We start from the raw sequence: 288,358 nt of genomic DNA, 5'->3' as shown, positions 1-288,358 counted from the left end.
CTCTCATATTGCCTTTGCCCCAGTCTGCTACTCCACTGTGTCCTTCTCCTGCACTGCTAGAATAACATCAGAAGTCTTGAACCAAGTGAGAGGTGTCCATGCTATGAATCTTTACCCCATATCTGGAAACTGGAGCAATTATGGTGTTTGTTTATTGTTGAATTTATATGCTGCTTTTCATTAAAATAATTCCAAAGCAGTTCACAATAATTAAAAATACACAAATGAATGAATGAATGGTGTTGGGAGATGCTGCAGTGGAGATTCTTCCCATGTAAGCCAAATCTTCCAATATTAAACAAATTATACAGGAAGGAGCTGCTCTGTCTGCAGTAGCTCCTGTGCCACAAGAGAAACTTGAGAAGGGCCCCTAACTTTACTACAATCTACCAAGGATTGTAACATACATTTGTATCTATGGTATACATAATATAGTTGTTAATCATAGCATTGAACTTGCCCTCATTGGTCAAACCTTCCACCAAAGGCTGGATTCTTTTGACTTAGATTATCCCCAACGGCTTATGCTTACCCAATGTGATCTTGAAAAGATCAGAGGCATTTAGGTTAGGCTTGTGCTTTTCAGGTTCCAATGGCCTACAAGACCCTTTCCAGCCCTATGAGTCTCTTATGATCACTCTGAAAGGGGAAAGGGGCAAATAATAATTAAGTAATGTACTGTATCCCATCATTAAATAATGTGTCCCATAATGTGTCCCATATTTCATGTGTCCCATAGCTATCAGCATTTTCTTTGATGGCTAAATCTATATTATGCAAATTATGATGTGCTATGAGCTCAATAGTTTATCTCCAACACCACCCCCACCACCCCCACACACACCACACACACCACACATATCAATTAAAGATGTTTTCCTATTAAGAAATTAGACAGAGTGGGCATATATTCATAAAGATTACAAATTAGCAAACGGTTTAATAAAAACCACAGACATTTTCACAAAGACCATTATTACTGATATTTCATAAATTCAACTGGAAAATACCTTTGTATTGGCAGTTTTTTCTCTGGTTTACCAGGGAGGTAATATGTAACACATTAAGTTAAACATTTTAATCATGAGTTAACCCTGGTCTGGCCTGTGCAAGAGGTTACTGGTAAAGTGTGCAATGAATTCACAGTAAGTGTGAACCTTTAAGACTGATTTTCCACATGTGATGAATAGAACCTTTGAGCTTCATAGTGTGGATGTCTAAAAGACAAAATTTGAAGTTTTATTACACTTGTCTCCACCTTTTGAATCAGACAGTGGTGGTGCAAGAGGGTGGATCTACAATGACATTTCAACTTCCCTACATAGTATTTGTCACCTGTGGACACGTGTGTTATTCTACTCAAAGTGTATTTTGAGTCTTCTACTCACAAAAGTGGTCTACACTTCTGGAAACTGTTTTATTGGGGGGCGGGATTGTGTATTAAACTCTCTTTCCTTTATGGATGTCTGGAAAGTCAAGAGAAGAGAAGATGCAGAAGAGGGAAGAAGCCCAGATTTTGAAGCACAACCTAACTCTTTTCTGTCTTATATGAGAAGGGGTGAAGGATTGAGGAACAGGGCACTGCCATTTCTGTCAAAGGAAAGAGAGCATCAGAAGCAGCAGCAACTGAGGGTGTCATATTCCCCTGGGAAAACGGGTATCGTTTATCAGCTTGAAGTCATGCTTAATTATTTTACATGTGCAATTAAACATGATATCATTTAACATTATTTAAATATCTGGCAATATATCACACAACCTTTGATGCTCCCTTTGCACATCTGTCCAAACTGTGCCTGGGGAAGATGCCGCCCTCTCCGTCCCATTTCTCAGTGAGTCTTATGTGTTTCTCCCCCAAGATCGCCTCCACATATTAGACAAAAAGATGAGTCAACCTGACAAAAAGACAATTAGAAAAAATAACAGTCAACTCCTAAGGAACATTGGGACACATACTGGATATTTTTCTTCTTAAAATCCTTTAAAAGGGCACTGCTTTCAAACAAGCATGTTCCTATTGAAGCAAATGTACTATTTACTGTCATTGTACACAGCATTTGCAAATTTTTCATAGCATCTAATAACAAAGGGGTTTGCTCGCCTCACAGTCCCATAAAGATAGGTAGGATACTTTCAGTATCCTTTTATGAGCATACAAATACTTGATTTACCAGCCATAGGTGGTGCTCATGAAAAGAACTTTATTCAGTTGACCTTTCCATTACGGCACATGAAAGGTACAATTCCTGCAACCTCTACATTCACCTAATTAGCCCAGAGGTAGGTTTTGGATGATTAAACAACCCTAATAAAGCAGTGTGATCTATTATCAAATTAAATACTCTTTCTTCCAAATAGACTCTTCATGACCTTGTCAGCACTAGGTCTTTTTCCTCTTCACATTTCTACTCTTCTGAATGGCTGTTTTCTTTCATTTGTGGGTTTGGAAGGGAAAAATGGATCAGAACATGATCACATTTCTCAGGAAAGAATAAGGCTAATGAGACAGTTTCTTGCAGCCTCTAGCACAACATGACTCTTCTGCAAGATGGGGAATAACTCTTCTATATTGGTAATGTGTGGAACTCGAGTTATTGCTTACAGGTACTTGCTACTCTGAGTACACCTTCCCATGGGTAAGAAAAGTGTTATCTGGTCCTTCTGAATTTATCAGTAGAACAATATGGATGACATGGATCATTATCAATTCACTGATCTTATGGGCCCAATTGGCAAACATCCGGTAAACTAGCTGTGTGAAGCTGCAGTTCTGTCACCCCAATGCAGCTCTGTTTTTGCCTCCAAATCTGAATTTGAACCCTCAGTTTGTAGTGAGTTTCACTGCTGAAACCAGAGATCCCAAGGCACCACTGTGTCATCCGAATTCTGCAGCCACTGTAACTTGCATTTTGTGAAGAAGCTCCTCCCACTACCATAGAGAGGTCAGCTCAGAAATACATCCATTCTGGGGCAGCCGCGTCTCTCCTGGCTGTCTCTCAGAACAAATTCACCGCTTCATCCATCACCTCACTCCTGCCGCTGCTTGGCAACAGGGACGCTGCATCCCTAGAGTTCCTGCACTTAAAGTCACAGAGCCAGATCGGAATAAGCCTGCTTTTCCCTACGTGCTTTGGACCTGACATGTTCCTGAGCAAGAAAAGGTTGGGAGAAAAAGATGGAGACTGCAGGAGAGAGTTCTCAAACGTTTCAGTGTTTACATTCAGGAGACAGTAAACTCTACATACAAACATACATAAAAAGATTTCCGTACACAAACAGCAGCTGCCTCTGTGCAAGCACAGAGGACTCAGAAAAACAGAGGAAAAGTGCAGGCAATAAGATGAGTTTTCTGCAGATATACCTAGGGGCATTACCGCCACCCCAACAGCAGGAAAGACAGTTGCAGGGTGATGAAAAAGTGTTCCACTTTTAAACTGCAAAGTACTCAGACGCTGCATGGGGTCACAGTGTGAGTTCAATTGATGCTAATGCAGGAACACTACCACATTAACACCACCTGTGGTCCACTTGTTCTTCAATTAATTAAAGAAAGGCAATCTTCCTTTATGTGCCTTATACGTGTTTCTGTTAATGGCAATGATAAATTCACAGTGGGGCTGACATGTGGGGGAAGGCTAGATTCTCAGGGGTTCTGTGGTTGTGCTCCTGGGAATTCCAGGAGGTGGGACTGGGTGGCACTGTTTTACGGTGGTTCCGTTCCTACCTCTATGGTAGATTTCCGATGGTGTCTCTTGGAGACTGCTGCATTGCAAAGTGAGAACAAAAATATGGAGTTCCTTGAAGCTGCATACTGTCTCCAATGCTCTTTAACATCTATATGAAACTACTAGGAGAGATCAGCAGCAGGTTTGGTGCAGAGTGTTATCAATATGATAACATGATGCCCAAGTCTATTTCTCCATATCGAACACATCAGGAAATGGCATAAGTTCCCTAAATGCCTGCTTGGAGGAAGTAATAGAGGTGTTTCACACAATCGCTGTGAAGCGTCGAAGGGGGTTCTGCGGGGAGAGTGGGCTTAGGCCACTCTCCCCACAGACAAGCAGCCGCTCATAGTTGGGTGGCTGGATTGACCGCCCACATGACTGCTGGCTCTGTCATGGACAGGGGTGGCAGGGATCGGGGGGCCGTGTGGCCCCCAGAAGTTCTAGGATGCCCCCCACGAGCACGCAGGGCATCCTGGAAAGACCCCTAAGCCTGGGAGGCTGCTTGCAGCCTCCAGGCGGGGATCTCCTCATGTGTCACCATGGCGTGGAGCCGCACCATGGGAGCATATGATCTGAAAACCCGGGTTAATGGAGCACTCGCTCTGCTAACCTGGGCTAAGGGGAGGGCTACTTTGGCAGGCTAGCCTCCAGAGAACCACCGGGCTTGCCCGCGAGCCCTCTAGTTCTCACGATGGGCAAAAACCGGGCTGGGCTTCTTTAGCCCGGGTTTTCCCCATTGTGAGAATAGCCTCACCATCTGGATGAGGGATAACACACTGAAATTTATTTGTTTTGTTTTGTTTTGTTTTGTTTGTTTGTTTTAAATATTTCTATAACACCCAAAACTTGCATTTCTGGGCAGTTTACAATTAAAATCATTTAAAACATCAAATCAATTAATAATTAAAATCATTTAAAACATTAAAAACATTTAAAACCCAGTATTAAAAAACAAACAAACTATAAATTTAATTAAAAGCCTGGGTGAATAAATGTGTAATGCACTCTATGTGGGGCTGCCTTTCTACATAGTCCGGAAACTACAATTGGTACAGAATGCAGCCGCCAGATTGCTCTCTGGGACAACTAAAAGGGACCATATAATACTGATCCTGAAAGAACTGCACTGGCTGTTCCAGTGCATTTCGATATGTTTCTGAGAGAAATACAAAGTGCTGGTTAAGCACTCAACGGCTTGGGTCCAGAGTACTTAAGAGAGCACCTTCTTTGTCATGAAGTGAGCCACCTATTAAGATCATCTGGGGAGGTGCAGTTATGGTTGCCACCAGCTCATGTGGTGATGACTCAGGACTGGGCCTTCTCTGTGGCTGCCCTGGGGCTTTGGAATATGCTCCCTGTCAGAATAAGAGCATCTCCATCTCTGATTGCTTTTAGAAAGACCCTGTTGAAATATATTTTAAACTGTTAAATTGTTTTTATCCTATGAATTTGTTTTAACTTTTTATTCAGTGAAATTGTTTTAATTGTTTTTACTCTGTTTTATATTTGTTGTTTAAAATTGTGTACACCACCTAGAGATACACATATCAGGCAGTATATAAATATAATAAATGAATGAATAAATGAGGAGTGGCAGGACAGAGTTAATATGTCTTTTCCCTTCCAAGGGTAGGCGATCAAGATACGACCACACAGAACATGCCCCCTCTCACATTGTAGCCAATCGTTACTGGGTGACTGGCATGCTGATTCAATGCCCACAGTCTGGCAACATGAGTGGAATGAAGATTGCTGAGAAATTGAGATTGCTGGGATGATGGAGGCTTGGTGGATAGAAAGAGGGAGGCATTATTCTGGCCAGCAGCTGAGGTAACAAAACTGGAGTTGCTCAATTGTCTGAGACATGACTCCTGTTTAACTGAGCTTTGGTGCTGTGTCTGAATGGGCCCCTAGTCAAGATTATTTATGTATCTGTTTGTTTGCTTACTGGATGTGTACTGTGCTTCTTGCCATACAGACTCAAAGTAGCTGATGATCTCCATTAAAACAGCTCAATAGAAATCACAAATTTTAAAGTACCATCAAAAATGAGCAAAAACAGGTAGTATAAAAGTCATCATCAAAGAGAACCCCACCTCCCTGCACTCTAATTTAACCCAGAGCAGCTCAGTGGAACAAATATGATTGCAGTAGTCATCTGAAGACCAGGAAGGAAGAGGCAGCACAAATTCCCTGAGGAAAGGTGTTTCCTCTGCCACAGAGAAAGGCCCGCCCTATGTGCTCACCAGCCAAGTTTTGCCTGGTGTCGGCATGTGGAGCCGAAGCTTCCTGGAAGATCGTGATGGGTAGGCATAATCATGTGGGTGCCGGCAATCCTTAAGAAAACTAGGGTCCAAGCCATTTAGGGCTTCAGAGGTAACTACCAGCACCTTGAATTACACCTGAAAACAGTTGGTCAACAAACGAAAATCATCCCGCAGAGGAGCGGCACGCTGTACTTGAGAGGCACCAGAAAGAGCATTTTGCACCAGTTTCCATTTCCAGATACTTTCCAAGGACAAGCCCTCATAGGGTACATTGTAATGATCTACAGTCTGTAATTAAGGGATGTGACCAGGGCACAGGCGATAGTGGCATGGTCTGCTTTCTCTAGGAAGGGCCAGACCTGGCATATAAGCTGGAAGTGCACAAAGGCACTCTTGGCCACAGCCACTACCTGGCCCTTCAGAAGGCATGTTACCCCATTCAGCAACACCACCTCCCAGATCACTGATCCTACTAACCACAAGCATCTCTGCCCTACCTAATCTCAGCTTGTTCGCTCACATCTAGCCCACAGTGGCCCCAGAAACCGATTTAGAATGTTCCCCCCACCTCCCTGTGATCAGAAAACCACATTGCAACAAGATACTTGCAAAATATCCACTGCAACCTTGAGGATGAGCCCTCAGCAGCTGAATCAATAGCCCATGCTGTTCTCTTCATTGAGCACATCTCTACTTGACACAGATGGGCCAAACTGAAGACCAAATAGTGAAGCTTTAATTAGACATATGTGGCCTGAGGCTGGATCAAGGTTTGTGAACTAACTAGGACTCTCTGTGCTCAGGCTTCAAAGTCCCCCTCCAGGCAAGCAAGGGAACAGGAGTGTACAGTACTGAGCCCTACAATTCTTATACTGTATACTCTGGGTTGGGCAGCTCTTATATAAATATGAGGAACCTTAGTTTCTGCCTTTTCATGGTCAACAGAGCAGTATCTTCTGCTTGCTTTTCTTCATTCCTTGGTACTGGCCCACACCCCAAGGGCTAGCAACTGATGTGAGGGATCCAAGACCGGAAAGCACAGACATCATTTGGAGTCAGATATGTTATGAGAAAAGAAACTGACCCTGTTTGACGACCAGTTCATACATGATTGTGCAACACTTAGTTGCTATATCTTGTCTATAGCATACATCACTAGGGATGTGTACGAACTGTTTCGGAGGCCCTTTTACGGACCTCCAAACAGGTTCGAACTTCCGGTGGTTGGGCTGGTTCGAAGGTGTGAGGGGTTGCTTTAAGGACCAGGGAGAGTGCTCTTACTCCCCCCCACACACACACGTTTCCCCGCTGATGCTGTGGTTTAAAATGGTTCTGCTGGGCAGCAGCATACCTCCTTGCCACCGTGGTGTGTGTGGGACCAGAAGAACCCATAAGTGTCCGGTGCACATTCCTGAACGGCTTAGGTCTGGGTTACCTTATAGAGTGCCTTCTTCTACATGATCCCCACTGCACGTTAGGATAATCTGAGGAGGTCCATCTCCAGTTATCACAGGTACATCTGGTAGCGACTCAAAGGCGGGCCTTTTCTGTAGCTGCTCCTGGGCTGTGGAATGCACTCCCTGCAGAAATCCATAAACTGAAGCTATTATTGGCCTTCAGGAGAGCCCTTATCTGTTTGGCCTGGCCTTCGAGGGTTTTTAAACTGTTTTTAAACTGCAAATGCTTGACCTGGTTTTCCAGAGTTTTAAAACTGTTTTAGATGTTTTAATTGTTAATTGATTTCATATTGTTTTTTAATAGTTTTTGATTTTAACTGTTCATTAATTTTAATTGTTTGTATTTAATGTAAACCACCCTGAGCCATTTTTGGAAGGGCGGCATAGAAATCAAATCAAAACAAACTCCCCTCCCGCCCCAACACTGTTTAGCTAGCTAAGTCCCCTAGTCCCCTCTTCCCCTTTACCAGTATGGCTTTGAAACCCGCCCCCCCATCACACCCAAACCAGGTTTGGTTTGAACTGAACCAGGCCTGGTTTGAGTGTGCACAAAACTAGACTCAACCCATTTCTGCTCAAGTCCAGTTCTTTTCAAGCTGAACTGAATTTTCTGGTTTGTGCACACCCCTACAGTCATGTTACAGCAAAAGCAGTTCAGATAGAAAAACTGGAGCTTTAGAGCACAGTCCATTATAAAAGACCACTTTTACACATCTACCATCACTTGTAGGCTTGCATGAATTGGCACTAAATCTGTTCAAAATGAGATGTGACTTCTTCTGAAACAGCACACTCCAGAAATATGATTCCTTTCCAGTAGAACCTCCTGGTTGTAAGATCTAAATCTGTGAAACAGTCATAGACTATGACAGGCAACAATTTGAAATACCTTGTATATTATCTGGCAAAGGAAAAGAAGTCACACATTTTACTGTTACTGTGGTAGCTGCCACCTGATTGACATGCTGGAGAGAGAACAGAGACATCTGTATCTAGCAGCATCAGTGTACCCATTCTGAGCTAAGAAGCCAGCCAGGCTCCCCCAGCTTGCTGTAACCAGCTAATTTGTATGCTACAGACAAGATACAAAAGGAAAACACTTAACATCCCAGCCTCATATGGATTACATTTCATCTGACATTGCACTAAAAGCAATGTGTAATTTTCAGGCCAGATAACTTTTTTCACTTCACTAAAAGAAATAAAGCTTAATTTTCTTTTTCCAAACGAAAAACACAATGGTTTCCTCAGTCTGATCCCAAATGGCTTTCAATCAGGGGCTATTATGGCAGAGCAGTTGGAAGCCATTTTAGAAATGTAAAATTAAACTACACAGCCTTAACAGTTCCAGAATTGCATTGAAATAGCTCTGCCACCCATAGGGCTACTCCAGGGGGAATGGTCTGAGGACTATAGCCTGAGAAAAAGGAAGTCAACAGAGCAAAAATGGTTGCCCCCAGGAGATTCTCAAGCTGGAACATGACATGTGCCACAGAGATGCCTCCCCACAAAAAAAGACATCTCCTTGTTTTTCTCCTCTTTGCCATGTAGAAACATTCACCCATTCGGTGACATCATCATATTGCAAGTTTCCTTTTCCCTTGTTCCACATGACTGGTAGTCAGGGGCGGAAAAACTCACATTATGACATTGCTTCACATTATCAGTGGTATTTTCATGTCACAAATAATATTTATTTATTTAAAATATTGATACCCCGCCCCTCCAGTACAGTACTACTCGGGGTGGCTCACAACATTAATAAAATAGGTACAATGTAAAATAAGAATAACAAAGTGAAACAAGTTAAAAGACCAGACTTTTACGATGTGTGAACAATTGTAGCTGCATACAGATCTGTACATGATTAGAATGTAGACAGATTGTACATGTGTCACACATAAGGTACAACTTGCTGACCGTACATAATGAAGAAGCAAAAGCAAAAACAGAGCTTGCCTACAACAGGAAATGCAACACCCACTGTAGGAAGGAGAACACATTTGCACACAGCCTGCATTCTGTAGCAATTGTCTGGCCTTGGGCTGAAATAAACCAATACATACATACACCAATAGTTTATTGAGGCTTTATCATACAATCACTGCCTGCGGTCCGGTTTGCATCTCACTGGTAATTGCTGAACACAAAGTTAGCTTTGCAAGACTCAGCAGCTGTTGCAAAGAACAGCATGGATTGCTCTGAGGCCCTACCTGTGTCTCTGGGGCCAAAGCAGCTGAGTAGATTGAGGCACCCTCTGCCATACTCTCCTTTTCTGCCATGCCAACAGCTCGCCTGCTCCGCCTTCCCGAAATCCAGTGTGGGGTGACCAACTCTCCCTGTGGCGACAGTCCTCACCCTCTAGAGGTGTTGCCATGGTTGGAGAGGAGCAGGAGGAGGAGGGAAAGGAATCAGAGGGATCCCCTCAGAAGCCCCTAGAAGTCTCCACAAGCACAGCCCAAACGCCAGGCTCCCCTCTCCATGCCAGTCTGATACTGAATGCATCTCGCCTCCAAGGCCAAAAATATGTACTTTTGGCCTTAGGGAAGAAGACACTCAAGTTCCATCAGATCAAATGTTTAGTTTTACAATGTAATTTAATTACAGTTTCAGTAATTTAGTTTACTTCAAAGAAAAACCCAAATCAAATTGTCTTTTGACTCCTCCAAGATACATGCTCAAGGATGTCCAAGATCACTACAATCATTCTCTAAGGCAGTGGATTACAGATGTCTTTAATCAAATGGGGGAAAGGCTTAGCTTTCCTATGACACTTATTATATTACACTAAGGCTATTCTCTACAGTGTCCATATCTTACTTGAGCATAACAGAATCCCTTATCATGTCTACTGAAATCTCTTATCATGTCCACCAAAGAACAGTGATAGGCTGTTTGATTGAAACTGGGATGTAGTTATAATTGTGCTTCGACTCATTCTTCCAGGGTCATCAAAGGGATGGTTGAGGTGATAAAACGGGTTCTCGGTTAATACTGTAAGGCATAATTAATGCCCCTATCATGCCACCAAGTTTTACCGCATAAGATTTTTCAATAACAAACTTGGAACAAGTCCAGCTTCTAACCTTTCCCTATCTGTCCTTTAGTTCCTAGTGTTTCTGAATAATCTTGAAGAGTTTTATTTTAGCTAAATGTAGGAACTGACAGTTTTTCAGTGTTTAACTTTGGTAGCTTTCCATTTAGAAATTAAGCACACCCAGGAGTTTGATAAGTAGTACCCAATGCAGCTCAACCCTCGGAATGTTTCCTCAGAAGTGAATCCCACTGATTCCAGTAGGACTCACTCCTAAGTAAGTCTGCATAGATTTATACCTGGAGCTTTCCCAAATAGTAGGCTTTACCACGGGTTTACTAAGAGAGTTTGCTATGAGTTCGAAGTTGCCCAAAAAAACTGACGTATAAAGTGGATTTTTTTAACCCCGAATAGAAATCAGGCTACAGTCTAACACAAAATTAAAAAACCTCAAATTGTGTGTGAAGTACCTGATAGCTCGCAAGGACTTCAGGGTAAATTTGGCTGATCTGTGAATGCACCCCCTCCTTTCCAGAGGAGAAGCAAACTAAAAGCTGGGTATGAAAAACTTCCTGGTAGAATTTCTTTCTTTCTTTTTTTTAAAAAGTAAAATAATTAAACTAATTGTTAATACAAAAAATAATAATCCAGCACCTGCAGCATAAAAAAAACCCCAAAAACACCTTTCCACCATGTCATTCCTTTCTGATAATTGTGGGGGGTTAGTTCTGGTTATCATGTGAGGGGCAGTTCCTGGAATGCCATTCCCCTTCTTCTACCAGCATCGTGGCAATTCATGTGACCCTTCCATACAATCAAGAGAAGGGGAACAGCGTGTTGGAAAAGGGAGCAGAATAGGCACATTCACATCCCTAATGATATATAAGTGGGGTTGGCTAGGACATATCATCCAAACCAGGCCATAGATGTTTATTGTGAAGGATAAAGTAATGGCAACATATCTCATTGGGTTGGTGGTGGTGGGGACACCCCTTAACATTTTAGTCAAATCCCAGTCAAATATAGCCAAATAATGGTGAAACGTACATGTATTAGAACAGAGCAATAATTATTTTAATTACAAAAACTATCTTCTAGAAGAAGATCTAGACCAGTCCCCCCCATGCTGGATCACAATAAGACACCTCCTCTCCACAACAAATATAATGGACTCAGAGATGACTTCCGGGCATTAATGGCTGCTAACTGTAGATTAGGGTAGGCAATCTTGACTCCTCAGCTGTTGCTGAACTACAACTTCCATCATCCCCAACCATTAAATATCCCTGCTGTAGATCAAACTAGGAGAACTACCAAGAGGCATGTGATAGTAGTCTCCCAATTGCATTTTTTCTTTTAACAGAAATGCAGTGGCAGAGGACTATGAATCTGATCAAAACAGCTGTGTGTGAGGAGTGGACACTAAGATTTCCCCAGGGCATTTTTTTGGCCAAAACTACCCTCAGATTTTTTTTCCCCTTAGGAGAAAAGATACAGAAGTAGCTTGCTATTGCCACTGACTTAACCCACATGGTTGTGTTATCCACATACACTCCCTAGCAGCATGGGTTCTCACTCTGGGGAAGCAGCTGTCACATCTCTGAGTATGTGTTTGTGTGAAAGGAGCTTCATTCATTCATTTAGATGGTGAGTTCCATGGGTCAAAGACACATCCTTCTCATTCTGCATAAAGTGCAATGTGGAGAGATGTTGCTTTTTAGTTTTTTCATTAATTAGTTAATTAAGAAGCTTCGAACTATCCATTTGCAATCTATCTGATGAGGGACACTGAAAGGTGGTATTGCTTTGAGGACATATTATGTAGAGAGAAACGCTCACACTTCATAAACCTGACCCGAATTCCTTAAAAGCTTTTTTAAAAGCTTTTAAAAAGTGTTACTAATTATTGTTTATTGAATTTTCAAAAAGGAATATCACAAAACAAAGTTCTAAAGGAAAATGTCTACAACTAAAAGCCTCCCCCACCACCATCTTAGGTGACAAAGAGAACCGGTTCACTTAAAGCAGTTCATGCCAAAAAATGGTTTTTACACTTATTCGGCTTGTCCCTGTTCAGAGGTTAGGGTTCCCAATAGGTAAGTACTGACCACTAACTAGTCAAACAAACAGAACAGACCACATTTAAGGAATGATACCCTGATTTATGGATGGCTGCCAGAAAATTCATCAGCACTGAATATACACACCAGACATCCTCAGAACTTGGCTTACTTATCTTAAGCTTGCATAGATCTTCTACATGATTAAAATCATTCCTTGAAGTCATTAATTACAAACTCTGGGGATTCCATGGCATCTGTCACAACTGTCTCAACCCTGCAGTGCAATTTAAAGATAACCAATCTGAGAGTTTATACCAGCAGAGACTAGCACAGTCAGCTTGGACAAAGGTTGGTTTGGTTTTTTCATTCTATTCCTTGATGTGATTTACATCAAAACCTACCCCAAGGACCTAGAGTGAACAATAGTATTATAGCTATCCATAAAAGACATATTATTGTCCCAAAAATATTACATACATAATGGGAATGAACCAATGTATGCCTGCAATGAATGTACCACTGAGAGACCTTGAAGGCCAAGTTGAAGACAGATCATCCTGGAGAGAATCTATCTATGTGGTCACTAAGAGTCAACACCGACTTGACGGCACTTAATCAATCAATCAATGCCTGAATACCACCTCAACTATTCTTGTGTGTATCAAAACTTCAATGAATGTTGGATCAGGGCTTCTATTTGATATTTTCCATTGTTACAGATCTTTTTTTCCCATACAGTGAACACATGGGTGAGAATTGGCTTTCTTCAGTAAAAGGGATGTATACTATCAACATAACTGAGCAACAGTCAGCACATGAAGTAGTGCTTGGATTTCAACCGGTTCATTCTTACTGAAATAAATAGGAACAAACTGATTTAATACAAGTACTTTGCCTTCACTGGATTGTGTTTCAGAGCCATGCTGTCACTGCCAAAAAATGCACAGTAAATAAGCGGATTCTTGCCATTAGAAAAACCTATAAATGAAGTTCACTACTTTATTTTTATCCAAGGTGAGCAAGAGTGTTCAGTGTTTGCAAACATTTCAACTCATGTGTGTTACAGGACAGTGTACTAAGCCATGGCATTGAGGCAATAGTTCATAGGATCTTCTTATGCATCAGCCCTTTCACCATAGCAGATTATCACTTCCATTGCTGCAGTGTAACCCAGTACAGCTGCCACAGGCATATCCATGGAGAACAGATCTACTATTGACTATTTTTTTAAATTAGCCACCATAGCTATGTTGAATGTCCCTGTTCAGAGCCAGAATAGCTGAGGATACTAGGGATGTGCGAAACGATTCAGGTACAAAATAATTTGTACCCCAATCTGGCCAATTTGGGTGGTTTGTAGACAAAACAAATCACCCCTGACGTCAATTGCCCAGATTTGGGTACAAAACAAATCACCCCGATTCGGATCCAAAAAATTTGGAGATTCGGACCTCCATTTTGTGGCCAAAGTGGGTTGGGTGGTAGTGCCCGATGGGTGGAAGCTACCACCCAAATTTCAAAAAAATTGGAAATCCCCATTATTCCCTGTGGGGGAAAGCTTAAAGACACATAAACTTCAAAAAATTTTTAAAAATCACCCCTTTGCCCAATTTCTTTGAAATCTGGGTAGTAACTTCCTTGCACCCATTGGGAACTACCAACCACCACAACCTGCTCTGGGCCACCCTGGTTTCCCCCACATGGAGGTTGCTGAAATCCCCATTATTCCCTATGGGGGAAAGCTTAAAGATGCATAAATTTCAAAAATTCTTTAAAAATCACCCCTTTGCCTAAATTCTTTGAAATTTGGGTGGTATCTTCCACCCATTGGGCACTATTACCCACCCCAGTCTTTTGGCCCTGGGACCCTTTTTATTTATCTGAATCAATTCAGATTCAGATTCAGAAAATTTGGGAACAAATTGAATCTGGGGTGATGGGGGGCCAGATTTGGGCCCAAAACAAATTGGGGGTATTTCAATTTGGGTACAAATCAAAATGAAAAAATCAATTCATGCACACCCCTAGAGGATACTAGTTGCCAGTGGGAGTGGGGAGGTAGGGAGGGGATGGGCAGGAGACAGCCTGGTTTTAATGTTCTGATATTTCTTTTCTGAGGCTAGATTGGCAGAAAAAACAGAGCACTCATTCTTTGAAACTCCCTCCCCAAGGAGATTCTTCAGGATAGCACCCTTTTCATTTTTTTTAAAGAAGAGCAATGAAATATCCTTTTATCTCTCAGGATATCTAGAAGCAGTTCTTTTACTTGACTCATAGGAAGTTAATTTATATTTTATCTCCCCTTCCTCCAAGGAGCTTGAGGCAGTATGCATGATCCCCCCATGTTTATTCTCACAACAACCCTGTAAGGTAGGCTAGGAGACTGAGCTTCATAGCTAAATGGAGATTTGAATCCAGGTCTCCCTAGTCCAAGTCCAATACTACAGGACACTGGCTCTATCACTGGAAGACTCTAGCCCTCTACAGACTGTGCCAACTGGCAGGGGTGTCATTGTGGGGGGCAGAGACAATTTTGAAAAACAGATCACACTCAAGCCTTTTATTATATAGGATTATTTTTATTGTCATGTATTTTAATCTCTGACTTTTAAATATTTTAAATTTTGTTCACCACAGGGGCGTAACTACTATTAGGCAAGGGGAGGTGGCTGCCTGGGGGGCCCCCACGCCTCGAGGGGCCCCCCAGAGGCAAGTCACATGACTATATATTGTGAAGAGTGTGTGTGTATATCAGCGAGGGGCCCATTTTAAAATTGTGTCTCTGGGCCCACTCCAGCCTTGTTACGCCCCTGGTTCACCACCTAGAAATGTACATATCAGGCAGTATAGAAATATGATAAAATAAATAAATAATAAATATTGTTTTAAATGTTTTGTAAACCACCTTGAGATTGTTTTAATGAAAGGCAGTATAAAAATGTAACGATAGATTTAAAATGTATGTAACGATAGATATTTATATCAATACTTGAATAAAATATGTGAGGAAAGTTTTTTCCTCCCTGAAGGTAACATAAATAGCATTATCAGAATAATGAAGCAACTGAATTAAAAAGGAGCTAATGTGCTGGATTAACAAGGTTCTGGAAGATTGACATGGTTACCTGGCAATTGATCAAAGAGTCTTTTCTTGTAAAACAATGGTAGCATAAAAATAGCTAATAAATGTGAGAGGTTGATTATTATAGAGTAGCTCTGCTGTGGGAGCTTTCTTTTCTAAAAGAGCACTGAATATATGAGAACCCAGGAGGCAGGGCAGAGGTGTTCACTGCTTCTGAGATAGAATGTTTTTCAATCCACCTTTTTGTGACAGATACAATCAGAGTGATGGGATGACTATGTCCCCTTGGTTCAGCCTCCCAATCGAGCTAGCTACTCCAAGGCAGGACGCACTGTTTTCATATATATTTCCAATGGTCACAATCCAGGCAAAGTTAGAGCTCAGCTGCTTGATCAGTAGACCATGTGATGTGTCTGCTGTCAAGTTGCACCAGTTCAGGGTGCAGCTTGAAGATTGCTTTCCCAGAAGAAAAAACACACATACAAAACTAATGATTCTCTGATTTTACATCACTTCCCCTTAGATTTGCTGATATTGCATCACTTCCTCTGCAATTATCTGTTATTAGGTTCCTGAGTATCCAGGTTACTATTAAAAATTGATTTAAAGGTTGGTCAGGAAAATATCCCACCCTGACCCCAGCATCCTGAAGGTCCAAAGGATTCTGAACCAACATTTGCGTTTGTGCACAGCCTTAGCATGTAAGACGTAAATGCCCAGGGAGCTTTTTACATGAAGAAGCTTTCAAACAGCTGAGTTCCCCACCTGCAATCTGAAATGGTGAAGTTTAGCAACAGATGCTTCATTTGCGGCTGCTGATTCTCTGTTTTGTTTCTTAATTATGGCTGAGGGTGAGCTCTCACACAGATGGCTAATGTTGGATTGCCAACATTCCACTGCCTGAATAAGGGACACAAAGCAAGGAGTATACAGGAATAATTGGCAGCCTGAGTGCTGTATGCGTTTTTACCACTTTCAATGTAAACTTAGATTATTTCTCCTCTACTTATTGATATAACCATGGTTAGACAAACTGGGTGTGATGGAATTTTGTTTTCTAGAAAGAGGAGCATTGTTAGCCAGTAAAAATAGGTTTCACACATGAGCACTATCTAGCAGTCACCACTTGCATGATTTTCATGATCCTGATATCTGGATAATGCTACGTTAGCCAATCGTTGATGGCTGTTAATGTTAACTAACAGGCAAGAGAAAACTCTTGCCTGTGGGCTTCCCAGAGGCATCTGGTGGGCTATTGTCTGAAGCAGGATGCTGGACAAGATGGGCTTGGGCCTGATTCAGCAGGGCTTTTCTTATGTTTTTAACGTTTTCATGTCCCCAGTATGGGACTGTTGGCAACCCTAAGCCTGTAGCCCACCACAACCACAGAATACTCTGTTAGGGAGGGAAACGTTGGAGAGTTGAGAATTGGAGCTCATTATTATTTCATTATTTGTTAAAATAACTGGTTTGATCTGAGTCATAGGTTCTTCCCATTATCTGAAAATAAAGGACAAATGGCATCCTGTGAGGGACAGACAGTTTGGGGCTGAAATAAAGGACGTCCCTGCTAATAAGGGACTGTTGACCCTTAATAACCCTAATTTGCTATGTCTGGGCTGTGCTATTTCACATTCCAGGAAGGGGTGTCCATGACTGAATGCTCCTCCAGACAAAAGTTTTATCAGCAAAAAGAAAGCTAGTGACTCCTTCAGACAAACAATGGGCTAACAGTGAGTGCCCAGCAGGAGTGAGTGAGTGACATCATTGGAGCAGGACTCCCTCCCTGCTTTCTGAGCTGTAAATGTGAGTGGGGCTTTGCTTAATAAGGTCTTTACAGGGCTTATCTCCCATGCAAATTGGTCTTAAATTCCATTCTATTGCTTTCAGTGGGATATCCATTCCAATCCTATACAGGTTTACTCAGAAGTAAGCCACACTTACCTAATGGGAATTACACCTAGATACATGTGCAATAAGTTGCAGCCTAGTCATGACTAGCAATTGTGACCACTGAGTTTAAGAACACAGCTTATATAATTGTCCAGATTATATTGTGTCACAGTCAGAAGGCAAGAAAATCTAAGATTTACATGCCTGTAAAGGAATAATTAAGATGAACCTGATTTCTACAGTCAAGAAAGCTGTGCCCCAAACTACAAAATGAAGGGAGACAAACCTGATATGGAAGGAAACTCCCTATCTAACCCTAATGTAAGAGTCTGTGAGGCTTCCAGTGACCTTACAAGGAGGAACTATCCATTAAACTCCTCCACTGCGATAAAAAAAATAATTAGCAGTATTATGAGACAGCAGAAATGTAAGTCTTTACCAAGAAGCCACCACTGAAGTGCTGGGTCAAAAACCTCCCTAACAACCCTCATAAATATCTACGACTCACCATCAAAGCTACATTTTAATTTTCCCTAGGAACTATTTACATAGGGTCTCTCACAGCAGCTGCTGCCAAATCACCTGAACTAGAAAGATGGCAGCCAGGGGATGCTTTTGCTTCTGCAGTTCAGCAGAGGAGAGCCCCACCCTGTACAATCTGTAATGTGCTTCCAGCTTCTTCTTAGCGGCAATTTTCTTGAGGATTATTTGCATCAGGCTTGCTGCAACTGTAAAAACCATTACCACCACCAACGAGAAACTTGATTTTTTAATTGTTCTCAATGGAAGGAAGGAAGGAAGGAAGGACTGATAGGATGAGGGAAAAGACTCAAAGTCATCCCATAGAAATTAAAAGTTGCCTGACTTGTCCTTTTAATTTCAATGGCTCTACTTTGAGTCATTTTACTCATGTCAGCCACTGTTTTTAATAGCTTTATTACCACAGTGTGTGTGTGTGTGTGCTTGGGCCTCACTGACTGACTGACATGAAACTCCCAGATCAAACCACAAAAGATAGAAACATGCTGTTTTCAAAGTGAGGATTCAGATCATACCTAAACTACCAGGGGGAAAATAAAAGAAAACTCCAGAAAAAGTTCTTAATTTCCTGGAAAATGCAGGAACTCTCCCATTTGAAAAGCACAGGGAATGTCTCGGGTACTTTTAGGGCCAGAAAGTTTGGACTTTCACAGAATTATGAAGAAACAAATAAACAAACAAGTTGTATCCCCCACCCTCATTCTCTGTGTTTCAATCCATGTTGGATTTCCAGGAAAATTGCTTAAGAAAATGAAAAACACGAGAAATATTGCAACATATCCTCAAAAGAAAGCACCTCTTCTACTCATCAACTAGCAAGGAGTAAAGGGAGAGTGCATAGTCGTGTTATGGTGCAGGAGGAATGCTTGAAAGATGCAAGTCTTCTACTTGTATTACTTTTACTAGTAATACAATAATACAATGGCAGCATTTGCACATAACAGGAAACCAGAGGTGAAGGAACCTGAGGTTGAATTTCTTGTACATCCATATGCATACAACTGTGGTTCTGTCAGAAAAGTGACCCAAGGTTTCCCTTCCCAAACCCATATTTGAACTCTCAGCTTGTAGTGAGTTTCTCTGCTCCCACCTGAGGTTTGCATTCGCTAGCATTGCATCTGAAGGTAGAATTTGAGTTACAGCAAGCTGTAAAGAGAGTTGAGGTTGGACGTTCCTCACTCACTCTGGCTGTGATTGGCTGCCAGGGCTGTCCTTCATGCCAGAAGGAAGCCCATGAAGTCAGTTCCCCCACCCACACAGCAAGCTCCCACTTCTCTCTGCAGTCTCCAAGATCTCCAAGACTGCAATTTTGAACATATGTGAAGCACAGGGAAGTGTGAGATTGGGGAGGGAAACTGCGGGTCATTTGGACCCGCAGTTTCCCTCCCCCACCATGTGCTTCGCAGATGTTCAAAACTGCGGGTCCACATACGACCCGCAGTATCCTGTTATGTGCGAATAGGGCCAATAACTAGACCAAGAAAACAACAACAAATATTTATACACCGCTTTTCAACAAAAGTTTCCAAAGCTGTTTACATAGGGAATTAATTAATTAATTAAATGGATCCCTGTCCCTGAAGGGCTCACAATCTAAAAAGATAGACACCAGCAAGAGTCGCTGGAGGTACTGTGCTAAGGCTGGAAAGGAAAAGGAGAGAAACTCAATGTTTAATAAAGTATTCTAAAAATGTGCCTAAAAAGCAGAAATGGGCAGTATTCTAAAATACAAGTATATAAAATACATATTTTCAATACTTTTGCATTTTGTATCTAAAATACTTTTCAGAAAAGTATTTTGTATCTAAAATACGTTTGCTCAGGTATTTTGTATTTTTAAAATACATTGCTGAAACCAAAATACATATCAGCCAATCTTTGCTTTGCTTTCTTGTTTCAGGATCTGCCATTTTATTGCAAGCAGGCAGCTCATTGGCTTCCAATCATCCTTGTGTGTGAGTTCTGTTCCTCCCCCCCCCCAAGTTTAAATAGTTTTACTCTGCTATTGACATGTCAGCCAGCCAAGTTTGAAAATCAAAGGGGGTGGGATGAGATTAAAATCTCTGTGATTAAAATGGGAAATGAGGGGTGAGGGTGGCATGGGAGTCCATGGTGGGAGACAAAAGGGAACTGCTACCCCCCCACACACGCACACACCCTGATTTTGGATGCAAGAGAACTCTCTACCTCACAGCTTGCTTACTTTAAAGTTTTTATGTCCCTCTAGCTGCAATGCTGCAACTAGAAACCTGACCTGACCTGAAGAGGCTGAAGTTCCTCTGGTCAAGTCTCTGGGTAAATTTGAAACTTGCCTAAGGCTTGGGCAGGTTGTTTTGCAGAGTAGTTTACAAATATCTCCTTGTCTGTGTCCCCTATTGTTTACTATGGCTGACTAATGGTAGCAAATTTCCATCTCTTTCCTCTCTGTGAAGCACAGCATCAGCATACTCTCTGTCTGAAGTTTACCTTTAGAGAGCTTTGTGTTCAGATTGCTGGAGGGCATGCAGAGTGCTTAGCTGGCTTTCCAAATTACCTGGCTATGGTGGGAGTGGGACACATTGAGACGATTCTCACAATCAGCAAATGTGGGTGAGGAGGATGTGTGTGTTTGGGGGAAGGCTTTTAACTCAACTCTCCCCCCCCCCGAGGACCAGACCCCAGGTCTTTGGCACACCTACTAACCACACACCCAGACAAGCAGCTCTCCACATCGGAGCACAGATTAAAATGTGGCCAGAACTCATTGTTCCGGCTGCCACATATCCTACAATGCACTGTGCATGGTGCATTGTGGAATTCTCTCATCTCTGTGTCTCTTTGGGCTGCATGCAGCAGCCTGGTTAAGGGTGTGCTTGCACAACTAACCTTGGCTAACAGCCTTGTTTAGTAAGGTGGTCAGGCTGCTTAGGAGCACCAGGATCTGTGAGGATCTCAACACTTCACATGACCAGCCTAACCCAGGATGAGTTGCTCTAGCCTGGGTTAGGCTGGTCATGAAAACAGCCTCAGTATCACTGTGGAACACACAGAACATGACAGGAAGTCAAGCAGCCATGACTGCTTAGACTAGATTATAAGCTTCTACAGTTTTGAAAGCCATTTCCCCTTCACAACAGCCTGTAAAGTTGGCCAGAGAGAGAGAGAGAGAGAGAGCTTACACGAGCAGATGACTCCATGTACAGTATCACAACTTTGTTTTCCCCCATTTTATCCTCACAACATTCCTTTGAGATAGCCTAGGCTGAGAAATAGTGAGGCTGTTCACACACACAGCAAAAATTGGTCTTGGCTGCCTTAGCCCAATCTTTGCCGTCCATGTGAACCATCAGGAGCCATGTGACTCCCAGTGGCAGTGCGGCAGCAAACCCACCTCTGGAGCCTGCCTCCAAAATGAGGTTAAGGCAACACGCTCTCTCTTAGACTCATATTGTTGATTTCCAGCCCTGTCTGCTTGGGGAGGTGCCCCAACCTCTTTCTCATGGATTGTAAGAAATGGCTCAGAGATTGGCCAAGATCACCCAGTGACTAAGTGAGGGCTTCATCTGAGTGAAGGCTTCAACCTAGATCTCCCAGTCCTCATTCAACAACCTAATCACTACACCACATTGGCTTATGGAGCAGTTAGAATCTTCTTAATTTTCTGATGTGTAGGAGGATATACAAATAAATCCTTTTTATTTGTATATAAACTATTTGCTTTCTTTAGCTTTCTTACTAACAGCTTGAGGGAATACTTCTGATTTACTCCTGTAAATTGATTGATTGATTAAGTGTCATCAAGTTGGTGTTGACTCTTAGCGACCACATAGCCACATCAAATAGATAAATTCTCTCCAGGATTATCTGTCTTCAGCTTGGCCTTTAAGGACTCTCAGTGGTGCATTCATCGCTGTTGTAACTCTGTAAAACACACACACGCATTGCTCTCATTGCTTTGAGAACAGCAGAGAGAGAGATGGAAGGGGGCACAGAATTGTTCTCCTCCACATATGATTTGTTCTCCTCCACATATGATTTGTTCTCCCGTCCTCCCCACATGATTTGGTCATATGATTGCTTCACCATAAATAGAAATTGCTGCTCATTTGACTATACTACAGCTATAGGATTGCAGCCTTTGTCATGACTTACTTTCAATTATTTCAATGGGTCTACTCCTCTAAGCAGGATTAACATTAGAGACATCCTGTTATGTTTTGATTTCTATTGACATACTTTGTGTATGATTTGCCCCCACCCCTGCCACCAGAAAAATGCCTGCAGTCACCCATAGAAGATGGTGAAAATGGAGAAACATAGCAAAAAGAAACTAAAAGAAATGTTCTTTTGGAATTATTGATCTGACTGAGTGTTTTAAAAGCTGGAAATACTCCCATCTGTGCAGGACAAATCCAAGCACATTAGTATGTTGGATGGGTATTCCATTGTCCCATGGCTGTTTTTAAAATATATATAATACAAGTCTAACATCAAGTGGCCCCGTAGATCAGTTATTTTCCTTTGCTGGGATGATTCACAGCCCCAGAAAGCACAGCTTGAGTGATTTAATCTTTGAAAAACTTGTATTGCTTAAAGGAAATGGAAACAAGTTTGGATAAGTAACGAACATCTCATAATTGTTCCATTTTTCAGAAATTGTATTTTGTATTTTAAGATATATTTTAAAATACTAATTTGTATTTTGTATTTTTATTGGTTGTTTAACAAGTATTTTGTCTCTTGTATCTAAAATACATTTGCTCAGATATTGTGTATTTTTTTCATATAAAATACTTTTTAGAAGTATTTTTATTTAATTTTTATTTTATTTTATTTTACATATTTTTATACCGCCCAAAACCTACCTCTCTGGGTGGTTTGCAACAAGATAAAAACAACATTAAAACGTTAGTTAAAAACAAAAAAACAAGAAATTTAAAACACAGCAATTTAAAAATGTAAAAACAATATTCTAAAACATTAAAAACAAAACCCTATCAGTTAAAAGCCTGGGTGAACAGATGCATCTTTAAAGACTTTTTAAAAATTGACAGAGATGGGGAGGCTCTTATTTCACTAGGGAGTGCATTCCAAAGCCTTGGGGCAGCAATGGAGAAGGCCTGTCCCCGAGTAGCCACCAGACAAGCCGGTGGCAAATGCAGACAGACCTCTCCTGATGATCTCAATGGGTGGTGGGGTTCATAATGAAGAAGATGTTCTCTTAAATACCCAGGGCCCAAGCTGTTTAGGGCTTTATAGGTTATAACTAACACCTTGTATTTTGCCCGGAAACATATCGGCAGCCAGTGTAACTCCTTCAATACAGGAGTAATATGGTCTCTCTGAGATGACCCAGAGACCAGCCTGGCTGCCGCATTCTGGACCAACTGTAGTTTCCAGACTACATACAAGGGCAGCCCCACATAGAGAGCATTGCAGTAATCCAGTCTGGAGGTTACCAGCAGATGTACCATTGTTTTGAGGTCATCTGTCTCAAGAAACGGACGCAGCTGGCGTATCAGCCAAAGCTAATAGAATGCACCTCTGGCCACTGCCTCAACCTGGAACACCAGGGAGAGACTTGAATCCAGAAGCACCCCCAGACTGCGTACCTGTTCCTTCTGGGGAAGTGTGACCCCCCTCCAGAACAGGAAGATCAAAATCATCTCCTGAGTTTCGACCCCGCACAATGAGTACCTCCGCTTATCTAGATTCAGTCTCAGTTTGTTATCCCTCATCTGACTCCAGGATGAGAATGTTATCACCAACTCCAGGCAGGCATTGAGGGAGGTTATGCCCTCTCCCAATGATGCTGACATGGAGAAATAGATTTGGGTGTCATCAGCATACTGAACACCCTGCACCAAATCTTCTGACGATCTCTCCAAGCGGTTTCATGTAGATGTTAAACAACATCGGAGACAGGACAAAGCCCTGAGGGACACCATCCAGAAGTTGAGATTTTGAAGGACAACAGTCTCCAAGGCACACCATCTGGAACCTGCCCGAGAGTTAGAAGCAGAACCACTGCAAAGCAGTGCCTCCAACTCCTAACCCCCTCAGATGCTCCAGAAGGATACTATGGTCAATAGTATCGAAAGCCGCTGAGAGGTCCAAAAGGGTCAGAAAAGTCACACTTCCTCTGTCCATTCCCAATTGGAGATCATCCATCAGGCTGACCAAGGCAGTCTTCACCCCATAGCCAGCTTGGAAGCCAGTTTGAAATGAGTCTAGATAATCAGTTTCCTCCAAGACTATCTGGAGCTGGGAGGCCACCATCCTCTCAATTACCTTGCCCAGCCATGGAAGGTTGGCGACCAGCCTGTAGTTACTCAGCTCTTAGGGATCCAAGGTAGGCTTCTTCAGAAGCGGTCTAATAATCAGGGGTGTATCTAGGGAAAATAGTGCCTAGGGCAAGCACTGAAATTGCACCCCCCCAGTCCAAACATCTGACACCCATCTTTCAATGGAAGGTGAAATGCTTGTATTGTGTTAAAGATTTATCAGGCATGAGTACAGAGTAAATATTTATCAGGCATGAGAACATCCATTCCAAAAGAAATATTGATTTCTGTTCACTTTTATATGGCTTCTCTTTCATGAAGGTGAAGTTGAATATTTATTTTGCAAATGAACAGTCGGTATCCACATCCATGTTGTAGCAGATCAATGGATACAGTTGAAAAAAACTTATATTTTGATTTACCCAGGAGCGGGGGGTGGGGGGAGGAGGGTGGTTGAGGAAAACGGTTGCATGTAGTGGTTAGAGGGTTGGACTAGGGCTGGGGAGACCTAAGTTCAGATCCCCATTCAATCCATGAAACTTACAGGTAACCTCTCTCAAAGGGTTGTGGCAAGGATAAACATAACCATGCAATCCTCTGAGTGTCTTGGAGTAAGAGCAGGTTATAAATGGGAAAAACAAACACATTAGGTGCTTGCACCAGCACCTGACTGCCTAATCCACACCTGATTGCCCAATCCACATCTGCCCCCCTCCCCCCTCCAGCGAGCAATTGCCGATTATTTCAGGCAGTGTTTGCTGCCTGAAAGCATCTATTCCCCTATTCTCCAGAGAGGGAGAGAAAGGAAGAATAGATGCTTTCAGGCAGCAAGCACTGCCTGAAATGATGCTGAAGAGCTTGCTCAGGCTCTCTGGAGGGAGAGAAAGGGGAATAGATGCTTTCAGGCAGCAAATGCTGCCTGAAATAAACGGTAAGTGCTTGCTGGGGGAGGGTGGGGCGCCTCTCCGGACCGCAGTTGGGGTGGGAGGTGGGGCATGACAGGCACTTTGCGCCCCCCTTCAGTGGCACCCAGGGCATGTGCTCTGCCTGCCCCACCCTTGTTATGCCCCTGCTAATAATTGCCTGCTTAAGACTAGGAGGTATCCTACCTTCCCTCAGAGATGCATTTATAATCTCTACCAGGCCTTCTACAACAACCGCCCTGCCAGATAATATAAGCCATGTCGGGCAAAGGTCAAGAGGATAGGTGGTGGGCCACACTTTTCCAATCAGCTTGTCCACATCCTCAAGAGTCACAAACCGGAACTGATCCAACCTAGCCGCACAAGAGAAGTCACTGGACTCCTCCACATCAGACACTGAAGTAATTGTGGAGACGGAATCTAAGTCGGCCCAAATACAAAAGATTTTTTCCACAAATAATTCATTAAACACATTACAGCGGGTAATCGATGGTTCCAGATTCCGATTCAAGGGAGGAGGGGCACATACTAGCCCTCTCACAACCCTGAACAACTCTGCCGGACGTAAACTTGCGGATGCAATATGGGCAGAAAAGAATCGCTTCTTTGCCGCATGTATCACCTGAGCATAGATCTTCAAATGAGCTCTATGTTGCAATCTGTCACATTCAAACCAAGTCTTTCTCCACCTGCGCTCCAGTCGTCTACCTTGCCACTTCAGCCCGCTTAGTTCTTCTGTATACCAAGGGGCCAATTTTGAAGCAGGTCAGAGAGGACGCTTAGGAGCGATCATGTCTACCACCCCGGTGTGTTTGCTGTCCCAATTCTCCACCAGGGCATCAACAGGATCACCAGCAGAGCCAACACTAAATCTCTACAAGGCTTCTTGAAATCCTATTGGATCCAATAACCTTCTCAGGCGGACCATCCTAATAAGTCCCTCACCCCTGCGGAGGTGGAGTGTGACTGTGAGTCCCAGCCCCATGTTGCCCATCTCTGCTAAACAGAAACTAAGAACATCATCCATTCCTGACCCCAATGTGGTTGGAAGAGTGGCACAGGACTAAGGAGCCCTTGCCCTCCCCTAGCTGGCCCTTGAGTGCACTCATGGGTTTACACAGATTACTGTCCACGAGTGTGCAGTGCATTACTGGGATCCTCCCTCTCCCCCTCCCCCAAGTCTGCCAGCACAGATGAGTTTGCCGCTGTGTTGCCACCAGGATTGGGCCCAATTCCAGAAGTTCACGTGTGTGTACAAAACTGGGCTGGGCTTCCTCAGCCCGGTTTTGCACACGCCTGTGAATCGCCTCACTTTCTATCCTAAAATAATATGTGGACATTTGTTTTTTAAAGAAAAGACAAGGAAAAAGAAAGAAAGAAAGAAAACAGAACATTATTGTTTTCCTTGGGAAAAGGTATAGCTGCACTGAAGCCACAAGCTTAGTACCAAACATGATCCTATCCATAAAACTGACAGAACGTGTAGTTCCAGTTTCCAAGCTGGATTACAGTTTTTACAGAACTTAATATATATGGACCCTAAGAGCCACCATTAAAACTACCAAGCTGCTTTATAACACAATGCTGTCCAGAAGTTTAAGCCAGAATTTTCCTCCTCTCAGAGCTAGAAAACATCTGATTTACAACCTAAATTTGTGATTGGACAGTTCAGATCCATCTTGTCTTGAGCCTGTGTTCTCCTTTATTCTTCTCTAACACACGCAAATGAAATTTGCTTGTCTCAAGCCTTCTTGCATAGTTTATAGAGAACATTTACTTCCCCCATTTACCTTTCGCAAAGAATATTTGTGGCCCAATGTAATGCATGTTTGTCAGAAGCAAGACCTACTCAGATCAACCGGACTTACTTCCAAGTGACTGGGCATAGGATCAGAACTTTAATCTCATAGCATAGGATGGCTTTCCATTGAAAGGTTACTCTTTTAGGTCTTGGTCTTTGACCCAATAAATCTGTCATTCCTACTATTTCTGCACAAAAATAACAAGAATCCAATCTGCTGCTGCTGCTACAGCTATCCGGCTGAGGCTTGACAGAGGATCAAGCTCTGCAACTCCTACCTTTTAAAAATCTAACACATGATTGCAAAACAGGAGTGCATGCAGCTCCCAAAACTGGGTAGGACTCGCCGCCTACCCAGTTTACAGTCATGTAAACTGCCCTATTATGCACTAGTAGTAGCCACTGACACACATACCCCGCCCATTTAGTGGAAAGTCTGTACATGCATAGGCTTTGTCTGTGCAATCACAGACTCTGCATGTTAAAAGGTTCTTAATCACATAGACAAAGCCTATCCAGGTGCAGTTTTTGACTGGAGATTCTCTCTTATGCTCCCATCCCTCCCCACACCCTCTTGCTAAAGAATCTGAGTATGCAACAAGCATCTGGTGACTCAGCTGATACACTCCTATTGTTATTCCATCTCCTTCATCTCTTCAAACTCATTTTCCTCATTTTGCTTCATGAGCTAAAAACTCAATAATCATGTCTTATTGAAAGAAACGATAGCGCTCTTCATGCATGATGCTCAACATGTGCACCATCTGGATACAGTGTACACATGCAGGATAGCTAACCTGTATGAGTGTACAGCTACTCATACAACATGCTTCAGCAATCTATGCACCTGTCTATAGTTTCAAGGGTTCCAGTCATCAAGTTTGTTTTTAAAATGAATGCTTGTATAGTCATCCACACAAAAATATGTATGGTGTGCAGACACCTGTACATGTGTGCAATGCGACATGTTCAGCTTTGCACCTTGCTATTATTGTTTCCTAAAAGACAAATCAGCAACACAGCTGCAGCTTTTATAAGGCTCACCCCAGAACATGTTTTGAATGTCAGGCCTCAGCTCTGGAACCTGTGAAGTGACAAAGCAAACATCACTCTGACGCCATGTATTTCCCCCCACTGTCACATCGCCACCGCCTGCCATCACACACAAGGCATTAGATGAAAGAACCAATACATCAAGGAATGTGACTTCCTGGGGGCACAAGTCTTTTGTTCTTCTCCTTCAGAAAATGAATCCCCTGGATATATATTCCCTTTCTTTTTTTGCCACAAAGCTTAAGATGCCCTACAAATATTGCAGTTTACCTATCAGCAGGAGAAGGCATAAACACTTCCTATATTAAGCTGTATGCTTTAGCTGTATATAGAAATTGGGGTCACCTAATCAACCCTGATCTGTATTTCCCATGTTAGTCAGTCCCTGATTAGATTTAGGGTTGACACCTTTATGAATTATAACCTTTGGATTCTTAATATAGGCAAATATTACCAAAATTTAATCTCTCCTCAGCAATGAGATGTATATATTTGGCAATATATAACTTGGCAAACTGCTAACTTGGCAAAGAGGCACTTTTTAATGTGGTGGTTCTCATTATTTAGCAGGGGGAGAGTAACTGGCCCTATCCACCCCTAGCACAGCATCCCTCCAGTGACTGTTGCTGGTGTCTATCTTATGTTTCTTTTTAGATTGAGAGCCCTTTGGGGACAGGCATCCATCTTATTTATTTATCATTTCTCTGTGTAAACCGCCCTGAGCCATTTTTGGAAGGGCGGTATAGAAATCAATCTATCAATCAATCAATCAAATAAATAAATAAGTAAGATTTTCAAACCAATTTTCCTGTGATCTAAGCTCATTCTTGTGGCTTTTCACAACTGAAAACAAATATATTTGACAGAGAATACTTTCCCTTTAACAATATGTGTACAACTTATACATATTTAAATGTTCAAAGCCACTAAAATGTTTTGCACAATTATATTTAAAAAAACAATGGTATTGCCAACTGAATTAATTTTGCTATTCCTTTGGAAAAGAACATCTTACAGCTCGATCCTATGCATATTGATTTAGAAGAAAATTTTGTTGTGTTTAGTGAGGTTTCTTCCAGGTAAGTTGATAGGATTGTATTCTCACTTTGGGCCAAATCAGACAATAACTCTGACTACCCTGCAAAGTACACATGTGCACATCTCCTCCCCATCTAGTAGACTGTCTGCCACCTCATAATCATTTGGCGTGGGGAGGTGTCTGAACTGTCCCTCACCACTCAATTTAAACACTACATAGCACTTGCAGTGAGGGGTGGTTTGGATGCTCCACTCCCATGCAACTATGTGGTGGTACAATGGTGCACCTGAGAGGTGACATGCATGCGCATACACTTCTTCACACAATAGAGAGAACTGTCAGATGTATCATCCAAACTGATCTCTTGTTACCAGCTTTGATTGAAATAAATACATAAGCTGATATGTGCTCAGACTTCCTAAACACGAACACATAAAAACCAGCGTTCCTTCTAACAGGGATTTCCAGCTGTTGTTGACTACAACTCCCAGAATCCCCAGCTGCAATGGCTTTTGTTTGGGGATTATGGGAGTTGTAGTCAACAACATCTGGGAACACTGATTATAACCTATTTGCAGCAGAAAGGAAATATCTTCCTTCTGAAAATAATTGAATGTGCTGTTTGCATTGAACAGTGAGCATGAACATTTTTTAATTTCTAAGAAATGAACAGATTGGTCACCTGACATTATTAAGATCATCCTTGGGACTTTGTGTGCTTTAGTCAACCTTTATAACACTTCACACTTTAGCCTTAGTCACACATTATGTTCAACACTATGAGTGTATAGTGTACATAAGTACAGATCTATACCCATAGGTGAAGGCTATGGCCAGGAGTGCCTTCCATAGGCTTCCACTGATCTGACAGCTGCATCAATTTCTTGAAGAGAGTGATCTCAAAACAGTGGTGCATCGGCTGGTAACCTCCAGGCTTGACTATTGCAACGCACTCTGCATGGGACTGCCTTTGTACATAGTTTGGAAACTTCAGTTAGTCCAAAATGCAGTATCCAGATTGGTCTCTGAAGTATCCCAGAGATACTACATTATGCCGGTACTTAAACAGTTGCACTGGCTGACAATATGTTTCCAGGCAAAATATAAAGTGCTGGTTATCACCTTTAAAGCCCTGAACAGCTTAGGTCCAGGTTACCTTAGAGAGTGCCTTCTTCTGTATGATCACCACTGCACGTTAAGGTCATCTGATGATGTTCGTCTCCAGTTACCACTGGTACGTCTGGTTGCAACTCTGAACCAGGCTTTCTCTGTAGATGTAGCTGCTCCTGGGCTGCGTAATGCACCTCCTGTAGAAATTCCTGTTTTGGAATCATTGTTGGCCTTCAAGATAACTCTTAAAACCTATATATTTGGTCTGGTATTCCAGGGTTAAAAAACTGCTTTTAAATGTTTTAAATTGTTTTAATGGTTTTAAACTGCTTTTAGCTTCTTCTTCTTCTTTTTTGTATTGATTGTTTTAAATGATCGTTCGTGGAGTTTTTGTTTTGTGGTGCAGAGCCTTGGATGGCTCTTGTATTGAAATGTAATCAATTAATAAATACAGGTACAGTTAATCACATGTTATGTTGAACACAGCTACAGCAATACACTTCCTATCTATAACATGCATTTGAGGGACCTGCGCCCAGGTTCACTTTTTAAATGAATGGAGGCACAGTCATTCACACAAAAACATGTGCAAGTGTACAGACATCTGATATATGTACAATTGTGCAACATATTGTGCGCAACAAAAACAGGACTTTTGTTATTGTGGTAGGTAGGTAATAGTTTGTTATCCAGTATTTTATTGCATTTATTCCCATATTCGTAACATGCCCTTCCTGTATAGAGTTAGGACTGGTATACATGGTTTCCCCCAATTTTATCCTCAAAACAACCCTATGAGATAGTTTGGGGCAATAACCAGAATTAAACTATGATTCTGCATGTTATCTGAACCGAGTGAGAGTGAATGGCCCATGGTCATCCAGTGAGCTTCACAGCCAAACTTCAACCCAGGTCTCTCAGGTCAAACACTCTGATCACTGAAACACACTGGTTCTCCTTTTAGCATGAGAGTATCACTCCATTTTGTAGATTTCTTACCTCCATCTCATCCTGTGTTATTTTTTAGTAGAATGTTAAAAATAAAGAAATGAATGAATCAATCAATCAGTAATGGGTGACCAGATACTGAATTGCCAATTAAGAAACATCAGGTCTTGCCAACTTCAAGAGAGGTTATTGTTCTTTCAGGACAGATGAGAAATCTGTACTGAATCTGGCAACTTAAAATAGGACCATATTATACAAATTGAAATTTGCTTCAGATATTGGAGTATTTGTCTGTCTATAGTATTTTTTTTCTGCTTTAGAAAAGACACAGAGAAAGAATATAGTGTATTCATGAGGACGAGAGCAGCACAGTGGTTTATTCATGGTTTGATCCAAAACACAATATGACTACTCCATCTCATTAGCTTCTAAAACAGGCAGAAATATTTAGTACAAAATATATTGGCCACCATCCATTGCACAAAAGGTGGCCCGGTTGCTTCTTTCATAAGAGCATAAATAAACAACTAGAGCATTCACGTCATGCAGCTGTTGCTGGACTGGACTGTTTCAGACTGCAGGATGGAAACTGAATGAATGAATGTTCATGCATTTAAAAAAAACACCAACCTCTCCATATACGTACAAAACCTGTAAATGGTGTGGAAAGATTGTGGCCTAGCCTTCTCTCTGACATATTAGTGTTATCTATACCAAAAGGATTTGGAGCAGGAGGCATGGAACGATCAGGAGCTTGCAAACATTCCGTTCCTCCTCTGCTGTCTGAAATACTGATGGGGTGAATTTGGAATGGGGGGAGTTTGGAATATTAACTTCCCCAGTTCAGAAAGCCTCACCCATTAGAAACTCACCCATTAGAAACATTAGACCCTCCAAATGTGGATTCGGGTTCTCAAGGGATCTGCCCCTACTGCTAGCCAGCTCTCCCTACCAGTCCTCACTCATCCACAAACAAAAAGTGTATTCTTCTGAGCAGGAGCGTGATAATCAATCAGTGGCAGACAGTACTTGCTGTAGACGGCATGGGCCTGTCTATTTGGAAGGCAGAAGACAGTCATTTCAATTTGGAAGAGGAAATGCAATTCAACTCACTTCAGTTTGGCAGAGGAATCTACAAATCCCATTCATGTTGCCACTGAATGCTCAGAAGTGTCATTTCCAAAAGCAGTTTCTCTCTCTCAGAAACATTTCCCATTGGCAGTTACCCCTTTCCCTCTCGCCTCAAAAGCAGGGGCTGTTGTTTTGGTTGCAAAGGAGGTGCTAGCAGGGAAGGAGAGTGTGGGTCACTCATTTAGGTATCCCCCCACCCTATGTTTTCCTAACAACTTGAAAAAACCCAATGAGTTTTTCAAGCAGTCATTAGGAAAGCTAAAACAATTGGAATCGATCCCAAGATAAAGCAGGGGAGCTCCCCCAGAAAAAAACTGCACCACACGAGGGCTCCGATCCGTTTCCATATGATGGCTCTAAGTATATAGAGAGCCTGCTATTTTGAGATTCTAGCCTGTCAGGTACCGTGTATCATCATGCTTCCTTAGATTCACAGTGATTGCAAAAGCATGGTAAAGGTAAAGTGTGCCGTCATCAAGTCGATGTCGACTCCTGGTGCCCACACAGCCCTGTGGTTTTCTTTGGTAGAATACAGGAAGGGTTTACCATTGCCATCTCCCGTGCAGTATGAGATGATGCCTTTCAGCATCTTCCTATATCTCTGCTGCCTGATATAGCGCGGATTCAAACCGGCAACCTCATGCTTGCTAATCAAGTCATTTCCTCGCTGCACCATTAGGTGGCTAAAAGCCTGGTAACCATCACCATACTGCAAGGTCAGTGTGTCTGCACATAGTGCTCAAGCATCATTTATCTGAGCCTAGTTCAAACTTGTAGCACAGGGCCCTTTCTCCTAGGGAAGGTGTTGGAGAGGGGGCACCAGCCCCTTTTGACTTCTTCTAGTCCCCTTTCTTTAATCTCCTTATGTTTATGGCCACCTGATTTGCATTTATAGCCAGACATGGCACTATATAAAGTATTTATGGATGAACAATGAAGACCAGAGGTCTTGTTCATTTACTCATATAGGTTCCAGGGCCTGTTAATCCTACCAGCAGCAGTTCTCACTATATAAACATCCCTGATTACTATAATGCTTGTTCCTCTCTCTTACCACTACACCCTGTTGGCTTATCCTGCCTGTATATGGAAAATACCAGTAGGAACTGCAGAAGTCTGGAACTTATAGTTCCTGAGAGAGCATGTCCGATAGGGCACATTACCTCTCAAACTCTAAGTTCTACAGTTTCCTTTACAAGCAGTCTCTCCCTACCCCTGCTAACTGGGCAAAGAGGCACCTTTTACCATGGTGATTCTCTTTATTTAGCAGGGGGAGAGTAACTGGCCCTATCCACCCCCAGCACAGTACTTCCAGTGACTGTTGCTGGTGTGTGTCTTATGTTTCTTTTTAGAATGTGAGCCCTTTGGGGACAGGGAGCCATCTTATTTGTTATTTCTCTTTGTAAACTGCCCTGAGCCATTTTTGGAAGGGCGGTATAGAAATTGAATAATAATAATAATAATAATAATAATAATAATAATAATAATAATAATAATAATTATTATTATTATTATTATTACCACCACCACCACCCCAGAGGAGGGCCTGGGGTTGGGCCTACAGGCCTACGTTAAGTGACCTCCCCGCTCCCCACAGTTTACAGACAACCAAGCCTACAGATTACGAGATTGTTATCGCCACCAGCTTAGAATTTTCTAATTGGATTTTTCAAAAGGCTATCCTGAGATAATTCATTTTCTCTGTCAGCCCTGAGTCTCACATATACAAGAGTTTCCCATTATCTTTACTGAGAAAGGGCACGTTCACATATTTTTTGACTACAAATTTGTGGGAAAGAGGGATATAATATATATTTTCCTCTTAAAGAGGAGAAAGTAAAACTCTGGTGTGTACAGTTAGTTCTGGATTATGCCAATTAAGCCCAGACCAGTGGTTTCATGCATACACAGAAGCATGTGTGAGTACATGGAAGTCTCTACATGCAAGAGCTTTCTTATGCACTTCAGTGGCAAAGGCAACTGTTGCACACAGGCCATTACATGTACAGAGCTTCCTGTGACACCCAAGTCAATGGGGAATGCTGGGTATATGGGAGTCCTGTATGAATGAGAACTCCCACAGTTCTCTGGAATGGTGCCACCAGATTAAAAACCAGCATAAAATGACACAATATGTTCCATTTTGTCAGTCTGCGGAGTTTTGCCACTATTGCTGCTATTTTTGTATTACTAAAGTAGAGCACAGGCAGTTTGAAAAAGTACCTACTGCTTCTGTCTGATTTTATATTTATTTCAGTTGCTTTGATACTACTTTGATCTGGCTTATTTTAGACCTGATTAGAATATTAGACTTCAGGCACATTCAGAACCTGGACAGCTTCTTAAAAGATAATGTAATAGTTTGGATTTTTAAAAGAAAGAGAGAGAAAAGGCAATTGTAGAGTGTTCCCCCCTCTTTCCTCTTTGGTGTGTATTTTGTGGAGATTTCATAAAATAGGATAAAACGGCATTGTCAGCTTTTTCAGCAGCCTCCACTCCTATGCCTTTAACAGTTGCTTGATCTGAAGACATTGACAGATGATATTGCTTAACTCTGTGCCTGTGCAGAGCCTCACAGGAAGGGGCCAGAGCTCAATGCACATGTGTTACATACAGAATGCCTCCGCTTCCATTCCTGGCATCTCTCACAGCAAGGCTGTGAAAGATGCCACACAGCAAGACTGGCTGGGGAAGACCCTTGCCTGGAAAGCACGACCAGTCAGAGTGAACCATACTGAAAAATGGACGAATGGGCTAACTCTATCTAAGGCAGTTTCATGTGCTCACCTACTGGCTTCTGCAAATCAAACTGCTTTGAAAGCAATACAGAAGGAAGCCAGGCCAATATTTTGCTTTCTGGCCACAAAGCCAAAACCCTAGGATAACCCTATATATTACCATACCATCTTGGTCTCTGAATCCAATTAGACTGGTATAATGCACACGACACTGAGAAATCCACTTTCTATGTCAATATTTTATAAGCAATCCTGCTCGATAATGTATTGGAAATCCAAGCAATATATGTTGTCTTAGATTATAATGATGGTGGTGTTTATGGTATTTTCATTTTTAAAATACAGTTTTTGAAGAACTTCATGTTGTGCAAAGCAGTTTTCATGAAGCAGCAGCACTAGTGCTGATTTGTGACACTGCCCTTGAAGCAGTATTCTACATCTGAAAACTGGAGAAGAGCTGGTTGGTTCTTCTCTACTTCTCAAATACCCTTATTTCTTCCTTTACTACCAACAATGGTTAGCACAAGTTTGTGCAAGCTCCAGATCCCATAGAATGTTGGATGGTATGGAAACCTTACCCTCTCCCACCCCACCTCCTCCAGAATAGTGCAATGGCCTTTGTGTGACTCACACAACCTAAACACAGTCCCAGTGCTTCCTCCAAAGCCCTGTAGCCTGATCTTATGTGTTTCTGTGTTGAAATAGCTGTTTATAAAATCCAACATACAGCTGTTCACAGACTACATACTGCTTACAGCTATATAGTATACTGTTTATAGTGTGCAGTGCATGGGATTACATACCCAGTCAATAGACATAGCTCTTTGAAAGTTGGTCTCCTTTCCTTACCACTTCCTCCACAATTCTGCTGTCTGCCCCAGTCCCTCACCTGAAGACCCAGTTGCTACAGCTAATAAGCGGGGGATGTGGAGAGAGGAGACTAAATGATTGCAAAGAACTCAGTGGGAGGAGTCACACTGGACATAAAGACCTATGTCTAAGATATGGGTTGCAAGGTGGCACTCCAACCATACATCTCTTGAGCAGGCCTGTGCAACCTGTAACCCTCCAAACTGAATGCAACCCACCAGCTACATACTGTGACCTGTCAGGTTCTGGGCAATCATTCTGGCAGGCAGCAAAATGTCCATCAAGCCCCTGGTAGCCACTCTTAACATATTAGTGGGCTGTGTTTAGCTTAATGCATCACAAATTGTACAGGGCTGACCCATCTCCCTTAAATAAACTGAGATAAACTGGTTAGAATAAACCAAGATAGGTTCGTTTGGACATCACAACCCATCTAAGTTTGTTTGTTCTACTGGAAGTAGAATTCCTTGGAAGGTCACACAGGCAGGGGTGAAACGGAGTATACACTCCCAAGTTTTGGGGATATCATGCAGAACCAAGCTTTAACCATCTGGCCCAGTATAGTTGTGTATCACAAATCTGTAGCTACCTGGAATTCCAGCTGGTCTGCCTTGTCTCTGAACCTACAATTCAAATTGCATACATTTGCTGTCTTTAACTAGAATATTTATATTAATCTGGAATTTCCATGTTGAAATGGTTTAGCTTGAAATGCTTTTAAGTGTATAAAAGGTTTGCATTAGCTTGTGCCCCTGTGTCAATTTTAAAATTCAGTGTTTTGTGAACATTTATCAGGAGATCCACACACCACTCATCTTCCAGCACTGAAGAATTCTGAGTACCAATGAATAAATAATGTGAGGTTTCATCTGTTTATGCAAGTGTAAATATATCTTTGCCTTGATATTCTGTTTCTCTAAGTTTTACACATTTTGGCATGATGATTCAATTTGCTCTATTTTCTTCATTCATTCCCATTTTATGGGAAAGAGCTGGTCCTATGGCTCAGGGGTTCTCAAATGTAGGTCCCCCAGATGTTGTTAGAGACCCAATGCCATTGTGTCTGGGCTGGGGATGATGGGAGTTGTAGTCCAAACATAGGGACCCAAGTTTAAGAACCCCTGCTATAGAGAATGCCACTTACAGCAGGCCTTTGCCACCACTTTTGTGTACCTTTCAAGCACTTCTTTCTGTTTGGGGCTTTTGTTAGCACTAGAGCTTGCTTTGCTCTGAGGCCGCCTCTTTTGTAGCTTTTTAGATGTGTTTTTTAATAATACAGGACATCAACTGGTTTTCTGCTCCACAGCCCTCTCAATTGCTTTATAGCTACTTCCTCTGCTTTGTATGTATCTACTGCACGCTCCAGGGCAAAACCAGTAGCTCTGTCTAGGCATTCAGCTTGCATCCAGGGTGAATGGCAACACACACACTGACACTGACGCATGCTGACATGCTTCGTGGCCATGTTCCCTGATCAACCCACATTCACCTCTTGTCTGCCGAGAAAAGCAAGGCACCCTGGGTAAGTTCTCTCCATGTTCTACAACCCAGGATTCTAGAATGTGGGGAGAGTACAGGGCATGGCAATGGGGAGGGGCATCACAGTCCAGCATGCTCCTGTTTCCCCTCTATCCAGGTTCAGGCTGAAAGTCAGGGCTAGTTTGTCTCAGTAATCTTTCTCTTGGCCTGAATTTGGATTGGCACACTGATGAACTGGCCTTTCAAATATTGACAGTGGTCTGGTGTTTGACGATGTTTAATATTGCAAATTATTTTATTAGGCCAAGATGCCACTGTGGGGATGGCATTTTACCTTTTCTTTAATTCATTATGGTGTCATTTGTTAACAAGGGCAGGAGTGAGTGGCCGCTTGCCTACTAGCACTGCAGAAATCAGGGGCAAACCTAGCAATGTAGCAATTAGCTTCTTTTGCTGGCCACCTGCTACAAGTGCAGGGCAGGCATCTCCAGACAGGAGCACAAGCAGTCATCAGTGGCAAAGGCCACTGACTAGGATCACCCACCTTGTGTGCTGTGGGGACCAGGGAATACCCTTGCCATGTGATGTTGCTGTGTGCTCTATAAAGCTTCTGTAAGGGCCTGGAGTTATATCATGAACTTAAAAAAAAATTAGTTTCATTGTTTTGCAATAACAGCTAGCTAATTCATTTTTGTAATTAGCAGAAACATTAAAACAGTTAATGGTAAAATAGATTTTAATTGTTGTAATAAAGTTAATCCTTTGCATAAACTTGATCATTGTTCGACAATATTGGACCAGTCAAATCCCCAAATCTAGTCCCTCTCTCTGACTTTAGGCCACACATTTTGTGAACTTTAATAAGTGTTTCACATTGCTCTCAAATTCATAATTTTGTATTAACAGCTTTAAATCAGCCATTCACATATGAGCCTGTGTTTTCACTCCTAGTGAAGAATATGTGCCTTTCATATATGTAACATTTTTCTGGGTGTACAGAATCTTCACATTTATTAATCAAACCCTGATTTTCTTCCTTATCAGTACTGTCATTGAACTAAAAAATACTAAATTTCTATCTTGCTTCTTCACCTGCCATATGAAAAAATAGTGCTGATTGAAGTCTTTCACATTTCTGATCTTTTCTACTTTAAATGACATATACCTCAAATCCATGTTTCTACTTTTTTGTGTTCTTGGCAGTATATCATTCTAACACAACTTTCCTAAAAGCTAGGTAGGTTTCCTTGGTCTATTTTTCAGTTTCACATTTTTACTTTCCATTTCTCTTCTGGCACCATGTAATATTTGCTGCTGCAAATTTTATAAAATGATTCCAAAGGAACCTGAATTCGGGAGAGAAAACACTTTACTTAACATTGTGTAACTCTTACTACAACTGACCTTAAAATAACTGCTGCCCTAGGTTTCAATTCTTTGCTGGTGTTCCCCAGAACTGCTTCCCTCTCTGTACCCATGCATGGCACAGTTTAGTTGCTATTATCATTACATGCCTCCTTGCTTAAATTGATTTTAGAGAGCATACTTGGATATAACCATTGACAGCCGTAATCTCACATCAACATTCAAAATTCCACACAATATATTTATCAAAGGGCAGAGCACTAAGCATCTGCTAAGCTATCTTTATTTTTCAGATTAGCTATTTACCAAACAGCTAAATGCAGATAAAATCTCAAATGCAACCACATCATCATAATAATAGTTTTGTTTATCTCTATGAGGATATGCTCTGTCCTCATAGATATCAAACATTATGGTTTAAACAGCATGTTTTACAGTATGCTAACATATTTGGGGATCAAAAGAATTAATTTATGTGCCATTTCAAAGGAACATATTCCTACCTATTAGTGATGCCATCTCCTGGCCTGAAGGGGAGGTGTCACACATCCTGCCATTCTGCCACCACATGTCACAGCCCAGTCTCAATCAGACCTGCGATCCGAAGTTTCACTGCTGCCATCAAGTAGACATTTGTATTTTTTCTGACTGTGAAGCTCTTCTGACAATCAGTGAGAAGAGCTTTGGAGCTAACTGCAGGGAGAGCAGACTTAGCCCGCTCTCCCTGCACACGAGCAACTGCTCGCAGCTGGGCAGACAAATCGGCTGTGGCGGGAATCAGGGGCCGCACGACCCCCGGAAGTTCCAGGATGCCCACACAAGTGTGCAGGGCATTCTGGAGAGACCCCCAATCCCGGGAGTTGGGGATCTACTCGTGTGTTGCCACATGCTGCGGCAACACACGAGCAAAAAGATGAGGTTAACGGAGCTCTTGCTCCATTAACCTCGTAATTAGGGGAGGGTGTTTTAGGCGGGCTAGCCACCTTGGGAGCACCAGGCTTGCCTGTGAGCCCAGTGGTTCTCACAATCCCTGGAAAGCGGGCTAAGTTCCCTTGGCCCGCTTTCCAGTGATCGTGAGAATAGCTTCCGTATCTACTAAAACAGCCTTCCAAACCTCTCTTTCATTCAAAGTTAGATAGGGTGGAAACGCTTCTAACATGGGGTGGGGAAACAGATATCAGCTACAATTTTTTATTTTGAACCAGTTGCTGAGGGGTAAACAGACACCTATCAAGTGAGGTTTTTCTCATCATAGTGCTGCATTAGTGTGAAAAGGCACACCTATATAACAAGATGAAAGTTGCTCTGTGGGGTTAGACCAGGGCCACTTTAATTCAGCATTCTATTTCCTGCAATGGCCAGTCAGATATTTATTTGTGCTCACAAGCAAGGCATGAAGGATCGTCTTCCCCCTTGGTTGTCCACAGCAACTTATATTCAGAGGTATATTGCCTCCCTGGAGGCTGGGTTCACAGAACATGGGTTCACAGAACATGGAGAACATGGGTAATAGCTGTTAACAGACCTCTCCCTGAAGCTGTCTAATCCTTTTTTTAAAAAGTAGCCATCGTTACTGTTTGTGGTAATGAATTCTATAGGTTAATTGTGCAATTTGTGAAGAAGTCCTTTCTTTTGCCAGGCTGAACTCTGCAAAATAGGTCTGTGGAAATATGAGTATTATACAGACACTGCACACTCATCAGAGAATAGGGACTGGCTGTTCCTCCCTGGATTTGAGTGCCAAACTTAGTGGCAAACCTAGGGTTCTTGCTGTGTAGGGGCATAGCTATAATTGAATGGGAGCTGGGCGGGGGGAAATGTCCCTGGGCACCAGATGGAGAAGAGGGCCCACCATCTGAGACTGGGCATCTGAAATGGGGCCCACCATCTGAGTGACAGCTTGAACTTTGCTCTCCCCTTCCTGCCTCTTCAAAGAAGAAGGTGAGGAGAAGGGAGGAGACCTGGTCTTGTGAGAGGAAGTATGAATTTCCCCCTTTGCTAAGCAGGGTATGCCTTGGTTGCATTTGAATGGAGGACTACATGTGTGAGCACTGTAAGATATTCCCCTTAGGGGATGGGGCTGCTCTGGGGAGAGCACCTGTATGCTTGCATGTAGGAGGTTCCAAGTTCCTTCCTTGGCATCTCCAAGATAAGGCTGAGAGAGAGAGACTCCTTCCTGCAAACTTGGAGAAGCCACTGCCAGTCTGTGTAGACAATACTGAGCTAGATGGACCAGTGGCCTGACTCAGCACATGACACCTTCCTATGTTCCCAAGGTGGGGAAATTGTGGGGGAGGTAGGGGTCATTCTTCACTGTTTGCCCCGGGGCTCACTCCAACATTGCTATGCCCGCTTTCCTGTGTAATGAATGAAGCAGCCCATGGGAAATGAGAAGCCAACCCTGGACAGAGCTACAAGGTCAGGAGCATATGAGAAGTATGACCAATGTCAGATGCATAACCTATGTTTGCAATTAGCTTTGCACAGCACTGGGAGGCTCCTTTAAAGGAAATGGAGCCCTTTTGAGCCCCTGCACTATCTTGGAAGGTGTGCACAGAGTACTGGGAAGTGTAGCCCTTACTAGCACTTTCCCCATATAGCTCTTAAGAGAGGGTTCCATCATTCTTAAAGGGCCCTCTCAGAAAAGCATGGTATTGTACAGAGGTCAACACAGTGGGAAATGGCTCCCACAATGAAGGTGTTTTGCCAAAGTGGCCCCGCTTGAAAAATAGTGGACCCCTGGGGTATACCATAAGAGTACAGACATTGCTGCAGTTGAAGGTACAGACTATGATTCATTCAAATAAGGGCATGACCTTTACCAGCAAGCACTAGACAGAGCAAAGCTTTACACCTACAGCATCTTAATGAAAAATTCATTCACAAGAAAAGAATGAAAGTCATATATACTGTACTTCCTTGGTCTCAAGCATAGGCCATTCTTTTCTTCTTCCCACAAAAGAACATCTTTGCTCACATCTGGTCCCCTTGGAAGTAATTACTGTCCACTTTAATTTTCCAGGCAAGAAAATCCCTCTATCAATGTATTATTTTTCCTGGGGTTGGCCATAATTTCCCTACTTGGCCAGTCAGACTCACACCTGTAATCATTTAACCATTTGCAACTGTTTGTCATCTCAAATCTCATTGACTGATGTGAAGGGCAGTCAGACATCAATGTTAAGGACTCACTGGGGCTGCTGCGCATCTTGAAAGCCCACTGCACATCATGCACAGTAGCATGATGGGGCCACAGTGGAATGACTTACTACCCTTTCTGGGTAATCATGCAATGCTGCTTCACCCTGCGATTGCTTGGAAGCAGCTGTAAATCATTCTGCCTCATTGTGCTACACTGTGTTCAAGAGCCTAATGTCAGATAGTTCCCTATTGTAACATCAACACAGAGCTGGCCATCAAGTCAGCCATTTTAAATATAATATATTTTCTTCAGCTCACTGCCCTTCTTTTGTCACCTTAAGTGGCGCAGTGGGGAAATGCTTGACTAACAAGCAGAAGGTTGCTGGTTCGAATCCCCGCTGGTACTATATCGGACAGCAGTGATATAGGAAGATGCTGAAAGGCATCATCTCATACTGCACAGGAGGAGGCAATGGTAAACCCCTCCTGTATTCTACCAAAGAAAACCACAGGGCTCCGTGGGCGCCAGGAGTTGAAATTGACTTGACGGCACACTTTACTTACCCTTCCTTTATCTAGTGTACCTATGCAGTTTTGATTTCTCATGTAATAGAAATGTGGCCATGAACTTGCTACATATCAAAAATGCTGGCACTGTTTTGAAGGTTTAAAATTAAATATTAAGAACATGTCATGAGTTTATAATTTGTTATATGTTTTGAGTCTGGTGTCAAGGGCTGAAATGTGATTTTAAAAGAAATAAGGGAGAGGTGTGCTCCCAAACGACAGCTCCAGGTTTTTAAGTCCACAATTCTGGACTGCCTCTTAAAGGAACTCTATTCTCAATCCCAGTGAATACTGGTTGTTCAAACAGGAGATGCAGTCCTAAATCCAAGGACTTGTTTTATGCTATTGTTAACCGCCCAAAGCTGAAAGTTTGGGGTGGTGTACAAATCTGATAAAATAAATAAATAAATAAATAAATTCCCATATGGATGAAAGGCAAATTCAGAACATCTTCTCTAGCACTCAGAAGTCTCCCTTCAAAATGCATGCTCTTTCCAAAGTTTCTGTCATAATTGCTCATGTTGACTACAATGAGTTAGCAAAATCAAAATCAAAGGAAACATGTTTTAGGGATATGAAAATATCCATATATAACATCTAGGAAAGCCAGCCATCTGTATTACCCTGCCAAAATGTGAGGAATTTTTTTTATAAGCACCGCTGCTTTTCTAGATTTTCTTTTTTAAAAAGGTTTTAAAATAATTTTGTTGAATTATATATTACAAATTATAATAAAACATACAAAGCATCTTATGATATAACATAAAAATCCCCAAATACCCCCTCATAGGACACCTATGCCCAATTATATCAATGATTCACCTAAAGTAAATGCTTTAGCAAAAATGGAGACTTGGCAACAAAGCCCCTCATTGCCCAGATTACACATAAAACATACCATACCTAGTAAAGATAAGATGGAACTACCACCACTGCTTTTCTAGATTTCTGATGAGGGGCAGAATGATACGATTCTCACCAGATGGCAGGATATGAATGACCAGCTTACCTAGTGATTACATGCAAATTGTGATAAATTACCTTGACATGTTGTCTCAGATTATCTCTCCTGAAGCTAGATCTTGTGTTCTAAGGAGGCATAAATAATTTTTGTGTTTCCTCTTTTCACTAATAACATAGTTTTGAATTGGTTCTTAGTCCCACCCATTTCTCTTTACTGTCTTGCTTGGTCCAGTATGTGCAAGGGTTTTGTCTCACTGAAGTGGTAAAACTGTTTCTGGACTATACCATTTCATGCTGTGAGTGGAAGATCACATGATTAAATGCTCCCCCATACAAAACTTCTACTACTACACACACCCCTGTGTGGCAGGAAGAAGGCACGCTAGGTCTCTTTTCACATTGACTCTAGTTAGGGGGAGGGATTTTTTTTTTTTTTTTTTTGGTATGGTGGAACATTCATTCATTTAAAGCCGCCCCCCACCAAGTCTGAAATGGTGCAATACAGAAACAGGTTTACCAAATCAGTGAGAACTAGGCAAGAATTATGGATGATATCTTCTTTGAAGTACCTGGAAGCCACAGTAAAACCAATTGGTATATACTTAAAAACAAAACAAAATAGGTATTTCCTCTAAAACGTGTGGATCAGTTTTATTCAGGACATGATGATGAAGTTCTGGAGTCATCTAACCAAATGTCAGAACACAATTGTTCTGCCAAATGGTCCAGGAGCACTTGATGCTGTGATGCTGGCAAAACTAAGAGGGTGTGGACCTCATCAATGCCTTGATGGGAGACCAGTACTCATAAGAACAGCCCTGCTGGATTAGGCCCAAGGCCCATCTAGTCCAGCATCCTGTTTCACACAGTGGCCCACCAGATGCCACTGGAAGCCTACAGGCAGGAGTTGAGGGCATGCCTTCTCTCCTGCTGTTACTCCCCTGCAACTCGATGTTAAGTCACTGTGAGTATTCCAAGGAAGAGTGGAATAAAAGTACAAATAGATCAACAAATAAAATCAGAATAATTGGCAAATAGCCCACTATTGTAAAATCCTTTTCATTCTTCTCCCACACCCACCTTAGCTCAGTGAATAGAGATTGCAACCCCTCTGGGGCAGGGACCACTCTTACATGTTTTTCTAAACCATAATAAGTGAGAGCAGAAGTGCACCTAGGTAGTTTTGGAGCCTGGACCTAAAGGCCTTTGGAGCTGCCCACCCCCTTGTTAAGCATCATCTGGTCTTGTGGTAGCAGGCATGACTTGTCCAACACCCTAGCTAAGCGGGGTCTGCCCTGGTTGCATATGAATGGGAGACTTGATGGGTGAGGACTGTAAGATATTCCCCTCAGGGGATGGAGCCGTTCTGGGAAGAGCAGAAGGTTCCAAGTTACCTTCCTGGCTTCTCCAAGATAGGACAAGATTTTTATTTTTTTTAATAGGACAAGATTTTTTTATTGAACCAACAAACTACCAAAGCATACAGTACGTTGCCAAAGCACAATTATATACAAAGTAGTTGTTTGTACATGATATATCTACAAATATTTACACACAAGGATTTGGAAACCCACAAGGTTATGAAGTATATGCAGGTAGTACTGTAACTTGGGGGTGGGGGATTTCAAGGCACATCAGGTAATCGGGGGGGGGGGTTTACGTCCGACGTCCATTTCCACAATTTGTCCCATTGCTGTTTAGAAGAGATACTCTTGTCTTTTTGCACATAACCATACAAACTTTTCCAGAAGAGATTTACTGTCTCATCGCGTGAACCTCTTGGTCACGTCTTCCCTCCCTATTCCTATGCAGGAGCATTGCATAAATGACATACAGGTTTACTAACCTGATTACGAGAAGGGGAACGTTCCAATTCCCTAGTATGAGGGCACCCGTTCTGTCCTGTTTCCTTGAAGGTTTCTTTCTGGGACCTCAAAAGGAGGTTCTATCGCTCAAACCCGAGATTAGTTCTTCCCAAGTCTGTTTTTCCAAATCAGGCCACTCTAACAGCTTGCTTACTCCCTGCCACACTCTTTTGGCTACCACACACCCTTTTAAGAAATGTGAGTGGGTTTCCCTGAATGCTTTGCCTAGCTCACTAGCTTTCTGTTTGCAGGTGATTTTAGGGCACTCTTGCTGGCCCTCTGGGAGCCATGACTTAGCCGCATTAAGTGGTAGTACTTGATGGTATAAGCGCCACCTTGTTTCCCATAAATGGAAAGGGACTTTTTTCTCTATAAAGAGGGCGATAGGGTGATCGGGTTGCAACAAGTACTGTGAAGTGTGGTGTTTGTAGCTTTTACGTTCTAAATCAGGTTTTAAGAAACCCACTTCTAGAATCTCTCCATAAATTGTTTTCCTTAGCTGCTTAACTGAGGAGGATCCTTTAAATAGATCCAGTTCAACCTTCCATTTTTTAATCTCTCAAGTAGTCTGGGTGTTCTCTTTTTAATACTTGTGTGATATTACCATTGAAAGATCCTGAGAGAGATTCTTGCCTGCAACCTTGGAGAAGCCACTGCTAGTCTGTGAAGACAATACTGAGCTAGATAGACCAATGGTCTGACTCAGTATATAGCAGCTTCCTATGTTCCTACCTCCCTACACACACTGTGACACATGCAGTATTTTTAACACATGGGTTATTGAGGGCACAAACAGCAACCGAACTCACAAGAATGTAAGAATATAAAACAGGTATATTTATTATTATTATTATTATTATTATTAACATTTATATCCCGCTCTTCCTCCAAGGATCCCAGAGCGTACTACACACTTAGGTTTCTCCTCACAACAACCCTGTGAAGTAGGTTAGGCTGAGAGAGAAGTGACTGGCCCAGAATCACCCAGCAAATATTATGGCTGAATGGGGATTTGAACTCGGGTCTCCCCGGTCCTAGTCCAGCACTCTAACCACTATACCACTCTGGCTCTCATAAATATTTGCAAATAACATAAATATTTGCATATTTATATTTATGCAAATAGGCATTAGCAGAAACATTTCAACACCCAGCTTAACATATTCCTGTCCCACATATTTCTTTCCCCACTCCTCTCTAAAGCAGAGGTCACACTTGGCCACCTGGTGCAAGTGACAGTCACACTTGTCCACCTGGTACAGCACAGCACACAGCGAGCTGGAGCAGACTAAAAAGGTTTAGGGGTGCCCCCAGGACTTTGGCCCAGAAGTCCAGGGGTAAAAGCGCCTCTGTTAACTGTAGAGTGTGAGGGGTGGGGAAGCAAATCTGTTAGTTTCCCCTTAGCCTATTATTACTGTGCAACTGGAGAAGTGGCACAGCCCCTGCCTAAAGGCCTTGTGGTCAATATGCTGACAGAGGAGAGGTTGGCCTAAGAGGTCGGGCTTGCCTAGCCCTGCCACTGCCTGCTCTCTCTCTCTCTGCCACGGTCTCCTCCTGCCTTCCACCCTCAGTTTCTGCAGCCAGCTCTCCCCTCGCTAGGCAATCAGGGACATCCCTGACCCTGGCATCCCCCTCCCTCCCAGGGCGACGGTGATGTCACATCCGTTGTTGGTCCGATCTCAGCAGCGCAGGCTTGCCTCCCCTCCTCTTGGGTCCCTGTGCAAACTTTTCTTCGGGGTGGGCTGGCTGGTGGCGGAGGGAGCTGGCGGCGCGCGCCACGGCCAGCCCGCCTCTCCCTGCCCTCCTCTGCCTGCCTGGGCTTGTCGCCCCCTCCCTCGCTCGCTCGCTCTCCCTCTCCGCTCTAAGAAGGATGCCTGCGGAATGAATGAGCGTCCCCCGGGCTGCCGCTGCTATTGCTGCTGCTCCCAGCATTCTGGCTGTGGCAGGCGGGCGTGCAAAAAGTCTAACTGACTAGAGTGGTCCCTGCAGTGACTGAATGAAGGAGAGTCTGAGGGAGGAGGAGGTGGCGAGTAGCAGCCCAGCAGCCCCGGGATCAGCATGCAGCCTTCCGCCAGCATTCTCAACCTCTTGCTGTTGGCTCTCCTGGCTGGGCTGGATTCTTCCAAGGTAGGAGACGGAGGAGATTTTTTTTTTTTTTTTTTTGGAAACGTATCTTCGTCCTAAGCTCAAGTGTCTTTCGGTCTCTTTCCCCTCCATCCTTTGCCTGGCCATCTCTCTAACTAGTTCCCTTATCCTAGTCATACCTCGGCAAGTTGTTGTTTAAAACATCCCCACCGCTTCGATAGAGTAGGCAATGCGGATCTCTCGGGGATTTTAGCTTTTTGGGGTGGGGAGGGCGGGGGAAAGATTTTTCTGTGCATCCTTTTGCCATCCGATCTACAACGTTCTGTATGTAGTTTTGCCAGAAGGGGAGAAAATGTTGTAGTGCTTCTGCAAACACGCATTGAGCCTGGCTGCTTTATTTGTGTGTTCGTGTGTGTCTATTCACCTTGTAATGCTGGAAAGTGGTAAATAATGGTAAGACAGGCTGACTGCAGCTTGTCTTTTCAAGCAGTTGGAATGATGATGCTCATTAAGTTAAAAAGAAAAAAAAGATCCTAGCTGCCTGATAACAAAACGGACACTGTTTCTGAATTACTTGTTATGCTTTGGTAATATTGCTGGGATTCCCTCCTTCTCCCTTACTCTCCCTCCTCCCCCCCCATCTTACTATACAAGTTTTTTTTGGGATCAGCTACACAGGAATGATGGATAGGGTTAGAACAGCAGGATGCTATTGGTTCTCCCATGGACAAATGCAATATCTATTGCAATATCTGTTGAACTCTGGAAGATCTCCCAATCCTCGCTGGAATTGACATTAGAATATCAGGGTACTGGACAAGAAATGGTTTATTTATAGCAATCAGAGAGTGCATCAAATACTTAGCTCTGCAGAAGCATGGGTAACAGCAGCCTACCAGAGGAACATAAGGGCATGTGCTATGTACAACAAGGGAGAAAAAGGCTGGCTGGGCTTCCCTCTTCCTCTGATCATGTGCAATTGCTGTTGCCCCCAGGTTGAAGAAGTACATCATTATTTTTTTCAGTTGCATTTGTAAGATCAAATAAGATTTGCTCCAGAGTTGAATGACAGCCACTTAAAAAAATAAATGGTTCTTCATACGATGCTGCCGATATGAGGCTGGGAATTTGGAAACCATTCTATCAGCTCCTGAAAATGAGACTTGTCTAATGCCATTAGTATCAGGAATGACTGAAGTCAGATAGGCCTTGTGACATGCATGTGTTGTTTGGCATAAGCTTAAAACCTCTTAGTGAAAGATTTACATGGTGTGCAGACTGTGGGTGGCTTGAGATGTATAGGTGGCGATAGAAAATACCTTTTTAAAATAGCCATTACAGGTCCTCCACATTGTGTGTGGTCTCGGCACTATATGCTGGCAAACGTCACTTTACGAGTGCACTTGAAGTGCCAACAATGAGTGCCAACCATTTTCAGTGCTTATAAACCGTGCTGTTTCTCAGTAGATGTCAGAATTGCTTGCATCAAAAACATATATTAAAAGGTGTTCAAAAGAAATAAAGGAACAGGCTTCAAACTGGCAAATGAGTGAAAACTTCAACACAGTTTACTGGAAAACATAGTTTAGATATGAAAAAGCAAGCTGTTGTAAATAAATGCAAATATTTATTGTAGCAATTTGTGCTGGTGGTAGTGCTGATTTCATGACAGCTTAGTCCTCGTGCTGAGTAGTAATTTGTAGGAGCTATTTTTACTGAAGACCGTAGTAATGAAGACCAATGTGTAGTGGCTGTGGGTGCTTTCTGTGATTAATTTTGAAAAGGATTGGTCCTAGAACTCCAGATGGTCTTCGGCTTTTGGGAAAGAGAGTATGACTTCCTGCCCAATCCCAAAGCATTTTGCCCTTAGGACCTTCCATAGCTGGGTCTTGATACTGGAAAAAAAGAGTTCAGTCTGGTGAGCATTTTACTGACTTTAACTACTATAGGGACAAGAGCTTCACATATATTTGCATCAGGTGCCTGCATTTGGAGTCCTTTTTATTTGGCTGAAATCAATCTTTTTTCTTTTCAGTCAACAATACATACCCTTAAAAGGGAAGTTGGAGGCAAGATTGGACTAGAATATTTGTTCACAGGAGGTTAGTCTTTAGACCACAAACATCAACTTATTTTCTTTGGAAAAGTTCTACTGTGGGTTAATGTTAACCATTGACGAGAGAGTTGAACTTGGTTCTAGGCAATTGCCTTTGGACAAGGTTTTAAATGATCAGTCGTCCTCAGTTTCCTCATCCGTAAAATGGTAGCTAGCATTGTGTACTTCACATGGTTTTGGAGTATATAAACTAAACCAAAACTGTAAAATGCTACAAGAAGTGTTGATATAAATGGTAAAGAAAAATGACAAGCAAAAGAGTACCCTAAGAGTCAGAAATTTAGTATGCCGTTTTGAGAGTTACAGCAGCACCACTTGTTCTGCAGTTACTTCAAGAAAAATAGATGCTGTCAAGTCTGTTCTCGCAAAACATACAAACCACATGTACATGGAGTTATGTGGCAGCTTAAAACTAACACTTGTATTGTGACATAAGCTACTTGGGCTACAGTCCATTTAATGAAACTCATGATGTGGTCTAGAAAATCTGTGTAATGTATATGTGCTTGTATGTATGGGGGAGAGTGGGGGCGGTTGTAAACAGTGGGGCCAATAGGAAAAGGAAATGCAACAGGTGGAAGTAGGTGTGTCCCAATCCTACACAGATAAACACAGATGAATTCAAGATCCAGTGCAAATAGGTACAGTATGTTCTTAAACTTCCTGCTTTATTTTCCAACCAAACTGCTGAAATTTTTCAGACAATGCATGGCAGGTGTGTGTATAACAGTTTCCCACTATTTTGTGTTTTAATGAAAATCAGGGGAAGGGTGTAAGTTTGAATGGAGGAATGGAAGGAGGAGGGATGGTTTAACCATTCCTCTCTGGCTGTCCTTTTCTGCCCAGAATTGCATCCTCCAAACTACATTTCCACCAACAGTGGGGGGAAAGACTGGTACGAATCTGTTTTCCCCTGCAGGTAAAAATACACTACTGGAGGTAGTGTATTTTTGAGCGAAGAAGAAGAAGAAGAAGAGCTCAAGAGGAAAGGATAAAATGGGCCGTCTTCACCTGCGGATCCTCTGCTCCCAATGGCAACTGCTTTTCATAAAGAAAAAGGAGGGGGAAAACAGCAAGGAAAACTGTTGTATGTGTCTGCTATATAATCTAGTTTGGCCCTTAGGAAGTAGTGAAATGTTTGATCACAGTGGCTGACATACTATGCAAGAATATGTCAGCATGGTAATGTTGCATTTATGCAATTTGCGTAAGTTGTGCAAATGCAAAATCAGCACAAATTGCTTTACACAAGAGTATGTCCATTACTTTTACGCTTGTGTAATGCAATAAATTTTGTATTTGTGCACCTTACATAAATTATGTTATTATGTTATGTTATTATTATGTTACATAAATTATGTTACAAGAGTAAGCCCATTGGAAGTAATGGGCTTTGTCTTGTGTGATACAAGTTTGCACAACTTGTATAATGTTACTAGGCTGACATAGCCTTGTGCATTATGTCAGCCAGTGGCAGAAAGGTCTATATCCTATTTGTCAATAAGCCGCCTGCACTGATGAGCCAGAATGAGCCAGTGGAAAGAAACACATAAATTAATTTTTCTAACTCTGCTTCAAGCTTTTTGGCACTGTTTTTTGCTAGGGTTATGGAAATAGCAAACTTTGTGGCAGTTTAGGGTGAAATGGAAAGATCTGGTGAAGACTGTTTTATCATTGCAAAAAGAATCATAAGCCAACCCCACCACACACACATACATGCCGCAAAACACAGTTAAAATAGAAAAATAAGAGGCTCTGTGGTCAAAGTTTTCACTTTAACAAAATCCTCATGGATTGTTTAACACCTAAGCAGTGTTAAGCATCAAAATATTTTTTCTCAAATTTCTCAGGTACAGAATACTTATGCTTCATCACACAAGTTTTCTAGTAGAAGATTGTTCTGATATGAATGTCACACTCATAGAGTTGATAATTGTGGGTTTGTTTGATTTTTTGTTTTAATAGAGAGCTAGAACCAACAAGTAGGAATACTTTTCAAATCATATTTATTTCCAAATGTTACGGTTTCTCTTCTCTTTAACACTGAAGATAAGGGGAGATGGTGGTAGTGATGATGACAATGAAGATGTTACACAAGTTCTCAAAATATGATGTCAAATTGTCTGGCAAATCTTTGTTTATGTGAATACCCTTCTCCCCTTTTCATCCCTGACATGTATTTACCTACAGTTTACCCAGATAAACTACCCATCCCTGTAGAATAAACATATGTATTGTGTGCATATACATAAATGTTGTTCTGAATTCATCATAGTAGTTTATTATGCATATAGACTTTCAGAATCCTTATAGGCAATTTCTAAAGATTTAGAAATCTGAGAATTCCTTAATCCTTAGATACTGTGATAACACTAGATCTTCTAAGGCTAATAGTGGCAAAGTGTTTATATATCGCCATCTCATGGTGATCTGTGTTACAAGGGAGGGGGGAGAACCTCTAATTAAGATCCCTTTACATTGATTCAGTTTTTATTGAGTTAACTTATTTTCTACAGGGACATAATTTTAGGGGCTGGGTTAAATTCCTCCTATTTCAACGTAACAGGCTATTGGCGGTAGTTAGACTCTAATGAAAATGAAGCACTAATTAATTTTGCAAGTTTTAAATGTTGAATGTGCACTAGTTTTATTTCAGTACTCTTACTGAAGTGCTGTACGTATTAATTAGCCTCTGATTAGAATTTCTATTTTTAGAATAAAGTATAAGGAAATAAATTTTTCTCATCATAATAGTATGCTTCAGTGACATCCTTTTTCTCATCTCCATGTATTGCTGGGCAAAAAGCCAAACTGAAGTCAGAGGACTGAAGTTAGAATTGTAAAAAGGTATACTGGTTATTATGCTAAGATTTGATCTCTTGAAAGAATGAAATGCTCAGTATCTGGAAATTCCTAAGTGTTGCTGCTAGATGGCATCTCTGTGCTATTTTTGGGGAAGTATCATGCTTCTGTTGACCTTGGTGCTGTGTGCGGTAGGCTTCTGTTACAGAGATCACTCAAGGCAAGACATCACTCAATCATAACCAAATCACATCACTCCAGGAAAACAGACAGAAGCATTTCCAAGCCGAGTAAGGCCAGACTGCGAAGAAAATAATCACCATGTTCAAGGTTTATTGATCTTGATATTGTTGTTATTGTTATTTACCGTATATACCACTTTTCAACATGAAGTTTTCAATGTGCTTTGCATAGGAAAAGGAGCAACAAAAATGGTTCCCTGTCCCAAAGGGGATCAAAAATCTAAAACACAAAGAATACAGCAGCAGCCATTGGAGGAACACTACACTGAGATTGAATAGGGGCAGTTGCTTTCTTCTTGCTAAATATAAAAGAACTAGCCATTCTAAAAGATGCCTCTTTGCCTAGTTAGCAGGGTTTGCCCTTTAGTACAGGCATCCCAATCCAGAGGTCTTTTGCATACACAGAATCCCATCAACATGGGCTTTACGGTTTCTGTCAGTGGCAGAGGTACTGAGTAGGGGCATGTGAATTGGCTTGGGTCACGTCAGGTTAGAGTTTGAGCTGGCTAGGCTTGAAGGGCTCGGGTTGAACCGAACTGGGCCTGGTTTGGTCCAAGGTGGGACCAAACCAGACTCATTTTGACCCGAACTGGCTCAGATACCCCATTATGAGTAAGGGGGGGGCAGGAGAGCTTCCATTAAAGTAGAGTGGGAGGGAGAGAAGTTAAAATATACTTTAGAAGTGCCAGCGGCAACCATGGGTGGGGGACGGCAGGGGCAGCAGCACCCCCACTCTGCTGGCCTCCCTTTGAGTAGGCAGGGCTGGTTCAGGCCTGCTTGGGGCCCGTTTCAGGCTTCTGCGCAGGCATGGAGACCTAAAACATCGTCATTTGTGTGACCTCCATGCCTGCACAGAGGCACGGACCAGGCCCAAACTGGCCCTTCCTACTCAGGGGGAGGCCAGCAGGGGTGGGGAGGAACCACCGTGGTCACCCCTGTGGCTGCCGCAGCTGCCAGCAACAACACCTCTAAGGTACATTTTAACTTCCCTCCCTCCCACTCTACTTTAATGGAAGCTCCTCTGCCCCTGCCTTGCCCTTTACTGGCAATCCTTAATGGATTGCCCTTTACCAGTAGGCCTCTGAGCCCCCTGAACCAGCCTGGTTCATGTGCACTGAATTGGAACAGGCTGGACCAAATCGGCTCGAATCTGGTTCAGATTCAAGCCAAACCTGCTTTTCTGGTTCCATGCACATCTCTAGTACAGAGAGGTCTCCTCGGTACTACATATACTGTAGGGAAGTCTACATATACTGCATCACTGTATGGAGCTTTGCAGCACATCTAGGACTCTGTTTAACCAGTATTTGAGTGTATGTTTTGAGGCCATTTGATTGAATAGCCCCCACATGCAATTAAGGGATGTGCGGTAGGGTTTTGCAAACTGGTTCGATATTAGACCAGTTTGCATTTGAACAGGGCTGGTTCAGATGCTTGACTTCGATGCACATGTGCACTGGACCAAAAAATGCTGAAATGAGATTTGCGGGGTGGAGGGGAGCTGCCAGAGACCACACACACACACACACACACACACACACACACACACACACACACAGCCGGCACAGCACCTCCCAGGGTCGCTGCAGTGGCTGGAGGCAGAAAGTCATTCCTTATTTTAGACTATTTTAATGCTCCCCACTACCCACACCAGGCCCGAACTGGCTCAAATTCGAGCCAAGCCAGGAGGCCCTTTTGGAAGGGGAAAAACTGAACATGCCCAGTCCTATTCAAATTTTTATTTATTTATTAATTATTGCATTTATAGATCACCCCATTCAAAGGTTTTGAGCAGTGCACAAGTTTAAAAAGACATAAAAACAAACACCATTTAAAACGCACTGCTTAAAACAATATAAAAGCAATTCAAAAACAATTCAAAACCATTTGAAACCAATTAAATTACTAAAAACAATTTAAAAACCTTGGAAGGCCAGGCCAAACAAGTAAGTTTTAACACTCTCTTAAAGGCTGACAGCAAGCCTAAACTGTAGCTATATGCCGGGAGTGCATTCCATAGGCCAGGAGCAGCTACAGAGAAGGCCTGGATCTGAGTCGCCACCGGACGTACCGGTGATAACTGGAGACAAACCTCACCAGATGACCTCAATGGATCATACAGAAGAAGGCGCTCTCTAAGGTAGCCCGGACCCAAGCTGTTCAGGGCTTTAAGGGTAATAACCAGCTCTTAGTATTTCTCTTTGAAACATATCGGCAGCCAGTGCTACTGTTTTAAAACAGTCATAATATGGTCTGTCTGGGTTACCCCAGAGACCAGTCTGGCTGCCGCATTTTGAACTAACTGAAGTTTCCAAACTATGTACAAAGGCAGACCCATGTAGAGCGCATTGCAGTAGTCAAGCCTGGAGGTTACCAGTTGATGCACCTCTGTTTTGAGATTGTCCTCTTTAAGGAATGGACACAGCTGTCGAATCAGCCGAAGTTGTTGTTGTTGTTGTTATTATTATTACATTTATATCCCGCTCTTCCTCCAAGGAGCCCAGAGTACTACATACTTGAGTTTCTCTTTCACAACAACCCTGTGAAGAAGGTTAGGCTGAGAGAGAAGTGACTGGCCCAGAGTCACCCAGCCAGTTTTATGGCTGAATGGGGATTTGAACTCGGGTCTCCCCGGTCCTAGTCCAGCACTCTAACCACTACACTAAGTGGGCTCTCCTGGCCATAGGTTTCACCTGACATACCAGGGTGAGGCCTGGATCCAAGAGCACTCCCAAGCTGCATACCTGTTCCTTCTGGGGGAATGTAACCCTATCCAGCACAGGAAGGTCTAACACATCTCTCAAATTCCAGTCCCCAACAATGAGCACCTCCGTCTTGTTTGGAACAAGCTTCAGTGTGTTAATCCCACATCCAGACCATTACTGCCCATAGGCAGGCATTTAGGGAGTGAATGCCATTTCCTGATGATGATAAGTAGAAATAGATTTGGGTGTCATCAGCATTCTGATAACACCCAGCACCAAATCTCCTGTTGACCTCTCCTGTGGTTTCATGTAGATGTTAAAAAGCATTGGTGACAGAATGGATCCCTGAGGGACTCCATATAGTAGCTTCCATTTTGAAGAGCAACTGTCACCAAGCTCCATCATATGGAATCTGCTTGAGAGAGAGGAGCAGAACCACTGCAAAGCAGTGCTTGCTGTGTCCTTCTCCCCCAGGTGATCCAGAAGGATACCATGGTCGATGGTGTCAAACGCCACTGAGAGATCCAAAAGAACCAACAGAGTCACACTCCCTCTTTCGATTCCCTGGTAAAGATCATCCATCAGGCCAACCAAGGCCATCTCAATCTCATAGTCTGTTCTAAAGCCAGTTTGAAATGAGTCTATCGGTTTTCCCCAAAACTGCCTGGAGCTGGTTAACCACCACTCCCCCAATCACCTTGACCAACCATGGGAGATTGGAGAATGGCCTATAACTATCCATCACTGAGGGATCTAGGAAAAGCTTCTTAAGAAGTTGTCTGATCATTGCCTCCTTTAAACAAGGAGGCATCCTACTCTCCCTCAGCACTGTGTTAATGATATTAACTAGACCATCACCAACTATTTCCTTGCTAGATAGAAGCAACCAAGTCAGGCAAGGATCTAGAGAACAAGTGGTAGGCTGCACTGCCCAAACAGCTTGTCCACGTCCTCAGGCATCACAGACTGAAACTGATCCAATCTAGTACTGCAAGAGGGATTGCTGGACACCTCCTTAACAGACACTGTAAAAACAGTGGAGTCCAAGTCGGCCCAGATACAAGAGATTTTGTCCTCAAAGAGCTCATTAAAAGCATCACAGTGGAACAAAGTCTCTGGGGACTGGTTTGAAATGGAAGGAGCCTGAATCAACAACTTCTGGGAATCCCTGCTAGAGGGAACAGTGGCTGGGCTGGGGTGGGTGAGCCGAGCCAGTCAGCATTTCAATGAAACACTGACTGGGAGGATGGGAGAGGGTCTGAATGGGACCCTCTCCCGGGCAGTAGCTACGCCCCCTGCATCTGACATCAGACACAGGGGGCATGGCCAATACGGGGGATGGGGCCAGTCAGCCCCTGCAGAGTTTCCCTAGTCAGCAATTTGTTGAATCGCTGACTGGGAGCTCCTTTCCCTGTATCTGTGCAGAGGCAGGGAGAGGAGCTCCCAGTCAATGATTCAACAAACCTCTGACTGAGGAGATACTTCAGGGGCTGAACTATATGAGGCCAAACTGCTGGCACAATTAATCTATGGTGCCCACCCAAGACCACCCTCTAATTTTATCATGCTGGAACATGTCCAATCTAAATTCCTAAGAGCGGCTTTACAAGCGCCCTGCTTTATCTCCAGTGCCACTCTTCATCCAGAAACTGGCATGATAAAAGTTGAGAACAAAATTTGGATGACTGTTCTTAACCACTGGTTCAAATTAGCCCTTTGCCCTAGGGGCCTGGCCCCGTTAACTCTGCAGGACAGTTTCCAATCCTCTTGGAAGCAGGCAGTCTATGAAAGGGTGGGGGTATTGGGTTTCCCTCCATCTCTCCTCCTTGCTATGGGCTGCGATAAGGCGAAAGTAGCCTTAGATCCAGGCGGATCTAAGTAGGGCACCTGGTTTCCTGGCCTCCGACAGCTCCAGGTTCACAGTCTCCCTTCCTGCATATTTAACACAGCTGGAAATACCAAGCCGCAGAAGGGCATTCACCTTTGCCCAATGTCATGCCCTTCCATCCACTGTTTTGGAGGGGAAATACAGGAAGATTCCATTTGTGGAAAGGCTTTGCCCCTGTGCCTCTGGGGAGGTGGAAACCATTGAGCATGTACTCCTTTCGTGCATCTTCTGTAAAGATAGCCGAGATAAACTCATACTCCATCGACTACTCAGCTGCCTTGGTCGCCCCAGCCGAGTCTACACTAAGATGCTGCTCTCGGGTGAAAAGCGGACTTTTACGTACAATGCTGCTAGGTACTGCGTGGCGGCATGCAAGATCCGTCAGACCCTGACTGTACCCAATAATCCATGAAGCTGATTTTAACTATTTTACTAGATTGTCCTACTTTAGTTAGTAAAACTAACTAAACATAGTTATTTCCCTTTTTACTATATACGATCTCTCTCTCTTTTAACATGGTAGATGTCTTTTATTTATTGAGAGTTATATTTAATAATTGATTAATTTTACGTAGTAGATTTTAAAATACCGACTATTATCCATTTTAGTTAGCTGCCTTACTATTTTATTTAGATGTTTAATGAAAGGTTTTAGTTATATTTTATATTTTAGCTACCTCGCTTGTACTCCATAGTATATTTTAAATATCCTGTATTTTTATACCCTTATTCTACTAGTCTTAGCTGTAATACAAATCTCAATCTTATAGTTTATAGTAGTGATACATGTATCTATTTTACTGTATTACTGTATTATAACCTGTGCTGGTCTTTGACCGTAATAAAGATGATTGATTGATACTGCAGGGGCTGAGTGCCCCTGTCCTTCGTATTTGCCATGCTCCCTGCATCTGACATCAGATGCAGAGAGCATGGCTTGGAGTATATACGTGCTTTGTGTGTGATGAAAAATCAAAAGGGGCAGGGGAGCCCCTGGAAGCACTTCTTCCTCCAGCCGCAGGCAAGCTCCCTATGTCCCTGCTCTGAGGCTAGATGCCCACAGTGGGTTAAACTGAAGGATGTATTTAACTGGTTCACGCCTTCTCTGATGGGGTGTCAGGGAGGTCAAACATTGCCTCCTGAACTGGGACGTGTGTGTTTAGAGGTATGAGACAATGTCTGATTCATTTGTCATCGCTTGACATATGAGACCATTCTTTCTGCGAGTCAGGTTGTTCCTGGCTAAAATAGGCTTACGGTGTTGTATTGGGCAATTTTTCAAAATAGGCGTCTTCCTCTTGTCAGAAAATTGCACCCACAACAGCTATTGAATAATTTAACTATGACAAATGAATACAGTAGTACAAGTATCTTTTCCTAATAGTACAAAGGCTTCAGAACATCTCCTCCCCAACCCCCATACATTTGAAATGCCACCTTTTTATTCTTATTTGATAGATATTTTCCATAGAGAGTGAATTCATCTGGCTATGCTTATATAATAATTGCAAGAATCACACAAGCCCTCTTCAGACATGATGAGTACCACAGGAGCTTCCACTCACAACAGCAAAACGGGGAGGAAGTCCCACTTCACCACTGACCTCCTGTGGGGCTCACCTGCTGCCTAGGGCTCCCTTTGGCTCAAGCGGAAGGCACCGTGAGCGTGTTCGTCAATTCCCTGAGCAACAACTTGGATCAGTCCAGAGTGCTGCTCACAGAATCGCCAGTGAACATGCTTTTGGTAGCTCCCCTTTCAGGCAAATGAGGCCATAAGTGGTTTGTTGTGTGGGAGTCAGCGAGTGACAGTAGCAGGGTGGGACATCCTCCCCTGTTGTAAGTGTGAGTACCTGTGGCACTCATAACATCTAAAGAGGGCTACAGTCTCTGATAATTTTGAAAATCCATGATATATTAGCTATAATGGAAGGCGTTTTTCCACCCCATACAACAAATATAGACCAATACAACTGGAAGGTCACAGCATGGTGATTATTCAGTAATCCCTATGCAGACTGGTTATGCAAACCAGCTCCTTTGGTGGGTGGGTGTCTGTGTGTGTGTCTTTTTAAAAAACAAGAACCTGTGTCTTCTTCCTAAGGTCATTGGTCACAACCAATTGTGAATAATATTGGGAGTGTGATTATGTCACAATACCACATAGCCAACCAAATTTGGCTATGTGACAATATCACAAAGAAAATTCAGAGTGAGGGCAACATTTCCTGCCTCACATTGTCTTCATTCTCAATAGCCTCCTTCCGACATTATTAAAAAGTCCCGCTGTAGCTGTGTACAGCTGGGCAAAGGGGGAGGAAGTCCTGCCCCTTCCGTGTCACTCACTCGTATGGCCCATCACTCACAGTTATGACAGGGCTTGTCTGAAGGGGGAAGAGCCCTCCCCATGATGGCAGACACATCCATGTTTGTGGAGGTTGAGTGATCCTTTTGGATAATGTCTGAATCAGGCTAATGTGTATCTGGAGAGAAGTAAGTGTGGCTGCTTCCCACTCTGAACAATTTGGCCCACTTTGAAGCCCTCAAAAACCACCTAAAAGGGAGCACTTTTCATAACAGAAGAAAGTTTTCATGAAAAGCAGTATCCTCCCCTTGTTTTGGTTCAGCCCTACTTGTGATACATTTAGAACTTTCTGGAGAAGTCATGACCCACATACAGCTACTTGGGATTGGGTTATCTGTACAGATAAGGTTGTTTAACCTTCTATACAGCCTGATTTGTTGCAGATGCTTATTTCTGCAGGTCCAAAGCAGTTACAGTATTTCACTGGTGACAGGAGTAGGGAGGTTTCTATTTTCTCCTTGCTTGAATTCCACCACACTGCACAATATGCCCAAACCTTGGTTCCTATTTCTAAAGCCTTGAACCAACAGTCTTGCCAAAGATGAAATGTCTCACTTCCTTACTCTGTGGGCGGTGGGGGGGGTGGAACCATTGTTGCGACAGACCATGCTCATCTCCTCCAACTGGCAGTATTTCCTGATGTATTTGGTAGTAAGGACATAGAAGTGCTCCTTTCCTTCCTATGGGTCCTTTCCCATTCACCAATGGGGGAAGGCTTGGCTTGCTATCATAGATCCTCATTTAGATTCCTATCTGTTTTGTAAAAACAGTTGCTTTGCTTTGATCATCTAATTAGAAGGGGTGAACCTCAGAAAAGAAATTCTACAGATAAATCCATGGACCCATATTTGGACAGTAATTGCTGCAGAATTGCCTGGCCTCTCTGCACGTGTGTGCACATGCATGCATGTGTGTGTGTGTGTGTGTGTGTGCGCGCGCACGCACACACACACACACACACACACCCCTACAACTGGATTCCAGCAGAATTTGGTAGCACAACAGAATCCACAGTCCTCCTCAAAGCACTAGGCCTTGCTGATGATGACGATATGATGAAGGTGCGGGCCTAGCGAGACCCAGCATATTTTAGATGCCAGAATCCACTACAGATTTCAGTACATCCACTTGATAACACATCTTGAATTTGCACAAGGTGGAATCTGAAACCCTATTCTGAATTCCGGGCCATCTAATTGTCACTCTCTAAGCGAATGGAACATTCATAACATCATAATTTTTGCTTATGTCAGTGACTTCCTGCTGGCAGATTGCAAGAGTGTTACAAGTTAAGGATCATTTACCAACAATGATGGTCTTGGTGCAACAGGTCACAGGGTCTAGAGCTGATATGTCAGTCAGGGGAAGGGGCTCTAAAATAAAGTATGTAAAACTTCTTTCCTACTGCTAAAAGCTGTAGAATCCTTTGACTTAATTTTAAAGTATATCTGTGCTTTATATTTATTGCTTGGGAGTTCTGGGGTTACAGGATGTGAATTCTAGTGATCTTGCTATTTAGTGGTACACCTCTGTACTTCCGTTCATGGCTAGTGGACATTGTGTGATCTCTGTAGGGAATAATGCTGATATGATAAGAAGGAGTGCCATTATAATTGAATGGATGGTGGGGAGGTGGCCCTGGGTCTCTGAGGGAGTGGGACTCACTAGCTGGGTGATAGCGTCCTCTTGGTTACCTTCTCCCTCACAGGAATTGAGGGGAAATTGAAACTGAATCCAGGCAAGACAGGACTGGATGGTCAGCAAATTTATTGATTTTGGGGCAGATGAATTGCTTGCTTGGATGGTATCACATTCTCTTTGAAGGATCAGTTTTGCTCCCTGAATGTGCTTGGGACTTTGCTTTGCTGCTTGATTCTCAACAAGTGGTGGCAGATTGGTAATGGGGGGACAAGCCATTTGTGACCCTTCCTTCCTAACTGGGATCTCATCACAGTCATCCATCCTCCATAACATTCCAACTGAATTACTGCAATGTACTCTATGTGAGACTGCTCATGAGGATAGTTTGGAAGCTCCAGCTGGCATAGAGGTCCCTGGTCCATTTATTGACTAGGACCAGCTGCAAAGAACATAAACATCTACACTGGCTTCCTTTTCGTTTCTAGGCACAGCTGAAGATGCTAGTTATCACTTCCGATGCCTTAAATGGCCTGGTTCCTGAGTTCCTAACAGAAAAACACCTCCTCTCATATGTAGCTTTCCCTTCCTCTTATATCCCATGTTCCCTCTTCTGTGAATGTGATATCAGCTGAGGTACAGGCAGTGCTTTTTCTGTGGTGGCACACACCTCAGAGACATCAGTGTGGGCAGGACAGGGCGATAAAATGAACTAAAAGTAGGAGACCCAGATCTTATGAAGTCCCAAAGATGCTATTTTAAAGCCCCTGTTCTGGGAGATCCACATTTTTCTTTTATTATTTTCATTCATTCATTTTATATACTGCCCTTTCTAAAGTGGCTCAGGGTGGTTTACATTAAAATCAAAAACACATAATAAAACAATTAAAATAAAATAAAAATATAATTAAAACTAGATATCATAAAAAGCCAAGCTAAAAATATGGGTCTTTAGGGCTCTCCTGAAGGCCTTTACCTTTGTACAGTTTCCACCTGCTGGTAGAGCCATTATTGATTTCTAGAGCTTGTCCTGTTCGCCAGGTTAGTATCTGTACAGCTGTGTCACTGCTTTGATATTCTGGTTGTTATGAGTTAGGCTTAAATGCATTTTTAACAGTAGATTTTCATATTGTCATTTGGTTGTATTGGTGTGTTTGACTATAAGTTGCTTTGTGTGTGCTATGTGTGAATCTCCTGTTCACAACTGATAGAACCACAGCCTAGGAAATGGGGTTAGGTTGGAAGGTGCCTGCAGTCCCAACTGGGGATGAACTTCAGGGGTTGGCAGGCATGCACCTGCAGTGAACGTTTAGAGTTGGCACCCTGGTCAATTTGCTGGAGAAGGCTCCAATAGATTAACCACCAGAACTTCTGACAGGGAGCCAGTAAGCAGGAGTATTCCAACCATACTTCTCTGGAGCCTACTGATGACTGAAATAGCCTTGGGAGGAGTGTGTGTTAAAGGTCCTACAGTCCTGAAGGAGAGTTGTTCTCAGTTAAAAGTGCCATGCTCAGTGATGCCTCTGGACTGGTGGGATGATAAAGTCAGGATCTTCTGAGTTGTGAAACTTTTGCAGGAGATGTCATTGTTGCCTGGTTACTGGGCCACAGAGGGACCAGAAACACAGTTGTGGTTCTTTCCCTCGCTCATCTGCAAAAATATCTGGCACAAGTTTACCTACATGATTGATTGATTGATTAAGTGCCATCAAGTCGGTGTCAACTCTTAGCGAACGCATAGATTCTCTCCAGGCCTTTAAACATGGCCTTTAAGGTCTCTCAGCGGTGCATTCATTGCTGTTGTAATCAAGTCCATCCACCTTGCTGCTGGTCGGCCTCTTCTTCTCTTTCTTTCAACTTTCCCCAGCATTATAGACTTCTCATGGGAGCTGAGTCTTTGCATAATGTGTCTGAAGTATGATAGTTTGAGCCTGGTCATTTGTGCCTTGAGTGAAAATTCTGGATTGATTTGTTCTATGATCCATTTGTTTGTTTTCCTGGCTGTCCATGGTATCCTCAAAAGTCTTCTCCAGCACCAAATGGAGAAGTTCAAAACCTACATGACTACTTTCTAAATTGGTTCAGGGACTATCTCCCAATCTTCAGGGTCTAGGACCCCTCTACTAATGCAGAAATGTCTGGGTCTGGGTTCATAACAGTTGAAATAAAACTTCTAATAAATGTTATTAGTAAATAAAAACATAAAAATTCATGGTCATGCTTCGCAAAAGCATTTGAAAAGGAAGGACCTTTACATTTTGGTCCAAAGCTATACAGGACAGCTCCTCAAATATATACTTGCATTTGGCATGTATTCAAGTGCTGTCCTCGGTAATGACTTTTTTGTTGAATCATGGCTGGCTAGACTCATTTGGAGCATTTAGCACAGTTATTCTGCAACTGATGTTTTAATTTCAAAAGGCTTTTATTGTGCATTTGGGAATTCATTTTAAAAAACCTATTTTTCTTGGCATAAATAATAAAAAAGATTTAATAGCAAATGATTATTTAATATTGCATCAATGGTTATGGGGCATTTGTTTTAGTTTCTACCAACCCTCTGGAAACAGTTCTTTACATTTTGCTTGTATTGCAGTTACTTACACTAATGCTTGCTCATGCATGCAGCGTAATTTGCCTCTCTTAAAAAGAATTCCTGTGTATCTTCAAACTACCATATGGAACTTTCCCATGTGACTCATCACATGTGAAAGCAACGAATGATTAAGAAAAGCTATTAACACATCCTTCATATATGTTTTAATTACCAGCCAGATGCCCACCAAAAAGCAAGAATGTGTATGCAGATATGGACATAAAATGGGCTGTCACTAACTAGTGGGGTGAGTGTCTCTCCCTGTTCTGCCCCACCTTTATTTTCCTTTGCAGCTGCAAAAGGATTGTGACCTTTTGGTCATAAAAAAAAAGAACTGCATGACAGGCAGAGATCCAACAGTTGCAAAGTTGCATAATATACAGAATAACCCAGTTTCCATTTAGAGTTCAGAATCTTTAGTCATGACAGAGTGGAGGGGGTGGAGGGGAAGAACGCAAGCTGCTAACTGTGCTTCTTAACTGTGCACTCAGAGAGACATTTCCTTACTGCTAGTCCTAGGCAGATCAGGCATAAAGAACTGCCTTATACTGACTTAGACCATTGGTTCATCCAGCCCAGTCTGATTGGCACTGCCTCTCCAGTATCTTAGGCCAAGGTCTTTCCCAACCCTGCTAGTTGAGATCCTTCAACTGGAAATGCAAATGTTTGAATCTGAGACCTTCTGCAAAGCAGATGTTCGGTTACCGAGCTATGCCCCCAGCACCGGCCTTGTTGCCTTTCATCACTTGATGTGAACAGCAACAAGCTGCCTGCTCTTCCTTGCTGACTCAACCTCCTGGGTTGAAGTTGGTGCTGACATTACCCCTCCCCTGATGCCTCACCCACCACACCCTCTGCCTTACTGGCCCCAATACTGCCCCTCTTTGCCCTCATCAGCCCCACTTTCCAAGTTGTGCCACTGCTTAGTGTTGTAGGCTGTGAGACTGCTTGGCCAGAGTTTGCATGCACCTTCTCCTCATCACCACTGCTGCATCAGCACTCCCTCCCTCCTCTCCCTTCCCCCCAGGAATGAACTTGTCCAATTTGCTCCATTTTAAGAGCAGACAAAGGGGACACATTTGTTGCTGGAGGGGAGGCAGAAAGAGAGAGGTCAGTAGGGATGTGCAAACTGGATCAACAATCCAGGGTTGAACCAAACTACCCCCTGTTCGGTCTGACTCTGGACCGAACACCCGTGACTGTTCAAGGGTTCGTGAACATTTTATTTTTTATTTTATTTTTAAAAAATCTGTTGGTACCTTTATACCCTTCGGGGGAGTTCCTTGGGGTGGCAGGGGGGTCTGTGGAGGTTCTCCCTCCCCCCCAGCCTCAGTGCTGCTGCGTCTGCACAGTTGGCCTCTGAGAGGCAGAGGCCAATTGTGCAGGTGCGGTGGCCTCCAGAATGGCCACCACACCAAGGGGGAAGGCCTGAACGGGCTGAAGAGCCGGCCGAACGGGCCGGTTCAGGCTGCATTGAGGCTGGTGGGGGGAGGGGGAACCTCTGTGGAGGGGCCCACCCACTGCTTCAAGGAACTCCTCCAAAGGGAGTAAAGGTACCCCAAAATTATTTTTAACTTTTTTTTAAAGGGTCGCAACCCCCCCCCCCCCCAGACCGGACTGAACCGGAAGGTGGGGTGCCAGACCGAACTGGCCCGGTCATGTTCGAGTCTGCACCTGGGCAGTCGAACCGAACCGGGCCAACCAGTTCTGTGCACATCCCTAGTTGGTGGTTCTGGTGCAGTAGTGGCAATGAGGACAGACCAGCAGCTTTGCACGCAAGCTCGATCCACGTTGCCTCACAGCCTAAAACACCAAGCAGCAGCGTGTTCCAGAAGGCGAGGCCAGCAAGGGAGAAGAGGGCCAGGATCAGGGTCAGTCAGGCAGGGAATAAAGGAGGTGTGTGGGGCCTGCAAGGGGATGGTCAGTGTTGGGGTGGGGGGAAGCCAAGACATTGGGCAACAGCAATGGAGCTAAGCCAGTGGGGGGGGGGGGCGGAGCTGGGACAGTGGCCAAAGGCAGGTGGGATGATGCCCAGAGCAGGTTGTCTGCACTTGCTGCCCTGTGGTGCGTTCATCACCTGAAACTGTTACATTGAAACAGGACGGCACTTTGTAGTTTGAGAGAGGGAGACATTCTGTCCAAAGCTGGGAAAGTCAACACCGGACTGGATTTATACCAACGTTAACACTATGTCACCAAACATGACATTATGTAGGCAATGTCTTGCCTATATTGCAGGCAGATTCACTGGCTGGACCTTTGGGGCTGGAGTGCCATTGGTGGTAGCCTTTCTTTCAAAATAAATAACTGCTCATGCCATGCATGTCATGGTTAGTATTAATGCTATACTGTTTTCTGTGTCCATATAGTTTCTGTACATTGTTCTGCAATACACAGGGTTTCTTCCCATCCCATTCCCTATCATAATGAGAGATATTTCATTAGTGGATATAAATGGGCAATGAAGATTAAATAAAGAATAACTAACTTATATTAATGTGACTTCGGTTTGGCCCATAAAGATATTTTAGTGTGACTACCGCAGCAACCTAATGGATTAATGCTCCTCCGCCCTGGCTCAAACGAATGGGAGACTGCAATAAACGGCTCTTACTCCTGAGCAACTACATAGAGGGCTGCAGCTTGAAACTCATAAAAACATTTATTATTCACAAAGATCAAATGCTGGTGCTGTTATCACAAAGCCTTTGAAATCTCGGAAACACACACACAAAGAATCAGAGAAAACGTTGCAATTATTGCTGATTACTAATCAAGCGTGTACCAAATGTGGTGAGCAGTATGACTGCATTTTTACAAACTATTAAAAAAAAGTAAGATGATCAGCAAAAGAAATGACTTCCTTTCTCAAAACTGATTGCTAAATTTCACTTTGGCCATAGAGCATATCCTCCCTAACTTTCTCACATGAACAAGCTTTGCACAGGTTTTAATTGCCAGATCCTAAATTAGCACTGGCAGCACAATCCACCACACAGTTAAAATGGAGTGTGTTGATTTATGATTATTCAGCCCAACAAGCTTCATCTTAAATAAGCCTAAACCAAGCACTTCATTTTAACTGTGTTATTTACTAAGCTAAACGTTTCTGTCATCAAACATTATAATCAGCCAGCTATTCAGTCAGACTTCAAACACTGATATCGCTCTATGTTTCTACGAAAAGCTGCCTTCTACTGTTTCTCCAGCCCCTTAATTATTTTGCCACAGCAGTTAAATTACTGCAGATTTCCCAATAGTCTTGTTACATTTACAGAAGGTCCTTTGCAGAGAGCGTCCAGAGCTCTGTCCATGGTGCTGGTTATATATTGTGCCTGTACTATAGTTTAGTAATTTCATATCCTTTTTCCTATGAGACTTGATGACATAATGTCATCTTCCATAATTTAAGATCTGTGACTCTAAAATAAACCAGTCATTATACTCAGCAGCAGCCCTCTGGATAGGGATTGTTGCAAATTCTGTTTCCCTTGCGTCTCCAGTTTGTTCAACATGCTCTTTGATTTCAATTTTCTTTCTTTTTTTTAAAGATTAAATCCATTCAATCTATTAAAAAATTCAGATTTTGCTCTGAAGGACTTTTCACAATGCTATCAATTGCTGTATCCAAGCCATTTAGGCATTTAAACGCACACACACACACACACACACACACACACACACACACACACAGTGCCTTAGTATAGAGCAGGGAGTATGTAGACCCATGTACTCCAATATATGTGAAAGCTCTATGATTTTGCCTGATCAGAGGCGTAACTAGGGAAAACGGCGCCCGGGGCAAGCACTGAAATTGCACCCCCTCGCTGCGCACCCCCCGCCACCCCCGGAAATATGGAAATGTGTCGCAGCCATAGTCAAATGTGGGTTGTGGGCTGCATCCGTGCAAGTATACTGGGACAGGAAAAAGGAAACATGAGGCTACAAGGCTCTTTAGAAATATATATTTTAAAGAAATGTCTTGCACACCAACAGCCTAAGTTTGCAGTCCTCATGGCCAGAAAATAAATGCTTTTAAACATAGTAATAGGTTTTGTGTCCCAAAATGGAAAAGACAAGACAGGTATTCAGAGGCGTAACTAGGGAAAATGGCGCCTAGGGCAAGCACTGAAATTGCACCACTGTCCAAGCAGGAATGATGGGACTTGTAGTCAGCAATATCTGGAAATCCCTGTTAAAAGGAACACTGTACCATCTAGACATGGTTGTTGATCAAAACCTGAAAACATGAGCCATCTCTGTAAAAGACTTAGAACAACAGTCAGGAGTTATGCGAGGAGTCCAAGTGTCATTTTCTCTGTCTCATCTCATTCTTTTTAAAAAACATGACTTTGTCCTAGAGGATCACCTGCCCAAATAGCCACTAGCAAAATAGGGGAAGAAGAAGGTGGTGGTGGTGGGTGGTGGTGGTGTCTATAAACCAGTGAATGATTCCTGCCAGCCTTTGTCTTATGATGACTGTTGGCTCATGATGGGGTATATGTGCATTCACCACACTAGTGCTTATTTTGACACCAAGAGGGAGGAGGATACATTAGTTTGCCACACTAGACAGAGGAATTTGCTACAGGAGCAGATAGCCAAGTTCTGCCAGGGCCAAAACCAGCCCCTGCCAAACTAAGAAATCATTGTAATTTGCCCCTTCCTGTCACAAGCAGTGTGCTGTTCTTTTATTATTGACTCTAACTCTCAGATATCCCAGTCATGGATGGAAAATTCAGGGTCAATTTACAAGAGACACATTTTCTACATGGAAGTTTCTTCTGTGCAGGTGCTGTGCAGAAACCCATGTGTAGTGATCAATACATATGTAACTAATCCGCCAGGGGCATAGCAAGGTTGGAATGGGTCCAGAGACAGGATTTCAAAATGGGCCCCCAGCCCCTCAAAGTCCAGGGCCTCCACACACCCCAGGCCCCCAAGGATTTAAGTCTGATATTTCAAAATAAGTATGCTACCTGGAAATACATTTCACTGAATACACGCATGCACACTTCACAGTATATAGTGATATACATTGAGTACTATATATCTGTGCTACTTTTAATGCCTAGAACACACTAGCAATGCTAATTATTAAAATGGACCCCTTGCTGCAGATTAGCAAATGATACTTTCAACCATGCAGGGTGAGCCTATGTTTGTTTTCTCAGAATTCTGAACAAATTCAGTAAAGTTTGATTCCAGGAGTCTTTTCACACCAGGCTTTTAAAGCCCTTTAACACACATCTCCTCTGGAATAGAGGTGCTGCATTTACATGTTGGCCAGATTTACCCTGAAGTCCCTGCAAGTTATTGGGGAGCAGTTCACACACAAGAAAAATAAAATAAAATAAAATCACAACACATGCTTCACAGTTCTCACTCAGACCTTCTGGATTGCAAAACAACTTGAACATAAGTGCATTTATAAATGAAGGAATGAATGAATGAAAATAAAATATACTTGTTCCAGAAGTGTTTGTAATTTTCTGACATGAAACAAGCCACTTATAGGCCTTTTAAGATAGTTTTTGTTTTTAAAGCCAGCACATTTTCCAGTCTGTTTTAAATTAAATATTCAGAGACTTCTCAGTCTTGCCCCACCCCCACCCCCCATATCAAAGCCCTATGGCAAGCAGATCCCTATATATGGGGGTAACCACAAAAAGGAATTCACAGCCTACCTAGCAATAGCTGTTCTAGATGGTCTGGTCTGGGCAGAGGGTCTGCTGCCTCCTTCCTTCCTTCCTTGCTTGGGGCCTACTCAGTTCAGGCTTCAGGGAGGCCTACTCGGAGGCCTCTCTGGAAGCCCCGCCCACCCGCCGATCAGCTGAGAGGTGGGGAGAGAAGAGCTCGGCAGTTTACAGGCTGCTCCGATCCTAGGCCTCATTGCCGATCCTAGGCCGGAGCTGGAGGCAAGTGGCTGAGGGGCCCTGGGGCTGGGCAGGTGGGCAATGGGGTGGGGGTGGCAGGGACTGGTATGGCGCCCCCACCTCAATGGCGCCCGGGGCACCTGCCCCCCCAGTTACGCCTATGTGCCTGATGTACCTATTTTCAGAAGCCACACTTGTAATATTCATACATGTAACAATGCACATGGAGTTTTCCTATACTCATGTAAGAACTATATTATGTCCTGTGTGAGACAGTCCTTTCCTTCCGAACTGATCCTGCTTAAACCTTCTACTTGAGAGTAAGTTGTTGGGACATTCTCCCCTTTTAAAAATTGTTTAGGATGACCATCTTAGAAACATCAAATAATACTTCCATTTATATTTGGCTCTTTATAGATTATGAGCCATAGTTTATATCCCAATCAGTTACAGCTCATTCAACAACCCATTTAAGCAGAAGGATGTATTTTTAAGCTAGTTTAGATCTATGTTATCTATATAAATTTGGTGCAGGGGAATGAGTTGATTTGGCACTTGCTATAAAATGAGGCAAAAATTGAATCAACCTTAATATCAACTACTTGAATTGTGTAGATGAGATGAGGTGAAATGTAATTCCCTCAATCCAAAGGTTTCAGATTTATACAGGATTTGTTCCAAGCCATAATAGTCCAAGAGCCTATGTCAAAAAATGTGTGATAAGGTACAAGGGGCTTGACCATCTAGAGTCATTAAACTTGTTCTGGCATTTCCAAAAGTGCCAGTCCTATGAGCAGCTGCTGGGACGTTTAGGGGGTGCAAGCCCACCCACCCCACCGCCTTCTTGGAGATGTTGCTCACATCATAAGTTACATGGATGAAACAAGCAGTATCTGTTGGGGAAGAATGTATGTAATTCCAAACTCTGCAATTTGACTGATTTTGTTGGGGCTTAGCCCCTTTCAGACCACTCTGAAAAGGGGTAATGGGGGGCATGAATTATGTCATAAAATACATGGTTGAAACTAATACCATTTTGTAGAGATTACCTTCCTGCATCTTAAAATGCAGGAAGCAATCTGACTACTTTATGTGGGGCCAAGCCCAAATAACATCATTTAATGTGCTCAGAGCCATAACTGCTTCCACTGTACTGGAGCATGTTTAGATCAGCTGGAATGTTCATGAGGAGAAAAAGGGAGGGAGAAGGGAGTGAGTGGGCAGAGAACTTCCACTGTAGTAATCTGGAAATGTGCACATCATTTCTGAAATTATGAACTCTCCTAGCATTAAAGTCAAGTACCACTTATATCTGGTGGGCTTTTAATAGGGATGTGCACAAATTGTCATTAATGCACAGATTTGAAGAACAGATCGGGCACCTTTTAAAAGTGAGGAGAGCACATCTGTACCTGCATCTCCGCTGCTCCACGCAGCTTCCTGCTGTGATGGCCCCCCAGCACCCCTCACATGGTAGCGGCGTGGACATGGCTGCTGTTCTTGTGCTGCCGCCATGCGAGGGGTGCTGGCAGGGCGTGCCGCTGCAACAGAAAACTGAGTGGAGTGGTGGAGGTGCAGGTACAGACCTGCTCTCCTCACTTTTAAAGGTGCTTGATTGCTTCTTTGAATCTGTGCAAGAATTGTGATTCGTGCACATCCTCAGCTTTTAACTTTTTAATTTTCAGCTTTCAAATTTGGTTTTAGCTAGATGTTTTTCATTATTAATTTTGTATTGTTTTATATTGTTTTGCTAATTTTGTAAACCACCCCAAGCAGTATTACACTGGAGAGATGGGATATAACATTCATAAATAAAGGATTTTGTGGAGGGTTTTGCTACAGGGAGACACATTTTAAATTTTATTGTTTGTTATCAGTTAGGAAAACAATGAAAACAGTTAACATACAGCTTTCAGAAAACCTCAACACAAACTTCCTATTCCACCCTCATACTTCAACCCCAAATCAATGATATATGGAGGTAATGGGAGGAGGAGGAGGAAGAGGAGGAAGAGGAAGAGAAACTGATTTAACAATTATTTGTCTTCCTCCTCTCTATAGTCTGAAACATTTCCATCATCACTGTGGATGTATTCACTGTTTCATCAGTGTCACAGGTTGGCACTGAGGTCTAGTGTTCTTTCTAATTTTTTCATCTGTGTGCAGAATGAGTTTTGTTTTGGGCAGAAGTATCAAGGCAGTGTGTGCGCATGTGCATTCAGAGTAGGACCTTCCTGATTCATCCTGAGCGGGATCTAAAATTGACAGAGCGGACATAAAAAAGCATATGAGTGTGCGCACATGTGCAAACCTTACTGCTGAGGTTTCTTGATCTGCATACATGTAGCTTTCAGGAGATGGGGTCACTTGATCCCTATCAAAGCACATCAGTGTGTACTTCTCATTTTCAGTACTCCACCCATGGTCCTGTAGCTTGGACAACAGAGGCATTCTTTGAGTAGCTTGGTTGCACATTCCACAAATAAAATTTGCCCACAGTATTTTTCTGTTGGATGACAGACTCGCATGGTGGCATAGTGCTTCCATATGTTCCTTTAATCTCATTCATTGGAGATCCATATTTGGGTTTGTATACATCCATGAACTTCTGCAGCCTTGTTCAAATTGTTCTTTGTTTGCAGGCCTACTTCCATCCAAACATTTACTTCATAGTTTAAATGCAAAATGTTTCCTAGAAGAATGGCCAACACATCTGTATCTCTGGGGTATGTAACAACATTACATGACATCGCAAGCTGGCAACCAGTTGAGAATCTGCCTTTTCATGGGTGCATTCCAAGACGCCCTCTTCACTGCATGGCATTCTGCCACCCACAGTCTGGAAAACAACACTTTTTTTTCAGGGTTCCATGCAATATTTGGGGAACAAGAATGTTGGCAGTGATATACACATTGGTTTTTTTTACAGGATAATTACTCCATCAATAAAAGATGGAGGATATTTCATTCATTTCCTGAATGAAATAGAAGAGCCAACATTAGCTGCCGTGACCAGCAGTTTACGATTGTCAAGAGACTGGGGCTGTTTATATGACCGCATGCTTGCATGGTTGGGCAGGGGAAGGAGGGTGCTCACAGCCCTGCCTCGCGGGTGGTGAGGGGAGGCAGGGCTTGCAAGCTGCACACTCACACAACCTGTGCTGCCAAGCACAGTGTGGATGAATCTCCACACTGCTCCTAGCAACGCTGGTAAACAGAGGCCGGGACTTGTTGTCCTGGCCTCTGTGAATCTGACAATGCATCATGTGACACACGTGGTGCATTGGGGGACACCCCCAAGAAACAGGTGCTCTAGGCACCCATCTCTGTGTGCAGCCAGGCTAGTAGTAGCCCTGCTCGCACACCAGCCTGTAGCCTGGGTTAAGGGAGTGCACATCCCCTTAACCTCAGCTAACAGACGGGCTAAGAAGCGGGGCTAGGCAGCACTGCCCCTCACTGGGATCGGGCCCGATCCCAGCAGTTCTTATGTGCAGCCTAACCCAGGCTGGGTATCCTTAGCCTGGGTTAGGCTGTGCGTGAGAACAGCCTCAATGTCTGATGTCAACCGTCTTGAACCATAAGGAGTCTATTAAAAAGAAAACACTGCATTATGCACTTGACTCTACAAAATAACAAGCCTTTTATGTTCCTATTTCATGGAGGCTGTATTTAGTAACTATTCCAATCATTCAATGGTACAATGGTATTTTCTTGTAAAAGTATAAAAGGAGATAGCCAGGTGACTATGCATAGCATTGATTACAACAGAACCACCTGAGTATTTAGATAAAACCGTATAGGAATCAGATGTTGTGCCACTTCTTCAGTGAGTAGAAAACTGTTTAAGACATCCTTAAGTCATAAGTCTTGGTCATCCCCATGCAATGCCTACACCTGAAATGCAGTGTTTGTCTCTTTTCTAGCCATCAAATGGAGGGGAAGAGAGAGTGAGGGAAGGATCCTAAAAGGAGAGGGTGTGGCATTTTAAGGGGAGAGACAGTTAGAAACCTCTGTAAAAATCCAGGTAGAGAAGTTGGGCTACCCAGTACTGGAGTAGCCAGGAGCTCCAGACAACATGAGCTGCCTGGAGTCCAGGCAGTCCTTACCATGAGAATAGCCTCATTGTTTCCTTTCCTAGTGCATTCTAGGGTGAGACCAGGAAAGAAATGGCAAGAAATGGCAATACTTCTAAAGAAGACAGACAATTTATTTAAAGAAGCGGGCTCTTTGCTAAAGGCAAGTCCCCTCTCCCTACTCTCTGATCTGATCTGATATCATACTGAAATGATGTGATACAGTTTTGAATAGGTTACTGATTTTGAAGGATTTATTCTCCAGAATGGTTTCTAGAGAAGTGTGCTCCAACAGGTTCAATGAAATGCACAGCCTTTGTAGTTAGAGTGTTAGACTAGGACCAGACTAAACAGGTTCTAAATTGCATTAAGTACCATGAAACTACTGGGTAATCTTAGGCCAATTACTCTGTCTCAGCCTATCGTACCTCAAAGGGTGATTCTGAGGATAACATGGAGAAACATTGCCTTGAGCTCTTTGGTGGAAGGGTGAGATAAAAATAGCACCACCACCACCATCATCATCAGTAGGGATGCGCGAACTGGTTCGAATTCGAACCAGGGTGGTTCGAAGGTTCAAATTCAAACCAAACGAGCCATCAGGTTTGAGCTGCAGGTTCAAATTTGAACCAAACAAGAGGTGGTTCGATTTGAACTGGTTAGAACTGGTTCAAACCTCCAAAAGTGGATGTGGTGGTATCTGGCACCCATGGGTACCTACCACCCCAGACCCAAAACAATCGGACATTCGTATGATTTTTAATGCATTTTTGAAATTTATTTTAATTTTTTCTCATAGGACTCGAACCAGCCCATTATTCCCTATTGTGGAGCACCCATGGGTGGCAATAACCACCCAAACTCCAAAGCAATCGGACACTCCTACGATTTTTTATGAATATTTGGAATATTTTAAATTATTTTTCTCATAGAAAATATGAGGACCCGAACCAGCCCATTATCCCTTATTGTGGAGCACCTAGGGGCACAAAAGTGGGATGGGTGGTAGGCACTCAGGGGTGCCTACCACCCATAAAACCCCAAGGCAATCGGACACTCCTCCTATTATTGGTGAATTTTTAAAGTATTTTTGAATGCCTCATAGGGAATAATGAGGATTGCAGCAAATGTATAGCTTCATGTCGGGGAGGAAGGGGTGTCCTAGAGCAGAGTGTGGTGGGTGGTAGTGCCCAAGGGGGGCAAGGAAGCTATTCAATTTTTTTGAAAGGAATTGGGCAAAAGGCTGGTATTTAAGTGATTTTTGAAGTTTACGCGTCTTTCAAATTTTTCTCCATAAAGAAGCATGGAGGTGTCGGCAAATGTATAGCTTCACGTCAGGGGCAAAGGGGTGGCCTAGAGCAGAGTGTAGTGGGTGGTAGTTCCCAAGGGGGGCAAGGAAGCTATCAGAATTATTTGAAAGGAATTGGGCAAAGGGCTGATTTTTAAGTGATTTTTGAAGTTTACGTGTCTTTAAGGTTAGCAGATGAGAGTGGATTCATCGTTTGTCATTGAAAATCTTATATGCTATGAAAGAATCTACACTCAAAACACCACAGAAACAACAAAACCCAGTACCCTGTGAGTTAGCAACCCATGGGGGTGGTTGGCACCCTATGTGCACTAGACCACCACTCACTCTGGGCCACCCCAGCACCCCACAAGTGGCTTTAAGGTTTTTCTCCATTGGGAAGAATGGAGGTTTCAGCAGCCACATAATTGCACTTGGGGGTGCTGGGGTGGCCCAGAGCAAGGGTACCAACCACCTCCATGCGTTGCTAACTCATGGGGTACTGGGTTTTGTTTTTTCTGAGGTGTTCTGAGTGTAGATTCTTTGGTAGCATATTAGATTTTCAATGACAAACCATAAATCCATTCTCATCTGCTAACCTTAAAGACACATAAACTTCAAAAATCACTTAAAAATCAGCCCTTTGCCCAATTCTTTTCAAATAATTCTCATAGTTTCCTTGCCCACCTTGGGCACTACTACCCACCACACTCTGCTCTAGGCCACCCCTTTGCCCCTGACGTGAAGCTATACATTTGCTGACACCTCCATGCTTCTTTATGGAGAAAAACCTTAAAGACACGTAAACTTCAAAAATCACTTAAAAATCAGCCTTTTGCCCAATTCCTTTCAAAAAAATTGAATAGCTTCCTTGCCCGCCTTGGGCACCACCACCCACCACACTCTGCTCTAGGACACCCCTTTCCCCCCGACATGAAGCTATACATTTGCTGCAATCCTCATTATTCCCTATGAGGAATTCAAAAATACTTTAAAAATTCACCAATAATCGGAGGAGTGTCCAATTGCCTTAGGGTTTTATGGGTGGTAGACACCCCTGAGTACCTACCACCCATCCCACTTTTGTGCCCCTAGGTGCTCCACAATAGGGGATAATGGGCTGGTTTGGGTCCCATTATACCCTATGAGAAAAATAATTAAAAACATTTCAAATATTCATAAAAAATCGTACGAATGTCCAATTGCTTTGGGGTTTGGATGGTAGGTACCCATGGGTGCCAGCTACCACCCCACCCACTTTTGGAGGTTCAAACCAGTTCAAAATGGTTCAAAACTGTTCAAATTCAAACCGAACCTCCCCCTCCTGGTTCAAACCTTTTTCGAATTTGAACCGAATTGGGCAAACCAGTTTTGTGCACATCCCTAATCATCAGTGCAAAGAGTGAGGTTAATCTCACGATCAGTGAGACTCGCTGAAATGAGGAAGTTCCAGGATGCCCCACACAAGTGTGCAGGGCATGCTGGAGTGACCCTTGAGCCCAGGGATCTCCTCATGTATTGCCATGGCAAGATAGGGAAAACGTGGTTAATGGAGCGCTTGCTCCGTTAACCTCATTTTAGGTGAGGGCTACTTAAGCGGGTTACCCACTTTGAGGATACCGGGCTTGCCTGCGAGCCTGGTGGTTCTCACAGTCACCCAAAAGCGGGCTAGGCTCCCTTAGCCTGCTTTTGGCTGATTGTGAGAATAGCCTTAGTGACTTCAAGAAGTAAGAAAAATCCATTGTTCCATTTAAAAAGCTTGTGCTGTTATATTTAATATATTCATGGACTGATGTGAAGTGAAAGAAACTGGTGCATTTATTTATGTACTCTTGTTCCTTTGGTCCCAATTAATTGTTTTGTTTTTATCTATTTTCATTTAAATTGCTTAATGTTAGTGTTTAAATTTTCCTTGCAGTTCTGATTGTTCCTCTCCCCTCTCCTGACATTCAGTACAATTCAGAAATCTGAATATATTACATTTATTGCACCTTTTATGAATACAAGTGCTTTATAGTTCCTACCTGGAGAGCCACCTTATGAGAAAAGAGGCTTCTCTTATTATACTGATAAGATTCTGATAGTGATACTGTAGGAACAACAAACAAACAAACAAACCCCGAGCTATCTACTTTTCATGTATCTGCAAAGGGCACCATTGTTCACCACTTCAAACATCTGGATTGGCTTAAGTTGCAGCAATGGAAGTCATGCAGAATTGGATGGAAGGTTGCTTGGGAAGTGGGTGAATTCCATACATTAATTACTTGTTGAGTTCCTTTGTTAATGCTTAACCTACTACAAGTCACTTTCATTGGCTGATGCTAAGTATTATGGGAGAGGGAGAAATTACGTCCTGTCTCTCTTTATACCCACTACCCACTCTCCCCACATCTGTGAAAACTTAGATTGCCTCAGTTGGACCCTCTATCCATTCAGCTATACTTGCAGATTCATATTTGTGAAAGGGATTGTGGTTGCCATGGCAGTAGCAGGTTCCTGTTACAAGGCTCTGTAGGTGCTGCCCATTAGTCAGTCAGCAGTGCCATTGGCTGCAAACCATTTAATTTGCGTGGCTCTGCCTGAAAGCAACGTACATTGTGCTTTGTCAGGTGCAAAGAGGGAATTGCAGAAAGGGCACAATTTGTTGATGACCAGCTGGTGGACAACCAATTGTGTAGACATAAAGAACTGTACATAGTGATAGCTACAACCACTGGGCAGTGTGGTGGTGCCCACTGGAGTTCTCAGGCACTGTTGCCAGGAGAGCATGTATGCTTGCTGACTGCCATCAGGAAGCAGCAACCAAGAAGGGGAGATAGACTTGGCTCCTGGAGGGCAGCTGTGCTCATCACTGCAAGCAGTGTGGAGGTGAGCTGGAAAGCAAGAAGTCACGAAAGCAGAGAGGAGGCCAGGCAGTCTGAGAGACTAGTCTCTAACCAAGAGATTGGTTAGAGTCTCTAAACAAAGAGGAGAGCTGCTCTTGTGATAGTAAACATACATTGTCCCCTTTGCTAAGCAGGGTCTACCCTGGCTTGCATTTGAATGGAAACATGTGAGCATTGTAAAATATTCCCTTTAAGGGATGGGGCCGCTCTGGGAACAGCACATGCATGCAAAGGTTCCAAGTTCCCTCCCTGGCATCTCCAAGATAGGGCTGAGAGAGATTCCTGCCTGCAACCTTTGAGAAGCCGCTACCAGTCTGTGTAGACAATACTGAGCTAGATGGTTCAGTGGTCTGACCCAGTATAAGGCAGCTTCCTATGCTCCTGAGAGATGTGTCTCAGACTGAAAAGCCAGGCCAGTGTCAACAGCTGTATAGAAGGAGGTGGAACCTTATTGCACCCTTGTAGTATCTGACTCTCTGTTGTGTAGGTGAGGTGGCTGCAATATAACTCTCTGACTGTGCTGCTAAAGTACAGCAGGCCACCTACTCCATCTTTTGGTAAGCTACTACAGTGATAAAGAGAATAGACATCTGTGTCTATACTGAAGAACTGTGGTGCCTTGCACTGCCATGTTGAGCCTATGCAGAGATCTCTAGTGGCATATGATGGCACAAACTGATCATGACAAGTAGCACTGGTCTGCACAGACTACCCTTGGACTCTGAACTGGTGCACAATTTCCATTCCTAACACACACACAAAACAGGCACAAAAACCAGGCACATGCAACCTTTGATCCATCTATCCCTTATCGTCCTTACCAGAAATGATCAAGAATTGCAATGCACAGTGCACACCATTATAACGCCTCCTGATCACGAACTAGAGAAAGTGATAAGTTCTACCTAACCAAAATCCAGGGATAAGATATAGCCCCTTGTTTAGCCCTTTAGTGCTTTTAGAGAACAATACAGCAATAATACCTGTCAACAAGAGAGAATAGCTGAATTTCAGTATATTCTTGGCAAAACAGGCAAGCAGTGTTTTTTTCTTCCTAGAATCAGTTCTGTCTCCCCCCGCTTTTTTTTTTTTTTTTTGCTGTTTACCTGCATTTTCTTTTCTAACATTCTGTCATCAGCTCTTCTGAACTTTGAAACTGGTGATTGAAGCACCTTTAGTTTAGGGGAGAAAACAACAAATAAATGGAGGTTTATAAAATCATGTGCAGAGAGAATGGACAAAGACATGTTTCTGCCTTTCTCATAACACTAAGAGTCAGGAGTCACATAGTGAAACTGATCGTGGAATTCTCTGGGAAGGTGATGGCCACTGGCTTTGGTGACTTTAAAAGGAGGACTGGACCGATTCATGGAAAATCGCTCTGTCAATGCTTTTAGACATGAAGCTAAATGGAGCCTCCAAATTCAGAGGCAATATGCTGGGTAACATACAGTGGTGGAGGGCTTTTGCCTTCTTATGCCATATTTGTGGGCTTTTCAAAGCATCTGTATGACCACCGCTGGAAAAACAAGACTGTCGCTGTATGGACTTTTGAACTTATTCAGCAGGGCTGTTGTTCTGTTCTGTGGCAACTGTTCAGAAAGGTCCCCAATCCAAAGATGTGAGCAGGAACAGCCCAAGGTATGTGACACCTGAGGCAAAGCGCCAAATGCTGCCCTGCCCCATTGTCCTGCTGGAGGGTCAACCCCCTTTCAAAACTGACTCTTTCAAGCATCGGAAGTGGTTTGGGGAGACAAGAGGATTTCCAGCAGCCTCCTCTTCCTTCCTTGTACCACCCAAAAGCTTTCCAAGGAGTATGAGGAGAGGTGTTCCTTACAAGGATCTTCGGATCATTGGTCCTGAAGATCTGCTCTGATGGCACTGGTGGCGGGGAGAGGCATCGTGCCACCCAGTTGGTGCCCCCAAATCTCCTGCCTAAGCCAACCGCCTATCCTTGTACCTCATGAAAGGACAGCCCCTGGAAGTGAGTAGGTGCAGCCATGTGTGGAAGGATTTTTCATGACTCTTCTGACCTGTACCCTATATGATAAGAGTCTTATTAAATGAGGAAAATGTGTGCACAGTTTTGTGGGGATTGGATGGATACATTTGATGTTATAAGCAATAGAATGTTCTGACTTATAATGGTGGAATGTTGAAAACACTCCTCAACTTAACTGTTCTGGCATGACAGATCATCTCTTTTCTTTCTTTCTCTCGTTCCATGGGACCATGTAGCAAACGTTAGTAATTTGTAGACAAGGCCTTAACTCTAATTATCATATCTGTACTAGTCAGAAAAAACATTTGCAAACTGTTGCATGCAACCCCAAGCTGACATAAATGCACTGCACCAGAGACTTGATTAATGGGATGAAACACCAGGCAAAAATGAAATAGTTTTAATTGAACAGAAAACAGAGGAGAAAAAGAAAAATGAGTATTCATGTTTGTTTTGCCAGCAGTTACTAAGCAAATATGATGCATTATTCTCTTAATACATTGCATCAACTGAATGTCTTTGCCCTACATTTTAATACATCATATATACATTTTGCAAAAACAGAGGCATTCTTTAAATTAAAATGAATTATTTATTACTGGGGAAGGACATCTCCAGTGTAATGTATGATGCAAGCTGAAGATCTGAGCTATGGATCAGGAAATCATTGAATATGTGACTATAGTCCAGGATAGTAATCATTAAATTATTGGCTGCAATAAAAAATATAATTACCTGTCCTTCGACATATGCTTGATGCCATAGTTCTGGCCTGGTTTATACATGCAGCAGAATGAGGTGAGCACGAGGTAGTCACGTTTTGAGGTAGTAGAATGTGCTCTACGCTTTGCAGGTGGGGGGATCATGTGTTTCCCCCCCCTATGTAAACCAACCAACCATTCCTTCTCTGAAAGCTGAAAGCACAGCAGGAGCAGGCAGGCCTATGATCTTTCTCCAAGATGTGCAGGGCTCATGAAATCCACTAGTCTACTTGTCTGTGATGAGTGAAAAATGATGGCTGCTGAGCGAAAAAAATTCCTGAGTAGTAGTGAAATTTTTTTGTCAAGCTGGTGAACAGAAGCAACATTTCTTGACCCCTACTGGTGTGCTGGTTCTTTTACCTGCAAGGTTTTGTTTGTTTTTTTAAATATGGGGGCACATTTGAAAATGACATGTACTACAGCCTGCTCTACCCTGAGTGTTTGTCTGCCTCAGAGTAGAACATGCTGAATATCTACTGAACATGCCTCTACTGCATGTTCAGTAGACCAGGCCTTTGAGTGAGGTCTAGCAATAGGAATTAAAAGAATCATTTTGATACTAGAAGAGATATTAATGTCAGGCACTGAATAGTGACTAATAACATTTTTGCTACAATTGGAGATATGCTCACCCTTGTTCTTTAAAATCCCTATTAAACATTCTAGGACAATAGGCAATTGACTTTTGTCCAACGATATTTTGTGAAGTTTTCAATATGGAAATTTAAGCACTTAAAGCCATTTTCTGAATTTTCTACATGTCTGCACCGTGCCATGCTGTTGTGAGTAACGGAAGGCAGCTGAGACTCTGGAGACATAATCTTGTTATTTGTTTCATTATCATTTCCTTGAAGTGCTGATATTGATTTTTCCACTTCAGAAACCTGCATCCTATGGCCATTAAGAGATTAATTCGTATTTCTTAACTTTCTCTGTGCTGCTGAGGTCCTCATAGAATAGAATGATAAAGCAGTGCACATGTGTAAGAAGTCACAAGTTATCCTTCAAGCTGATCATTGGAAGAAGACCAAGACTTAACATGTCCAGGATCAGTGAGTGTACATAGATGGGTAAGCCGCTGACCATCTGCAATATGGGGATAAGAATAGCAACCTTCCTTACAGGGATATTACCAGGATAACAACAGGATAATGTATGTGAAGTGCTTTACAGCAGTATAGAAATGCTAATTATCTATATATTTCTCTTAGTCGTACCTGTCGCTAAGCCCATGTGTGGCAGCTCTTGCTAGTGTTTGGAGAGCTATCGGATAGTGACGGGGACAAAAGCAGGGATTGGCAGCTGGCCAGTGGGCCAGGAGTTAATGGCGGTGGCAGACAGGCAAACGATGGTGCCGGACGGCGGGAGAGTGAGGAGGCAACGGCAGCAGAGGCAGGCGGACACTGGGAGGAAATAGAAGTGGGGGCGGGCAAGGAGAAGGAAGGAAACGGCAAAGGGGGCAGGTGAGAGACCTTCAGCTGCGACCTTCAATGGGCAGGGGAGAGGAAGGAAATGGCCAGGCAGTGAAAACTAGAGGTGTAGATGCTCTGTGCCCAGCCCAGCTAGTTATATCTAAAAAGAAACAAACAGATGCACTGCTCTGAGCAGCTTCCATATGATTCCCAGGTGGTTTCTTGTGCAGGCAATGCACAGGGCCAGGCCTGCGTTCACTTCAGCAATAGGATTGCATCATGTGCCTTCAGTCCATTCTCTGAGCTCAGTCAGTTAGGTTCTCACTGCCTCCACCAGTGCAACTTCAGTGCTCGAAGGTCAGCATCTTGGTCACTGTCATATCACTACTGCTGATGCTCATGTACACATTTTAGCATAGGAGTTTAATGTGTAGGAAAAAGAGATTGTGACACTACTTGTGTTAAGAGCAAGGGTGCTCTTTTAGATTTCAAGTGGGGAAGGACAATATTTATGGCAAGAATCAGGTACACGCTTGGAAATTAAATTACAGTCTGAAAAATTATTCATCTTAGCCAATGTCCTGCTTCTTGAATCAGGGTCAATTCCAGGTCTGCAAGAGCCTTTGGCACACGAGGGAGGATAGATTTACCTCTGTATGGACAAGGGGACACATGCATGAGTGGTACCTTCTCCCACTATCCCCATCAGGAAATAAGTAAAGTGGGTGAGAGGACCTGGAGTTCCCACTGCCTCCACTACTTGTAGAAGATTCTCCTCAATATGCTGATTGCCCATTGATGAATTGCGGGGGTGGGGGGATGCATGTAGCAGTGATAGTGCTTTCTCCTGCCCTCAGAAGATGGGGGGAAGAGGAAGAACAACTTATGATAATCCCTTTATTTGGTGATGGGGAATCAATAAAGGGAGGAGGGAAGTCTTCAGTGCCATGGTGGTAGCAGTTGTAGGTGATCTCCACTTCTTCCTCTTCGTTGGAAGCAGCAGTGGTGGCAGCACCTCCCCCACTCCCTTGGAGCATGGAAGGAAGAACTACCTCCATATCTCCAACCTATTCAGCAGTGGGGGAAAGTGAGAAGAGGAGGAGCTACTGCCACTGCCCAGATTAACATAAGAACAGCCCTGCTATATCTGGCCCAAGGCCTATCTAGTCCAGCGTCCTGTTTCACACAGTGGCCCACCAGATGCCTCTGAGATGCCCACAGGCAAGCAATGAGGGCATGCCCTCTCTCTTGCTGTTACTCCCCTACAACTGGTGTTGAGAGGCAGCTGCCTCCAAGGCTAAAGGTGGCCTATAACCACCAGACTAGTGGTCATTGATTGACCTGCCCTCCATGAATTTTCTAAGCCCCTTTTAAAGTCATCCAAGCTAGTGGCCATCACCACATCCCATGGCAGATAATTCCATAGTTTAATTATGTGCTGTGTAAAAAAAGTACCTCTTGTAAGTCCTAAATTTCCTGACCTTCAGTTTCATAGATGTTTGGTAATGGAAGACGCTCCTCCTCCTTCTCACACCTTCCCCATCTGCAAACAGGCTTCGTCCCAGAGGTTCCTGTGTGGACTTCCTAGAGCAAGCTCATTTGCCAATTTGGTGAGCAGGAAACAGACCTGCAGGAGCTTTTTGGATTAGAGGCTCATGCCAGTGTTATAGGGATCTGCACGAACTGTGGTTCGAACCATGGTTCGAGCACTTTTGGGGAAATTGGACTGGGAACTTTAAGGAAAAGTAAAGCAGGGCCTTACCAGCTGTCCGCTTCCACATTCAGCTTCCTAGGGCGGTGCACATCCCACTAACCCCCGCACGGCACCATGGGAAGGACCTACTCTCCTTTTTCTTAAAGTTGCCAGATCAGTTTCCCCAAAAGTGCTCAAACTGCAGTTCATGCACATCCCTACAATGTTACCACTGCACAAAGATGGATACTGGGAGTTCAAGGATTAGCCAGGTGGGCTCTCTGCTGGTTATGGGTCCCCAGTCTGGTATCTGGCCTGGCCAACCTTTGACACCAGCTCTGAACACAAACAGTTCTCTAAAGGTCCGGGGGAAATCCCTGCTGTACTGTGAAATAAAAGAACATGGTAGTCAGACTTGTAGGCATAAGCCCTTATCAGTTCTTAGTTTTTGTTTTTTTCTTAAAACTTACTGCATTCACCATTAGTCTGTGTGACATTTGTTGCTAAAGTGGAAGCAGGAAGTGGAAGTGAGGAGTCGGAGGAGTTAAAAAGAAGCCTGCCTTCAACTACACATGGTTTGGAAAAGTACACCCATTTCTCTGAATCTTGCCATGGCTTCTCCCCTCACCCCTTACATCATGTGCATATTCTATTACATGTACACACCGTACACTTCAGTATTTCCAATGCAAAAATGCAAGTGGAGAGATTCCAATTACCAGAGCTACATTCTGCTATGGCACCCCAGTGGCCTCTCAACAGTCGCCATCTCCTCGTTCTTCAAAGGATTATAGTTGCCACTAGAATTCTCAGAGCTCTCTTTAGAGATTTTCTTCAGATTTTAAACAGCCTCTCAAGTTTCACGAGCTATACACATTCAAGTCACTGGTGCCAACTAATGTTTTCTCAGAATATTTCTTTGTGCACTTTGGGGTTCGATACAGCCTCTTGCAGCTGTCCTAGGAGCACATCAGCTCTCTACATTCAGCTTGAACTGATCCCACACTCATTTCTCACCCAGTTCTGCAGTAGATGAGAATGGAAGAAGGGCTAGGAAATGCTGTCCTCTTCACTTCAAATCAAGTAACTTTCCTTGATTTAAAGGGGAGATGAGGCGTGGTCAGAAGCCAAGCACTGAAATCATGGCCTTAATCAAGCCAAAGTCATGCTTAAGTCCCATTGAAATCAGCGGACCTATGTAAAAATTGATGAGCTTGTGCCATTGATTTCAGTGGAACTTAAGCTTGGCTCTAGTTGTATGAGAGCCAATACTGGAAAAAGCAGATGTGGTTCAAGGCACATATTACTAACCCTTTTAAACAGGTAACAATGGAAATTGATGCTAAAGTAAATTTGTCAGTCCATTGGGCAAAACAGTGTAAATAACGGCATCACTCTTTTAATCAGGCAGCATCAGCATACAGAAGTTACATCAGTTTATGGTCTGAATCCCAGGAATTCATGACCATGTCATTTCAAGTCATTCCCCTATTCTCTCCGTGCTGAGTACTTCCAGTTTGGCACTAAAGCAACACATTAAAAGCAACAGGCATTCCCATGTGGTGTTCTGCTTCTCCAGCAATACTCTTCATCCACTACCATCCCTTTTCATGATTTGTTTCCCTCTACATCTTTAATAGAAGCTATTAGCGAGGGCTATAGAAACGATAAGACCCTTTTCAATAAAAGTTTTGCTCTCCTATCTTGCTGCCTTAGAGCCAGAGCTGGGTCCTCATGGCTTCTACTTATGTCAACACAGTAATAGCTGAAAGCTGAGAAACTTGTGGGTGGGGCCAACTGTGAAAGTCTTCCCCGCTATACAGAAGTGGATTTAGTCATGGACCTTGGGGACCAGGTCCATAGCCTCCTGCCCTTGGGTGTGTGTGTCTCTAACTGATTGGGGGGGGGGGCTCCCAGAGCCTGGCTGCCCTGCCTGCCACTGCTCTGTCTGATATTTGCCATCTTCACCACCGGGGTTTGGGGAGGAGCGGTGAGCGGAGGAGGCCTCCCCCTTGTGGTGGCCCTGGCACAGCTTGTGACATTCCCTATTCACACTGCGCAAGTGCGCCCACTGGACCGGCCACCACAGGGGGGAGGCCTGCTCCACTCGCCGCTCACCCCCCCGTTGGTGAAGATGGAAAATATCAGGGGGCTGGCAAGCGGCAGCGGCAGGATGGGTGCGGTGCAGTGGCAGGGCTCTGGGGAGCTCCCCCCCAATCATTTGGAGCACCTCTGCCCGGAGACAGGATCAGCAGTGGGGCGGCAGCAGAATTTGTTTTTTAAATTAAGGTGGGCCTCACAGCGGGGGCAGGGGTGTGGTGGGGGTGGGCCCTCCAAAGCCCTTCAGGTGTGGGCTGCTTTTGGACCTAGGTGTCCCCCTGCCACTATATCACCACCTGGCCAGTAGATAGGGAAACAGTGAGATGGGAGGAGCTCAGGCTAAGCATAGGTAGTGGCCTCTAGGTGGCACAGAGTTCAAACCTGGGACTGAGAGAGTCAGGCAGACAGCCAAAGACCCAGGGGGCAGGAGATGAGGTTAGTGAGAGTCATACTAGGGGCCAGAAACCAATAGACTATGCGGCAAACCATAGGTCAAGAACAAAGTCTAGGGATGAACCAGGTAGAGAAACAAGCTAGGCAATCAAGCAGTGAGCCAAAGGTCAGAGAAGCCAAGTAGACAAACAAGAGTAACAGATACAATGTACAAAGACCCTGAAAAGGGACCCTGAAGCTGAGGGAAGGCCTGCCTCAGTCAGGAAGCTTCTAACACCCTTCCTGTTGCAAGGGGAGCCAGTGGTTTATCTCACGGGGTGGGGCTTGCCTAGGGCCTGGAGACTCAAAGCAGTGGGCTGCCACAAAGGGCAGCAACATGCAGGTCTTCAGCCCAGATAGACACCTCACCAATGTAATTCTGGGCTTCCAGACATTATCATGGAGTTGCAAGATAAAGCCATGAGGAAGAGGCTCTCAGATCACTGCAGTAACGTATGAAGGGACCACCACTCTTCTTCCCATTAATAAACTGATCTCTGAGTTCTCCCCTCCCTTGCCCAGATATCCTATTTTTTAGTAGGGCAGGTTCTTTTTTATGGCTGTTGTGTCCTACACACTTGCAGCTTGGCTTAACAAATTTCGCTCATTTTCCATTTTTTTTACAAGCGTTCAAAAGATGTCATTTCCCCCCCTCAATAACTTTTTCCAATTAGACAAGAACTTCAGGAACAGCTAATAATTGGCAAAGTTGATAATTGCCGGCTTTTCTCTTTAAAAACGAGACTGATTTCTTCTGAATATTTTGTACATACAAATCATTTTTTCAACCATGTTGCAAAGCAGATGCAATTACAATTAGAGATGAAAAATCACCGATTGCAGCCATCTAATTCTTCTTCCTGCCAAAAAAACCAGGATACATTAATGTGTCTTCAATTGGCCACATGGATAATTTTCTGGACTTTGTTGTTCTTGAACAGCTTCCCAATGACTACTAAGTGCCTAGCCATTTTTTATTTCATAGAAATGTTTTACTGCGCTCCCTTTCTCTCTCTCTTTTGTGCTAGAGGATCAGCAGCCAGGAAGCTATCAGCAAATCTTTCCTCTCTACCTTCTTTTAGCTTTGATATGTATACTGTTAGAACCTGGTGATTTGTCAGTTTTAATGGCCTGTAACATTTTAAGAACCAAAGATGTTATCCACTCACTTCCTAATTACCCAGCTACTTTCCCTTGAGACTGCAGCTTATTCAAAAGCCATCTTTTCTATTTTTAAAAGGCAGATATGGGCAATCTAATCTCTTTAATTTTAACTTGTGTTGCAAAGTTTGAGAATATTAATTTGTCATATACTTTTGTTCATACAATCCAAACGATCATTTTGTAGGATTTTTTAAACTGTTCATGTTCATTTAATTAACAGCCAAATTTTATTTTTATTCTCCCTATATAGTTTGCTGCTTCGCCAGGTTACTTGTCCTTCTCTTACTAATTTGCCCCTTACCATATAATCGAATGTGGATCTTCCATCTCCAACTGAGTCTGTTCACTTTCAGATTCAGTGATAGTTGGGCTTGGGTTTAGTGGAGAGATCAGTGGAGAGTGGGTGAGAAAGCCACCAGTTAGCCCCACTTATGGAGTTGCTTCATTCACACACATACTGCTCAGTGACTTGGGACCATCCTATGAGGAAGTAGTTCCCATACTGGGGTGTGTGCATGTGTAAGAGAGACAGAGAGCATGTGTGAACAACTTGCATCTGAGGCTGAAAGATGACATTTTCCATCAATATTCACATGGTAAAGGAAACTTAGAACGTCCACTGTCATACAAGGAAGAACACCTGGAATTTACCTACATGGCCAATCACTTTTTTCAAAACTTCATTTTACCATGTAAATATTGAATATCTAAAGATTAAAATACTCTGTATACATTCAAAACTAACACGTCATGGAAAAGAATAACCCAGAGCATTTTTTTACTGTTTGTTATATGTAGGGAGTGTTTTAAATGGGAGAGAATTCAAATATTTGATCTAGTTTCAGTCCCTGGCATTTGCACTTAAAAGGATCTCTGATAGCAAGTGCTGTAAAAAGGCTCTGTCTGAAACCTTGGAGAGCCACTGTCAATCAGAGTGCACAATACTGAGATGGACCAACACAGCTTTCTGATTTGTATGCTCATGATCTGCGCCCGACAATATTAAATGGAGGAGCACAAAAATAGGTAATCAAGTGGAGGTATTTTTAATTGATCTTAGCTTATAGTCCCCAGGATATAAGCACAGTAGCTTCTCTCTCATCCCCCCACAAAGCGCTGGTTGAACTGGATGGAAGATGTTACTTTAAATGCAGATCTTTATTATTCTGAACATTCAGCCCTATATGAAGCAAAGCAAATCATTCAGGGATGGAATGCCTTGCTTCAGGCACAGTCAGGAGGTGGCAAATGAAAGAAGGTAATCAGCCAATGAACCTTTGCAAAGAATTTTCACAGTAGATTTCAGTGGTAAGGAGTAGAAATAGGAGGGAGAAAGACCAAGATAGATTTTCTTTCACAGCATTCATCTGAGGAGAGCATCGGAAGGAAGCACTAGTCAAAATAAGCTATTGAGCTGCTTTGCTTAATTTGAACTATAAGTATTTGCAAATCGTATTACTCCCCGCAGGGCTGCCATACATTTAATCTTTTTGCTGTAAAGAATTAAACACAGAGAGACTATTCCGACAATCAGGCGAAGTTGCGCTAGGAGAGCCTGGCCTGATTCCGCCTGACCGTGAGAACTTCCGGGCTCGCATGTGAGCCTGGTGGCCTCCAGGCGGTTAATCTGCCAAAGTAACCCTCCCCTTAAACCGGGTTTGTGGAGCGAGCCCTCTGCAAACCAGGTTTTTTGCTCATGAGTTGCTGCAGCTACTCACGAGTAGACCCCCGAACGGGCTCAGGGGTCTCTCCAGCTTCTGGGGGCTGCATGGCCCCTGAACTCCTCAGCTCTGGCCAGCTCTGTGACAGAGCCGGCAGTCGTGTGGGTGGCCGCTGCGGCCACCCAGAGCAGACAGCTGGTCGTGTGCGGGGAGAGCGGGCTAAGCTCGCTCTCCTTGCTACCTCCGTAGAGGCTCTCCTCAGTAATCGTGAGAAGAGCTTCAGTAAATTACTTATGCTAGTAATGCCTGGTTCTGATATTACATGAAACTATGGCCTAGCATGACAATTATGCGGCTTGACCTCACACACTTCTCCACCCCCACCTGGGTGGAATTCCATTCATGGTTTAGACCAAGCTGGAATTTGCCGTGATGTCCAAATCTGGCAAATCCCAGCTTGTTCTAACCACAGTTTGAGAACAAGCCAGGATATGAAACTGGTTGGTTACCTGTGAGCATGTGTTTATGTGGCTCTCCTGGTATCTAGAGTTTGATAATAGATTCTGTAGTAACTGTGGATTCCAACTTGGATAAGCAGATCATCCTGGTGTATGTCTTCACAGGCCTTCAGTATCCAATTTGTGACTGGTTCTACCTCTCAAAATGTTTTGTGATTGGCTGCAGCTTGCAAAACCTGGGGCTCCTGTAAAAATGATGATTCTCCAACTCCAAAGTTTGCTTTGTTTTTAACTGCAAATGAGATGTAGAATTCTTTTGAGACTTGTGGAGTGCAGGAGGAGAAGCATGCACTCTCAAGGAAAGGGGACTTTCCATGGAACCAAGACTGGTCCACATTGCATCTGAACAGGGCCAGAGTTTCCTGAGACATATAATGCTGCAGGATCAGGCTACTAGTTGGCATGACATTAAAGAGAGCCAGAATGTTGTGAAACAGATAAGAGCAGCACTAATTTGCTTTATTGGCAAGAGAGCATTTGGAAACTGAAAAGAAGCAAAAGTTCAGGAACATGTTAACATGAAGGTTAAATGCCCTCTGAATTAGCCTAGCTGTACTATCTGCTAAATATAGAAGCTATTCACACGAGCAGAAAACAGAGTAACTTCCTGCATGCAGCTGTAACTCTATTTCAAGCCTCACAGCAAACACACGAGCATTTGGTGAAGCCTTGGCAGGGAACATAGTGGACTGGGTCTCACGATCAGTGAGACCCAGTTTCTTCCTGTGCGCGGGGAGAGCGGGGTAAGCCCGCTCTCCCTGCACATGAGTGCGGAGGGAGCCCTGGGCGGCCGCATCGGCCGCTCACACAATTGCCAGCTCCGTGACGGAGCCGGTGGGGGCTGGGGGGAGCGGGGGCCAATTGGCCCCCGCAAGCTCCAACATACCCTGCGTGAGTGCGCAGGGCATGCTGGTGAGACCCCCAGAGCCGGGAGGCGGCTTTTTGCCTCCCCTCCGGGGGTCTACTCATGAGTAGCCGCGGTGCGGAGCTGCGCCGCGGCTACTCACGATCCGATAGCCCGGGTTTGCGGAGCGCTCACTCCGCAAACTTGGGCAAACCAAAATCCCCCAGGCTTCACTGTCCAGCCACCCCACCTCCTCTCGGGCAAGGGTGGCCATTGGGCAGGCTAGCACAAATGGGTGGGAGGGGGCTGTGTTCCAAGAGGTTGCAGCCAAGGAGCAGGTGGCAGTGTCTCCGCACCTCACTCTGTGCAGTGAGAGACGGGTGACTTGGGCCCCCAGCATCTTTCCTCAGAGGAGAAGCTCACACAGATTTTTCAGAGCATGTGCAGAGAGCACTGCCCAAGGCCAAACATCTGCAAGGCTGCTGCCTCGAGCTCCTATGCCTTTGTGTGCCAAAATGTCACCCACTATCAAGGAACACTCTTTGCTGTGTGCACTGGCCCTGCTGCCTCTGGGAACGGAGCACTGGTGGGTCCCCTCCAATGGAAGCCATTCTCCCCATGGCAGCTGCTCTCTCCCTTGATGCTGCCTCCCTGCTGTGGACAGGCATGCACTCCCTCCTCCCCCCGCCACTGGCACCAGGAAAAGAAGAGCAGCAGCCCCATCACCTGTGCAGTTTCCACCTGGAAAGGGCAAGGGGGCTGTTGCCCTTGCCTTGGGGGATGGGGTGGTATCACCTCTGGGGCAGCAGTGGGAAGAAGGAACCGGCAGGTAGCTGCAGGCAAGGGTAGTTGTTTGGGGTGGTATAAAACTGTGCTCAATGAATGAAGAGACTAAATGCAGGTATAGATGAATAAATAGGTTGCGACCCACCCAGTGTGCATGTCAAATTGGCAGCGGCTGCTTCTGCAACTGCCGGGTTTGCCAAGCAATCAGATGGGCTTGGGCCCCCTGCTTGTTAGGGGGCCAGTGGTCCCTAATCCATGGGGGAGATCTGGTCTTGTGTTGGCAAGCATGGATTGTCCCCTTTGTGAAGCATGGGCCATCCTGGTTTCCATTTGGTGACTACATATGTGTCTGTGCAACTATTCCCCTTAAGGGATGGCTGCGCTGCTCTAGGAAGGGCACCTGCATGCTTGCCTGCAAAAGGGTCTGAGCTCCCTGCCTGGCATCTTCAGGTTGGGCTGAGCAGGAATCCTGCCTGCAAGCCTCGGGAAGCCACTGCCAGTCTGTGTAGACCAGGCCTGCTCAACTTAGGCCCCCCAGCTGTTTTTGGACTACAACTCCCACAATCCCCAGCCATAGTGGCCAATAGCCAGGGATTATGGGAGTTGCAGGCCAACATCTGCAGGAGGGCCGAAGTTGAGCAGCCCTGGTGTAGACAGTACTGAGCTGGATGGACCAATGGTCTGACTCAGTGGAAGGTCACTTCCTGTGTTCCTATTTTCTCTTGAGCTCATTTGTAAGGTGCCTGCCACTTTAAGAAATGTGAGCGAGTGCTCAGTGTTGTTGCTGGACGGGCTTTTTCCGAGCGTTCTGCTTGCTTTGCAGGGCAGTATCCGGGCTTTATGGTAGCTCTGTGAAGAGGAGGAGAGGGAGCCTGGAGCAGAGTACCGTGACTTTGCACGGGCACTGGACACTGGGAGGGCATAAGCAACCTCCTCTGCTTGCTAAACCTGGTTTTAGAGGTCGGCCTGGGAACTGGGTGACCCTGTTTTGACAGAGCCAGGTTTGAGGGCTTGCCGAGGTTTCACACGGGAGTGCTAACCCCGCCTTCAGTCCTCAAGCCCTGTTTTTGCTGGTCTTGAGAATATCTTCATAATGTTACTAGTATCGTTTTTGCATGCTGCATGCCCTGTGCAGGCTTTGCAGAAACTGCTTTGTACTACACTGCAAAAGTCAGGGGTGTAGCCACCGGTGTTCACACATACCTTGTGAACACAGGCACCACGCCCCCAGGAGCCACTATCTCTGCCACCTCCTTCCTCTTCTTTGTCTTCCTCTTTCCACCACCTCTGCCGCCTCCTTTCTCCTCCTCTCCCTGCTCCCATCTCCCTCTTCATCATCCTTCTCTCACCGCTGCTGCTGTTATGCTCCCTGGCCCCTGCTGTTTTGGGGCAAGCTGAACACAGGCCGACATGAGCTTGCTGTGCTCCTGGCAGAAGTCACAGCGCATACATGACAGTCATCATATCCTTATATCAGACCCAGTTTCCAACATGCCATCCTATTCTCCTAGCATTGTGTCATGCTGTAGAGCTGGATGCAGACCCTCCTGCAGATGTTGGACTACAATTCACATCATCCCTGACTATTGTCTGCTATTATTTATTTATTTATTCATTCATTCAATTTCTATACCGCCCTTCCAAAAATGGCTCAGGGCAGTTTACACAGAGAAATAATAAATAAATAAGATGGCTCCCTGTCCCCAAAGGGCTCACATTATAAAAAAAAAACCCACAAGATAGACACCAGCAACAGTCACTGGAGGTACTGTGCTGGGGGTGGATAGGGCCAGTTACTCTCCCCCTGCTAAGTAAAGAGAATCACCACGGTTAAAGGTGCTTCTTTGCCCAGTTTTACTGGGGATGATGGGAATTGTAGTCCAACAACAGCTGGAAGGTCAAAGTTCTGCAACCCTGCTGTAGTGACTCTTCTAGAATGGGGCTTTGTAGATAGAAGCAGGCTTGATTGTTTTTAACAGCCCGGGTCACCAGAGAAAGGGAGGAGGTTTAGCTTCCACCCCAGCGGTCTCCCTGATCTGAATGCATCATTTGACTTCCCCCCCACCTCAGAGTATGGTTGCCATTCACTCCTACACAGAATGTGCTGCTCTGTCTTTGGGGTACTGCTGTGGTGAAAGCAAAAGCTACGAGCGTCAGCCACTGGGAAACAAGGGACACTGTGAGGCTGGTCTCATGATCAGTGAGACCCGCTTTTGATGATACTGTGGGGAGAGTGGGCTAAGCCCTCACTCCCCGCAGATGATTGGGGCAGTAGCCCTTGGCGGCCGGATCAGCCACCCACACGATTGCCGGCTACATGACGGAGCCGGCGGGGGCTGGGGGGAGCAGGGGCTGATTGGCCCCTGCAAGCTCCAGCATGCCCTGCGCAAGTGCGCAGGGCATGCTGGAGAGACCCCCAGAGCCAGGAGGCAGCTTTTCGCCTCCCCTCCAGGGGTCTCCTCATGAGTAGCCACAGCCCGATTCCCCCCGATCGTGAGAATAGCCCCATTGAGGTCATTCACACAGTCAAAAACTGTGTTCTGCCTGGGTTTGGGTGCTGTGTGTGCTCCCAATTTTTTGTTGCATGGAAGCAAGGTAGGAGGGAAAACTGGGTAGTTTTTCCTCCAACCTTATTTCCACACAATCACTTCTACCCAGGTTTTCCTCCTACCTTGCTTCCACACAACTGAAAACTGGGAACACACACAGTTCCCACATCTGGGTAGAACACAGTTTTTGATTGTGTGAATGGCCTCATTAAGTTAAACCGGTCTGACAGGTGTAATACTGGAAGTGGACCAGAGGTGCCCCCTTTTTCTGATAAATAGCAAACCGGGAAGGCCAGCCTGGCTCAGGACTGTGGGAAGAAGGGTTAACACTTTCCCCCTGTATTATTTTCCTGCTGAAAATCATTACCCTGAGGCTGTTATTAACAGCTGGGGTTACTGTTATTAACAGCGGGTGACTGCAAACGGTCACTTTGCGAGGGTGGGGGGGCAAATAGCTGCCTGGTGGGAGCAATTTTTGACAGGAAAATAATGCAGGGGAAAGCCCCTTCTCACAGGCTGCAGTCCTGAGCTGGATCAGCACCCAACTCCCTCTGGATTTACAAGGACCACTTCTGCTCTGTTAATAATGGCTTTAATATAATATGTAGTTTGGCCCAGGATGGCTTGGCTTCCCTGTCAGGGAACCCATGAAGAAGTAAAAGGTCTTTCTGCAAACAGTGCTTAGAGAGTCATTGCAACATAGGACTGTGTGTGTGTGTGTGTGTGTGTGTGTGTGTGTGTGTGTGTCTGTGTGTGTCTGTGTCTGTGTGTGTGTCTGTCTGTCTGTCTGTGTCAGTGTGTGTGTGTATACCTACTTTCCATGCAAACATCTGTCATGATGCTGGACATCTAACTGGTGATCTGCAGGGCTATGCAACTTCAGTCCTCCTGCAGACCTTGGACTAAAACTCCCCTCATCCCTGACTATTGGCCACTGTGGCTGGGGATGATGGAAGTCGTAGTCCTACAACAGCTGGAGGGCTGAAGTTGTGCAACCCTCTGCTAAGAGACTGGATTTCAGTAGAGCTTTTTCAGACGCATGCAAGATGGTACCCCCTCCCCACACTTCAGTTCTCTAAATTCATTTTTGCTTTTGCAAATATATCCCACAGATTCCTTGCAGCAGAAGAAATAAATTAAGCAGCGATCCCCAGCATACATACACTTTAAGGCAGAAACCATGTCTCTGACACCTGGCAAACAGGCAATTTTCATCAGCAGCCTTGCGTGAATGGGTTTTGAAGGCTTTTTTTTTTTTTTAAAGTGTTATTACATTGTCTAAAATGTCCAGGTTTTCTCTTGGTTCAATGCAGTTATCACTCAGTTATTTTCAGCAAAGACAGAGTGAGGCAGCCAAAAGTTGTTGTATGACCAATGTGTGTATCACAAATGAATGTGTTCTCAAAAGAGCAATCAGCCTGAGGGAAGTGGGAGCCTGAGCTATTTTACCCCGTTTATTTATTCATGCGACCAAGTTACAAGGCCATCTTTTACCATCTGAAAAATCTGCATTGAACTTCCCAGCAACTCCCACAGAGAATACAACAATTTATTTTAAAGGCATACATTTGCAAGTTAATTCCGTTTTAGTAAAAAATATCTTTTCACTCTTCAAGCCTGAGATATCTTTTGCAGCTCAGAAGGAGAAAAGCAGTGAAAGGGGGACTGACTTGTAGAGAAGAGTTCCAAGAAGACAGCGAGGCGAGTCTCACGATCAGTGAGACCCGCCTTAAAAGGGTTTGTGGGGTGAGGGGGCTTAGCCCACTCTCCCCGCAGATGAATACAATTGCAGCCCCGGGCGGCCGGAGCGGCTGCTCACACGACTGCCGGCTCCATCATGGAGCTGGCAGGGGCTGCAGGGATCAGGGGCCACACGGCCCCCAGAAGTTCTAGGATGCCACGCGCGAGCACACAGGGAATCCTGGAGAAACCCCTGAGCCTGGCGGGGGGGGGGGTATACTCATGTGCCACCACAGCACTGAGCCGTGCCATGGCACCACACGATCTGGAAACCTGGATTAGCGGAGCGCTTGCTCTGTTAACCTGGGCTAAGGGGAGGGGTAATTACGAGGGCTAGCTGCCAGGAGCCACGCGGCTCCCGTTGCAGCACACGGGTGACACGACCGCCAAAAAGTGGGCTAGGCTCCCTTAGCCTGCTTTTTGGCAGTGGTGAGGATTGCCTCAGCAGGTTTCTGTATAAATAAGAGTATAAGTGCCATAAATTTTAAATAGAACTGGATGCAAGCAGGGGTATAGGAAGGTTGGAGGCACATACAAAGGGGGCACATACAAGGGGGTTGCAAAGGCAGCAGGGTATATGCATGTGCCTCTAGCCTTCCTACCCCCATGCTTGCATCCAGTTCTAGTTTACCAGGCCACTTTCCAGACTAGTTGCTGGAACAGCAGCAAAATGCCTCCATTCGGGCAAGTCACATTTGGGCCGTAAACAGCAGGGGGAGCAGTCTTCGCAGCAACTAACAACCCCCCCAAAAGACCAGCAACTTTTTCACACCAAATGCACGGCATCCTTGCTCCATATCACAGCGATTAAACTTGTAACAAGGCATTGGAGATGTGAACGGCACCCTGCTGTCCCTGTAGGGACTGTGGTGTCACGATGCAGGAAGTGTGATAGCACACTTCCGAGATTTGTCCTGACCCCGTTGTAGGGTCTAGTCTGGAAAGCGCCCTGTTTGGGTAAACCTGTTTGGGGTTTGCTTGCCTGTTTGGGCTGAGCACTATGCTTTCCTCCAGGCCACACTGGCTATGTCCCTTGTGCTGGTGTCAGAAGCATGCCAAAGCAGTGGGCATGGTTGGCATCAAGACACAGACATGCTACCCATCGCCCTCTCCCCAGCCAGTGAGCACTTTGCCGAAGCACCCAACTAGTGAATAAAAGTGGCTGAGAAGAGGGCGATGCCCCAATGCTGGCCACACCCCATGCCATTGTGCTTCTGATGCCAGTGCAAGGGCATCAGACTATGGATAGGAACTACATCATATGGATAGAGACATAGGAAGCTGCCATAGACCTGTTGTGCACCACCCAGAACCTTTGAATGGGGCAGTATAGAAGTGGAATGAATGAATATACTGAGTCAGTCCATTGGCCCATCTAGCTCAGTCTTGTCTACACAGACTGCAGCAGCTTCTCTAAGGCTGCAGTCAGGAGTCTCTCCCAGCCCTATCTGCCTGTCACCCTCTCTCAGGCAGTGAGTGCTTCATTCGCTGGCTGGGTGCCTGAGAGGGCAAGCGATGCCTGGGGGACATCAGTGATGGCTATGCCACTGGAGGCAAATGCTGAAGCCACTCCAGTGTTAACCATCTCTATACTAACCTTGGTGGGCACCTTCAGTCACTTATACATGGCCAAGAATTGCCTGGGGGTTTAATAGGGAAGCTTACAGCCCTCCAGAGAATGTTAAATCAGAACTGAATTCAAAGTGCAATAATTCAAAGTGCAATAATTTAGCCAGGCTGCTGTGATTGCTGGTTCTGTTGTCAGCACAGCTTCATCAGGCTGGGGTATACACATGCAAGAGAAAGAGACAGTCGACTTCCAAAGTGGCAGAGCTGATGATACCACTTCAAACTACAGGGAGTGCAATGCCAATAACACCTACTATGACGACGATGACGAATATTTATATACCACACTTCAACCAAAGTTCTCAAAGTGGTTTACGGTAGAAAAATAAATAATGCATAATTAATTAACACGGTCCCCTGTTAATTAAGGGCCCACCATCTAAAAACAAACATAAGGCAGATACCAGCAGCAACCATTAGAGGGATGCTGTGCTGGGGTTGGATAGTGCCAGTTGCGAGCCCCCCTGCTAAATTTAAGAGAATCACCAGTTTAAAAGGTGTCTCTCTGCTCAGTTAGCAGGGGGCTTCTTGCACCTCGCTACAAGTAAGGAGCTGACACGATCAAGGAGCCAGGGCTGCTCCCTGTACCTTAGTTCTCTGTTTGTAGGGAGCTGTTTCTATAGGGGGACATTCATAAACGTGATCTGCCACCTCTACTATGAAGTGATACAGTTCATTCTGCAACCAGAAAAGCAAGGGGCAAGGCCATTCCCCCTTTCTCATCTTTTAATAGTTTCTGTGATAGCCTTTACCTCTGGACTGGCTCCCAAACTGCTGGACTTCCGTCCTCTGTCCCAGAAGTTTCCACCGGAGGGCCTTGCTTAGGTAGCAGAATTCAGGGGCGTAACTAGGTTGGAGTGGGCCCTGAGACAAGATTCTTAAATGCCCCCCCCATTAAATGACTTCACAAGGAAGATCGGGTAGGCGCTGGGTGGGGGAGAGCCTCTGAGGGCCCCCCCCAAGGTGGGGGGCCCTGAGACAACGGCCTCCCCCTGCCTAATTGTAGTTACGCCCCTGGCAGAATTCCCCCCTCCCCAGTGTTAGCAAATGGTGTTGCTTTAAAATGGTCTGTGTGAGCTACACAAAAGAAAATCAAGGCCTCGTGTTTCTTTTCTGCCTGAGAGATTTTTAAGAAAGGCAACCGTATTACTGTTTACACCTCATTCATCATTAGTGAAATAAAAATGTCACATAAATATTTCATTGCAGCAAGCCCTTCATATTGAAATAAAATCAACATACTCTGACAAGCACTTGTCCATTATTATGGTTTGCTCTGAGGTGACCAAGCTTGTAAAATGGTTTTCTTTCCCTAGACAATAAACAGAGATGTTATGTTTCAGCAAGGAGAAATTGTTCCATGAGGTTATATTTCATCAGTCTAGTGACTCGATGAGCCACTCAGTATCAAAGAAGATACTGAGGTGAAATCCTGTCCCAATAGCCACATCAATGTAATGTGGCTCTGTAACATCTCAGTGGCCTCAATAATGTTATTCCAGATATCATGCACTTGTAACTATGGCAAGTATTTGGCAGTGGCCTTTGGGGTGCTCAGAAAAGACATTTGCACTCTTAATACTCTTAAGGTATAATTGGCAGATATTGAGGCAGGTCTCACAATCCGTGAGACTCGCTTTTGCCAAAACTGTGGGGAGAGCGGGCTAAGCCCGCTGTCCCCGCAGACGATCGGGGCAGTAGCCCTGGGTGGCCGGAGTGGCCGCCCACACGATTGCCGGCTCCATGATGGAGCTAGTGGGGGCTGTGGAGCTCGGGGGCCGCACGGCCCCCAGAAGCCCAGTATGCCCTGTGTGAGTGCACAGGGCATACTGGGGAGACCCCCGGAGCCGGGAGGTGGATTTTCACCTACCCTCTGGGGGTCTACTCGTGAGTAGCTGTGGAGCTGCACCATGGCTACTCACAAGCTGGGAGCCCGGTTTTGTGGAGTACTTGCTCCGCAAAACCAGGCTAAAGGCAGGGGTACTTAAGCGGGTTACCCACCTAGGAACCATCGGGCTCGCAGCCGAGCCCGGTGGTTCCCACAACCGGGAAAAATTGGGTTAGGCTTTCCTAGCCCGATTTTCCCCGATCGTGAGAATAGCCCTATTAAAAGATCTCAAAAATCATTGGATGTGTTTTTAATATACTGCTTTCTAGGGCTGTGCAAAACATTTCAACGTTGAAACAGGACGTTTCAAGTGCAAAACAAAACACCCTTTAAATAAAGGACCTGTTTTGAGCTCGGAACAAAACAACCCCATTTCGATTTGAAATATTTAAATGTTTTGAGTGCCATTTTGGAGGCCTGTTTTTCCTTTGCTGATTGGTTTTCTGGCACTGGCTTGTGACCCTATGAGGATTTGGGGGGAAAGTTAAAAATTTGTTAAAGATCCCCTGCTTGCCCATTTCTTTTGTGGGTTGGGTGGTAGGTAACACCCATCATACCCTACCACCCAATCCACTTTTGTTTCTATAGGAGCTACTCATAGGGAACAATGGAGTGTTTTGAGTTTCCCCACTGTTTTGATGAAATATTTCATCCCTCTGTGTTTTGTTTCCAGCTTGGAACAAAACACAAAATTTGTTTTGTGCAAATTCCTAGTGATTTTAATAAAAGTCAATTCTGTCTCAACCAAAGAATGAAACTATTTTTTCTGTACTCTGCATCCTGAAACAGTATAAGAATATACTCTTTAAGTGACAAGAGCATTTTAACTACATTTCAAAATGTCAGTTCCCCATTTATTCTTTGGCATTCTCACACATTCATGCCTCACCACTCAGGTCTTCCTATGCTACTCTCTGACATATTCCACTCATACACTCAGCTTATCAGCCAACATACACACTTTGTGAAGTTGCCATAGGAAAAGAAAACAGCCCCATCCCCACCTTCACATGCATATGTTCAGTGTTTGGGTAGGAAGTATGAAGCCTCTGGGTTGGTCAGGCCTGGTTGAAAATGCAAGGGATGTGACTTTTCCTTATTTGAAAAGGAACTGAGCAGTATGTTCCTTCACCACAGCAGCTGATCTTAGGGGCCCTAAGTTGGAGACCGTGCACTGCAGGTTTGGCTTTGGGTAGAGGGAGGAGAGTTGGTCTTGTGATAGCAAGCATGAATTGTCCCCTTTGCTAAGGAGGATCTGTCCTGCTTTGCATTTGAATGGGAGACTGCATTGTAAACCCCAAACAACTTAGGGGATGGGGCTGCTCCAGGAAGAGCATCTGCATGTTTGGATGCAGAAAGTCCCACGTTCCTTCCCTGGTATCTCCAAGATAGGGCTGAGAGACTCCTGCCTGCAGCATTGGAGAAGCTGCTGCCAGTCTGTGAAGACCAGGCCTGCTCAACTTAGGCTCCCCAGTTGTTTTTGGACTACCATAATCCCCAGCCACAGTGGCCAATAGCCAGGGATTCTGAGAGTTGTAGGCCAACATCTGCAGGAGGGTCAAAGTTGAACAACCCTGGTGTAGACAATACTGAGCTAGATGGACCAATGTATAAGGCAGCTTCCTATGTACAGCCACATCTGGTTTGGCGCTCTAGGTATACTGTTTCTGCATAGGAACATACCAGTAGGATGTGGCGCTTAGGTGCTTGGATTTGGCAACACAACATATGTTAATAGGAATGACTCTCTTTAAAATAGGAATGGGGTGTGTCATGGAAGCCTCCCATTTCTTCTTTCTTGGCACTACTGTACAATATGTTACATTCCAGTATGTCCTGCTATTCCCCAAGATCTTTTAGAAGTTTGATTTAGCCTGCCATGAACTCTGCATGGAGTATTTTAGATCTGATTTTGTTGAAATTGCAGTGCTTTAGTGTGTTATTTCTAATTCATGTGAATTACATCAATCTCAGAGCTCCATTAACTTTCACTTTTCCATTCACTGTGTGGCAGCGTGCCAGTTTTTAAATCTTGGTAGGAGAAAAGAAAAGGCAGCATGTTGGGAGTGTGGGGAGAGAATTATGGAAGATTGCATGCCAGATATCGAGCTCATTAAGGCTTCTGCATTTTTAAAGGGCAGCCTGTAACCTAATAGACATATTTGCCAGAAGAAGCATTTTGTAATAGTGAGAGGGGTCTAGAGCAAGAGGGCTGAGAGCTAAAGGTGTGCTTAAGCATGTGTCATCTGATATAAAGCCTGTATGCATGGCAATGCCCATAAGCAGCTGTTGCACACAGGCTGTTCCATTCATTTCCACAGAGGCAGCAGATCTGCGTGTTTAATATAAATCAAATGAGCCACATGCAGTCCACCAGTCATGTGCAGTGGCTTACCTGAGCCTCAGTAAACTTCTTAATTTTGCTGCCTGCCTGTCTGGAACTGCAGAAACAGGGATTGTCAATCTCCTCTCAGGCCACAATACATTACTGGTGGGCTGTATTTGGGTTGCTGGGTCAGAATTTGTGAAGGCCTGGAATGAAGGAATACATACATAGGCCTGTATCCACTGAAATTAATGAAGACATTGTTGAGAATGAGCTCTTTTGATGTATCAGAGCATCCATGGCCATTGAAATTTGATAGATTGAGACATATGGGTGCTGGCTACAGAGGTTTAGGCAAAACAGGTCCCACTGAAGACTTGAGCACACTACCAACTGTATAAAGCTGCATATGTATACACACTTACGAGGGAGTAAACTCCATTGGTCTCCATGAGATTTCCTTCTGAATAAGTATGCACATATTTGGGCTGCAGATCCCACTTATTTCAGTGGGGCCCCTGAAAGTGCCTACTGGTACTCCCATTTTGTTATTTTATGTTATTGGACTGTGAAGTACATGAAGGACACATCTACTAAAACCATCTTTTTCGAAAGAAACATTAGTAGGTGTAGAGTGCACAAGGCTGGTTTGGTTCAATTTTGAACCTACTTTGAACCGGGGTGGGTAGGTTCAGTTCTGGTTTTGCTTGAAAACCGCTCCCCCAGTTCAGTTTGAATTTGAGCCCAACTCAAACCAGTTCTAAAAGGTTCTACATAGGGTATAATGGGGACTCGAGCTGGCCCATTATTCCCTATACAGAGCACCTAGGGGCACAAAACCAGGGTGGGTGGTAGGCATCCATGGCATGATAGGCCAACTACCACCAAAATCCCAAAACAATCAGACACTCCTGTGATGTTTAATGAGTTTTTGAAGATTTTCAAATTTGTTGCATTTTTCCCATGGGGAATTTGGGGCTGTCCCATCTGTCCCCTTGTGGGTGCCTGGGCACCCCAAAGTGGGTTGGGGGCAGGTCGCATAGGGCCACAACTTCCCCTGGAAGCCCCAAGCCAGTGGGGTTCATGCTTTTTTTAAAAAAAATAAATTTTAAAAGTTTCTAGCCTGTTTGACAGAGTTGTCAGTGTAATGAATATGAATCCCTCTCCCCATTCAGAAAGAGAACAGTGTGTGACCTTGATTACTGTGAATGCTGCAAGACTGGGAAGAGGAAGGGGTGGGAGTGGAAAGGTTGCCCGCGCTCGGGGGTGCCCCATTACCACCCTCCTGGTCTCTGGTCCTCCTGACTGCCTCCTCTCTAAGTCTATCAACCAGGAGGTCCCTCCACCTGGGCAAGTCATCCATGCAAACAACATTGCTCCTGATGGTTGGGTCATAGAGACAAGCCAGGACATACTCCTCTCTATCACCCAACACACCAACCAGCCTGTTGACAATCCTGGTCCTCAACCATCCAGCAACTGCACGGCCCTCTGGTGTGATCAACGAGGCCCAGAGTTCATCCATCAGCTTTTCTAGGAGAATAGCTGTGGGCAGGGCCTGGCTCAAAGGAGTTGCCAGGCCACCTCTTACTCCCACAGGCACTGGAACAAGAGGAAGGTGGAGTTCTACCAGGTATCTACATCCATGGGGATGAGATGGTGAGGAAGGCCATGCTCACTCTGCCGCTCATGGGGCCAGCACCTGGACTTCTCACTCCGGTGGAAATGAGCTGCAATCTTGTGGGCCTTGTCCACAAATGCAGCTGTGGCAGCAACAGCACCCTGAAGTGGATGGCCCTGTTCCCTGGACACCTTCACCTCCTTGAGGCCAAGGGCATCCCTCACAGCCAGGTGGTGCATGTGTGTCATGCAGCGGATGTGCACACACTCCAACACTGACTCTACTGCTGCAGTGATGTTGGAGCCATTGTCTGTCAGAATGAGGCCCTGGCTGAGGTGTGGCGACCCACCCATCCACTCCTCAATTTGGCAGTCGAGTACAGCCACCACCTCCTCCTTGGTGTGTTTGACATCCAAGGTCTCCACATGCAAGGCAGCCCACCTGAGTCGAAATGTGATGTGGGATGCGCTGTAGCCAGAGGTGGCACTGGAGGTCCACTCTCTCTCTGGGCCTCACCAGTGAGCAGTTAGGGCCAGGAAAGCAGCGTGCATTCAGCTCACACTGTTCCGCAGATCAGTGGTGAAATGCATGCTGATGCCAGGAAGCGCTGCATGCAGCGTCCCTGACATGAGCTCCTTGTACCTTGCATACAGGGAGGGAACCACAGTTTGGCTGAACATGGTTCTTGAGGGGATTCTGTAGCTGGCGGAAGCCGGGGTTCTTGACCACCTGAAAAGGTTAGTTGTCAGTGACCATCATCTCCCCTATGAGGCAGGTGAGGAGAAGTGGGTCTACATAACCAGGCTGCTTCCTGCCCGATGACCGTGTCCACCACTTGACCGGCAGCGTGCCCTGCTTCAAGGAAGTCTTTGCATGGCCCTCGTCAGCGCTAGTTGCAGGCACACTAGGTACACTAGCACTGCCAGTGGAGGCAAGGAGATCCAGGTGACACTGCCACATGGAGGTTGCCTCCAGATGCTCGGCATCCTTCCCCCAACTGACCTGTGCCCTGCAGTGTACACAGCTAGCGGCAGTTGGGGGCATTTTGAGGGCCACCAAATCCCTCAAAATGCCACCAAACACCACTACTCTGTGTGGCCTCCAACATCCTGAATGTTGGCTTGGGCTTCTTTGGTGATGGCAGACATATGGGGGCTGCTGGCTGCCCACCACCATCAACCCCCCCCCTTCTGCATGCCGGAAGGGCCTGTCTGAAGCTGAGGGGGCACCTCTTCCACATCAGCAGACCCTTCCTTGGAGTCAGACTCAGCCCCAGAGGATCCGGAACTGTATGCTGCCACGACTTGGGCATTATCAGGGGGGCCGCACTGGGTGGCGAGAGGAGCAATGAGGGGCCACAAGAGAGAGGAACAGTCTGGTTACACTCCCAGCCATCGAGCCCCTGCCCTCCACCCCTGTCACAGAAGCAGCTTCGCTGGCAGGAGAGCCCCCCACACTGCCAGGCTTCTTGCTGGGTGGCAGCACTGGCAGTGCATCCTGACTTAGACCTGGCTCGGCAGCAGCAAGCTCCTCTAGATAGGGGAGCCTTTGTGCCACCACCTCACCTTGGGCAAAGAATTCACCAATGGGGACCTATGGGACCTCACACAGTCTTCTCTGCCCCCCCAACCCCAGCCTCCTACACCAGCTGGGACACTCCTCCTCCCTCTACCTGCCACCCTGCTAGGAGACTTGCTCACAACATGGCACTCAGACATCTTCCCAATCCCCGGGAGCTTTAAAACAATTTTTTTAAATGGGTTTTTTAAAATCAAAAAACCCTATATTAAAAAACCCTTAATTAACCAAATCTACCCTCCCACTCCACCCACAACAACAACAACAACAACAACAACAATGCAATGGGGGGCAACTAAGGGGACAAGAAACAAGACACAACCTGCAACGAAAAGCACAGAACAGAACACTCCCAACCCCAACCAAGGAGGCCCTACTTAATAAAAATGAAGGAGCACCAAAAACCAGTCACTTACCCCTCCTTATTGTCCTGAAGAGGCTTCTGCCCCACACAGTGGTCATGAGGAAAAACCCTGACCTGACTAGTGGCAGGCTGGCAGCATATTCAGTCGGGGCGGCGGGTGGGGGGCAGATGGGCAGCCTTCCAGCTACCCACACAAACAAACAAATTAAAAGAAACACTGAATAAAATAAAATAAAATCAATCAATCAGCAAAAAGGGGGTGGGGGGAAAGGGGGTGGTGAAGTCCAAAAATGGGGCCAGAGGGGCCTCAGGCCAAAGGCACACACATGCCTGGTTTGGCTAGCTGGGCTAAAGCAGGAGGAGACACTCAACTCAGACTGCAGGAAAACAAACCAAAGGGGCAGAGACCTCATCAGTACAGCTGCCAGAGACAGAGGCAGCACCACAAACCACAGCCAGAAAAGCAGCAGCAGCAGCAGCAGCAGCATACAGCTCCCTCTCACACACCTCAGCAAGGAGTGATTTTGCAAGCCCAGTGGACTGCCTTTAAGTAGAAGTTGAATCTCCCTTCTTTGGGAGCCCCCACCCTTGCCCTCCCCCAGGACCAATAGGGTGCCAGTTCTGTAGGACGAACAGCACTGCAAAGCCTACCAGAGAGCTAGACATATCTGGCCCATCAGGGAAGCAGGATCTCAGCAAATCACAGCAACAACACTGTGACACAGTGTTACAAAATGGCCACCAGCACCTAAAATGGAGGCTCAAGCCTTTGAACCGGTTTGAACTGGTTTGAACCGAACCTGGCTCTGTGTGGTCTGAGTTTGAACCTTTGAACCAGTTTGAATTTGAACCTGTTTGCACATCCCTAGAATGCACAATTAATCTGGAGAATACATTAAGCCAGTTTCTGAAGCTGAAGAAAGTGCACTGGGACTATTCAAGAATAAGCATGGGTTAACTATCTTCTAAGACTGCAAGAACATTAGGAGACCCCTACTGGTTCAGATGAGAAATCCATCTAGTCCACCATTCTGTTTACAACTTTGGCCAGCCAAATGCCTCTGGGAAGCTTTCAGGCAGAACATGAGTGCAATGATCTTCCCTCTTTGACTGTACTCCAGCAAAGTGTTTCACTGCCTCTGGACCTGGAGTTTCCATTTAAGTAGCCTGACTAGCAGCCACTGACAGACCTATCACCCACCAATTTATCTAGCGGCCATCTGAAACCATCCAGGTCAGTGGCCCACCATACATCTTGTGGCACTGAATGCCAGTGAAACTTAAATGCATAGTTGGAACTCACGGGGCTTGCAGCACCTTTTTAATTGATTGTCCAGTGTTTTAACAGTTGCCATAATATAAGTCAACTAGTTATTTTAGGCCCGTTAAATTAACGGGCGCTAGGAGAGTTGTGTGCTCCAGGCCCCCCGCCGCCATTCCCCCTCCCGCCGCCGCCAGCCTCCATGCCGCGGCCGGTCTCCCCGGCTGGGCAGGGCCCCCCCGCCACCGCCGGCCTCCCCTTTCCGGCTTCCCCTGCTGCCTCCTCACTTCGTCCGTAGGTGGCGGCCGTGGCGGCGGCTCTGCCGCCGCCTCGGCCGGCTTCTTCCTCTGCCTCTTCCTCTGCAGTGGTTTTGGGTGGGGCGGTCCTCTTCCCCCCGCCTGGCTTCGGTGGTGCCGCCAGGCCTCGGCTTTGCCGCCGCCTCAGCCGGCTTCCCCCGCCGCCTCTTCCCCCCGCCTGGCTTCGGCGGCGTGGCCAGGCCTCGGCCACAGCTCCGCCGCTGCCTCGGCCATGCCTTGGCCAGCTTCCCCCGCCGCCTCTTCCCCCCGCCCGGCTTTGCAGCGGCCGCTTCTCCTCGGCCACTGCTTCTCCTCCTCCAACATGGCTGCCATGTCTCTGCGGCCGTATCTTTCTTGGACGTTCTGGGCATGCGCTCCGCGCATGCCCAAAACGGCCGAGAAAGACACGGGCACAGGGACACGGGATCACACCAAAGCGTTTTATTATAGATGATGAGACTATTCCCACAATCACCCAAAAGCTGGCCAAGGGAGCTCAGCCCACTTTGGGGCAACCGTGTGCTGCAACAGGAGCTGTGCGGCTCCCGGCAGCTAACCTCGTTAAATCCCCCTCCCCTTTAACAAGGTTAATGAAGCGATTGCTCCATTAACCTTGTTTTTTAAATCATGTGTCACCGCAGCACGTGGCGACACATGAGACCCCTAGCTGGGAGGCTGCAAGCAGCCTCCCAGGCTCAGGGGTATCTCCAGGATGACCCGCTCACTCACGCTTGGCATCTTGGAACTTCTGGGGGCCGCACAGCTCCCGCCATCTCCGTGATGGAGCCGGTAGTTGTGTGGGCGGCTAATCCGGCTGCCCAGGGCAGCTTTTTGATCATCTGCGGGGAGAGTGGGCTAAGCATCCAGATCAGAAGAAGCTTTTCTCACCAATCATGAGAAGAGCTTCAATGTCATGCCTGCACTCTTATGGGCTATTATATACCCAAAGGCTCTCCCTGCTAACGCCATGTTCTTGCGTTATGGTATAGATAGGATAAGTTGCTCCTCTACCATGCTTTAAAATTGTCCACTCCTGGAAATAGCATAACAGTGAATCAACTCCCACAATTTGCTACCCTTCTATGGCAGCCAAGAGTCCACCACTTCATTCTTCGATGTCATTCTGGATAACATACTGGATACATAAAATACATAACATAACTGGATACATAACATAACATACTTCTCTCTCAGCCTAACCTACTTCACAGGCTTGTTGTGAGGAGAAACCTAAGTATGTAGTACATTGCTCTGGGCTCCTTGGAGGAAGAGCGGGATATAAAATGTAACAACAACAACAACAACAACAAATTCTGATTTGAAAGAATGATGTTTTACTGTTTTCAACATTTTAATTTCTTTTTTATTATTCACAGAAGCAACTTTGAGGACATTATTGGAAAAATGAAGTAAATATTAGAATAGAAGTAAAAATAAATAATCCTTTGTTCCAGATATTGTTATGGTCAAAATGGAGGATTTCTTACTACCGCCGAAGGCGCCTCCTTTTGCTTCTTACTCTCCCCCGTGCTGTGAGGAGACTATATGAGAACAAGCATATTGTTATCTCATCTCTCAGTTTGGTTTCTGTTAATTAATTGTTTGAAGTGATAGCAGAGAGTGACCTGTGATAACTGAACCATGACAAGCATTTCACACATTCAATGAAGTAGTAGCAGATGTTATATAATGAATAAAGCTATCTAGATATGTCTCTACTGGGCAACATCACAGGAAAGAGCTCTGGTTCCTCATGTGAAGCACAGTAGTATGTGCCTTTCCCACCATTGTGTGTGAGACAATATCCCCAAAGCACACCCTAAGCCCAACAAATTCAGAAACCTCACCCTGCACTGTCCACAGTGTTTGCAGAGACAAACACTGTGAGGTCATTCACACAATGAAAAATTGTGTTCTAATGTGTATGCTGTGTATGCTCCCAGGCAAGGTAGGAGAAAAAGCTACCCAGGTTTTTCTCCTACCTTGCTTCCACACAATCAAAAATTGGGAGCACACACAGCTCCCAAACCAGGATAGAACACAGTCTTTGATTGTGTTAATGATCTCATTGAATTATTTTTTTGCCCTTTTGGATTGCTGCAGAAGAGAGTCTGTGTGAGAAAGAATTCCAAGGAGAAACTGTGTGATTATAAAGGAGCTGATCGCAGGGGATGGGACTGCTCTGGGAAGAGCATCTGCATGCAGAAGGTTCCAAGTTCCCTCCCTGGCACCTCCAAGATAGGGCGGAGAGAGACTCCGGTCCGCTACCTTGGAGAAGCTGCTGCCAGTCTGTGTAGTCCAATGGTCTGGCTTGGTATAAGGCTGCTTCCCATGTTCCTAAATTATATGATGTAGAGTTTGAGACAAAGAGAAAGGGCAAAGGCTGAGTGACTGAAAAGGAGAAGAGAATAGCAGCTTTCTGCTTTTGAGCATCCGAGTGTTCAACTGGTGCTGACTCAGCCACAGAGTCAGCACCAGGAACCATAGAGACTAAGGCCTAAGAACTACAGAAAAGCTTGAGGAGTGGATGCTGCACCCATCCTGTGGATTACAAAATTTGAGATACTCCTGTGTTGTGTTGTGTTGTGTTGTGTTGTGTTGTGTTGTGTTGTGTCGTGTCGTGTTGTGTCGTGTTGTGCTTTGCTTTGCCTCATGTGAATAGGGAATTGCGTTTTTTAATTTTAATGCATATATGCATTATATACATTAAATGTTTATTTGTTTAAGTTTATTAATTTAGATCTTTTAAATAATTGAATTTGCTTCAACATCCATGTCACTGTTGGTCCCTGAAATATGGACTCTGGGAGAAATGGCAGAAGGTTGCATGATCTTTTAGAAGAGAGGTGCTCCGGCCTTCTCATCATCTTCTGAAAGTGTCTCTTCACAGTTACAGCCTTCATCTCTGTGTGGACAAGCACTGTAAGCATGGAGGCATGAGGCTTCTGAGCACATCAGTGCTATGGTGGAGCTTGTGGGTGTGCTGTTGTACATGGGTACACTGTATATAGGTACAACGTCCCTTTTTCTAAAAGTGTCTGAAGAGGGCTAAGGAGTGTGTAGGATCTATATAATTAATTCTCCAAGACAGGATGCGTGGGGATGTGGCAGAGAGGAGGTGATTGGCTGACAGAAGGGGAGGAGGCGATTGGCCGACAGAGAGCATGCGAGAGTTCCAGCATTGAAATGGAGAGAAATAATGGTGACGATGAGAAGGTGGAGGCAGGTGGCAGGCGGGTGAAGCCCCACTGGCCTGAAGAGGTGGGTGGACGGCGGGCAAAGCCCCACTGGCCTGAGAAGGCATGTGGCTGGTGAGGGAAGCACTGCCAGGCGGGAGGCGGTGGTGGCAGGGAGAAATAATGGAAGCAGCGAGGAGGTGGGCGGACAGTGGGTCAATGGCGGACAAAGCCCCGTCAGCCGGGAGGAGGCGACGGCGGGACGGCCTGGCCATGGCCTGCCCGTCGGGGTGAGACAGTAGCATCAGTGGTGGGCCCTGGCCCAGCCGCATGGAAGACACGGCATCAGGCCAGCCTAGCCTGGCCAGCGGGAGGCGGCAGTGGGACAACCTGGCCTGGGGGTACGGCGGTGAACAGGGGAGCGACCGGTCAGCTGGCTGGCCATCCAGAAAGCTGGGCGTGCCAGCGTGGGGGGTGGATGTTTGGGCCCAACTAGAGGTGCAGATGCTCTGTGCCTGGGTCCACTAGTTTCCCCTAAATGATGAGTTGCCTAGACTTGAGGAGCCAGGCTACTCTGGTTAGCTAGCAGTCCTAATTGCATCATATTAATTTACTGAAATACATGAAAGGCAGTTATTCTCTGAAGATTAAGTTTCAAAGCCCTACATCAGTATCCTATTTACTCATCTTTCCATGGTCCCCATCTCTCCCATACTTTGTTTTTGGTTTTTTTGAGGGGGGGGGCGGTATAGGCAGTGGTAACAGTCATCTAGCACAAAGTTATTGATTGTGTCTGTAAACTCAGCTACAGAGATCAAACAACACAAAGATAAAATGATATGAAAGAGAACATCACTGGACATTTAGCTGTGAAATAAACTCCTGGAGGTCAATAATAAGTCAGCATACTACTTTTGTTGTTTGTTATCAAAACAAAATTTAGTTCTTGACCTTTCATGTCTCTGTTCTTCTTTGTGCTTTCAGTGAGAATGCTCAGTACCACAGCCCTTCCACCGCTCATGTGCATGAACTGAAACTGCAAAGACTCCCAGCATGTGTGTATTTTGCAGATTGCCCTTCAGCGTAGCTAATATGGCAATTCTTTTACGTCTTCAGAGTTTGCTTAGCAAGGGTTCAGTGGAACTCTGAATGGAGCTGGGCATAGATAAGGGCCTTGCTCAAATATGGCTAAAAGTAAGATTTAGGGAAACTACAGGGATGGGGCCGAGGAGGCAGTGGCATAAAAAAGAAGGGACGAAGGTAGGAAGGCAGAGGCCTTAGGGAAAGAGGGACAGATGAAGGAGCTCAGAAGAGAAAGCTCCCAGGAGAGGCCTGGCATCAGGGACTGTCATAGCTGGACACGTACCAAGGCCCACACTGCAGGAAGGGACCCACTGCTGACTCCACTGCTGCTCTTTGTGGTTGCTCCCTTTGACCTGCCTTCTCCAAATGTGCAGTCAATGACCAGAGAGCAGAAAGAGCAGAAGCTTCTGCTCACCTTGCCCTCTCTCTCCCTGATGGTGGTGTGGGTTGGGCCAAGAGGGAGAGGGCGACAGTGACAGTAGCAAAGAGGGGGTGCCACTACTTTAAATTTAAAACATAATACAGTGCGCCTTGCTACAGGAGAAGTTGTGCGCGTTTGGCTGGAAGGATGAACGCAAAGAACAGAGTGTGAGGGAGGAATGATGGCTACGCTGAAAAACTTGATAGCCTGGAGGTAATGTGGCCAAAGGAAGGAGGACCAGTGGCCAGAAATGGGGCCCTGAGGAAGCATATGTGGAAGGCCCAGATCTGCACTGGAAGAGAGAGAGGCCCACAGCATGGTCTGAAGGAACCTGATACTGCCACCTAAGAAGGTTTAGGTCTAGTCAGTGACTGGATGGGCACTGATTAGACCTAACTAGAAATCCTATCTGACATGCCCTGCAGCATAATGCATATAGTTCTGAACCACCTTTAATGCTTTGTGGCTCTAACACAAAACCTGCAATCATGCAAGGGAACTGCCCTCATACACAGCACCATAGGCGTATATGTTAGAGCCCCCGCAGAAACATGGGTGATTCAAGCTGCTCTGCAGGGCATGTCAGTCCCTGTGTATAGTGCTTTGAGATCTATGATAGAAGAAAGCTGGGATATAAATAAATGGAAATAGTATGAAGCTAAGGGAATTAGGGTTAACAAGAAAGGAGATCTGGGTTGGGGGAGATACACTGAGGCGGGTCTCACGATCCGTGAGACCCGCTTTTGTAAGAACTGTGGGGAGAGCAGGCTAAGCCCACTCTCCCCGCAGATGAGCAGGCAGGGAGCCCTGGGCAGCTGGATCGGCCGCCCACACGATGGCAGGCTCCATGACGGAGCTGGCGGCAGGTGGGGGGAGCGGGGGCTGCGCGGCCCCTGCAAGCCCCAGTATGCCCTGCGCAAGCGTGCAGGGCATACTGGGGAGACCCCAGAGCCGGGAGGCGGCTTTTCGCCTCCTGGCTGGGCGTCTATGAGTGGGCGTGGGCATGGGTCATGAGTGGGCGTGGGGCGAAGCCGCACCGTGGCTACTTACGAGCCTAAAAAGCAGATTTGCTGGAGCGCTCACTCCGCAAACCTGCTTTTTAGCAGGGGTTCCAGAGCGGGTTTGCTGCTCCAGAACCACCGGGCTCAGCTGCGAGCCCGGTGGTTCTGACGATCAGCAAAAATCGGGCTAGCGGAGGCTAGCCCAATTTTTGCTGATCGTCAGAATTGCCCCACTGAGTTAGGGCAAGAAGGGGCTGGCTTTTAGAGGGCCAGCAAGAAGACAAGGGGGCGATTATGACGATCAGCAAAAATCGGGCTAGCCTCTGGAAAACCCGCTCTGGAACCCCTGCTAAAAGGCAGGTTTGCCGCGCGAGCGCTCCAGCAAAGTTGCTTTTTAGGTTCGTGAATAGCCGCGGCATGGCTTTACGCCATGCCTACTCATGAGTAGACCCCCGGCCAGGAGGTGAAAAGCCACCTCCCGGCTCGGGGGTCTCCCCAGTATGCCCTGTGCGCTCGCGCAGGGCATACTGGGGCTTGCAGGGGCCACATGGCCCCCGCTCCCCCCACCCCTCGCCGGCTCTGTCATGGAGCAGACCATTGTGTGGGCAGCCGATCCAGCCGCCCAGGGCTCCCTGCCCACTTGTTCTTACAAAAGCGGGTCTCACGGATTGTGAGACCTGCCTCAAGGGGTAGTGAGGCCAAAAAGTGGTGGCAAAACTCCCCATATTGAATTAACCAGGCAATCTTTTATTGCAAAACTCTAATAAAAAACTACATTAACAAAACCAAAACTTCCACCACTGTGTAGAAAGCCAAAGGCAAGTTTCTAAATAACCCCTGGAGGAGCCATCAATTCTGGAATCTGGAGGATAATGCATGATTTTCCTGGGAGCTAAGGAAATATATTGGTAACTTTCTGGAAATCACAGATCATACTGGAGGGGGGGAAAGACTAGCGATCATTTGAAATATCTTTTTTTTTAAAAATCAGATTCCAGGGAGTGCAGTTTGTAAATGTTCAGTCTTTCAGCTGCTCCAAAAAGGTAATTGAGTGGAACAAAAAAGATGGGGGAGGAAATCAGCATTAGTAGACACAAAGCAAGAGTCAACAGGGGACATCTTTGTCCACCAGAAATTGTGTGTGTGTGTGTGTGTGCGTGTGCGTGTGTGCGGGGGGAGTTTCAGGCCCAATAACAATTTCAGTTCCATCAAGTCTTGCCTTACCCCTGGCTCCAAAGCCCCAGAATACATTTAATGGGAATTATGTGCAAATACAGTAATTTAGGAGGGGCTCATAGTTCAGTAGCACAACATTGATGTTACAAGTACAAAGTCCTAGGTTAAATCTTTAGCATCTTCAGTTAAAAGGATATCCAGTATCAGAGCTGGGAAAGACCTCTTCTGGAGACGTTTGAGAGCCACTTCCAGTCAAGATAGACAGACCTAGGCTTGATGGACCAGTGTTCTGACTCGGCATAAAGCAGTTTCATACGATCACATGAATCATAAAGCTTTTGTATTATGTTTTGTCACATGAGGATCGAATACCTGATATAGAATTGCTGTTCCATAACCGTGCTGTACTGTGGAAAGTGGAGGAATTTCATAATGTCCTTATACAAATCTACAAGGCAACTAAGGGGAGACACGATAGAGGTCTATAAAATTGTGCAAGGTGTGGAGATAGAGTAACGAGAAATTTTTCCCTCGCACAATCAACACTAGAACTAGGGGTCATTCCATGAAACTGATTGCCAGGAAATTTAGGACCAACAAACTTTTTTGTGCAGCTCATAATTAACCTATGGAATTCTCTGCCATGAGATGTAGTGATGGCCACCAGCTTCATTGGCTTTAAAGGGGGCTTAGATAAATTAATGGAGGACAAGTCTATCAATGGCTACTAGTTCTGAAGCTCAGAGGAAGGATACCTCTGAATACCAGTTGCAGAGGAGCAGCAGCAGGAGAGGGGACATGCCTTATCTCTTGCCCGTGGGCTTCTCAGAAGCATCTTGTGGACTACTTTGTGAAACAGGATGCTGGACTAGATAAGCTTTGGGCCTGATCCAGCAGGGCTGTTCCTATGTTCTTATGTCTGTGAGCAAGAGAGAGGTTTTGCATTAAACCTTGGACAAGCTAAAATGCCCTCAGATTTTAGCTGTAACATGGCTGGAAAGTAAGGGAAGTAACATCTAACAGTCATTCAGTACCCAGAATGATACTGTATTATCTAATCCTTTCATTCCTTCAGTGAACATGCCCAATAAATGAGTGAAATATAAATATACCTTTATCAAATCTCTTCAGTCTTTTCTGCACAAACCTTTTCTGTGCTGAATGCTACCAGTTCCCACAAATGATTTAATTTTAGGAACTCAGTCCACTACCTCGATCTCTTTCTTATCTATTTTACAGGCACTCTAACTCCAAATATATGAGTAACTGAAATAGCACACATAGCAGATGGTGCCAGTGCTGCTGCTGCAGGACTCAGGGCCAAAAAGATAGTACACAACCATTTTGCTATACTGTGCTCCATTCTCCAGATACACTTATACATCCACATGTAGATCTGGGGGCTAGTGTGGTATAGTGGATAGAGCACTGGACTGAGGTTCAAATCCCCACTCAGTCAGGAAGCTTTCTGGTAGCCTTGGGCAAGTTAGTACTCCTCAACCTAATCTGCCTCACAGGGTCCTAAATGGCTTAGCCTTGGGGTACTTAAGAGAACGACTTCTTCACAAGCCCTACTGCCCCATTAAGGTAATCTGAGGAGGTCCACCTTCAGCTATCACCAGCTCATCTGATAGTGTCTATAGGTTGGGCCTTCTCCATAGCTACCCCATAGACTGTGGAACATACTCCCTGTCAGAATAAGAGTTTTAACATCCCTGCAGGCTCTAGGAAAAAGCTCATCGCACATCTTTAACCAGACTTTTTGTTAATTTTCAAACTAGTTTTAAAATGTTTTAATTTTTTCACTTTTTAAATCTGTGGTTTCTTATTTTAATGTTTGTACACTCCCTTGATACATAGGTTTAGGCAGTATACTAATATGTCAAATAATGTTTTTTAAAAGATAAATAAATAAAATAGTACAATCCTCATGTGTAGATGAATCATTTCTCCCGTCACATTCCATGCACATCATTCTTCCATAGTTTCTCAGTTCTGTAGGTTTACATGGTGCTAGATTAAGTCCATCATCTATATTGTCACTATAGTGGCACCCCCCGCCCCTACCCATTCTGAGGTATGCATGGTGTTTGGGTAACTGTTGCTTGGTCATCTAGAGCAATGTTTCTCAACCACCGGTCCGTGGACCGGCGCTGGTCTGTGAGGCATTGAAATGAACATTATCCAGCAGAGAGGGCTGCCTGGAAATGAGCTCCGGAGAACTGCCCAAAATTGTTTTTTTTGGTGGTGCCTGGGGGTGGTGGTGAGGGGGGCGACCCCCTTACTAACTGCTGGTCCAGAAAACTGTGCATGAATAATGTACCCGTCCATGACTCCAAAAACGTTGAGAAACACTGGTCTAGAGGCACTGATGGGACTGAAAGTGATGGGCAAACGAGACCTTTTCAGAGCTAACAGAGAAAGGTGAAAAGGCACATCTATAAATCCAGTAGTGGTGCTTGAAAGAGCAGCTGATGGAGAGTAGCTAATACTTCCTTTTTATCTTCCCTTGTCAAAAGTATTGAGTACATCACAGTGTATAAACTTAAGTGAGTCCCAGGAGTACAAAAACATGACAGCTTAAAGTGTACTGCACAGTGCCAAGAATGATCGGTTGCCCTTCAAATAAATTTGTACACACGTGTGTGTGTGAGGTGATTTAGTATGATTCTTGGTTCAATTTTAGAAAGAACAATTGCTCATTTGTTTGCATACATTAATATTAATATATGTTAATGTCCATCCTGTGCCATTTATAGGTCTTTCCCTCTTGCGTGGCTTAATTAAGAGCATGCTTGAGCTTTCTGTACTCATCTCTTATTTCTTGTTTTCCAGCTGTCTTTGAAAAAGTGCTCCTTGAGGATCTGATTAATTTGTATCACATGAAGAAATTTGTTAGATGCACTGAGTTTGAAGTAAATTACCTTAGAACCCAGAAGCGGGTTGCGCTGATACTACTGGGAATCCAGGCAGGAAAGAGAAACAGACCTGTTTGGTTTACTTCCTAACAGCAGTCATAAACCTCTCTCCAGGATATCTGTGTCTAGAGCATGTCCTGGCTTCTCTTGGTATAATTATGGCTGTGTTCACACAATCATGGCATTTCAGGTTAAAGAGTTAACCAGAGTTAAGAGCCCTGAAGAGGTTATTATGAGAACTCAGAATTTCTGGGCAATCCTGGTCATACTGCTGTGGTTAAACTGCATTTAACCAGGATAGATAACCAAGATCTGATGGTTCCATATTAATTTTTTTATTTTATTTTATTATTCAATTTATATACCACCCTTCCTAAAGTAGCTCAGGGTGGCTTACACTAAAATGAAATAAAAATATGTAACAATTATAATAAAAAGCCAATCAAAATCCAAAACCAATTATAAACAGATTAAAATTACAATCAAAAATCAATTAAAAGCAGATTAAAATTACAATTAAAACTAAGTATCATTAAAAGCTGGGTTAAAAAGATGGGTCTTTAAGGCTCTCCTGCAGGCCTCCAAGGAAGACATTCCTCTTATATCCATGGAGAGCGTGATCTACAGCCTAGGGGTGACAACAGAACATAAGAACGTAAGAACAGCCCTGCTGGATCAGGCCCAAGGCCCATCTAGTCCAGCATCCTGTTTCACACAGTGGCCCACCAGATGCCGCCGGAAGCCACAGGCAGGCATCCCAGGTCACCACCAGATGAACTGGTGGCACGCATGCTCCTGAGACCATGCTCCTGAGACCAGCAGATACTGTGCTGAACCAAAGTTTAACCTTGGCCCCAGGTGCAGTCTCAGCCACCAAGTGAGGACCAAACTAGGCATCACACAGGATATTCATGAATTCTTTCTCAATGGTATTTTTGTTGTTTTGGATTATTTTACTAAGAAATAGCTGAGGGAGGCTGCCAGTTTAAGTGAAGGGAAAGAGGCAGTGTGGTGATGTGATTTTAAATTACTGTTCCTTTAAGGCAGGGATTCTCAACGTTGGGTCCCCAGATGTTATTGGCCTTCAACTCCCATAATCCCCAACCAAAGGCCACTGAGGCTGGGGATTATGGGAGTTGAAGTCCAATAACATCTGGGGACCCAACGTTGAGAATCCCTGCTTTAAGGGGTTGAGCATGAGAACCAGCTGAAAGGGATCCGTGTATCTATTGTATAAAAGAGAGCAGAGAGCAATGAGAGAGTAGTCTTGCTTTTGCTTGACGGCTTGCTCAGCTCCTGATGGCTGTATTATCTTAAGAGACTGCTTACAATAAAGGACTTTGTGGACCCTATCTCTTGTGTGTCCTGAATACAACAGGCTGCTTAACTTTCTCTGGCCACCATTTGTCCACTCGATATTGCTCTCTGCAAGCTGCTTTTAAAAGCAACTCTGTGGGGCATTTTAAGCAGACAGAAAGCAGGAAGGAATCAGCTGTACAGGACTGACAACAGTGGCTGCCCTTCCTCTGGTTCTGCTCCTGGCTGCAGCCCAGACAAGTTTTTTTTTTTAGGATTAAAAAATGATTGTCACAGGATTGTTCACGCATAATGTATAGTTTGGCCCTTCTGGCTATTTACCATAGACAGTTAATTGGGTCTGTGTGCTAGGTATGCATGCCAGATGGCACAAATCCCTTTGCTTAGTGGAGGGGTGGGGAGGGATGGCTGCTTTCACATGTATTAGTAACATAGTTGTAATTATAAGAAAGATGATAATCATAGCAAATGTTTTCGAAAAACGTTAGGGTTTTGTCCTGATTTTTGAATTTATGTGATGGATCAAAAAGCAGTCTTTTAAACCTTCCCTCTCCTCTACCCAAATCTGAAATGGTTTCCCCTAATTCAAGCACATGAATAACTACTAAAGTTGTGCTCCTGTATACTAGGACTCTCAAAAGTAACAGGGACCAGTGCTTGGACCTTTCAGGGCAACATTGTTCTGTGCAGGTGTATAGCAAAAGTATTACCTGATTTCTTCTGTCCTAATAATTTGATAGAAGTCCTGCCACAGACTCAGGGCTGGTATCAGAAGCCATCCATCTTCGGCACTTGCCAAGGACCTGGGGCCATCAAAGGGCATATAGTCAACCTCTGAGGGCCTAGTGAACAAAGTTGGTGGCCACCAGCAGAGCTACCAAGAAAGGCTCGAAGCCATTGCCACTACCACCAAGGTAAACTCCCCCATAGCCTTGTAAGGCCTTATGCTGGCAGTGGCAGTGTCTCAGAGCACTCTTCAGCAGTCATGCTGATGGCGCTATCTTGCTTTGTAGGCAATATCCCGTGCTATTGCATGTAGTGAGTGATACAATGGTAGGCACTAGAGATGTATAAATTGATTTGAGTTGAATCGATTTGAGCTCAAATCGGGGTGATTCAAGTGATTTGAACTCTAATTGCATCACCCCTAAAATGGAGGGCCTGATTCGAGTGATTTTCACCCCAAATTCAACTTGAATCAATTTGAGTGATTTTAGCAACATTTTGAGGCCATTTTTTCCAGGGAGAGCTGGAAAAATTGGTGGTACTGTGCTGGGGGTGGATAGGGCCAGTTACTCTCCCCTGCTAAATAAAGAGAATCATCCCTAGGTGCAGTTTATTGCATCTGGGGATGATGGGAGTTGTAATTCACCCACAGCTTGAGAACCAGGGTTGACTACCCCTGCCTTAGAGGATGCTCTTACAGCAAACAATGCCCACACATAGGCACCCATCCAAATGCAAACCAAGGTGGACCTAGCTTGGCAAATGGAGAATTCATGCTGATTGCCACAAGACCAACTCTCCATCCCATATATAATATGCACAACAATTGATAAATCTGATTTAAGAAGAGTGAGCAGCTGCAGGTTTTGCTGAGGGTATGGTTAAGAAGGCTCCATAATAGTGCACGAAGTGTTTTGTGCACATCCAGAGTGGGGGAGGTGGAGACCTGGTGATTTAAAAGGAGGAAGACAGCAACCCATGGTGGCATCAGCACATCAATGGCATCCATGCATGTGCGAATGCCATGTGTGTTCTGACACTGCCCGTGGGCTGCTGAGAGTAGCACTGATACCATGCAGCGTGACATTTAATACCAACAGCACTGTGGGTGGTGGGGGGAGCCGAGCAGCAATGGAGGGGCAGGTAAGACCTGCCTCCCTCCTTTTAAAGCACTCACTCAAAGCACTCACTCGCAGCCCGCTGAAACAATTCAGCTGTAGCAGCTTGAAGCGTTTCAGCACCTCAAATTAGAGGTGTTGAAATGCTTCATTCACATCCCTATTCAATACAGCTATTAAGCTACTCTCTGAAAAGAAATGGTAAAGAATAGAGCACCATAGCTGAGCTCTGAAAACCTCCAGCTTCTACCAAATTAATCTCTTCATCTTGTGTCAGGTGATTTCATAAGAAATATTATTTTAAAAAATTCTATCTAAGATACAGATAATCTGTACAAGGTTCTATACAAGATAAAAGATTCTATACAAAATGTCTATAAAAGACAACTATCAGCGGCTGAAAAATCCCAGTCCATTAAAACCCAATAAAACGAGACTCTTAGAAACACATGTGATTTTCACATCATTCTCATTTTCACATCAGATTCAGATTGGATCTGTCTGTGAACACCGGCTAGTAACTTAAACCTAGCATATTCTTTTCCCTATCTCTGCAGCTATAATTAGACACAACTGTTTCTTTCATTCACAGACTGCTCAGTCCTAGAAGTATTGTCTATTAGGTCAACAGTGAAAAACAAAGCTGAGACCAAATGTAGTAAGATTTTTACTTAATTCCTCCATCAGTACAATTGTATTGAATATCACTGATGCTCTTCAATTATGCAGCTGCAGCCAAACTGAAATGAGATACAGGAGAAATCATATATTTATGTTCAAAAGCATTCCTTCTTTTTTTGGTTCCATTCTTGCTTTTCCTAATAGCTCTGAAAGAGACAATAGAGTGCTCTCACCTGAATTCCCCCCCCCCCGCTTGTCACACTGTGATGGGGTAGACATAATATCTTTCTGTATAAAGCAAAAGGGAAACTATTCTATTAGTGAGACAAGATCAGAAGATAAGTTTTCAACATGAACTGAAACAAAACATCTTTGTATTCTTGAGAGCTCAGCAAATCTCCATTCAGCTTAAGCTGTTCCCCACCCCCACAAGCATTCCCCTCTATAGATGTTCAAAAAGATTTCTAACACAATGTATATCCTGTGCTTAGAGTGATAATTCAGAGACAATTGTTTTTATGTGAACATAAAATAAGAAGGCCTAATTAATTTCCCTAGATAACTAAATTGTAGTACTTCAACACAAATACAACAAATGGATAGTTGTTCATTCTACTTCTACTCAAACAGCTGATCAGACCCAAAGTCCTTGTGGTTCAATATTCTGTGCCAATAGTGAATATCTAGATGCTTCTGGGGTGCTTCCTTCAGCCAAAGTGGGAGCCTGTAGTCTGGTCCCCTGTCACACCAAACTCCTGCATGGAGGCCCACATAAGGAGAGCAAATACCATGGTGCAATTCCACATAAATATGGCTAAGTTCTTCAGAAAAGATGTTGCTAGTTTCTATAACTCACCCCAGCCTCCATCCAAACAGCAGACAAGGCATGGGACTGGGTGACAAGGAACTAGCTGTCATAGCAGTCTGGTCATGCTAAAATTAACTGAAGTTACTATCTTCTTTTGTTTTATGTGGTGAAACATAAGTAGCATTAAAACAAGTGGAAGGTGCTCATAATGCAGACCAGGGGCTCCCAACCTGTGGTACTGTGGATGTTGCTAAACTATAACTCCTGTTATCCCCAGCTACAATTTATTGTGGATGGGGATAATGGGAATTGTAGTTCAGCAGCATCTGTTCTGGACCATGGAGCTAAAGGCTACCTGGAGGAGGGTGTGTCTAGCCCCAACCCCCACCTGAAGCCAATCACCTGACCATATCAAGTCTGTTGTCTCACATCCAAGGAAATGGTTCACTACAAAGCTTCATACTGCCTGGTTTTGCAGCTTACCTAAGACTGCAAACATTGAGGCGGGGAGAGAGAGGGAAGCATTGTCAGGTTCCTGGCAGGCCACAATACACAACTGGTAAACTGCATTCTGTTATTGTTGTTTTTTAATTCAGTGGGGTTTGGGGGGGAACATTTTGTATGTTACATACATCTTTCCCGGATTCCTGCTCACCCTTCCCCCCCCCCACCCTGCCCCACCCCGAGCCTGACCTTACCACTACCCCTAGGAGTGAGGAATGGGTGCATGATCTGCTCGAGTTAGCGGCACATAAAAAATGGGCCCTCTTATAAGTAAATAAACTGGATAAATAGTCAGAAATCTGGGAAAACGTTCTTGAACTATTAAAATTTTAAAAGACCCTTTGTTATTATTGTTGATGATGATGATGATAATAATAATATTTAAATTTTATATCCTGCTCTTCCTCCAAGGAGCCCAGAGCGGTGTACTACATACTCAAGTTTCTCCTCACAACAACCCTGTGAAGTAGGTTAGGCTGAGAGAGAAGCGACTGGTCCTTGTCCAGCACTCTAACCACTACACCATGCTGGCTCCTTGCTGATTTACCCACATCTATTGGTCTATTGGTGCAATGGTGTATTACCTACATCTATCTATTGGTGCAATAGTGTATATTCCTGCTCTTCTCCCGCCGCCCACTCCCCTTCTGTTCCCCTTCTCCCTCTTTCTCTTTCCCTCTATCTTTCCTTTCTTTTCCCACCTCCCCTCAGCCAGCACAGTGCTCAAAGCCTGGCTAGGGGAGGGAAGGACTGCATTCTGTTTTAGTAGGCCACAAGACATGTAGGCCTTAAAGAAACATGACTGTCTTCAGATGGTCATGTTTCTTTAACATGACGTTTATAAGTTATGTTAAATTTTAGAAAGCTAATCTGAGAGTTTCCCTTATACCAGTCCTTTCCTCAGGGTAAGTCTGAGCAGCAATACTGTCTCTGAAGTTTTACAGTTTCCTTTAATGGGTGGTAATGTGAGTCAGGGAGAAGAAGTAATGCAGGAACAGAAGTCAGGAATAAGATGAAGGGGCAATTGCCATCCCATATGGCACCCAACCAGGTCTGGACATGCTATTCCTTGCTTTCATGGGTAATTCCCTACAACCTTCTTCCCTGATCAATTTGTTGATGGGAATTTCACAGATTCCACAGCAGCACTAATGTAAGGATTCTACACAATTTAACCTTGCTTTTGAAGAAACAGTCAGCTTCAGGAACAAATACTGGCTAGCCTCAGAAAACTCATCAATATAATTTGACCAAATGTGAATGAAAATGGGAAAGAGAGAAAATAATTTTAATTGACATCAGGGCTGAATGTTGGAAGAAAAGCAGAGCTGGCTCTTAATTGATTGTCAATACCACTCAGGAAATATCAAATTGCTTTAGAAGCAATGAGGATAGCCTCTGCATGAGTCATATTTCCAATAGAAGTACTGTATGCTTATTTTGAAAAAATCCATCCACTTTTAATGGAAATTGACATTTGGTCCATCCTGTTGTACTCGGGGCCCACTAGTCTTTAGGATGTAAGGTTCAGATGATGTCTGCAAATAAACATTTGATGTGTTTTTTAGAATATCATAGAACTTCTGCTAGAAGGGATCTGAAGGCTATCTGAAATTCAACCTATTCAGCGATCTGTGCCATTCCCAAAACAAAGGAAAAAGTCAGACTCAAGATTATAATGTAGCAGTCATCATTGGAAGGAGAAAAATAGACTCTACAGTTAGATTTGGAGCACCTCCAACCAGTAAAGTAAAGTTGCGCTGTTGAGTCGGTGTCAACTCCTGGAGACCACAGAGCCATGTGGTTTTCTTTGATAGAGTACAAGAGGGGTTTACTATTGTAGATGGTGCTAAAATATTCTCTTTCTGCTTAGTGATTGTTTTGTATATTACCATGTTCTGTCCTGAGAAGCATCTGGAACTTCTACCACACTCTAAAGTGTGTGCTGCTTTGGTGACTGACAGTAAGCCATTTCTCATGATCCCGTGAGAGGACTTTAAGGTGGCTGGCAGCCGAGGTGGGCAGCAAAAGCTCACCTTCCCCACAGACAATCTGGCTGCCGGGTCTGGGAGTGTCAGGGCACACAGATTGCACACCCAGATGGTCCATTGCTTCCCCCGGTGGTGTGGAGGTCACTCCCTTGCCCTTGTTTAAGAGGTGGGTTTCAAAGTGGGGTGAGGCGGTGCTGGCCTGCCAAGATCAGGCTCAATCCCAGTGGTTCTCATGTGCAGCCTAACCCGGGCTTGGCATCTCTAGCCTGGGTTAGGCTGTGCATGATAACAGCCTCAGTGATTGATTAAGCATGTTTCTTTAAACATGCCCATGAAGCACTGAATAAGTGAAGGAAAATCTATCAAGCTCGATGAAGAAAAGGTTCCCTGAAAGAGCATTGTTTGAAAATTAGTGTTAACTGGCACTCATAGACAAGTGACTCCCACAATCTTGAATATATGCATTCATTCATGTTTGCCTTCACCACTGCACATTCAGTGTGGAAACAACAAAGAGTGACGAGGTCATACTTCCTCATCATCGGGGCTCCTACTAAGATAAGTTTTTTGTGGACAAAGTCTCTTGTATTCGGGTCGATCTAGATCTAGATTTAGACTCCACAGTTATCGCAGTGTCAGATGCAGAGGTATCCAGCAACTCCTCTTGTGTGGTTAGACTGGATCAGTTTCAGTTTGTAACTCCTGAGGATGTGGATAAGCTGCTCAGAACGCTGCATCCTACCACCTGTCTGCTTGATCCTTGCCCAACATGGCTTATACTATCTGGCAAGGGGGTTGTTGTGGAGAGCCTGGTGGCAGTTATAAATACCTTTCTGAGGGAGGCAGGATGCCTCCTTGTTTAAAGGAGGCAGTTATTAGACCTATTCTTAAGAAGCCTGCCTTGGACCCCTTGGAGTTTAATAGCTACAGGCCTGTCTCCAACCTCCCATGGTTGGGCAAGGTGATTGAGTGGGTGGTGGCCTCCCAGCTCCAGATAGTCTTGGAGGAAACTCATTATCTAGACCCATTTCAAACTGGTTTTCGGATGGGCTATGGGGTGGAGACTGCCTTGGTCGGCCTGATGGATGATCTCCAATTGGGACTTGGCAGAGGAAGTGTGACTCTGTTGGTCCTTTTGGATCTCTCAGCGGCTTTTGATACTATTTACCATAGTATCCTTCTGGAACATCTGAGGGAGTTGGAGGTGGGAGGCACTGCTCTGCAGTGGTTCTGCTCCTACCTTTCTGGCAGATTCCAGATGGTGTCACTTGGAGACTGTTGCTCTTCAAAATCTAAGCTTTTATATGGGGTCCCTCAGGGCTCCATACTGTCTCCAATGCTTTTTAATATCTACATGGGAGAGATCATCCAGAGATTTGGTGCTGGGTGTTATCTGTATGCTGATGTCACCCAAATCTATTTCTCCATGTCAACATCATCAGGAGAAGGCATATCCTCCCTGAATGCCTGCTTGGAAGAAGTAATGGACTGGATGAGGGATAACAAACAGAGACTGAATCCAGACAAGATGGAGGTACTTATCGTGCGGGGTCATCACTCGTGAAGCGATATTGATCTACGTGTTCTAGATGGGTTCACACTTCCTCAGAAGGAACAGGTACGCAGTCTGGGAGTGCTTCTGGATCCACACCTTTCCCTGATTCCCAAGGTTGAGGCAGTGGCCAGAAGCACTTTCTATTATCTTCGGTTGATACGCCAGCTGCGTCCGTTTCTTGAGGTTCATGATCTCAAAACAGTAGTACACTTGCTGGTAACCTCCAGACTTGATTACTGCAATGCGCTCTATGTAGGACTGCCTTTGTACGTAGTCCAAAAACTATACTTAGTACAAAATGCCGTAGCCAGGTTGGTCTCCAGGTCATCTCAAAGAGACCATGTTACTCCTATATTACAGGAGTTGCACTGGCTTCCAATACGTTTCCGGGCAAAATACAAGGTGCTGGTTATAACCTATAAGGCCCTAAACGGCTTAGGCACACGGTACTTAAGAGAGCATCTTCTTCTGCATGATCCCCATCATCCACTGCGTACATCGGGGAGGCTCGTCTGTGGCTACCTTCATGTCGTCCAGTGGCCACCCAAGGATGGGCCTTCTCTGTTGTTGCCCCAAGACTTTGGAACGCTCTTCCCGTGGGATTAAGAGTCTCCCCATCTCTAGCGGCTTTTAAAAAGTGTCTAAAGACTCATCTTTTTACCCAGGCCTTTTAGCTTTTTAACTTTTTAACTGTTTAAATTTTGGATTGTTTATTGATTTGTTTTAAACTGTTTTTAGTATTTAATTGATTAATGTTTTGTTTTTGTTTGCTGTGAACCGCCCTGAGACCTTGGGTTGGGGCAGTATAAAAATGCGCTAGATAAGATAAGATAAGATAAGATAAGTGAAGCACAGGAAAGAGTTCAGAAAGATTGGGATTGTAAGAGAGTCAAAACTGGCAGTAGCTGAGGGCAACAATACATCTCAGATCTTAATTTTCACTTCAGCATTTCCAGTCTGTCCTCACCCTTCTTCTCATGGTATAATAATGCTCCCACCACCATTTAAAGTGTTCAAGTCAACATTAACAAGGTTTCATGCCTAAAATGAAAGACTGCCAACCATGAGGGCGAAATACCAAGCTGCCTACAATAAAGATGAATTTGGTAAATCCCAGAAGACATTTGGAAGCTACCAGTGATGTGAAGAGTACACCCGGTTAGTTTGTTAAAATCCATTTGTGTAAACCTGGTGTCTTTTAAGCAGCTCCTTACATTTTAAGGACACTTCTATCTTTTTCCTCAGCCAACAGCCAATTTTAAACCACTTCGCTGTTGGAAACAGAGAATGAGGGATTTACATGCTTGAACACATTCTATTAATTCTAATGTATTCCTGAATTTGTAAAAGCGACAGGGAAGGGGGGGAGCCATATTAAGAGAAAGTGGCATTATAATAGGAGACTCCATATGGTGAAAGAAATGGTTTTCTACCATAATTTGATTAATGAAATGCATTCAAATAACAGCAGGAATTTTTTGACAGTTGTTGATTGCACAGAAAACAGTTTTCACTTCATTCATATTTAAATTCCATTGTACCTCTGTGAAACTAAACCTCTGTCAAGACATGTGTAGGGTACTTAATTTAATTCACACCTAGAACTAAACCCATCAGAAAGCATCAACAGATACAAACACTTTCACTGGCATCTGCAATGCCGTGGAAAATGAGAAAAGAAGTAAACCTGAAGTGTAACATGAAAGATCCAACCCCCTACATCATTTTTGAAGTGTGCCATCCGCATGGTGACTGGAGAGCTGCATGTTTGGACAAGATAACAAGATTTTATTTGAGTGATTGTTTGAAAAACAGCATATGGCAGAGAATCAGAAGTGTAAACCCACAATCTAGCTGCATGATGCTGCTGCTTATAATGATTAATTGAATCATTATAAAGCAAGAGTGATGTAATGGTTGGACTTGGGCCAAAGAGGCCCAGGCTTCAATCTCTTCTTGGGCATAGCAATGACCTAATAGGTTTCTTGTGTAGATAACACACATGTACACTGCCCCAAGATCCTTGGAAAATGAAGGGATACAGATGTAAGCAATGAATGAACAAATGTGGGGTCTGATGAGCGCTGAGACTCCAATGGCTGCTATGACCATACATGGCAGATTTTCTGATTCATAAGTTTTGAGGGTGTTGGGATTCATTATATCTTGCCATACCACCACGGCCTTCTGCTTGCTGTCACCACTGAAGTAGACAAATAACAAAAATGTCTGTGTGGATTTCTCAATATTTTTTCTCTTTTTGCTTTGCATTCTTCATTTTGGCAACCAGCTTTAAAAAAAAAAAAGAATCCGGCTTGTTGGAAACGTATCATCCACTGATTATTAATTCAGTGCCATCTATACACATACGTTCTGGTCCAGATCAGATAATACATCACTCTTCCAGTCCGGCATCACATGAAGGAGAGCAAGAGCATGCCCACCCTCTCCACCCACCAGGTGCATTGGCCCATGTCCATTGGCCTCGTATATGCACACAGGAACAAAAAGTTTGAATGCTACATAGTCACGTATAATCCAGTATGCATGGGCTAAAATTGCATGGTTGATTTTTTAAAAATCAAATCGGGAAATAACAGTGTGGTTTTAACCTATGTATGTTAGATTAAAAGTGAGTAGGCAACATTCAACTGTTCTGTCCCTGTATACACATGAGGACAGTGGATGCAGGGATGGCACACCCACTTGGGTGGGGAGGGTGGGCACTCTCTTCGTGTGATGGTCCAGATTGGATGGGATGTATCATCTGAGCTGGCCTATTTGAATAAGCAAAAAACAAAACAAGCACAAGTCCCTGATCCCCATGGAGCCCAGTGGGGATGATAAACCTGGGAGGGGAGGGGAGGGGAGGAGGAGAAGTGAGATGGTTAGCAAGGGATGAGTGTGATTGAATGGAATTATACACACTTAGTCTTGGTCATTGTTTGGAATGAATATGAAAGGGTTGAGCCAGAAGCTTTACAGAGAAGGTCAATTTTGAGGAGAGTTTTATAGAGTAGTGGGTGGGAGCATGTTTAAGGGGAATGTTCCAGGCATTTATACTCCAACTGTCCCTTTTCCACCAGGGACCTGTTCCCATTGGTTTGGCACCTGCCAAACAATGGTAATTCACTGTCCTAGGTGCATCCCTATTTTTTGTCTTTGGGCCTGCCTTGTTAAAATGCTCTTAGTACGACTCATGAGGGTTGTCATTTTTAAGTGTTCATCTGAATAGATGGCTGGATGCATTTTGGTGCTTGTGTACAAGTAGGTATATGTAAGTGTGTAAACACTAAAGCACCATGCAGCGTACCACTTGCCAGTTCTCATACTGAAGCTGCTGAGGCATATTTTGAACTGTTGATAACATACTGGACTGTTGTGTTCATTTTATTTAATATATCTTTGAGCAAAAGAACCTCCGTCTTCTTGGTGCATTAATCAGTGGAGAACAGGGCTATTGCAGGTGATGAGGAGTCTTCAATACTGTGGAATTGCGAAAGGGTCTGGGTGCACAGTGTTCCTTGGCATAAGAAGCAAACCGTTACATGCACATCCCTATTTTCACCTGTGAAATACTGTAGGGCATGCAGACAGATACCTGCACACTGCTAGAAGTGGCTTCTAACTACCCATTCAGGAAAAGACACATAGGTAATCACTTGGCTGTCTGCTTTACTATTTTCTGAAGTAAATACAGAAGTGTGAGTGCCAACTGCTGTATTCTGCAAAATTGCTTTTGGGCTTTCTAACAGCTAAAATAGATTGACTTAACACATTAGCGTAGTTGCCTTCATTTGACATTGGAAGAAATCTATTACTGCTATTGATGCTTCTTTTGATTTAGCATATTTTTATTTGCATCCTGATGTTTTTGTCACCTGCTCATCACAATTTGATATGCCACATTTCCCCATAAGAGGTGTGTTTGTTTTTCAAAATGATCTTTTCCCTCATTGTCAAGAGGGTAGTTTCTTAATCTCTGATTTCCCGCTGAACAGTTTGTAAAGTCTTGTAAAATAAATGTCAGGTTAATCATTGAACAAATAAGGTGGAACTCTTCTTATCAAGTGAGACTCTCTTAAAATAAGCTTGAGGAAGGGAGCATTATGTTGTTTCACAGATGCATAATCCACTACAATCCTTGAATACGTACAGAAATAGTTTCTTTTAGGTACCTTTCATTGCAGAGAGAGAGAGAGAGAAAGATGATGCAAAAATTCTTCAAGTCGACAGTCAGTTAATGCACATGATAAACTCCTTACATAGTGAGGAATACAAGTGTTTCATAGGTTTCTACATCACTCCATGTGTAGAACATATTGAGGCTCACAACCGCTCAAAAGCAGGTTAAGGGAGCCCAGCCCGCTTTCGAGAAGTTGTGAGAACTCATGGGCAAGCCCGGTGGTTAAGCAGTGGCTGGCCCATCTAAGTACCCCTCCCCTAAAATGAGGTTAGCAGATTGAGCGCTCCACTTACCCCATTATTTTTATCATGAGTTGTCATGGCTCTGTGCCACGGCAACTCATGTGGAGACCCTTGACCAGGAGGCCAAAACAAGACTCCCTGTGTTTGGGTTTCCCCAGAATACCTCGCACACTCATGCAGGGCATTCTGGGGCTTCCGGGGGGCTGGGGGCCCTCGATCCCCATTGCCCCAATCAGCTCCATCACGGAGCTGGTAATCATGTGGACAACCGATCTGGTTGCCCAGGGACAGCTCGGCAGTTGTCTGCGGGGAGGGGTAAGTTAACCCGCTCTCCCCACAGACCCTCCCAAAGCTCTTCTCACTGGTTGTGAGAAGAGCTTCATTATGCCTCTGAGTACCAGTTGCAGGGGAGTAACAGCAGGAGAGAGGGCATGCCCCCAACTCCTGCCTGTGGCTTCCAGCAGCATCTAGTGGGCCACTGTGCGAAACAGGATGCTGTACTAGATGGGCCTTGGGCCTGATCCAGCAGAGCTGTTCTTATGTAATCAGGTGCATGCACTCTTACATTGCTGCATGCATGCACTCCACCCAAACATGATCTGTCCACACACAGATTGCATGGGCTATGTGTATATGTATCCAGATGTATGCAGAGCACATATGTCTGATTACACAGCACATTCTGCAAGTGGGAGTGAAAGTGAATCAAGACTTGCTTGCATGCCCCACTGGAATACACTCTACATGCTAGACTTCCAATTGTAATCTGAATTACGCACCAACTCCCCCACCTCGGCCACGCACAACTGAGCCATGTAAATTTGTCCAAATGAAAATTTTCTCATGTGCAAGGAGCGTGCATGCTCAAGCAAAAATTACCCTGAGGAGTTCAGTGTCACTACAGTTCGGTATTTAGGATTATATCTCTTTTTATTTTCATTCCTTTTGTTTAGCTAGTTTTGTATTGCCTTGTTATGCCTTATCTATTTTTCTTTAAGCATGATGGATTAGATAGTACCATTTATGTGGGTTTGCTATGCTTTAATATGCATGTTATGACCTGTCGTTACAACAATAAACTTACTTAACAGTGCTTCCTCATGCAATACTGTTTATCCAAACCATGGGGACTAGCAATGCAGAAATCATGACAACCTCTCTGTTGCCTAAAGAAGCAGTAGTGACCCAAACAGAACCTCAAGGCTCTCTTGAAAACGCACATTTCCTTGCTGTCAGCAGCATGCGACTTTTCATATTTTAATCACAACAGATAGTTGGGGAAGGGGGGAGGTCCCAACTTTGGATAATTGTCTGAGGTAACAAGAGAAAGCAGTGGTTAATCTCAACAAGTTCTACAGTATCTACAGTATTCTATCAACAATACCTGGAGTTATATTTTTAAAAAAGTATGATCTCAGCACTGCCGACACTCACTCCGGTTGCCCAAGCAAGGAAGCAGGAAGGTAGCTTGTCAACACTGGGGTGTGGCCCTATCCCTATGTGGGGCGGAATAAATTATTCCCTGGCCGGCCCTTTTAAACGTGGAGGAGGAGCTTAGATGATCATATCTCCCCGCTACCTGGCATGTCAGCATGCCATTGTCTAATTCTGTATGGAGAGATTCATTTGAAGCAGCCTCAATGCATGATTTAATACTACATTGATGCAGCATTAAATTATGCAGTGAGGGATGGTTCAGGTGACCTCCCATGTGATTAAGGGCTCACATGCTGGCACATCAAGTGGGGAGTGGTGTGCATATCTACACTCCTCCTCCATGTGTTCAAGAGACTGTTTTGGAGAATTGTCTGACCTGGCCTCTAGTCTGATGGCTAGAGAGGTTTTTCAAAGACTTGTGACAAATAAGATAAATCTTCCACAACTCCTGTGTGCTCCTCAGCCAGATACAATATTTTGGCAGTGCCTCTCCAAGAGACAAGCCCTGACAATTTCTACCCACCTAACTTGCCCTCTGTCAAAAAGTACTATATAGACACCCCCCATGAGTGCAAGATCCCTATCAGCTAGAGCTGAGCCACCCACTATAAAGGTTGGAAGGCAAGTTTTTGTTCTTCTAGGTACAGTGGCTTCAAATGCAGTGCTTTACTTTTCTCCATGGGTATGATAGGCAACCACCCATTTATATGGGAAGAAATAAGTGGTACACTCAGGGACACCACAGGAATGGGGGTGAATTTCTAAACCATGTTTATTGCTGGTCTTGTGGTAGCAAGCATGACTTGTCCCCTTAGCTAAGCAGGGTCTGCCCTGGTTGCATATGAATGGGTTGCATATGAAGTGTGAGCACTGCAAGATATTCCCCTCAGGGGATGGAGCTGCTCTGGGAAGAGCATCAGAAGGTTCCAAGTCCCCTCCCTGGCATCTCCAAGATAGGGCTGAGAAAGATTCCTGCCTGCAACCTTGGAGAAGCTGCTGCCAGTCTGTGAAGACAATACTGCGCTAGATAGACCAATGGTCTGACTCAGTATATGGCAGCTTCCTATATTCCTATGACACTCATGTAGCACCAAGCCATAGCATGAATCGAGGTGAAATGAAGTTTTCAGTTTGGGAAAGTAGGAGAGGCTACAGTTTTCCTGGTACTTGCCTTCCCCTGGTAACCTTTTAAAACAAAATGGAAAAGAAAAGAAGTGTCAAAAGCATTTTGAAACAGTCAAAAGAAAATTTTGAGATTTGGCTTCTGTTGAAAAAAATATCTAATGCTGGCACTGTGCCCACAATACTGAATCATCTCAAACAATCCAATAGATTTAGTGATAGGATTTGGAAAGGCTGGATCTTTTCCATGGCTCTAACTAGCTAAATGCACTACAAAACTGCTAGGCTGAATTACAGATCAGTGCACTCTCCTTGGCTTGATTTGGAACCAGCTTGGTATTTAATGTTCCCTGCAAGCATTTAGGGAAAGCTAATCTGTTTTCCTAGAGTTCTTTCCCCATGTGTAATGTTGTTGCATGCCTGCACACCATCATATTGCCCCCTGGAAACTGTAATTCAGTTTTACCTGCTCTGCAAATATTCCACAGCACCAGCTGTAGAGCCTTTTGCAAATTCACCCACCTTCCTCCAGTCCCCCATAGTGTGTAGTCACATACTCTGTGAAATAATGTCACCACATTGTGCATTTCCCAGTCAGTCAGCCAGTGATGTCACTTGATAGAGTGTGGTTATCTGCTACAGGAGAATTCAACAGGGAGGTGTCATTTTTGAGTGGCATCTCTCTGTATTTGGCAACATGTAGTTCTGTCCTTATGGGTGAAATTGACTCATTTTCCTGTTTGACTCTGACTTTTATAACCTGTACACTAAGATCCTAAATCAGTTCACTATTGATTCCTGTCCTATTTCAAAGCCAAGAAACATCCAAGGCTCAGCACATTCCTTAGCAATTAACTAACTTTGTTTCAAGTCATTAAAAAGTTCTCCGCAAACAGTCAAGATGACTGGGGGGAAATGGTATTTATCCTGAAACCTATGCACTAAGAACCAGCGTGGCAGCCTGAAAGATCCACTCTGATTACTTACGTGCCCTGGATCTGTCTGATGCCTTGACTTGCAGGACTTTTGAAGATCAAAAGTTCATTATCAGATGGCTAGTACACCATCATGGCTAGTACTTCTCTAACTGGAAGGTAAAGTTATTTAGTTCACATGCATAATTCCTTGTCCACATCCATATCTGTATCTCTGTGATCTTCATTCTTCAGGTTTTAGTTCTCCAGTACAAATTCAATATATAAATGACTTTGGTGTCAGCAAAGCAGAGTTTCTATTCCCAGTCATAGCCCTTGATTTATAAGAAGGGTTTGTCAAAAAAATAATCCAGATATTTTTGGAAACCAATGACATTAAAGAATCCTTTCAAAAGCTCATTCTCCTACATTTTCTTTTAATACTGAATGTAAACTTAATTCAGAAGCTGTCCAGAGTGACCAGTTACAGAGGTCCAATTCTTACAGAGATTTATCTTCTATATTCTCACTAAATTGGCTTATATTTTTTCTAACAGCACATTAGTATCTGGGATTATTTAACACCTACTGTGTGGTTCCCAACTTTTATTTTGATAGGCTAAACAGTTTTAATGTGTTGTACATTAACTGCATACATTCTGAGGCTGTTCTCACATGCGGCCTAACCCAGGCTAGGGACACCTAGCCCGAGTTAGGCTGCGTGTGAGAACTGCCAGGATCGCGCCTAATCCTGGCAGGCCAGCACTACCAAGCCTGGCTGTTAGCCAAGGTTAAGGAGCAAGCACTCCCTTACCCTGGAATAACAAGGGTGGAGCTTTGTGTATGCGCACATGCATGTGTGCATGTGTGCCTGCATGTACTGCAGTGCTCTTGCAGTCTACAAAGAGACTTTGAGAGACTTTTGTCCCATGCAGGCCTTTGGGCGCCTGCCTCATTAGGTGAATTTAAGAAAAATATTTAAAGCTGACACATAAGGAGCCCCTGGTGGCGCAGTGGTAAAACTGCCGCCCTGTAACCAGAAGGTTACAAGTTCGATCCTGACCAGGGGCTCAAGGTTGACTCAGCCTTCCATCCTTCCGAGGTCGGTAAAATGAGTACCCAGAAATGTTGGGGGCAATATGCTAAATCATTGTAAACCGCTTAGAGAGCTCTGGCTATAGAGCGGTATATAAATGTAAGTGCTATTGCTATAACGTGTTGAAAGGGGCTATGTTTAGCCCCAGTGGACACAGAGATGGGCGTCCAGCATGCCTGCCTCCTGGGGGAATCTCCCAATGCAATGCATGTGTTGCACATTGCATTGTGAGATGCATGGAGACCAGGACGAGTCCCTGCTCTGCATTGGATGGAGCAGGGATGATGGTGAGGGAGTGCGGTGTGCACCACGTGCTCCCACCAACAAAACAAGGGACATCTGGGGGAAAGGCAAGGTTTGCGGAGCCTTCCTCCTGCCCGCCCAACAACTCACTCAATAGGTCTGTGTTTCTCTGTGGTGCAGTTCTTGAAGGTTTGTGCCTATGCCAGGTAGGCAATATATGGCCCAAGGCAGAAAATCTCTGGCCAACTCTTTTCTCTCAGTTACAGTGTGCTGACTTGCTCATGAGTCAATTGTTCTAGTGTCAGGGAAGGGCCATCTGGGGAAGAAAAGTCCTAGAGGCCTGGATACACCCCATAGTCTTTTCTGTCTGTCAGTCTTATTTTTCTGAAACACTTTGCTAGTGTGAGTGGAAGCAACTTAAACCATGACTTGTCACTTGAAAGAGAGCTCTCCCGTGCAATATCCTTTCCTTTGATAGGGGAACAGCACAGGGAGGGGCGGAGATTTCCCCTGAAATAAGAGCTATCAAGGCTTTTGTGACATCAACAACCATTACTCTAATCCCCATCTTAATTTCAGCCTATAGTTCCCAGGTAACCAGCTAAAACAATTTATACATATACAGGCACAGCCCCACCATTTCATGGTCATCTTGCTGGTTACAAAATAATACATAAAACACATAACAAGAAGAACCTAAAACACTAAACAGTATTACACATTTAAAAGTGAAAGGTCATAATCACTGGTAAAACACAGGAGCTGGGTAAAAAAATGCGAGTGACAAAGAGCCTGCCCGAACAACTGCGTTTTGCCATCGTCCGTGAAGATGGAAAGTGATGTCTACTGATGTGTTTATTTGATAAGGCAATTCCAGAGCCCCAGTGCTACAGCAGTAGAGTCCTTACCCATGCTAAAGTCACTTCACAGAGGGTTGATGCACTTCTACCTATGCTAGAGATCACATCATGCTCTACCCATGCTAGAGCTCACACACCAGGCATGTTGTTGGGGCTGATAAGACTTCACTTTTCTTTCAAAAATGTGCTGGAGGGTGGTCTCTGATCCAGATCACAGAGCCCTATATCTGTGATTTGACTGGGGGCGGTGAGGAGCTCCCACTGGCACCAAATCAGGATGCTGTCTAATTGTGTGTGTTGGGGGTGGGGTTAACAGTGAGGGATTTTTATCAGGGGAGAAAGAAAGCACTTAGATTCAGCTGACACAATAGTAATTTCATCATAGATGCGAGTCAGTCCTTGCATGAAAATAGACTCTGATTATTTAAAGATAAATAATCATATTTCCCCCAACTCTATTCCATTGAAATTAACTGCTATTATAAGGGATTTGCATCACAAATGAATTTGGTCCATTAACTTAACATTTAGCCAACATCTTTTCTATTAGAAAGAAGCAATGCACAGATGTGTCAGCTTCAGCTTTGTTGAAGCTTTCTGCAGTAAGAGACATACCATCTGCAAGCGAAAAAGAAATAGGGTTGTGTGGGCGTAGGAGCAAAGGGGTCTCCCAGTGGGGGAAATTGGAGAACCGCACAATGAACCATCCTGCCTGGGAGAAAGAAAAGTCCGATTGAATTAAAACTTGTCTGCTCTAACTTGGTTATTCAATTTTACTCTGCCAATTTCCCATTAGTTTTTCACTTGTCAAGTTTAAAAATCTTCAAGGCTTATGAAAAATCCGTATCTATGAAAAAGCAAGGCACGAATAATGTGTGCAATCTAATTTAACACCCATCTCTCAGAATACCCAAGAACAGACTACAGTATGTTTGTAAATTTTTTTACTTAGTTTTGTTTTATTTTTGTAATTTTCTTTTAGTGGAACTTTTCTTTTAGATTTGGAACAGACTACCCATGGCTTTAAAGATGTACCTTTACCTCCCCCCCGCCCCCGCCTGGTGAATAGCTGTGGGGCCCTCCATCTGGACTAGAACTGAAGCGTAGTGTGGAGATGGAGATTAGCCCTTTTCTCTGTCACACAGTCCCCCCCCCCAAATCCCACTGACCCCCCCCCAAACTGCTATTTGCCCAGGTGTCAATGGTAGCTAGGATTTTATCCGGAGCTGCCCAGTGGGATGATATTGCACTCATTTTGAAAGTGCTACACTGACTGCCAGTTTGTTTCTGGTCCAATTCAAGATGCTGGTTTTGGCCTTTAAAGCCCTTAACAGTTTGGGCCATGGATATCTGAGGGACCACATACTCCCAAGGATTTCTGCCCACTTGACAATCATCGGAGGTGGCTCTGCTCTGTGTGCTGAAAATGGAGGAGGCTTGGCTATCATGCACACAGGACAGGGCCTTCTCAGTTATTGCCCCCAGACTTTGGAATACTCTTCCAGTGGGCATTCGCTCCTCAGTCTCCACCAGTTTTTAGAAAGCAAGTGAAATCTTGGCTTTTAATTCAGGCTTTTATATGAGGGTTTTTGTTGCTGCTGCTCCATATTTTATGGTCTCATTGTGTATGTTGTTTAAACTTTTAATTAGATTGGGCTTTTATATTCCAATATAATATTTTTTATTGTGTAACTGTTTTATAGTTTTATATTGTTTTAAATGTTGTGTAAACCACCTTGAGATTGGTTTAATGAAAGGTGGCATTAAAATCTAGCAATAAATAAATAAATAAAAAGACATTGAAGTTGGTGACTGTCAACAGACCTTATGGTAGTAATGCATATGGTGGTAATGCATGTATAAAATATTTCTTGGGCTACATTTTCTAAATCAACCCATTTCTGTTCAATCCTTGGTGCTTATTATGATGCTAATGACTATTCCTTGATTCAGGACAGTATTTTAGAATGCCCTGAGCTAATCACAGGCTAGTCCATCCCAGGGTTTAGACTGGACTGAGAAGGGTAAGGACAATCCTGGAAAGAAAGACAGCAGTCTGTCTGTTGCTGTATGCAAGGGAAGAACCACAACATTGAAACCTGCATGTTTTAAGACTAATCTGCATCCTGAGCATTGTTCCCGAGAATTCCTGGCCCTCTAACCATTGCATTTATCAACTGCTTTATACTGAGTAAGACTCACCTAGCCGTCTACCCTGCCAGTCGTCAACAACTCCCCAGGGTTTCAGGCAATGGTCTTTCCTTGCCCTGCTTTCTGAAATCCATTTTAATTGGAAATGCCAGGCATTGAATCTGAGACGTTCTGTGTGCAAAATATGTGCTGTGCTACTGAGCTTTAACTGTGTGTTCTGTCATCGCTCTCTGTAATCTCCCTTTGTTTTTGTCCCAATCTTATTTTTTAGAATGTAAAACTTCTGGGCAAGTATGCTGTAAACAACATTTTTCTGTTGTTTACAGCATAGCAGATTTAGAGGCAAATCTGAAATTTGTTCCTAAGCAAATGCCTCTAATGGAGCCTAATGGACCTTTTATTATATGGAAAAGCTGCTTCAGGGAGGCAGGGTCATAAAAGAGAAGAGAAGGAGGAGGGAATGGCTGACCCTTTCCCACCCACTGTTTCCCTGCACCAAATTAGTGTGGGATTTTAAGTGTGTTTTCACCTTCTCAAACACTTATTTGGAACACATGGGGGATCCACTTGGGGACAATTTAGGGAGAAAGAAGCATTTAAGCACACAGTTTCCCTGTTCTTAAATGTCCCCTTTGAAAGTGACTTTTTGATGTTAAAGACATTGTGGCCATTTCCCTGGTTCTTCTGGCTCTTTCTGGTTCCAGCCCCATGGTGCTAACATTTCCTATGCTACCTTACCAGCAGGTACTGCATGCTCTTTGGTAGCTTTTGATACACAGCAGTCAAAGCATATTTTGATGTCCTGCATCAAGAGTTTTATATTGCAGTGCTGAAACTGGAGTTATGATTATGTTAGCCTGTCAACAGTTGAGGTGGAAATGAAAAGTATGAGAATAAATTTTACTCTAAAATATAGCCTCTTAAGCTTTTTAGTTTTGAAATTAGATTATTTTCTTGAATTGTTGATGTTTCATTACCATTGTCAAATGATTTGCCCATATGCAGCTTTATACTGCTTCCTTCCAGATATAAATCTCAAATTGATCCATCATGTTTATCAGAATTATTGTTTTATATTAATTTTTAACAGCCCCAACACTCTTCAGCATATGGACAGGCTGGCCAAGGTTATATTGATTTTTCTGCTTCATGCTGTCAGTGATTACTAACAGAATCAAGCAGCAGCACTCAGCAGAGCTTTGGTGGAGGGTTGAGTTCATTTTGGGCATACACAAAGAGGCCTAGCCCACCTCTTTGCCATGATGGGCAGAAGGTAAACCAGAAGTAGCTAAGTTACCAGTTAAATTACTTTAACTAACTACAGTTAGTTTATGGCGAGTAATTTGAATTACATAGTAAAAGCTTAACCCACTTTTCTTTTTGTATCCAGCTTTAAACCCACCCCGCTACCCCTGCAAATGTCAACATGCTGTTCATAGGAACATAGGAATCTGCCGAGCCAGACCATTGGTCCATCTAACTCAATACTGACTACATTAACTGACAGCAGCTCTCCAAGACTTCCGACAGGAGTCTTTGCCACTCCTACCTGGAAATGCCAAGGACTGGACTGAGGACCTTCTGCATTCAAAGCAGATGCTCTAGCACTGAGCTACAGCCCCAGCCCCATACAAAAAACCTGGAGTCAACCAACAAATTAATAACACAGCGAATAACACAGTATGACAATAAAATCAGCAGAACAATCAGTAAGAGCTTCTAGAACAACTTTTAAAGCAATGCTATTACAATTCAAAATAGCAGCAGTAAAAGCATGGCATTGCAAAAGTTAAGCACAGATAAAAGCCTTTAAAACCCTCCATGAAAGGTAGATTTAACTTGTCTGCTGAATGATAAACGAGTTGGTGTCTCTTCTACTTGACTGGGAAGAACATTCCACAGGCAGGGTGATGCTACCAAGGAAGTGCGCTGCTGCAGTGAGCAGTGCAGCAGATGGGAGGCCGTAGAAAGATGCCCAGCCTCCAGATATCCCACAACACACTGTGCGATGAGTATGGTACATTGGAAGATTCCCCTGTGTCAGGTGCTCTAAGCACCAGGCTTTGTGTGTGCTCAGGCTGCATGCAGCCTGAGCACATGCACGACCCTGTACCTGGGGTAAAGGGAGCACTCACGCCCTTTAACCTAGTTTAAAGCCTGGGGTAAATTCCCAGACATGCGGGACAGGCAGTGCTGGGATTGGCATCAATCCCAGAGCTTCACACGGGCAGCCAAACTCAGGTGGGCTGGCCAAGCCTGGGTTTGGCTGCCCGTGTGAACAGTCTCTATAAGCTCTACAGAAATGAGCTAGTTATTTCTATTGATCATTCAGTGTTAATTATTGATAGATTTAAGTGCATAGTGAACACCCAACCATATGCAAGCTATATACATAGACCCAGTAGGGAATTAACCAAAGCCTTTTTAATTAGGATTTAAATAAGCTAATGGACACAGTCCATCCAGAGTAAAGTACTTCTATGTTTCATGATTAATATGTGCTTAACTCTCTCTCCAGTTAAACTTAATGAGACTGAAATGCTTTTTAGATTTTGGCCAGATTGGACCCTTTAAAATTGAGCTACTTCCTCTGATGGTTGCTGTTTTTATTTCTGTACAAGCCCGTGTGCATCACTATTATGGTTTAAACAAGTAATGAATGATACTGTGAAAAACATGTCTGTATTGAATATTGGTTTTAGCTATCTATTCATGTCACATAATATATTCCTTGTGTACAAATATCTACCACAATACCTAGTAAGATGTCCAGAAACAAGGTTCCTGCAAAACGTCATGTGTTTGGCAATGACATTAATCATTTGTAGGGCTGACAACTGATTAAATGTAGTGAATTAATTATTTTAGTCTTTGCCGATTACTTGATTAATTAATCATTTGAACCTGCATGACATTGCTTATGAATAAAACAATGCCTCCAAAGAAAAACATACTTTGTTTTCAGATGATGCACAAACATGGCACAGCAGGCACCATCTTACTTGTAGAGGCTATTCACGCATGCATGGAAATCCGGGCAAAGGGATCCCAGCCTGGTTTTGCACGTGTGTGTATACCACCGGGATCGGGCTGATCCCAGTGGCATCCCGGCGGCAAACCTGCCTAAGAAAGCTCCATTTGAAATGAGGTTAAGGGAGTGAGAGCTCCCTTAACCTCATTTTTCCAATTGTCTGTCAGCCGTGACTGCAAGCAGCCACTGCTAGGAGACTTGGGGAGGGGGGATTCCCATAATGCACTGCACATTTGCACAGTGCATTATTTGAACTCCAGAGGGCGGGGTGACTCAGGGCAACACATCCTGGCACCCCGACCCTCAGAGCTGCAGTGCTCCTCTGAGTGGGTGATCAATCTGCCCAGGGAAGGCAGAATGTTCCTCTGCGGGGGGGTAAGCTCTTTAGGGCTTCCTCCCCGCAAACCCTGTAGCCTCACTGTTCGTGAGAAAGGGGTCGTAGTTTAAATACTTGTATTAAATTTTTTTTTTAAAAAAAATCTGCTACCTGATTAATTGGGGACACATTTTAAATTGAATAATCGAAGATGAATCAGCTGAATAGTGCAGTCCTAGATATGTATGAATGTGCTTAACAAAAAGAGTTATACTGCAGTGTGTATGTATTGCTGGTTCTTCCCACGCTGAAACTGATGTACAAGGAGTTTGTTTGTTTGTTTGTTTGTTTGTTTATTAGGAACATTTAATATAGCGCCCACTCCGAAGACTCTGGGCAGTGCACAAAAACATGCAAAACAAGGCACCATTAAAACTTACATTCTAAATTAAAAACTAAAGTAACTAACAACAACAACAAAAACCAAATAGGTAAACTACAGGGCAAAAGCCTGGCGAAAAAGAAAAGTCTTCAATAGAGATTTGAAGATCAGTAAGGAAGGGGCTAGACAAATTTGAAGGGGAAGAGAGTTCCAAAGAAGTGGGGCAGCAACCGAAAAGGCCCTTTCATGGGTCCTAGAGCCCCGAACCTCTCAGAAATCAGGGACCAACAAAAGGGCCATCAGAGATTATCTAACCAGACCGGATGTAACTGGATGGGAGAGGTGGGTCTGTAGGTAGACAGGCGCCAAGCCCCACAAGGCTTTGAAGGTCAGAACCAGGACCTTAAATTGAATTCAGAAGCGAATATGCAACCAGTGCAATGACTGCAGGAGAGGTGTTGCCCTGTCATATTTTCTGGCACCCGTGAGTAGGTGAACTGCTGCATTCTGGACCCGTTGTAGCTTCCCAATCATCCTCAAAGGTAACTCTAGATAGAGAGCGTTACAATAATCTAAGCGAGAGATAACAAGTGCATGGGTCACTGTTATTAATATCTGCCGATCAAGGTAAGGGTGTAATTGGTGAACCAGATGAAGCTGGGCAAAAGCACTTCTGGCCGCAGAATCCACCTACTTCAAGCAGGAGGCGCAAGTCCAAAAGGACCCCCATATCATGAACAAGCTCCTTTGGGGGCAGCGCCACCCCATCTAAAACAAGGTTCACATCCAGCTGTTGGCCGGTACGAGGGCTGAGTAATAGTAGTTCAGTCTTAGTGGGATTCAGTCTGAGCTTGTTTTGATTCATCCAGACCCCAACAGCTTCCAGGTATCAAGTAAGCATGATCGAACCATGGCAGGGGAGAGATGATAATGTCTCCCATGACCAGATCCCCCTGCCATTGCCCCGAGAGATAAACCAAGTCCAAGTTATGTCCACCCACATAAGTCGGGCCTGAAATGCATGGTCAGTGTGTTCATGGCCAGTGTGCCACCTCTTGTACCGTGTTATGATGTTTCTGTAAACTTGTCCAAGTTTTTCACAAGTGCAGCTTCTCTATAACAAGAAAAAAACTTGTTTCCTTCCCTTGGTTATAAGTGTTACTTTGGATGAATACTTCTAATGTGGCATAATGTGCACTGAGGTTTCTAGACTAGTTTGCATTTGAAAGCTCTGAGTCCTTTTGTGTGGAGGGGAAAAAATGATCCATCAGCTTGATGTCAGAACTGTTTACTGTGATAAAAAAGGTTTGCTCTGCTCCATTACAATAGCTTAAACTATTAGAGATCTAGCTGCAGCGCTGCTGAGTAACACAAAGCCTAATCACATCATTTCCTTGTGCCTGTACAACTGCTGCAGTAGCCTGGATTTCGGTAATCATTGAAGAATCATTTATTATCTGTTGGAGGGCCAAGGTCTCTAGCTGAAAGGATATTGTCTCATTCTTGTCTAGGAGACACATAAAAGAGTGATAATGTATTATGTGGTGGGGAACCACAATCGTTGGGATGATTAACATTTCCTGAGAGCATTTGTTATACTTAATGAAGAGCCGTCTCCGTAGCAACTTTGCTTTGCTTTGGGCAGTCCAAGACTCCTAAGATGAGAATTTTTAAAATGAAGGGTAGACAATGAGGGCCATATTTCACCTTTAATTCGGAAAGACTGAGCTTCATTGAGAACTAGCTTAGTGGCAACACTATTTTGGAACTTTAAAAGTTTGCAATCAGCAATCAACACAAGCCATTACAGATGCACCCAGATTAAATTTGACAGATATGAAAGTATGGCTGAAATGTATACTCAGTTATGAACTGACTGATTAAACACTTTAAAAACAATGATTTAACTGGGAAGCAACTGAGAATCCTCTCTCCCTGAGGCAATTCTCAAGACCAGTCAAAACCGGGCTGAGGGAGCCCAGCCCAGTTTCGGCTGGTCGTGTGCTACAACAGGAGCAGTGCGGCTCCTGGTGGCAAGCCCACTTAAATGCCCCTTCTTAAATGAGTGTGCCCTCCACTAACCCCATTTTTCTGATCGTGTGTCTGTTACGGCTGCTTTCAGCTGTGGCAGACACACTTGAGGAGGGGGAAAGGGGTACCCCAGGAATGCACCATGCACTCACACGGTGCATTACTGGGGCTTCGGAGGCGGGCTGCCACATGGCCCCCATTCACCCAACCACTGAAGCTGCCAGATTAGCCACAGCCAGGCACAGGAGCTCCTGAGGGAAGCCGCTGCTCATCTGGGCAGGTGATCTGCCTACCCAACAATGGACCAGTGATCATCTGCAGGGAGAGTGGGTCAAACCTACTGTCCCCGCAAACCCCTTACGGCTCTTTACACTAATCGTGGGAAGAGAGCCTCTCTGTCTTTCCTTTTAAATTGGTACCAGTCATTTTCCATTCTACCTGTTGCTTGGGTGACAGGAATGGGGGAAAGAGATAAATGTAGTCATTGACTCTTGAGCTTCCTCATAGGCTACTACTATTGCTGGTCCTCAGCTCAGTTCTTGAAGGAGTTAAAACTGGCAAGTTAAAAATAATTACCAAGCATCACCACCACCAAGCCAAAACTGAGTCAGACTGTAAGGCTCCAGTCCTGCAAATTTCCTTGGTAGCACCCCTGTTGAAATCAGTGGGACACATCCGAGCAGCCTATCTCAGAAAACATGTTCTTTCTCTTTAGAACTTTCAGTTTTATGCATATGCCGATATATGCAATATATACACACGTTAAATTAATATTGGTCAATTAACTAAAACTCGTAAGATTAATTGACTAAGCATTTTAAATTGGATGACAGTCCTACATCACATAACTAGTTGGTTGTCAAGTCTCCTAAGCAAGTTAAATTAGGAGAATACTATTATGAATAAACATGGATGCTTATGTTTCATATTATTTAGAACATAGAACATAAGAACAGTTCTGCTAACTCAGACCAAAGATTCATCTAGTACAGGATTCTGTTTCTAGCAGTGGGATGCTTATACACAGGTCAATGAGACTTAAACCTCGTCTCTCTTGTTTGTCCCCCAGATCTGCTATTCCAAGGCATACTAGTTTACATACTGCCTGGGGTATGTAAACCCCATACCCACTCTTCTAACAGTGGTGTGATCACGCTGCCTTTGTCCATCTCAAACCTGCTGGTGCAGTTCTGTGAATACTAGAAAATAGCATCAGAGCAGAAGTGACTCTCAGGAGAGAATCGTTTCCACACTGACACTGTATTTAGCAGCCACAGCACTGCTCCAGCACTGTGTACCCAGGTTTGAGACAGATGGAGCCAGTGTGGGTGGTGCCTCACTGTTAGATCAGTGGGTCCCTGTACAGTGCATAAGCCACTGCTTCTAAACATGGAGATTCCACTTAGCCATCATGGGATCTGTACTGGAACCAGTGCTCTTTAACTTGTTCATAAGCCACTGCTTCGAAACATGGAGATTCCACCTAGCCATCATGGGATCTGTACTGGAACCAGTGCTCTTTAACTTGTTCATTAGTTGGAGTAACTAGCAAAGTTGCCAAATTTGCAGATGACACTAAACTATTAGGGTAGTGAAATCCAAGACAGATTGTGAGGAGCTCCAAAAGGATATCTCCAAACAGGGTGAGTGGGCAACAAAAATGGCAAATATAGTTCAATGTAGGCAAGTGTAAAGTGATACACATTGGGTCAAAAAACCCCAACTTCACATATACACTGATGGGGCCTGAGCTGTCAGTGAGTGATCAGGAGAGGGATCATGGGGTCATGGTGGATAGTTCGTTAAAAGTGTTGACTGTGTGCAGCAGCTGTGAAAAAGGCCAATTCCATGCTAGGGATCATTAGGAAGGGGACTGAATTAATATTCTAATGCCCTTACACAAATCTGCAGCCACATTTGGAGTACTGTTCTGGTCACCTTATGTACAAATTTGGAGTACAGTTCTGGTCACCATAGCTTAAGAAGGACGTGGAACTGGGAAAGCTGCAGAAGAGGGCAACCAAGATGATCAGGGGCCTAGAGTACCTTCCTTATGTGGCAAGGCTACAGCATCTGGGGCTTTTTAGTTTGGAAAAAGGCAACCATGCAGAGACATGACAGAGATGTATCAAACTATGCATGGAGTAGAGAGAGTGGGCAAAGATAATTTTTTCTCCCTCTCTCACAACACTACAACCAGGAGTCATCCCATGACTCTGAAGCCCAGGAAATTTAGGACCAACAAAAGGAGGTACTTCTTCACACAACACATAATTGATCTATGAAATTCTCTGCCATGGGATGTGGTGATGGCCACTAGCTTGGAAGGCTTTAAAGGATGGTTTTAGGCAAATTCATGGAGGACAGGTCACAAATTCATGGAGGAATGGCTACTAGGCTGGTGGCTATAGCCTACCTCCAGCCTCAGAGACAAGATGCCTCTAAATACCCTTTGTAGGGGAGCAACAGCAGGAGAGACGGCATGTCCTCACCTCTTGCCTGTGGGCTTCTCAGAGGCATCTGTTGGGCCATTGTGTGCTGGATGCTGGACTAGATAGGCCTTGGACCTGATCCAGTAGGGCTGTTCTTATGTTCTTATGAAATGTTAGTTGCAATAAACACAAGAGAATAAGCCCCATGAAACACCATGGGAGTTAGTTCCAAGAAAACAAATGTAGGATGCTGCTAATTATCACTCAGTCAAGGCGATGTCATATGACAGTGATGGCATATGATACTTATTTTAGCTACTATTCCACAAAGCTGTGTAATACCCAGGAGAGAGAGAACAGCACATACTCCTACGGAGTACTTTGGAGCTTGCTTCCTCAGCAGTGTGGCTTGGTGCAGTGGAAGCCTCTGGGCTAGCTGTGAGTAAAGCTCTTTCTACCTTTCATATGCATATTGCTTTTTTAGATTATGACCTCTGGTGTTACAAGGAGACAATATTATGTGAAATAGCAAACACAATCCCTTTGTAGAACATAATGGCAGAAAACTAACTTTGCGTATGGATGGACTGAGAGCTTATCCCTGGGGAAGCAGGGGTGTGAAGGACTCTTGCTCAAAACCTTGGAGAGTCCATCAAGACTAACCATACTAGACTAGATACACCATTGGGTCTAATTCAGCATAATGTTATTCCCTATACTTGTGAATTGATTTCTCACAGTGTAAAAAAAAAAGTATCACAATAGTGGGTACTGGATGGCAAAAGTCAAATGGAACAAAGTCTGTCCATTTTGTAAAAAGGAAAAAAAATCCAGAACAGCCAATGGGATGTGGTTAGACACTCAATAACAGTATATCAGAAATGAGTGCTTTGCACCATTATCATTTTATTAACTCCTTTCTAGCTAGAACCCATTTCAACAACAAAAACAACCCAGAACATCCAAAGTGTCCAAACAAACCAAATTCTTCTTCTTCTTCTTCTTCTTCTTCTTCTTCTTCTTCTTCTTCTTCTTCTTCTTCTTCTTCTTCTTCTTCCAAAAGAGAAGACCTGCCTTCATCACAGGCCAAGTGAAGTACAACAGCTTGACCCCACTCCCTTACCTCAGAAGTTCACAGTGCAACTATTCACTGCTAAATAGTACTCAAATAGTAACACTGGGGGAGACAAGGATGAGGCATCATGAATGATCCAGACACCATATGGGCACTCCGTTATTTCTGTTCCTAATACTAGTATTAATGTAATTTTATTGGATAATCTTTTGTATGGCACTTTGAGAGCCCATTGGGACTATACAAGAGGGTATAAGTATTTTAAATAAAAGATGAATACATTAGCTTCCAAACAATCCATGTTCTGGTGCTTGTTCTGGACAGTAAATGGCAAACAGATATCCAGAATGCCTGGTTTTGAGACACCCAAACCAAGCAAATTTATATGCCATTTACAACTAGGTGAATGATACATTGAGCTCCACGTCTTCCAAAGAATCCATATCCCAGTATTGCAATAGGTTTGTGGTGAAACAACCTGGAATGTCCAGTTCTGATAAAACCCAATTAACAGTTGTATTATATTGTTATAGTTCACAATTCATTTGCCATATAGTATACTAGATGGGAATCATTCAGTAAGCCATGAACACTCATTAAGCCATGACTTCCATTTCTGATGCCTGTTCCAAACAATAAATGATTGAGCAGAGAAACAGCCAAGAACAACCAAAACTCAGTTGGCAAGTTTGCATTGTCTTATCTGGGTTTTATACAATTTATTTTAAAATGCTAATAAATATCCAAATTTCATAGGCACACATCTCTCCTCAGTGAAAACATTTGTAATATGGGTTGGGCTGAGAGTGAATTTTGTCAGAGAAATAAAGATACTTGGTGGCAGAGAGAATAAGTCTACTAAATGAATTTCTCCAATTAGGAGGATTAGTAGGTCATTTTGTGCATTGATTTAACAGACTGGCTAGGAGAGGAAATAAAGTTGGGGAGTTCATTGAGACTCTGATGTAGCATGTAATGAGAAGGAGAAGCTGCAGGACCTAATTGAAAACAAAAGCTTTTCACTTTGGCCAGTCACAGTTCCGGTTCCCCTTTGAATTATGCTTCCATTAGCCGTAAGCGGTTTCTGAAGTACTGAAGCACTAGACTTGGTTTCTGTAATGTGTGCCAGTTCATTCATAAGGTGATTCATTGCAATTTTGCTGTGAAGAAGAAAGCTCTCTGTAATATTTGTTGCTCCAAACTTTGTAAAACTATGTCATCATAGACTGAAGTGGGGATCAAACAAACTTTACTTAACACTGTGTAGTTCTCACTACAAGTGCTGAACTCAAAATGGCGGCTGCTGCTCTCGATTTCACTTCTCTGGATAGGGTTACCAACCCTCCAGGACTGGCCCCAAATCTCAAAGAATCAGAATTACCCAGAACTATTTCCCTCTATGCAGCCTGCTCAAAGAACACATTGGCCCATATATTGCACAGGCTTAGGAGCAGGGGTAAGAGCTCTGCCCTCGCAACGAGTTGGTAATGTAGCGGCACTCAAGGTTTGCCTCACAGCATAGTGTGGGGGGAAGGGGATGAGGGTGTGGTTTTTGCTTTTCTTCCCTCTCTGCAAAAGCTATTTTTGTTGCCAGCAATATGTCCCTGACGGTCACACAGAAATCTAAAGAAACCTGTGCATGTACAGATAATAGTGCCTCTTGGTGTCAGACCCTCATGTCTCATGGAATTCTTCTTCAGAAAATTCCCTGACCTTCAGGGTGGTTTTGTTGTTGTTGTTGTAAATGAGGGCTACAAAATCTCTGTGTGCAGGAGAAAGACTGGGCACAACTCTGGGGGTCCCAGTAAGAACTGGCAAATGTTGAAGGAAGTCTCTCATGATATATAACACTTCTAAATGATGTTAAGCAAAATAACATGAATCAGGGAAAGTTATTTGGGTAACTAGACTTGATATAAGGGAAGCACCACAACTAGAAAAACCGACTAATTACAGTGCTACAGAACTAGTGATTGCAATGTTTTTGTTAATAAAGGGGATTTTGGGTTTGTGGTGGACAGCTCGTTGAAAGTGTCGGCTCAATGTGTGGCAGCTGTGAAAAAGGCCAGTTCAATGCTAGGGATCATTAGGAAGGGGATTGAAAATAAAACGGCTAATATTAAAATGCCCTTATACAAAACTATGGTGCAGCCACACTTGGAGTACTACCTGCAATTCTGGTCACCACATCTAACGAAGGACATTGTAGAACTGGAAGAGGTGCAGAAGAGGGCAACCAAGATGATCAGGAGCCTAGAGCACCTTCCTTATGAGGCAAGGCTACAGCACCTGGGGCTACTTAGTTTAGAAAAAAGATGACTGTGGGGAGATATGATAGAGGTCTATAAAATCGTGCATGGTGTGGAGAAAGTTGATAGAGGAACATTTTTCTCCCTCTCACATAACACTAGAACCAGGGGTCATCCCATGAAATTGATTGCCAGGATATTTAGGGCCAACAAACGGAAGTACTTTTTCACACAACCAATAATCAACTTGTGGAATTCTCTGCCACAAGATGTGGTGACAACCAACAACCTGGATGGTTTTAAAAGGGGTTTCGATGACTTCATGGTGGAGAGGTCTATCAATGGCTACTAGTAAGAGGGCTATAGGCCACCTCCAGCCTCAAAGGCAGGATGCCTTTGAGTACCAGTTGCAGGGGAGTAACAGCAGGAGAGAGGGCATGCCCTCAACTCCTGCCTGTAGGCTTCCAGTGGCATCTGGTGGGCCACTGTGTGAAACAGGATACTGGACTAGATGGACCTTGGGCCTGGTCCAGCAGGGCTGTTTTTATGTTTGTATGACTGGGGGTGGGGGTCATGTTTGGTGTATCTTCTTTTTATATAATTCTCCTAAACGTACCCATCACTAATCCCATGTGTGGCAGCTCTTGTGGGTCCGCGAGCAGCTGACAGATAAGATAGCAACGGGGAGAGGGGAGAAAATAGGGATGCTGGCTGCTGGCTGGAAGAGGTGGCAGCAGCTCGGCCCTGCCAGCGAGAGCAGGAGGCGGTGGCGGGAGCTGGAAGTGGCAGTGGGCCGACCCGCCAGCAGGCCACCCTGCAGGAGGAGGAGGCCACTGCTAGGAGTTGGCAGGCAGTCAGAGGAGGTGGCAGCCAGCTTTCCAGCTGGTCCACCAGCCAGAAAGTATGGGGGGCGGAGAAGGGGGGAAGAAGCGCAGCCAGAAAGCCAGGGGGCTGAGAAGCGGGCGTGGAGGAGAAACCAGCCGACCAGAAAGCCAGGCAGGCCAGCAGGGCAGGGGGAGAAAAAGGTAGCGGTGGTGGTTGGGCCGGCTGGAGGCACAGATGTTCCCAGCCCAGCTAGTTAGTTAATATTTCTTTAAGGTTGTTGTTTCAAAGCACGTAGTAGATCTTTCACTGTCTTCTGGACTAGTTCTATAGGCTTGGGGAATTTAACAGAATCACTCAGACTAGCATCTTGAATAAAAAGAATAAGATAAAGATTTATTGATCAAAGTTTGCTCAGCTTTTTATACCGCCCTTCCAAAAAGGCTTAGGGCGGTTTACATTAAAACAAAACCATTAAAATCAATTTTAAAAGAAATTATAAAACAGTGTAAAACAACAATAATTAACAATTAAAACATCATAAAACAGCAAACAATCAGAACAATTTTAAAGCCCTGAAAAACAGGTTACAACATTAAAACCCATTAAAACAATATTAATTAAAAGCCTGGGTGAACAGGTGTGTCTTTAAAGACTTTTTAAAAGCTGTCAGAGATGGGGAGGATCTTATTTCATTAGGGAGTGCATTCCAAAGTCTCAGGCAGCAGCGGAGAAGGCTCATCCCTGAGTAGCCACCAGATGAGTCGGTGGCAACTGCAGACAGACCTCTCCTAATGATTGCTGACAGACATGCTTTTTTGTGTTATCAGTTTTAGTGAAGTTTCAGTTCTACAAGAGACTGGAACCCTGTCAGCATGTTGAGTTCTGTTGCAATTACTAATGTATCTATCTTATGTTCTCTCCCCACATTCCTTTCCCACTTCTATACCAGCAGTAGCAAAAAAAAGAAAGCATTAAAATAAGGTGAAGGAAGTGACCAACCATCCTCATTATGCATGGCCTAGATTATTCTAAGAGGAATAGTAAACCAGGAATAGAAGTAGGATTGCTTCATATATTTTCACTGCGTCTTATGGATCATTCACTCATGAAGAGCTGAAGAAGGGAGCTTCAGGCTGACCTCTATCCATGCATGCAATAAAAGATGTATGGTTACTGGCAAAGCTCTGATAATCTAGTCCTTCTGGTGGTTTTCAGAGCCAGAATGTCAGGAAGGTAGTGAAGAAGAAGAGGAAGAGGAAGAGGAAGAAGAAGAAGAAGAAGAAGAACTTTATTTACGATCAATGATCAGATACACATAAGTCAAAAGCCAAAATATGCCCCTCATATACAATATAATGCAATAAAACAGGTACAACAAATCAATTTAAATATTATAATGGTAGCAAGATCAAGTTATATCTCATCGGCGGTCAACTGTTGTCTAATTTTCATGGATGTTAAGCAAAGGTTGGCTACCTTTTGGGTAATATCTATGCACTCATCAGAGAGGAGAAATGTGTTGTAAGACCTACCTGGCCTAGTCAGAAACAAGCATGTAATCAAGCTGGCACATCAGTCTTTATAGAAAGAGCAGTACAAAAGAACATGTTATATTGTCTCAAGCATTCCTTCACTGCAAGGACAGATCCTATTGGTTTGAGCCATTTTATTATACCTGCCAAAAAAGTACCGCTGAGGGAAACACATCAAATTTGGCTCTGCAGAATGCTTTACATAACTTGGGAAGGTAAGTACTACTACTACTACTACTACTACTACTACTACTACGAATATTTATATACCGCTCTTCAACCAAAGTTCACAAAGCAGTTTACAAAGAAAAAATACATAAATAAAATGGTCTCCTGTCCCAAAAGGGCTCATAATCTTAAAAAAACACAAGTTCTAGTAAGAACTAATCAGCCTACTTTCCTTTCACTGACTTCACAACTGGACTAAATTTGGTTCAAATTGAGGTCAACAAGTTACATCTCTTGCACCTCTAATGTTCATGCATACGCCATCTTGGCTTGGGGTGGATGGCATAATCACAAACTACGCCATTGAGGTGTCCCTATGTGTCCCTACAGCTTCAACAAATTTGGTTCAAATTGGTTAAGCGGTTAAGCCATTGAGGTGTCCCTGTGTGTCACTCACTGCAACTGTATCCAATTTGGTTCAAATTGGTTAGACAGACCACAAATTAGCCCACGTGCCTCAGATGTTCATGTGGATGCCATCTTGAATTGGAGTGGATGACATCATCGCACACCATGCTATTTTGGCATCCCCATGTGTCCCTACAAGCTGTAGCAAATTTGGTCCAAATCGGTTAAGAGGTTCACAAGTTAGCCCACTTGCACCTCAAAAGTTTACATGTCCTCCATTTTGGATTGGGGTGGATTACATTATCAAATACTACTCCGTTGAGGTGTCCTTATGTGTCCCTACAACTGTACCCAATTTGGTTCATATTGGTCCAGATGTTGCAAAGTTGATAGTGGGGGACACACAGACACACACACAGAAAGCCGGGTGATCTCATAACAAGGCAGATACTAGCAACAGCCAATGGAGGGATGCTGTGCTGGGGTTGGAGAGGGTGAGTTGCTCTAGGTGTCTTTTTGCTCAGTTAGCAGGGGTAATGATAGATATTTTGCTGGAGTACAGCTGATAGTTATATAATACTCTCGATTGAGGTCAGAGATCATATTAAGATCTTTTTGGCATTCTACATCCTCTAGTCTCTGTGCAAATCCCCTTTGGGCCTGGACAAGGCCCAAGAACAGCAGGTACTCAGGGAACAGTCATAGGACAAAAATGTCTCCCTAAGTGCTGTCTCCCAACCTGATTTATAATTGGCAGTGAGCACCAGAGGGGCCAAACCCACAGGACACAATTTGAGCTTCAGCCAATAGTTGCCCATCAGCTTCCATGCCCTTGCCTCCACTCAAAGAATCCCAGTCTTCAGCCTCAAATTTACATTGGTCACGCATCTAGGCGCACCAAGAATTGCCCTCAGGAATTTAGTTTGGACAGTCTTTATCTCCTTATGCTTGATGTAAATTTGTAGTTGTGCGCCATATAGAATTTGGACCTATGACTTGGCCTCAAACAGCTTCAGGGCAGCTGGTACCAATTCCCCTCCTTACCATAGAAGAATCTTAATATAGCTGCAGAGCTCCTCTGAGTTGACTTATGGCACTACTGATGTACAGCTTACAAGAGCCTGTAGCAATAAGAAGGAAGGTAGTAAATAATTTTAATACACATACACAAAGTTACAAACTGTGTCTCAAACAAAATTGTATATATTGGGCTACCTCTTCCTGCAATGGGGTCATGAGCCTACACCATCACACATTATTATTAAGGCTGGCATTCTGCAGTGCCTGCACAAAGGTAGTAATTCTCACCCCTATATAGGCACAGAGATATCTGGAACAGCATCATGATATTGGGATTTTGCCATATAAAGAATCCTCTGAGATGCAGTGGTAATGTGAGAATCTTTGCAAATAACAACATGGACTATACAGAGAGTACTATTTCACCCATACCCATAGAGCAAACTTGCCTTAGGCCTGCTTCACACATGCATCAAGTTGTGCCAAATTTCCACGGAGTTTGTTTTTCACATGAAAGGTATCATTTTGGAAGAGCAGTACTTCCCTTGAGGGAAAAATGGCCTTGCACTGTGAAATAAAAATATGTCCCAACCTTTTTGCAAAGTGCTTGCCAAGAAAGCAAGAAGGATCACACTGGGCATCACACCTCCTTTAATATAGCTCTTGCCATACATGATGACTTGTATCTGTGAATGGGTTGTCATAGATAAAACATAGACAGAGCTTGCATTTGACTTTTATCACCTCAAATTCCATGTTTTTCAATGACATCAGTTTCCACATTTAGCTACAATCATCAAATCATCAAAGTGTTCAGGAATCAAGTGATGTTTCATGCTTTAAACTGTCCACTTCCTCTTACAGATCCTATTGTATAGGATAATTTGACAGCAGGATGTTTCCCGAATCTTACACCTTACGAATTTAAAATAAACTGAGGGCTATGTGAGACACAGGGTCGGATTAATCTTTTCGCCGCCTGTAGGCAAAAAAGATTTGCTGCCTCAGCTTGAGGGCTTGGTGGCGGGTCGGGTCAAGTTAAATAATTTTTTAAAACTTTTTTCAGCTGCCGCTTTGCGACAGGGATGGTAGCAGAGACGGGGGATGGCCAGCGGGGGGTGGGCAATCACAGAGGTGAGGGGAGACCGAGGTGGGGGAGGCTGTGGCAAGCTACTTCCCTGAGACCGCCTACCACCCAAATGACAGGCCAGGCCATTTTTGGCCCATTTCAGGCCTCTGCATGCTAGTGCAGAGCGCCCAAATGGGCCGAAAATGGCCCAACCTGTCATTTGGGCTGCAGTGGGTTCAGGGAAGGAGCTCTTGGTGCCTCCTCTGCCTCCCTACCTTGGTCCCTCCTCACCTCTGCGAGTGCCTGCCTCCTCGCTGGCTGCCCACAGTCTCTGCTACCATCCTCGCCGCACAGTTGCAGTCGAAAAACTTTTTTTAAAGGATTTAACTTGCCTCCGACCCCCCGAATTTTTTGCCTCTCTTAATTTGCCACCATAGGCAAATGACTATCTTGCCTATGCTTTTAACACACACACACACACACACCCAATGTGATACAGAATAAGTTTTGGGCCCAAACACAAAAATCTAATATATTTTGTTCCTGGAATATCTATATGAAAATGATGAGCTCATCTGAATTCATCAGATCAACTGAAGTAAAAACCATGGGCAAAAACCTTATTTCCCAATAAAATGATTTCTCCTCTATAGCCAGGTAGCGAGTTCCTGTAGGCCTATTTGGAGCCAATTCTGAATTGACAAAATCACAGCTGGGCCTTTGAGGCCTAATTCATACAGATGAGCAGGGCAGATGAGTTGTTGCAAATGTTCCTGTACTAGACCATTTCAGATTGTTGGTGAGGGATTGGATAGCTGAATACTCATCGATGGGGATTTGGGGTTGGGGGATACCAATACTGTATGCAGAGAGAATGCCATGCTCAGATTCTTCTCTCTGCCATCTAGTTTTCTGTGTGCAAAAAGTTTTTTATATGGAGGACCACTCTGTCGCAGGATTCTCACCTGCAGTCTGAAATAATAACATTCAGGAATAGTTTTATCTTCTCATCTCTTGTTGGCATGGACTAGGCCTGTGGGAGAAGTAATGTTTCGGTAGGAGTGGTAGAAGGTAGAAATTTAATCTTAGCATGGTCTGAGGGTGCATGAAACAGCCACATTGCTGAATCTTAGCAGGTCCTGGTCTAGTCAGTGTGTGGATAGGTGCCTACCTGGGAAACCCCTATATTCTGCCTTGGATTCCATGACAGAAGAAAGATGGGATATACATGTAAGAAATACTTTTGCTTAAACTGGACTAGTCAATGGGACGGTACATCGCTTCAGTGATCAGAATCAGATTGGATTCAGGTCAAATGTATACCTGCCAACATAGAGATATGTTGGCAGGTATGCAAATGTGTCAATTTGCAAGTGCACCAGAGGGTGCCTGCATTGAATCGAGCTGATGTATCCGCAATGTCATTTCAGTACTTCCTTCTCTGGAGCACTATGGGCTGGTCGCTGGGGAGGAAGGTGCAGTTTTTTTAAAGCTCCACTGCTGCCTATTGAGGTAGTAGCTTTTTCAAGTAAGATGAAAGGAAAGCCTACCATGCTATTAGCAGGTAAAGATCCCACCCCTCACCAATCCAATGCAGGATTTATCACACACCTTTGTATTGGACTGGAGCTTATCAAACATTTTTTAAATCAGATCTAATCCAATGAAAAGTTGTCCATACCAGGTTTGATTGCTGGCTCAGTTTGATGCACAGCCCTACTAGCCAATAGCAGCTTTGGCAGCAGTAAGTTCCAGATCTTTGAGTTAGCAAGCATATCACATAAAATTAGTTAAAATCTTTGTTCCAACAGGCCTTTAGCTGAATTATTCACTTCATTTTATTTTTCTTCTTTCTCTCATGACTCCTGTCTCTGATGCATTATTTAGTATAGTTTTTTAATTACTGCAATACTATTGTTGCCGTTTGATTATGTTATTTTAATAGTTGAATGTAATAGTTGATGCATGTGCTCTGGAGTCATTTTTTAAAAGTAGAAATGTTGTCTAGAAAATATAAAGATTAATACTTATACAAAAGATGAAGAATGGTTCATTTTGAGACAGAGAAAATCTTCTTTACCTGTAGGTACCTGAAGCCTGACAAGTGCAAGTTTGACCTGCCATTTCAGCCCCATAAAAAAGCCTTAAATAATTGACCCAGTCTTCTAAAATAGACTGAAAAGATGAATGGAAGTAGATTGTGAAGGAGATAAATGTGCCATGGTAGAACATCCATTTTTTATAACTCTGATCTGCCCAAACTCTGAAAGATTTATCCATGTCTAGAGTGATTTGGAGCAGGATATCATCCATTACTTGTAACGATAGACTTTTCTAAGAAACCGACATACAAAGATATGTATGTAATCTGTAGGGCTCTCAACTGATTAAACAATTTTGGCTGATTAAGTCTCTGCTTTCTAATTGATGAATTGATTATATTTAAATAAATTTGCATCTACTATATAGCTGCCTGCCTTGTTAAAGAGTGAAGTAAGCAAATCTGCTACTCATTGAGGTCGTTCACACGATCAAAAACTGTGTTCTACTCAAGTTTGGGAGCTGCATGTGCTCCCAGTTTCAGTTGTATGGAAGCAAGGTAAGAGGAAAACCTGGGTAGAACTGATTGTGAGGAAGCAAGATAGGAGGAAAACCTGGGAAACTTATCCTCCTACCTTGCTTCTACACAATCACTTCTATCTAGGTTTTCCTCTTACTTTGCTTCCACACAACCAAAAATTGGGAGCACACACAGCTCCCAAACGGTGGTAGAAGAACAAAGTTTTTGATTGTGTGAATGACCTCATTGTTTGGATTGAAAGCTGTGTAATCTTTTCTTTTTTGTTCCTCATTTCAGTTACACAGGAAAACTATAATAGTCTCAGATATTCACAAATATGTCATGAATTCCCAGTTCATCGATTAACATAAACCTTCACCAGTTAATCAACTAAAATTTTAATTGATTGATCTTTGGAGTAAATTGGTTAGAACATACAGAGGTGATTCTCACAACCACAGGAAAGTGGACTAAGGAAGCCTAGCCCACTTTCCTGCAGTTGTATGCTTCAACAGGAGCCACATGGCTCCCGGCACCAAATCGCACAAAGCAGCAAACTGCACAAAGTATGAGTGCTCCGCTAACCCTGTTTATCTGATTGTGAGTTGCAATTGTGAGGCCACTCGCGCGTAGAGCCCCAGCCGGGAGGCTACAACAAGCGTGCAGGCCGTGCTGGAAATTCCCGATCCCTGCCGCCCCTACAGGCTCTGTGACAGAGCCGGTAGTCGTGTGGATGGCCAATCTGGCCACCCAGGGCTAGCCTGGGGATCGTCTGTGGGGAGAGCATAGTAATTTGTGGCTCTCAGTAAAATTCCTAGTTTTAAATTAATGTTTGATGATCAGCTGGTTTGGGCCTGAATCTCTGATTTGATCCAGTTGATATTAGGGTTTGAGCAGGAGCAACCTTGTTGATAAGCATTAATAGCTTGGAAATAAATATATTCCAGTCCAGGTGGGTAACGTGCATCAGCTGCTGACAGTGGGTGTCTGCATCAGCTTTGCAGCCACTGTGGCTGTTCAAATGAGCAGCCCTATCCAGAGTTGGTGTTGATCCCAGTGCTGCCCTGTCAAGCAGCCCGAGTATTTTCCCCAGGCTATTACTGGAGTAGAAGGGCGCACCCTGGTCCCTAGTCATGTGTCTGCTTGGGCTGCCTAGGAGAAATCCCCCAATGCACCACGCTCCTGGTATGATGCATTGTGGGAGGCCGAAGGACTTCCTCCTCTGGCTTCTGATAGATTTGGTTTCTGCCTGTGTGAAATGTAGTCGTTTATGTAAATGCCTTATAGAGTGCTTGATAAATTGTGCTTCAAACCAAGCTGAAACATTGTTGTATTCTGTCTAGTTATCTTTTGTGTTTTGTTGCTTGGATGTTTGTCCCAGTGGGGATCCTATAGAGAGTGTGAGTGATGGCGTCAGAAAGGAAAAGGAGAATAAGAAAATGCAGTTATTGCTGAATAAACCTTTAGTTTAAGTTTTCTTTGTGTGTATGAAGGAAGCAGCTATAAAACAATCATTTTCCTATGCAAATAAAATCAATTTTGCAGCACTTACCCAAATTACAGCAATGAATTTTGGTCTTGCTGGTGTTATTTTGAAAGTTGGAAAAGACTAGGATTTTCCTAATTCTTTGATGTACCATTTATATACAAATAGGCAGGTTAAGAAGCCAAAGCTTAAATTTCAGCCTGTTCTTTTATTTTGTTCTTGAGGAGCAACATGTAAATTTGAAGGGGGTGGGGAAGAAAGTTTGGTGGGGAAGTTCAACAAATTTTTGGAGGAAGCCCTTCAAAAGCTTAAGGGGGGAACTGCAGCCTTGAATATTAGATTTAATTATTATATTTAATTATTTTAGTGTATATATGCATTATATGCCTGATAAGAACATACCATTCAACTGCACTTGGTAGGATCTTCATTTAAGAGGAGCAGCACATATTTTTTTACTATATGTACACAAGACTGTAGAAAAACATTTTGTGAGTGTATAAGCACAAAAGGTGGTCAGCAGGTTATTAAGATAAACACTTGCCAGCCTTCTTAGGATCTTTGCAGTCATTGGATGCAGAACCAAGGTTACTTCTTCTTTAACACTTTGAGCCTCTTCTCACAAGAAGTGAGAAAGACTCCAGAGCAGGCTGCAGGGGAGAAAGGTTATCTATCTATCTATCTATCTATCACCTTTCTATACCACCCCATCCAAAGGCTCTCGGTGGTGCACAAGTTTTAAAAACATAAAAACAAACACCTTTTAAAACACACTGCTTAAAACAATATAAAAACAATTTTAAAACAATTCAGAACCATTTATAACCAATACAAATACTTTGAAACAATTTAAAAACCTTGGAAGGCCAGGCCAAACAAGTAAGTTTTTAGGGCTCTCTTAAAGGCCAACAGTGAGCCTAAATTATGGATAACTTCCAGGAGTGCATTCCATAGGCCAGGAGCCGCTACAGAGAAGACCAGGCTCCAAGTCGCCAACAGACGTATTAGTGGTAACTGGAGACAGACCTCTCCAGATGACCTCAACATGTGATGGGGATCATACAGAAGAAGGCACTCTCTAAGCTAGCCTGGACCCAAACCGTTCAGGGCTTTAAACATAATTACCATAAATAGGCATAATATGGTCTCTCTGGGTTGCCCCAGTCTGGCTGCCCCATTTTGAACTGACTGAAGCCCCATGTAGAGCTCATTGCAATAGTCAAGACTGTGGTTAGCAGCTGATGCACCTCTGTTTCGAGATTGTTCTCTTCAAGGAATGGACACAGCTGTTGAATCAACCAAAGTTGATGGAAAGCATTCCTGGCCATAGCCTCTACCTGAGATACCAGGGTGAAGCCTGGATTCAAGAGCACTCTCAAGCAGTGTTCCCTGTAACAGGGATTACCAGATATTTCTGACTACAACTCCCATAATCTCCAGTGGCAATGGCCTTTGTCTGGGGATTATAGAAGTTGTAGTTAACAACACCTGGGAATCCCTGTTACAGAGAACACTGCTCCCAAGCTCCAAACCTTTTCCTTCTGGGGGAGTGTAACCCCATCCAGAATAGGAAGATCCAACTCATCCCTCAAATTCCGATCCCCCACAATGAGAACCTCCGTCTTGCTTGGATTCATCTTCAATTTGTTATCCCTCATCCAGCCCATTACTGCCCATAGGCAGGCATTTAGAGAATGAATGGCATTTCCTGATGCTGATGATAAGGAGAAATAGATAGAATAAATAGAATACATCAGCAAACTGATAACACCCTGCACCCAATCTCCTGATGACTTCACCCAGTGGTTTCATGTAGATGTTAAAAAGCACTTGCCGTCCCCACAGATGACCACTCCTCCTGTTCTGGGCGTGCTCCAGGATCGGGGGCCAGGATATGTCATCCCAGCCCCTGGAAATATCATGATGCACTGCCCCCTTCCAAGGCTCCCCGCAGTCTGGCAGCCAACGCTGCCAGACAGTTAAAAAATTGGGGTCTCCCAGGGATCTATACTCGGAATGGTGTTTTTTTAATTTATTCATAACAGATCTAGAAGTTGGGGTAAGCAGTGAGGTGGCCAAATTTGTAGATGACACCAAACTATTTAGGGTAGTGAAATCCAAAACAGATTGTGAGGAGCTCCAAGAGGATCTCTCCAACCTGGGTGAGTGGGTGACAAAATAGCAAATGTGGTTCAGTGTTGGCAAGTGTAAAGTGATGCACATTGGGATGAAAAACCCCAAGTATATGCTGATAGGATCTGAGCTGTCAGGGATCTTGGGGTCGTGGTGGACAGCTCATTGAAAGTGTTGACTCAATGCGCGGCAGCTGTGAAAAAGGCCAGTTCCATGCTAGGGATGATTAGGAAGGTATTGAAAATAAAACTGCTAATATTATCATGCCCTTATACAAAACTATGGTGCGGCCACACTTGGAGTACTGCATACAATAATGGGCACCACATCTAAAGAAGGACACTGTAGGACTGGAAAAGGTGCAGAAGAGCACAACCAAGATGATTAGGGGCCTAGAGCACCTTCCTTATGCGGCAAGACTACAACATCTCGGGTCATCCCATGAAATTGATTGCCACGGATTTTAAGACCAACAAATTGAAGTACTTTTTCACACAACACATAATCAACTTGTGGAATTCTTTGCCACAAGAGGTGGTGACAGCCAACAACCTGGATGGCTTTAAGAGGGGTTTGGATAACTTCATGGAGGAGAGGTCTCTCAACAGCTACTAGTCAGAGGGCTATAGACCACCTCCAGCCTCAGTGGCAGGATGCCTCTGAGTACCAGTTGCTGGGGAGTAACAGCAGGGGAGAGGGCATGCCCTCAACTCCTGTCTGTAGGCTCCCAGTGGCATCTGGTGGGCCACTGTGTGAAACAGGATGCTGGAATAGATGGGCCTTGGGCCCTATCCAGCACCAGCAGGGCTGTTAACTGCGTTTTAAAGGGTGGCTAGTTAGGCGGGCTTGCCACCTTGGTTCTGGAAGAATCGGCCCAATTCCAGTGGTTCACACATTTGTACAAAATCGGGCTGGTCTCCCTTAGCCCAGTTTTGCATACATGTGTGAATAGCCCCTTTGAGTAGAATATTGCCTGCACATTTTCCCTTTTATCTCCATAACGTGTGTGTGTGTGTGTGTGTGTGTGTGTGAATAAGAGAATTCAGGAAGGTGTCTTGAATATCCAGGACCCTGCAAGAAAAGGACCCTGCTCTCACACTCCATCGCTATGGTCCTGTATATAGCATAGGCACAAGATAACTTTACACCATACGTAACCTTCCACCTGTATCTATTAAGCTGGTACATTAGTGGTGATTCTTTCTTTCTTTCTTTCTTTCTTTCTTTCTTTCTTTCTTTCTTTCTTTCTTTCTTTCTTTCTCCTTTTCCTTTTCCTTTTCCTTTTCCTTTTCCTTTTCCTTTTCCTTTTCCTTTTCCTTTTCTTCTTTTCCTTTTCTTCTTTTCTTTTTCTTTTTGAGACTGGATTCACTATTTTATTGGTGTGGGCTGATTTTTTGTAATTTCCAAAATATTGGGAATTTGTTTTTCTACAATGGAAAACTGATTAATTTATGACATAGAAGTAAAAACAAAATGTGTCTTACGGGTGTGGAGAATTTTTTTTTTAATCTGAGTTTAACATTTCACATCCCGTCAGGAAATGCTGCCAGTTATTCATGCAGTATGGGGTATGGTCCAGCCTTTTGGAAACACTTTTAAGTCCCATAACATTAAGAGATAGGGATGAGGTTTTAGATGGAGAGGGTTGGAATACAAACTAGTGCTAGTGCCAAATTGGGATTGGGGAGCGATGGGGCAAATCCCACACCCCTCCCTTTCAGTAAATGAGAGGATGTGGTGGGGCAGACAGCCCTCTTCTTTCTCCTCCCCTCTCCATGGGCAAATAGGCTTTCCTTCCAGAGGCCTCTGTATCATCAGGGGGACTCTGTGAGGAAATCCATTTGGTGAGAGAAACAATAGGAGGAAGAAGCCACAAATCTCTCATGTTGCCTCTTACTTTTCCCACCCACTTACCTAACTGCATATAGGAATGTCCCCGCCACTGGGTAACATTTCCATTTGTGGATGGGGAGGTAGGTAGAAGGTTACAGTGCCAACACAAGAGACTTGTGGCACAGCTGGCTCCTCCCAGCACCCCCATATAGGACTTTGACAGGTTCCTAACTTGACCATCCTGTGGTTTCACCCCGATACAAACACTGCCAGTTTGGAGTGCCTCACCTCAATACAACGCAAACCCAGCCAGGGCTTAAATGGGTTTATATATGGGTTTACTTTCCCATATCCATTACTGACAACCACCTTCTCTTCCCATCTCCCAAACTTATCAGGTGGAGGAAGAGAGGCAGTGGCAGCAAAATTTCTCTCCCCGCCTACTGAAACACCTAGAATGCTGAAGTGATTCTAGGCACCCCAAGGGAGGGAGGGGAAAAGATACCTTGGTGCCTCATTTGCTGTTCCACTGCCACTCTGCCACTAGGTAATTTTGGGAGAGAGGAATGGGTGGTGAAAAGAAGTTTACAGTTGTGGGGAGATCTCAGGGAGGTTGGGAGGTGTCAGGGACATGCTGGAACTGCAGTTCAAGCAGTGGTTTGAGCCCTGATTGGGATCGGGGATCGGGAGCTTTAAGAAAGAGGAGAGCAGGCCCTTACCTGCTCTCCGCCATCTCATGCAGCTTCCTGCTGGGGTAGTGATCGGCCCAAGTACCGCCACATGGCGCCAGCATGCACATGGTGTCTGTGCATGTTCAGATGCCATGTGCATGGTCAGCATTGTGTTGCTGACCATGCAAATGGCATCCACACATGCGCAGATGCCATGTGCATGCTGGTGCCATGCAGGGGTACACGGGAACACAGGAACATAGGAAGCTGCCATATACTGAGTCAGACCATTGGTCCATCTAGCTCAGTATTGTCTACACAGACTGGAAGTGCCTTCCCCAAGGTTGCAGGCAGGAGTCTCTCTCTGCCCTATCTTGGAGATGCCAGGGAGGGAACTTAGGACCTTCTGCACGCACGCTGCAAGTGCTCTTCCCAGAGCAGCCCCGTCCCCTGTGGGGACTATCTTACAGTGCTCACATGTAGTCTACCATTCAGACCCTGCTTTGCAAAGGGGACAATTCATGCTTGCTGCCACAAGACCAGGTACTTGGGCTGAGCACCACCCCAGAAGGAAACTGCGTGGGGCATTTGACAGCAGGTAAGGACATGCTCTCCTCTTTCTTAAAGGTCCCGCTCCCTGATTCCAACCAGAGCTCAAACCGCTGCTTGAACCATGGTTCAAGAACATCCCTACACTTAACCCACTTGCTTTTTGCAGTCTCTCCTTGCAAGTGCTTGTTGTGGATTTTTTTGAGAACTCATGATGAAATATTGCAAAAAAAGATTCGACACAATATTGTCAAAACCAGCAGTACTAGAGCATACAGTTACAGTTCAGCAAGAGGGATCAGAGATGCAGCTCTGGATGTTTGCAGATCAGCCCAAACACAGAGGCAAACTAGGTGAGTTGTCTAGGATGCAGCCTTGTCTTGAACCACTCAGGGGGGTCACCACTGGTGGATTCACATCCAGTCAGTGGTGATGGCAGATTAGTTCATACTAGAACAACTTGTTAACCTTGCCTCTGTGGGCAGTGGCAGATTCAGCAGCAGGGCTGTCCTTAGAGCACGGCAAGCAGGGCAACCCCCATTAGAATTAACTGGAAGGGGATCCCACACTGAATGATTTGCCCCAGGCCCCGCACCCCTCCCAAGACTCTCGAAGGACAGCCCAGTTCAGCAGTGCCTGGAATGGAACAGCTGCTGTCTGTCACCATCCTTTTTTCTCAGGATGAGGTAGAAAATGCCCCTGAGTAACCTTGTTACTCAGCACTTCAAGTGCTGTTGCTGCCCGCAGCAAAAACAAACAAACATACAAACAAACAAAAACGGTTAAAGGAGAGGAACAGCATCCCCCTCCGAAGCAGGCAAATAAATGTATTTTGTGGGTGGCTACATTTTGGAAGCAGTATGCTACTCAGCTGGTGCTAAAGTCATGCTGCTTACACACATGATGAGAGAAGGCGAGACAACATTTAAAAGAAATCCTTGCCCAGCCCAAACTGCTGACAGGATTCAAGAATGGGGTCCTACATCGCATAATTGTTCCTGTATGTGCAATTCCTGAAGCAGAATCTGTACATAGAAGCTGCCTTTATCAGCTCAAGTATGGAGCAGAACTCCTGTGGGGCCAAATGTTATACTTCTCTCTTTCTTTTTGTGCTCTATATTCAACTGTAGTTTGTATGAGCATCAGGCAGTATGCAAAAACACCAAAGAAAATGTGTTTGGTTTTTGGAGTGTGTTTGACTATTTTTTATTTTTATTTTTAAAGCAAACATTTCCACAAACAAATTTGATGTGGATATCACTAAGGGGAGGAATAAATACCAATAGTCAAGCCTTCAAATGGAATAAGATTTAATCAGAACCTGAAGGAAGTCATTAGGGACATGAAACATTTATTCATGTTGACACTGGCAAAGAAAATGAGAAAAACAAATTTAAATGTTTCTTTCTCATGATTTACTCAGACTGTAGTATGCGTCAGCCAATGCAAGTCAACAGCTTTGAAGGAAATGTAAGGTCAATCTGTATGTTTGCAGAGAAATGCCATCTTTAGCAGCTTTTGTTGATTCAAATGTCATTTGCTTGTTTTAAATGGGGTTCAAGAGTACATTATCTACTGTTCTGTGCTTCATTACATAATAAAAGTGGCCTATGTTTATATTTTTATATAAACATGAACATTATGTTTATAAACCTTATGTTTATATTCAAATGTCATTTGCTTGTTTTAAATGGGGTGCAAGAGTACATTAATTACTGTTACATAATAAAAGTGGCCTATGTTTATATTTTTCCTATTTCATAGAGAATGTCCACTTATAGCATTATATGGTGGGTATGTTATGGTTGTGTCCTTTTCTTACTTTGTAATAAATACATATTACTGTGATAACACTATAAGGACCTATGCAATGAGACCCGATGTCTGAGATATTATACTGGGCTAAAAAATCATAACCATGGAAACACAATTTCAACCCCCATGGCATGAACATCATGGGCCATCGAATCTCCTCATTTTTTCCAGTTTAGTTGGAGCTCCCACACCCATACCAAAGTTTGTTTTTGTTTTTGCTTCAATTGAATTGTATTGTATTGTTTCTTTTCTGAATACAGGTTGTTTTCAAAGTGCATTTTATTCATTACTAATAAGACCTCCATGTGCGGGGGTGTAGGGAGACATGTTTTATGGCACTATTTTCTACAAACTAAATAGTCGTGTATGCTAAATAACAGTGACTAGTGGAAGTAAATGTACATTGTGCAAATTATCCTACTATAACAAACTGAACTGTTAATAAAATGTAATGACTTGTGATTTCTCCGCAAACTTGTGTAGGACCTGTTCACTAGAAATTCCTTCATGGTTTACTTTCAAAAGTCAGAATTACCAAGTTTGCTTTTTTGATTCAAGTTCAGATGAGTACATTGAAATGATATGCATTATTTATAATGATCATTTGCACAGTGGGGTGGAGGTCTAAAGCTGCTGCTACTAAGGTTCTACACACTACACTCTGTGGAACTCTTTTGAAATGGAACCAGCTTGAAAGGATTCTGGGAACTGCAGTTCTGTTGAGAGTGGGTCAGGAATTTTTGGCACCTCAGCAAGTTCCCAGAATTCTTTCAAACTTGCTTCAGTTTCAAAACCATTTTAAATCTAGCTATAGACTGTGTCAGTATAAGTGCGATAAAGCATGGATGTGAAACAGGGAAAAAATATTCTAATTAAGTACTTAAATAGATTGCACCAGAAGTCCTCACACAGACACGCAATTCCTGGAACACACACATGCGTGCGCACACACGGCACATATCATTGTACAAGAGCCCTTTAAGACCAGAGCACTCCCTGCACTCAAAAGGGTCTCCGCAAGATCGGAAGCAGTTTGCTGGCCCTCAGTGTTTCTGCTCTTGTACGGTCCTTTAAGGGTTACCTGCACCCACACAGTCCCTCCTTACACACACACACTGCATTAGTCAGCATATCAGCCACTGTTTAATTTTAATTATTCTGTCAAAGGTGTGTATAATAGGTAAAGAAGCAACCACATCAATTTTAAAGAGGAAAGAAAGGAGGACTAAGTAAAATAAATAATCACAGAGCTGTCACTATGATAATTAACTTGTCAAGATTATGTATTTTTCAACTGCTTTAGTAAGCCAGGGAAGAAATATTCTTCCCAGACATCATGTTCCAACTCCCCCTTGCCTAAGGGCTTCTTCCGGCTTCCTAGACCTTGGAGAGCCTACTCACTCTCCTTTATGATTATCAGGGCCTGGGCTAAGCTAGGCAGCTGCCCTGTAGGGATGTGCAATTCAATTCGTGGAGAATCAGGGTTCATTTGCTGATTCAATTGCAGATTGAATTGCCCCTTAAATGAAGGGGCTGATTTGACTGTGAATTGAATCACCCCCAATTTGTCATGAACCTATTTGCATTGTGGGCTCCCTTTTGTCTCCATGTTTTTCAATTTATATGATTGTGTCTGCTGCTGCTCTTTGTACTTTGTATTTTGTATTGTTTTTATACATAATATTTTAACTATAATCTTGTTTTTAAATTTTGCTGTAAACTGTCGTGATTGTTTTAATGAAAGGCGGTATATAAATGTAACAATAAATAAATAAATACTGATTAGTTTTCTGACACTGGCCTCTGTTTGGCTTGAGATCTCCTTGCTTCTTGATTGGCTTGTTTTCTTTCATATCAAGTGTTGGCAGGGATGCCAAAGGAGGGATTTTCAAAATGTGTTTAAGGTGCGCTTAGAGGCAGAGAGAGCCATTGCTTTTATTTTATTTTATTTTATTTTATTTTATTTTATTACATTCTATACCACCCCATCCAACAGCTTTGGGCAGTTTACAAAACCAAAACAAAATATAATCATTTAAAAATCAAACTTAAAACCATAAAAACTAATCAATTCAAACACAGTTTAAAACAGTTAAAACAATTACAATGATTAAAGAACCCTGGGAGGCCAGACCCCCCCCCCACAAAAACCCCCAACAAAACAGTTTTAAGGGCTCTTCTCAAGGCCAGTAATGATTCTAAACCACAAATTTCTGTAGGGAATGCATTCTACAACCTAGGAGCAGCTTCAGAGAAAGCCTGGTTCCATGTTGCCACCAGATGCACCATTGGCAGTTGGAGACAGACTCCAGATTACCTCAATATGCGGTTGGGATCATACAGAAGAAGGCATTCTCTAAGGTAACCCAGACCTAAGCCACTCAGTGTTGTAATAACCAACACTTTGTATTTGCTCAAAAACTTATTGGCAGCCAGTGCAGCTATTTAAGTACAGACATAATATGGCCTCTCTGAGTTACCCCGAGACCAATCTCTGGGTTACCCAGAGACCAATCTTTTTGGTGTTATCCAGAGGCAAGCAGTGCATTCCTTGTGCTAAGGTATGGTCTGTTTGTGGGATGGTGTTGTTGTGGCCAGGGGTGTAGCCAGGTTGGAGTGGGCCCAGAGACAAGATTTTAAAATGGGCCCCTCGCTGATATACACAAACACACTTCACAATATATAGTACACTCACACTCACAGCCCCATTATGAATACGGTGAATATCAAGTTCACATTGAATCTAGTTTTTTTACTCTCTGCTACTGCCGATCTCCAAGAGACTCAACATGATTCATAGGGAGTGCAACACAGGCGGGTGAGGAGTCATGTGACGTGCCTCTAGGGGAGCCCTCGAGGCAGTGAGGCCCCAAGATGACTGTCTCCCCTTGCCTAATGGTAGTTACGCCCCTGGTTGTGGTGAGAAATGGACAGTGGCAGCTCAGTGCTCGCACTCTCTCTCTTTCTTTCTCTCTCTCTCTCTCCCTCTCTCTCATATTTTCTTGGTGATTGTTTTTTTGTCATTTGCATCTGTCATCTGTGTTTACATTAGGGATGTGCATGGAAATCTTCAGCGCCAGCGGGGGTAGCGCTTTAAGGGTGGGGGAGGGTGTACTCACCCCTCCCGCCGCATTTTCCCCACTGGCGTGTTGTTTTTTTAAAGCCCCTTGGGGCGGCAGTGTTCCTCCCTGCTGCCCCGTTTTCCCCATCGGCTGGAAGTGGCCGGAAGTCGCGCGCGTGCCCGTCGTGCGCGCGTGCACAAGGCAGAAGGGCGCACATGCACGCAACAGGTGCACACGCACTCGCCACTTCCGGCCGACGGGGAAAACGGGGCGGCAGGGAGGAATGCTGCCACCCCAAGGGGCTTTAAAAAAAACAACGCGCCAGCAGGGAAAATGCAGTGGGCGGGGTGAGTACACCCTCCCCCACCCTTAAAGCGCTACCCCCGCTGGCGCCGAAACCGCCTCCAGCGCCGAAACGTTTCGGAGGCCTTCATAATGGCCTCCGAAACGTTTCGGGCACATGCTTAGTTTACATTTCTTTGGTGTGACCAACCAGTTAACTTTGCACCATGTGGTATGTCTAAGCTCTATTTCTAAAAGCTGAGGTTTTAAGTTACTGAAATGCTAGGGATTTAGGATTGAAAGAAAAATTCAGTGGGAGCAGAATTATCAAGTGGGGGGGGCTGCCCCTATTTGTTCTCCTCTCACTACAGCCCTGTTCATATGTTTCTGAGAACCACTGTAAGGCAGTGGCTCAAGCCGAGGTGGCCAATCTGAAGCACTCCAACTGTTGCTGAACTACAGTTCCAATCACCCTGGAAGGGTTAAAAAATAGTCTAAAATGGGTTCTGAATAACTTATAGGTAAGGGGTGTTTCAAGTGAGCCAGCCTTGCTCAAATGAAGCCCCAGTTTAGGAAAATCTAGGTTCTTACTTGGGTATTATCTCTTACTGACCTCAGGCAGTGATAAGACTGGCAAGCTGTTCCCAAAAACCTCTAAGAAAGAAATTTAGGTAATTTTTTTTCTAGGCTTTATTTCTGTCTTACCACCATCCAAGCGTTAAATCGACAAATATTTATATCCCGAATGATCAACCTCATATATGTCATGCTGAACTCCTTAAGGAAAGGGTGAAATACAAAGGTAGTTAATAAATAATAACTGTGTTTACCATATTTATTTCCCGCTGTTTCTCTGAGGAGCCCAAAGTGGTGCACATGGCTATTTTTCTCCTCACCGAAACCCTGCGAGGTAGGTTAGGCTGACACATAAGTGATTGACACAGAATCACCCAGTGAGTTTCATAGCTGAATGGGGATTTGAACTGAGGTGTCTCTGGTCCTAGTCCAACACCAGCTACTACTGGACACTGTGGATCTTTTAGAATGTCAGATTGCTGGGGACTCCCAAAGTGGGGTGAGTTTTTTATTTTATTTTGTTTGCTTGCTTGCGGGGAGGGGAGTGCCTTCCCTTTTTTGTGGCTGGGCTCACTTACTTGAATCATCTGGAGCTATATCTTCTTAAAGCACCTTTTTCTGTGCTGCAGCTGCATTATATGGAACACCACATTCTGGAATACTACAATGTGCCTGCTTAGTCAAGAGATAAACTCATGACTGTTTGGAAGTCTAAGGGGGCACTCATTCTGGAAAGACAGCGAGAAAGGAGGTCATAATACTCCCAGTTCTGAATAATCAACTCCACTTGAGTAATCAAATGATGAACACCCACAGGGAGAGGGGATCTAGTCTAGTGGTCCTATTTTGAGCAGTTCCTAATTAATCAGAAGAAACTGAGAATGAATGAATTTGCCAAGACCTCAAATCTATTATTAAACATGGACAGTCGAGCTTCCTGTGATCTAATACTTTGTGTCCAGGCCAGTGCATTCACAACACTGTCACAGAAGTGAAGTGGATCTATTTTGAATTTCATTCCACAGCAATCTAGTCATCTGATTATTTTGTCACTCTTTCAGCTTTTAAATGAACGCATTTTAATATCCACTCATCTCATTGTGCGCTGAACAACAAGATGAGCAAAAGGCAAAACAATCAAAACTAATACCAGGCATAACCTGCCCATCTTGATTTGGAATGGGCTGTGTCTCTTTTCTGAGAGTTTTGAAAAGCTTGGAAAAGCCTTTGTTTTCAAGCCCCGTTCCACTATTTCTGAAATTCTTCTCCATCAGTAAATCAAGCAACCACTCTGCCATGCACCCGGACTGGCATAATTGGTTTAGAAGCCCAGCAGAGAGAGAAAGGGAGAGTCCATCTAGCTCCCACCCAGTGCTGCCTGGAGTGAGAGACCAGGTGGGTGCTGGGGTTCCTTCTGCTGTTGCCTGCCTGCTTTTGCTTTCCCTGTGGGGTTGCAGCCTCACGTTAACATCAGTGGGAAGTGTGGGCAGGACTGGGACCAGCCCCTGAGTGATTCAGCTGTTCCTCAGGCCACCTGCTCAGTTTTGGGCTTTATAGGAAGGCTCCTTGTGGTGGTGGGCCCACCAATGAAGGGGCGACACCAAAGGGGGTTGCCCCTTTGGGGGAGCCACTTCGGGGGAGAACGAGGGCGAGGGCTTCTGTTTAATTAGTTTTAAGCTGTTTTAGACTTGGGTTGAAATTGCTGTAATGTGTTTGGATTCATCTGAAGATGGGGGACAGGGGGTGCCTTCATTGACTATGGGGCAGCCATCCCGGTGGTGGTGGGGAATAGAAGAAGTAATGTTGGCAGGTCAGCGGGCCGTTCCAGGGGAAGGGTAGCCAGAAATTTAATAGTGGTCTCCCCTTCCGGCTGTCCTGCCAGCTCTTTGATCTCGGGGAGCACTGCCAACAACCCACATAGCTTTTCCCAGCTCCTCTGTAATGCCAGGTCAGTCCAAAATAAATCTGAACTCATCCATGATTTGATCATGGATGAAGGGGCCGACCTGGTATGTATTACTGAGACTTGGTTGGGGGAGGCTAGTAGTCCAGTTTGGTCCCAGCTTTTCCCTCCAGGATATTCTGTTGAGGAGCAGGTGAGGGGACATGGGCGGGGAGGTGGGGTGGCTGTGGTCTGTAAGGATAACATCTCCCTTACCAGTGTCCCTGTCAGGGTATTGGACCATATTGAATGTGTATACTTGAGTTTGGGGACCAGGGACAGATTGGGACTTCTGTTGGTGTACTGATCGACTCTCTGCCCAGCGGAATCCCTTACTGAGCTCACGGACTTGGTCGTGGAACTCGTGTTGGAGTCTCCCAGACTCTTGGTGCTGGGAGACTCCAATGTTCATTTCAGGACCAATCTGTCCGGGGTGGCCATGACAACGATGGGCCTTTCCCAAGTGGTCTCTGGACCGATGCATATTGCAGGTCACATGCTTGATTTGGTATTTTACTCTGATCAGGGTGATGTTCCATGGGTGGGGACTCCTGTGATTTCCCCATTGTCATGGATGGACCACCATCTGGTTAAGGTTGGACTTACAACCACTTCCCACCTCCGCAGGGGTGAGGGACCCATTAGAATGGTCCGCCCAAAGAGGCTATTGGATCTATTAAGATTCCAAGAAGCCTTTGAGGGATTTAATGTTGGCTTTGCTGGTGATCCTGTTGATGCCCTGGTTGAGAATTGGAACAACTTGCTCACCAGGGCAGTAGACATGATTGCTCCCAAGCGTCCCCTCCAACCCGCTTCAGAATTGGCCCCTTAGTATACAGAAGATCTACGGGGGCTGAAACGGCAAGGTAGGCGACTGAAGTGCAAGTGGAGGAAGACTCGACTCAAATCTGACAGATTGTGACATAGAGCACATCTAAAGATCTATGCTCAGGCAATACGTGTGGCAAAGAGGCGGTTCTTTTCTGCCCGTATTGCCTCTGCGATTTCACATCCAGCGGAGTTGTTCAGGGTTGTGAGGGGATTAGTATCTGCCCCGCCTCCCTGGAACCAGAATTTGGAGTCATCAGTTACCCACTGTGATGTGTTTAAAGAGTTTTTCGCAGATAAAATCTCTCGGATTCAGGCCAACCTAGATAGAGACTCCACAATTAATTTGATGTCTGAGCTGGAGGAGCCCAACAACTCTTATGTGATTCAACTGGATCGGTTTCAGTTTGTGACTCCTGAGGATGTGGACAAGCTGCTTGGATCGGTGAGGCCTACCACTTGTTCTCTTGACCATTGTCCAACATGGCTTTTTCGATCTAGCAGGAAGGTTGTTGTAAACAGCCTGGTGGATATCATAAATGCTTCTCTGAGGGAAGGCAGGATGCCTCCTTGTCTTAAGGAGGCAATCATTAGACCTCTTCTAAAGAAGCCTGCATTAGATCCCTCGGAGTTGAGCAATTATAGGCCTGTTTCCAACCTCCCATGGCTGGGCAACGGAATTGAGAGGGTGGTGGCCTCTCAGCTCCAGGCAGTCTTGGAGGAAACTGATTATCTAGACCTATTTCAAACTTGCTTCCAGGCAGGCTATGGGGTGGAGACTGCCTTGGTTGGCTTGATGCATGATCTCCAATTGGCAATTGACAGAGGAAGTGTGACTCTGTTGGTCCTTTTGGATCTCTCGGCGGCTTTCAGTAATATTGACCATAGTATCCTTCTGGAACGTCTGAGGGTGTTGGGAGGCACTGCTTTACAGTGGTTCCGCTCCTACCTCTCGGATAGATTCCAGATGGTGTCGATTGGAGACTGTTGCTCTTCAAAATCTGTGCTTAAGTATGGTGTCCCTCAAGGCTCCATACTTTCTCCAATGCTTTTTAACATCTACATGAAACCACTGGGAGAGATCATCAGGGGATTTGGAGCTGGGTGTTACCAGTATGCTGATGACACCCAGATCTACTTCTTCAGGAGCTGGCATATCCTCTCTAAATGCCTGTCTGGAAGCAGTAATGGGCTGGATGAGGGAGAATAAACTGAAGCTGAATCCAGATAAGACGGAGGTACTTATTGTGCGGGGTCAGAACTCTAGAGACGATTTTGATCTGCCTGTTCTAGATGGGGTCATACTTCCCCAAAAGGAACAGGTTCGCAGTCTGGGAGTACTTCTGGATTCACACCTCTCCCTGATTTCTCAGGTTGAGGCGGTGGCCAGGGGTGCTTTCTATCAGCTCCGGCTGATACGCCAGCTGCGCCCATTTCTCGAGATCAATGACCTCAAAACTGTGGTACATCTGCTGGTAACCTCCAGCATTTTTGTAATGCGCTCTACGTGGGGCTGCCTTTGTATGTAGTCTGGAAACTTCAGTTGGTTCAGAACGTGGCAGCCAGGTTGATCTCTGGGTCATCTCGGAGAGACCATGTTACTCCTTTACTGATGGAGTTACACTGGCTGCCAATAGGTTTCCGGACAAAATACAAAGTGTTAGTTATAACTTACGAAGCCCTAAACGGCTTAGGCCCTGGGTACCTAAGAGAGCGTCTTCTTCGTTATGAGCCCCACTGCCTATTGAGATCATCTGAGGAGGTCCGTCTCCAGTTACTGCCAACTCGTTTGGTGGCTACACAGAGATGGGCCTTCTCGGCCGCTGCCCCGAGATTGTGGAATGCGCTCCCTGCTGAGATACGATCCCCCCCATCTCTGGCAGTTTTCAAAAAACACCGGAAAACCCTTCTTTTCACCCAAGCTTTCTCAGCTTCCTAAATTGTGGGAGTTTTAATTTCTGGTTTATTTTAAAATTCAAAACCCGATTTCGGGGTTTTTAATCACTGTAATTGTTTTTAAATGTTTTTAAATTGTTAATTGTTATATTGTTTTTTAATTTGTTTTAGCTCTTTACTCTTTTAGTGGTGTGTTTTAATTATAAACCACCCTGACCCATTTTGGAAGGGCGGTATACAAATCAAATCAAATCAATAAATAAATAATAAACATGGTGGAACTGGTTCCAAAACACCACTGAAACCAGAGTAGTGGTTGTGTGTTGGAATCACTCCCACTTTGTTTAAAACGATGCTTCTGCTTGATCCTTGAAATACATTCCACTCATCTAGATGCAATATGACTGACATTGAGCGCTTTCTCACAGTCAGTGAGAAAAGACTCGAAGGCGCACAAGGAGGAAGCCTTGAAAAGCTTAGCTCCCCACAGAGGATCCTCACTCATGGTCTGGCATAGAAATTGCGCACCCAGGCGTGCGGCTGCTTTCTCTGGCAGCGCAAAGGGTCAGGGGGCCCTGCCCCTCAGAACACTCATAATGCACCGTCTGAGTATGCAGTGCATTATGGGGATTCCCCTGACACCAGCTGGGACCTCCACTGTCTCCCAGTCCTGGCTGCAAACAGCCGATGTTGGTAGATGACCAGAAAAATGGGGCTAAAGGAGCACTTGCTCCCTTAACCTCATTTAAGAGACAGGGCTCTCTGGTGTGTTTGCTACCACACCGCTGCCAGCAGCCGCTCAGTGGCCATGCGCAGGCAAGAGCAGGCTTGGCTGCTTTAGTCCACTCTTGGCTGTGCGTGTGAACAGCCTCATGGTGCATATTAGCCCCAGTGACAGAGATAGCTCTAGACTGTCCAGTACTATTGGTTTTATCTAGTATTCTCCCTGCATCCTGTATCTCACTGAAATCAATAGGATTTATCATTGTAGTCAGGTATGTAGCACTTAAGATATTAGTGTTATTGCAATTCATAGATTTCATTCACTTCAGATAAATGTGTTCATTTGGACATGTTTTCAAGCAGATGGAAGGAAACACTTCAGAGTCGTACATACTTATAGGTATTGGCATTAAATAAAATATAATTTCATTTCCCCCTTTGGATATTAGTAACTGAAATGAATAGCCTTGTTTACTAATCTTAGAACCTCATCTCAGATCTTGCTTCATAATGTAGGATTGCCAGCTTTCCAACTGGCTCTTGAAGCTTTGTCTTTAACAGCAAAATGATGTGTCAACATTAATGAGTTGTGATATTTACCTCCATGCTGTGAAAAGTTTCACCTGCTGAGTTCTGCATGTCAAGCTGCTGTGAGATTCAACAGCAGGACAGGCCAGAGTTGGGGTCGTGGTGGTGGGGCCCATGACACTCTGTGCAGTAGCCTTTGTTCCCACAAACCTACATTTCCACTTCCAGACTTCAGTTCAGAGATTTCTTGGGGTGGGGGGTTACAGAAGAAGATACCTAATCAGACTGAGCTTAAAGTCCATCCACTGGGGCTTCAGATGCATATAAAAGAGCAACTGTGACATCAGCACACTCCAGTTATCTTTTTGAGAAAGACAAAAGTTCCATGATTGCAGCTTTCACCATCACTGCACTGAAATTCATGGGGCTAAATTGTTGAGTGGTGCCCAGCTTTCCAATGCTAAAAAGAACAGAAACCTGGCGGGGGGCGGGGAGAGAGAGAGAGAGAATTCTGTATGAAATTAAATTTATGACAGCAAAGCACACAAAGCTATCTGTATCTATAGCTATGTGTGGGTTACCTCTGTCTGAAAAGTTGAAGCATCTGGTAACCACAGAAAATGGTTATTGGGAGTATATTGCAATGTAATCAGAGATGAGAAGAAAGAAGAAAATATCATTTTTATTGTCTCATGAGGCTTCTCAAATTGCCTCGCTGCCCCTTTCTCTTGAATTTCCAGCAACATTACTTTAGGACCTTCTAGTTCAATAAAAGAATTGTTTGTAGACAGGCTAAAAATACCTACTACCTTACTTTTTTCTTCTCAGGAGACTGCATTCTTCTTCTTCTTCTTCTTTTTTTTCCATAGGAATAAAGTACATTTTTTTCTACCTTTAGAAACCTTGTCCTCAATCCACAAGTCAACATGAAAAAGCCTTAACATCTCGTTAAAACATTGTATAGCTTTTCTTGTAGACAGTGTCATGGCTTGGTTCACTAATTAATATGGACTTGGCATAGTGTAGGATGAACTGTAATGGAACGTTAAGATTTCGAGATGCCTCAACCTTTGTCAACCTACAGCACAACAAAGACAAAAGTTTATATTGTACATATTTCCACTCAGCAAGGTTGTTTGCCTCCAGCAATTCCACACCAAAATTCAAACTATTCTGATACCTAGTGCAACACAATTTGTATTCTATAGAATCTCAGATTTATTTTTTAAAGCAAACTTTTAGTTCATTTGGTTGTGGAAAAACACACTGTTACTGAAGCTATTCTGACGATCAGTGGAAAGCGAGCTAAGGGTACTTAGCCGACTTCCCACTGATCGTCAGACTCAATGGGCTCGCAGCCGAGCCCGGTTCCGTCAAAGTGGGTCACTTGCTTAAGGAGCCCTCCCCTAAGCCCAGGTTAGCAGAGCAAGCACTCTGCTAACCCAGGTTTTCTGATCGTGAGTTGCCGCGGTGCAGCTCTGCGGCACGGCAACTCATGAGTAGACCCGACTGGGAGGCTGAAAAGCATCTCCAGCATGCCCTGCACACTTGTGCAGGGCATGCTGGAGCTTCCGGAGGCCGCGCAGCCCCCGATCCTCCCAGCTCCCGCCGGCTCTGTAACAGAGCCGGCAATTGTGTGGGCGGCCACTTCGGCCACCCAGAGCAGACTGCTCGGTTCTTCTGTTCTTCTTCTGCTCGGCTAAGCCTGCTCTTCTCACTAACCCTCCACAGACGGCTCCCATTGAACATGGGAACAGCCTCACCGTGTGACTAAAAGCCCTCCAGAATATAAGAAGTGAGCATCTGTGACCAGCAACTCCATCAGTGCCAACACATACCTTAGTACAAGAGAGTCGACTTCATTGTGTATCCAGGGAATTGATCCCCATTCTATATTATAGAATCTCAAACTGAATTCAATGACCAGGAGTAATGCTTTACAAACTTTTAATGGAGAGGGGGACTATAACTGTATGGGGACCTGAAACCTCCAGCAAACTGGAGGTTCCCACTCCTTACCACTCCTCAGCAACTGCTTAGAAATCTATGGAACACTGGTGAGGTAATGCTGGGCTCAATCCTATGGTCAAAGGCTACAGACAGTCACCTTTCAATGAAGTCTAGGCGCCTCAGTGTTTAAAATGATGGCTTTTTTATATTTAGCAGGTGGAGAGCAACTGTTCCTATTCATCCCAACACAGTGAAGCTATGTTCAAGGGCGGGTGGGTGGCAAGGCAGGGTGGAAACTACCTTCCTCTCAGACAATCTCAATCTTCGGTGTGTGGTGACACATCCACACAAACTGTACTGCATGGAGCAGCTCAGATGTCTCATTTTCCCGGCCTCCAGGAATCCCACAATGCACCATCCGAGGAGTGCAGTGTATTGGGGAATTCCCCCGGGAATCAAGCACTCTAGGCAACCAACTCTGTGTATGTTCATGCTCTATGCAGCCCAAGTATACACATAACCCTGAACCTGGGGTAAAGGGCAAGCTCACGCCCTTTACCCAGGTAAAAGCCTGGATACAAAACCCGGACTTGCAGGGAGGCAGTGCTGGGATAGGCCTTACCTGGGTAGGGCTGCTCATGTGCATAGCCTTAGAATCTCTCCAGTAGGTGTTGCTGGTGTTTCCCTTGCATTTCTTTGTAGATTGTAAGCCCTTTGGGGAGAGGAAACCATTTTAATACTCATCTTGCTATGTAAACTGCACAGAGGGCTATTTTGAAGTTTGGAAAGTTGCAGTGCATTTGTATCAGCTGGAAGGAGTTTTTCCTTTCCTTCCTGCCTCCTGCCAGGTTAATGGATAATCGCCCTGACTGGTCTAAATCAGTTCTGCAGCACGGGGGGAGCCTTTAGTGCTGAGTCATCCCCTTTCTGTGCTTGAGAAGCAGACTGGCTGGTTTAAAAATCTTTAACTTCCCTAAACCTCAAAAGCTAAGAAAAAGTTTCTGGTAATCCCAGAAATTTGGTAGTTTAAAATGCTGCCACCAAGCCACCTCTATGAAAAGTCTTTCGCAACACAGTTTGGGATGACTAGCAATTTCCATTTCATTTTGCTTCCCCTTGCCAGTAGGCAAGAATAAAAACCAATTGTTCTCTTAGGCATCTGCCTGCATGTAGAGTTAATTGTTAATTTGGCCAAGCTGTCTTTGAGACGTGTTTTGCACCAGAGAAAATCCCCCTCCTCCTGCTGGGTCAAAAATCAACCCTCTGAGGCTTGTAAAAAGAACAGAGAAAAGAAACTTTTATTCAATTACTACAGACCGGTTCCATCTGAGGCTTTTAGCTTTTTAGAAACACTCAAAAATACTTAGTTGGTTACAAGGATACTTCAACAGCATCCAGATCTTTCGTGGCAATACAAAATGGAACTTAGTTACTCAGTTGCAAAGAACAGATATTTAGGACAGTGCAAAGCACACATACAAAAGCAAAATAAATTCCTGACACACAGTCTGACTAAACAAACTGCTCTCTGTGCTGGGTTCCTGTAGCCATAAGCCCTGGCCTCTTCCCTTGAACTAACCCACCTCCTGATGAGTTTCAAGCCTCTTGCAGATCTCTCACCCTGAGAGGTTATCCTGCAGCCTCCACCATGAGGCAGCCAACCTCATGCTAGTCCGCATTCTCTGCTGACTTCCTCCTTCTTCCTAGAAATCCTAGCAACAGCTTTCCTGTTCCACCCACCTGGTGGATTGATTGGTCAAGCGCTGGAGGTCACAATCCTGTCAGTCAAGACAGAGGTTCACTTCCTGTTAACCCTTTAGAGGGAGGGGAGGCTATTCACTACAAAAGTATTTACAGGGTTTCATCCACATCCAACATGTTCTCTCAATTCAGGTCACATTGCTCTGGTGCAGAGAAGAAAGGCTGCATGGTAGGTGTCCATAGTGGCTTCATGTTCTGAGTACACATGAGTAATGAGAGAAAGAAAGCAGGACTCTTTTGAGTCCTGTGGTGCTCCCTCACATGCAAGCACTGCACCAGTGTCCGGATGGACTACTGGTTTACAGGAAATTGGTTTTGCAGTATATCAGTTCAGTTATCATGGGTTTCTGCTAAGAATACTGGGAATTCTAGTTTATTATTATTATTAATTCGATTTCTATACCGCCCTTCCAAAAATGGCTCCGGGCGGTTTACACAGAGTTTAGTGTTGAGGATTCCATTAGAAATCCCCACTCCCAAACTACAGTTCCAAGGATTCCCTACTGGGAAGGAATTCTTATTTTCCGATTCAGAACCACCTCTACTGACTTTGTCTCTGCCCCTCCTGGTGCTCTTGAAAATATTGCTGGATCCTTGCTGGATAATTTGGTATCAAACTACAGAGAGTTCAAATACAAACCCAGCAGCAACAGAAATAAACCTGATCGTAATATCTGGAGTGCTTCCTTCAGTAAACTGGCAAGAACACAGTGAGCATATGAAGCTGCCTTATATTGTGTCAGGGATTGGTCCGTCTAGCTCGGTATTATCTACATTGACTGGCAGCAGCAGCTCTCTGGAGTTTCAGACTGGGTCTTTCCCAGCCCTGCCTTGGAATACCAGGGATTGAACCTGGGACCTTCTGAGTGTAAAGCATATGCCCCATCTAATGAAAATGCACTGATTCTGTTAATGTTCCAGACATTCATTCAGCAAAACAATATGATTTCCATGCACAGTTTAATGAGAAAGTTTAGCAGTCATTGGTCTAATTTTAAGGAAACGTACATGAGAAGCAAAAAACAATATTAATGTATAGGTCCATAATTGAAGCCAGATTCTTATTTCCACGCATATTGTTTCTGCTGAAGTGCTCACTAGTGGTAGAATATTAATGTATCTACATAATGAATGCATTAAATGAAGTTGATTTTGTGAGTGAAACATAGTCTGCATAACAATACTTTGCAAGGCCTTTTCCTTTTGCAATAAAAGGAACAAATTATCGTTTGCCCATTGAATTATTGAAGTAGTAATATATGTCTGAAATTTATGTAACCCAGATAATTTTCAAGTATAACTGCAGTGAAGAGCAAATTGAATTTAGTGTTGGTGAAATGAATTATATACTTTATTTAAATGCCTGAAAAAAATAGTTTATTGCCAACACTATACACAGAAACTCTGAAATATCTCTTTGCTTGCTACACAGACTTGTTTTCAAAAGCTCCATAAATTCGCCTTAATGTGTCGTAAACAAAATATGTGTCATGAGATTATTGTCCTCCACATTTCCCCACCTCTGTGCCACTTCATATGTTGCGGGGCCAGGGAAGCTCAAAGCACAATGACATCACATTATATTTTTATTTTACTAAGAGGACAAGGAAGAGATATAGGGTGCTGGTTTTGGTGGCCGGCATGTGGCTCCTGTAATGTCTAGTAGCACTTTAAGGCTACCATCATTAGTTCATAGCTGAAGCATGGTTTGATTCAGAAAATTCTCAGTTCACAGCTTTTTTATGTTGTAAATTCTGGAAACAGCATTGGTGGCCATTTCCTCAACTGGTCGTGCATACACAGTAAAACAGGGGGTATTTATTGAAAGCGTAACTATAGTGAGCATGACTGAAGTGTGGAAGATGGCCCAAGGGATTAGTGTGGGGAATATGCCAGGAGTAAAGTTAAAGTGTGTCATCAGGGGGAGTACAACCCAATGTAGAACAGGCTGAACTTCATTCACCTGGGCAGATGAACCACACTTACCAGCAGTACTTCTGTTCTGTCTGGATTGAGTCTCAGTTTGTTCACCCTCATCCAGACCATTACTGCATCCAGGTAGCGGTGTGCACAGAACCACTCCAGGCAGTTCGGTTCAAATTTGAACAGTATTCAAGCCAAACTGCTGGTCCACAAACTGGTTCGTCAGAACCGACCAGCAGTTCTGTTCATGCACATTGAACTGGTTAGGTCCAGTTCAGGATGCTTTTAAAGGGGATTCTGGTACACTTTACTACGACTCCCAAGAGCACCTGCACTATTCCTAGAACTTCAAAGGAAAAAGGGGGAAAACCTACCAGAAGCACTTTTGAAATGGAAGCCATGCTCAGCAGCTGCTGCTCCCTCACTGCTGAAACCAAATAATATTTTTTTAAAATAATTTTTTATTCAATTTTCACAACACGAAAGAACAAACACAAATGATACAGACACTCACAAACAGACACAATAAAGACTTCCATCTCATCATTGGAACAAGTGTTGTTAACAATAACCGGATCTTGCCTATAGATTAAACATTCTCTCCCCAGTAATTCATAAAGAAAACAACTTTGGGGTGTTTTTGAAACATTTGTTGTTAGCCCTCAAAAGCCTGACAAAAATCCATTTTGTGATGTATTTTTAAATAGACAAGAAGAGGGTCCCATTCTTTTTAAAATTCTTCAAATTTATTTCTTAGTAGTGATGTTAATTTCACCATTTCTGCCAATTCTAGTACTTTAAGAATCCAATCCTCTTTAGACGGGCATTGACTGTCTTTCCATTTGTGCACAAATGTCAGTCTTGCTGCCGCTGTTAAGTACATGAAGAGGGTCCAATATTTCCTGAAACCAAATAATATGGAAAGGAATCCTGCCCAATAAGTACAGGCATTGGGAAGGCTTCACATGGCTGAACTGAATTCAGCCCTGAATTGAAGCAATCCTTCTGTTTGGGGCCAAATCAAATTGGACAATGGACTTGTCCCCTGAAGAAGTCAGATCAAAGTGGGGTAGCCTCCAAAGTATTGAGGTAGCCTCCAAATTGAATACAGACACAGTCCTAAAAACGACACAGTGCCTTGAAACAGGATATTATACAGAACATGAAAAATAAGTTATAGCTTTATTTGTATTTTTTTTTTTAAAAAATCCTATGAGTTACACATCAGTGCATACTAGAAAAAACTAAAGAAAGTTAAAGAAAAATGGGTGAAGTACCTTATCTAAATTATTAGGAAATCAAGGATGGTTTATCATTCTGTTTTATCAACAGAATCCAGGTTTGAAAAGGGAAGAAATTAGGAACCCTCCGAGCTGTTTTCAAGAAATCATAGAGGTTGTTCACACGAGCATGTAAAACTCTGCTAAGGGAGCACCCGATCCAGGTGGCTACATGGTGGCAAACCCACCTAAGTAGCCTCCCTCTTAAATGCAGTTAAGGGATCGAGTGCTCCTTCAACCTCATTTTATTGATTGTGTACTGTGGCTGGCACTCTGGTGGGAGGGAGGATCCCAGTTTGGCACTGCACACTCACCCTATGCATTATTGGAGCTCCAGGGGGTGGGGCGGCCGTCTCGGCACTGCTCATCTGGGCAGGTGATTCGCCCACCCAGGGATGAAGAGCTGCTCATCTGCAGGGAGGGTGTGTTTCCCGGCAGACCCCTACGGAGCTCCTCTTCCTGATCGTGAGAAGAACTCCATAGTTTTCCAAACAGATTTTTTAAGGCGTTAGCAGATAGGGCAGAAATAAATTGTGTAATTGACTGAGGTTTTCAAAACCTCTTTGATGAAATTCTGCCCAAGGGAAACTGAAAAGGTCAAGGAGTTATAAGAGGAAGGCAAAATTGTGCGAGAGACAAGAAACAATGGAAGAGTAGGGAGATCAAAAGGAATAAGTGGTTGATTACAAAACAGTCAAAGGTTAACAACAGTGTTTCTCTAAAAATTCAACCAGGACAACTGGTTAATGAACTCATTATAAGTTGGTCACTGGAACTCTGCTGTGCGGTAGGAGCTTGACTGAAACTTGTTTTCAGAAGTCAGCTGTAAAGAAACAATGGAATATTAGCCAACTAATATTTGTTTAAATTTAATTTGCTTCCAAGTGACATAAGACTGCATCATCATCATCATCATCATCATCATCATCATCATCATCCCTTTTTGCAGTTAGTTTCCCTGCCATTCCAGGCATTGGGGTTGTCTGCCTCAGCAAGCTATTCTTGGAATATGCCACTGCTGGAAAGGAGCTGCTCTAGGAAATCTCCCTAGCATCATCTTCAAGGCACTTCCCCAAGCTCAGGAAGAGGAAAAAGACAACAATTGCTGAGGAAAAGAGAAGGCGTAACAAAAGAGATCAGGGAAGGAAAGAAGGACAGTTACATTTCTAGGGCAAAAAGCTACTATCCTGGGACAAAGTGCTAAAGCTTTCAGGGTTTGGAGCGTACACAATATTACTAAAGTAAGCCAAACTGCCTTTCTGTGAACCAGTTCATTAGAAACAGCCGGTGGTTCGGTTTGTGCAGGTCAGCCCAGTTTGGGTGGCTATGCTTGTAAAGGGGAATCCCTTACAAGGTGAGGATTCCCCGTTACAAGGTGTGGGTTCCCCTTTACAAGCAAAGAGGACTCCTAACTCTAAAGGGGTCAAAAGTGTGGGCAGGGACAGGTGAGAGGGATTTTATCAGTGGCAGCAGCAGCTGCTCGCTGTGGCAGTAGCGACTCCTCTAGACCCTGCCAGCACTCCCCCCAAGAAGCACAGGCCGCTGACCTGGCATAGATGCAATTTGTGTGACCTCTGCACATGCATGGGGGCCATTTGTGTGGACCTCTGTGCATGCATGGAGGTCATGCAAATGGTCACGCATGCGCAGAGGCAGGGCCAGCTGCTGGGGGGAGCGCCGGTGGAATATTGAGGAGCAACCACTACACGGATGACATTCCACTGGCAGTAAGGGCCCCTCTCTCTCACCCACCCACCCTCCCTTTCAATCCCTTTATGGTTAAGAATCCCCTTTTCTTGTAAGGGGGAATCCTCACCAGATTCCTCTTTATAAGCATACCCACGCAAAACATTTCAACCCAGTTTGACCGCACGAACAGAACCACCAGTGAACAGAACCACCAGTTCGGTTCTAATTTGAACCAGGCCACGAGAATGGTTTCATGCACACCCCTAGTTTTTTTGATATTGTTCTGTAAACAGATATCAGGTACACATATAGACAAATAAAAAGAAACCTTCCCATCATTATTTATTTATTTGAATGATTGATTTATATACCACCCTACCAAAATGGCTCAGGGCGGTTTACAACAGAATAAAAACAAGTAAAAACAGTTAACAATTAAAATCAAAACTATAAAAATAGAATAAAACCAATTAAAACATTCAAATAGCTAAAAACCCTGGAGAACCAGGGCAAACATTAAAACAGTTAAAACAAATTAAAAACCCTGAAAGGCCAGGCCAAACAGATGGGTTTTAAGGGCTCTCTTGAAGGTCAGTAAGGAATTAAGATTATGAATTTCTGCTGGGAGTGCATTCCACAGCCCAGGAGCAGCTACAGAGAAGGCCTGCCTCTGAGTCGCCACCAAACAAACTGGTGGTAACTGGAGACGGACCTGCCCAGATGACCTTAACGTGCGGTGGGGATCATGTAAAAGAAGGCGCTTTCTAAGATATCTCGGACCCAAGCCATTCAGGGCTTTAAAGGTAATAACCAGCACTTTTATTTTGCCCGGAAACATATCGGCAGCCAGTGTAACTGTTTCAAAACAGGCATCACATGGTCTCTCCAGGTTGCCCCAGAGACTAATCTGGCTGCCGCATTCTGAACTAACTGAAGTTTCCGGACTACGTACAAAAGCAGCCCCACGTAGAGCGCATTGCAATAGTCGAACTGGGAGGTTACCAGCTGATGCACCAATGTTTTGAGGTCATCCTCCTCAAGGAATGGGCGCAGCTGTTGAATCAGCCGAAGCTGATAGAAAGCACTCCTGGCCATGGCCTCCACCTGAGATACCAGGTTGAGGCCTGGGTCCAGGAGTACTTCCAAGATGAGCACCTGCTCCTTCTGGGGGAGTGTAACCCCATCCAGCACAGGAAGATCTAACTCACCCCTCAGATTCTGAGCCCCCACAATAAGCACCTCCATCTTACTTGGATTCAGCTTCAATTTGTTATCCCTCATCCAGCCCATTACTGCCTGTAGGCAGGCATTTAGAGAATGAGTGCCATTTCCTGAAGATGAAAAGGAGAAGTAGATTTGGGTGTCATCAGCATACTGATAACACCCAGCACCAAATCTCCTGATGACCTCACTGAGCGGTTTCATGTAGATGTTACAAAGCATTGGTGACAGAATGGAGCCCTGAGGGACTCCATATAACAGCTCCTGTTTTGAGGAGCAACTGTCACCAAGCTCCACCATCTGGAATCTACCAGAGAAATAGAAACAGAACCACTGCAAAGCAGTGCCCCCTGTCCCCAACTCCTCCAGGCGATCCAGAAGGATACCATGGTCAATGGTATCGAACGACGCCGAGAGATCCAGAAGAACCAGCAGAGTCACACTCTCTCTGTCGATTCCCCAGTAAAGGTAAAGGTAAATGGATGCATCAGGCCAACCAAGGCTGTCTCAGCCCCATAGCCAACTCTAAAGCCAGTTTGAAATGGGTCTAGATAATTCATTTCCTCCAAGACTGCCTGGAGCTGGTTGGCCACCACCCTCTCAATCACCTTGCCCAACCAAGGGAGATTGGAGATTGGCCTGTAACTGTCCATCGCTAAGGGGTCCAGGGAAGCCTTCTTTAAGAGCGGTCTAACCATTGCCTCCTTCAGGCAGGGGGGCATCCTACCCTCCCTCAGCGATGCATTTATGATGTTAACTAGGTCACCTCCAACGATCTCCCTGCTAGATAGAAGCAGCCAAGTTGGGCAAGGATCCAGAGAACAGGTGGTAGGCCGCACCGCCCCAAGCAGCTTGTCCACATCCTCAGGAGTCACAGATTGAAACTGATCTAATCTAATACTGCAAGAGGGATCGCTGGACACCTCCTCCATAGACCTTGCAGAAATAGTGGAGTCCAAGTCAGCCCGAATACAGGAGATCTTATTTGCAAAGAACCCATTAAAGGCATCACAGCAGAGCAACTCCGGGGACTGATTGGAAGTAGAAGGAGCAGAAACCAAACTCCTCACAACCCGGGATAGCTCTTCCGAGCGTGAACCTGCAGCCGCAATGCACGCAGACCAGAATCTCTTTTCCGCTGCGTGCACTGCCACTGCATAAGCCTTCAAATGGGTCACATGCTGAATCCTGTCAGATTTGAACCAAGTTCTCCTCCACTTGTGCTCTAGTCACCTACCCAACCACTTCAGCTCCAACCCCGTAGCTCCTCAGTATACCAAGGGGCCATTTCCCCAGCAGATCGGAAGGGATGCTTAGGAGCTATCATGTCTACTGCCCTGTTGAGTTCCCTGTTCCAGGTTCCCAACAGGGCATCGACAGAATCACCAGCCGCACCAACATCAAAATCCTCCAAGGCCTTTTGAAATCCCACTGGGTCTTTTTGGACGGACCATCCTAATAGGTCCACCACCCCGGCAGGGGTGGATTGAGGCTGTGAGACCAACCTTAACCAGCTAGTGGTCTGTCCATGACAATGGGGAAACCACTGGATCCCCCACCCACGGAACACTCCCCTGTTCCGAACAAAAGACCAAATCGAGTGCATTGCTGGCAAGATGAGTTGGTTCAGAAACTAATTAGGATAGACCCATAGTTGTCATGGCTGCTATTAACTCCTGAGCCTCACCAGACAAGCCAGCCCCAAAGTGGATATTGAAGTCCCCCAGCACCAAAAGTCTAGGAGACTCCAACACCAACTCCGCGACCAGCTCCGTCAGCTCAGTTAGGGAGTCAGTTGGGCAGTGGGGTGGACAGTACACCAACAGAATCCCCAATCTATCCCTAGTTCCCAGCCTCAAAAATATGCACTCAGTATAAATCAGCTGTCTCACAGGGGCCCTGGTAAGGGAAATGGTATTCTTATGGACCACAGCCACTCCAACCCCCTGCTCACTTCCCCTGGCCTGCTCCACAACAGAGTAACCTGGTGGGAGAAGCTGAGCCCACACTGCCAGGTCAGCTCCCTCATCCACGATCAAATCTTGGACAATTTCGGTCTTATTCTGAACTGACCTGGCATTGCAGAGGAGCAAGGCCAGATTCTGTGGGTCATTGGAGCTGCTCCCCAAGACCGAAGAGTTGACAGAGCAGTTGGAAGTGGAAACAGTTACTAAGTTACTGATTTCCCTTCCCCTGTAACGGCCAGCTGCACTGCCAGCGCCAATTCTTCTATTCCCCACCACTACAGTAATAGCTGCCCCCGAACTGCCAGGCACACCCCCAGCACCATCCCACTCAAGAGAGCCCAAACACATGCCTGCAAAAGGCGTGGCCCAACCCATCCCCCCAGCCCTCAGTCCCACCCCCGAAGGCCCAGCCCCAAAGGCTGGCCCCCTTTGTCAGCTGACTTCGGCGGCCGCCTACAGACCTGAAGGCCATGCCGACAGCTACGCCTTTGGCAAGCTTCCTTGCTTTTAAGCTTGCAAGCCCCAGAAGCCACCCCTTTCACGAGCAGCTCCCAGGACAGGCAGAGTAATTGCCATTGAAAGGAGAGAGAACAGATAAGGGCAACCCACTGTGATTTCTTTCAGGTCCCCATAAGCTGAATTACAAGTGGAGACCCATGGAACTGTGCAGATTTGCACTTTCCCTATTGACATTCAAATGCTTTCAGTCTCATGTTATCTAGTGCCTCTCCATGCTTCTGTCACAGTCTCCTCACACTCTCTTTGCTGCTCTGGAACACTTGTATGTCATAAACTCAAGACTGCATCTCCCATGGACCAGCTGTGCCCTTTTTTCCTTGCCACTCCTTGCCAATGGAACTCTGTAGCCCTGGCACCCATCTGGCTCTTTCCATCAGTAAATTTAGATGCCTCATAAAAGCTCACCACTCTGGCATTTAACTGAGCAGCTACCCCTATCCTCCATCCCCCTTTCTTTGTATTCTCTAGATAGTAAGCCTGAAGGCCTGTGTTTTCCCTTTCATTTTATGTTCACCTAGAAATAAAATTATAATGTAATAAATAATAGCAAGCAATTTGGAAAAAGAATTTGAGGTGCATATGGCTAAAAGCATTGAGGTGGACCATAAAAACTTCTTTAAATACAGCAGCAGCAGGAAGCCTGCCAGGAAAGCAGCTGGATTGTTAGATGACAAGATAGTAAAAGAGTATACAGAGATTGCAGGGAAATGGAATAAATTCTTTGCATTTGTCTTCACTACAGAAGATATAGTGCAAATACCCATGCCCTAACTAACTTTCTCAGGGAAGGAGTCTTAAGAGTTTGTCCATATAGAGACGACAAGCAACGATGTTCAAAGGTGCATTGAAAAACTAAAAATGAACAAATCCACCTGCACGTTTTTAAAATAAGAACATAAGAACAGCCCTGCTGGATCAGGCCCAAGGCCCATCTAATCCAGCATCCTGTTTCACACAGTGGCCCACCAGATGCCGCTGGAAGCCTACAGGCAGGAGTTGAGGGCATGCCCTCTCTCCTGCTGCTATTCCCCTGCAACTGGTACTCAGAGGCATCCTGCCTTTGAGGCTGGAGGTGGCCTATAGCCCTCCAACTAGTAGCTGTTGATAGATCTCTCCTCCATAAAGCTATCCAAACCTCTCTTAAAGCCATCCAGGTTGTTGGCTGTCACTACATCTTGTGGCAGAGAATTCCACAAGTTGATTATGGGTTGTGTGAAAAAGTAGTTCCGTTTGTTGGTCCTAAATTTCCTGGCAATCAATTTCATGGGATGACCCCTGGTTCTAGTGTTATGTGAGAGGGAGAAGATTTTCTCTCTATCTACTTTCTCCACACCATGCATGATTTTATAGACCTCTATCATGTCTCCCCGCAGTTTGGTAACATCTGAAAATTTGGCCACCTTGCTGCTTACCCCTACTTGTAGAATATTTATGAATAAATTAAAAAGAACCAGTCCCACTGGGGGACCCACTTCTTACTTCCCTCCATTGTGAAAACTCTCCATTTACACCTACCCTCTGTTTCCTGTCTTTCAAACAGTTAGTAATCCACACATGTACTTGTCCCCTTATCCCATGACTGCTAAGTTTCCTCAAGAGTCTTTGATGAGGAACTTTGTCAAAAGCTTTTTGGAAGTCCAGGTATACTATGTCAATTGGATCACATTCATCCACACACTTGTTGTCACTCTCAAAGAACTCCAAAAGGTTCAAGAGGCAAGATATACCTTTGCAGAAGCCATGCTGGTTCTCCCCCAGCAGGGCCTGTTTTTCTATGTGCTTTACAATTTTATCCTTGAGGATGCTTTCCATCAGTTTGCCTGGAACAGACGTTAAGCTGGCTGGCCTGTAATTTCTCAGATCGCCCCTGAATCCCTTTTTGAAAATCAGTGTTACATTTGCTACTGTCCAGTCCTCTGGTACAGAGCCTGATTGTAGGGATACATTATCTATTTTACCAAGGAGGTTGACAATTTCACATTTGAGTTCTTTGAGGACTCTTGGATGGAAGCCATCTGGTCCTGGCAATTTGCTAATTTTCCATTTCTCCAGACAGTTGAGAACATCATCTCTTGTCACTTCTATCTGACTCAATTCTTTAGCCTCCATCCCCGAAAAGCCTGGTTCTGGAACAGGTATATGCTCAGTATCCTCTGTTGTGAAGATGGACACAAAGAACTCATTTAGCTTCTCTGCAACCTCCATATCCTCCTTAATAATCCCTTTCACTCCCTCATTGTCTAATGGTCCAACTGCCCCCCTGGCAGATTTACTGCTTCTGATGTATTTCAAGAAGTTTTTATTATTCCCCTTGATGCTTTTAACTAAATGTTTCTCACACTCTCTTTTCACCTCCCTTATTGTCACCTTGCATTTCTTTTGCCAGACTTTGTGTTCCTTTCTGTTCTCTTCATTTGGACAGGTCTTCCAATTTCAGAAGGAAGACTTCTTCCCTTTTATGGCTTCCTTGACATTACCTATTAACCATGCTGGCATCCTCCTGCACTTCATGGTACCTTTCCTCCTTTTGGGTATACAATCTAACTGGGCTTCTAGTATTGTGGTTCTGAGTAAACTCTAGGCATTCTGGAGCGAAGTGACTCTCCTGATTTTCCCTTTCAGCTTTCTTTTCACCATACTCCTCATCTTGGATCAAAATCAAATGTGAAATTGCTGACCTTGTAGCAAAAATATATAACATTTCCCTAAAATTGGGCTCTGTGCCAGAGGATTGGAAGTTTCCCAATGTAACACCAATTTTTTTTTAAATGTTCCAGGAAATTACAGGCTGATTGACTTAACATCTGTTCCAGAAAAAATTACTGGAAAGTATGATTAAAAATTGTATTTTTAAGTGTACATTCATCCTCGCCAATCATGGATTTCCCAATCGCAGATTTGAGTATCAGATTTGAGTTAATGGGAAATTGTGATCGGTCTCACCAACCGCAACCTGAGTATCCATGATTTGGTGAGTTTTTTTGAAATTTGGGGGTTTGGGGGGATTTGGGGGGTCAGGGTCCTTTCCAGGGGCCAGGGGGTCATTTCTGGGGGTCAGGGGTGCTTTTTGGAAGTCAAGGCGTCATTTCCAGAGATCAGGAGGTAATTTCCAGGGGTCAGGGTGATTTCTGGGGGTCATGGGTGATTTTTTCTAATGTTTACTGTATTTTGTGGTCCTTTTGTGATGGTGATTCTCCTAACCCCCTGTTTTCAATGCATTCCTATTGCTTGTAACCACGAATTCACCAACCACAAGGTTTTCCAGGAAAGGAACCCTCACAGTTAGTGAGGGATGACTGTATAGAACAACAAGCTGAAGAACAAAGGGACAGGGAGCCAGCTTCTTCTTATTCTTTTTCTGTGTAAACTGTTGCCTTCTGTATCCCCTCTGTATGATTTGGAACTGTGGGACCACAGCTTCCATTTTGGGATGCCTGAGCTCACGGGATTGTGAACTCTGCACATGTTCACATTTGGCAAAATGTGCAATTCAATTGCTTAACACAAGCAAGGCATGTGGCAATGCAGCCCTAGTCACCATAACAAAGGACTGAAGGGAATCATCCCCCAAACCACTCTTTATCTGACTTTCAAAAAGAAGGAAAAGCTGGCAAAGTAGATCGCAAGTTAAAAGCATACTCTCAGAGGGAATAGCTAACTCCCTCCTGCCAGAGATAACTCTCCTTTGTAGTAACTCAGATAAGTATGGTGCATCCCCTCTCCACTGTCATTAACTTAGTGAGCTGGCGAGGACTAAAGAGCCAAGTCATTAAGACTTAAGTGTGCCCTGAGAGGATTCATTCATTCATTCATTCATTCATCCATTGATGGAAAGAAAGGAGGCTCCCAGGCCAGGGGAAAGCATAACATCAGCTCCCATAGAGACCAGCATTGGCCTGTGAGGACTGCTGGGGGAACCCCTCGCCCACCTTCCCAGGAGTACTGAAAGACCAGAGGGAAGCAAGAAAGGAGGCGCTCAGGCCAACGAGCTCTTGTCCTCAGCTCCTGAAAATACCAACACCCTGAGACAACAATGCTTTTTAATCTTATGTAATGTCTTTGTTCTTTAATATTGTAAACTGCTTTGGGCGGCTTTGTCAAGGCAGAAAGGCGGTATTAAAAATGCAACAAATAAATAAATAATGCATTAATTACGAAAAACCTTTATCTCCACCTGGTGAGACATCGAGGTTCTCAGATAAGCTTTTTAAGATCATCCATTCAGACCTCCACCCTAATCTGTATTTTGTTCCGTAGGTCTACACCCAAGTTGACCAACTCCTACAAACATGAACCTCATTTTCTACCAGAGTTTTGGTCCCTCCAGGGAGGGAGCATGATTTATGCATTGCCCTCGGCCATGTTTTGGAGTAAAAGTAATCCTGGCCCAGCCACATGGCCTTGGGATCAGAATTAGAATCCGAATCTTTATGAACCTTTACCCTACTGATTCTCAAGCTTGCGAGTGGTAGCTCTATCTATGCTACTTGCCCTTTCTTCTTCCTACTTTTCTGTTGCCTCCACCCCCCAGGGGCTTAGCTAGGGGAGAGGGGGCCCGTTATCACCTCTCCCAGGCGGCCCCTCAGAATGAGGGAGATAATGAAGAAAATAGGGACGGGTGTTGCTGGGGGGCCCTCAAGAGCTGAGGGGCCAAGGTTCTTTGAATCCATCTACTCAATTATAGCTACACCCCTGTTTCTCCCTGTGAGGAAATCTTCTTGTGTGTCCATCTACAAGTGTATTGGATGCACCACTGGACAAGGATAGGTAATACCAACCTTCTGCCCCTTTAAATCTCTTTGCCCCCTTCTCTTTCCATTTTGGCATCAAAGCCCTTTCTACAGCAAGCCTTAAGCTGGTTTGTGTATAATTTGGACCTTAAGCTAAAGCCCTCTTCATGAGATCTTGTTAAGACTGTTAAGATGTTATTCCTTTGCCTAACCAACGTTTCATTTTCTGTACCCGCTTTCTCCTCAAATAAAACTTTAAATTAGCGTACATTTCATCATCATTTCCAGACCAAAGCTTTGCTTAAGATTAATATTGTAATAGACTGCTCCCTCACAGTCAAGCTCATTTTCCATGGTAACCCAAAAGTATAGTTGGAGTGTCCTAGCCAAGCACTCCAGAGCAGACCTATTAACAAAACTACTTTGTAAACTTTTGTTGAAAAGCAGTATATCAGTAGTAAGAATAATAATAATAATAATAGGAGGAGGAGGAGGAGGAGGAGGAGGTCTGGTGATAAGTAGTAGTGGTGGTGGTGGTTGAGGTAGTAGTAGTAGTAGTAGTAGTAGTAGTAGTAGTAGTAAATATGGATACAAGAATGACTTCAGCTGCAGATCTGAAACCTAATACTTCCACATCTTCCCTGGGGAGCTTGTACAGAACTGTCCTTACACTCACCTTTCACCTTGCTCCAGTATATTCAGCTCAATAGTCTAGGCAGCGCAATGAACCAGGGCCTGGACTATTGGGGTTTAAATTCTGACTCTGCCATTAGATCACTGGGTAGCCTTCAGCCAAAGGACCGCCTTAGCGTCAGTTCTCCATGGTACAGAGTTGGGAATAACTTCATATTTGCTATAAAGTTAAGAGATATGGAAGCTAAAAGTCTGGCTTGACCTCAGGTATAATAGAAGTAAAACTGATAAAAACATAGTAGTGACCTTATTCCAGTTTCAGAGTATGCATATAATACATGTTCATTTTTAACAACATCAGGAAGTTCTTCAGCAGAAGTCCAATTTAAATGAATGGAAACCCTGCAAGAGCACCACTGTGAAAGCAGAACTTTCTAGTGGATTTTGCCCAATAGAATTCCATCTGTGCCTGACTTTAAAAAAAAAAATCCAAATAATATGGTTAACAGAATGCAGAAAATGAGTGATTGCCTGTTATAATCTCTTACTACAGAGTCATATCTTTGAGGAAGGTTCTGCTCTGTGTCTTGCCTTCAATTACAATTGATGAAGACATGAAACAGGCCTTCTCTGTTGTGCACTGAGGTTCTGGAATTCCTTGTCTCAAGAGATTTTTATCCTGTTTCACCCACCCAAATATATTACCACACCTAATAAAACCATAACAGTTTCATAAAGCATTTTGAAATTGATTTTCTCCTTGGGCTTACTGAAGTTCGGCAGTGTTTTGTATCTCTTACTTTTTATACTGTGTTGATAATGTAGTATTATTTTAATGTGGTTCATTGTATGTTGAACATTTTGTATTCCTTAATTAGAATGGAACATGGGTTATAAATGAATTAGTAAAAATAAATAACATTTTTGGTCAAGACGTTCGAGAGTGTGGTGATGACTCAGCTCCAGATATGATATGATATGATATGATATGATATGATATGATATGATACAATCATGGGAAGCAACGAGAGCTGCACAGTTCAGCAGCAAGCCTGCTTACAGAGCCCGCCGTAAATCAGAGGATAATGTGTAGATCAAAGAATTGTGTGTTGCCATGGCACAGCTCCACACCGTAGCGACTCATGAGTCACTCCCCAACAGGGAGGCTACAACAAGCCTCCCATCGTCAGCAGGCTCCCCAGAATGCCCTGTGCACTCACGCGTGACATTCTGGGAATCCCGGGGGCCAGGGGGCCCCCGAACCCTACCACCCCAACCAGCTCCATAGCGGAGCCAGTAATCATCTGAGCAACTGATCTGGCCACCCAGGGAGGGCTCCCTGCTTGTCTGCAGGGAGAGCGGGTCAAACCTGCTCTCCCCACAAACCCTGTTTTGACACTTCACACTGCTTGTGTGAAGCGCCCCCATATATTATATATATTATATACCTTAGAAAAGAGGCGACTATGGGGAGACATGATCGAGGTGTACAAAGTTATGCATGGAGTGGAGAGGGTGGACAGAAAGAAATTTTTCTCCCTTTCTCACAACACTAGAACCAGGGGTCACCCCATGAAACTGAAGGTTGGGGAATTTAGGACCGACAAGAGGAAGTACTTGTTCACACAGCGCATAATTAATCTATAGAAAAATCTTTGCCTGGGAATGTGGTGATGGCCACCAGCTTGGAAGGCTTTAAAAGGGGCTAAGACAAATTCATGGAGGACAGGTCTATCAATGGCTATTAGTCTGGTGGCTGTTGCCCACCTCCAGCCTCAGAGGCAGAATGCCTCTCAACACCAGTTGTAGGAGAGCAATAGCAAGAGAGAGGGCATGTCCTTGCCTCTTCCCTGTGGGCTTCTCAGAGGCATCTGGTGGGCCACTGTGTGAAATGGGATGTTAGACTAGATAGGCCTGATCCAGCAGGGCTATTCTTATACTAATTATCTGGCTCTGTTTCAGTCTGGTTTCCAACTTGCCTTGGGGACTGAGATTGATCTGGTCACCTAGTAAGTCACCTACACCAGGAATTGGATAGATATCCATCCCTCTTGGTTCTAGTGGGTTTCTCAATGGTTTTTGATACCATTGACCATGACTATTCCAGAATTCATGACTGGGATGAGACTGGGAAATCTCTGTGTGTGTGAGAGTTGTGGTCTTTCCGAGAGAGTAGATTCCAGAAGGTGGTGCTGGAGGATTATTCTTTTACACCATAGCACTGGCTTATGTGGTTCCACAGTGTTTTATATTGTCACCCATGCTATTTGGTGCCCCTGCCACCACTTTCTAGTAGCCAACACAGCATACTCTGCTACAGCCAGGTACACCTGAGTATGAACTCCCCCAGGAGTTTCACAGGGCTGCAGGGTGAGCCCCAAAAAGGGATAAGAGAAGAAGGCCCAAGAAAAGAGGGTGAGAATTAGGGGTGGGGATGTTAAAAAGAAATCATGGGTGAGCCAAGCATCTGTTTCATACTCTGAGATGGGAGGAACCCACGAGTAAATACTGCCCCCTAAAGATATCCAGGACTCAAGTGGACCACTCAGGATGCCCACCTGGAGGGGCTAACTTAAGGGCAACAACAGCTGGAAAGTTTAGCCGGGGGAGAGTAACTGGCCCTATCCACCCCCAGCACAGCATGCCTCCAGTGACTGTTGCTGGTGTCTATCTTATGTTTATTTTTAGATTGTGAGTCCTTTGGGGACAGGGATCCATTTTATTTATCTTATTTATTTATTATTTCTCTGTGTAAAGAGAAATAAATAACCGCCCTGAGCCACTTTTGGAAGGGTGGTATAGAAATTGAATAAATAAATAAAATAAAATAAAGTGAGGTGGAAAGTTGTTTTAACAGCGTATGTTGCCCAGTTCAGTGATTCTGAGGTAGGTAGTATGAAATGAAATACTAAAAGCTGCAGTCATACTTATCTGTGCTTGTCTCATAAAAGTGGAGATGGAATCACCCCCATTTCCTTTCACAGTGGCTTGTGTGTAGGTCACAGACTGTTGGAACAGATACTCTCATGTAGAAAGTGTTTGCTTTCCATCTGTGCAAAGAGATGGGTGACCTTTTACTGATGCTTGTGTGGATATAATGGATTTTTGGTGTACAGTTCATCAAGTTGTCCTTTACATATTGTCCCTAAAGGTTTAGGATTCTGTTGTTTTATCAAAAAAAAAAAAAAAAGCAGACCCCCAACTTCCATATTCAGTCTGCTATGCCTGTATAAGACACTTGATCACTTCTTTTTGAGCCAACAAGGTTTTGCTTTTTGATACAGATTGAGCTCACAATCAAACCAACAGAACTGTAACTATTCCAGTCCCAACTCTTTTTTCCAATGGCCCACCTTCCCTTTTTTCAACCCCTGGATTATTCCCTTCTAACGCCACAGCAGGCCTAATAGTGGAACATACTAGATGACATGATGAGGAAAATTACTCAAAGTAGTCCAGTTGAAATTATAAGGAATAGTTAAGCAATGTCTAACTTGTCTTTTTAATTTCAATGGGACTACTTTGAGTAGTTTTTCTCATCATGTCAGCCAATATTCTTAAAGTTCTATGTCTGCCTTTCAGAAAAGTCACCTAAGACTAGGTTAGGTATTTTTACTCTGCAGTATGAGATTCTGCCTGTGTGGAAATTTCCATCTGTATCCTTGAGCAGATACACTGAGAGGTTAGGAAAAAAGTGGATGCATGTCAACAAAAGTAGCAAATTATTAAAGCTAATTTTGTATACTGCAGCAACAGCTTTTGATTATTTATTTTAAATCAGCTTCTCTCTCTCTCTCTCTCTCTCTCTCTCTCTCTCTCTCTCTCTCTGTGTGTGTGTGTGAAATAAACACCCTTTGAAATAAGTTTCAACAACTTTTTGTTCCTTTGAAATAAGTTTCGGCAAATTTTTAAACCTCCCCAACTCAAACAAGTACCCAACAAAGGAAGTACAAATTCTAATTTGGCTTTGCACCATTCATATAGCCCCAGGTTAGTACAGATATACCGCTCCTTTCATCTTCAATGGTCCTTACAAACACTGACTAATTAATCCTCCCGGCATTCAGGCAGCGTTGGATGTGCTGCTTCTACCAGATTTTATGAGGTTAGCACACCTGCTGAGATCATTGAGGGAGTTGGTGGCAGAGCAGAACTTAGTGCATTCTGACTTCCAGTCATATTAAAATGGATGCTTCCTCCAGGGAATTAGAAGAATATACCATTTGGTATTCCCATTTAATCACCTCAGAATCTTGCTGACCAAATTCAAGATAGAAAGAACACATGGTAGACACATTTCACCTCTTTTTGATTTCCAATTCCTTTCCAATATTGCTATATCTTAGATTTCTTGTTCCAGACTTTTTGCTGTGCCTGGAATAATGTTGCAAAGGAACATGGGGGTTTTGTACCTTATCATTTATGTAGAAGAGGAAATTTCAGTACACAGATTTTCTCAGCTCTTATATTGTCACCGGTGGCCAACCGGTATCCAACAGGTTCTGGGATTCGGAGGCAATAGGCTCAGCCCAGTGTAAGTGCTAAAGAGGGTTTTTATTAAACAGAACTAAATGATATCTTACAGAGGAGTACAGAACAAACAGAAAGACCATGAACAATAGCCCAAGCCAGCAGCTGCATAGCACCCTCCTGGGTCTGTAGGTCTACACTGAAGTTTCAACTGCTAGGCAGTTTGTCTGTCTTTCTTATACTTTTACAAAACTCAGAAACACCACCTGATTTGGGTCTGCTGGTACATCTTATCAGGACCTGTGTGCGAGACCCAAACACTTGACCACTTGCCAAGTGCATTTTCGTCTGTGTCATCACATCTCCTCAGCCTCCTCCTCCCAGGTGGGTGTCTAACAGGTACATTTCTAAGTAAGCCTTATCTTTGCCTAACTACACTAATTGGCACAAATACATGAATTCTAAATTCTAAGTACAGGAGTGCAAGTGAATACACAGCCTTCAGTGACAAGCAGGAGTGCAAGGTTACTAAAGTTTAAGGCTATAGAAGCTCAGAATGAACCCTTTATATGCCTGGATGCAAGTAGTACATGGAAATCTATATATGCAGAGGGTAAAAGTGGATCACACCACTAGACCTCCTCGCCTCCTCTTCTGCAGTGCCACTACAGCTCTGCAAATTGCCACAGTGGGAGGAGGAGGGCAAATTCTGGTTGACTAACCCAAGCTGTATTCCCTGTAACAGGATTCCCATGTGATGTTTACTACAAGTGCCATAATTGTTAATGGAACTGCTCCGGGGTGATTGTCGAGAACACCCCTAGCTACATTTTAGGCTTGTGCAGGGGGGAATTAGCTATTTTGAATGGAGCAGTCCCACCTTCATAATAATTTGTTCAACGCTTAGGTCACAGAAAGAACTGAACAGAGAGGTTGAAGTTCAAAAATAAAATCAGATATTTATTTGAGGGTTTAGGGCTAGGTGGCCAGATTTGGCTTTAACAAAGCCAAATTCTGGCTTACGGCCCATTTGACCCACGGATATACCCCTTAGGTTCTGGCAACTCTGGTTTAGGGGTACAGTAGAATGAGAGATTAAAGCCATATTACTACTAAAATATGTTACAGAGATTAACCAGATAACTAACAAAGAGGCAATTTAGCTAGGTGTTTGAATTAGATGAACTCCAGGCTAGCTAGAAAGAGAAGGCTGTAGAGAAACAGGTTTTTGGACTTAAGAAAGAGTATAGGGAGAGGCCCAGAGGGGCATTATTATACTATTATACTAATTATACTATTATTATACTATTATACTATACTATTATTATACTATCACGCTCCTTTTGGCACCGATGCAACTGAAGGACCTCTTTCCTCTGGACCAGACCAGGAGTTGGGAGACAGCAGAGAACTGAATGCCGTTCAAGGGACAGGCAACAAGGGTAAATCCAAAAGGAGTCTGGTCTCGTGTGGCCAGCTTTTCATAGTTGCGAGGTGTGCTGGGCAGATCGGGCCAGAGAGGAAAGCTAATCTAGAGGCTGAGAGCAGGAGTGGCGCAATGAGCAAGACACAGCCAGTTGTTATGGGGGGTGTCAGACCAATTGCCCAAACAGTGGGTGACTCCAAGGTGTAGAGACTAATTGAAGCACACTGGTTCAAGAAACCAGGGCCAGTTATAGCCCAAAATGTGCCCTGAGGTGAAATGCTGATTCCTCCTTCTTCCTGAGGCGAGGAATTCCTGTGGATCTCAAAAGAATCCATTGTCTTTATTGGGTATGCTAGAGTAAGCACAATTGGCATGAATAGGTCAAGAACAACCTGCATGTCAATGGACTGAATGGACCAGCAAGGACTTATCTGTCAGGTCAGAAGGGCCATGTACACCAATCAGTATTTTTAAAGAGCGCACCTCCTGAGTTCCTATGGCACATCAGCCTCTTTAAGTCTCCTCTTTAGGGAGGAAAGTAGCATTCACAGTGCCTTATCTGCTTTCCTGCTCAGATGATTCGTTTGTTTGAAGGAACCAAGGAGGGGGTGGTGGTAAAGGGGTCAGTCTCTGGACAGAGAAACCTTGATGTTAACTCAAAAGCTAACTCAGGTCTGCTTAGACATTCTGCAATGGAGGAAAAGGCCGTGAGACTATGAGCATGTTAAGAGTGGGAACTACAAGCCTGTAGTCCCAAACATGAGCAGAGAGCCTTCTGGGAACCTGCAGAACGGCAATGCTGGCATCATGATCCCCAGCCAAAGCCATTGTAATAGGGGGTGCTGAGATTTTGTTTAGTATGTTTGATACCACCCCAAACTTCTGTCTCTGGGTGGTTTACAACAATATAAAACAAATTAAAACACATAAAAACCTTAAAGTTACAGTCAACATCTGAGAATCACAGGGAACACCGAACTCAAGCTACTTCCTAACTGAGGGCGGGGATGGCTCAGGTAGAGCCAATCAGTTGCAAGTCAGAGGGAGGTTTGCCCATCTCTAGTTTTATTTGCCTGAGCATTTGATTGCTGGCATGTTTTTACTGCTTCTCATCTGTTTTCTTGTTTGTCTATTGTATTTGTTCTTTAGGTAGACTTTTAGAATTAATGTTTCATTGTTCTAAATTATGTAATTATGTTCACTGCCTTGAAGGACCAGAACAACCATTTGAAATAAATAAACTAAAAGTAGTAGTAGTAGTTAGAGCAAGTGTAAATAGTGTGTAGATCACACTGGACAAACAATTTAGGTGTATTTCATTGTGTGTGTCCCCTTGTCCCATTGTGTTAATGCATTGTATTGTGGGCATTTTGTTACTGGAGACAAGAAAGCACAAAACACAATAAGAAAGGACAGTACAGTCATCACTCACCAACCACGAGGGTTCCATACCAGGAAAACCTCATAGTTGGTGAATTTGCGGTAGACAAGCCATTGCAATCAATGGCAAATGGGGTTAGGGGGGTTGCAGTCGCGAAAGGACTACGAAATACAGTGAAAAAAATAGTTTTTAAAAACAGTAAAATACATTTTTAATAAACCCTGAAAATCACTCCTAACCCCTGGAAATCCCCCCTGACCCCCAGAAATCACCCATGAGTCCCCAGAAATCACCCCTGACCCCCAGAAATCACCCCCTGATCCTCAGAAATTGCAACCCCACAAATTATCAAAAAAATCTTGCCAAAACGCAGATACTTGGGTCACAGTTGGCGAGACCTGCCACAATTTCCCAGTTGTGGATACTTAAAACCATGATTGGGAAACCCACAGTTGTTGAGGGATGAATGTACTAGTTTGGAAGAGGCAGAAGTATTAATATTAATATTAATTTAACTGGAGCAACCAGACAAAAACTTGGATCTCATTTTTAAAGAAGCAAGTTTCTAGCACCTAGGTGTGCAGGTTTGGTGGGGGGGTGGAATGTGGACAGTGCTGGGTGAAATCTCCAGCTCCATAGCATTTCTAGTGGCTGGGGTTGAGGAATATAATGAAAAGAAACACCAAGATGACTACTATATATCTTGTAAAAGGACTGCAATACATTCTTATTCTCATGAGGAGTTATTTTTCAAAGGCATGGGGGTGGGGAACAGACTCTCTCTTTTCTGCACAATACATTTCTTCACTGCCATTTGATCAGAGACGGGAAGGAATGGGTGATACATTTCTTCTCAGCACTTGAAAGAAAGATTACCCATTGTTTGCAAGCACACTATGAAAAGTTCACACTGGGAGAATGATAAACTGTGTTCACCCATGGAGGTGTGGGGAGGCTGGAAAAACTGTGCAATCAAAAGATGAATATGGACAGCCATTTTACCATGTTGTACCTGATTATATACCATATTATACCTGATGTATAATAAAAATTCTCCTTACCACTTGGAAAGATACAGACAGCTTACCAGGCAATTACATGCATACCATGGGTAGATGAGTTAGAAATATTGGCAAACAAAATCAGAGTGTACATGTATTACAACACATTTGCACCAGATGCAGGTTAAAAAATTTCTTATCCTTGGCAGGACATCACCAAAGTCAATTTTACATATAGGGCAGATAAAGTGTTCCTGGTCTGTACCACTGCGTACTGCAGGTGGGGTTTCAAATGACTGAATTCTCCTCTCTGTGTTAAATCCCTTCACATAGAAAACTAGACTATCAGTGAGTGAGAAGGATAACTGACTATTTTACTCTTTGGCATCTAGTTTGGAATCTCTAAGGATATTTAGGCATGCAATTCCCACAATGAAATTTGAAGTTTTACAGTCCGGAGACAGTTTTAGCACCTAATCTGGGTGGTTGTTTGTTTTTTTGTTTTTGTTTTTTTTTTGCAGGTGGGGTGGGGGGTTAACTGAGCCAGATAGACAGCTTAAGAGGTGGTTACAGGCAAATAAGTTACATTGGTTAAATGGGTGTCTGGATCTCACCATGTAGATGAAATGCCAATACTACCAGTATCATCACTGGTGTGGTGCTTTATATATTTTTACTCCCTGCTGGCTCTTGTTTGTTTGTTTTTTCCTGTGGAATCAAGCTACAAGTTTCAAATAGAATGTTGGCTTCTTTCATTTGCCAGTGGACTAAAACTTAGCCAGTTTTCAAAGGCATCCTTCAGGGAATTCTCGATTCTCAGCCAAGTAATAGTCCACCACACCAGGTATTTCCAAGAAAGAATTCAATATTTAGAAGCTCGGGATCTCTTTTGTATATATGCGGCCAAGCCTCCAAGTCCCTCATAAAATTATACAGCAGATCACAGTGTGTTTTGAAACAGGCATTGATTGATTTTCTGTACATCTTGGTTAAATCAGAGGGATTGATTGAAATAATTTGCAATGCATTGGGGGAAGAGAAGCTTGGCTTGCATTTGCAGCATTGACTTAAGATATGAGTAATAGGACTCTGCTGAATATCCTCTTATTTTTTTTAATTCAATTTGAAAGTATCACATTTGATACCAAAAAGGAGGGGGGGGGGGACTCACTTTGCTAAACATTCACATTTTTGTGAATTCACATTTTGTGAATCCCCAGTGCTGTTCAGCATGCTCTTGTTCTAATGGCTGCAGTTTCTTCTCCATCTCATTTTCTTTCTTCTTTGCCCTCATTCTGCTTGGCCTCATTTACTCTGTAGCAAGCCATATGACTTTGTTTAGGTGTATCCATCAGCATCATGATGTCATTGACATTTGGAGTGCCACAGCCCAAAGAAGTAGACAGCAGTGTAGGCAAATAAGACTTGAGCACAATGCAGGTTAAAAAAAAATCAATGGGGCGCCTTTCTCTCCCTCCCCCTTTGCAAAGCAATGGGGCTCCTTTTTTCATCCCCATTCCCTCCTTCTCCCACCTTACCTTACTCAGTGGCATGCTAGCACCAGCACTGCTGCCACTGCTCTCATTTTATGATCACATGTTCAGCATTTTCAAAAGTTATAAGGAAAGGGAGCAGAAGGAAGTGGAGAGGAGGAGGAGGAGGAGCAGGAGCAGAGGAGAGTTTTGGTCGAGAGTGGCACTCTACTCTACCCTACCACTCTCCTGTCCTACTCTCTATTTTTTATTTATTTCCCCCCCCATCCCTCTAGCTTTTCAAAATGCCAAAAACAGGGGGAGGGGGAGGAGTGGCAGTTGACATGCCACTGCTGAAAAAGGGTTGCGGGAGGCGGCAGGCCAGTGGAGACAGCCACTGAGTAATCCACTAACTCCACCAATCTGCTCTCTGAAGCAGCTGCCTCACCAAACCTTATTAGTAAGCCAGCTGTGGCATGAAGAGTGCTTCCATTTTATTTATTTATTTTATTTATTCATCATATTTATATACTGCCTGATATGTGCATCTCTACATAATTTAAAACATAAAAAATATAAAATAGAGTGAAAACAATTAAAACAATTTCATGGAATAAAAAGTTAAAACAATCTCATAGGATAATGTCAATTAAACAGCTTAAAATTAATTTCAGTTGAAAGCCTGAGAGGCAGGCTTTCATGTACAGTCCATTCCAGTTGTCTAGAGGTTACCAGCATATGTACCACGGTTTTAAGGCCATTTACCTCCAGAAATGGGCATAGCTAATATATCAGCCAAAGCTGATAAAAAGCATTTCTGGCCACTGCCTCAACCTGAAGAACCAGCAAGCATTTTGGATCCAGGAGCATTCCCAAGCTATGTACCTGATCCTTCAGGAGGGGTGTAACCCCATGCAGAACAGGCAGATCTAAACCATCTCTTGGGTCCTGACCCCTACAGCAATCTGCATCTCATGTTAGGTCTCTAATTATTTTTCCCTGTTTGATACTTCCACTTTCTGGGTAAGTTTGCACATGAAAATTAGTATCTCAGTGAAAAGGAACAAACCTTACCATTTCTAGCCTGGAGTAGAAGTGATCTTCTGCCCAGCACAGACAGAAGATTGATAAGCTGAAAATAGTGTTTACAGCACAGCTAGTCCAGATGCTTAAGTTAATTGTTTTTCTGAATTTTGTGTCCTATATTAGTAACCCTGTGGGCTCTAAAAGCCACTAACAATCTTTTAAAATATTATGCACTAAAACAACACTGTAATTACCACAAAACCACTGTGAGGATTTTTATGTTGAAAAGTAGTATAGAAATATTGTTCACAATAATGGGGTTTAAACAAAAAGTGGCAGTTGACCGAAACATTAAGATAGAACTGGGTAAAAGAAAGCCTGTCTTCAGTCACCACTCAGTGTATCAAATGCTAGGTGGAAATCAAAAGGTTTAATCAACTCCCTAAAAGTCAGGAGTTGGCCAAGCATGCTTTCTTGAGCCAGGAATTTCACAAGGAGTGCACTACAATGGAGCACCCTCTGAAGCTATTCACAAGATTGTAGAAAATCGGGCTACCCTCCGCTAGCCCGATTTTCTACAATCGTGAGAACCACCAGGCTCAGCTGCGAGCCCAGTGGTTCTTCAGCGTGTAACCCGCTCAAGTAGCCCACCTCTTAAACTGGGTTTGCGGAGCGAGTGCTCTGCAAATGCGTTTTAAAAATATATATATATCGTGAGTAGCCGTGGCGTAGCTCTGCGCTGTGGTTACTCATGAGTAGACCCCCGGCGGGAGGCTGAAAAGCAGCCTCCCAGCTCAGGGGTCTCCCTAGTTTGCCCTGCGTGCTCGTGTAGGGCATACTGAAGCTTCCAGGGGCCGCGCGGCCCCCAAACTCCCCAGTCCCTGCCCGCGCCATCATGGAGCCAGCAGTTGTGTGGGCGGCCTATCTGGCTGCCCAGGGCTCCCACTCTGCTCGTGTGCGGGGAGAGCAGGCTTAACTCTCCCCGCTCACTCTTACAAACTGGGTCTCACTGATCGTGGGACCCGGCTCTCTAATTCTATAGCTACCCATGGATGCTCAGCATGGAAAAAAAAATGTGTCTCCAGAATTACAGCCATCCACTACATTGCCTCTTGACCAGACCTTCACAGCTTTGGCCATCCAGCTGCTGTTGGACTACAACTCCCATCATTGCTGACCAGTGGTCCCTCTAATTTTTTTCATCTCTGTGTGAAATAAGTTTTGTTCTGGGTGGCAGTATCAAGGCAGTGTGTGTGAAGCACATGCATTCAGAGTGGGGCCTTTCTGATTCAGCCTGAGTGGGATCTAAAATTAACTGAGCGGACATTAAAAAAAATATGTGAGTGGGCATACGTGTGCACACCTTAAAGGGAACTCTGCTATTGACCACTGTGGCTGGGGATGACGGAACTGTCGTCCAACAACAGCTGGAGGGTCAAAGTTGTGCATTTCTGCCCTAGACAATAACTTTACTTGGTTTTGACAACATGATGGTATGTCAACATCCTGGGGGTGGAACTTAGGATGAACAGATATGAAAGGAATTCTATCTTCTCCCAGAGTATAAGGGACCATCAAGTTGAGCCCATGACTCTTCCCAATGATTGTTAGGGGTGTGCATGGAACCAATTCCAGTGGTAAGGTTTTAATTCAAAACAAATTCCAACCAGACCACTGGTCTGCCTGCCAGTTGGAGTTAAACTGCCCCTGATGCGGTTTGAGGGTCAACCCGGGCTGAACCAGCTTGGAACGGGTTTGATTCGGATCAAGGGATATGAACCATTATTATTATTATTATTATTATTATTATTATTATTATTATTAATTCGATTGCTATACCGCCCTTCCAAAAATGGCTCAGGATGGTTGACACAGAGAAATAATAAATAAATAAGATGGCTCCCTGTCTCCAAAGGGCTCACATTCTTAAAAAAAACACAAGAGACCAGCAACAGTCACTGGAGGTACTGTGCTGGGGGTGGATAGGGCCAGTTACTCTCCCCCTGCTAAATAAAGAGAATCACCATGGTAAAAGGTGCCTCGTTGCCATGTTAGCAGGGGATTTCATTTTGTATTTTGACCCATTTCAAACTGGCTTTCGGGCTGGCTATAGGGTGGAGACTGCCTTGGTCGGCCTGATGGATGATCTCTAATTGGGAATGGACAGAGGAAGTGTGACTCTGTTGGTCCTTTTGGACCTCTCAGCGGCTTCCGATACTATCAACCATAGAATCCTTCTGGAGCGTCTGAGGCGGTTGGGAGTTGGAGGCACTGCTTTACGATGGTTCCGCTCCTACTTCTCAGGCAGGTTCCAGATGGTGTCCCTTGGAGACTTCTGTTCTTCAAAACCTGAACTTTTGTATGGTGTGCCTCAGGGCTCCATAATGTCTCCAATGTTGTTTAACATCTACATGAAACTGCTGGGAGAGATCATCAGGAGATTTGGTGCAGGGTGCTGTCAGTATGCTGATGACAACCAAATCTATTTCTCCATGTCAGCATCATCAGGAGAAGGCATAACCTTCCTAAATGCCTGCCTGGAGTCGGTGATGGGCTGGATGAGGGATAACAAACGGAGACTGAATCCAGATAAGATGGAGGTACTCATTGTGTGGGCTCGGTACTCGAGAGACTATTTTGATCTGCCTGTTCTGGATGGGGTCACACTTCCCCAGAGGGAACAGGTATGCAGTCTAGGGCTGATTCTGGATCCAAGCCTCTCCCAGGTTGAGGTAGTGGCCAGAAGTGCCTTCTATCAGCTTTGGCTGATATGCCAGCTGCATCCATTTCTTGAGATGAACGACCTCAAAACAGTGGTTTTATAGCTCCTGTATTGAAGGAGCTATACTGGCTGCCGATATACTTCCGGGCAAAATACAAGGTGTTGGTTATAACCTACTAGTATTTTTCAGCCTGTTATAATAACGGGCGCTAGGTTTTGGTTTTTTGGGGTCTCTGCTGCCCTCCCCGGTCTATGGTTCTCCTCCTCCCAGTGTTCGGGGCCCCCGCCGTCATTTCCCCTCCTGCCGCCGCCAGCCTCCATGCCGCGGTCGGTCTCCTCGGCCGGGCAAGGGCCCCAAAGTCTCCCACCCGTCCGGCTTCAGCTCTGCCGCCACCTCGGCCAGCTTTCCCCGCCGCTAGTAGGGGAGAGTTCCGCCGCTCGCCTTCCTTTCCCGCTCACCCTGCGGGCTCCCTCCTCCATCTTTCCCTCCCATGTTTTCCCTCTGACCCAGTCACCGGCCAGGCGGTCTCCAGACGGGCCGCTGGCAGCCGCCGGGCCGGGCCCTTCGCAGTTGCCTCTGTGCCGCCTCCGTGCCGCCGCCGGCCTCCGCTCCGTCCCCGTCCCCGGTCTCCGTCTCCCCATCCCGGTCTCCGTCTCCTCTGGCCGAGGCGGCGGCTCTGCTGCCGCCTCAGCCAATTTCCCCCGCCACCTCTTCCCTGGCTTCCTTGCGGCGGCTGCTTCTGGCCGCCCAACATGGCCACCTGGTGCTGGTGGTCGTGTCTCCCTCGGTCTGTTCTGGGCATGCGCGGAGCCGAGGAAGGCACGGACACACGCCTGGGTGTCCACAGACAGACACCAAGGCTTTTATTATAACCTATAAAGCCCTAAACAGCAAGGTCACTGGGTATTTAAGAGAATGTCTTCTTTGTCGTGAACCCACCACCCATTGGGATCATCTGGAGAGGTCCATCTGCATTTGCCACCGGCTTGTCTGGTAGCCACTCAGGAACGGGCCTTCTCCGCTGCTGCCCCGAGGCTTTGGAATGCACTCTCCAGTGAAATAAGAGCCTCCCCATCTCTGACAGCTTTAAAAAAGTTTTTTAAGACCCATCTGTTCACCCAGGCTTTTAACTAATATTGTTTTAATGGTTTTAACACTGTTTTAAAATATTATTTTAAAAATGTTAAATTGTTGTAATGTTTTGAACTTTTTGTTTTTGTTTTAACTAATGTTTTACTTTCTATTTTTATTTTGTTGTAAACAGCCCAGAGATGAAAGTTTTGGGCAGTATAAAAATATGTTAAATAAATAAAATAAAATAAAATATGCTTGTAAAGGGGAATACGGTGAGGATACTCCTTTACAAACAAAGGGGGGGAACCCTGTCTTTATTTTATTTTTATTGGTTTATTTATTTATTGTTGAATTTATATACCGACTTTCATTAAAAACACCTGTCCCCCAGCTGCCAATACTTCTAATGGCAGCTGGGGGGCAGGTGGCAAGAAGTCACCTTACCACCAGTGGCTCCTCTAAAGTCCTGTCTGGGCCTGGTGCTCCAGTGCAGAGGTGAGAACTGGGCTGCACCGGAGCACCGCACCCAATCCAGATTTTAGAGGATCCATCAGTAATGTGCCCCATCACTGCCCCCCATTAGAAGAAATATTAGAAAAAGTATTGTAAAGGCAGGGCCATCCCCCTGCTTTGTTTGTATAGGGGAATCCTCACCAGATTCCCCTTTACAAGCATACCACTGGAACCACCGAATTGGTTCCGAACCAGTTCCATTAGAATTGGGGTTGGTTAGGTTCAAACTCTTAAATGGCACCCCTTTTGGGTGGGGGCAGTTCGTGTTCAAACTGGCTGAAGCATCCCAGCTCTATTTGGACCCAGTTTGAATACTGGATTGAACCCGATTCAAATACAGAAGCATGCTGTTTCTGCACATCCCTAATAACTGTGCAGTCCCTCCATGGTGTCACAGCTTTTTCCAACACTTTTGTCACCAAATTGAACAAATAAATAAATTCCCAAAGACATCTCACTAATTTCTTTGGCCTTTTTTTGTGAGTGAGATGCTTTGGACCTGCCAGAAGCACTGTTATTTTACAAGCCTGTCTTAAGGGTTTCTGTCTACTTCTTGTTCTGTTACAAGGATCCCGCTCCCCTTTATTTGGGGAGATTCCATTTAGTTGTTTGGGGGTACATGTGTGAAACTGTGCACATTCAGCATTATTGTAAAAAGGGGGGGGGGATGAAAGTGATTCATGAAATCCCAAGAGGAGACTATTCAGAAATGTGCAGAGAGTCAGAGATTAGCTCTGGCATCGAGGAGCAAAATGAAGGCTGATTCAGAAGTGATGGAAAGCAGGGGACAGGAAGCACAGTGGGCTTGTATTTCCTGTTCCCTGTGTTTATTCAAAAATCAGTACTATGCATCTCCTTCAAAGGAGAGTTGTCTCTGCAGTGGTCACTTGCACATTCCCCCTACCAAAGAGAGACTCACTGAGGCGGGTCTCACGATCGGTGAGACCTGCCTCCAGAGGGTTTGTGGGGAGAGCTCTGCCCACAGACGATCATGAAGCCCTCCCCGAGTGGCCGGATTGGCTGCCCACATGACTGCCGGCTCCGGAGCCAGCGAGGGCTTCGGAGTTTAGGGGCCGCACAAACTTCCGCCCCTGGAAGTTCCAGCATGCTCTGTGCGAGGGAGACCCCCGGAGAGGCCCCTGAGCTGGGAGACTGCTTTTAAGCCTCCCGGTCGGGGGTGTCCTCATGAGTTGCTGAGGCATGGAGCCGCACCGTGGCAACACACAATCACAGAGCCCAGGTTAGCGGAGCGCTTGCTCTGCTAACCTGGGCTTAGAGGAGGGCTTTGCAAGCGAGTTTCCCAACTTTGCGGCAACCGGGCTCACCTGCGAGCCCAGTGCTTCTCACAATCGGCTAAAATTTAAGCCGATCGTGAGAATAGCCCCACTGTCTGTTTTTCAATTGGGTGGTGAAACACAAGAAGAATTCAAAGTCACTCGATTCATACATCTTGTTATCACTTTTCCACTGTTATCATATCCAAAGTGTCATGACTCCAGATCCAGGACCCTCCCCAAAATGGAGGATGAGGCAGAAATGCCAGGGGATGAGACAGGGTGGGAAGAACCCATGATCCAAACCCAGGGTGACTCCATATCACTGTGACCCCACACACCATGGGAGCCAGGGGAACCCAAGCCTGCACCTCCACCATGACCTAGGGACACAGTCTTCATCCTCCAGCTCAGAGAAGTTTTGCTGAGGATCTGCCAATATTAGCAGAGCACACACACACACCCGCCCAGCATCACTGGAACCAGGGGCAAGGCCTATTTAACAAACAGGCCCTTTTTCCTAAGTCAAGGACAGGGACAATTCACCCTGCTTCAGCAGCAGCTATAAAAGCTGGCAGTCTGCTGCAAGAAGCTGCTGGAGCAAACTCCTTCTCTGCAGCAGTGCCCACCTCTTGTTTCTCTGCTCGGTGGTGTTCAAGGTCCTGACTCTTGCCCTCTGAGGTGTCCAAGGTCTGATGTGCTCCTGGCTCCTTGCCTTGGCAGAGACTCTGGTGCAGCCTGAAACAAGAGACAAACTGGTTCACCGATGAAATGCAATGCAATAAGCAGAGGGCTATTCCAGACAAAAATATCAAAGAATTTAAGAGCTGGCAATGGAGAAGTGAAAAGAGAAAAATGATTTGAGTTCAGATTTGTCCTTAAATATGCATGCCATTCAGGCAATTCAGATGAGATACCTGCTGGCTTGCCTAATCGTATGGGAGAAGGGCTTAGGCACACATGTCTCCCCCGCTATTACTGCCTTATACTGCCATCTTGGAACCATCCTAGTGTTGCCTACTTTAAAGTAGGATTTCATTTGTGCAAGAATGGGTGATTTGGACAACCTCACCACCACCACCACACAATTAGGTGACAGGGGGGTAGTATTCAGGGGTGGGGGGAGATAAGTGTAGCCATGCTCTTTCCCCGTGTGATTAGGATGGGCCAGTCAGAGTACCATCCAAAATGACCTTATATTTAATTAAGGATATTTCTCATGTCACCTGTCAAATAATCTGAGCTGCATCTGGTGCAGTTTGGAGGAACTTGTTGAATCTGGCATATTCTTCATCTAGGAATGTTGGACTCCCAACCTAATAATCTAAAGAAAGCCTGTGATCCCGTCAAAATGAGACATATTCAAGCCACCTTGATTTCTCTCTCCTATTGAAACTAAGGGGTCATAAAAATGCTATACATTTAGCCAAAGTGGTCATTTGAACATGAACTGTTCAAAAGAGGGAAACCAAACCAAAAAAAGAAAGCAGCATCTCTATATAGTGAGCTGTTTTAAAATTTATATATCATGAAAATAGGCAAGATCAGTTAGGAACATAGGAAGCTGCCATATACTGAGTCAGATCAATGGTCTATCTAGCTCAGTATTGTCTTCACAGACTGGCAGTGGCTTCTCCAAGGTTGCAGGCAGGAGTCTCAGCCCTGTCTTGGAGATGCCATGGAGGGAACTTGGAACCTTCTGCTCTTTCCAGAGTGGCTCCATCCCCTAAAGGGGAATATCTTACAATGCTCACACTTTTCGTCTCCCATTCATATGCAACCAGGGCAGACCCTGCTTAGCTAAGGGAAGAAGTCATGCTTGCTTCCACAAGACCAGCTCTCCAGCCAGTTCAGACTGACTCTTTGAAGTCACTCATTAATGATATCTCATTCTTTCCACAGTATGAGGAAAAACAATTTTTCAAGCTAGTTCAGAACCGGTTTGATGGAATTCTGAGCATGATCATATATCACATATATAACTGTTATATAAGAGTTGTGTTCAGGAAATCTGATTCTCTAATGAGACTCAGATTTTTTGAACTGAACAGTCATGTATCAGTTAAGACTGAAGCCTCTTACATTCTTTCACTAATTCAAACAAACTTAACACAGTACAGTCTAAACAAACCATCTGTTGGGTTCAAAATAAAAAAGGGCAGCCCTCTTGGATAATTCAAATAAACTTTTGAGCAGTGATAGGCTTGTTTACTTGAAGCAAAGTCCAATTTAATTTCTAGCTCCTAGCAGGCAGCTTTTACAAATTGGATTTAGGAAGCATGGCTCTTTGGTCATGTCACGCAAACAGTCAATGTTTGATATAAATATGGTAGGATGAATGTGCCCATGACTGGCTTCTAACATTCATTCCATACAAAAAGAACAAATGTCCTGATCCAGCAAGAGAGATCTCCATGCATAAGCAGCCCCCTGCAATCACAATTGCTGATGCTGTCTTAGAGATGTACTGGATACACACGCCCTGTCTGAATTGTAAAGTTCATCCAATTCAACTGAACTAGCTGGATATGTATTTTGATGTGTGGGAGGATATGTATTTTGGATATGTATTTTGATGTGTGCATCTGCATCCTGGGCTAACCAGTGCTTATGTGTGATTAGTGGCTCATGGCTACAGTTACATTTGGACAAAAACAATATTCTGACCAAAATTTGGCAAACCTTTTCCTAACTTTATCCTCAGAAGGAAATAGAGGAGTTAGAGAAGGATATAGAGGAGAAGGATATAGAGAAGTATAACCCTTCAAGTATAACCCTTCAAAACAGAACTTGCCCCCATTTAAGGTGATTAAGAGCCAAACTGCCGGGGAAATGCACAATTAATAATCCTTTACATGTGGTGACAAATCAGACCTTAGGAGTATAGACATGATCCACTTCCACACATACACCAGGGAAGCAGGACTACATCTAACTGCCCTCCCCTAATGTCTGCCTAAACTGTGAAACATTGGAAAGAGAAACCTATGTGTGCACAGTTGTACATTCAGCAGCTCTCAACCTGATCAGGATCCCTGCACAATCAGGTGTTCTGACTGAGTGTAGAACCCACACATGCAGGTTCCCCCTTCTGGTGTTTCATTGAGCGTGTGGACATTAGGGGGAGAGTGTTGGGCATAGTCCCGCTCCACTCTCCATGCGTGATGTATGCGTGTAGTGGATTATGTGCATGCATTTCCCTGTTGCGTGGGTTCTTCTCCCATTCAGTTAGTTGGCGGTGGGGAGCTGCCATCTCATAAATGATTCAGATAAGCAGGCTATCGCATGATGTTCTTACCAATTGCATAAGTCACCTAGTTGTGTGCATCATCCCTCCAAATCCTAGTTAAATGACAAATGTGGTCCTGTGGATAGATCTGGGCTGAAACTCCATTTTCAGCTGGTTGTAGTCTTAAGCAAGTCAATGCCTCTTCAGCCTTTAAGTGGGTGGTCACATATTTGAATGTGGTGGGGCCATAGCTCAGTGGGTAGAGCATCTGCTCTGCATGCAGAAGGTCCCAGGTTCAATCTCTGGCATCTCCAGGTAGGGCTGGGAGAGACTCCTGCTTGTAACCTTGAAGAGCCACTGCCAGTCAGATCAGACAATACGAGATGGACCAATGGTCTGTCTTGGTATAAGACAGCTTCCTATATTCCTGTGTTGAATGTCTCCCCATGTTAAAATCCTCCTGCATGTAGAAAAATAGGAAGAAAAAGCACAATGTGTTATCTGTTCACAGGGAGTGTTATACACTAGGGAACTTAAAAATACTGTAGCAATAGCAATAGCACTTACATTTATATACCGCTCTATAGCTGGAAGCTCTCTAAGCGGTTTACAATGATTTAGCATATTGCCCCCCAACATTCTGGGTATACAGTCTTCTACCTGCACTCAGAAGTAAGTTGCACAACATTCAATGGGGCTTACTTTCAAATGATTACCCAATAGCAATGTATCAAAGTGTTCAAGTTGGCTTTTGATGACAACAGTTGTTATACCTTCACAGCATCTCAAAAACTTTTCTATGTCCATCCAAAGCAGTCCATCCAAAGTAAAATATCCTTCATCTCTGTGTAGCCAGTTAGCTGCTCCATGCCTGTCCCTGCTGGTGATGCTTGATTAGCCATCAGACTGGTGGAGCTAACTCAGTGTTAACAGATTCCTAAGAACCTTCCCTTCTCATCCCGCGGCTTGCTCTCCCTCCCCTCCCCTCCACAGGAAAGCTGTCATAATTATACGCTTATAAAAGGATTGTGTGTCTGTGGCCAGCCTGCATTAGTGCATGGTGGTAAGCGAAGAAGGCTTAAAACTGCACTGGAGGGGAAGGCTGTGTGTGTGTGTGTAGTGTGTGTGTGTTAGTGGATGATTAAATCTGGGGAGGCTGATCCCCTTTCATGCTGTGGATGTTGTGAGCTGCAGGCACGCCTCTCCCTGCCAGCCTGCACTAGGATGATAATCAGTCACTATGAAAACTCATTAGCCTCCACAGCAATGAGTCCTCCACTGCTCAAGCTTGGTGCTGTCCTTAGTACCATGGCAATGATTTCTAACTGGATGTCCCAAACGCTCCCATCACTAGTAGGACTAAATACCACCAGGCTGTCCACTTCTAATACTCTAGTAAGTAAACTTCAATCTCTTGAAAGCATTAATTTGAGGGAGGGGGGAGCAGGGGAATGTTTTGCTAGACCTTTTTTAAGGAGACCACAAAGTCTTGATTTTAAGTTTTCCTCTGTATGAATCTGTTTATGTATTCAACCCTCAGGCTCTTAATTAATGCATGTGGCAATCTGGACCTTACAACTGCAGAACATTTAGAAAAGGGTCCTTGCAGAGTAGTTGCAGGAGAAGATTATAAAGTGGGCTTGTAGAATGCTTGTCTGCAACATTTGTCTAGTATGTAAGTATTACAATTATTCAAGGGGTTCTTGTTTCTCTTTCTCGGAGTTGTTTTCATTTGCAGGAGTATTATTCCAGAAAATCACATCAGAATAATAGAGAGGAAAACAGATTCAACTGTTGGGGTTGTTTATCTATTTTCCCATTCTCTTGTAAAAACTCTCAGCTATAGCAGGGCAGAAAAATTGTTCCTCTTTTATCGATTCTCGATGCATCATGTAAATATCACAAAATAAAAATTAAAAGTAGGCGTTTTGCTGTATTTGGGGGGATGGTGGTTTGCAAATAAGCTGATTAGGAAACAGTACCAGTTCTTTTTTCCAGGTTATCAGCTGTAGATCTTCTGTTCCTTTTCCTTATGGACTTGATCTTCCATTATGACTATTTGTTGTTCATATGTGATGCATGCCAGTAAATGTTGCTCAACAGAAGAGCAGCCAGTTCAAAATTGCTCTTATCTCATTCTGTAGTCTTAATGTTTGCTTAATAGCTCAGTGGAGCGGATGAGTTCTGGGTCCTTTGCCATCTCATTTGATGAAAGAGGAGCTAATAAAAGTTTGAAGAGAAGGCACTTGACTAAATATTTGTGAGGAAGTCTTTCTCCATACCTGGGTGACATTCCGTGTAATTGCAATCAAATCGCAGGCTAGAAGAGCTTGCAGGGCTGAATTTCACTTAAGAAGTAAAAATGTGATTAATTTACTGATCAATGTTTAATTTGCCAATAGTCTGTAGAAAGGAGAACATGATTACAGTAGTTAGCTTTTAGTGCTGTTCATTTGGAACTGTTATGTTTTGATATTTCCAGGGATCTTCCAATGTATTGATTTAAGGGGGGAGGGGAGAATCCTGAGTATTTTCAAAAAATGCAACTAAATGTCACCCAACCATTGTTGCCTCTGAGGCTCAGGAAAGATATGGATTGTTTTGAACGACATCCACAGGCTGACTTAATGCACTTGAAGGAGCAGTTTTTCACCCAGGGTAAACTTCAATGGAGCGGGATTCATTGATTCAGGATCTGGACTATATGTCATGCTTCCTCCTCTTCCTTTCCACCCCCACTCTTTAAAAGAAAAATTAACAATTTTTATTGAAAGGCATTATGTGATTTACAGCTTCGCCATTTCCCCCAGCCACTAGTAACGCCTCCTCTGCAGTCTTTATTCACATTTAGATGGAAGAACCAATGGTGCTTTGGGGTTTAATTAAGATGCAGGAAACAGTTTGGAGGTACAGGCTGAAATGGTGCCACTTTGTATGGTGAACAAATATAGGACTCTTTTCTAAATGCTGAGAACAAATGTGGGGCAATGGTCTGAGTAGACTTGGCTTCAGGTCCCTTAGCCACAAAAACTCTCCCTCTCTCCCTGACCTACCTCACAGGGTTGCTGTGATGTGCACATTGCCCTAAGCTCATTTGCAGTACACAAATGTGATTCATATAAAACATGTTTAAGTGTCTGTGTTCTTTAAAGAAGCGTGACTGGCTATAGTGGGACTGGAAGACACACAAAAAGTCAACAACCAAGGAAAGGGTATTAGGTGTGGGAGAAATAGAGGGGAAAAGGTACAGTCACTTGGTCCATATATGCTTCTACAAAATACAGATCCATTTGGGGTGAGCAGAGGTACAGTCTCTCCATCATTACCTATGTTTTAGGCCACATGTTATTATTACTCAGGAGGAGTGCCTGAGGAGTCACTGAGGAGTAAAAATTAACTACTGAGGAGTGACATACATTCATTGTTTTGGCAATTTAACCTTGAACCAGGAGCAGGCCTTCCAGTGTTGCTGGGAATCTTGCTTTTCCACCCACACCCACCTATGGTCACCAACAAAAGATTCCCCATCTTTTCAAGCCATGGAAATCTGTAGGATTGCTTTCAATAGTCACCTGGAGATTGATGCCAATTCCTTGGGCCAGTTCTGGAGATCTGGCAACCCTTTCCCTATCCCAGTTCCCAAACCCTGAGAGGAATCCCCTTGCTGGATAGAAGAGAGTGACAACTGTTGAGGTGGAAGGCAGGATGGTCTGAATCATGGGCCTGGGCAAAAGGCCCTTCGGCGTATGCATGTGAGTTTCGATTCACCAGGTAGAATCAAAATTGTGAGCTGACCCACTAGCCCTTTATATCCTCACCCTTTTTTCCTCCTCCTTTCCCCTTTGAATAGCTTTTCATAAGGGTTCTTGCTTCAGTGCCTTGTCATTTATAATCTTGCAGAATTAGGTTATCCCATATATTGTGGCTGGGGCGGCTCCATCATGAGGCCACACGAGGCAACAGTCTCAGGCAGCAGGTATGCTATGAGAAGAGTGCAGGCACCCCACCCCCCACCCACTATAGGTTTTCACCCACCTGCCTGTTGCCCCCACCTAATCTGCACTGCCCCCTACCCCTCTCTCAGCTTTCCCCCTGCCCCTACCCAGCTCCGCCCATGTCTCCCTCTCCAACCTGCCCCTCCCACCTCACCATCCTAGACTCTACCCCTTTTCACCCTTGCTGATGGCCTCAACTTTTGCAGCACACCACCACTGTTTGCTGTTTGAACACCAGCGTGAGGCCGCATAGGGCGTGCCTGCAGCAGCACCAGCTGGCTTCTCTGCATTCTGCAACTGCCATGTAAGATCGGTCAGTATTATGATCCCCATATTGCAAATGGGAAGTTGAGAAAATAATAGCTTGCCTATATGCACTACAGAAAATACAGAGCTTTGTGTTCCATATGCACAAGGAACTACATGGTGAATACAAATTCGCCTCAACTAAGCTGAAAGTAGAAGATCAAAGTGAAAGCAGAGATTAATCCCATTACAGAGATATGGATCCCTTTCAGACACTTTGCTGTGCATAGTGCATCACGAAGGAAGAAGAGGAAACATAATTTGCTTTATTATTTCACCAATTTGGCTAGAGGTGAAAAAGTAAGTGTGTATGTGTGTGTTTCCTGCTTGTACTAAAGTTCACGGAATTTGCTGCCCTAGCAGAAAATGTGACCAATCTCTTATGCAAGCCCCATTTAAATAAATGGGATCATTTGTTTCAGTTCAATGGGGCTTGGTGTAAAATTAATATAACCCCCCAGGACTATTTGGATTGGATGGTATTAAAATAAAATAATATAATAAAATAATCTCTGTCCCAAAGAATAGTGGTCTGAGTAACAGGAACCACAGATAGAAACATTTTACCTGTAATCTGATGATAACAGACCTAACTATAATATTTCTATTTTAATATCAATCCCTGAACCACCCTGAACCGTCTGCAACTGAAACAAAAAAATCCCAGTTCTCCTTCATTGATTTGGGGCATAGCAAGCTTAGAATGGGCCCTGGCATAAAAAGTAAAGATGGGCCCCCACCATCCCCCCAGTCCCGCTGTCTTTTTCGGAGGAGCATGAGGGGAAGAGTGATGAACAAGCTGTCACCCAGCCAGCGGGCCCCCTCCCCTATGGGCCCTGCACACATGTGTTCCATTATAGCTATGCTCCTGTATTGCATGTTGCCCTCTCCTCCCCTCCCTCTGTTTCTTTGCCATTTCATCTGCTTCTCTCTTGTTTCCTTCTCTCTGTTATCTCCTCCTACCCATCCGTCCCTCAATCTGCATTTAAATTGGGGCAAGGACCAGGACCTGTCTCTGTAAGGCAGCAAGGACACCATTGGTGCCTAATAACACTATTAATTCAAGCACATTTGTGGTGCTACTCTCTCTTCCTTCAAGTCCCTCCTCAAAGCTCATCTTCTGCTAGCCTTAGGTTTAACTCTTTAATTCTCATTCTCAGATTTAACCAAGGCTCCAAATAGCTTTCTCCTTTCTCTTTCCTCTCTTCCACTGTCAGATTTAGATTTAGGCACCTTTCTGTATTTTTTCTTTGCTTAGAAGACACCGGAGCTCTTCTCACGATCGGTGAGAAGAGCTCTGGGGTGGTCTGCAGGGAGGGCAGGTTTTACTTACCCTTCCCGCAGATGATCTCCGACTTCCCTGGGCGGTTAGATCGCCCACTCAGATGACCGGCTGCACTCCCGGCAGCTCCAGGGGTCAGGGTGCAGGGACGCACCGCTGCGCACCACCCCGCCCCCCTGAGCTCCAATAATGCACCACGCATGTGCACAGTGCATTACTGGGATTCCCCCCCCCCCCGAGCGTGCCAGCCACAGCTGCAAGCAGCCACAGCTGACACACGATAAGAAAATGAAGTGAAGGCACTCACTCCCTTAACCTCGTTTTAGCAGGAGGCTTCATAGGCGGGTTTGCCATCGTGTTGCCACCGGGATTGGGCGCGATCCCAGTGGTTCACACAAGCGTGCAAAACTGGGCTGGGCTCCCTTATTCTGGTTTTGCATGCTTGTGTGAATAGCCTCACTATTTTATCACTGGTTCTGTTTGGCACCCTTGGTGTTCAGCCCTACATTTTATGTATTTGTCACAGGCATCCTTTTCTCTTTCTAGAAAGAGAAACATTCTCCAGCTCCCTTGATTTCCCCTCACTCAGACCTGCCAGCAGCAAGTTTGCATTTGTGGGAGTCAACTCAGCAGCTTTTGTTAGTTGTTGATACTTTCGAGCTTCTTCCCTTGAAAAACAGCCTTTACTTGAGTTTGAGATTAAATGAGAAATATAGGAGACAAACACACACACATACACACATGAAAGACACTGTTGCAGTGCTGTGTGTGTATACACTTGTTATCCAGCTGTACCTGTTTGTTACTGAGCCATTTCTCTTAGGAGAAGAAGCCCTTCTAAAATCATAACGATGCAGGAAAGAATAAAAGAAATAAAACCAGAAGGCACTAAAACATCATGACCTAAATATAGCCTAATATCATCAATCATTTAAGCGTGAGCAGCCAATCACAATACCCTTCCACTATGCCTAAGGAATTTTTTTTGTACTAAATGTGAATCAGATGAACAGGGAAGTTATTTAAAAACATCTTGTGATGATTACTTTTCGAGTAGCACTCTTTTAGAATAGCATGTGTGACAAATGTGCTTGAGATCTGCCAGGCTCAGAATGAGTTGCACATATTCATCTTCTGTTAGCCTAGACTCCCCTTTGCCTCCCTGCCATCATCTCCCATACTGTCCAAATTTAGATTGAAAGTTCTTCCAGATAGAGAACTCTCTTTTTTGTTAATGTTATTCTATAAAGCTCCATTGGCAGAAGACCTTATATGAATAAACACTGTGTCTGACACACCGTGCAAGAGTACGTCAGCCCAGTAGTGTTGCAGGCATGTGAGTTGTACGTTGCACCAATACAAAAATTGTGCAAATGATGGTACACAAGAGTAAGCCCATTATTTTCAATAGGTTTACTCTTGTGTGCCATCGTTTGCTCAATTATGCAACTTGCATGCACACAACATTACGGTGCTGATGTATGCTTCCACAGCATGTAGGCTTGTGAAATTTGCCATAATGAGCATCATGGTTTTTTACTCAGATTATAGTGCCGCTTGTCTCTTAAGGTTTGTGGTGGCTAGCACCGATTCCTTATTCATTGTTAGAATAGTGGAGACTGCTGTATGTCAGTCCAGTTTCCCGCTGGGGAACAGAGGCTTTGAAACAGCAGAAGTAACCAAACCATTGAATCTAAAGCTGAGCAAGCTCTAAGCACAACTACACTGGCTTATTGCTTTGCAGTAATGAGTGTATGGACCTGTGAGAAATCCCCCTTCATCAGGTTTCAGTAATAGCTTTTTCTTTCTCTGCAGCAGTTACTCATCATTCTCCTAATGCTTGCTCTTTCACTCTTTGCTTTCCCTGAACAGTAAGTACCACTATCCCATGCCATGAACTTGCCAACCTCATGGCAGGCTCATAACCCACATATTTATAGCTATATCCGTTTCATATTCAGAGAGAGAGAAATGTTATTGTATTAACAATATTTCATGACAATACATTATGAATAAAATCAATGAATAGCTCCATATTGCTCAGGAAGTGGCATAAATGTGAATGAGAGATAGATGGAACAGAAGCATATCTTAAAGCTAGATCACACATGCATACATCTCCCATGTTATGTCATGATTTACCATAATTTTCCATGTATTGTACCCAGTACTAACTTTACCATTACCAAAATTTACCATACAGGAAATACAGGAAAATCATTATTTCCATTTGTTATACACACTACCAAACTTGGACTTGTTTCTCTTCCCCCTTTTTTGTCCCTGAGTTGCCTCGATAAGGAGACTGCTGATTAGTACAACTTTTGTAATTTGCCTTAACAGGAAGCAGGAAACCTTTCTTGCTGGCAGGGTCAAGTGTGCACCTAGGTAATTTTGGAGCCTGGACCTAAAGGCCTTTGGAGGTTCTTGCCCTTGGTTGTAAAGACCAGATTCATGGTAGAATCTCAGAAGCCAAAGGAGGACTGAGCAGGAATCCCAACTGTCAGTGGACATGGAGTCTGAACTTCTTTGAGATCTTTGTAGCTCCTTGCTACTTCCTATGATTAGCAGAAGCATAGTCAATTCTGCAAAACGTGTGTGTGTGTGTGTGTGTGTGTGTGTGTGTGTGTGTGTGTGTATACACATGTGCACATGTATGCACCTACCAGTTCATCTGGAGGACTTAGATGTAATATGACTGATTTCTATTCTCTCTACTTGAAACCAATTCAATTACCCTTATACATTCCAAGGAAATGGGGATAGGCCCAAAATATAGTAGCAATACATCATGCTATGTCCGAGAGAGACTTCCATAATGATGCAAACATATATAAAGAATGGAGAAAGTAATAAGTCTATTCAGACATTGAGCTGTACATGTGTTCAGGTGTCTGTATGTATAGACATGTTTTTGTGTGGATTACTGTATCTGCATTCATTTAAAAAGTGAACCTGGGTACAGGTACCCCTCAAAGCCAGGTACAAATAGGGAGTGTTCTGCTGTACGCATATATATTTATTTATTCAGTTTATATACTGCCCTTCCTAAAGTGGCTCCAGGCTGTTTACATTAAAATCAAAAACACATAATAAAACAATGAAAATGAGAAAACATTTAAACCAGATTAAAATTAAAACTAGAACTAGATATCATTAAAAGCCAGGCTAAGAGGCTCTCCTGAAGGCCTCCAAGGAAGATAATCCTCGGATTCATGGGGAGCATGTTCCACAACCTAGGAGTAACAACTGAGAAGGCCCAATCCCAGGTTGGTACCAGATGAACTGGTGGCACCCAAAGATGGACCCTTCCTGATGACCTTAATGAGCAGTGGGGAACTTGTAGAAAAAGGCTCTCTCTCAGGTGACCCGTACCTAAGCCATTCATGGCTTTAAAAATAATAACCAGTACTTTGTACTTTGCCCAGAAACATATTGGCAGCCAATGCAATTGTTTAAGAGCAGACTTTGGGGCTATTCTTACGATCACAAAAATCGGGCTAGGAAAATCCTAGGCCGGTTTTTGTGATCATAAGAACCACCGGGCTTGCAGCTGAGCCCGGTGGTTCTGGAGTGGCTAACCTGCTCCTGTAGCCCTCCCCTTAGCCCAGGTTTGCGGAGTGAGCGCTCTCCAAACCCAGGCTATCTGTTCCACACGAGTAGACCCCTGGCTGGGAGTCTTAAAAGCAGCCTCCCGGCTCGCGGGTCTCCCCAGTATGCCTTGTGGCCCCCAAGCTCCCCAGCCCCCACTGGCTCTGTCTCGGGGCCGGCCATCATGTGGGTGGCCGATCCGGACGCCCAGGGCTCCCTGCCCACTCTTCTCGCTCTTCCTTAACCCGCTCTTCCCGCTCACCAGGAAAAACCAGGTCTCACTGATCGTGAGACCTGGTCCATAATGTGATCCCTCAGGGATCCCCCAGAGACCAATCTGGCTGCCACATATTGAACATAAAATGTGAATGTATGTGTCCACATGCAGTGTACACACATGTACATGCACTGTGGGCATAATGCGTGAATAGGGCTTGTAGCAGCTTGGGGAAAGGTGAGGCTTCGCTGGTTGGAGGCATTGGGATGTCAGTTCATAGAAACACGCTTGTCCGAACAAAAATGTTTCTGGGCCGAGCCCCAAAACATTGCAGGACTCCAGGGCTTCCAGCTTTGTCAGCCTGTATGGAGATGATGCTCTCATTAGAAGCTACACACCCTGCTGGAAAAGGGGACAGGGAGAAAAAGACAGGGAAGTTGCAGAGAATAGGAAGAACTGGTGAGGAGTTGGGGGGAAGTGAAGCGGGTGGACAAAGCACCCCCTCCCCGATCCAGCAAAGTTATGGTGAGTGGGAGGAAGACAGAGATAACTGAGGCTAAAATGTGACTAAGCTACCTAATGGTGCAGCGGGGAAGTAACTTGCCTAGGGAGCAGAGGCACTCTGACCCCCAGATCTTGTGGCCTGGGTTCCTGGCCTCCAAGGTCCGGGGGCCCTCCAAATGTCTGGGAGGGCCTCCTACAGCCACTCCGCACCTGCCCACCACAGCAAACCTACATGGTTTCTTTTAAAAAACACACAAAGCCACCATGTGGCTGAGGGGTGGCTGCCATGGGGTGTGTGTTAGCTGAGCAGTCGACCTCCTCCTCTCCCCCCCCCCAGCAGCAGTGGGTGGGAGCAACCACTGGGCACATTCTTTCGGCCCAGCGGCTGTAGTGAACTGCGAGGCGTGCCTGCGCAGTTCAGAGGAATATCGTCACAACCATAAGTTCGCCGTAGGAGGCCCCGAGAAGGTTGGGGGGGCTCGCGGCAGGGAGTACTTCATGGGGGTGGGTCCTCAGGGCAGGGGGGGCCCTCACAGAATGGCTGGACTAAACACAAAAATCACCTAGGTGTGCCCCTGCTGGGAGCAAGAGGATTCTGATTCGAATCCTTGCCGGTATGTTTCCCAAATACCTACATACCTATAGCAGCGATATAAGGAAGATGCTGAAAGGCATCATGTCAGAATGTGCAGGAAATGGCAATGGTAAACCCCTCCTGTATTCTACCAAAAACAACCACAGGGCTCTGTGGTCGCCAGGAGTCAACACCAACTCGAAGGCACAACTTTATTATGTGACTAATACTGGGCAATTACTTATCCTGAACCCCAATGCACAACTTGTGACTCACCAAGTTGAATGCAGCCCCCCCCCCTCATATGTGATGCCCATTAGTGGCTGCTTCTTTTCACTGCTTGCCCCAGAGACAGCAAAACAATGGGATTGTCAAGTGCTTTGCAGGCCATAATGTATGGCTGTTGGCCTTATGGGCTCGGTGGGTTACAGGTTGTTCAGGCTGCATGACATCAGTTTCATGGAACAAGAGAATGGAAGACACAGGTGTGGATGATGATGCAGAGTTTACTTGCATCACAAGAGTAATGCCTTTGCTAAGTTGAACTTTTTCCAGTTTTCAAGGTTTCTAGCTATTCAAAAGCCATTAAAATCAGTCCCTCCAGCTCTAATTATCTTCTGTTTTCCTTATATTGTGCAATATATCTGTTAAATCAGATTCCCTCCACCTTAACAATAATAAATACAAGACAGAAGAACATTGTGGACTTGGTATAATTCAGCACTAACTGTTTTCTAGCTAGCAAGTTCCTTCATCCTCATTCTGTGGGCCTTTCCAGACAATAAATGCACCTTTATTACTCCTTGTCATGGGAGAGCCAGACATTTCCCCTTAAGGCTGCACTTCTGTTTCAGGAGATACAATACTTTCCCAGCATTCATGCTTTTACCTTTTCTTACTGGAAAAATACAGGGGTTTTTTTACCAGCAAATGCATTTGTGCTAATATAATTATCATGTGCAATATGTCTTAAGTCACCTTTTTAAAAGTGCTTTTCCTTTTTTTTTAAAAAAAAAGCTTTTTGTTTTTTAAATGGTTTGGGTTGTGTTTGTTATCTCTTAAGCCTTTGATATAAGGAGTTATTTTTAGAAAATAGTAAAATAATGTGCTTGCTAGAAGACAATCGCATTCTGAAGGTCTTGGCCATGGGTGTTTGAAAACTGTTTGTTCTTTGGATTATTCTAATGTTTTATGTTAATGTTTAGATAGGTGAATGAATATGTAAAAACATATCGTGGAATAATTCAGGTGCTGATAGTTTGCAGTGAGCCAGTGTGGTGTAGTGGTTAGAGTGCTGGACTAGGACTGGGGAGACCCGAGTTCAAATCCCCATTCAGCCATGAAACTAGCTGGGTGACTCTGGGCCAGTCACTCCTCTCTCAGCCTAACCTACTTCACAGGGTTGTTGTGAAAGAGAAACTCAAGTATATAGTACACCGCTCTGGGCTCCTTGGAGGAAGAGCGGGATATAAATGTAATAATAATAATAATTTCACATTTTTTAAAAAAATTGCTTTTGAAAAATTGCTTTTCTCAAATCTTGTTGGGGATAAAAGATACTGGCTGAAATGTTCTGCAATGTTACGCATGTGGTGGAAAATAAGGTTTGCACAGTTGTGCTAGAGCACTGTACATACGCAAAAATTGCACATAGTTGTACACCAGTGAGGCCATTATATATAACTGTTACACAACTATGCGCAATTTTTACACTTGTACCACTGCACAAACATTACGTTCTACTGCATGCATAACATTGTACAGTATGTCAGCCACTGACTGGGTTCAGATATAACATGAAACTGCAAATTCTACTCACTATAATTAAGAATCTATACCATGGTTGGAACGTTCAGACTTAGGCGAACTGTGGTTTGGAGCTGGTGGTCTGCTTTTGTTTCTCATCTGCTCTGATCTTAGTTTCATAAATTCACTTTAATCTCTGGGTGCAGCAGCCTCTTGAGACAGAACAACTTGTTTCCCTAGTGTAGCAGCCCTCTTGAGGCAAGCAAAGGCCCTAGATATGGATTTTCAATGATTTGCTAATTCAGACATAACAAAGCTATAGCAGTGAGCACAAACTTTGGCTTGCAAACCTAGTTCAAATCATGATTTCAGATCCTAGTTGTTAGCTCCAAAGAAACCATGGTTTGGGGTGCAGACTTGGGTCAAATGTTAAAATGAACCATGGTTGAAGTCTGCATTACATCTGAACCCAAGCACAGCCTTTTCTTACACAGCTGCTACAGTTGTTTTTCCTGCGTATTTTTAACAGGTCAGTTAATCTTGCTGCTTCCAACTATTAGAGATTGCCTGTGACAAGAATGATGATGAGGGAAGAAGTTCCCTTCCTCAACTTGCACTACATTGCATTACCTTTCACTTCATTTCCATTTAAAACATTGAGAATTAAAATTACTCTTCTCTTCTGCAAAGCACAAGTCCAGAAACCTGTCTAAGGGAATGTGATTCTATTATACTGCTGAAACTAAACAGGTATCCACCTGGATGTGAAACTCTCTGTGATGCCCAGGTATACTTTGTTCAGAGTTTCCCTTAAAGGAAGAAGGATTAAAATGTAACTTGTATATATAGAAGCCCATTATGTAACTTGCCCAAAATGTAACTTGTATATATAGAAGCCCTCTGCTAACTGGGCAAAGAGGCACCTTTTAACGTGGTGATTCTCTTTATTGAGCAGAGGGAGAGTAACTGGCCCTATTCACCCCCAGCACAGTACCTCCAGTGACTGTTGCTGGTGTCTATCTGATGTTGCTTTTTAGATTGTGAGCCCTTTAGGGACAGGGCTCCATCTTATTCTTTTGTTATGTCTCTGTGTAAACCGCCCTGAGCCATTTTTGGAAGGGTGGTATAGAAATCGAATGAATAAATGAATTATGAGGCAGGTCTCACAATCACAGAGACCCGCCTGTGGAGGGTGAGTGGGGAGAGCGGGCACACAAGCAGACAGTCTGCTCTGGGCAGCCAAAGCAGCCGCCCACACAACTGCTGCCTCCGTTACGGTGCCAGCGGGTGCTGGGGGGGAGCGGGGGCCGATTGGCCCCCAGAAGCTCCAGCATGCCCTATGCGAGTACGCAAGGCATGCTGGAGAGACCCCTGGAGCTGGGAGGTGACTTTTCGCCTTCCCTCCGGGGAGTGAGGGCTGCAGCGTGGAGCCATGCTGCAGCAACTCACAATTGCTAAAACCAGGTTTGTGGAGCACTCGCTCCGCAAACCTGGTTTAAACACCGGGCTACAGAAGTGGGCGACCCGCTTAGGAACCACCAGCCTCGCAGTCGAGCCCGGTGCTTCTCACAGGCTGCAAAAATCGGGCTAGGCTCCCTTAGCCCGATTTTTGCAGACCATGTGAATAGCCTCTATATGTCTTAAAAGCTGTTATCCCCAATTAGGTAAGGACAGTGAAGCTATTCTCACAAGTGAGCAAAACCAGGCTAAGGGAGCCCAGCCTGGTTTTGCTCACTCATGAGAACCAGTGAACTCGAGGGCGAGTTTGGTGGCTCCATGGTGGCAAGCCCGCCTACATAACCACCCCCTGAAATGAGGTTAATGGAGCAAAAACTCCAATCACCTCATTGAATGTATTGTGTATCCACTGCAGCTGCTCGCAGCCATGGCAGGCACACTTGGGGGATCCCAGAAATACACCACGCACTCATGTGGTGCATTACTAGGGCTCCGGGAGGCAGGGCACCGGATGGTGGCACTTCCCAACGCCTGACCCCTGGAGCTGCCAGGCAACCTGCGGCCAGGCATGAGAGCACTGGAGACAAGCCGCCACTCATCTGGGCGGGGGATCTACCCGCCCACAGCCCGAAGGAGGATCATCTGCAGAGAGGTAAGCACTTTCGGGATTCCTCCTCACCAAAGAGGGTAGCCCTTCCCACTTGGTCATGGGAAGAGCTTCCTTGTATTGAAAAACAAAGTCAAGGAGTCATTTCAGCTTCATGACTATAGCCCTATTCACACATGATGCTTAACACAATACAATCTGTGTACGGTGTACACATGTACAGATCTGTACGCATATACAGTCATTCACATATTATCATGCAGCAATACACTTCTTGTCTGTGCTCAGTATTGCCGGCTACCTGCAATCAGGTTCAGTTTTCAAGTGAATGTGTGTACAGTCATGTACACAAAAATATGTCCAAGCACCTACATAGACGTGTACAACATAATGTTTGAATAGGGCTTATGTCTCATATTGATGTCAATGCAGTTCTCTTGACGTCACACTATGGTCCACCTGATTATTATTTATCTTGGGAAAACTTTTACTTCCCTGTGGCTGACATACTATGCAAGGGAATGTAGACTGCTGGAGCACTGCCTGTGCCCCTCCACACATGGAAGCACTGCCAATCATGGACGTGGCATTGCGCAACTGAAGCTTTAAAACGTGGAGCTTTACGACAGGGCGCTGGTGCCCTGAAGCACAGTCCCATAGGTGGTGCGTTCATGAGCACAGGGGTACCGGTGATGCTCCAGCTGCCCTTGTTTCCTTCTGTTGTATGTCAGTGAGAGCCAGTGTGGTGTAGTGGTTAGAGTGCTGGACTAGGATCAGGGAGACCCGAGTTCAAATCCCTATTCAGCCATGAGACTTGCTGGGTGACTCTGGGCCAGTCACTTCTCTCTCAGCCTAACCTACTTCACAGGGTTGTGGTGAGGAGAAACGCAAGTATGTAGTACACCGCTCTGGGCTCCTTGGAGGAAGAGCGGGAAATAATGTTTCCCGCGTATAAAATGTTTATTATTATTATTATTATTATTATTATTATTATTATTATTATTAGGATACATACCCAAATCCCTGTTAATTTGTATAGTTGTGGTCTAAAAGAAAAGCATTACAGCTCTCTCTATACCCTCCCCTTAAGAAAAGATTTCTGAAGGAAATCCTTGACAGTTTTTTATTCTTAAATGATGATCAGGAAGTCACTGTCTTGATAACTGCTGGGCCACTCTTAGATGTAAGACACATGGTGGTTTGGGGTGCAAGTTCCAGGGCAGGATAGGATTCTGCAGTATCTGAAGCCTTCTTCTGGGCAAAGGACTCTTTTTATTCATATTGGTTATATAAGGGCAATTAGCCCAAAGCTGATTTGGGAAGAACGTAGTAAGTGGTCCTATAACGAGTCAGACCAGTGCCACCATTACTGGATTAATACCTCAGCCCACAAATCTTCACACACAGGAGCAGGTTACATGACTTCATGCAAAGACCACCTGTATGGGCCATCTTGAGTTTGGGAGCCCAGAAGGTATAGCAGATTTAGAGGGGAAGATGAGAATTTCTGCTATACAGAAATTACCATCAGCCAATTACAAAAAGCAGCTTTACTGGGAACAGCCTATATTCCGCAACAATATCTATAACAATTGACAATAAAATTCTGGCATCCCAGGTCCTTGGGAAGGACTCGATGTCTAGATAAAACAAACCAGTCAATAACACCTCTCTGACTGTGTAAACAAGAAATAATAATTCAATTTCTATACCGCCCTTCCAAAAATGGCTCAGGGCGGTTTACACAGAGAAACAACAAATAAATAAGATGGATCCCTATCCACAAAGGGCTCACAATCTAAAAGAAACATAAGATAGACACCAGCAACAGTCACTGGAGGTACTGTGCTGGGGGGGGGGGAGACGGCCAGTTACTCTCCCCCTGCTCAGTAAAGAGAATCACCACATTAAAAGGTGCCTCTTTGCCAAGTTAGCAGGGGTGACAAAAAAGTATCCCTAAAGAAAAAACAAAGATTCTCCCCGACACACACTTTTCTCTGCCTCTTGTACCTTTTCCTGTTAATCTAGTGAGATGCTTTATCCCCTGCAGAGATCAGATTTTGCATAAGTTTTATTTCTGGCAGAATCTGCACTATCAATATTCATGCTTTCCAGTTTTATTTAATAATCACTGTTTGCACTGCTTTACATATGCTTTTATTATGGTATCGGTGATTCATGTATTCAGGGTGACAACATCTACTGAGTGGCATAATCAGTCCTTTAAGACCAGGGAGCCAATGATATGTACAGTAGATATGGAATGATAGATATGGAAGCTCTGAAATTTAATCCCTAAGTTAATATCAGTTCACCCTTGGTCTTTCGCAGAAGTATTGGCACCAGAGTACAGAAGAACTGATTTGGTAAAAGAAATGGGATTTCTTTAGGGGACCCTCTGACTATTTAGGGCCAGGAATGACACATGCCAGCAGACTCAGGTGGTGTAGTCCTGAGCAGTATTCTCTCTAATTTTTTTCTTCTGTGAGCAGAATGAGTTTTGTTCTGGGCGGCAGTATTAAGGCAGTGTGTGCACACATGCATTCAGAATGTGGCCTTCCTGATTCAACCTGAGCGGGATCTCAAATTGACTTTGGGCCGTAACCCAGAATTTGGCTTCAAAAAAGCCAAATCTGGCAACCTTCACACCTTAAGAGGCAACACCGGTCCTAAGGGGGTCGAATAACTGCCATTTTGGCCTGCAGTTTTAGGATGCCATTTTTGAATGCTTCCCCACATAAAAATTCCCTGCAGGTCAATCACTAGCCCATAGATAACAAGCACATTGTGGGAAATGGGCCTAGTCCAGCTCTCTAACTGCAGAGAGATTTCTTTTATTTCATTTTGACATTCAAAATGTGATCCCGCACTGCAGTCTGAACTCCACCTTTTCTGCTGCATGTGTACCTCCACCCGCAGTGATAGATTTGAATTTGACACGAACCTTCTTTCTAGCATGTTTCTGAAATCTATTTTCAGCTCTGCTAATAATGAGTCTATTTTGCAATATCTGCTCTATACTTCACTTAGTCCTGTGAGGCTTGAATGGTGCTGCAGGTGGGGGAATGCCTTGCAGTCTCGTTTCTTTATATTTCCATGATGAATTTTGTTGTCCTGCATCTTGTTCAAAAATATGAACAATATGTTTCTAGGGAGGATTGTGTAAGATGATCCCTGCAGAAAAGCCAAGCTGTCTGCAATCCAGTAAACACAGACTCACACCCACACACACCATTCCTTTTAAGCTTCTCTTCTTTGTTTCTTTAAAACAGAAAGTTCTCTACCTGATTCATATTAGATGGCAACACCATCTCTCTTTGTTGTTGTTATTGTTGTTGTTGTTTATGTAATAAAACTTCAGTTGAAACTTATGCCAGAAAACGTGTGCTGTGTAACTCAAATGTTGACTGCTAGCTGATGTTTGCTTTGTGTGTGTGTGGTGGAAGTAGATTTATTGAATGATGTGAATCTGTATCCTTGTCTGTCTTGGCTGATGGCAAGTTTGAGGAAGAGCTGTGCTGCTTGTGTTTCTTGTGTGTGTGTGTGTGTGTGTGTGTGTGAAGTTAAGCCACCACTGTCAGTAGTTAACTGTGTAGGGTTCAGCTTCTGCTGAATTTCTCATACTGTGTTATGTCTGGGAGCTGATACAATAGTATTGAAGTAGGCTGATATACACAAATAATTAGGTGCTTCACACAATGAGTGTGAAGCACCAGTTGGGGATTGTGTGGGGAGAGCGGGCTTAGCCCGCTCTCCCCACACACGAGTAGTTTGCTGGGTGGCTGCATCGGCTGCCCAGATGACCAGCTGCTCCGGTTGGGCATTCCGCCGCACGGCACCTCAGCCCCCAGAACTCCAGGAAGGTACCATGCAAGTGTGTGGTGCCATCCTGGGGTCCCCTCTCCCCCCCCCGAGTGTGTCAGCCGCAGCTGCAGGCACCTGTTAGACTGCAGGTTCCCTTCTGTGATTAGAAAAGTCATAGCCCGGTTTTGAGCAGTCGTGTGAATTGCTTCTCACATGTACAAAATTGTGTGGGACCAGGATATGTGAAGGACCGTCTCCTCCCACAAGCACTTGCCCACATGGTGCAGTCATCAGGAAGACACTGCTCTGTGTTACTTGGCCCTGTGAAGTGCAAAGAACAGAGATGTTAGATAGGGTCTTCTTTTCAGTGGCACAGACTTAGTGCTCTGAGAAACCTGGCAGGCTTACCCCTTCATTGGGTGCCCTCCAGTGGCAAACCAACATGTTTCGGCTTAGGTATGAATGCTATTGAAATACTTGCCATTGTTGTCAACTCTGGATTGTTTCATAGTGACACTTATTGCAGTGTGTGGTCTATTAAGTTATTTTGATGGTTTTATTGTTTTCACTCTGAGTTGTAAACTGCCCTGAGAGTTCCACAGGCATGGAAGGAGTGGGATAAAAACATATTTTTGTACTTAAATAAAGAATAGTATACACACACTAGCATTGCTACTTCAGAGAAAAGGGGCACCTGTTAGATTGCAGGTTCTCTTCTGTGATTAGAAAAATCACATCTTGCAATAGGTATGTGTGATCTCCCACAAGTGTCAAACACTGACTGCAAATGGGATAATCCTTGTGGAAGTGGATGTCCGGCAGTTTCCTGCACTGGGGAAGAGTGGTGCAAGGCATCATAGGTTTAAGGTACTACATACCATTATGCTGAGCACTGAGCATAATCGCTAATCCAGTCTTGGTTGCAGAGCAGGAGATTGTACTGTACACCCAGAAAATAGAGCAAAATAGGTTTTATAAATTGAGCGGGGAGGTTGAGCATTTAAAAATCTTATGGACACCCAGATTCAAAAAGAGCACCCAAAACAAATAACTGCCCTAGTCTCCCTGGCCCTGACCTAGCTCTCTACATCAACCAGTTCAGTGGGACCCAGATGAGCAATGTGATGTGGATGGTGGTGAACATCTTCATCCACACCAACAACTCATGAGTATGCCTGCTTCTGTATGCAGATATCCCTTGCTGGATCAGAGCCTCTTGTCATTTTTTATTTTAAAAAAATTAAAAAGCACAAAGGAAAATAAAAGATTAAATTATTTTGTTGGAATAATTTTCCTGTTTGGAAGAAAGTTATTTTAGACATTCCCACTCTGCCTAAGCACTTTGCAGCAGAATTCTCAACCTATTATCCCTCTTCTAATCTAGACTATTCTTAATCATCCACTTTTTCTAAGGTGTGGTGTGGGTGTGAGTGACTGTTTGAGGGCAGTGTTTATGTAATGCACCTTCAAGAAAGGTTTAGGGAAGCCGTTCTCCTCTTTCACAGACCAGTGAGTCTTTTCAAGTCTCTTGAGCTATCTTTATATGCAAATAGGATTTGTTCTCCTTCTGATTATTACTGTTGTTATTTTATGTATTCTTTTTTATCTGTACTTTTCTGTAAAGTTTTAAATTGCATTGCTGATCTTTGATCGTTGATAGTAATAAACTAAACTAAAACTAAACAAGTGTCTCTTGTAACCTGAGCCATGCAAACTATGCTCTCCCATTGGATATCCTTCATTTATCCATTTCTTTTTTCTGTTTTCTTTACTCTAAGTAAATGCCATCTAGACTGAGGATGATGTGTGTGGTCTTTGTCAATGGCAAACCACAAGGCATGTCTGTAAGGAGGAAATGGAATTGTTTAATCATTCTACATCACAAGTGAACCTCATTGCAGTGACTTGCGAGCAATAATCTTCCTCTGCAGGGATGAGACTTCTTACTAAATAGGCCATTTGTCCAGTTTTCATATTCAGAGATGTACTAAGCAGGGTCCATATGTGAAAGTACTTAAGAAAGTGGGTAAAGTGTGTATAGCTATCTTTGAGGATGATACATGGAAGCTGACAAATTAACAGGTTGTTAATTCAGCAAAAGACAGTTCCCTTCCTTGAGGAGCCTACAGTCAGAGATTCCAATGTAGGAAGGAAGGGAAAGAGTAAAAGGAACAATTGTAAAAGGAATATTTGTAAGTAAATGAAGTGAAATCTATTTAAACTTTGTTGTGGTTGGGAATGATGATGGAAAAGCTTCATGGAAAAGGTGGGATTCTTTGCTATGAGCCAGTTCAAATAATACTGCCCTAAACATACGTGAAAAGAAAGGGGGCATGCTAAAAGTGCACCTATTGGAAGATCCTTCATGAATGTCCCAACACCTACCTGGTGTGTATCTTGATTGTGTTCAGGGGCTGCTCATCCAAACAGGCCTCAAACTTGCATTCCAATTACTTGTTTAAACATCTATTGGAAACATGGTTTAAGGCCATTCAGATGAGCAGCCCATGCGCACAATTAAGGGATGCCCCGGGATTGCATCAGGACTTCCGTGGAAGATGTCCAGTGGACACTCTTTTGATGTGCCTCTCTTCTGTTCACGTGTGTTTGGGGCAAGTTTCATTTGTACTGGCACACTATTAATGTTTCATTCTTCCTCCACGGAGTTCACGGCAGTATACACTGGTATTTCACTTTGTCTCCACAAAAGAGATCTGTAAGTCTGGTTAAGCTGAAGAATAGTGGCTGGCTAAGCAAACTTCATGGCGGAGCAGGAATGTGGACTGAGGACATCGTCCAAGTCCCACACTGGTTCTCTTCACTTAGAAATACTTGAAAGAAAGATAAAGTGGTGGTACAAAGAATGCGCTTGTATTTGTGTTCATAATTGGCATGCTGCTTTCCTAGAGAACATTGTTTCACATGATAGTTTCCATTTACAAAAATCTATATATTTCTGAGATATTAATTTTGAAAAACTACAAGAAAAGCCATTTGTAAACTGTAATCCTTGTTTTTGTGTCTGTGACATGTGTATTTACGATTGTGCCTCATTATTTTGTTTACAGACTCAAATTAGTCCCAAAGAAGGGTGGCAAGTCTATAGTTCAGCCCAAGACCCAGACGGGCGATGTATTTGCACTGTGGTTGCACCAGAACAAAACCTCTGCTCCAGAGACGCCAAAAGCAGGCAGCTTAGACAGTTGCTCGAGAAGGTGAGTGCTCTCAATGCATTGCTACACTTTACCTATTAAAGTGGTCATGGAAACTGTTCCTCTTTTTAATAATCAACAAAACAGCACGGATGTCTTCCAGAGGTTTTTTCATCTTAGGCTGAATTCATAAATTTATTAGCATGGAAGTAAGTTGACTGAAATTAGGGATGGTGCTGACACTCAGAACGGGGTTTTTTGGAAATCAAAGTCCCTCCGACTAGAAACCCTGAGCCCACTAGGACCTGAACCCAAGCCCCTTGGACGTTCAGGCCCACCTAATAATGGGCTCAGCCTGTATTAGCTATCCCCACTGCTGGTCCACCCTTTTCCTGAAACTTATCCTTGGGAAGAGCATGGCAAGACCAGCCAGCATTCTTGAGTCCTGGATGCATGGAGTACCTATTAATGCTAGGAAGAGTGGGGAATTCCCCATGCCTCACAGCTCACTCCTCAGTGTGGTTTCCTATGCCTCCCAATTTACGAGCATCCACTTTGACCTGAGGGCATAGAAAATGTAGTCTTTCCTCTCAAAGGATTGAATTGTGAGAGATTTGAAGCTGCATTCCCATGCTCCCCATTGTCAATGGATGCTCCGCATGAGCCTCTAACAGAGCGACTCTGTTGATTATTGTTTATGCCACTGGCCCTCTCTGTTGCTGATCCTTCCTTTTTGTGAAGGTGAGTTTGGCAAATGAGGGACCAGCAGGAAGGGATGAAGGGAAACTCCCTTGGGCTCATAATGCACCGATTGGAAAGACAGATGCAATTACCAACCAAGCCAGAAAAGCTTGTCCATCACAAACTGAAACCACTACAACTTATCCCATTCACAAAAACAGCTGATGATGTGGTAAAATTGTACTTGGAACTCCAGGCTGCAGTTGGAGGATCAGAAGATGAAATATTCCTCCATATAAAGATCTCATTGCACTAGGAAGCTAGTATATCAGGGAGAAGAGCTCTAGCCTCACCTTCTCCCTGATAAACTAGTTTTGTATATGCAGAATTTCCATGGGAAAATGTTAAGTCATGATTCTATTCTGTTATATTCTATTCTATTATAAATAAATAGATTTTATTTATTTATTTATATCTATGTCAACCGCTTCGGGAACTTTTGTTGAAAAGTGGTAAATAAATATTTGTCGTATTTGTATTCTCCAATCTGAAACAATATCTGAACCAATATCTGCAATCTGAACCAATATCTGAACCAATATCTGAGACAGCTTTAGTTCTCACCTGCTCTTTGTGCCAGCCAGGCCTAAGGATATGGAATGGGAAATTATGATACTTTAGAGCAAACAGAATTGTTCTGCTGAAACAAGATCCAAAACATAGCCATTCTGTACTATGTTTATTTTGAAAACATACATGTTGAATATCATCCAGGTGAAGTCCTTATCCATTGTCTTATGGTATTGTTCAGGGTATGCTACACAACAGTAATGCAGAATGAGGAAATAGGAGCAAGACTATACAGTAAGCCGATCTAAACATACAAATAAATCAAGATACAGAATTTTTGAGGCTGTACCATTGTGCCTCAAACACATTTTCATTAAATCTCATTGCACAGAAGACCAGTGTGTGAGGGGAATGTCCAGGCTAGAACCATCTTCTTGACATTTTAGTGTTCTATGATGAGAGCCAAGAATTTACTTGCATCAGGTAAATTTTGATTCAAAGGATCATTCACACTATGTACTGATTGAAATGGTAAAGTCCAAACATTAAGAGGCTGTTGATCCATAGCAAGTATAGCCATTGTACCTTTCCAGAAGGTGACATAATTGAAATGTGGTGTTTACTCTGAGCCCCTAAGGAACAGTCTTCCACAGAGCAGCTGGAATGGAAGAATGGGGCTCTGTGATGTTAAGAGACTGTACTTCTTTCTACCTCACATACCTCTTAATGACCAGGAAGCAGAGAACTCCAGATTCACAGGTAGCTACCCCAAATTACATTTACTGATAATGTTATTTAGTCTTCAGCCTGGTTTACCAGAAGGACTTATTTCTCTGGTGTTTCAATGATGACTGGAATAGGGAGGTTTCTGCCTTCTCCTTGGCTCTTTCCAGATTACCTGCTCAACAGTGACAAAATGCTTCCGTTCGGGCAAATTGCATTCAAAACCTGAATAGTAAAGCACCCAGCAGGGGGAGCAGTCTTGCAAAAACTAACCACCTGGGGAAAAACAGCAACCTTTTTACACTGGACATACAACGTTCTAGCAATAAATTGCAGCAATTAAATCTGAAACAAGGCATCGGAAATGTGAAGGGCACCCTGTTGTCAGCGTAGGGACTGCTGTGTCACAACACAGGAAGTGCTGAAGGACACTTCAGAGATTCGCCGTGACCCTGTTGCAGGGTCTAATCTGGAAAGCATCCTTGTCTCATTTCAGCATCCCTACATTTTGTCAAACAAGAGTCAACTGAAGTCGTAAAAGCATCCTTAACATAGTAGTTTGATTTTCAGTTTCACTTTACATTCTCAGGTTAAATATACTATTTAACAGTGCTCTAATAGCAATTTGGGGGCAGCTATAGGGGGTCCAGCCATTTTAGCTTTCCTAATAGCTCCCTTAGCAACTGTTTTTAGAAGACTGTGGCGGGGCCTTGATTTAGGCTAGGGATTGCCTCCCATTCATAATTGTTATGGACGGTCGTACTGTGGGACATCTGCCCATAACAACTAGAAAATGTAGCATGGGCAAAGATTATCTGTATTTTCCACAAAGGAAAAACTGTGTCGCCACATAAATTCCAATTAGTTTTTCTTTTCCATTTCCCAAATAAGGCTTTGTGGGGAAAGGGATCTGTAGGCCAGTTAAAAACCACTTAAAAAAATTAATTAGCCCAATCTGTTTTGTAGGGTTGTCCTTTCTATTGTTCTGCAAGTCATTTGGAAACCGGAACGACTATGTAGGATAATAAGAGACTATAGTGATGATTAGGCATTAATAGCTTTCCAACTCTAGTTTTTAATAATTGCAACAAAGCAATTTCCAGAGGGGTAGCCATGTTAGCAAAGACCACAAAGAATCTTATGGTACCTTCATGCACTCCCTCTAGCTGCTCGCGGTTACAGCAGCATTTGTGTGCACAGGGAGATGTGAGGGCAGCCCAGAGCTGCCAATCAAGGAAGTGCTGGCCACACAGTGCTTCCTTCAAGGCACAAACAGTACCTTAAATATGAGTGGGCAAGTAACAGTTCCAGGGTGGGACTTCCTACCCGCTTTCATTGTTGTAACCATGAGCGGCTTTTTGTTATTGTTGTTGCTGTAAATGGAGTTTCAGTTTCAGCCCAATCTGCTGAAGATCTAAAGGCTTAGTGTATTAAACTGATCAAGAGCTTTCAAGAAAGATAAAATGATAGCTCTGCCTATATCATGGCTGAATGTGCTGCATATATAATACTTTTTCTATTTCTCAACATCACCTTAAATGAGCAAGCATGAGTCCTACTATAGAGAGGATTTCTTCTCCCTGCCTCTGCACCAGAAAGATATTGTTTCTCTCATAAGGAAAAAAGTGAAATATGCTAATTGATTAGGAACTGCAGCATCAACAGCTAAGATGTGGATGGCATAAAATAGTTGCTGGATCTTAGCCGGAGGGCCCATGAAACACATTGGAACATTAAAGGCAGTTGTGTATCTCAAAGCATTCAGCTGCAAGTATACATTTGCCAGCAAAGATCTGAGGGTATTTTGGAATTCCACAGAAAGCTAGAAAAAGATAGCTAAGGATAAATGCCAGTATGAGTCTAGATCTTAGTAGGTATTAACCCTACCGATTCAGACCAGTGCACCAATTATAGGGTGGCCATAAGAAGCAAATCAGCTCATCCCCACTTTTTATTCCTGATCCCCTTCGTTGTTTTTAGAAGGCTACAAGGGATTTGGTTAAAATTGAGAGGGGTCAGAGGATTGTGGGTTGTCGACTTGATGAAGAGGTCTCCTACCTTTCCTCCCCATAATTCAAGCATGGATCCAAATTCTTGGCCTTTCCTGCTTGCTGCTAGTGCCTCCAGACATTCAGAACACTGGTGAACAATCAGCTTTTCCTTGAGAATAGCCTGGAGAAGGGGTGGTGGGCCAAGGCACCACCCTTCATCACCACAAAATGGTTTGTTGCCAAGTCCTGTCCCTATAGCTACTGTTCATCCACATACCTCATTTTCTTCGCTGTAAGAATTGGGGCAGTCCCTGGCATCTCCACGTAAGTCTAGAAAAGACTGCTACTTGAAACCTTGGAGAGCCTCTGCTGGTCAGCATTAGACAGTACTAAGATAGATGGACCAATGGTCTGACTCAGTATAAGGCAGCTTTCTATGTTTCTATGCTAGTGAGTTTAGTGGTAAAGTGCTCAGGTAAATGCTTTAGATGCTTACTCAAGATCACCTTGTAAAATCAGTGGCATGTTTAAGACACTTTAACCATCTTATTGTACTTACAACCAAGTTAAAATTAGGGATGTGCGAAACGATTTGAGTACAGAAAGATTTGTGCCAGAATCTGGCTGATTCGGGTGATTTGTAGACAAAACAAATCACCCCTGGCCTCAGTTGCCCAGATTTGGGTACAAAACAAATCACCCCAGATTCAGACCCGAAAAATTCAGGGATTCAGAACTCCATTTTGTGGCCAAAATGGGTTGGGTGGTAATGCCCAATGGGCTTGTGCGTTTGGGGGTGGTTGGCACCCTATGTGCACTACACCACCACTCGCTCTGGGCCACCCTGGTACTCCCCAAGTGGAGTTATGGGGCTGCTGAAATTCCCCATTATTCCCTATGGGGGAAAGCTTAAAGACACGCAAACTTCAAAAATTCTTTTAAAATCACTCCTTTCACCAGTTTCTTTGAAATCTGGGTGGTAGCAGGCACCCATTGGGACACTACCACCTGACCCACTCTTCTGCCCCCAAAACCCCTATTCTGCCCCAAAGACATGTCAACTTCAAAAATCTTTTAGAAACCACCCCTTGGCCCAATTCCTTGGAAATCTGGGTGGTGCCTTCCTTGCACCCATTGGGCACTACCACAACCTACTATGGGACACCCTGGTTCCCCCCCCGGGGGGAGTTATAACAAGGGCTGCTGAAATCCCCATTATTCCCTATGGCAAATAGCTTTTTAAAAGAAACATTGGTATACTTACCATGAAGTGTTCTTTTTCTGTATGGGGAGGGCATCCGTTACTGATGGGTTGTCAGCCTCTGCATGCTCCAAGACAGGGCCAATCAAAGAAGAGCACGTCTGCCAGTCTCTCTGCTCTGCCCCCTACAATCCCAGTTCTGGTCATGTAGAGCGCAGGTAAGTATAAACAGGAACGATTCAATAACAACCGGTAAAGGCAAATTTATAAAGAACTGTAAGTGCGAGAAAACCTGGACCTCAGTGAAATAACAGTATAGATCAGATAAGCAGAAAAAACGGGAGGAGGAAACAAAGGGATAGAGTCCACTACAAGCCCTAGGAGTTGTTCCACCACCCCAAAGTATTCCGCCTCCGTCTCTGCATCCGCGGGCGGGCTGGATGCCCTCCCCATACAGAAAAAGAACCCTTCACGGTAAGTATACCAATGTTTCTTTTTCCAAGTATGGGGAGGGCATCCGTTAGTGATGGGACATACCCAAGCCAACAACTGGGGCGGGAAGCGGATGCTTGAACTCATACCACTTGCTGTAAAACCATACGCGCTGCTGCCGCTTGCGGCTCAAAAAAGGAAGGTATTTTATAATGCTTGACGAAAGGGGTGGAGGACGACCACGTAGCCACCTTACATATGTCTTCCAGAGAAACTCTTGCCGAGAAAGCCGCTGAAGTAGATGCACTTCTGGTCGAATGTGCCGAAATTTTTGACGGGACTTGCAACTGCAAAGATTCGTAAGCCAAGGCAATCGTGGCCTTTAACCACTGAGCCAGTGTATCCTTGGACACCTTGGAACCTAACTTTGACGGCAGGAACGAAACGAACAAAGAATCAGACTTTCGGAAGGTACTGGTCCTTTTAATATAGATGTGAAGAGCCCTTCGTACGTCCAAGGTATGCCATGCCTTTTCTTTCTGATGGCGAGGCTTTGGACAAAATGACGGTAGAACCACGTCTTGACTCCTATGGAAGACTGTATTCACCTTCGGCACAAAGGTAGGATCTAACTTCAATACCACCGACTCCTTTTGGAAAATACAGAGCTCGTCTCTGCCCGAGAGTGCCGCTAATTCAGATATACGACGGGCCGATGTGATAGCCACCAGAAACAACACCTTGAATGAAAGTAGTCTCAAGGGGACCTGCCGCAGCGGTTCAAAGGGTCCCCTAGTCAAGGCATTAAGAACTTTATTCAAGTTCCAAGTGGGAAACCTATGAACCGGTGGTGGACAAATATTCGTTGCTCCCTTCAAAAAACGGCGGATGTCGGGATGAAGCCGTAAGGAATCAGAAGACGAGACAGAGAGGACCGAAGCCAGGGCTGAAGTCTGACGCTTCAAGGTACTAGAAGAGAGACCCCTATCAGCCCCCACCTGCAGGAAGGCAGCAGGAACCCCAGCAGATAATGGGTCCACTCCAGCTGAACACGACCAGTTGCAGAACGCGGATCATGTGACCTGATATATCCTATTGGTCGATGGACGCCTAGCCGCCAGGATGGTATCCTGGACCTTAACTGAGTACCCTTTGGCCCTCAGCGCCGAGCGCTCAACCTCCAAGCGTGGAAGTGGAGCCACTCCAGGTCTGGGTGAAGGCCGGGCCCCTGAATTAGCAGGTCGCTTCTCGATGGAAGAGTCCATGGGTCCTGGATCGATAGGGCCATTAGATCCGAGAACCATGGCCTCCTCGGCCAGTATGGGGCTATCAGAATGACGTCCGCCTTTTCAAAGATCACTTTCTGGACGACTGCCCCCAGGATCGCCATCGGAGGGAATGCATATACCAGGTCTTGGGGCCACTTCACGACCAGCGCGTCCACCTGTTCTGCATGGTGGCAGTGGAACCTGGAACAGAATCTCGGGAGTTTGGCATTCTGAGGTGACGCAAACATGTCCATCTCTGGTAGTCCCCAACGATGTGTCAGTTGCTCGAAAACTTCCGGATGGAGTTCCCATTCCGCTGGATCCAGAATTTGTCGGCTCAGCCAGTCCGCTGGTAATTTTGGAGACCCGCAAGATGTTCGGCCATTATTGACTGGAGGTGGCCTACTGCCCATGTGAACAGGCGGTTCGACTCCTGCATCAATGAGCGAGATCTCGTCCCGCCCTGGCGATTTATATGGGCCTTGGTGGTAATATTGTCCGTTCGGACAAGGACGTGCCGACCCTCCAGGAGAACCTGGAACCGTTCCAATGCCAAGCGCACAGCCTTCAACTCCAACCAGTTGATATTGTGCCTTAGGTCCTGCTGAGACCAAGTGCCTTGAGCTTGAGCCTGGGAGCAGTGCGCTCCCCACCCGGAAAGGCTCGCGTCCGTGGTCACTATGATTCTGCCCTGTACGTCCAGTGGGAGACCCACCATCAGCGCCGGAGAAGTCCACCAAAGGAAGGATAGCTTGACCTTGTTCAGAAGAGGAACCCATATATTTTTCTTTTCCATGATGTCCTCCTGAAAGGGGAGAAGGTGCCACTGAAGTGTTCTGGATCGCCAACGTGCCCATGCTACGCAGTCGATGCAGGAGATCATTAAGCTGAGAACCTGGGCCAGCTGCATGAGTGGTGCCCTGGACCTTGCTACCAAAGGGCGGATTGCCCGAACCATCTTCAGTCCCCTTTCCGAAGGCAGACTGACCAACGCCTCCTTGGTATCGAACAGAACCCCCAGGTGAATCAACTGCTGGGACGGTTGCAAATGGCTTTTGTTCTGATTGATAATGAAGCCGTGTGCTTCTAGGGTTCCCACAGTACACTGTACAGCCCTCGCTGCCCCCACCTCCGAATCCGCTCTGATTAAAACATCGTCTAGATAAGGATAGGCATGTATTCCCCGGACCCGGAGGTGAGCAATGATGGCCACCAGTATTTTTGTAAATACCCGCGGAGCCAAAGATAGGCCAAAGGGAAGTGCGCGGTACTGAAAGAACTGGTCCCCGTAAGCAAATCTGAGGAAGCGTCTGGAAGAGGGGTGAATCGGTATGTGTAGATAGGCCTCTGATAAGTCGAGCGATGCCAACCAGTCTCCTGGGAGAATCGCCGCCTTGATAGACCGGAAGGACTCCATACGGAATGACCTTTTTCTCACGTACCGATTCAGGCGCTTCAGGTCGAGCACGGCCCACCAAGTGTCGTCCTTTTTTGGAACAAGAAACAACAGAGAGAACACCCCGTCGGGCTCTGGGGACACCGGAATAGGCTCTATGGCTCGTATATCCAAAAGGCGTTGGATTGCCTCTATCATCAATTTTCTCTTTGCAGGATCCCTTGACGTAGGGGTCCTGAAAAAAGAATTTCGAGGGGTGGTCAACAATTCTAAGTGGTAACCTTGTGACACAGTTTCCAAAACCCAGCGGTCTGATGTAATTCTCCCCCATAAATTGGCAAAAGCTCGTAGCCTGCCACCGACCGGATACGAGTCATTGCTTACGGTTCCGTCGATCTTGATGTGAACTGAACGACCTTGCCTTTCTACCGGTCTCTCTGGGTCTGGGATTCCAAGGCTGCCGTCACTGCTGTCTGTATTGGACTCCCCTGAAGTCTCTGTCTTTGAAACCATCGCGGGGTCCCGAAGATCCCATTCTATTGAATGACCTGAAGGGACGAAAGGAATTCTGAAAAGCAGCAGCTCTATTAGCTCTTCTATCCCCCCATCCCACAGGCATGGCCTTTTTCTTGTCATGTGTTTCTACGAGCACCGGCTCGAGGGCGTCACCAAAAAGCTTTGCGCCTCGGAATGGGGTAGAAGCTAGAGCTGACTTAGATCTTGAGTCAGCTCTCCAGTGCCTGAGCCATAGTCCCCTCCTGACCGCCACTGCGGCCGCCATGGAACGGGAGGCATGCTGCAGGCAGTCCAAACTAGAATCCGCCATCAGGGCGGAGGCTCTGGCAACCTTATTTAGCCCCTGTCTCAACCTGGTGTTTTCTGGTGGGACCAACTTTGCCAATTCTTTGGTCCACAAAATAGTGGCTCTAGCGAATACCGAGTTGGTGGCAGCAGCCCTGATAACTGTTGCTGACGCTACATGACATTTTTTAAGTAAATGGTCCGTTTTCTTTTCCTCTGGAGACCTGAGGAACTCCTCGCCTTCCTTGTTGACCAAGGAGCCAGTTACCAGTTGCACCACGGGAGCATCCACGATAGGAGTTGCTAGTAAAGACATAATTTCAGAAGGTAAGTTATACAGTTTTTTAGTTTTAGTCCAGCCGCCCCTTCCAGGTGCTTGGACTTTTTTAGCACCTTTCCTGTTTTTTCAAGTGTGACCAGCTTTTGGCTCTTTGTCACCTCAGGGCTTGCTTGACTCTCGCCCACGGAAGGGTTTGAGAGGGCTTTGGCAATCGTGATTCCTCCCTCCCCAACTTCCGAAGAAGTTATTGGGGCATGCCTTGGGGTATCTGATAGAGGGCCCTCTGAAAGGGAACCTCTAAGCATGTCACCCGTGTGAGACAGCTCCATCTCAAAATTTCTTTAAACGATATCGGATCAAAGACAGACGAAAGGTAAGGAGGGAAGGGGTGTGTGGCACGGAACACTCACAAGGCGATAACTCACAAGCCAGACAAATTAACACAGGAATCCACACGGAACACCCACGAGGCGATAACTCACAAGACCACAAGCAACGAGGACAACGATCAGCTACTAACAACTCCTTTCCCCCCTTGCACACAGAGAAAACAAGGAAAGAACGAGGTCCAGAAGAACGAGACTGTCCTGGAGCGAAGACAGGACCAGAACTGGGATTGTAGGGGGCAGAGCAGAGAGACTGGCAGACGTGCTCTTCTTTGATTGGCCCTGTCTTGGAGCATGCAGAGGCTGACAACCCATCAGTAACGGATGCCCTCCCCATACTTGGAAAAATCCCAACTTCAAAAATACTTTGAAAATCACCACTTTGCCCAATTTCTTAGAAATTTGGATGGTAGCTTCCATCCATTGGGCACTACCACTCAGCCCCCTCTTTTGCCCCTGGGACTTCCTTTTTTGCCCAGATATATTCAGATTCAGATTTGGAAAATTGCAGTACAAATCGAATCTGGGGTGGTTGGGGGGGCAGATTTGGACACAAAACAAATCGGGGGTGATTTAATTTGAGTACAAATCAAAATGAAAAAATCAGTTTGTTCACATCCCTTGCTAAAATGTTGTAAAAGGTTGCATTCAGTTGTTCCTTTTTAATGCCAGCAAACACAGGAACTAAGATTCTAAATGCTTAATTATGATGGATGAAAGTGGTTATTATTTTAGATGAATTCATCCAGATGTATGGAATAGAATACACTTTAAATGCAGTCTTTGCTTCTGTGCCATGTGCCTGTATGTGGAATCCTCCCTGTCACTTCAGCATTTATCCAAGTGCAGGAAAACCTGCAACCGGTTCCAGAGAGAAGGCCCAACTTCCAGTCAGTCATCAAATATACCATAATCAAGCATACAGAAAGTAAGCGAAGGACCCGCATGCATGAACCTTCTCTATGAAAGGGAAATCACAATGAGAGTGCAAACCAGGATAAACTCCGTTCAAAATCCGGCAGAACGTCTTTCAATGCGCTCCATAATAGGCGCACATAGCCACAGGCTTTATGAACAGCTGGATTGTGTCACTGTTCCTAGAAATTTCATAGCTTACATTGACTCTCTGATCTTGGAGCAGGCATTTAGAAATAAAAGCAATCTGTCTTTCAGAATAAAAGCATTCATGAGCATGATAGCAAATGCGGAGAGTTTTGGTGGTTAGAATACATACTTCAGTTCTACGATAATAAAGAATATTAATGTAGCTGTTCCCATTCTGAGTCTGTTTGTTAACAGACAAAGGGCTATACCATTTACAAATGGTACAGAAACCTGCTCTCAAGACTTCTGTGCCGTTTCACAGCACTAATATGCTTTTTATAACCATGGCTAACCCACATGCTTCTTACTCAGGAGAAGTCCTAATGAAATTAACTGGATTATTTCCAAAACACTAAGAGCATAAGAAAGGGCCTGCTGCATCCTTCTCATCCAGCATTTTGTTTCCAACAGCAGCCAATTGATGCCTCTGGGAAGCTTATAAACCAGGCCTGCTCAACTTCGGCCCTCCTGCAGATGTTGGCCTACAACTCCCATAATCCCTGGCTATTGGCTTCAGTGGCTGGGAATTATGGGAGTTGTAGTCCAAAAACAGCTGGGGGGCCTAAGTTGAGCAGGCCTGTTATAAACAGTGGCATGAAGGCAACAAGGGAAGAACTTCTCGGTATTTGTCTCTCTGCCACCACCCTCCCCCATAACCCATATTCAGATGTTCATGGCTTCTGAATACAAATGGTATAATGCCTCATAGCTGTTAAAAGACATGTCATTCACAAGTTTGACTTATACAAACATTAGACAATCCTGAATGTAGTAAAAGCACCTTGTAGATTTTACCTAGAGCCCGCCCCCACCCCAGCTCCCTCCACCCCACATTCCTTGCTTAGATGATCTGAAATATTCTGTAAAAAGACTAAGGTTGAGCTTAAACTGCTTACAGTTTTTCATGAACTGTTTTGGACCAATCAATCAATCAATCAATCTTTATTACAGTCCCAGACCAGCACAAGAATAAAAATCATACAAGGGCATGGGGAAAACATCAAATACTAAAAATAGCCAGTTACTGCCCTACAATAAAATTGTGTTATATATTTAAACTATAAAATGTACTAGAAGGTAAAGGCAGGATAGCTAAAAAAAATAAGGGAAAGGAGTTAATAAGACTACTAAAACTAATAAAACGACTAACTAATATGAACAGTTTGATACAATCTATATAAAATTGGTCTGTAGGGTAATACAACTCTAACGGAATGTCTAATAAAATGAAGGTAAAACATAGTTAGATATATAAGTACATAAATAGTAAAAATATTTAAAAAGACATGTTAAAATAAATTGATCAGTAGTTAAAATCACAGATTATGGACCGACAGTCATGGTGTTTCAGATCAAAAATCACCTTCTTTTCTCAACATCTTTTATGGCTGAACTCTTTCAAACATGTTCATTTATTTATAATGACCTCTCTTGCCCTCACTCTAAACTGACTTGCTTGCTCTCAATGATGTCATTATGCAGGCATATTTGCTTGGTTATATAGCATGGTTACATTAACCCATTCAGTCTGTGATCCCAAATTGGCAGGGATCAACCATGTGACTAATCCAGGAAGTAGAAAAGAGAGGCAGTCTGGGAAACAAAAAAAGTAGTCTGAAGAGACAGTGGCTCTGAATATTTACACAACCAGCATTTCATAAAATATTTCTTCTCTAGTGAAATAGTATTGGGCCTGAAAAATCAAACAGCACAGCTCTAGAAAAAGCTATTTTAATTTAATCACACTGAGTACACAAGGAAATTCCTTTTATGTTGCTACTTCCATAAATCCCTGTATTGAGACTTATTACAGATTCAGGGTAAATTTAGCTCTGGCAAAACAAACAGTCCTAGTTTTGTCACACTTCTGAGGGGATTTTGTTTGCTTGACTTCCATAGCTATGAGGATAATGGGGGGGGGGAGTGGATTTGCTATATTATTACAAGCACTTTTTCCAAAGGCGTTAAGAGTTGGATAAGTAGCAAATCTGCATTCTGATGAAATCCTAGCTTTCCAGTCTTTTGAAAGTAGAAGTGGGGTGAAAGAGATTACATGATCGCAAATCCACAACATCATTTCTTTCCATTTATTCTAGCCCACCCCATCCTCCAGGGATGAATTGGGTTACACATCTAAAACATGCTGGATCTGACCAAATATTTCTGTTGCCCTGGGTTCTGTATCTGCCACCTGCAATCCACATGCCTCTGGAAACTCAGAAGCTGGACATAAAAACATGAAGGTGGATGCCTTCTGTTGATGTTTGTCCCTTGTATCTGAGATTCAGAGGTATTCTGTCTTTCACCATGGATGGTCCATTTAGCCCTCTTGTGAATAATTTGCTAATGAAAACCAAAATTCAAATGGCATGCACACATGCTGTGATCCAAAGCACTAGCTCCACTAGCATCCCAACTAGGCAGTCTTGATTCTCAGGGTACTTGGAGAAGCTGAAATGTGTAATCGGAAAAAGAAATCTGGAAGCCTTGTGTGGCACCTGGGCACATTTATTGGCTGTTTCTCCTATCATCATCATCATCATCATCATCATTATTATTATTATTATTACTTTGCTTGTTTTTAGCCCCATTGATGCTCATGACAGGTCCCTGTCAAGACACCAAGGGAGACAACAGAGGGGAAAAATGGGAAGTGAGGGGTGGAGAGAATGTATGATGACTACAGTTATACCTGGACCTTCTTCAGGCTGTATTCGGATTAAAGGAGGAACAGGAGCACACCCACCAGCCACATACGCCATGCCAACACACTCCATGGCCATGCCCCTTGCTCTCCCTGCAGTTAGTGCTTGCCTACAGATGTGCATCGGCCAGCTGAGCGGCAGGGGTGGGGTGTGTGGTGGGGGAAGGAATGGGACAGGAGTGTGCAAAGCTGAGTGGCAGTATCAGTGATTTTATACTCTCCCACCCTCATTCTCCCACTCCCACCCCAGTGAGCACCAGCTATGCCTGGGGTGGCTTCCGCAGACAAGCACTGAATGTGGTGGGGGCGGGGGGACATTGCCATGGAGTACATAGTGTGAGGGTGGAGTGGCTAGCTGGCACACTCCTGTTCTCCCCATAGGCCCTCAGGCTGAACCCCTAGACAGGGCTGCAATTAGGCTTAGATACAGCTGGGGTACTAATACTAGGGGTTTCTGCCAAAGGCATCATTAAAAATGTGTGTTTAGAAGAGGCAAGTAAGAGAGGACATCACAGAGGTATTCTGGGAGGCAGTTTCATGCATAAGGGACAGCAAGGGAGAATTTAACTGGGAAGAACATCAAGCTTGGAGATGCTTGCGGACATCCAGAGTAATAAAGTGCTTCTTTAGTCTAGACGTTGGCCATCATTTTGAAGTACTCACAGAAAACACTAGCACAATTCTCTTTAAAAAAGAAAACTTTGTACTTGAAAAAATGAAACTTAAAAAATGAAACTTGGTATATCTGTTAATCATTGTTTTGCCCAGAACTATGTTCACCAAGCACTGATATTTAAATGAGTATATCAGAAGAGCATAAAAAACCAACGTTTTAAAAAATAGCACTTGAATGTGTCGAGAGCCCAGGCAGAACTAAAAGTGTAGCCCCATATAAAAACATTTCCCCATCTCTTTGACATAAACTTACTGTGTTTCCCTGTCTTTTATTGCCCCTGCCAGCAGAGAAGAGGCAGGGAGTGGCACAGAAGTCACAACACAGGTAAGAATGCCTACAAGGTATGAAGAGAGGGGGGACAATATGACACCGAGCTGCCATTTTTAGCAACAGCCTCATGTCAGCATCACATCTAGTTCTGCCCCAGTCACAAAAGGCGTTTGCTGGTTTTAAGGTCACACAGCTGATGGTCGTGATGTTATTACTCTTGGGTCATTATCTTGCAAAAACAATCAAAAGAACTACGTATGCCATCAAGGAGATGGCCTGCAAGGAGATGGCACATAGCATGATCAGAACATTTGAAACATCAGCAGGAGCTGCCTATATTGTATTTGAATAACAGCTGGACTTTGTTTATCACAAGTTTTTCATGGGCATGAATAATTTCGAAGTCAGCATCCCAACTTTAATTCTTTCCCTATTTAAAATCCAATTTAGTGATATTTTTACTGCAGATTCTTGGGAGTGAGTTAACAGAGAATTGAAATGGAATTGGGCGTATTACACCATTTGAATACCTGGCACTTTTAAAAGTTTCCCAGTAGGGTACATTTATCTATCCCCTTTAAAAACAGTGGCAGCCAAAATCAAGCTCACTAGGGTTGCCCCTCAACTGTATTTCTATCATCATTTTGCAGATGGAAATGGAAGCAGAGAGAGAAAGGGCAAATCCACACTACAGGCCTCAAGTTTAACCATTTATTCCTTATTTGCAGGGAACCCTGTCGTGGGGGTGGGGGGCTACAACAGAGAATATTCAGCACTATCACCGAACTTCAGTTCTCAGGATTGTTTAATGAAAGCCATGATGATTAAGCTGGCATTTAAAGCAACATGCATATTTTCTGTACAGTAAATCTGCCCTTTGGGGTTTTTCAGTTGGCAACTATTTCCGGTAAATGCCTCCCCATGTGAAAATGAAGTGGTAAGGGCACTATGGATTTTGCCACTTCAGAAAGAAACATAAGAAGCAATTAATCAACATGGCAGAGATTCAGAGCACTAGATATAGTTCACTCTCTGTGTGTGCAGCTGGGGGTTCTTTCCCACCCTTCTGAAAGTCCCCCTCCCCCGCACTCCATACTGCAGTGCCCAGCCACCAGCATTTGAAGCTCAGGGGGATTTCTGTATGGAGAAGCCAAAGAAAAAAGTGAGATAAACCTGGTTCACACCCAGAAACATTTCCATGCACCAAATGGTCATTTTACACATAATATGGCAGTAAACCCATGACCCAGCAAGGAACTAAAGCCATGTCTGGCTCCTGTATCATAAAAGTAAAAGTGTGCCATCGGGTCAGTGTCTACTCCTGATGACCACAGAGCCCTGTGGTTGTCTTTGGTAGAATACAGGAAGGGTTTACCATTGCCATCTCCCACACCGTGTGAGATGATGCTTTTCAGCATCTTACACGTGTCTAAAATTAAGTTTTTGGTATATTCATACTTTACATTTAAATATTTAGGTGTGCATTTAAAATATCTTAGATATATTGTATACCTACAAATGTAAAGTGTAGAAATTAGCCTCAAGAGATGGTTTTGATACCTTTGGTCAACGCTGACCTCTGGTGTAGTTTTCTGTCAACCCAGAAGCAATGATGTTTCATCGACCTGCCTTAGAATAGATGTTCCTCTTGTAGTATTTTGCTGAGGTGTAACAATATGTTCTTTTAAAGATATCATTTGATGGATAAAGGTACAGGTTCAAATTCTCTATTGCCACAGTCTTTTTAATTTTAGAGAGGTTGTGCCTGTATGGCACAATAGTAGAACCTAGAATATGGTTTGGATTCTGTTTTCTCGTGCATTTAAAATCTTGGCATTTTGTTGAGATTTTTAAAAATGGCTAATAATCTCAGTATTGACTCATGATGACATATCAGTCTCAGTCTCGATTTACTTATCTGCATTCATATATCAGAAAGAAAGCTTTAAAAGAAACCTGAGAATATAGTTGGTGTTCTTCTTTAACAGGTTCAGAATATGTCTCAGTCCATTGAAGTTTTAAACCTACGGACTCAGAGGGATTTCCAGTATGTTTTAAAAATGGAAACACAAATGAAAGGGCTGAAGGCCAAGTTCCGGCAAATTGAAGATGACCGGAAGACCTTAATGACAAAGCATTTTCAAGTAGGTTTGAAACGTTTTTTAACAGTAACTTTGAATGACTGCCAGAAGCGATATGCTTGCGAGGAACAATATGCGGCTATCTAGGCTGTCAGCTTGAAGTGCTTGTCCATAAGCTCATAATAAACTCATGTTTCTACTGTGATCATCCCCCTCGCTGTGCAGTTTCATTGTGATGGTGACTGTTAACGTGACCATTCATTACTGTGACAATAGAAGAGTGTTTTTGCAAAACAGAATCCTATTTTCACTGCATCCACGATGAAGTTCCTACCAGGAGATTTATATGCAGCCAGGCTCTGCTTGTGATAAATGAGTTACCCAAGAGAATTAATAACAAAAGAACTAGGCATGATGTCCTTTTACATTCTAATAACATTTTGTACTATCTAAGATGGGAAAGTTTATAGGAATATAGGTTAATGTTGCATTAATTAGTAGCACTAAGCTTTTTTTTGAAAAAATGTTTGGGCTTCATGGTTATGCACTTGTATAGCAGGGAAGAAAGGGGCATGAAGTAGCGTATTTAAACAACACCAGGGGTAGGAGAGATGCTTCTGAAATTCTCCCTAGATTTCAGAGTTTATAATTACCAGGTCTTGTTTCTAAAATGGAACCAATGCATTAGGAATTATCCATTGTTCCATTTTTTAGAATTTCCAGATTTTGTATGGTGCATAGTGCATGTGTAGTTTGCTGTATTTTTCAGTTCTTTTGTGCCTCTCCCCACTGCTCATTATTGATTCACATGTCCACATTGATAAAGCATTGCAGAAAGGCAATCTTGATGAGATTATATCAAAAAAATTCTGTGTGGTGTTTTACCAATGCACACGGCATTCATGGGATCTTAGTGTAATCATATGCAGAATCATATCAGGATTGACCAAACTCTGCAAAAAAGGAATGTGAACTTGCACATTAGTGAGACAGAGTGGGAAAAGACACAGACGAGCAAAGGAACAGAAAGCTACAGTAAACTGCACTTTGCTTCTATTCTGGAATTAATGTTAGAAATGATGCTGGTTAAACCAAAACAAGAGGAGGAGTAAAAATCCTATTTACATTATGTTCAGCCCCGGTAAAATCTGTATATACAGTACATGGCATGTACAGATCTGTACACACATACAGTTATTCACATGTTATGTTGAACAAACATACAGCAGTACACTTCCTGTCTGGGCCTGCCACAGATTCACTCTTAAAATGAATGCATGTACAGTCTTTCACACAAAAAACATGTGCACACCAAGGGTGGCTCTGGGGGATGGGGGCATTTGCCCCCCTCAGAAAAGCATTTGCCACCTCACCTGACCCCCCTTTCTGTTTCAGCAATCTAACATATGGGATACAGCTCACCCACCCAGAAATGCACTTTGCCCCTTTGGTCTCCCCCCTCAATTTTTTTCTGATGCCTCCACTGACAGAACACCTGAACACACACACAATATCATGTCTGAATAGGGCTTAAAATGCAGGGCGGAGCAAACCCAAAGAATGACAGAGGAAACCCCAGCATCTCTAGCCAGGGATGTTGAACCTGGCAGGCTCAACAGACCCAAAACAATAGCAGAAAGAGAAGCTTCTGGCCTGCTTTAGCTGTAATGCCCTACTGCACAGGGCCAGAGAACAGTGCTGTAGTGACTAGATCAGTAGGGGCGAGATTCTACAGAGGCTGATTCGAATGTGGCTCTTTAGTTGGCGCAATTTGCCTTTGGGCCGCAGACTAAGCTGCCAGCAAGCTGCCCCTCTCCCTGCTTCTCTGTCCCTTAGCTTCCCTACTCAGTGGCTTACTAGCTTCTCAGCTTGCCTATTAGCTTACCTTTCTGCCTTGTCTCACCTCTTCCCACCTGCTAGTCGTGACAGGTAAGATCAGGAAAAGTCCCTTCATGTCTAAGCACAAAATAAGATAGAATACATTTTCTTATTAAGGTTTTAAGGAAAGGTCCAGATGGTAGTGGATATAGGATATCCCCCCCCCCCCCCGAAACAGATCAGCTGGACTAAATGCCTGCTCTACAATTTTTTATCATCATTGGCCATAATAAGACATTTGTAACGTGCCATTCATGCATTTGCCATTACACTTTTCACCAGCAAAGTGTAATGCAGCATCCAGCAGTTCGATACAAGTTGTCAAAGGCAACAGCATGTTCTAACACTGTAACCTTTTAAAGGCTTGATATTTGGATTGGCTGGACCTACAGATTGGACTTGATAGTTCAACCAGCATGTTAAAAGGATTGCAAGCCAATAATATTGCTCCGTAATTTAAAAGGTCAGAATAATAGACTATGCCAGTTTCTTTCAGACCTGTAATCTGCAAGAATACAGATGCTGTAGTTCATTCCAAGAGACAAAAGAACGGAGAGGTATTGCACGTGCTTGGCATGCACAACGTCCCAGGCTCAGCGGCGAGCATCTCCAGTTGAAGGATCTCAAGTGGCAGGGCTGGGAAAGAAACCTCTGACTTGAGACTCTGGGGAGCTGTTGCCAGTCAGCAGACAGTCTTGGACCAACTGGACCAGTTGTCCGACTCTGTAGATGGCAGTTTCAAATGTGCAAAAGTGTTCAACCACTTCCAGTGTTTCCGCCCCCAGCCCCATTTCTACTAACTTAGTTGAAAATATTATGAACACCTTTCTTATCTGTTTCAGCTCTATTTGGCCTTTCTAAAGTTGCTATAAGTTGAGAAATGTGTGGGATTGAGATGGAGTCCTCCATTTTGTGTTCTGATACAGTTATTCTCTGTCTTAAAATGGCCAGTCTGGTGGAAAATAAAGGGCTCTTGTTGGTGGTCAATTACAGGGGAAAGCTCAAAAGGTTGACCTGGAAGGTGAGTCACCTCCTGAAGCCAAGAGGTTGGCCGAGGAGGACGGGGAGTAAATTGAGGAGATATAAGGCAGCATTTGAAAGAGGTTTTAGTTAGTTTGCTAGGAGTCATCAGAGGGAATCAGAGAAAAATTAGAAGAAGAAAGCCAGAAAAAGAAGAGTTGCCAAAAGAAGAAAGCTGAAGGGAAAAGTTGCTGGAGAGACTAAGGAACTGGTGAGATTGATTAGGGACATCATTTAAAACGTATAGCTGGATGCATTGTCCTGTTTATTATTTACTTACTTACTTAATATATTTGTATACTGCCAATTACAAAAGTATCAAGGTAGTTAACAAACAAATAAAAAAGCCAAAAATATAAAACAAACATTAAAACATTTACAGAATTCAATTTAAAACAAGGAATTGGTAAATATTTAACTAAAATCTGGGCTGAAGAGATGCGTCTTTAGTTGTTTCCTAAAAGCCATCAGTGGTGGAGCAGCTCTAATTTCAACAAGAAGTGCATTCCACAGCCTGGGGCAACTACAGAGAAGGCTTCGCCAGGCGAACTGGAGGCACCCTTATATGAACCTCCTTCAACAGTCTTAATATTATTATTATTATTATTATTATTATTATTATTATTATTATTATTATTAATTCGATTTCTATACCGCCCTTCCAAAAATGGCTCAGGGCAGTTTACAAAGAGAGATAACAAATAAGATGGCTCCCTGTCCCCAAAGGGCTCACATTCTAAAAAGAAACATAAGACAGACACCAGCAACAGTCACTGGAAGTACTGTGCTGGGGGTGGATAGGGCCAGTTACTCTCCCCCTGCTAAATAAAGAGAATCACCACGGTAAAAGGTGCCTCTTTGCCCAGTTAGCAGGGGATGGCTTTGCTATCCTTTGCTCATTTTTGAAAATAAATATTCAGAAAACAATTTCTAAGAATATAAATTAGATTGTTGCCTTTCAAGTAAAGACATCACTTGTTCAAGATTGTTGTGGTCTCTGAGTTTTGTTCCCCACCCTGTGCTTACTTGCCACACTACTCTATCTGAGTGACTGTGGAGATTCAGAGATACTGTGGCCTGTTGGTGGAGGCAGCCAGGGAATAAAGACTACTACTTGGAAGCAGTGGTAAACTCCAAAAAGTGAAAGAGGTTGCTTTGCTTGCCTTCCTCCCTTACTCACATGGCTGGTTACCACCAAAAAGTGACAGCTGAGTTATTATAGAGTTATTCCCCTTACTTTATTGATGTGTGCTGGATCAGGCCTCTGAGCAACTTCATCCTACATGCATTAGCCTGACCAAATTTCAGTTAAGATATGGTGAAGAATTGCTTATTTGGGAAAAGAAGCAATGAGTCTCCCCATGTATTTTACACACTGAGGCTGTTCTCACATGCAGCATAACCCAGGTTAGGCTGTGCATGAAAACCACCGGGATCAGGCCTGATCCTGGTGCAGTAGCACCATCTAGCCTGGCTTTTAAGCCCAGCTTTTAGCCGAGGTTGAGCAAGCATTCCCTTATCCTCGGCACCTGCTCGCATGTGGGCATGGGCTGCTTCTAGCCCCACCACCCACAGAGACGGGTGCCTAGAGCATCTGTCTATTGGGGGAATCCCCCAATGCATTGCACGTATCACATGATGCATTGTGGGATTCACGGAAGCCGGGACATCGAGTCCCGACCCCAGATCAATCTGCCCTGCTTCATGCTGCATGGAGCAGGCCGATCATGTGGGAGCACACTTCACGCTCCCACTGAGCAACCAACGATCATCTGGGGAAAGGCAAGGTTTGGGGAGCCTCCCCCCCCCCGTACTGGCCCCATAGTATTCCTATTTCCTGAACATTCTGAAAAGTTAAAAGACTCTTTTCAATTTGCCTCTTGGAAGTCTTCCAGAAAGCACTTTCATTCCTCAGCTCAGCCCCCAGCCCACTGATGACCACATACAATTTGTGGCTTAGATTTGCACCAACCATGTGGTCACACGCTGGAAAGTAGTGTCTCCACAATGAATAATTTGTTTAGCTCTGCAGAGCTGATTGTGAGGGAGAAGGCAAATTTTTGCTGAGCTCTCATTCCTCCAGAAGTGCCCTGTGCCACCCAATAATATGTGCATGAATGTCATGCAGCACTCAGGGACATAGTTTTGTGTGGTGCAAACCACTTGCCCGGGGAGAAGAGATTAGTGAATCACCTGGAGACACACACACCCCTTGCTTGATCAGTTCTGCAGAGCTAAGGAAGCAGTTCGTTGAGGGCATGCTTCTTCCCAGCACATGGTCTGCAGTTAGTTTGGGTGCTGGCCTTGTGCACATACTCTGTACTTGGTATGCTGATTGATTGATTAAGTGCCGTCAAGTCGGTGTCGACTCTTAGCGACCACATAGATAGATTCTCTCCAGGATGATCTGTCTTCAACTTGGCCTTTAAGGTCTCTCAGTGGCGCATTCATTGCTGTCATAATCAAGTCCATCCAACTTGCTGCTGGTCATAATAAGGATGATTGCATATACATTAGTGTTAAAATGTGCATTCATTTATATATCTTGTCCACACGTTTCATTGGTTACAATAAAAACAAGTGCACATTCAGTAAATACAGTTTATTTTATTTATTTATTGAACATATTTATATACCGCCCAAAACAATGCTGTCTAAGAACTTAGAAAAAAATCTATAATTCTTTCATTCGGTCTATACAAATGCCATGAAACCATACTGAAGCCAACATTGAAAAGTATCCCATTGACTTATATAGTTGTGGCACTGCACTATAAATTAAGATATCTCAAACAGAAAGATGATTTAATGTCCATTTGTAAAGGTACTTGTGACGTTATGGTGCTTTGTCTAATAAAACACTCCCTCAACTCATCCTTTCCAAACCACTTTTATTCAAAGATTTCTGGGCATCTACAATAAATGGAATTTTCCTCCTGAGTATAAAATTATATATGAGAGCTGCAAAGGGAACTCTAGTTACGCTAATGCATTTATGGTAATAACATTTCCGCATGTAATTTAAAAATGCAATTTCCATCTGCTTAAATTAGCTATGTGTAAAACATGAGTTTTGACATTGCCTATGGATTTTTCCTTTCTGGAGTTAATATTTCCCAGATGAAATTTTTGAAAAACTTCATTAAGGTAAAGTGGTAAATACAATTAATATAAATGTACCGTTATTAAAACACTGTCACCACTATCCTCATTGTTACAAAACATGGCCCAGTGTTTAAAAAACCCTTAGAGCAGAAACCTCTTCAATAAGCATAAATCTGATTTCACAACATCGCCTAATTTCATCATGAGGATACTCTACAATCATCATAGGTGATGCTTCATTCTTAGAGCTGCTTCAATAATGCATTTTGGTACACGACAAATTCTACATACCTCATGGCCAATCTATGAAAGCAGAGCTCTTGAAATTAAAAGTATTTATTCCTGCTGAAATCAGCAGAACTAAAACTTCAGTTCAAGTATTCATATATTATCTGGCTTATGGACTGGGACAAGACTTATCTACCATTTCCTAATTTCTTGCTCAAGACTCTTTCCTGCTTAGGCTCTTGTCCTAAGTTTTCTCCTGCCTTTTAAGTTCTCATTGGTCCATAGTGATAAAGAGGTTTTATTTATTTTTTATTTATTTTTACACTTATCTCTCTCTCTTTCTCCAAGGAGCTCAGAGCACATGATTGTTTTTACCCTCACAAAAGCCTAACTAGGTTAAGCTGAGAGATACATGACTGGCCCAGAGTCACCCAGTGAGTTTCATGGTTGAATGGGGATTCGAACTTGGCTCTTCCCAGTCCTAGTCCAATGCTCTAACCACTATGCAATGCTGGCTCCCTATGCTGAGGTTTAACAGAGCTCTTTTTTATTTTCTTTTTACCTTTGTACACTTCCCACTTTGGGTGCGTTGTCTATTCCATTGTCTCTCTAAGTACTTGAATGCTAAGATATTTTCTCTTTTATGGACTAGGAATGTCAGGAGTTTCCCTTCCTCCTGATAATTTCACAGTCTTCTTGAAATTCTTTTGAAAGTCCTTCACTGTTTCTCTTCAGCAGGAACCTCCAAAATTGCCTTGAAATTTTGCACTGGGTGAAATCCAGTGATAAGTTAAGGGGCGGGGGGGTCTTGTTAGGGTCAAGTTCCATGTTCATTTAAACATGTTGCAGACACACTTAAATCTGGAAGCTCCTCATATTTTTTTGGGGGGGGGAATCTTGGAATTTTGTAGGAATGTTTATGAGGCCTTATGGCCTGAGAGGAAAGATAAAAAGAACTTATAATAAACAAATGAATAAAAAGCAGCCCAAGGCACAATCAGTTTGAGACCACAACATGTGGGGATGGAGCAGTTAACTCTTTCCCCATGCACCACCCCACTGCTAAATATTCCCCCATAAAAGTGGCCATGTTCCCCTAAAGATGCTATTTGCAGTAAATAGTCATTTTGGGAGCATATAGCAGCCCCCAGGGGTTTGGTTTTCAGTAGGAAAATGGTATAAAGGGAATGAGTTAACCCATCTCTCCTCATATGCCATGGTCCAAACCTAGATTACCCCACCCCGCTCCTGCTGCATCTGATTTTTCATTTAAGAGAAGTTTCCAGGTTTAAGCTATCTACTTTTACATATTGAAGGGATCATCTAGTTTGGCTCTTTTCAATATTCTTTTTTGTTTCCTTGAAAATTTCTCAGATGTTTTATTCAAAGGCTAACATCCACATTTGGCTTGCAATTTCACTTCAGGGGCAACTCAGTTACAATGCTTGCTGTTCTCCCCTGCCTTTTGTGTGCTTCAAACATCCTAATATGAAAATGCTCCTACTTCCTTAAAGGGAAAAGGTAAAGCCTGCCGTTGAGTCAGTGTCAACTCCTGGTGACCACAGAGCCCTGTGATTGTCTTTGGTAGAATACAGGAGGGATTTACCATTGCCATCTCCCGTGCAGTATGAGATTATGTCTTGTGGTAGCAAGCATGGCTTGTCCCCATAGCTAAGCAGGGTCTGCCCTGGTTGCATATCAATGGGAGACTTGATGTGTGAGCACTGCAAGATATTCCCCACAGGGAATGAAGCCGCTCTGGGAAGAGCAGAAGGTTTCCAAGTTCCCTCCCTGGCTTCTCCAAGATAGGGCTGAGAGAGACTCCTGCCTGCAGCCTTGGAGAAGCTGCTGCCAGTCTGTGAAGACAATACTGAGCTAGATAGACCAATGGTCTGATTCTGTATATGGCAGTTTCCTATGTTCCTATGCCTTTCAGCCTCTTCCTATATCACTGCTACCCGATATAGGTGTTTCCCATAGTCTGGGAAACATACCAGATGGGATTTGAAGTGGCAACTTTTGGCTTGCTAATCAAGTCATTTACCCACTATGCCATTAGGTGGCTTTCCTACTTCCTTAAATCAAAATATAATCTATACATTCCATTTTTGATTGCATTCTGAAAGGGACATTGACAGTGCCATGAAAAACCACCATGGATTTCACCAAGTAAGGATTTCCTACCATTATTCTGCAGAGTTCTGTGTCCTCCAATCCTACATATATAGTTAATATAGAAAACTCTTCGATACAACTCAGCTATAGTATGAAAACCTCCAAATTTACTGAGGTAACACTTAAGCCAGATTCAGTCAAACAATTCCAATGTTCAAGTGAAGTTTATGGAGTCAGGAACTCTAGCTTAACTGGATTATTGATGGGTTAAGAGCAATACTATGTTTCATAGACAGCTCATCATAATAAAGTATTAGTGTTCAATTGTGTGGTGTCACAAAGCTGAGCATTATTTATTTATTTACAACATTTGTTTATTACTTTTCAATAACTATTAAAGAGGTTTACAGCATAAAAAACAAAATGCTCAGCAATAATACATTAAAACAAAACGAAAACAATCAAATTTAAAAAGCAAACCGAATTTGCAGGCGGCGGGGACCATACAGACACCTGTATGTACAAACAATATAATGTCTGAAGAGGGCTAATTTGTCTGTATAGATGAATATTAGTGCATATTAATCTAAATGGCCCATTTCTGGTTAGCCTAGCTTTAACTGTTAATTGATTTAATGTTTTAAATTATTTTAATTGTAAACCGCCCAGAGACGCAGGTTTTGGGTGGTATAGAAATATAATAAATAAATAAATAAATAGGCAATCACTTTTCTTTCTATTTGTTTTACTTCCAGTAGTGGGGAAAACCTGATTTAAAAGGACATTATGTATGTTTTTTTAAAAAAATGAGGGCTGTATATGATTTATCCATAGATGAGCTTACTAAACCTTTCGTGGTGCACTAATCATAGCTTTGAAACAATGATCAATACAAATTTTAGGAGTAAATTTGACAATAAGTCTAAAAGAATCTTATCAAATAATTTAGGGAGTGCAACACATTTACACTTCTCTAATGCATACTTTGCTGTCTTTTCACAGGAATTGAAAGAAAAGATGGATGAGCTCCTGCCACTGATACCAGTTCTGGAACAGTACAAAACTGATGCCAAGTTAATCACCCAGTTCAAGGAGGAAATTAGAAATCTGTCTTCAGTTCTCACTGGGATCCAAGAGGAAATTGGTGCCTATGATTATGAGGAACTACATCAGCGAGTACTCAATTTGGAAACCAGACTTCGAGTCTGCATGAAAAAACTTAGTAAGTTCACAATTTCATGCCACATTTAGTTCTTTCTATATGCATTTGATCAGGTTTCTAACCATCTGGAATTCTTCCACGGTCTAGATTTCCCAAATAAAAAAAGAAAGCAGCTTGAAGTGCACTGCCCTCCTGATGATCTACCTTAGACCCACTGAGCACTGTGTCCCATTCTGGATACCACACTTTAAAGGAGGTATAGACAAATTGGAATGTTCAGAAAAAGGGCAACAAAGATGGTCAAGGAGGGCAGGGGTGTAGATATAATTTAAAAGATGGGACAAATGTCCCTGGGCCCAGGGGGGAGTGGAGCCTACTGGCTGGGCGACAACTTGCTTTTTGCTCACACCCTCTTGCCTCCCCAACTTATTGGCACATTGTTTGCTCCAGATTGAAGAACTCATATTGGCTTCGAGCTAAACCTCTCTAGGAGAAGAGGGAAGACAGGTGTCAGGCAGTGTTCCTTTCTCCTACTAATGGCTTGGCTAAGGCTCAGATTCAGCCCATGCATCCATTATCCTGACTGACATGATGAACAGTGAGGAAAATATTACTGAACACCAAGCAGCCAGTCACAAGGAGGAGAGGAGAAAGGGATGCTGCCCGACACTCCTCTCCTTTCCCCTTCCCTCCTGAAGGTGAGACAGATCTGAAAATATCTTCAGTTAAAGGAGCTTGGGGCCTTTTAAAAATCCTGCCCTCATTAAAAAGAACAGGGAATAACTATAATGCTCATTTTATCTCTTTCCATCCCTGCCCCACCCGTATTCCTTTGCAACTGTGTTCATTTTACCCCTAGATTTTTACATACACACTCGGGGCAAAATCTGAGACTGAGTTTCCCATGGAAAACTTACATCATGTCATGCTGTGTTGTGTATGCGAGAGAACGAGAGAGAGAGAGAGAGAGAGAGAGCGCATGGGTAATGTGTATTGTTTGCATAGGAGCAGAAGAAATGGTGTATCAATAATCATTTTGTTTTCTGAACATCCTTGTGTGGTGGGAAGAGAAGGCAGAGTCCCAACTCTGTTAACTTCTTGTTGCAGGACCTATTCCACCCTTGCTATGCCCTTGGTCAAAGGCCTGGAAAACAAGCCCTATGAGAGCTTGAAGGAGCCTGATATGTTTAGCCTGGAGCAGAAAAGATTGAGTGGGGGGGGGATACATGATACTACTCTTCATATATATGAAGGGCTGTCAAAACAAAGAGGTCAAAAACTTGTTCTCTGCTGTCCCAGAAGACAGGACAAGATTTATTGGGCTTAAGTTATGGGAGGGTAGGTTTTCCTCCACTTGAACCATGAGGAGAAGCTTCTTAATGGTAAAAGCCACTTGACAATACAGCCAACTATGCAGAGTGGTGATGGGCTCTTCCTTGCTAGAGATCTTCAAGGAGAGGCTGGAAGCTATCAGTTGAGGGTACTCAGATACTCAATTTTCTGTATCAAGCACAATAGCCACCAAAAACCGTGTGTGTGTGTGTGTGTGTGTATGTGTGTGTGTAAAACATAGTAACCACCCAGAAAAATGCATCACTTCCCCAAGCACCTAAGGGCAACGTTCCATCTGTGACATATGCAAGGTCAGATCACATGTGATTTCTCTAAATCACATTACGATTCTTTTACCAGTATTGGTAAAATAATGGGGAGGCCATTCTAGCACTGGATATAACAATTTGATTAGAGCTACCCCATGTAAGCCATATGCTACTTAGTCAACATGGAGCCGAGCCTGAGGGGAGTTGTTTTTATACAGCACTGGTAATATATAAATTTGGCCTGAGAAAACAAAGCTTAACTGGATAAGGGAGTAGGAAGAGTGCTGTTTTCAGCTGGGGAAGGCAATATCGATCGGAACAAACTACTTATATAACACATTGCCTTAGGATAACAGCCTTGGAGTTTACGTGTGTGTGTGTACACACACACACACACATTCAAAGAGTGAATCAGATATTGAAATGAGCTGAGAACAAATAGCCCCTTGCAAAATCTGACAAATGATCATATAAACATATACCCTGTAAATGCTACAAGTTGTAATGTCTGGTGAGCAGGCAATCACAATTTCAGAGAATAAGTCTCCACAGAGAATCCAGAGCATTTAATTAAGCTATGGATTCTTAACAGGAGGCAGGCAGTCTCAGAAATTATAGGTTAGAAATGACAGTGAAAGTAGAGATAAGCTTAAAATTATTTAAACACATTAACGTCTGCATTCATCAGTAACACTGAGGCTGGGCAAAAATGTGAGGACCTTCCAACTCAGCTTGTCAGAGTGTGTCATATCCAAAGTATCCCTACATTTATTTAAATCTAAGTATTTCTGCATGAATTGCTTTGTAGTTTAGGGTGCCTGTGTGTTTGTTCATAAAAATTATATGCCTCCTTTCATAAGGGGGCTTTAGTCTGCAGCTGGCATCCTTAGGAAGTACCAGTACTTCCAGTAAAGTGCTGGTTCTGGGCAGGCTCTGCTGTATTCTGCACACCCTGAGGGGCAGTTTTTGCCCATCTTTTCTGATCCGCCCTGCCCTCGGGGACCTACTTTCAGGGAACATTTCTGGTGGCAGGGAAGATTGGCATCAATGGAGCTGTGTTAGTCTGCAGCACAGCAGCACTTCATGAGAAGCATTATTGTTTCCTTAGGATGTCAGCCAGTGACTCCAGTCCAAAGCCCATATTTCCCAGAAGAGTTCTGTTAAAATCAACAACATTGTTCCAGATAAACTATTTGTGGATAACAACTGTATCCAAATTACAGCTCTTCCCAAATACCTTTACATATGAGTAAGTCGCATTGATTTCTGTGGATTCTACCTCCAAGCAAGTGTAGGATTGCAGTCTGAGCCATCTCCATAATTATTTGTCTCATATTTAAAGGGGCAATCTGGTTTTCCAAAACACCTTTGCATATACACATGTGCTCTCTCATATTTGAACACACATAACACCTTATCATTGTTTCTATATTGACCAAATATATCCAAGATAAAAGGGAGTGTGTGATGCTTAAAAGTTTGATAACAATAATAATTATTGTTATAATAATAACTATATTATTTGTTATTATTAAAACAACAAAAATAACAAATTATTGTTGGGGAGGAACCGGAGAGGGGAGAGAAGAGCTGGTCTTGTGGTAGCAAGCATGACTTGTCCCCTTAGCTAAGCAGGGTCTGCCTTGGTTGCATATGAATGGGAGACTTGATGTGTGAGCACTGCAAGATATTCCCTTCAGGGGATGAAGCCTCTCTGGGAAGAGCAGAAGGTTTCAAGTTCCCTCCCTGGCTTCTCCAAGATAGGGCTGAGAGAGATTCCTGCCTGCAACCTTGGAGAAGCCACTGCCAGTCTGTGAAGACAATACTGAGCTAGATAGACCAATGGTCTGACTTAGTATATGGCAGTTTCCTATGGTACCTGTACTAAATCTACAAGAATTGCAAGTACATAATAATTGATTTCCAAAGCAATTTTAAAAATCACAACTTCCATCCTTCTTTTGAGAAAACTAAGCATCTTTTAGAAGATCTCAATCATAAGCAAAATATTTATTTATTTGTTTAAAAGGTAACAGCATAATTATCCCACACCATAGCATTATAATCTGCTTCAGTATACTTGTGGGCGGTCTCTGAAAAACAATTTAGTTGTAGACTGGAGTTTATCCCGATCTCATGCATGCCAGTTTTCCTGGAGGCAATATACTGAGTCAGAGATAAAAGATGACGTCTAAATTCAGTTATCCTTTTAATAATTAATTTTCAGCATTCCCTTTTTACACTAGAAATAGCACAGAGAAGACAAGCAAAAGTACATGAGAGAAATCATCTACGTGAAATCTCTTTTGGGCTTCTTCTCTTGTCACTACAAATACTGAATCACATGCCATTTCACTGATGGAAGCTACATGAATGCAGACAGCAAAACACAGTCCTGGTTATAAATCGTGTATAGTTCTTACGGAATAAAATCTGTGATTATTATTATTATGGATTAAGCAGAGTTGACAGAAGCAGCTGTATACATGTTAATGCTTATTCTCGTGGGATAATTGTGACCATGATGCCATCATTTTGTTGTTGTGGAATAGCTTTCATGTATCAGTGATGAAAAATATCAGATAAGTCCTAAACTAGACAGGATGTCTATGTTTGAAACTGTGGTAGGCCCAGATCTGGATTAGCATCATGGCACTGGGTATACATAATACATGATTTACATCAGGAAAATGTTGCTGAGGGAAAGGGTTAACACCCCACCTTCCCCAGGGCCATAGTTGTATGCCAGTTGTGCAGGAGGGGGTCCCATGCCTGCTTTTTAAAAAAAACCATTAAAGAGATGATCCAATCATGGATCTCCAGTGCCACGTCAAATTTGACCCTAAATGTCATGAGGAGACACAATGGGGGGCATTTGAGAAACAACGTAATGTAAACTCTTCTTTTGTTGCTCCTGCAAAATGACACAGCCCCACCAACCTATTTGAGGAATATATCAGGTTCCCCAAGGATAGAGGGAAGGAAGTTTCTGTCCTATATACTAGCAGCAACTGGGGAAAATAATTATCATTAGATTATTAAGTTGATTGGAGCAGAGACTTGTCAGTATTTTAAAGCACCAAATATAGTGATGATGCAATATAATTTAATAATAATAATGCTTAAGATTAGAGTTGGACTGCAAGATTTTATTTCAAAACACATCGTAATGGCAGTACAGCCCATGAACAATCTGAGGCATGGGGCTTTTTTCACAAAACACTTTAGGCCATGGCAGCTGCAGATTTCCGTCTCTCCATGCTAACTTTTAATTGCTCTGAGGTGATTGTGTGCGTGCCAGCACACAAGGTCAGTCTAGATGGGTGTTTTCCCTTTCCAGTCCCTACATGCCTTTAACTTGTATCACGCCTCCACCTCCATTCCATTTCAGTGCCAGCTTGAGGTAAATGATCCCACAAGTAGTTGCATTCTTGACCGTCAGCAATTCCTCTCAGGCTCTTGCCCACATTATAGAAAAACCTTGAGTTTTCATACGTTTAGTCCTGCTACCTGTAGACTATACAAATGTCTGGCAACCCTTTCAGTGGGCCATCCTCTCCTCTTTGAGAAATACAGAAATAAAGTCACCCCAAAGAGATTCTGAGGCCTGACATCACTGTCTGAGTGTTAGCTATAATTAAATGTCAACTCTTGTTGCTCCTACAAAATGGCACAGCCCCACAAACCTATTTGGGGAATATATCAGGTTCCCCAAGAATTGGGTACCCTGTGCAATAGGAAGTTTCTATCCTATATGCTAGCAGCAACTGGGGAAAATAATAGCAGGAACAGAGACCGTCCCTATCTTAGCAAAAGAATGAAATACAAATGCATTACTATCCTGCATGCTTGGAGGCTGAGCTGGCATTAAAACTGGTTCTGAAGTTCTGTCCCAGCTCTCAATTAATCCCTGGCCATCTCTTCTATTGTAGAAAATGTATTTGGCAGATGGTTTTTATGGCCCACTGATCTCCTTCAAATGCTGGCTGTGAATCCAGAATGATATCCCTAATAAATATAGATAGTGGAGACGTTTGTCTTGCTGACAATACTGTATCAAACCATTGGTAAGAGCAACTTTTTAGTAATATTAAGGAGGCATTTGCAGCTAGCACCTGTATCAGAGGAAAATCTATGGCCACCTAATGCATTCATAGTTGCTAATGTTTGGAGTTCATTTCAGAGGTGACAGAAGGGCATAGCAGGGGATCATTCCTTCATCTCCTCGATTGCCTTCACCCCTGCCAGCATAGCAACATTCTACTGTTTTTAAAGCAATCTCTTTTGTATCTGTTTTCCAACTGAACTGAAACATCAGCACAATACTATTAAAACATTAAATAGCTCTTAAAATACATTGTCTCAGTAACCCTTACAATATACAATGAAGTAGGCCAGCATAGGGCTGGTCCAAAATTCCTTCCTCCTCACCCCCATCCCATCCCACTTTTATGACCTGCTTTGTAGTTCATGAAAGTGGGGAGACATCTATCTATCTATCTATATGTCTATTTATTTATTTATTTATTTATTTAAAGGCATATTTGTATAGTGCCCACTCTAGGTAGTTTACAATATAGGAACATAGGGAGCTGCCATATACTGAGTCAGACAATTGGTCTATCTAGCTCAGTATTGTCTTCACAGACTGGCAGTGACTTCTCCAAGGCTGCAGGCAGGAATCTCTCTCAGCCCTATCTTGGAGAAGCCAGGGAGGGAATATCTTTCAGTGCTCACACTTCTAGTCTCCCTTTCACATACAACCAGGGTGGACCCTGCTTAGCTAAGGGGACAAGTCATGCTTGCTACCACAAGACCAGCTCTCCTTTCTTGATAAATAATAAAACAAACCAAGAAATTTAAAACAATTAAAGCATATAAAAAGTTCAAATTAAAATAACTATCCATAAAACTGCTAAATAGCTCAAAAGCTTGGCTGAAGAGATGTGTCTTTAGTTGTTTCCTAAAAACCAACAGGGATGGAGCAGCTCTAATCTCAGCAGGAAGTGTGTTCCACAGCTCTGGGGCAACTACAGAGAAGGCTCGCCTCTGAGTCGTCACCAGAAGAGCTGGTGGCACCCTCTAACGAACCTCCCTTGAAGTTCTTCATGGGTGATGGAGTTCATAACAAAGAAGGTGTTCTCTTAAATACCTTGGGCCCAAGCCATTAAGGGCTTTATAGATAATAACCAGCACTTTGTATTTTGCCCGGAAACCTATTGGTAGCCAGTGTAGTTTATTTAAAACCAGAATAATATGGTCTCTTTGGTACGTCCCGGAGACCAATCTGGCAGCAGCATTCTGCAGCTACTGCAGTTTCCGGACTACATAAAAAGGCTGCCCCCCAGAGAGTGCATTGCAGTAGTCAAGCCTGGAGGTTACCAGCATGTGCACCAAGGTCACTTATTTCCAGGAAAGGGCACAATTGGCAAACCATCCGAAGCTGATAGAAAGCACTCCTGGCCATCGCCTCCACCTGAGGTATCAGAGAGATGACTGGAAGTACCATGAAGTATGAAGATGAGTACCAGAAGTACTCCCAAACTGTAGACATATTCTTCTGGGGGAGTGTAACCCCATCCAGAGCCAATAGATCTATTCCATTTCCTGAATTGCAGCTTTCTACAAGGAGCACTTCCATCTTTTTTGGATTCCATCTCAGTTTGTTATCCCTCATCCAGCCCATTACTCCTCAAGGCAGGCATTTGGGGAAGTTATGCCATTGCCTTGTGAAGCTGATGAAGCATTTAGGGGATTGTGGGAGGGGGAGTAATGAACTTGTGGGGGGGGGGAGAATTCAGGAGGTTACCATAGGTAGCACAGTGGTGGCATTTGGCAGTTCTTTAAACATTTTCCCCCTCTTTTTGCTGCTGCCTGTGATGGTGGTAACAGAGTTCCTCTCCACAGCTGGCAACTATCATGTTTCTCCCTCATAATCCCTTGGAGTAATGCTATGTCTGGGGCATTATGTGGTGGCCAGCAACTGTGGAAGGGAGCTGTGGTAGAAGCAAAAAAGTACTTTAATTATTTTTTTAATGCATAAAAGTACTAGGAGTGTACATTTCAGTCTTCTATTTCTGCTTTGGCCAAATCCGAAGCCCCCCCAATTCAGGGAGGGTTGGAAATCGACCCTCCCCAAACCCCAAATTTTTAGTTTCGGAGCCAACTTGCTCCGAAACCAAATCCAAATTGCGGGCTGCAATCTATTCTGCCCGCTGGTGCTGCTTCCCCCCTCCCTTCTGCACCAATCCGTTCCCTGTTGCTCTCTGTTCTCCGTTCCCCGCCTTCTGTTCCCTGTTGCTCTGTTCTTTGTTCCCTGCCTTGCGCCTTCTGTTCTCCTTCCTATCCCCAGTCCGTCCCTGTTCTCCCTCCCTCCCTCCCCCCCGACAGCGCTTTCTCTCCCCAGCACCGGGCTTCCTCCTTCCCTCCCCACCATTTTCGCCCACCCGCTTCACCGCCGCCACCTCCATACCCATCCGTCCACCTCCTCCGCCGCATTCCCCATTGTGGCCGCTCCAGAAAGAAACTCCCTTCTGCCCTGAAGGGTGGGAAATTCAAAGAGATGTCAGAAGAGGAGGAACTAAAGGGAGATTTCATCACTAGAGAGACTTGCCGATCACAAAATGGAGGGGCTGAAACTACAAATCTTTTGGAGCCGAAACGGGGCATTCGTTTCGGATTGGCCATCAGGCGATTCGTTCTGTCCACAAATCACTCAAAATGGCCAATTTTGGGCACAAATCATTTCGGGTACAAATCAATTTTCACTTCCCTAAAAAGTACCACCAGCTGTTGCTGCAACATCAACATTAATAAATCTCCATAATTTGCAAAAGGCTTGCTGCCTCCAAAACTGTCCCCAGTTCCCCCAATTTTTGTCCCCCCCCATTTAGAGTGAAGATTAACTTTAGACTCCACTCTGCTGCTACTATTCCTGTATTGCAAGTGGGGGCTGAGGAAAGAGCAACTCGCTTAAGGCAACCAAAGAGTTCATGGCTGAAGTGATATTTCAGATGCCTGGCACTCCCAAGCTCACACTCAGCCACAATACTAAATTGCTTCTCAGGAAGGCTCCACACACAACAGTTTGGGGACTGAGTTCTTTTGCCATTTCTACAGGGGAAAACATGAAACTATTTGCTTTCTTATTGCTTGTTTTTAACTACATCTCATTTTAAAAGCAAACTGAAATGTAATATAATCTGACAAGTTAATAAAATATAGAATTGCTGGTTCCACTCTAAGTTCTATGGAAAGCAATGGGATTTAAGTTAGTCCCCTATGCTAGGTACTAACAACTAAGGTAGTCCATTGGTTTCAATTAGTGCTGAGCTGAAATGCCCTCCCCCATTTTCACCACACCATTTTCATGTTGCAGATTTGGGGGGCTATTTCAGCCATTTGGGGGGTAGGATGGCAAAGCTCACCAGAAACAGCACTCTTCCCAGCACCCACCAGCTGGCATCTACCATTTGTTTCCCTGAAGCTCTCTTCAGAGTGATGCTGCTATCATATAGTATCATTCTAGAAGCTTTGGGAAGAAAATGGCAGCCGGCAGCCACTTCCTGCCAAGAATATCAGCAAGGCCATGCAACACACAGCAGTGGGGAAAAGTTAAGTAGCAGCAGTTTCAACCTCCATTTCACCATTACCCCTGTGAAATTCAAGCCAAAAACTCTTAGGTGAGAACTTCCAACACAGTCCTAGATTACTAATTTGACTTGAGTGTGTCCAATCTGTCTGAAAAATACCTCAAAAAGTCCTTGTTGCTTCCTAAACTGCCATAGGTAGTATTTCCATGAGGCAGCCCCCTCAAGCAGCAAATTATTGGGGCGCTGGTGGGGTGGCAGGATGCCTCCCATCACCTCATCTACTCTCCTCTTCTGTGTACCGTCGTTGGAGCAGCTCTTCGTTGAGCAGTAACACAGCCAACACTGGGCAAGGAACCACTACAAGATGTTCCTGTCCTCTTCCACCTTTTCCTTTTTCACAGAGGTGACACCTGAGTCAGTGCAGACCCCTTCTTTGTATCTCTTCCACCACCTCCCTTGTGCACACTGGGCTGGTTATGAAAAGATGGAGGGGGGATTAAAGAGGGGGGGAGGGTGCATGGGGAGGGGGGCGCATTTTGCACCCTGCTTTATGCCCACTGATGTTTTGGGCTACCACTTCAAACTGCCAGAGAGTTTGTTCAGCTGAGGCTAACTTTCAAAACAACTAGATAACTACTGTGGGGAGGATTAAAGGAACACTGCAATGGGGTCTATCATAAAGTGAAGTATGAAAGATTTTATACAAGTGGCCCTGTGTAAATGGGGAGGAGAGTAAATGGCCTGGTGGTAGCAAGCATGAATTTCCCCTTTGCTAAGCAGGGTCCACCCTGGTTTTCATTTTGATGGGTGACCACCTGAGAGCACTATCTGCTGTAAGATAGTCCCCTAAGGAGGCGGAACCAGTGTTCCCTCTAAGGCATGCTCACGTGCGTGCGCTCACAAGTTTTTTGATGTCCGCTCAGTTAATTTTAAATCCCGCTCAGAACAAAATTAATTCCGCACACAGATGAAAAGAATTAGAGAGAACACTGGATGGGACCCCAGCTCAGTGGTAGAGCATTTATGTGCATGCAGAAGGTGCCAGATTCACTCCCAGACATCTCTAGATAGGGCTGCAAAAGACTCTTGCCTGAAACCTAGGAGAGCCACAGCCAGTCAGTGGAGACAATACTGAGCTAGATGGACTAATGGTCCAACTCAGTAGAAGGCAGCTTCCTATGTAAAATTCTATAATCTAACAAATACACTTAAACAAGTTAAGAGAAATCATTGCCAAGTGGCTTTCTGTCATCCTGGTGCAGTTGCACTTGTTGGCCAATACACTGAAAACCAGGAGCAGACAATTATTTCTTTTTGAGCAATTCATTAGAATGTTGCCTGCAAGTTTTCCCTTATATCTGCATAAGTAAAAAAGCTAGTTATTTTCCTGTTTAATAAACTGAAAACTGAAAATCTAGGGAATATTCCTAAAGGGGGCAGGTCCCCATACACCCTCCTAGGTCATAGGGCACAAAACCCTTTGAAAGACTTTCTGTAAGCAGGTAAGAGAGACAATTTGTCATGTTTAGTACGAAGCCATGTATACTCCTCTGGATTTTAAACTATCTGATGTCCAGGCCTAGAAATAAGATACCCTCTCATATACCCTTGAGCTATAGCAATCAGATTCTAAACTTAAAGTTACAAATAAGTTGAAAACTAAGGTTTCTAGTGCTTGATCTAACAACAACAAAAATGTGTCCACTACAATAACCCCATAAGAAAACTCATTGCTTCTGGTATGAATTATTCCAAGTTCCTAATGTTTCCTAATGGAACAAATGGCATCTTCAGGCTTCACTGCCAAATGCAATTCTTTCATCTTATGGATGAAAGAAAAGACTACTAATAATGTTGCATATATAGGGTTACATCATTGTTGACACTAATATTAAATGGACTTGAGGCTGCCTTTGAAGAGTGTTCAGAAACTAAAGTTAGTTGAACACACAGCCGCAAGACTAACAGCTGGGATCAGTTGATGGGATTTCACCAGTGCTAAAGAGATCTACTGGCTCCCAGTCCAGTGCTGACCACAACCCAAAGTGCTGGTGCTTATCTTTAAAGGCCTACATGGCTCAGGATCTGGATACTTAGAGGGACTCCTTCTGCCATATCAACATGCCCACCCACTGCATTCATCATCAGAGTCTTTTCTATGGGTGCTCCTGCCACCTGAATTGAAGCAGGTGTCCATGAGATAAAGGACCTTTTCAGTGCAGTACCCCATCTGTGGAACTCTCCTCCATGTGAGTCTTGCTTGGCACCTATACGAATGCCTTTACAATGCCAGGCAAATACCTTTTTATTTCCAATACTTTATATATCTGACATTTCAAATATTTCCAATACTTTAAATATAGGAGGCTTTTTATTGTCTGATGATGCTTCCCCCCCCTTTTATATTGCTGTTTTCTCATATTGTTTTATTGAATATCTCAAAACATCTTTTATTATATTGGGTTTCTTTTAAAGAAAAAATTGTTAACTTTTCTGGAGGGAGAGAAAGGGGAAAACGTTCTATCAGGCAGTCGGAGCTGCCTGAAATAAGTGGTGAAGAGTTTGCCTGGGCTTTCGGCAGCCCGGGCATGGGAGGGGGGGAGTTTGCTCTGAGCTCCTCTGGAGCCTGAGCCACGGGGCGGGGCTTGGTGGCCTTTTCCCATTGGTGGCCTGGGTTCTTTGAACCCATTCGCCCAATGGTGGCTCCACCCCTGGCGGTGTACTACATACTTAAGTTTCTCCTCACAACAACCTTGTGAAGTAGGTTAGGCTGAGAAAGAAGTAATTGGCCCAAAGTCACCCAGCAAGTATCATGGCTGAATGGGGATTTGAACTCGGGTCTTCCTGGTCCTAGTCCAGCACTCTAACCACTACACCACGCTAGCTTGAGAAAGGCAACTCAAGTTAGACCCCCTTCAAATACCTGCGCAGCTTGCATGGGAAACACTTTTCCCTGGTGCAATTCCATGCAGCTGTGACATGTGTGTAACTACCTGAGCGATATGTATGTGGGCAATCATGTGGTAGTTTCTCAACCAATCATCACCCTGCCAAGAAGAAAATGACAACTAGGTGAGAAAGTTCCACACAATTGGTTCTGCCTGCCCAGGTCCAATGTTCACACACACAGTGCATTCTTATGGGATAATCCCTCAGAGAAGCAGCTACAGGTTTTGCTCCAGGTATGTATAAAATAAAATTTAGACATGCTTAAATCCACTGAAATCAATGTAAGGTGTTCTCATTAGCTCCCCCACAGTTACTAAAGTTTCTCCTCATGGTGAAAATCAAATCGGATTTTAATCTTAAGAATTGGTTGGGTTCTAGCATGATGTTTAATTGCTTATTCTTTTAGAATGTTTTGATGCTTTTAGTTTTAAATCTTGTAACTCTTCCTAAATAATTAGAGGCAACAGAATTAATATCAAAAATTAAAAATAATTAATAAATGAATTGGTTACATTGCTATTCAGAGGAACACTGTTCAGGATCAAGTTCTCAATGGGGCAGGTGTGGGAATAACTAGGGTTTCCCAATAAGAAGTGCTTCAGCTTAGCTTTAATTCACATCGATCAGCTTCTCAGTGAATGGAGTACTGGATAAAGAAGGCAATTGACATGATTCCTGGTTGCATAAGCTCCATAGAAACAGTCAATTGTTAGGGAGGATTTCAGCAAGAAGCAGATGGGTGCCTGTATTTCCTCCACTGCTTTCCTGCCCTGATCTTATTGTTCCTGCTTGACCCATCCATCAGCCCAGAGTCTTACTCACTATGTTCTCAAGGTCAGTACTTAGTAAGCCATTGATGGGTGTTCTTCTCAGAGTAATTTTCTCTTCCAGCGGTTTCCAGTGGGGTCCTTAAGTGGCTCAAAAATAGTGCAGCCTGATCCATCATACTCGCTGCTCACAGTGAGACATGCTTCAGGGCCTACCTTGTCACTCTGAGCAGTTTCCTGCATGCAAATGCAGGGGGTGCAGCTGTTGAAACTCAGATGGCTGTGAAGGCTCATTAATCAAGTTAAGTTCCTTTTCTGGTTTCCCCCCTAGATATCAACAAAAGCAGTTCATAAGAGTCAGCATTTCCCCCCAGTTTAAATGTGGCAATACTTTTTTAAACCTTTATCTTGGGGAGGCATCTTAGGGCATATTGGAAAGGCAGATTCCCACTCCCTTGGTTGGATGCTTGTGTGCTAAACTGGAAATGCAAAAATGTTTAAGTGGGCATCTATGAAATGTAGGATCTCTCTCTCTCTCTCTCTCTCTCTCTCTCTCTCTCTCTCTCTCTCTCTCTCTCTCTCACACACACACACACACACACACACACCACATTACTATAGTGATACTCCACTGAAGTTTGTCATGGTCTGTTGTTTGGAAGGGCAGGGACAGATAGGGGACCAACAGGGGATGGAGGCATCTGTGTGTGCACACCACAGGGGATGGCTGTACATTGGGACATAGCTCTCATCATCTTAGTAGACCTTTGCAGGCACTTAAGTTACAGGACTTTGAAATGTCCTCATTAACAAGAGAGAGAATCCATGTTTCAGGAAGGCATTGCAGCTTGAGTCAAGCTCAATGAGACTTCAGCCAAGGAGAGCAAATACTGGGAAAGCATTTATGCAGACTCCTTTGATAGGCACTTTTGGCTGAAGCTACACAGAGGCATAGACTAGTGATTATCATCTTACGCTCCCCCCTGCCCTCATTCTCTTTATTACTGAACTGCATTTAGCCCAGATTCTGGAATTGTTCTAGGAAGCTATTTGGAATGAAGACAATAGTGCTAAATCTAAGGACACCTACAATTCTTTTTTTCTTCAGTGTACACCTCACAATGTGACAAACAGGTGTTTGAAGACCCATGTATTATGCCAGTGCATTTGTCAGAGAGCAGGGATTGGCTGTGGCTCCCTATTGCTGCCGTGTAATATGTGAAATAGCCCTGAAGAGAGGACAATCCATGGATACAAGGGATGAAAGCAGTAGAGATGGAAGGGGCAGGAGATTGTAGCTAGAAGGTAAAGAGCTGCACAAGCCACTAGAGACAGATTCGAGGTGTGTGTATGTGGCGCAGTATGGATGATCACGACATGTTCATTTAGTGGCTGACAGCTACTAAAGCTGAGTAGTCCTGTTGAAATTAATGGAACAAGTTAGTCATGATTTAACTTAGTCTGGATGTCAGCCAGCGTACTTGATCGCCGCAAACTACATAGCATCTTGCCTCAGTCTGTGCAGTTTTTCACCTGCCTACCTACATTACATTTGTGGAGATTGATGCTACCATTATGGACATGGGGAGTGCTGTCTTCCATCCCAGCAGCAGTGATGTAGATGCAGGCTCGCCCATCCCCTGTATCTGCCTTTTGGGGAATTTCATTCCTTATCTCCAGAAACAGAACAATGTAGCTTGTTGAGGATAGGTGCTGTATGAGAAAACAAAGGTCACAAATTATGAAAGTGGGGCTGGGAACTAGATATCTAGACACTCTGCTAAGAATTCCAGAATGTAATCACTATACTCATTTTGCCTGGAAATTAAAATTGCTGCCACCATCAATAAATTTGCTGTCAGTGATGGTCAGATACTTAAGGCGGTGAATAAAAGATAGAAGGGGCTCCGATAACAGATTAGTTCTAATTGTCTTTTTTAAGAATGAGACTCCTAGACGTGAAACCAGCAATGGAAAAACTTAACCACAACATGTCAAAATTCTCATTAGAGTTACACTCTTTCCAATGATGAAAATCTGGGTCATTCTACATTTTGTAGCTCTTCCAGGGTGTGACTTATCAGTGGGAGAGTACTTTAAGTTGGCATCCTCCCGGTTTACACATGGTGAAAATAAGGACCTTGAGATCCATATGCATGAGCAAAAATCTCCCGTCTCTTGAGTACTTCGGCTCCTCTTCCTAGGAACATTTCCTTCATATAAAAATTACTATCTCTAGTATAACTGGATAGAAAGTTCAGGTAAGAGGTTATCCTTGCCACTGAGTAAGCAGTTTCACAACTTATTTTTACTTTCTCTAGAAGCAAATGGTTCCATTAAAAGAACTGGCTGACACGACGCACAATGCAATGCCAGCATTGCCCATCAGCCAGCAATGCTACACATGTGCCAGGCAGCTCTGATGATCTCCAGCAACTACTTAAAATTACACACCCACAGTTGTGCAGCACTACTTGCATGATTTCAAATGGCAGTCGTGCTGCGCAAATACCAGGCTCAAATTTTAAGGAATTGTGCATCTGCCTACTTGCACCTCAACACCCTTGGGGCTGCCTGACATGTACTCAGCAGTGCTTGCTGGTACTAGCAGTGCATTGCACATCATGATGGCCAGTATTTGGGAATCAGATGTTTTTGCCTTGTGCATTTTGACAGGCCAAATTCATGCGAGGACAAGCAAAAAGCTGATGGCCTAAAAGTTATCCCTGAATTGACAGGTCTTTATTCCTGACTCCTCTGGATCACACCCCAACACTGAGGGTTACTGGGCAGGTTAATGTGGTTTGAAATATTAAAAAGCACTGTTAATTTTATTTTTGGGAGTTATGCATGGCTGACTATGCACCACATTATAGCTTCATTTTATGTTTATATCCCTTTCTATTTTCCCCAGGGTGGGATGAGCAGCTTAACTTTTCAGTTCCATTTTTTAAAAAATGATGTTCAGAGGGTGCCCAGTTGCCCAACTGGAAATTGGGAGAGAAGAAACATGAAAATACAGGCATTTGATCCAACTATGTCTTAAATTAGTTCCAGATGCAATGACTAAATTGTGGGCCACAACAGAATTTCAGTCCTTGGATTTCATATACAACTCAGTTATTAAACATGCTCAGTGTGTCATCATAATGAATGATATAATGTGTGTGAGTGGGGCATTATGGGAGTTGTATTAGGAACATAGGAACATAGGAAACTGCCATATACTGAGACAGACCATTGGTCTATCTAGCTAAGTATTGTCTTCACAGACTGGCAGCGGCTTCTCCAAGGTTGCAGGCAGGAATCTCTCTCAGCCCTATCTTGGAGAAGCCAGGGAGGGAACTTGGAACCTTCTCCTCTTCCCAGAGCGGCTTCATCTCCTGAGGGGAATACCTTGCAGTGCTCACACATCAAGTCTCCCATTCATATGCAACCAAGGCAGACCCTGCTTAGCTATGGGGACAGGTCATGCTTGCTACCACAAGACCAGGTCCAGCTCTCCTCTCCGGAGAGGATTGTTCCTGCCCAATATATTGTTCCTGCCCAAAGCAGCAGCCCTGTGTCTCTCCCCTTTCCCCCCTAATATCTAGGACCTCAAAATGCATGGAAGGATATCACCATGCTGTACCCTGCCTGTCCTAGATTTGTTTCACTGGCTGCTATTTGCAAGAGCAGGGAAATGTACAGTACTTTGTTTAGTAGCACTAGGTGTTACCAGGGAGGAACAGAGGAGAAGACATGAGACTGCTACATTTGGCAACACCCACGCATCTCTAGAACATCTAGTTCCAGCCTATGTCATCCATAGGTTTTAGCATCTATTTAGTTCATATTATGTATATTTCATTATATCATTTTCCCTAGCAATGGACTAAATGCCTTAAGGCAGCTTATCAGAGCATTAGCCCAATTATAACTGAATGAAAGAGGTTCAGATGATATAACGCATTCATTACTAGTAACTTAAGTGTAGAAAATCAAGCTACAACTTTGCCAGTGCAATCAAATCACACACTATCCTGTTTGTCTCCAATCTGACTTCATTATATGCCAGACAGAACAATGCGTTTCTAAAACTAATTTAGATGGCATACATTTTTCAGCATAGCAACCCTACCCTACCCCCACACATGCACACACTGCAGTGCTCCCTTCCTTAAACACTGAGATTTCAATATCATACACAAACCACTCGATATAGTATAACTACTTTACCCAATGGAATCCCAGTGACTTCAGTGGAAATAGGGTGGTTCACAAAACAGAACTGGAGGGGGGTGTTTTTAAGTCCTCTGCAAAAGAACATCGTGAACTCATTGTTTTTAAATCTTGTGATCAGGGGGCCAATTAGGGGATAGATCAATTTGAGCACCTTTATGCCTAGCCAGTTTGCTGGCTCTCCACACTGAGTGACTTTTGTTATGAAAAATTAAATGGGCCTGTGTACCAGGTATACATGCCAAGGGGAAAAAATTCTTTGCTTAAAAAGAGAGGGGGGAAAGTGACTGTCTGTCTTGTATTGATAACATTGCCCTTGTTATAACTACTTCAAATGCTTTTTAAATACACAGCTTCCCCCCCCCCCTTTTTTTCCTTTTTGCTGTCTAATTGTTCAAGTATCCAAGAACAGGCTTTTGAACTTGCTGTGAATTTTTGTCCAGCCTCTCAGAAATCTGAAATGGCTTCCCTGTGTATGTTTTCAGGATGTCTTTAAATTTGGAGGTAACTGTAAATTTGCCAGACGACTGCTTGGGGGTAGTTAGTGAGATTGGCATTTATTAAAATAATTGAATGGGCAGGGAAAATCTCTCCCTTCTTCTGTTGCTTTAAGGGCAACAGAAAGAGGGAGATATATTTTTGTTTCCTGCTCAGATGGTAAAAGGCATCCTAGTCCATCATAAGAACAGCCCTGCTGGATCAGGCCCAAGGCCCATCTAGTCCAGCATCGTGTTTCACACAGTGGCCCACCAGATGCCTCTGAGAAGCCCACAGGCAGGAGTTGAGGGCATGGCCCCTCTCCTGCTGTTACTCCCCTGCAACTGGTACTCAGAGGCATCCTGCTAGTAGGACTAGTAGCCGTTGATAGACCTCTCCTCCATGAAGTTATCCATCCATACAGACAAAGACCTTTACATGCAGACATGAATTTGGACAGTAAGAGTAATATACCTATAGGCGTCCGGCAATTATGAGGTTGAATTTTGAATCTCTTGTCATTATGGGCTGGAAGAAGATTCCAGGCTTTGATTCAGTTTTGCATGACTGCCAAAGACCACTTAATATTGGTCTTGCATGTGGACATCCCTGTCAAACAATTTTTTTTTCTTTTAAAAGCAAGATTGAGGGAAACAAAGCAATCTAAAGATGCAACAGACACACAGACATAGAAACACATTTCTTAAAATTTTCTTTAAAATCCAGCATATAATCATTTCAGCCATGTGGTCTTCTTCAGGAACATTATGCATGCAAAGCAATCCTCATACTTTTACATTTTCTTTCACCAGTCACTTTGTTTACTGGTCAATCCTGTCACCAGACAAACATCTATCAGCAGGCAAACTGAGTGGTGAACAAAAATCTCAAATTCTGATGGTGACTGCTTGAGATGACAGGAGATACTGATAACCTGAGAGAAGTCTTTTTTTCTGTAATTGCTAGCAATACTAGTCTATGCATTGCTGTATAGAGAGAAGTCCCCGAGGAAAATGTATATGCTTGATACAGTTACATGTTGGGCTTTTAAGAAAAGCTTAATACATTGGGGGTGGGGGGGAGTTATATACTTTGAATTGTCTCTGCTCTCTTTCTCACATCCCCGCCCTAGAGCATAGATCATTTATTTATTACATTTCAATCCTGCCCTTCCTCTAAGGAGTTCAGAATGGTATACATGGCTCAGTCTCCCTCTCATTTTATCCTCACAACAAGCCTGTAGGGTAGGCAAGACTGAGAGATAGTAGCTACATAGCTTACTGGGGATTTGAAATTGCATCTCTTCACTCCTTCTCTGATAATACTATACCATGGAATAGACTGAATGCTCACATCTTTGAGGACTATTTGCATTTGTATATTATAATCCACAGTACACAAACACAGTATTTAAACCCATGTTGAACATATGAAGCTACCCTGATATTGAGTCAAACCAATGGTACCTTCAGCTCAATATTTTGACTGTAGGGAGCTCTGAAGGGTCCAAGAATGGGGTCTTCTACATTACCTATGAGCTGAATATGCTAGCAATTGAACCTGGGGCCCTCTGAATGCAAAGCATATGCATTTATTTATTTATTTATTATTTCTCTATGTAAACTTTTGAAAAGTGGTATATGAATATTTGTTGTTGTTGTTTGCTATTGAAGTATGACCCTTCCCTTAATGTAATTGTTCATTAATTAAACTGTCCATTCAAACTGTCCATTTAACTGTCCTTTTGATTAGAACAAAAAAGCAGATGGTCAATATCAGTTTTCCGTGGGATTTTTATTCTGTCTCCTTTCACGCCTCATATATCTGGGGAAAGAATGCAGTCAACCTATGTTATAGTTTGGGATTTGTATAGATTCACTTATTTTTATAATTTCAGCATGTGGCAAACTGATGAAAATCACTGGCCCTATTACAGTCAAGACATCTGGAACTCGGTTTGGAGCATGGATGACAGATCCATTAGCATCAGAGAAAAACAACAGAGTATGTAGTTTCCATTACTTCTGGCTGGGAGCTAAGCAGTAATTCTCTGAGTGGGTCAATGAACAGGCAAAGGCAGCCTTATATAGAGTCAGATCATTGGTGCATCTAGTCCAGTGTTGTCTATCCTAATTGGCCGTGATTCCCGAAGACCTCGGGCTTATCTCAGCATCTGAGATCCTTTTAAGTGGAGATGATGGAAACTGAACCAGAGTTGTCTACATGCAGAGCATCTGCTCTATTATTGGTCCCACCCACGTAGAGCCCGACTGCCTGGTGAAAGCAGTGAGGTCAATTATTTGGTTACTATATCTTGCTGGATGGATTAAAGGAGTTCCAAGAGTCTAAGAAATAAATAAGAAATAGAACTAAGAAATAGGCACCTATAAAGCCCTTAACAGCTTGTGTCAAGGGTATTTAAGAGAGCGCCTCCTTTGTCATGAACCCTGCCACCTGTTATGATCTTCTGGAGAGGTCCAGTTACGGTTGCCGCTGGCTTGTTTGGTGGACCCAGGACCAGGCTTTCTCCGTGGCTGCCCCAGGGCTTTGGAATATGCTCCCTGTTGAAAAAAGAGCATCTCCTTCTCTGTTTGTTTTCAGGAAGACCCTCAAGACTTACCAGTTTGCACAGGCTTTTAATTAGAATAAATTTCAATAATTTGTTTTAATAATTGTTTTATGCTACTGTCTTAATTTCTATTTTATGCTACTATTTTAATTGTTTCATGTATTTGGATCTGTGCTGCTTTTTAAATATTGTTTTAAATTTTGCACACCGCCTAGAGATGTCTATATCAGATGGTATAAAAATATGATAAGTAAGTAAGAAATAGTAGAGGAGTTGAAATCCAATTTATACTTCTACCCCTACTAAAGTAACGGAGAAATCTAAAGAAACTGTGAAAGGAAGACAAGTGAGCTTGCTTGGCTGTGATTGCCAGTATAATGTATATATCCCAGCCAATCAGAAGAGAATTCAAACACTGAATGTTTGACTCCTGATGGATGCACATTCATGGCACCATGTGAAATGATACGTGCACAGAACTTGGGTACATAGCTCTCCTCTATGTGTTCAGAAATTCTGCTTTTTCAGGGTGTCCCAGCACACAGAAAGATGTACATGTACAGCTGTATGTTCCGGGGACAGCTCCACATGTACAGCTGTATGTTCCGGGGACTTTTCAGCTCTTACAATGAATAAACATCCATCAGATGGACTTTTCTGCTGCAATGGTGCCCCCCAGATGCATTCATTGCATGCATGGTTAATGTCCCCAAAGCAATAAGAATAAGCCCCTCTCCTATCCATAGATTTTTCAGCTGTGGTGGAACAGCGGGGAAGCAGCTTGCCTAGGGAGCAAGAGGCTGTTAGTTCAAATCCCCGCTAGTATGCTTCCCAGACTGTGCCTAGTACATATATATTTATAGTCACCTATATCGAGCAGCAGCGATATAGGAAGGTGCTGGAGGTGGAAGCTTACTTCAGTGACAACGGCAAAGGCATCATCTCATACTGTGCGGGAGGAAAGTGATGATAAACCACTCCTGTATTGTACCAAGAAAACCACATGGCTCTGTGGTCACCAGGAGTCAACACCGACTCAACAGCACAATCTTTCCTTTCCTTTATCCATAGATTTACTGGTATGGCTTTTGCTGCCTCTGAAATTGCTCCCATGTCAGTCCAGAAAAGCACAAATGCTTCATCTCCAGTGGTTTCTCTTCCATGCATGTTTACGTAACACACGAATGATGCCCAGTGCCTTTGGAAGCATGTTTTATTTAATTGTGTATTGTGTATTATTTGAACCTGAAAGCAAGACAAAACCACATGGGTGAATCAGCATGGAGACAGCAGCAGCCATGTTGGGAAAGGCACATATAAAGGTGTATAAGAGCACAATCCTGAGCTCCACACATGGTTCTCCTGATTGTATTTGGCAGGGGTTCCCAACCTTGATTTGGATGACAGTTCCCATCTCCACAGTGGCTTAAGACTAGGGATGATAGGAGTTGTAGCCCAACAAAATCTGGTGGCCCAAGGTTGGGATCCCCTGCTCTATTGCATGGCAAGGTCCTATGTGTGAAAATGTGTTAAATAAATAAGCAAACAAAAAATAAACTTGCTGGTTTTCATATCCAGCAATAAGCATGTGATTTTCTTTTGCTGGATATCAAGGCCTGATAAATTGGAGTGAGATCAGACTCTTGTGCAGGGTGGAAATCAAGTGTGTTTAGAATAATGGTTTGATTGGTAAATGATGTTTTTAAAAAGTTCACAGCTTTTTCTTCCTTCTGCTTTCAGGTCTGGTACATGGACAGTTATACCAACAACAAAATAGTCCGTGAATACAAATCAATAGCAGACTTTGTCAGTGGAGCTGAGTCAAGGACATATAATCTCCCTTTCAAGTGGTCAGGAACCAACCATGTGGTTTATAATGGGTCTCTCTACTTTAACAAATACCAGAGCAACATTATCATCAAGTACAGCTTTGATACTGGGCGGGTGCTTGCTCAGCGTAGCCTGGAGTATGCAGGTTTTCACAACGTGTACCCATACTCCTGGGGTGGCTTCTCAGATATCGACCTGATGGCAGATGAAATTGGCTTGTGGGCCGTATACGCGACCAACCAGAATGCAGGCAACATTGTCATTAGTCAACTGAACCAGGATACTTTGGAAGTGATGAAAAGCTGGAGCACAGGATACCCAAAGAGAAGTGCTGGGGAATCCTTTATGATCTGTGGCACCTTGTATGTCACCAATTCTCACTTAACCGGAGCCAAGGTCTACTACTCATACTCCACAAAAACCTCCACGTACGAATACACAGACATACCCTTTCATAATCAATACTTTCATATATCCATGCTTGACTACAATGCCAGAGATAGGGCTCTGTATGCCTGGAATAATGGACACCAGGTCCTCTTCAACGTCACTCTTTTCCACATCATTAAAACAGAAGATGACACATAAACTCTACGTTGATTTTGGCCACCTCAAAGCAGTGTCATGTACGCTGAACTCAAAAGTATCCTGCTGGGTTTCTTTTAAGTTCTTTTTTCAGTATGAATAAAATAAAAGCTTTTTCTACAGTATAATGTATTCCAAATATGGCGGAGCCTTTCTTTAAAATGACCTGGTTGGAATTACAGGTATCTTTCTTAACTCTACACAAGGCCTGCCATGACTTTGTCATGGAAAGCACTAAAGTTGATTTCAGTGGCTAAAGACATTGTTTAAAAACAAGATTAATGATCTGCCTTATATTAGAGTCAGAGACTAATGGTGGCTTAACTGCATGAATGTCTTTTTATACCATACATCATTTTTTTTAAAAAAAATCTGGCCAATTGCTCAACATCAAAATATATTTGGACATTAAATTGAAACAGAATGTGCATCAATCATCTTTGGTTAAAAAAAAACAAACCTTCCAAAGTTGAATATTTCAGATATTGATTTCTTTAGGGGTGACAAAATTTAAAATACTGTTGGCTGTTACACAATTTCAGATGCGGTGCTGTACAGTCTGTTTTTAAACCTCTTGCAAGCAATTTCTCGATATGTATTTATACCATTGTGTCCACCATTGTGCAATTGTATCTCTTCACTTCTGTGAAATTCAACTATTTTTTATAAAATACATTGAAGTTTCATCACAGGTCTGGTTATGGGTCCATTTTGGAATGATGTGAATGTGAAAATTCTACAGCCATAGAGGTCTTCACTGCCAGGGCCAGTTGTTTGACCAGTTGTTTTGTGTTGATGACAGTCTTGCAGATTTTGGACTTCCCCTTATGCCAGGACCAAGAATGGATCATTAGGATTACTTGCCTGCATGTCAACAATATTTGATTCAGCCAGAATTGAGTTCCTGGCATTCAGTGCCATGGAAGTCAAAAGGGAGGACCCTCTAAATACAGGGCAATCCTTTCATAAGATGATCCACCTCAGTTTCCACATGGTGATTTTTCTATGTCACATCTCTGTAAGAAGAAAAAGCCCACATGCCCATATGCTGTGCTGGTGTCAGAGGTTAGCCAACTCAGGCACTGGCTAAGGGCCCATAAGGCCTTAGTGAAAAAAGATGGCACACACCAAGAAGTGCTGCTATTGTTAAGGTAAGCACCCCCAAACTCTTGTGGGGACTTAACTTAGAGGTGGCAGATAGGAGTACTGTTTGAAAGCTGTACTGTGACCACCATCCTCCTTTATCTATAATGTAGCACCGCTGCTGTTGATTGGTTGGAGGCAGAGGTGTTGCATGTGGGTGGGGAGTGGGTGGGGGAGATGGCAACCCCAGTGCAGCTGCCCTGACACTAAAATCACACTTGGCCAAGGGTACCCGCAAAGCGGGCATCAACACTGCCCATGTGTGCGCTGTCCCATGTGAAAAATGTACACTCAGTGATGTACAAACATTTTATACTGTTATTCTTACGCAGAAGACATACCTCAATGGGAGAATTGTCCTTTTTGATGTCCTCAGAGCATCATTTAAGAAAAAACCTGCAACCCAATATAACATGTTCCGAGTGTTTAACACTTTTTGCCAGAGACAGGATTTAGTCAAGAGTCTTCAGCATTGTGCTTTTTTATATTTAAGAAAATCCATATATCAGCTGCTTTTCATTCAAAGTTTCCAAGAAAATCTGTGCTATACCAAATTGCTTCGCAAGTGACCTACACAGGGTGAGGGAAAACCCATAGTTGACAAAGGGCAATTCAAAGTCTTCATGTATTGGCCGGTTGAGGAGGCATATAACATGGAATGCTGCAAAGCCAATTGGGGGAAACTGCACTGCTTTATAAAATAAAGACACATAAGTAGTGGATTTCAGAACAAGGAAGCATTTTATAAGGTTCGAATAGAGTAATGGCAATGAGATTTTAAATGTAATAGCTAACATGCACCACAGGCTTGCCTTGCAGTGGAGGGAGAACCAATGTTTGCAGCCCTCAGACATGTTCCTGGATTTTTGCAGGGCTTTTGTGGAGAGGGAGAAGAGATAAGAAAAGCAAAAATTGCTTCCCCTCCCCCACCCTGCATGCTGCAGCTAAACCTCGCACACAATTAGTTAGATTCTTGCAAAGAAAGAGCTCTAACTCTTCCCTCATAAACCTGTGGGACATTCAGCCAGTAACTTCCACCTGCATGTGCTCTGGCATATGTCTTGCAAGACAGGCTTAACAGTTGCTGTTCAATGGAGGCAGTTCACACATTCAGCTGCCAGGCATCAAGTGCAGAGTAATTAAGATTAATCAGATGATAAACCAGCCTGAAAGCAGCTCTGTGTGTGCCATTGTGATGCACAACAGAGTTGTCTCTGACAACGCAGTAATGAGTTGTCTCTGACAATGCAGTCCTAGCACACCTGTGATCTCAAGAGGTGTTTGACTTACTGTATATAATGAGCATGGATGAAATCTCTACAGTAATGTTCCAGATGCCTGCAAGCATGTGAGTGGAAAAGACTGTTTCACTCCCTGAACTGTTTTATTGGGGAGCAGGGGAACATGGAACATAGCATTTGGCCTGAGAGGAAGCCTCCCAAATAACTCACTGCCCTCAAGGCATTCAGCATAATCGTGACATCAGCCGCCAGTCAGCCAATCCTCTCTTCTAGTGGCACCTTTGAAAAAATTCTGAGTTCTAAGTAGCAAATGGAGCCATGTTGTAGACTTGAAGCATTCCCTCTATGTGATAGGTATATCACTAGGGGAATAATAATGTGCCTTGTTTTTCTTTAATTTCAAATGTTCACAGAACTGAAAGTAGAGGTGAAAAACGAACGTATTTGAAAACTGTCTCCAGCAAAGCATTATTAGACTATGAACTCGTTCTCATGACCAACACTACCCAGGTAGTGCTGGTCGTGAGAACCGTTGGGATTGGTCCTGATCCCGGCGCTCCTCAACCAGGTAGCCCGGGTTTTCTACCTGGGCTAAAAGTGAGGTAGTAGGGCACATGTACACCCTCTTACCTCACTGCTGAGTTGTGTGGGTGCACAAGCTGCTGGCAGCTTCTTTCAGGCTGCTGGCAGCCATTAAAATAATAGAGGCTGGGGGAAAGAGTGACCCAGCCTCAGGAATTTCCATAATGCACCGTCCTGCTCAGTCTCTGGATCCTTCCCCGGCCTCTGGATCACCGTTCCCTCTAATTTTTCTCATCAGTGAGCAGAAAAGAGTTTTGTTCCGGGCAGCAATATCAAGCCAGTGTGCTCACATAACTCTCTCACACTCACACACCCAGATTTACACAAACATGGAAATAATTATCTCCCCACTGCCCCCAGGCTAACTGGGGGCTATGTACATCTGATCTCCGGATATCTTAGAGAACAATAAAATTTCTACAAAGTTTAAGCTATTTATTTAAGAACTAAAGCAGAAAAGATACTGTTTCCTGGAGAGTATAAGCTCATTTTGGCAACTCAGGTTTATGTTAAAGCAATCTGTTTTCCTGGGAAATCGCTACAATCTCCAACACCTCACTTAGGGGCGTCAAATACAGATTCATCTCTCACCTTAAATTTACAGTCCTGAAAGCTGAATATGGTTGCAGTGTTCCTCCTCACCTTCCTGTTAAGAAGATTATACAGTAGGAAAGGTGTTTCTGAAACAATCTCGTTTATTTACAGCCGCTTTGGAAACAACACTCAAAAGCAGGTTTCCACTTCACAAGAACCATTTTGTGACGGGGATAGGGGTTGGGATGAGGAGGGATGAATAAATATTTTACCTGATAAGGATTATGTGAGCTATTGAGTAGTGAAAAATAACAATGTCTATTCTGCCAGTGCCCCCCCATTTTTCAGACTTCTTGCCAGAGGTGAACACTGATTTCATGCGTCTTCGCACACTCACATGATAATCTTTATACCAACTCTCCAATGTATACCAACTCTCCAATTGTTTATAGAAGAGTTTATACCAACTCTCCAATTGTAAAATCCAGCAGGTCTCATTGCTGATCAATCTTCTTAGGGAATTGGCCTCAGAGATGGAAAAATAAGGGGGGGATGAATAAATGGAAGGTCTAGGCCTGTCCTATGGAACTACTAGCATCAATGTTCTTCCCCCCAGGGTATTCTGCTTTTAGGTATCGTTGGGGGAAGAGATCAGCGAGGAAATATTCCCTTCTGTTAGTGGCCCTGAGCTACGCTCAGACACTTATCCCCCCTACTACAACTGCCGGTCTCCTGCCTCTCCCCATTCACTGCTCGGGCTCTTGTGGAGGAGGGAATTGTCTCCCTCCGAGTCTCGTTTATTATTGCGGCTGCCACGCAGGATCAGCAGCAGCAAATAGGAAGGGAGAGCTGGGCTTGTGGTCGCAAGCATGACTTGTCCCCTTAGCTAGGCAGGGTCTGCCCTGGTTGCATATGAATGGGAGACTAGAAGTGTGAGCACTGTAAGATATTCCCCTCAGGGGATGGAGCCGCTCTGGGAAGAGCAGAAGGTTCCAAGTTCCCTCCCTGGCATCTCCCAAGATAGGGCTGAGAGAGATTCCTGCCTGCAACCTTGGAGAAGCCGCTGCCAGTCTGTGAAGACAATACTAAGCTAGATGGACCAATGGTCTGACTCAGTATATGGCAGCTTCCTATATTCCTATGTAAATGGGACTTGGAGGGAGACGATTCCTTCCTTCACAAAAGCATGTGGAGAGAGGTGGAGGTGTAGGCTCTGGGCCAGATCCCTAGCCTTTGCCTCCCCTGTCCACTGCTTGGGCTCTTGTGAAGGAGGGAAGAGTCTCCCTCTGAGTCCTGTTTACTGCCGCCACCATGTGGCGGCAGGGAGAGGTGGAGGGGGTGGGTGGGAAGAGGTGATGAGGAAAGGTGGCAGGGGGAGCAGCAGCCACAGAGGAAGTGAGCAGCAGTTAGGACTCACTGTGCGGGAGGCTTGAGGGGGGAGGTGCACACGCAGCCATGCACCGTAGAGGGAATGGTGCTCTGGATTGGTACAATGCTCACTGCAACACTGATTGTGTTAGCATCAGCACCTAAAGCCACAAAGTTCATGTGGGTCTTGCCTTCCCTCAGCCGTCTCCAATGCCAGCCCAAGTGGTTGACCTTATTCTCTTCATTACTTCCTTTCCTGTTTGGAAAAAAATGGCTAAACCTTATGTTTTTCACAATGCTGAGTGGCCAAGACTGTATGCTTTCCTTTACTCTCACCAAGTAACCATGTGGCAGAGCATGGCATTTCATGAAAACACTATCATTATTACCATAGGCAAACTTCTCCCGCAAATACCTTCTATGATTTTTTAAAGACAAATGGGAAACTGAAATCCCCATTAAAATTCTTCAACTGTTTCCATTTGTTGCCGTTCATTTTTCATACTTCCTGTTTCAACGATACCATCATACACACATTCAACTGTTCTAAAAGCAGCATTGGAAAATATCAAGCGCAGAAACTAAAAACAATGCAGGATGCCTGGAGTGAAGTTTTGAAAAAAAGTTTTTCCTCCACCTCTGCCCTCTCCCAACCACCTAGTCTCATTTCAGGTGCCTTCCCCATTCATGAATGGACTTGTTTTAGCGGCTCCTGAGATGATACAGAGGCATTTAAAATAAGCTTTTCATGGATGAGTAAGGCACCTAAAAAGCCCTCCTAATTGAGGATTGCCTAGATGATAAAGCAGCCCCTGCAGAGCACTTTGTGGTGGTTGTGCTAGTGGGCACCATCTTTTTTAGCCTACTTTCCAGCAGGCTTATGAGATCACCTGGCATTCTGTGTGTGTGTCCATGTGTGTGTTCGTCCATGTGTCCCTCCCTATCAACTTCGCAATGCCTCGACCAATATGAACCAAATCAGGTACAGTTGTAGGGGCACATAGGGACACCTCAATGGCATAGTTTGTGATGATGACATGCAACCCGATCCAACATACCCAAACGGCATGGTGTGTGATGATGTCATCCACTCCAATTCAAGATGGTGGCCGCATGAACATCTGATGCATGAGCAGGCTAATTTGAGGATTGTCTAACCAATTTAAAACAAATTAGGTATAGTTGCAGTGAGTGACACACAGGGACACCTTAACAGTGTCGTTTGTGATGATGCCATCCACACCGATTCAAGATGGCAGATGCGTAAGCTTTTGAGGAGCAAGTGGGCTAGCTTGTGAACTGCTTAACCAATTTGAACCAAATTTGCTACAGCTGCAGGGACACATAGGGACACCTCAATGGCATAGATTGTGACATTGTCATCTTGAATCTTGAACCCAATTCAAGATTCATAAACCTTTGAGGTGCAAGTGCACTAACTTGAGGACTGTCTAACTGATTTGAACCAAATTGGGTACAGTTGCAGTGAGTGACACACAGGGACACCTCAATGGAATAGTTTGTGATGATGTCATCATTACCGATTTAGGGTGGCGGACATGTAAACTTTGGATGTGCAATTGGGTTAACTTGTGAACCGCTTAACCAATTTGAACCAAATTTGTTACAGCTGCAGGGACGCATAGGGACACCTCAATGGCATAGATTGTGATGTTGTCATCCAAGCCAATTCAGGATAGTGGACACATGAACATTTGATGTGCAAGAGATCTAACT

At 44.0% G+C, this 288,358-nt stretch overlaps 1 protein-coding gene and 1 long non-coding RNA gene across 5 annotated transcripts; both read left to right on the top strand.

The window, feature by feature from the left end:
- The first annotated feature begins 46,999 nt into the window (after positions 1-46,999).
- On the top strand, positions 47,000-282,444 carry OLFM3 (olfactomedin 3). 4 transcript variants are annotated; one of them, XM_053245632.1, is made up of 7 exons: positions 47,000-47,447; positions 233,007-233,153; positions 247,591-247,627; positions 249,562-249,717; positions 259,003-259,222; positions 278,667-278,773; positions 281,079-282,444. In XM_053245632.1, the coding sequence occupies exons 1-7, from the start codon at positions 47,317-47,319 to the stop codon at positions 281,754-281,756; spliced, it is 1,476 nt and encodes a 491-aa protein (XP_053101607.1). In that variant the 5' UTR covers positions 47,000-47,316; the 3' UTR covers positions 281,757-282,444. The 4 variants fall into 4 exon arrangements, with proteins under 4 accessions (XP_053101607.1, XP_053101606.1, XP_053101608.1 ...); XM_053245631.1 differs by having other exon boundaries at positions 247,588-247,627; XM_053245633.1 differs by lacking the exon at positions 247,591-247,627.
- Positions 105,568-107,957, top strand: LOC128323065 (uncharacterized). The gene is made up of 2 exons (XR_008306165.1): positions 105,568-106,181; positions 107,881-107,957. It is a non-coding gene; the product is annotated as an uncharacterized LOC128323065 (long non-coding RNA).
- Positions 282,445-288,358: the final 5,914 nt, after the last annotated feature.

Source organism: Hemicordylus capensis, chromosome 4 (genome assembly GCF_027244095.1).
Source record: "Hemicordylus capensis ecotype Gifberg chromosome 4, rHemCap1.1.pri, whole genome shotgun sequence".
Classification (NCBI taxonomy): domain Eukaryota; kingdom Metazoa; phylum Chordata; class Lepidosauria; order Squamata; family Cordylidae; genus Hemicordylus; species Hemicordylus capensis.
This window is presented reverse-complemented; position numbering and strand designations above follow the sequence as displayed.

Coding starts and splice junctions, on each gene's coding strand:
- OLFM3 (XM_053245630.1), top strand. CDS start 212,992: ATGATTAAATCTGGGGAGGCTGATCCCCTTTCATGCTGTGGATGTTGT. Junction 213,250..233,006: donor TGTCCACTTCTAATACTCTA/GTAAGTAAACTT, acceptor TTTTGTTTACAG/ACTCAAATTAGTCCCAAAGA. Junction 259,223..278,666: donor AGTCTGCATGAAAAAACTTA/GTAAGTTCACAA, acceptor TTATAATTTCAG/CATGTGGCAAACTGATGAAA.